This window comes from Periplaneta americana, chromosome 1 (genome assembly GCF_040183065.1).
Source record: "Periplaneta americana isolate PAMFEO1 chromosome 1, P.americana_PAMFEO1_priV1, whole genome shotgun sequence".
NCBI classification, from domain to species: Eukaryota; Metazoa; Arthropoda; class Insecta; order Blattodea; family Blattidae; genus Periplaneta; species Periplaneta americana.
In genome coordinates, this window is record NC_091117.1 from 166824530 (window position 1) to 167112887 (window position 288358).

Sequence of the window (288358 nt, forward strand, 5' to 3'; positions counted from 1 at the left end):
AACATATTCAGCACAAAGGATTGTCTTTTCTGAAGACACTATAACGAGAAATGCTGTCGTTTTCTCATCTCCCTTTGCATGTGGTTGAAATAATTCTTCGTTACTTGACATTCAGAGAAATATCGTCACTCAGGGGCTTATGCCGCAAACTCAAAGAATGTTGTGGCAGAATTCTGAGGATCGCAGTTCGACGTCTTGCAATTGAAATACGTTCAGAAATGAACGCTCTTTATCAGGAACTAAGTTCAGCTACAGATCCTGGCACAATATTCTACAGAGTTCAACTTCTGAGGTATGTAGCCAGATTGATTCCTCTTCCTCTCCTCCTTATATTGTTTCCATTGTCTGTCTCTCGTCTCTACCACTATTCCCTCCCGTTCTCTTTCCCATCCACCTCTCTCATTTCTCATTCTCTCTCTCACTATCTATCTCTCGACTCTTCCTCCCTTCCCTTTCTCTCTTTATCGCTCCCTGGCATTCTCTCTCTCTCCCCCTCTCCCCCTCCCCTCACTGAGGTACACATAGATAGTAGAAAGGTGGAGATTCTATGCTTTCTCCCCCCCCCATTGTTATTTATATTCGCTTTAACATCTTTGGTCATATCGCGAGTTAATCTACGGTTGAAATCCGAAAGCCTGTGTACTATTGTTGATACTGGTTCTATTGTTGTGAACTAGATGGCGACTGTATATGTATTACTGATTTGTTATGAATATGATTTCGGTTATGAATGAGGCCGGTGATATTCAGGGATGTTGTGACCCGAATTTCCTGGCATTTGCCCTACGGTTGAGGAAAAACCCTGAAAAATCTCAACCAGGAAATTCAACCCGACCAGGAATCGAACCCGAGCCCTCTGCGTAAGAGACTAGCATGCTGACCCCTACACAACAGAGGTGTCTATGTTTTCTTGTACTCGACACTAGGGGGAAGTTATGTGATCAGCCGACTATCTGTTACTCCGAAAAAAGTCGTTACTCGATTTTAAAAGAATTGAATGGATTCCAGAGCAGTTCCTCAAGTTATGAAGAGATAAAACATTCACCTTTCCTCGACCAGACGCGAGATCTTTGCATTATCTGTCCCTCTACCGACAGAGCCAACTCGACTGTGCCTCTATCTTTACATATTTCTTTCCCTCCTTCCTCTCTCTCCTCCCCTCTCTTCCTTTCCCTCCTCCCTCTCTCTGTTTAACTTCCCTTCTTTCGTCGTCTACCTTCTTCTCCATCATTTCTCTCTCTCTCTCCTCCAACTTTTCCCTCTCTCCTCTTCCCCATCTTTTCCCTCTCATTCTTCCTCCCCCTCTCCCTCTCCACTTCTCTCTTCCTTTCTCTCCCTTCCTCTGTTTAACTTCCCTTCTTTCATCCTCTCTCTTCTCCATAATTCCTCTCTCTTTTCCATCATTCCTCTCTCTGTTTTTTTCTCTCTCTTCCTCCTCTCCAACTTTTCCCTCTTTCCTTTTCCCCATCATTTCCTTCTCTTACTCTTCCTACCCCTCTCTCTTATTCTTTCTCTTCTTTTTTTCCTCTCTCTTTCTCTCCCTCTTTATATGTTCCCCTCTCTCTCCTGTTCTCTATCTTTTCCCTCTCTTACTCTTCCTCTCCCCCTTCTCCTCCTCCTTCCCTTCTCTTATTTTTTCTCCCTCCCCCTCTCTTCCTCTCTCCCTCTGTGTACCTCCTCTCTTCCCTCTTTCTTCCTCTCTCCATCTCTCTCTGCCTTCTTCTCTTTCACCCCTTTCTTTCCTCCTCTCTCTCTTTTTCTCTCCCCATTCCTCCCTTTCTAATCCTCTCTCCTTCTTTCCCCTCATCGTCTCAATTGCACTCCTAGTCCTAGAATCAGCAGTAGACATTATTCAGTCATGTATTTGCAGGTTTTAATACCTTATATTCTAGAGAAGTAAGTTAATGACAAGACGCGCAAATCATCTCTCTCTCTCGGCCCAAAATGTCACAAAATGTGATTTAAATCAAACCTGAATCCTCATTGGTTAGAAACTGCCAGCCGAGTTCAGAAAAGAAAACTCTTTCAGAACGACACTTTATGATGCAGAACTACACCGTTCTCCTCACTAGGTATGGACGGATAACTTGGAAATTGATCGTCACATAAAAATACAACTCCCTCTCGCTGCTTACTTACTTACTGGCTTTTAAGGAACCCGCAGGTTCATTGCCGCCCTCACATAAGCCCGCCATCAGTCCCTATCCTGTGCAAGATTAATCCAGTCTCTATCATCATATCCCACCTCCCTCAAATATATTTTAATATTATCCTCCCATCTACGTCTCGGCCTTCCCAAAGGTCTTTTTTCCTCCGGCCTCCCAACTAACACTCTATATGCATTTCTAGATTCGCCCATACGTGCTACATGCTCTGCCCATCTCAAACGTCTGGATTTAATGTTCCTAATTATGTCAGGTGAAGAAAACAATACGTGCAGTTCTGCATTGTGTAACTTTCTCCATTCTCCTGTAACTCCATCCCTCTTGGCCCCAAATATTTTCCTAAGAACCTTATTCTCAAACACCCTTAATCTCTGTTCCTCTCTCAGAGTGAGAGTCCAAGTTTCACAACCATACAGAACAACCAATAATATAACTGTTTTATAAATTCTAACTTTCAGATTTTTTGACAGCAGACTAGATGACAAAACCTCAACCGAATAATTACAGGAGTGTCCCATATTTATTCTGCGTTTAATTTTTTCTCGATTGTAATTTATATTCGTTACTGTTGCTCCAAGATATTTTAATTTTTCTACCTCTTTGAAGGATAAATCTCCAATTTTTATATTTCCATTTCTTACAATATTCTGGTCACGAGACATAATCATATACTTTGTCTTTTCGGGATTTACCTCCAAACCTATTGCTTTACTTGCTTCAAGTAAAATTTCCGTGTTTTCCCTAATCATTTGTGGATTTTCTCCCAACATATTCATGTCATCTGCATAGACATGAAGCTTATGTAACCCATTCAATTCCAAACCCACTCTGTCATCCTGAACTTTCCTAATGGCATATTCTAGAGCACAGTTAAAAAGTAAAGGTGATAGTGCATCTCTTGCTTTAGCCCGCAGTGAATTGGAAAAGCATCAGACAGAAGCTGGTTTATTCCTTTGCTGTGGTCGTGCCAGAGAATCATTCCCATTCCGAGGCTTATTGTATGGTTTCGTAACAAGCTGTTTTTTACGGTGATGGGTTGTTAGCCCTTCGTCCAATCTCCAAGCTGGAGGACCATTCCTTATGAGCTGTCCACGACTGCTTATTCAATATATTCACAGCTACCCTCCATATCTGGAGGCCGTCTCCTCTGAGGATGTGTCAAGTCTCTCTCGCTGCTACTGCTTGTAAATGAAAAGATATAGAGATACAGTAGCGCATATACAATTGAATAGAGGAAGGAACACCGCATCAATCGAGATGTGAATGGCCGCTGCTGGTTGAGTCAGAGTGAGCTGGCAACATCACGAGAATGTTACACATTTGGTTCGTTACTGAGATATCGCGCATTGCGTTAGTAGGTGTCACCACGCTTGAACCATATGTAGCGTTGACGTCAGCACCTCAGTTAATGGTTAGCCACACTATTAGATGCGTCTTGTGTTGGCAGGAAAGCCTAAATTTAGACCGAGAAAGGAGGCCCGAAAGCTGATCATTGGCTTAAAAAATTTTGCTGACGACTGATGAGCTGCAAATAGGGAGAGTGCCATGATTTGTTGCTCATTAAAAATGATGATTGCAGACACAACCTCGTTTCATTTCTTGCACCACTCACATGTACTCAGTTAAGATATGCAGTATAGTAAAGCCATGCACCTGTCAATTTTTTACACCTTTACAACAGTGTACATTTATTAATTGCAGTCAATTAACTTTCCTTGCAGATGCTACAATGTGCTGGAAATCTTGCGCACAGAATTGCAAATGCTGTGCGTTATTTGTCGCAGTGACATCCTGAAAGATGGGCATTGTTTTCCTGGCGGGCAACTCTTGGACCATTATTACTATATCCTTCAGAAGGTACAAGCTCAAAGGGATATTATGTAAACTTTTTCTTAAAAAGAACTATAATAATTTTATCCACTATTACAAATGCAATACTGAAGATGTCATGCCGCCAGTGCAGAATGTCAATCTGCCTACATAAAATTCACACTTGTAGGCCACTGGTGTGGGTCTGTAGTGTCACCTACAAGTTTTTACGTGCTGCAAATCTGTTACATGGGCATTCTGGCTTTACTTATTTTCCTTCTGAAATAGATTTAATAGATTTAATCGCACTTCAAAATCAGTCCTTGACCGGGTTTGAACCCGCGAACCTTGCATCTAACAACTAGTATGGGTAACAGCAAGATCACTGAGGATGATGATGATGACGACGACGACGACGACGACGACGACGACGGTGGTGGTGGTGGTGGTGGTGGTGGTGGTGGTGGTGGTGGTGGTGATGATGATGATGATGATGATGATGATGATGATGATGATGATGAGAAGGAGGAGGATGACGACGATGATAAATGTAAAATAAAATTAACTTCAAATATGGTTATATTCCTTCTTCCCACAAATCACAAATCCTGGAAGCTTTCTTTCTAACCAATTGATATAATGTAATTATTTATTTACTGGTATCTCTTTTAAATTACAGAAACTATTCAGACACGGTAATGGGATGTATTAATAAAGTAACAGTAGCCTAACACTCAATAAAAGAATTGTATTCCAATGGATACCATCCCATTGTGGAATCCTGGGAAACGAGAATGCGGATGCTTTAGCAAAGAAGGACAGCAGTGCTACTTACAGACCTGTTACTAAATCTACGTATTACTCTGTGAAAAGATTTATTATATCTACATACTTAGACTTCAACAAAGAAAATTTGATAACACAATTTCAAGGAAAAAATGGAACTATCTGCATCATAATCCACAGTTAATTCCCGATTTACCACGCAAATCGTCTGTAGCTGCATTTAGATTGGCAACAGACCATGACTGTTTGACCAAGCACCTGCATAGAATTTGAATATATATATATATATATATATATATATATATATATATATCAATCCCCTAACTGCCCATTGTGCAATTCAAATCAAGAAATGGATTTGGAACACCTCAAAATCTGTGCTTCACCGTGTGGTTGACCATAGCAATATCTTTGAAAAATATTGGAGTGCAAGAGGTCAAATGACTTTATTGTCAAACGCCTGGCATTAGAAAACAACAACAGTAGCCTATAACAAGCGAGATAAGAGGAACCATAAAATCTGACAGAAATATGCTTCGTAGTTGCTTTGTTGTGTTTAGTCAGCTGTCTGAAGACAGGTTGAAACGTCATAAGTGACACCAATAGGGCATTACTGATGAGGAAACTAAGCCAGGAGATAATTGAGTAGGATTGCCAGTTCCTTTCCCCTTCCATTGCATACATCTCTGACTAGTAATGTATTTCACTAATCAGACTTTGCTTTATTCACTACAAATTTCAGAGTATTTGTTGGATATTAAACTGCGGACTTCTTGGTGAGAGACCATCAGTTGACGGCCTATGATTGTATATTGATATGATGTAATAAATGTTGTTCCTGTAATAGGTAAAAAAACGTGAGGTGACGTACTGGAGCCTAGAGAACGACATCACGAGCAATCTACAGATAATGAACAAGAAATTCTTGGATGGCTATATCCGCGAGTATTTGTCCGAAGTCAGGATGGGTATACGGATAGTCGACCTCATGGACATCCTCATCGACATCGACTTCAGTCTCACTGTGACATATGACTGTCGCACAGGCATGTGTCATCTTGTTGGCGAATATGAACTCGGGGACACCAAGTTCTTGACTCTACCACCGGATCTGCCTCACATGCTCGAGTCTTGTGGTCGTAGAATTAAGGAAGATGAAGTCCTGAACGTACTTGAGTATCTCATCACTATAGTCCGACACAACAACAGACTATTGCTGCATGATGAGCAGTACTGGAGGGAGATGGAGGCCACACGTAGACTGCAACAGGAGCTGCAGCAGCAGGGGTAATACAAAATGAGATAATGGTACATTAGTACATAAGTATCCTTTGCTGGAAAAATATTTCAGTAGTCAAAATGTTCTTTCACTTCAACTCTGGGAAGACAAACATTGGCAGCATGTTGTGATAATCTTCGTCAAAAATTGAGTCGTTCGGGAAAATAAAGGGACCATTACTACTCCTGCAGACAAAAGGCATAAAATACTGGCCTGAAAAAGAAACGGATCCTTAATCTTTCTGAGTAGCCTATGTTTAATCAGCAGTCCGAAGACTGATTGGAACTTCATAAGTGACACCAATAAGACATCACTCATGAGGCAATTGAATAGGATGGCCAGTTCTTTTCCCTTATTTGCTGTATTGTATTGTATTTATTAACATTCCATGGTATTCATACATTGCTTTACAGCTAGTGTGTGGAACAAGTCAAAAAACTTAATACTATTATAAAGTCTTAATTTATAGTCACAGTCTAGATGAAATATATACAGACGAGATTTACAATATAGTCTACCAGTACAACACATAGTTTTAGTATCAGTTTCATGAAATGTTAGTGAATGTCATGAATTCACTTACAGAATAGAAGGCGTGAGAAATTAGGTACTTCTTTAATTTGGCCCTAAATAATCTTATGTTTTGAGTTTCATTTTTTATATCAATAGGGAGGCTATTAAAAATTTTTACTGCCATATAACGCACTCCTTTTTGATAGCACGATAGACTTGCCGATGGAGTATGAAAGTCATTTCTTTGACGTGTATTTATGCTATGAACTGTTGAATTAGTTACAAAGTTTTCACGATTACATACGAGGAAGACTATTAATGAAAAGATATACTGACAAGCCATGGGCATTATTTGTAGTTTTTTGAAAATAGTCCTACAAGATTCCCTAGATTTGGCACCTACTATTATTCTAATTACTCTTTTTTGTAATAGAAATATACTGTTACTATCTGTGGAATTTCCCCAGAATATTATTCCAAAACTCATTACCGAGTGGAAGTATGCAAAGTATATTGTTTTTAAGGTATTGATATTTACTATCTTATGTATAGTTCTAATAGCAAAACAAGCTGAATTTAGTTTGGGGGTAATTTCTTTAATATGATTTTTCCAATTTAACACATTATCGATTTTTAAGCCAAGAAATTTGGTTGTCGTTTCTAATAGGGATCTGTTGTTAATTATTGCGCTAGAAGTTTGCGAGGTTGAATTTGCATAGGATTTAAATTGAATTATGTTAGTTTTGTTACAATTTAATACCAATTTATTGACTGAGAACCAGTCACATATTTTGAAGAGAATTTCCTCTGTTGAAGATTGGAATGTGTAAATTACCATTACGCAATTCTATGCTATCATAAAAATTTCCTTATCTTTGAACTGTTCTTGTCATGTTCCCTGATATCTCCAGAATATCCAGTAAATACTGCTATTGTTATTACATTTATTCATTTGTATGCGAGTAATGTCAACTTTGTATTATCTTTCTACAGTTACAGCTTGATTCAGGGATTTTGGCTCCTGCCAAAAGTAAGTAGATAGACTAAGAGGGAGTTACTCGTAAGTACTGGCGGACTGGGTCGCACAGTCATAACACCTAACACTTCCTTCTTATCATGTCGCGGTACACTCCGTCTTAAAACACTATATTCTTCCACACATCCCGTTACTAACCATTACATCTGTTGACTAAACAGTGTCAGGATGACATATTTTCTTGACATGAGTGTCCCTCAGCTTCACGCATAGATATTATTTTCATTCTTCCTCTTTCCTCTTCCCCTCCTATGCACATTTGTGATTAAATTTCTTCCTTATGACAGCTCGCTCACTAGCCAAACAACCAAAGACAGGGGCCATTAACGCTGAATCGAGCTGTACAAGTGTCAACTTACCTATTGTGCACTTGTCTGTTTTGCGTTCATGTCAAAGCACAGCTGAATAACACAGAGGCTATAGTATATTGAAATCTCTCCATGGATTATAATAAACTTTTTCAAGTAGATTATGTATATATGTGGACCCCCCTTGTGTACAGGAATGGTCTCGTTCACATTGTTAAATTTATCGCATATGACGTAAGCATTTCCACAAAAAAAATGTATTTTCATTACAATGTCGAAAAGGTCTATCTGTTCACCCAAAATGGGTGGAGAAATGCCGTAAATAGATGGGATAACGGTGTTTCCCCGCGTTTTTTTTTTTTTTTTCAGAAATTGTGCCCTTCAAAAAGCAGTGGTGGCTCATGCCCTAACAAGAAGGCGAAGGGCTAACTGGACTTAGTAAAGCACGATAATGATGTTAAAGGACACTTTTATAATAACAGGACATGTTAAGACCCACCTGTTTCTTACATATTAAATCAATTCTCCGATCTTTAAGAGAGCAAACTTGTCCAGGATGTCCTCATAAAATGACAGCTTCTTATGAGTTCACGCGAAAGTTCTTTTTGAACGGAGATATATGCTAATAATTTGAAACACTCCACTGTAACCTACACATCTCACTGGCATACAAAAGACTCAAACGGTAAATTTTATTAAATATCTGTGGATACGAATTCTGTAAATTTTGAAGTGCTAGAATATTTATCAAATTTTGTCATATCCACGAGGATGCAAAATCGTAAATTGCCATAACCTTGAAATCTGACTCATTTTCATTGGTATTGAATTCAAAATTTCGAAAAACAAAATTCTGAAATTTCTACAAATGTAATTCTCCATAGTTGTATTAATAGTGCAAGTAATTCCTTGATATATCCTCCATTTATTGAAGAAACATTTTCATCGTGCTCTCTACATTCAGGTTCATGTTTGCTTAAATGTAACATAGCATTGCTCTTTCTTTCTCCCTTTACTCGTCAAGTCGCGTCTGCCTGAGAGTCACAGAAAACATCGTAACCAGATATAGACACAACTAGACTGAGAACTGAGGAGCTTGATGGAAGAAAGGCCTATCCCACGTTTTTAAACTTTTGAGATAAACGATTATTCTTCCACCAAGAAGTGACGTATCGGTAGTTAGTTTTGCTCTCTTTTTCAATACAGTAACGAAACTAACAAGGTTAGGCATATCCCACAATAAAAAAAACTCTTGAATGTACACACTAGATAGTGGCTACTATCACAGCTTAAAAAAAACAACTAATTTTAATGGAAGATTAATATAAGCCCTTCTTCCACCAAGCCCAACAATTGGGAATGAAAAATTAAATAAGCCTACGGGTAGTGTACATGGTTCGTTGTAGCATTTCATTTTAAATTTTAGGTGTTAATTTTGAGTGAAGGGTCTCTTCACTCCCTACACTCAACGAGCTGTCCCTGCTGTATTATTGTATCAATGCTTGTAACATCTAAATAAAAACTTGAAATTATTATGTGCTTTAAAAAAACATTGTGAGCTTTTGCACATTTTTTTTTTTTCAAGAAACAATCTCATAATATAAAATCATTGTGTAAGTAATAACGAACTATATAATCAAAACAATCTCATAATATCCAAATGATTGTATAACTAACAATATAATTAACCATTTATGACTTTAAATACAAGTAATCTATGTTGAGGTGAATTAACATAGAATAAGTCGAGGTGTACATTCTACCTGAAATACCCTATTTATAGCTACGCACAAAGTCACGACCTTCTACTGCAGAACAATTTCATTTCAATTCAATGTTTATGTTGTATGTTTCTTTTTTGCATTTAAGTTAGTAGCACTGTCAACAGTTAGAAATTCTGTTCTTCAGTTGGCCTTAATGTCTGTCAAATAATTATTGTATAGTTTTTAATAAACATTTTAAACCTATTATGGTAAAATTTAATATATCACCACCACACCATCGGCATAGGTCTAACAGTGGCACACTTGTCTATGCTCAGATGTGTGGGTTCGAATCAAACTTGGATTGATTATCTGGTTGTTTCTTTTTCCAATGTTCTCGTATCTAACTGTAAAGCGAATGTTAAGCAATTTCATAGCGAGTCTTCAGACTCAGCTCATCAAATATCATCTTGCTATCATCAACTACGCTACTAACCTCGTAGATGATACAGCATTATTAAATAACCGATTAAATTGACTATTATACTTTTAATACGTCATACTACTTTTGATCAACAAAACGGTACAAAAGGACTTCTTTCAACCAATCATGGCTGCTTATCGCACAATTTTATCACTTCCCTAGCATTTGTTTATTTTTATCACTTCCCTAGCATTTGTTTGTTTTTATCCCTTCCCTAGCATTTGTTTCTTTGTTTACCAACATTTCAAACTGCAAATTCTATACGGTACTATGAAACATGCTTTTCGATCATCATTTATTTCCCAAATAGTCGACTGAAAATGGCGGCTCTGTTCAAATGTTTTGGTGAAGGGAACATTAGTGAAATATAATTTTAGTAAGTCAATTAATATCTATTTTATTGTATTAGAGTACTTTATTTCTTCTAATCTTTATATACTTTCCTCTAATCGTGTAATAGTCAATTAAATCCCATCCGAGTTTTAATTTTCTCTAGATAAATCAAAACCTGTAACTTAGTGAGATTACTGTTAAAAATTTTTTCGAAGTAGGGAAGTGTGATAATAACAGAAAATGGTTTTAAATTATTTAAATACTTTTTATCCTGGTTGAGTGTTAGAGAAGGCCCTATGGCCTTAACTCTGCCAAGTTAAATAAAACCATTATATTATTATTATTATTATTATTATTATTATTATTATCGTCATCATCATCATCATCATCATCATTAAGATATTAAGAAGTAGTGTTCTAGTTTATTCTTTTACTTATTCCATTAATTGTGTAATACAATTACGATGTCTTAATCAGATACGTAATTTGGGGGGAGAGTGCGGGCAATTGCCTCCCCCCCCCAGTTTAAGATTAATAAAATTTAATGATTTAGTAGTACCAGTACTACTCAAGAAAAATATGAGAACTGCACTTTTAATATTAAAGTATTCCACTTTTATAAATGCTGAACAACTAAAAGACGAGCTAGATAATGACTTTGCTAAAATGAATCAAAGGTGTTACCCTTTGCTACATTAGTGGTTTTGCCTATGGTAAATATAAATATGGTAGACTACACTTTTTTTTGGTAATTGAAATTAAAATTAAAATTTATTTGTCGAGAAAATTTTGTGTAAATTCATTTGCACGTACATCATACTAACAGCAAGTGCATTTAAATTATGTACGGTATCATATAAGTAGGAAGAGTTAAAATTAGGCCTAAGTGTAGAAACTGAACATGTATTATAAAGTGGGATAAACTTGACGATAAAATAAAAAAAAATGAAAAAAATATATATAAATAAACCATTATATCAGCCCTATTAGTGACTATATTTAAGAAATGAGGAAAAAATAAAGAACTTTAAAAAATATGTTCAGTGCATCTAACATCGTTTTTTTTTTTCATTGTTGGATACACTCAATACTTATATAAGTATATATATATATATATATATATATATATATATATATATATATATATATATATAAATTTACCTGGCTGACAATTTTCGAAATGGTATTTAAACATCGGTATATAGGCGACATTTATATACACATATTATATCGAAGTAAATGTTATTACCTATCTCGACGTCATTATTTATGACTGGCATATTTTCAATATAATTTCTTTTATGATATTGTGTCTGTAGGTACGCCGTATCTCCAGCCCACAGGCACGGCGTCATATCACGTCAGCCCAGAGAATACTCATCAACCAGACTCTGCAGGGAAAGAAAGATTCTCTCAAATGGTCATATAATACGAGAAATGTACAGAGAATACACAGGCAAAAAATGCCCTTTCAAAGGCTTCTGGTGTCGGGTTGATCTCGCTTGTCCAATTGACGATTCACCCATTGAGATCATGGAGAACTGGTCTCGACTTTGTCTGAAATTGAAGTCCGGAAAGGACTTGGAGTTCGTGAGTTCGAACAACGAGATCGAAGTTAAGATTTTGGGATTCCTGGAGCTGCCACGTAAGATTGTGCCCACTTTGACTAATCCCACTATGCATGGTGCATATGACTCAGAAGAAATAGTCAGTGTGCATTATCCTACGGAGCAGCAACAGCAGCAGCTTCAGAATTCTTCTTTTTCTGGCCAGGATAACAAGATAGATCCGATGGAATTAGGAGAAACTGGATCATCTTCATGTTCTTCGTCAGTTCATCTGGAAAATCAAGGCGATGCCTACAATATGTATGTAGAATTTAAGGTATGCATACCAGTGAGAGGATTTGAACCTGAAGTGTATAAACTGATGTTCACAGATGGTGATCAGGAAATTCAAGAAATAGAAATAAACGAGACAGTTTTTTAATACTTTCTCTTTGTTTTTATGTGAAATACGTAGTTAACATGCAGGGATATGAAGTTTATGCACTATAAAATAGTGTGATATTGCTATTTAACCGCGTTCCTATCCTAGGTGTCTGATATGACAAAATGACTTCACCTATATTTTGGTAGGCGTGGTGTACATTACGGATGAGAAAATCTAATATTACCTAACGCAGGCAATAGTCACCTAGAACCATACACCGAGCTTATAAACACGTGCAAGTTAACATTACAGCGGTTATCAAGAGATGCTGAACTTAAATTTGTTTTGTCTTCTTTAAAAGCTCCTGTGATTGGACATGGTTTGCATTGTTTCCCACACTAAGTTTAAAAACCAGAAATATATTATATCAGACGCATGTGAGAGTGTGGTTAAATACGGTAGCCTATATACGAAGTAGCAATACAATTTCACCCCTGATTGAGGTTCTGGCTGATACATTTCTATTATCAGGCAGTACGTCTCACTTGATATGTGTCTGAGGAAGAACAATAGTTGCATATCTATATCATAAGTGTGATTAACTGATTAGTGAAATATGTTGAAGTGGATTGGAATGGAATTTCGGGAGAGGGCCACTATGACCCAGCCCTGCGACTTTTCAAGATCTATTGTGCTAACCCTCAAGCTAGGCGCATTCTCAAACAAACACCAACTGACTACACTAAGATTCGCTTCATACCCAGGTTTTGAGCAGGCAAACCCACTTATCCGTAGGTCCGCCCCCTCCTTGTGTCACCAGGTGGCATTTACGGAATGCTATGGAATAATGTAGATGTCTTATATGGGGAAAGAGGAGAACTCCAAGAAAAATCCCAACTGCGACCTTGTCCACCACAAGTGTCACTTGTACTTGCTCAGGACTCGAACCAGCGGTCCAGCCTACATGACAGGCTAAAGGTATGACCACTCAGTCACCACAGGAGTAAGTGAAAAATGTTACTAGACAGCGATGTATGCAATGGAGGAAGAAAGAACTGGCAATCCTACCCCAGTATCTCCTGGCTTAGTTGCCTCATGGGTGATGTCAGTCTTCGGACTCTTGACTAAACGTACACAATACACATACATAAAGCATTACTGCTTCATAATGCATAAACTTCACCTTCCTACTCATATGATCAGAATAAACTTTAATGGAGTGTCCTGCTGCCGAATAATTTTTTAAATTTTGAAATTTTCTTGTAATCTAGAAAATTTTGAGACATTTTTGAAATTACAAAAAATTAAAAGGATTATTGAAATTTTAAAAAATGTTTAGACGTTCTCAAACATTCTTAAACTTTCTTAAACATTCTTAAATATTTTCTAACATTCTTAAACATTTTTAAAAATTCTTAAACATTTTTAAAAAACCTTAAACATTTTTAAACATTCTGAAATACATTTAAACATTCTTAAATATTTTTCAGCATTATTAAACAGTCTCGATATTCTGAAACAGTTTTCAACATCATTAAACATTTCTAAATATTCTTAAATATTTTTAAACATTCTTAAACATTGTTAAACATTTTATATCGTTCTTAAACAATCTTAAATATTTTAAAACATTGTTAAACAAATTTAAACATTCTTAAATATTTTTAAATAGTTTAAACATTTTAAAATTTTTCAAAATTTAAAAAAATTGTCAAATTTCCAAAAATTTAAAAATTTTAAGATTTTCTGGAGATCCTGTAGAGGTTCTTTTAGCTCAGTTAGAATGGGAGGTAGTAGTAATGATATAAGAAATGCATGTGCAAGGGCATAAGCTATCAAAAGAATATTGAAGTCAGGACTTATGATAGCTTACAAAGCAGCCAATGTCACTGGATATAATGTATATTGCGGAGAGACGTTTCCAACTGGTAGGAATAGTATCACAGATACCGATACCGAAAATGACCTTGTTCTTAATGATCATGTTTTGATTCTTTTGGAAAAACTTAGAGTACCAAATGACAGAATAGACATTAATTTAGAAACTGTCTTCCAAGCTCTGATTTGCAGATATTTAATAGGCGTAATTGAGGAGAAAGTAAATTGTGATTGGTGTATTAGGAATATGTCTATGCCTAAAACTTCGACGCCATTAAATGAAATTATCCATCACCAAGACAGAGGAGGGCTTAGATATCCAAAATCGACTTTGTTGCCTTGATAAAATATTTGCAGGAGTTCGTTGATGCCGCAGTACCATATTGTACGAAGTCTTCTCAGCTAACAAAAACAATTCGCTCATTTGCACATTCTCCTCTTTCAGACAGCGCATTATTAAATTTCAGTATGCCAAATCATCAACAGATGGTTAGCCAGATTATAACAAAATTTTTTAAAAACAACACAACAAAACAACTATTTTTAATAAAATAACCTGCCCTCAATGAATTTTAAAAAATCGGAGACCGAGTGCTTTTAAAATATTCCATGTGAATTTAGGAAGTGTGCCACGCGCACCAAACAAAAGACCAGAAACACTCCACTGACTAGTGGGAAGGTTATATTTCTCACTTAGGTACGGGATGCAGGACTCATAAATGGATTTCTTCTCCTCATCAACGTGTTGTGCCTGCAGGGCATCCCTCTCAAACCGGATTGTAGGATCAAGAATTATTCCCTTAGATTGAGTCCTGTGGATGGCTACAATATCTGCTCTTCTGTTCGAATCTAAGGATGAAATGCAGTGGATTTCTTCGTATACCTCCCATCCGCGACGCTTGAGGACATCAGCAATACCGGTCCTGGCCTTATGGTGTCGATTGTTGCGCAGCAGCTCCGTTTTTCGACAGAATCCCAACATGTTACCAAGAGTTTCCATCTCGTTGCAGCCAGGATGGCGATAACGGGTTGTGTTGAAACTTCTGCCGGGCACAGATCTAACCGCAGATAGATTGCTGGACATTTTAATTGCATTAATAATATATTCTGAAATTGATAAATCTGCTTTTGATGACATCCAGGAATTTGCCTTGGGGCACTCAGAATACAGGATAACACCTTTGCCCTTATGAGGTAATTTACACCACGATTCAAAACTTCTGTTCCGCAAGATCTCCCTCAATTGTCGACTTTTAGTGTTGGGAGCAATAGAAGACTTATTGATGTTTAGTCTACGTAGATTCAGTTGCTGTTCAGTGTGCAGGTTCCTTACAAAGTTAAGATGCATATCATTAATACGGTGAAGACGATTACAGATGTTGTAATGTTGAATGCTGGCCTCCCACTCTGCACAAAGAATTCCCAAACCTCTGACTTTTTTACTTGCGTATAACATTGAATTTGGCGTATCATCGGGCAGCATCATAATTTCCTTCACAGCACTTCTAATAATTTTGTCAAGATCTCGTAAGAATGTATCTGATAACTGAGGTAATGGAGCACATTGCAGAGGGTAAATCAAACCTGGCCATATATATTTGTTTATGATTTTTAATTTTTGGTCTGATTTTAATAATTTTGTTTGGACGAGTCCATCCAAGTCTGAAGATAGGTTTTTGATAGTCTTGATTTTATTGAAGGAGATTTTGTCTGTGAAATCTATTCCGAGATATCGGATACGCTCATTTTTATCACTCAAGGAAGAAATAACAGAGTCTTGTAGAGAGATAATGTCATCTGCACAGAGCTTGCCCTTTTGTAAAACTATTGCCTTGCTTTTAGCTGGATTTATGTGAAGACCAATTTCAGTTAAGCTACTTTCAGCGTGCATTTCGACTGGTGTGCTATTCAAAGTCTCAGTCCAGGAAAATTCTGAAGTTATGACTTCAAGGGATGGACATCATTTTTGACAAGTAAGATTTTTATCGCTGGTATACATTTACACATATTAGCTAGTTTAATTAAAGGAAAACTTGAGAATAATTGTGTTTTAGAGATGGGTAAAAAATAACACAACAGTTATTTTGGAACTGTTCCGGTCTCGGAACTGTTGCAAAAATGAACAGTAGGTCGCAACCTCCTGTTCCGAAATAACAGTGTTCCGACTCCGAGCTGCTCACTTGCCCAGCTGTTGCGGGCTCGCAGTACCGCGTTGCACAAGGTATGTTCCGACTCCCTCGGAACTGTTGCAAAAATGAACAGTAGGTCGGAACCTCCTGTTCCGAAATAACAGTGTTCCGACTCCGAGCTGCTCACTTGCCCAGCTGTTGCGGGCTCGCAGTACCGCGTTGCACAAGGTATGTTCCGACTCCGAGATAACAGTCGGAACGTCGGAGCTTGTTCCGATGAACCAATGACAGCTGCGGTTACACTGTTCTCGTTGTTCTTTGGAAAAAAATATTCAAGTAATAAAAGTAACTCAAAATTGATATATTCTATAGGAGATCTTGGGACTTAATGTATTGTAATTTAATTACATTAGCTCTGATTGAATATTCAGTTTTATTTTATAACTAGCCGTACCCGTGCGCTCTGCTGCACCTGTTAGAAATAAATATAAAGTAATTACATAATTAAAATAGAACGTTTGATCCAGGGAACAACTTTTACAACAGCGCAAGATAGTCTGCAATTTTTTTTGCATTGCATGTATTGCATATATATTTTATGTATTTTAACACGATTCAATTGAGCATAGTTAAAATTTGAATTATAAAATAATGAATTGCTAAGCTAACGTACTATTACTGCATACTAAATCAATACACTCTCGTTGTTCGTTAATTCTCTGAGATTAAAATGAGTGTACATAAATATTATTTTAAGAAATACAGAAAAAAAAATGTACAAAATAGCCTATCAAATTTTCTGTGCATAAGAAGCTATTTTAATCTTACCTGTCCTCGATTTACTCAGACGTTACTGTAATAACATTATAGCATTATGTCCATCTAGAGAAACTACACTTTACAATGGTGAAATAATAATTAATTATACAAATCGGTTAATTTAGCTTCTGATATTCCTTCATACAAACACAGAAACATTCTCTGTAGGCTATGTTTAATAGCTTTCGATTGTTGATGTCCAGGGCCCCTGTTTCGGTTGTTGTTGTCCAAGGCCCCTTATACACGAAGTCATTTGTTCTTAATTCATTGCACCGTCTTAGATGGCATTATTTTAATTTTAAAACTCATTTATCTCATTAAATATCAGTCCCATCAAAATTTTGTAAAGAATAAAACTTATCGGAAATCATTTTTGAAGAAACGTTTGTTATGTAACATTTTTCACAAAAATCAATAATAAGCGAGATATTTCGATTTATTTAACTCGGGCCCCCTTATAACCCCCCTTTTAAATAAAGTATTTTGAATGTCATATAGCCTAAAATCTAAGTTACAACGAACTTAATTTATATTCCAATTTTCATATAAATCGGTTCAGCCATTATCGCGTGAAAAGGTAACAAACATACAGACAGACATACAAACAAAAATTTCAAAAATGCGATTTTCGGTTTCAGGGTGGTTAATTATATATGTTAGGACCAATTATTTTTGGAAAATCGAAAATTACCAGAAAAATTTCGGCTACAGATTTATTATTAGTATAGATATGTGATACTTAATAACAATTTCTACTTTAAAATCTAGAAGCCTGAAGTCTCCCATAGGAGAAACAATTTATATCTCAATTTTAATAACATGTACTAATTTTAAGGCACGTACCAGACATGCCATCAAACAAAACGTTTTATTTAACCCATTCAATATAATATTTATTTGATTTTTAACATTATCAACAATCCAGTGACTTCCCTACATGCATACTTTCCATCTCCTTATTTCCAGAAACAGCCATCTTGAAGCGTGTGTAGCTAGTATGTAAATTAATTAATTTGGTTGAATTCATATTTAGATGGCGCTACCGTCTCTTCTAAACATCCTCAACTAGTTCCAAGAAAATTTAAGACATTCTTCTTGAAACGGCGGAATTTAAAAAAAAAAAAAAAGTGCTGTTTAATGTATCCCATAAGAGACGCTAGGACTTTTTATGCAATATAATATAGCAGGTATGCTCAAAATTGTAAAAGCCCCGATTACACGGATGATGCTGCACTGCATAACACACACAGTGTAGGGACTGGGCTCTGCAACTACATTGCAGCACCGCCCGTGGCATAGTTCTTACACTCTTACAAATACGGATAATAAACTGGAAATTGATTTACCGGTGGAGATGAAGAAAGAAAGTGGTAGTGAGGAAGATAATACAGAAGTGATTGGTGAGGGTGAATCAAGGTCTATTTCAAGTCCTATAGTCCCGACGCTGTTATTTCCGGCGTACTCCGCCCCTTTGCTTACGTCTTAGAAAGTAAAGGCTCTATGAAGTCTAGGTAGGTAATATCGTTCGCCATTTTTGTTCTCACATTGCCGAGCTACCATACGAGGAATCTATTTGCCGCACCCTTAAACATTATCATGTCGTAGCTCCTATGATAATAAATCAAACGCAATGTAAGTTAATTCAGCAAATAATTGAGCGGCAAATAACGTCTTCGTGTGTTTTCTGCGAACGCCAAAAAAAGAGCTAAAATGGCGGGCGATTATATTAAGTATTTATCGAGCCTTAAGAAATGAATCAGCGAATCACAAGACGCACACGTTTAAATGTAGGCGACCTGCAACGCGACTGGCTGCCGGAAATTAGAGCGACGTCAGGAATACAAAGTTGTCAGAGATGTTGCATTGAAAATAATACAGTGAAACTTCCCAATAGCGAACGCCACCGGGGAAAAATCAAATGTCCGTTATTGAGAAGGGTCCGCTATTTATAAAATAGTTACAATATATCAAAATTTGTCATACATATTCAACACTATATTTTACAGTATAGTACAATAGCTGCTAACAAGAAAGCCGTTCACATTACGAAAATTAATGTCAGATGTGGACTTAATTTGTGTAAAAAATATTCAGATATTAAAATTGTGTGCACGAGCATGTTACTAAATGAAATATGCAGAATCACTGGAATGAAAAACTGATGTGTGTTTTTTTAAGTAATGTAAAAATGTTGACGATGAAACTTTATTGAACGTATTTGAGGAGCTCGTAATCAAAACGTGTTAAGTCCACATTTGATCGAGAATGTGTTTTTTTTTTTTTTTTTTTTTTTTCGAATTTGCCTTCTTTTAGGGACACTTCATCATGCTACACTTGACATTTGTTGCAATTCACATTTTCAGCCTCTTCAAAGCCAGCCTGAAATTGAAGGTCTGATTCAGAACGTATTCTGTCCATAACCCTGAATAGATCAAACCGAGTTGAGTCCATGAACTTAAGATATCTTCTAACGAAAGCAGTACACCAGAATGAACGTATTTAATTCGACACCTGCCTTTAGCAAATGTTCATTATTGACTCTTTTCTAAAGTTTGCTTGTTGCTACCTTTAAGTTCATGCAGTAAGATTTAAAAGGACGGGTTTATTACCTGGAATTTCTATTTAAATCTTCACGCGCAGACAGTGAATTGGTGGTGTGCGGTAAGTGGCATTTAAATGCAGGTGGAGGTCGTTTGCAATAAACATGGGTCTTTTAGTACAAATTGTGATATTATACTCATAATTTGGTAACAGTTTGAACAGTATGTTAAGTTTCGAAAGACTCCAGTACAAAACATTGTTTGCACCCCCACGTTGTTTCGCTTCTTTCTTGTGAGATTTACAAACTTTGCAGGTTCTCGCTGGCTTCTTTTTCTGTGGGTGGTAGGTATATGACGGGGGGGGGGAATAAGCCCAACAGCTTGTTTGTAATATTGTCGTCCTAACTCCAGCATCCCCTCCCCTTTCACTAACACTTCAGTTAGACAAGGTTAACCCTCTATAAAATGCCTGCTTACAGGTCAAGCCGAAGATTTGTATAGATCCTTTCCTTCCTGGGTTTGCTTCCCTTCACGGTCTTACATGCAATTACGTAGACATTGAAAAGCTGAAAAGTACCATAAACATTATATTGAAGAAACATTTATGTAGTTTTTTTACGTATTTTCCCATAATGGAGAAGGGATATAAGACTTCATTCTGACGCTGACCTGACAGTCAACCCACAACATAACGTTATTGTACTCTATTACGCCCTTCAGTTTCACCACTGTTTATTCCCCTTCATTGCTACCCTTTTTTCCTTTATGTTGACCATGTGAATGTTGTGCTTCATACACAGATCTTTTCTGTCATGTCACTTTACTGCCAGTAACTCTTACAAGACCTCGATTCTGATTCCCTTTCTTAAACTTTGTTCATTCACTTGTAATGCAGGACAGAACTTCAATGCACTTTTATTCAAAGGGTTAGAATTCTGGAAAACCTTTCGCGTATATTTAGACGAAAATAACTCCTCTTCTTCACGAAAGATCGTTTTACAACATACAACAACCCTCTAAATAGACAGCTTGAAAAAACTGCATTTGACAGCCTGAATGAAAACTGTCAATAAAAGTCGCAGGGTCACAAAGACGTCATGTCTAGACGGCTATGCATTGGAAGCGCATCACGTTCCTGACAAAACGTTAGTAGGGAAGGGATTAGTTAATACAGCTTCTTGGTATTCATATCAATTAACCTATGCCACTTCCAAAACCTTACGGAGCTGAGCTAAGCTAAGCTAAGCTAGCAAGTTGCGAGAGAGTCTGCAATGCTTCCCGCGTGACGTCATCACGTAGTAGGAGAACGGGCGAGGCTGCGCACTGCTTCACCATTATATTCCCACCACGGTATTTCGTCAAATACGTGCTAGGAACTTAATCTAAACTTATGTACGCTAAATTTAAAACACTTGAGCTATTCCTAGAAGGAATGCTTAAAAGAATAACCTAAGCAAAATTGTCATGTAGTATGACAAGAAGTCCTAGCAAATATACTGAAGAAAATGTTAATATTCCTAGGTTCTTTTAAATGCGACCTGCAAGATTGCCTATAAAATGAATGAGTATGATTCGGATGATTTTATTAAATTGTTTTACCAGTCTCTACACGTTGCAAAACTATTTACTATACCATAAGATATAGAATGAAAGTAGGCCCTGTCTGTAGTAAACAACCTTTACCTCCAAGCTTGTAACGTGGGTGAAACATGACAAAACACGCTTTCAGTTTTTTTGTTACAGTAAAGTATAATTATTATCGAAATGTGAATGTGAGGCCAACAGCCGGCTGGTCTGTCTGAGCCTTTCAAGGGCTGTGGCACCACAGATAATTATTAGTGTATAATTGAGCACCCACGTACAATAATGGGGTAAGTAGTTACGAAATATATTCATACTTACCCCATTATTGCACGTGGGTGCTCAATTATGTTCTTTCATGTCCTTCCAGTCAAAATACTAACAACAATACGACCTACCCCAGAGTTTTGCGTTATTTTGGATGCGAGTGTCGAAATACAATTTTAATATTTTATTGCTATTACTAGGTTTGAAACGGAATTGTAGCGGTTTTATCCGTATTTAGTTTAACTTTATTACTAGTGAACCATTTATTTGATTAATCGTTTGTCTTCGAAATAGGCCTACTTCTTATAAGCTACAGCTCATCGTCTTCTTGTATAAGCAGTAAGGACAGAAGGAGCAGAAATAAAGGATGCCGGTGTCGAAATACAGTTTTAATATTGTATTGCTATTTGTTTTTCACTGGGTCTAAAACGGAATTGTATTGGTTTTATCCGTATTTAGTTTAAGTACATTACCAGTGAACCATTTATTTTGCTTATGCCGGGCGTTGTTACACATTTATGCATGAAAAAAATGCTGCTAATTAACAAAACTATGGACTTAACTTCATAAAATTTACATGAAATATGATATATAAGTTGTCTTTTTCCTTTTGACATTGCAGTTATATGCAGCACACACAACAGGCATGTTTTTTCTTCGTTTTTTTGTACCTCTTACCTCCGTTATACAACATTGTAAGCAGACGAATTTTTACAAAGGTGGGCGGGCGCTTAGCTCAGATCTGCCGTGTTTCGCGGTGGCACCGCAAAGAGCGCTGTACAGGACAACTTGGCCACTCTATAGTCCTCTTTCTAACTCGTTGACGAAAACAAAGTGTTGTATTCTGTCCTTGTAGTCATCAGCTGTGTAATTACTAACATTAAGCTTTTGAGTTCTGTCCGCATGCACAGCAATTTTCCAAAATCGATTCGAATGTGCATTGCAGTGCCATCTATAGATAAGAATGTGTACTATGTCATGCCTATGAGTGCTCCAGTGTGAGCTGCAAGGTGAAGAGGGAGGGTACTGTACCGTTCGTTTGAACGACTCAACGACTCCGACTCATCACCACTGGTGACTGTTATTTGGAACATAGTATTTTTTCGGAACCGGAACCGTCGGAACTGTTCCGGGAAAAGAACAACTTCGCCCATCACTATTGTGTTTATTAAGCAGAGCGTATGATGTTGTATGATCTGCCATCTAGCGGAGATTTTTCAGTAGACTATATACGCAAAATGGACCTCATAGAGCAGCAGGTAGTAAATTGCAATCCAGACGGCGGTGGTGGTTGTAACAAACAGAAAGATGGCGAAGCAGTGTAGTTATCTCACCGACGAGAAATACACTAAGTAAATATGATAAGTTTATTTTTCACGTTGAAAAGAGATACATTCCAAATTGTAAAATAAGATCTAAATATAGTCATTTTCCAGAAAGAATCTGTCATGTAACAGTTAAAATATTGGTGGTGAAATAAAGAATATCAATGTTTAATGAGAAATTAAGAATTATGATACGTAGGTACAAACAAAAGATTTTGCTGAATTTGACTTTTTTTATTTGAGTTTTTCTTTTGAACATTTCGGGAAGAATAACATCTAGCCAAAAAGCTGTTATTTTGTTGATATAATATAGGTGAATTTGACTTGGCTACTTTTGACCTCGACTATGGTGACTTTTAGGTAACAGAGTTGGTTACCGTGAATGTGCGAAAACCGCGAGGATGTTCGTAAGTGTTGTGAGTTTTGGCATTTTTATATAATGTGATTTGTTTAAAAACTATTATATATAATTATACATACCTATTGGAATAACAGGTATTAAATTACTCAATTATACAGCATTAATAGTATTTTTTTCTGCATAATTGATATTGACTAGTGTCTTGTAAATGTTATGCCGTTGTGAAGGTTTGTTATTTTCGAAGGGGCATTCAGTAACTTTCTGACATATACGGACAACATTTTTGTTGTTGTAGAAGGAGAGTGGATGTGAATAACTTTCTATTCTTAGGTATACTTGAGTGTATGTTTAATGAATTGAGTTGTATTAGAGATGTTAGGCTAATGTTTTTGTTACCTCCCTATAGCCAAAATAAATAATTATAATTAGACTGAATCTTAGAGCTCGCTATAACTACACAAGGGACCGACGTGTGACTTGTGTTATGTTATTTCATGATGAAATAAATTTGAGAAATATAAGTTTATGGTGGCTAGGACTAATTCTTTACATTTGTGTTACCAAAGAGAGGTCAGATGTATTTACATATTATGTCACCGTACCATAAACTAAAGACAAATTGAGCGGCAACGCCAATTTCACATGGGAATAAGTGTGGATTGCTGTGTTAAGTAGTGACCGGCTGGAAAAATAGGCCTACATAAGCGAGGGTAATTTCATAGGACATGTAATCATTGACTTTAAACTGAGGTATGTGGCAAGGTTAGTGGGTTAGTAGGGATTATTTAAGTGATATGAGAACGAGGCTTAAATAATCCCCTCAACTAACTCACTAACCTTGTCACACACCTCGGTTTAATGTCACTTAGCCATCCTCTCATTTAACCCATCAATGAATGGTTATATCATCATCATCATCCTTTCAAGTATTAGGTCTAGTGGCCTGTTATGGTCTCCAACCATCTCTTTTGTGGTCTTCCAATAAGCCTTTCCCCCATGGTGTGTAGTGGTAGTAGTGGTGTGACCGGATTTTGATTTCTTCCACCTCCTCTATTATCCTGCCTCGTTTTATCGATGCCCTTTCCCCACTTGCAAGGGACGGAGACATTAGAAACAGTGCAGTCATTTGGGTAACTGTGTATCGCTGCTATACTTACGTAAAATAGTGTTTATTGAGATTTATGTTTAAAATTAAATTATTTCAGACAACTAATTCTTTTATGGGTTGAGACATAATAAACATAAAAATTCATATTGTAAATAGGTGAAATTTGACATTTAATGGTGGTACAAAGTTACAGGGTTACAGGGTTAATTGGGGAAACATTGTACCACAAATGTTTTCTATTAAATTCAGTTCTCTATTCGTTCATTTCATTAATAATGTTTTGTCCAAGGGTAGGTATTTCACTGCAAACTCAGCATTCACCAGTCTTTCCTATTTTCTGCCTTCCTCTTTGTCTCTTCATATGACCTACATATCTTAATGTCGTCTATCATCTGATACCTTCTTCTGCCCTGAACTTTTCTCCTGTTCCATTCACCATTCCTTCCAGTGCATCCTTCAGAAGGCAGTTTCTTCTCTACCAGTGACCCAGCCAATTCCTTTTCCTCTTTCTGATAGAGTGAACATAATTCTTTCTTCCTCCACTCTTTCCAATACAGCTACGTTTCTTATTCTCTCTGTCCACTTCGCATGCTCCATCCTTCTCCATATCCACATTTCAAATGCTTCTAGTCGCTTGTCTTCACTTCGTTATAATGTCCATGTTTCTGCCCCATACAATAATACACTCCACACAAAGCACTACACTAGTCTCTTCCTTTGTTCTTTCTCCAGAGATCTGCAGAAGATGCTCCTTTCAATCCTCTATATTCCTCTTCAAATGCAAGGTAACTTTTGGCTGAAATTTTATTTCATATGATATCACAGAAAAAGAGTTTATTGAAAATGTAGAAACGATTATAAGCCTAGGTTATTTTTAATTCGTTAATCAAATTCTTCACAGTCTTAACATAATCAGTTCATACGTGCCCCTTTCATTTACCAACTTATTAACTTTCTTTATTACTTCAAACTGGTCAGGCCACAACCAAACCTTCCCTTCTTGACCTTATAGTAACTGACTTTGTACTTGGAGATGGTGCCATGCAGTTCAGTGCCATTGACTGTAGGCCTACCATGGAACAATGATCCTTTATATGAGACTATTACAAAGTCATCATACCACAGAGGACCAATATTCTTGGTGAAAACATATTTGGTCTCCGAAAATTATTTTTGTATTTATTTTTCAATTTATTCACTAGTGTTTGTCGTGGACTGGAATACAAGTGTGCAGCTTCTCGTTGAGCAAGTTTTCCAGTGTTTATATCATCTAGCGCCTGCTGTAGCATTTCACTGGAATATCTTGCCTTTATTGCATAGTGTCTTCTCTTTGGAGAATCTTTTGAACTGTTGCCATCTAAAAATTTCAATGCATTATGGAAATCCTAGACAAGTGTAAAAATCAGAACAGTAGTTGAATACGTAAGTTCAAAGAAATTTCATTTATAAGTATTACTGGTATAGAGAGAGAGAAATAAATCGTCCGGCCTTAATTAAGGATGACCACGAGGGTCCGGAAATTATAGCAAATAAATATATTAATTAAATATGAATATTGTTATGAAAATAAAATGTAATAATTAAGCACCATTGATTATATCAATTATAAAATAAAATCGTATAAAATGACTTTAAAATTATAGTTATAAATAAAAGATTATTTAAAATTAGCATATCCTTAATTAAGACCTGAGTGGTATAAATGAAATTGTATAATCAGCAGGGAATCTTTAAGAATTTGCGAGGTGATTTTTTTAATTTCAAAAGATGGTATTGATAATTGTTTCAAAAAATTATATGTAAATTTTGGTAAAGAACTTCGAGCACCAAAAAATAAACCTGTCACTGACCAATTGAAGAGAGGGATGTTATACTTGGCACTAAGGTAGGGAATACAAGGTTCATAAATGGCCCTCTTTTCATGATCAACCTGATGAGCTTGGTTTAGATCCCTCTCCATGCGTATAGTTGGATCTATGATAATAGCCTTTTGTTGTTGCCTGTTTATTGCTATTATATCTGCTCTTCTGTGAGAGTTGTCTTCAGAAATACAGTGGACCTCTTCATGAATTTCCCAACCCTTGTTCCGAAGAAGACAGGCGATAGTTCAACTGACTCTATGATGCATGTTGTTATGCAATAACTCTCCTTTCCGATGAAAGCCCAACACGTGGCCAAGAGTTTCTGTCTCGTTGCAGCCAGGTTGACGGCAACGGGTCGTGCTGAAAGCTCTGCCAGGAATGGAGCGCACTGCAGTAAGGTTGCAGGACATCTTGATTGCATTAATATATTCCAAAGACGACAAATTCTTTTTGGTGCTGACCCATGAATTGGCTCTTGGATATTCTTCATAGATGACTACACCTTTCCCCTTATGAGGTAACTGACACCAGGATTCAAACAATCTCTTTTGCATTTCATCACGTAGATGTCTTCCATAGTTCGAGGTGTTATGCTGGCTTCAGGAATTTTCAGGCACTTGAGAGCAGTTTTCTTCTCTTCAAGATTCCTGACAAGAAGGAGATGATCATCACTGACTTGTGAGAGTCGTTTACAGATGTTAAAATGCTGAATATTAGCTTTCCATTCAGCCTTAATAAGTCCAAGGCCACGTACTTTTTAGAAGAATATAGCATGTCATTAGGTGTATCATCAGGAAGAGATATCATTTCTTTGACAGCACTTCTAATTACTTTATCTAGATCTTTAAGGAAGCTATCAGGGAGCTGATCAAGTGGAGCACATTGCAAAGGATAGATGAGCCCAGACCATATATATTCATTCACAATCTTCAATTTCTGATCAGGATTCAGTAATGGAGTTTGTGTAAGATTGTTAAGATCACGTGTTATTTAAAAAACAAATTGATCGTATTATAATCGAATTTAAATTTATTTATTTTATTGCTAGTAAGTTTCAAATAAATACAAGTTAACACAATATAATATAAACTAGCCCATTCCTGAATGAGTAAGACTCATGCTCAGGAGGAGATTCCAATACAAACAAAAATGAAATTAAAATTGAGAGTGAATACAGATTAAAAAGTGTTGAATATCTTTAAACCCAAAACTATAAATCCAATACAATTTTTTTTTTATATTTTTTTTTTATTAATTTGGAGAGTATTAGTGGTTAAAATATTAGAATAAAATTTGTTTAATAATCTAGGACCTTGACTCATGCTATGATAAAAAGCTGCATTGGTTTTACATTTAGGTTCAGATAAATTCTGAGAATTCATATTTTTAGTTCTGTATTTATGTATATAGGCTACCTTCCAAAGTTATTAAGATTTCTCTGAAAATATTTTAATAAAATGATAAATTTGTTTAATATTGAAAACTTTGAAATGTTTAAACAACAATTCAGTTGAGTAATCTTTCTGCTTTTTTAAAGAAATTTTTAATACTTTTTTCTGTAATTAATAAAATTAACGGATAAAGATTGGATTTATAAGATTTATAAATGCTTACAATAAAATCAATATTATCATGCAAACTTTGTAGCGGCAAAAAAGCAACCCTGAAATCGAACCAAAACAGCACTGTCAGATTAAATTTATAATTTACAAAACATAGGATTGTGTATATCACGTGGTTGTTATTGTGTTTTAAAGAAGAGAGGATAAAATTAACATTTACAATAATAGTAAGGATAAAATCAAATTATATACTTACAATATGAAGTTGAAAATTGTTCATAAACCAGCTACTATAAACAGAATGCAATATTTAATCACTTGGAGTCTTAAATATTCTTCAGGAACTGGACATAATTGATAGAAAGCAAAGCATAGAGATAGTAGGTTATGGAGATGGCCTCCGTCTAAAGATATCACACTTAGGAAATGTGAAATTAAATCTTCTAGTACATTTGAGAACTAGTACAAAGTTACACTGATGGGTACAAAGTTACCCCAAATGACTGTACAGTAGTAAGCAGATTAATTCTGTTTATAAGCATAAACAATTCGTCAGTTGAGTAGAAGGTATGGGTATGGAGAAATTTTACTAATTAATTCTGTTGTGAACTTTTTCTCCTGATTCTTCAGACTTTTAAGATAGTGCAATGAAGACTAATACATGAATAATAAACACCTTTTCTTATTACTGCTGAGACTAAGAGAGAGTAGATAGAAGTCTGATTTGTGTCTCGTATTAGAATTAATTATGAATGTTTTGATTAGTAGACCTACTAAAAGTATCTTGATTTTTAACATGAAACTTCATGGAAAGAATGTACTCACAAGGTAGGGTCAAATTTTGGGAAGTCTTCTTATAGGATGCCCTCATATGTTGATCTTTCATTATTTTGGGGCCTCTTTAAAAAAAAACAATAATAGGTATGTTTAACTTCAGATGAATTGCCCCAGAATATTAATCCATATTTTATTATAGAATAAAAATGACGTATCATTTTAAGGGTGTTTGTATTGCTAATAGAAGATGAGATCCTGATGCATAACAGGCAGAGTTCAATTTAATAGTAGGATTCAGTTCATACACACAATGCAACAGAATCTTCCATTGTGATTTTTTTATTTCTGTCGTGATATTTTGCTTTGCTAATGTCAAAATAGCAAGTCATTTTTTTTAACTTCACTCGTAAGTTATTTACCAATCATAGAATCTAGTTCCATGCTGTGAACAGCAGAAAGCTTAAACAGAATAGTATGGGATGTCTGTATTGTTACTTCTGAGTGTGAAAATTTTGGAAGCAAGAGATTTCGTTTCAGAATGGGTGACCATGATTATAAAGGTCCATTCATCATGTCCATCTTAATATTGTCTATATGGCCAGACTACAGTCAATTTTTAATGAACACTTGTTAATAATTAGCTTGTTTTGTAAATAATATGGTTACAGTTCATACACTAATGTTATATTATTTAATTTTAAAATGACTTCAAAAACACATTGTATTGTAGACTTTTCGCCATAGTAAATTTCCTTTAAAATTATTTTTTATAGGTCTCATAATGGGTAGAAGACTCAAGGCAGACCATTCAAAGAGGAATCAACTAACTTCACATGATTTATCAAGAAATGTAAATAGTAAAATGAAAAGTAAGCATAGTGTATACTGTGTAAGTGCAGTGTATCTGAGTGGATTACTATTTTGTTGAAATTCTTAGGAAGAGAATCTTCAGTGGAATGAATATTATGACAGTATCATTGGTGTCCAAGCCAAATGTAATAAGCCAATTATGAGACGAACAAAGATTTTTCATTTTGAAAGTATAGGTTTAAATCTTAACTTTATTTTACATGTTCTAAATAAGTCTATCCCATTATAAGTAAATACTGTAGTCAGTTTTATTGTTTACATTAATTGTTTCTCGGCATTATAAAACATCTGTCACAAATTATAGGCTATGTCCTTCGAATTCACTAAATAGTTTTTTATTAATTCACTTTTGGTTCTTAGTACAAATGATATTCTATAATGAAATTAAGCTTTACAATATTAATTTATCAACAGTAATCTCACTATAGTCTATGCATTTTGAACTGGCGGATCAACATCTTTTCGTCTCCTCCACACTGTACCCCTTCTCCTAAGCTCTGGCTGGTCCCCTTCCCCTCTAACATGCCGCGCCACTTGTCCAACTGACTTTTCTTGAGGACAACGGTCCAGGAGTGAGGTAAACACACATGGCAAATGTAATCCATTGCTTGACCTTGAACCACCAGTTCGAAACGCACAGACTATAGAGATTTTGATTTATCTAGAGAAAATAAAAACTCGAGTGGGATTTAATTGACTATTACACAATTAGAAGAAAGTATATAAGGATTAGAAGAAATAAAGTACTCTAATGCAATAAAATATTAATTGATTTACTAAAATTCTATTTCACTAATATTAGCTTTATCAAAATGTTTGAATGGAGCTGCCATTTTCAGTTGACTATAGTACCGTAAAGAATTTGCAGTTTGAAATGTTGGCAAACAAAGAAACAAATGGTAAGAAGGTGATAAAAACAAAAGAAAGTATATAAAGATTAGAAGAAATAAAATATTCTAATACAATAAAATAAGATATTAATTGACTTACTAAAATTCTCGTCAAAAAGTTTGAATGGAGTTGCCATTTTCAGTCGACTATCTATGTGGGGAAACAAATGACAATCGCAAAACATGTTTTATAGTACCGTAAAGAATTTGCAGTTTGAAATGTTGGCAAACAAAGAAACCCATGCTAGGGAAGTGATAAAATTGTAGCGATAAACAGCCATGATTGGTTGAAACATGTCCTTTTGTACTGTTTTATTTGTCAAAAGTAGTGTAACGCAGTAAAAGTGTAATAGTCAATATAATACAGTATATTATTAGAAATAAATAAGGTTAAATTATAACAATGTATTAAATTATTTAACATATTATTTTGTAGCATAAAATGGTAAGATCACTCATCTAAAACGTTGTTATTATTATCATTATTATTATTATTATTATTATTATTATTATTATTATTATTATTAATGTTGTTAATGTTATTATTTAGCATAAATTATAAAAAGACTGCTCAACTAAAACATCAGTCTCTGTCAGAATATCAGGAACAGCATCATTGTCTTTTATGTAAGTGAAAGTTGTTAACAACATATTTCTGTCTTACTAGAAAATGAGTTTGTAATATATTCATTATAATATCAACAAAATCTTCAAATATTTTATTCACAGTTGCATTATTATTATAAATCCGAGTGAAATCTAATGCACTAAATGCTACTGAAAATGTATCCAAATTGTTTTCCTAAAATTACGTTCAGATGCAACAAATTCATCAAGAGCTGAAATAATTTTATATCATAGCCTATATTTGCGCTAAATGATCTCTCAGGTTAGGTTGAACGACTTTAGATTCTTTAGCTATATCACAGTCTAGTATATACAGTCACGAAGCTCAATACGTAGTAAATATGCATCCATAGATAGTTGCTGACCACTAGGATCTCTAATATTGCCTCATTACAGACAATGCGAAATAGTACTGGCACAGTCTTTTGTTCCTAGCACCCTCACAACTCAAGCTTCGTGACTGTATATACTAGACTGTGGCTATATCTTGATCATTTGTAAGTACATATCTAATTTAGACGACATCATTGACCCATTATATATCATATATATATATGTATATATATATATATATATATATATATATATATATATATATATATATATATATATACACACACACATATTTTAGTGTGTTCAGTGATGTGTAACATAACCTAAAATTTGACATAGCCTAACATAATAATTAATATTACAATCTTCACAAAGATAATAATATTGAATGTTTTAAAACGATAATGTTGTTAATTTTAATGCTTTAGTTCTGTATACTTTGGGAAATTTCGTCTCTGGCAGATCCTGTGAGATGTATAATGGATAGTGGTGTGATTTTTTGGTATTAACAATATACAAGAAATGTGTTAAAAACTTAATTTTATGCATGGAAAATGCAAATCCCTTAATTAAAGTCCAAAATTAAGTGAAATACATCCACGAAATTACTTCATAATCAAGATATTTTCAACAAAAATCAAGTTTTATGTAGAATTTGCATGAAACATGACTCTCTTCGAAATAAAACGTAAAAATTTTCTTTGTTATAAAACATACATGGACATTTCTATATATTTGATCGTTCAGCATTACATGTGTGTGACATCTGGCAACAATGTACGCATAGTTTCAGGGACTACTTCCAGAGAGCAGCGCAAACTGACAATGGTTATTTCTCTTTCATGCAACAACTGCCTTTGTGAGATCAAGAAAGCAGTGCTGTCACTCCTTCACAGTTGAATGGAATTGAATTATAAATTTAATTAATCATGCAAACAATTTTCTGTTAGTTTCAAAGGGATTGTATCAATAATAATTTTTAAAAATGTTGTTCTACTATTGCTCAAGTTTCTTTAGAGTGCGAAATATGCACGAAATTGCTTGATTTTTACGAAATACTCACTGAAATTAAACCATTTTAATCACCGAAATCAGGGTGAAATAATCACCATAAAATCACACCTTTAATAATGGATAGAGGCAGGCAAGATTAAAATTTCATATTCTAAACTATACCTGCAAGCAATATGGAAACAGTAATTTCCATGATTCACGATATGTAGAATGCAATTAATGCCAAATTTTTTTCATATTTCAAAATATTTTTGTTAAATTTTCATATTTCATAAAAATTCTAATATTTTTTCATATTTTGGACGATTGATAGATATAATAGATGTTTTCAGAACAAACAGCTATTCCACCAACATTCCATGATACCCAAGGGCAATTGAAATTTCCAAATTCCCCTTTACAGTTGTTGAATTCGTAATGTCAGTGAATTCAAGAAGTCTAACACTGTAAGTGGTTCCTGTTCCAATTTTGCTTATTCTTTCGAATGCAGTGGAAGTCTTTTCAGTGTTTCCATATCTACTTACATATACAGTACCAAGTTAATGTTCTAAATTGGTTTCTACCATCAGTTGTGCTGTATACTTAATTTCGCCTCTTTTTGCAACTTTGTGGGTATATGTATGATACATTGTACAAAACAATATTAACTGACAGTAGGTATAATCTTTGATCAGGAAATAGGCCTGTAGAAAAAATTACTTGTGTTGTATTGTAACCAGTGCTGTTTCCAGATAATATAAGACTTTCTTTCTTTACATCACTTTACACAATTGATTACCTAGTTCTTGCTTTCACGTAAGGATTTGATGATGCTGACATTGTTTAATTACACAGATTTATTGTATTTTATTTTTTAGCATATTAAATATTAAACCCCTTAACTCTATTAAATATAGAATATAATCTAAATTTAACAGAAGAAATAAAGTAAACACTGAAATACTGGAACAATTGTCTTTAGGGACAATTAATATTAGGTACCCTCCACAAAACTGGCTTCATTTATACACCGACGGATCCTTGATCTCCAGAGAACAAGGTGCCGGTGCAGGTGTTACGTGCTGTCTCTTCTCACTTTATAGATCTCTTGGATATGGAACAACAAGTTTTGATGGTGAAATCATTGCAATAAGTGAATGTCTCAGGAATTTCCTATGCCACATCAATAAATTTAGGAATGCAGTTATTGCAGTTACATTGTCAGACTCCAAAGCAGCTATTCTATCAATCGTCTCTAAACACACACCTTCATCTCAAACAGCAGAAATAACTAAAATGCTCTCTCAATTAATATCACTCAATAAAAGAATTGTATTCCAATGGATACCATACCATCCCATTGTGGAATCCTGGGAAACGAGAATGCGGATGCTTTAGCAAAGAAGGGCAGCGCTGCTACTCACAGACCTGTTACTAAATCTACGAATTACTCTGTGAAGAGATTTATTAAATCTACATACTTAGACTTCAACAAACAAAATTTGATAACTCAATCCCAAGGGAAAAAAATGGAACTCTCTGCATCAAAATCCACAGTTAATTCCCGATTTACCACGAAAATCGTCTGTAGCTGCATTTAGATTGGCAACAGGCCATGATTGTTTGGCCAAACACCTGCATAGAATTGGAATATATCAGTCCCCTAACTGCCCATTGTGCAACTCAAACCAAGAAATGGATTCGGAACACCTCAAAATCTGTGCTTCAGTGGCTGGTCATGATAATATCTTTGAAAAATATTGGAGTGCAAGAGGTCAAATGACTTTATTGTCAAATGCCTGGCATTAGAAAACAACAACAACATATTAAATATAGGCAAAACTGTGAATCTTCAATAACTTATTTGTAAATAATGCTGTAAACTGCTCCAAATGGTTTAGAAATGAAGATATTTTAACACTAAAATATTTATTTCATAATTTGGCAATATTTCCTGCGTATTGTGCTTGTCTCTATTAATAAACAAGGGAGGTGTTCTCCAGTACTTTAGCTTATCTTGCCACTGTCTCTCAGTAGCCTCTGTTGTTAGAAATAGACACTAAATAATTAAATAGACTTACTACTTGGACAAATGTTCTGTAGGAGAAGAAAAATCCTTATACTCATTACATGAGGTACATGAAAACTGTTTATCTTAACTGACGGCCTCTCAACAAAAGGGATTGTGTTCTGCTTGCAGCAGATGTGTGGCGTAAAATGTAGTACTTTTCTTTTGCTATTCTTCTTATTTTTAATTGGTTATTTTACGACGTTTTATCAACTGCTAAGGCTATCTAGTACGTCTGAATGAGATGAAGGTGATAATGCTAGTGAAATAACTCCAGGGTCCAGTGCCAAAAGTTGCCCAGCATTTGCTCTTAATGGGTTGAGGGAAAATCCCGGAAAAAACCTGAACTCAGTAATTTGTCCCAACCAAGATTTGAACTTGGATCCGCTCGTTTCATGGTCAGGCATGCTGTTACTTCACAGAGGTGGACGCTGTTCTAATTCCACCAGCACTCCATTATTGTTGAATAATCTATGACTTTAAAAAGGCTTTTTAACTAAAGGATTTTGCTGCCATTACTTCAGTGCTATATTTTCACTACAGTATATGTTATTCCTATTAATTAGACCTCTTCATTTTCTCTACCTTGAATATAGATGTTTTTTTTTTTTTTTTTTTTTTTTGTTTCCAGTACGGAGTCCAGAGTCAGAGCAATCTATTGTTGAAGAAAAGGTGCTTGTACCACAAATCGTCCTTTCAAGATGTGACATTAATAGTGCAACATTTCAGCCTGACTCAGTGCAGGAGGTACAGTAATCCTATCTTGATATCATTGGTGTTTTATACTATATATTAAATGTACTTGCCAAAGGCTACTTAAATTTGTATAAATATACATAGAATCTATTAACGAAAGTACATTTTTATTACTGAAATAATGTGAATGGCACCACGCTTAGGATGCATTTAAGAGATGTTGGAGGAAAGGGATTGGGGAAATGAATAGCAAGAGTCGTACTGAGTATTAATTTATATTTATTATGTTGAATTTGTAAGTGAATAATCTAGGAGTGAGACACTATCAAAGGTAAAAGACAACAGAGATGAGGCCAGATCTAAGGTCGAAGCAACAAGATGTAACACACTGGAGAAAGGAAGTTGCTGTTTAGATGAGAAACATAACAATAGCAAGGAGAGAAGCTTGGAACAAATTTATCACAAAGTTAGACTACACAACCAACCCTTCCAAAACATAAAAGTTCTTGAACAAACTAAACAATAAAAACCAAAGATACAACATGGAGCCATTTCTAATCAGAGGACATGAAGTTACAGACAATTTACAAATAGCAAATAAGTTCAACACCTTCTATGATGAAGAACCTAGGAAGAAGAGCAAAAGTTTTATTAACCATTTATAACAAGATATGGAATTCCACTGGAAATCTACCTTTAGACTGGATAAAAGCAGTCTAGTCTGTACTTCAGGTGAAATGAAAAAAGAACCGAGATGGTTTCCCCCTTTTAATTTATAGATATAGAGTTTTTCTTAAATTTGTACAATGCCGACATAGTGAAAGGTCGTCAGTGAGTGATTCCGATAATAGATGACCTGATTATTTCATTATATTTTATGAAATGCAGGAAAATTCATTTGCAGTCTTCAGGAAATTTGACGAAGCTATATAGCCAGAAAACTGATGGCCCGGAATCCAACAGTCTGCCATTGCAAAACAACAACAATAACAACAGTGCTGTTACATTGCTTACATCGGGAATGTTTCATGCTGTGGTTGTGTTAAGCATCTGTGCAGTGTATTCTATTACAGTTTTAAAAGCATCAATTGCATAGAATTGTAGTGCTGTAAGCAGCTGGTTCATAGGAGAAACAGGATTGTTATTATGGGGTATTCCAAGTGATTCCTCTTCTGTTTATCGCCTAATTCCTGAAAAGGATTCCTTCTCTACACTATCACAACTTCATTTTCACCATTATTCCTATCCAAGTAATCCACATACAATAATTCACCTTCAAAATCATCAACTGCGAATATGTGCAGAATGATTTAGGGTTCAGTCTTGTGTGAAGTATGATTATCATCACCTCAAAACTGGATCTTAACAAATGAGTACTCTGGATTCATTCACCCAGAATGTAAAAACATGTAAGCTAACAAAACAGCTACTTCTTATGGCACAGCTTGCCTGGAATTCCCTTCTTTTTCTTCTTCCTCCATCTTGCATATCCATTTCACAAATCTTTATCTCTGAAACACATTGAATAAACTTTTTAAATGGGAAGTAAACACATGGGAATTAGGATTGAAAATGTCATTTTATTAAAGTAACATAATGGAGAGAAAAGTTTCAGTGGCTGTTATTAATATTATAATGTAAAAGTGTTGATAAATTGGTTTGAAATTATGTGTCAATATATGATGAAGTAAATGTATTTAAAAATTCATAATTTTGTCTTCCACATAGTTCTCTTATATTTATATTCCATTAGTTATATTTCTTAAATTTTATATGCTTCATATTATGATGTTTGAATTTATACACAATTTCTTTCTTATTTTTAGGAACAATGTGTAAGAAGGTCTCCAAGGAAGGTAGGAGTCAAAGTTATCAACGCTTCTGCAAGCAAGTCAGTTTCAAAAATCAAAGACAACATAGTTTCAATAAAAGAAACCTCGCCAGGAATGGAAGATGATGTGAGTGATGTTCGTATAAAGAAATCTGCTTCAAGAAAACAGGATGATCCTTATTCAGTAACGAAAATATCTCCGAGAAAAAAAATGTCTACAAATAATTCAGTATCAGACACACAAGAAATCATTGTTTCAGCAGAAATCAATTCGAATGGTATCTTTGCCAATAAAAAATGCAAGACGAAAGCAGACATAGAAGTTCATAGGAAAACTCGTACTTTAAGAGGACTCTCACTTCAAAAGAATGAATCCTCTTCAACCAGATGTGAGGTTTTATCAGAGTCTGTCAAAAAAAACGTACGTCCAAATGAAAATGTGACATTTTGTGATATAAAGGAAGGAAGACTGGACTCAGGTAGTTGTGCAGACATTGTTACCACATCGGACAAAAAAGACGAGTGCAGTCATTCTAATTCGATAAATCCTTCACAAAATAATGAACCTCATAATGAATGTTCCACAATTGATCAATTTTTACTGATGGCAAGGGAAAAATTAGCAAGTAAACCACACTTGATAGCACACATGATAAATTACATTAATTCTTTCCCTTCCAATGTCAATGTGTTAGAAGAAAGCAATTGTGTTGGGAAACATTCGAGTTCTGATTCAAAACTAAACAATGTCTGGGATGTTGCTGTATCAAATGCTGAAGAATGTGAGAGAGAATGCAGTTTCGATGGGAATGTCACTTCATTAACACATTCTTCCCCATACTTAAATGAAAATGAACGAAATTATGCAGCTGTTAGGAAAATGTCCCCAGATTTTACAGACAGTACTAATGTAGTGGAACCTAAATACTTAAGTGAGGAAGACAATAAAAGCAGTGTGGTGTGTAATGAAAATTCTTCACAAATCCTCTCTAATGTACCTGAACATAACTTGTGCTACAGTGCTGCCTCATCAAGTGACGAGTCGTGTGCGGTTGCAACTGATTCAGGTTCAAAGTCTACTCATGACATTTTGGAAGAGAATTGTTCTGTTGAAAAAAGTGTTATAGGCTTAGAATTTGACAGTAAAAGTATTTGTAATAATTATACAATTGGTGCAGAGTCAAAATCAGTTAGTAATGTTATCAGTGAGAATATTTCTTCAACGAACTCAGCTCTTTCCGAAACCTCCAGCACTGAATCAGAAAATGGTGTATTAATAGGAAAATCACAGTATGAAGTAGGCACTGAAAATATACAACACAAAATTACAAAATGTTCTTTAACTTCAGACGACATTGTTACTATGCAAGATATTACAAAATTAGATTCTAATAGCAATCATAAGTCAGAATGTTACAATGAAATTGGGAGCTCAAATAAAAATCTGCTTAAAACTACTTCTTTGAGGGACCAGAAAACAGTAGATCAAAGGCAAGTGAATGAGAGAACGGACTCATACAAGCAAAAATGTGATATGTCATGTTCATCAGACAATGTGAAAATTAATAAAAGTAACATAGATAGTGTTAACATGTCAGGTGTTGATAATAACAATGCATTCTATTGTGAGGGAACAAAAAGAGTGCATAGAATTGAACGAAATAATGAACCAGAATCTATAAAGAATCTCTCAAAACACGTATCTCAAGATGCAGCAGACACAGGTTTTGATATAAAGTGTGGAAGTGGGAATAATGTGCAAGTTTTGAAAGAAGCTGAGAGTTGCAGGTCAGTAAACAGTGGTGATATATCAAGTGTAGGTAATCTGTCTGTAATCGGAGATGAACATACAGACACCAGAATAGAATATAAACAAATTGAAGATAATAATATTGTCATTACTGAGCGTCTAGTGAATTCCACAACACGTCAATCTCAGACTCTTGTAACTAATTCTAAATCAACCTCTAGTAGCGAATTGAAAGACAGTTCATGTGATTCTGTATTTAAGAATACATTGTCACCACCTTCAGCTTCATATAAAAAAATGTATTTACGTGATACAGCTGAATCTCATTCTGTTAAACAGTGTCATGAAGTAACTTCTCATGAAACAGTAGAGAATGGAGAGCAGTGTCATACATTAGATTGTTCCAGCACATCAGGTACACTTAATACAAATATCTCGTCAGAACTGAATGTTGAACAGATATCACAAAATAAGTCATCTCTCACCATTAATGGGATGTCATCAAAACAGCCTACTAAACGAATTGTATTATCAAGATCATTTCAAGATTCTCGTCCTGTACAGGCAAGACGAAGATTTTTTCGAAAAGTGTTAAAGTCTGTGAATTGTGAATCAGTGCAAAATACTTCTGAAACTGCTCCTAATGTTTCAGTACCATCTGACATAGAAGCATGCAAAACTTATCCAGAAGTTTCTCAAAATGTTGGAAACCGAAGTGTTTTGTCTAAAAAGTTGCCACTTTCTAGGACAAAGAGCTTTGAATCTATTTCATCTTCAGAAAATCATCAAGTGTCTTCATATTCTGTTAAAAGCTCTGATTCTCAATTAGAAACGTGTACATCTCCCTTAAAATCTCACAAAGAAATAAAACTTTCAGACAATAATGCTTCACATTCGCCTTCCAATAAAATGAGAAAGACCTCCTCAGAAAACTTTCAGTGTACTTCTGTTGTAAACACCAAACCTTTTTTAAACAGTGTTTTTGTTCCTCGTTCAACTAAACGAACTTCAGATGTAAATTTCAAAATACCCAGAAGACCTTCTTCAGTAATAGATTCCTCTAAAACAAGTATAACTGTGCAAAATTCCCTTACGAATATGTCTCATATTTCGAAACCTAAGTGTTCACCATGTTCTTCACTGACTGCATCTAGAATTAATTCTGTCGAACACAGTAATGAAAGTTACCATGATAAAATGTTTCATTCTAAAAACCCTGGTGTCAACATAGCAACTAAGTACAAAGCAATTTCCTCAACAAGAAGCAGGTCAGTTGATGGAAGAGACTCAGCATCCCCAGAAGCTGCAAGTATGTACAGTGCAGCCAAGTCTTCTGAACTACCACATTCACCATCATCAGAAGCATACTTACAGTATAGAAATAGAAGACTGACAGAGACAATTAATGATGTTCCCAATCCTGAAGGACCTGATGACGATTCTCTTTCCTTGTATGCAAGTAGCAGTTTATTGTAAGTAACTTTCACAGTTTATAGCTATTAATACAAAAATAACAGCAGTAAAATTGTTACTGTATATATTAAAATTTATGCCAGGAAGACGCTGTTGGTTTTATGGAGAAGCGAGTAAAGGCTTTTGAATGTTTTCGTAACTGCAGTAGCTTCCTGCAAGTTTATTAACTTTCTCGTGATAATATTGAAACTATTATGATATTTTATCTTAATTAATTAAGGTAAAATACCATAACATAGTAAAACCTCATCAATACATTCCTGCTTATAATGCTATTCCATTCATTTCGTCCTTTTTATACAGTCACTGGACATTTCATATATAATCCCGCATAATTTAACCCTCTTGTGATGCTTCCAAATCCTGCATGTAGCACTTTTTTAAAATCTGAAATGAATAAAAATGCTGTATAAATTGCGAAACTTATAATGTTTTAAAAGCATGGTGAAGAAATATGTTGTTGTGACTGTACTGAGGATCGTTGCAGCATGAGTACAAGAAAGAAATTTCACCCTCTAATTGAAAAAACCCACCAGTGGGCACTGTTGTAAGTCCCCTGCCAGTACATTCCCGTCCTTTCTGTAAAATTTAGTCATCCTTTGAATTATGTGGAGTGTGAAGCAAGTTTGGTACTATTGGTTATTAATGGATAAAATTCACTCCGATGCCAGGGATCGAACCTGGGACTCCAGTTCTATGCACTGGGTGCTCTAACCACTGAGCTACGTCAAGGTTCAATCCACAGAACCGGATCAAATCTTCCTTTTTTGGTACTTTCCCTTATGGTCTTACTGCATGTTTGACATATATATTGTCACATACGTATATTAAGTCTTCTGTCATCACACAAGGAGTGCACTCATTTGAGTGTCTTGGTGGCTGGGACTCCATACCCATAGTATATATATGCACTGTTGGGTGAATAATTTACGTAAAGATTAATTTTTTTGTCCTACAGAATTACCTGTTATGGTTACTATTGGTTATTAATGTCGAACATGGAGTAAGGGCCACTAAGGAAAAGTACTAAAGGAGAAAGATTCGATCCGGTGCTGTGGATTGAGCCTTGGCGTATCTCAGTGGTTAGAGCACGCAGTGTGTAGAACTGGAGGCCCAGGTTTTGTCCCCGGCACCGTAGCAAATTTTATTTCCATTAATAACCAATGGTTAACCATAACAGATAAATTCTGTAGGACCAAAAATCAATCTTTACGTAAGTTTGATACTGCAAAATGGCATAACAACCTGTAAAATGAATGCTTCTTTCATAATGGATGATGACGAGAATTGAGCTCCTGTACAGGAGAAGTTGGGGGAAGTTAACATGAGGATTTTGTGTTAGTTGACAATGGTTTAGTGACCTCAGAAATCTGCGGTGTTGACAACATGATTGTGGATTATGCTGCCACTACGTCCAAGATGAAGACAGTGATGAGGAAATTACATCTGCAGAGGAAAGTGTCCCACGCCAAATGAAGACCTTGGAGCAGTAAATGTGATTCGAAAATACATCAGTGTTACTCCTAGCAGTGTATTAAGTGAAGTTATCTTGAACCATATAGAAAATATTATCCATAATAGTAGTACAAACAAACAACAAAGATTTTGAGAAATGAGCTCTTATTTGCATTTTGCACTGTAGGCCAACTAATACAAAATATGTTTTCTATAAAGTGGTCCCCCATTTCGTAAATCATTTTCTGTCTATAGTACTGTCTCACCATTACGTTGAATGCCACAGTCTTTGATGAGTGTATTAACAGGGTTATATTGTATTTTTAGTATTAACATAGAAAAGTTAAAGTTGTTTATTTAACAAATCATTAAAAAATAATATTTGAGTTCACATGTTTATTGGTAACAAATGCTTGTCTCGTGGGATATTTGTCATTAAGGCCATAATTTATTGAATCAAACATTAATGATTTCTTCTGAAAAGAAGACCATTATGTATGAGTAATAACTTGCGCAGTTTATCATTGCATAGAATTATTAGCTTCAAATTTTTAGATCGATTGCATGCAGCATGTGCAAGAGAATTTAAATTAGCATTTTTGTTTTGAAAGAATCGAGGTTCAATCTGAGGTTGTTATGAATATGTCTGTTATGACGTTTAAATTAATTTCGATTTTGATGTGGTATAGTTGAATGGACAGTAGTAAATCTTCAAAATCTGATGAAAATTAATGTTTGAATAACTTAAAAATCTCTGTTCTAATTTCAGATAGTAAATCTGCTAGCGTATTCTGTTTTACTACTTATTTATTAACATTAAAAGTCCTCTTCAATAAAAATCAATGGGGGTTTAATTAAAAGAACATACGAATACAAGGTCTCTGAAGAAAATCTGACTTTGATATCAATTGCCATTCTCGAGGTGACATCACGTCCACCAACCATGCTTACAGTGCAGTATACAGTAGTAAGAGAAACATAGCTCAACAATCAACAGCTTTTTCGGTTGTAAAGACCGATTTAGACGGTCATTTTTCATTTCAGTTGAAGCCTCATTCATGCCAAGCTTTACATCAAATGATCGTGTAAACGGAAGAAATAAAGGACTGAAGTGGCTTGAAGTGCAGTGTGATGCGTGATGGTGAAGCCGTCAAGTCTCGATTGCAGTCTCGTGTAAATGGACACGTCATTCTGCTACAATGAATATGGAGCGTGAATTTGTAGTATCATTTATTAAAACATATCGTGTATCTACTTGTCTTTGGCAAAAGAAAGATCAACGTAATAATAATAATAATGTGGATAAAAAATATTATGATGTGTTAGTAGAGAAAAATGAAAGAAAGAAAGAAATTGACTCTCTGCATCTATGCCATATGGCAATTTACATACTTCTCCAACTTGAATAATGATCAGTTATTAAATTCCAATTCAGAACACCTGGGAAGAAGAGATGTAGTTAACAGCAGTTCTGTTAGTGACGTATTCATGCATAAAACTTGCAGCTGATTATCTGATACAGCCTAACCTCGATAAAAAAAAAAAAAAAAAAAAAAAAAAAAAAAAAAAAAAAAAAAAAAAAGCAAAACAAAAACAGAACCAACACAAACACCACGTGAGAATAAATACATAACATTAACATATCACAACATCAATACATACAAAATCGCAACATCATTCGGAAAACTAAAATACAAGATAGCATATAAAACAAATAAAACAACACAGAAATATCAAAATAAGCACATCAAACATATAAATAAATAAAATTCAATAGCTGCTCAGATTTTTACGTAGGACAGACAGGAAGATTCTTTCAAACAAGATGTAATGAACACATTAAAGCTATAACTAAACCCTACATCACATCAAATTACGCAGAACATATTACCAACGACAATCACGACTACAATAACATAGAAACAGATATGGAAATACTAAACATCACACCAGAAAGTTCACAGTTAAACATATTAGAATAATACGAAATATACAAGCACACAGTAACACACCCACAACATATATTTAATACACAATTATAGTTCAATACCCATACATTATTTGACATCATAATTCATGACATACAAGCAACCATCCCCCCACCATAAGAGCAACACACCCCCAACCCTACAACTGACGAATGCAAATGCCGAAAATCAAGATCAGTAGTAGTTTGAAGGACACTGAAGATGACACCACACCGGTGTCGAAACAGGACTCGTCTGTCATAGGTACATAATCTGTTTAAATTATAACACTTTTAATGATTCAACTAATAATGTTACCATATTTACTGCATTACTTCCTCCCTCAAGTAACTTTTCCCCCAAGATAAGTAGGACACAAAATGTTATACGTATTGTTACTATTACCAGCACCTTATTCTAACCATTGCTCTTGAATGTTTGGCAAGGATGGAAGAATTGCCTGACAGGCATTCATTGGCCAAAAATTAGGCTTACAGCACTTTCTTAATGTTCTTCGTAAATATAAACTTTATAGGAAGAATATAAATCAGGATGTTTAGATGTCAATTTTTCACGAGTAACTTTGGGTAAATTGTGTTTAAGAAGCCAAGAATTTGTTCACTTTTGGTTTCATGACTAGTCTGCACACATGCAGTGAAACTCTGTAGGTACACCTCGTATTTTGACTTTGTTTTCACCTTTATTATTATCAACAACTGTAGGTCATTTGAATTTCTTATGCTTTACAACATCAATTAGAGACTACTTGAACTAGAGTCATCGAAATTTTATTTATCCTCTTGAATTCCCTGGGGCTCTTGTGTAACATTCCTTCGTTTATCAGTTGTTTTGTTTACAGGATTAGAATTTTTTGTAACAAGCACTTTATTACTTCTAGTAGAACTTTCACTTGACGTTTTTGAAGAGTTTTGTTTCCTTTTACAATCGTTTAATGATACTTCCAACTGTAGACGAATCCAGGCACTTACTAAGCAACTCTGTATGCACTATTGGTAATTTCACTCTTTCATGTACAGTAAAATCCCTCGTAACCGCACCCAAAATAACTGGCAATACCAAAACAATGACACTTTTGGCTGGACTAAAAACAAAAGTTTAAATCTGCCACAGCCTGGGCTATCAATGTTGCCACATTAGGAAATTCGCCCGAACTTTCATTTTCAATGAATATTCGAGCCTAAAATTAATGTATTATTTGTGTTGTGCGTTGAGTTCATTAAAGAAAACACACACTGTTTTTATGTTTATTTAGTTATGCTCAGACTGTCAGTCACATTAAAATCTTCGCACGAACTTTCGTTTCCAGTAAATATTTGAACTTAAAATTAGTGTATTATTTGTGTTGTGTTTTAAGAAATTTCACACAGTTTTTATGTTTATTTAGTTATGTTCGGCTCATCAGTGTTGCCACATTAGGAACTTCGCACGAACTTTCGTTTTTAGTGAATATTCGAATCTAAAATTGGTGTATTATTTGTGTTGTGTTTTAATAAAGAAAATCCACACCGTTTTTATGTGTATTCAGTTATAAGCAAGTGATAGAGAAATAAGCTTCACTTGCAGTTTTAACATTTGGCACCATGAAATACATACTTTTTTTTTTTTGTATATACCTATACTTATTCAATTATCCAGCAAAATCTCTTGCGAGGTTCGTTCTGTGATAAAGTTTTTCAATGCACAGAACATGACACTGATTGAAATCCATCGTCAACTGTGTCAAGTGTATGGGCCAGACATTATGAGAAAGCAGATGTTGAGTTGCTGGTGCAGGCAATTTTCAGGAGGTCGGCAGAATGTGCATGATGTGGAGTGCAGTGGGTGGCCATCCCTCGCCATGGACAATCCTGTGGAGCAAGTGCAACAGTGCATTGTGGAGAACCATTGTTTCATGATTACAGAACCCAGCAGCCATTTTTCGCAGATTTCCCACTCTTTATTGCACGAAATTGTCACAAAGCACCTGTTGTTTAAGAAAGTGTGTGCCAGGTGGTGTCGAAACAGCTGACACCCAAACACAAAACATGGGATCAGTATTAACATTTTTGGAGTGGTACCACAATGGTGGCAATGAGTTTCTGGACCAGATCATCACAGGCGATGAAACGTGGGTTGCACACTTTACCCCAGAAACCAAACAACAGTCAATGTATTGGCATCTCAATATTTGCCTAGAGAGACTTGGAAAACCACAAGAAAAAACCCCCGAGCGAGTATAGCTGACTCTTGAGATCAAACCCCAGATTTTCCAAACATAAGGCAGACATGTTAATTACGACACTACAGTGATTGGAGCTATGTAGATAAAGAACAGTTTTTTTTAATGTAAGGTACCTTTTCTTTAAACGAGAAAAGTATAATGATAATTGAAGCGTCGGCTGGAACAACGTTATAAGTTGGTAACATTTACAGAAGCTGCAAAAATGTGTACATGTACAACGTTGTTCTTATGGGGTAGCAAACTTTTGAGTGGACAAATTTTACGTACTGCATTGATGGACAGTTGCAAGCCAAAGAGTATAGCAAGGTAACATGACATACAACATTATTACATGGAAACACGCAGAATGAAAATTTTGTAACTTACAACGTTGTTCCAGCCGACGCTTCAATTATATCTAATACTTGGCAAAGTATATAATGACAGGACTGCCTTCCTGATTTTTATTCAAAGTTGTATCCAGAATTATTGTAAGATGTAGAACAGAACAAAAAATAAATACAGTAAATTATAAATGTTTTTATAACAAAAGTGTATCCAAGTCCTGTAATTGAATATTTATTACACAAATTTTCATTTGTTTGAGAAGGAATTCATATGCGGAATTCCATAATTTGCAGGTGAACAAAAACACAGAATAAAATTATTCATGTTTCATGTCATATGTGCATATTCAGTTCATTAAACAAACTGTGCAAGCTAATCTTCTGAAACATTAGATTCTCAAAACATATATGTTCAAAGACATTTTTTTTCTTTTTCCTTTGTAGTGAACTTCCAAATTGGCAAGATTATTCTAATTCAGCACCATGCAGACTATCAACTGTTCTACCAGTGCCAAAACAGGCTATCAGTAATACAAAAGAAGACAGAAATTCTAAAGTTGTGGCAACTGCAAGAATATCTAGAGAAGAGAATGGATTACAGAAGAGAGTAAACGAAATGGAGACATTGGGAAATGATTTGGAGGACCATGATATTGATATGGATAGCATCTTGAAGTTGCACTTTGTAGAAAATAACCATGATGCTGAGAAAGAGGGGTTCATAATCGAGGGTGGTAAAAACTCTATATCTGAAGATGTTAATTGGAATGTCTGTGTCCAAGATATTGAAGAATTGAACTTAGAATATACTCAGGATAGTAATACAAAAAGGGACCGACCAGAAAATAAGCCAAAAATGCATTTTGCATCAAATAATAAGGTAAGTGGTCAGATATTTTTCTTTACCATCTCTTAGTCATTGCTGCACCATTCATTCTATCTTTTGTAATATAAGACTAATGATATTTATTTATATAGCCTATTTTAAAAACAGACAGATACCCATACAATATCCAATAGATAATATTCGTTTATGTACATTGTTAATTGAGAATAATTATGAAACTATTAAAAATGTTACAAAATTATTAGATTGACTTACTTCTTATAAATTAAGAAGTCCTTGAACAATATTAAGGGATATTACATTTGCATCTTCATGTTCAAGACGTTTCCCTACTTATTATTGTCATTAAGTATTTTTTTCAATTTTGTACAAGTAATGAAAGTGCAGATATAGTGTGTCTTATGAAAATATGAATTATAAAAAAATTGAAGCATTGATATGTAATGTCCTCTACAGTGAAATTGAAAATGTTTTATGTAATAGAGATATTCATAGTGTACCATAAGTAAAATTAAATCATATTCTATTTTAAATTCAATGGTTATATTTAATTTACAGAATGTTGTCAACAAAGACAGGAAATCTGGACAGTATATTCCACAATTTTTTAAATCTTACTGCTTTCAGTACCTCAAAAATCAATTGTGTTCTAGATCGAGGTGCACCTATAAACATGAGGTAAGAAAATTTCTTTAATTTTATTACGAAATATTGAAGTTCTGGATATACCAGATATGATAATTATTCTGACTAAGGCAAGGACTAATTAAATCGCACTTTTATAGAAATATCAATATTTCTATATTCTTTGATTGTAAAGATACGTTTAATATGTTACATTTTGAGCTCCAGTATATAGTACCTTACACTTCAAGAAACAAAAAATGACCAATACTTGTAAGTTCAAACAAACTGCCAAATACTTCGTATTCATAACATAACTTTATGTTGTAAAGATAGGTTTAATATCACTTGTTTTGAGCTACAATATACCTTACACTTCTACAAACAAAAAAATGACCAGTACTTGTAAGTTCAAACAGACTCCCAAATAGTTTATCTATTACCAAAGCTAGTCAATGTTTCTATTTTTGCTGCAAAGTTTTTCTGCTGCAGCTGAAAAGGTGTGTACTGTGTTCACACAAGCCAAAAGGCCATTCTACTCCATTATCTCCTGGCCTAGTTGCCTCATAAGTGGTGCCTTCTTGGTGTTACATGTGAGGTTCAGACAGTTGACTAAACAACAACAATAAATATTTTAAGGAGGGAGGAGGACAATGTCATGATTTACTTGCAAAAACCATAGCTGCAACAGGATCAATGTGGTTCAGTGGTTCTGTAGTATGTGAACTCGTAAGTACTTACTGCTTTGTTGCGAACAGCGGTAAAAATTTTATCTACAGTCGAGAAGATTTCACAAACTTTCCTTCAAATTAGGTGACGACTAAATTAATCATTCTGTGTAGGTCTGTTCATTTGTTTTGGGCACACTTTTTGACTTGGAATATTTTGCTATATTTACTGACACAAATGATAACTATTTTACACTTCAAGTAATCCCAGCACAAAACTTAGTTTCAACTCATGCGAAGAATAGAACACTGAATAGCCTCTTCAAATAAAGTGTTGCAACAGCACCTGGTTTCTTGAAACTGTCGTATACCAATATGCTTCACTGGTTGTGATCTGTACAAATATTATCCCCTTCCTAATGGCTAAAACATCAGTGAATGAACAGTATATAACATTGACTTCACAAATTGACCTATAATGTTATTCTAGATCAGTGGCTGGCATATTCCATGCTCTGTGACATTATACCACGGAGTCACCATGTTGTTTGCTCGGCAAACTCTGCATACTGAGCACAGCATGGAGAGAAGTTTCAACTGAACAGTGGCGGTACTGCGCCTATGCACTGACAGAACACTATCCATTCTTCTGAGGTAGTATGGGAACAGCACATTACAGTACATTTGTACGAAAACAAAACTGTACAACTGTGATAAATCAATGTAACAAAATATTTTGGTTTGTAATCAATTTAATGTACTTACGATAACATGTAATTCATAATACAACCATCTGCAGAAGCGTTAGCATATAGAAATGAGACTCCAAAACTGCTATAAACATACAAATATAGAAATAAATACTTTAAGCCAGTGATCGACGGAAACAGTGGTCTGTGACATCATCCCTTAGAGCAGTCGTGCTTTCTTTTAAGAACATTGGAATCCAGAGCTCTGAGGGCGAAGAATAGCTGATAAGATTCAATACTGAACTCTATAGTGACGCCTATAAGCCTACATCTGATTTCGTGCATATGATTATTTTATACAATTTTGCTCGTTTTTGTTTCCTTTTCGAGACAAAGATTGGTTTTTATATGTAATTTTCCTTAGTGTATAACTTTCAGCTTTTTTGAGAGCAGAATGGATGACAAAAGCTTTTCAGCTGAATAATAACAGGCATTTCCCATATTTATTCTGCATTTAATTTCCTCCCAAGTGTGTCATATACAGTATATTTGTTACTGTTGCTTCAAGATATTTGAATTTTTCCACTTCTTCAAAGGATAAATTTCCAATTTTTATATTTCCATTTCGTACTATGTTCTGGTCCCGAGACAATCATATAGCACTTCGTCTTTTCAGGATTTACTTCCAAATCTATGTCTTTACTTGCTTCAAGTAAAATTCCCATGTTTTCCTTAATAGTTTTCTTGGATTTTCTCCTAACTTATTCACGTCATCCTCAGAGACAAGCAGCTGATGTAACCCATTAAATTCCAAACCCTAAATTGCATATTCTAGAGCAAAGTTGAAAAATAAAGGTGATAGTGCATCTGCTCGCTTTAGCCCGTAGTGAATTGGAAAAGCTCAGACAGAAATTGGCCTATACAGACTCTGCTGTATGTGTCACTGAGATACATTTTAATTAATCGAGTTAGTATCATTACTGTGCTTATGTTTTAAATAGTATATAGTATACATTATATACAGTTTTCCTGCTCTGAGTATGAAGTCATTTACTTACCACCAACCATCATAACATGATTACTATACTCTCCTTCCATTGCTCAAAATAATAATATGTTAGTGACTTACAAAGTACTATAAACTCAGAGGTCAGCTGTTTTCAAATGGCATGTACATGCTGAGCAACTGTGTCAAGAGGAAAGCTCAAGAAATTATTCATCACAGGGATGTAGATTCTTGCTACTGTGCATCTCATTGTTTGGATTAGGTCCCACCTTCCCAGCTGCAACTATAATTAAAGTAAGAAAGGTAAATCTATACTAATAATAAATCTGTAGCCGAAATTTTTCTGGTAATTTTCGATTTTCCAAAAATAATTGGTCCTACCATATATAATTAACCACCCTGAAACCGAAAATCGCATTTTTGAAATTTTTGTTTGTATGTCTGTCTGTCTGTCTGTCTGTCTGTCTGTCTGTCTGTATGTTTGTTACCTTTTCACGCGATAATGGCTGAACGGATTTCAATGAAAATTGGAATATGAATTAAGTTCGTTGTAACTTAGATTTTAGGCTATATGGCATTCAAAATACATTATTTAAAAGGGGGGTTATGAGGGGGCCTGAATTAAATCGAAATATCTCGCTTATTATTGATTTTTGTGAAAAATGTTACATAACAGAAGTTTCTTTAAAAATAATTTGCGATAAGTTTTATTCCTTGAAAAATTTTGACAGGACTGATATTTAATGAGATAAATGAGTTTTAAAATTAAAATAACTGCCATCTAAGGCCGTGTAATGAATTAAAAAACAAATGACTTCGTCTATAAGGGGCCTTGGACAGCAACAATCGAAAACTATGAAAGATAGCCTACAAAGAATGTTTCTGTGTTTGTATGAAGTAATATCGGAAGCTAAATTAACCGATTTGTATAATTAATTATTATTTCACCATTGGAAAGTGTAGTTTCTCTAGATGGACATACTGTTATTACAGTAACTTCTGATATAATATAATATAATATGTAATGTATTATTATTTATTATTATAATTCAAGTTATTTGAAGGGTTCAGAACCATACTGGGCCAAGCGCCATTTACTGAATACGTAGAAAACAAGGGTTAAAATTAAGTTATTAGCATAATTCAATGGAAACATATAACAAGTAAAATAAAATGTGCACATTAAGTCTAAATGATATCAATCTTCATTAAACTATGGTTGCATGTAATAAAAATTAAGAAACATGTTAAAGGAATTGGCATTGCACCAAATGAGTGTCTCTGGACCAAAATGATCGCATTTTAATTATTTGGATCCAATTTAAATTAAGTAACATATTAAACGATTTATCCTTCTATTAAACACGAATGTTCCCTGGATCAAATGTCCTATTTTAATTATGTAATTACTTTATATTTATTTTTAACAGGTGCAAATGATTATAATAACCTCTAAATTAGAGCAATACGTTTTTAATTACATGGGAAAATCTGATAGTTTATATAATGTAGTTATCCTGCCAGCCACTTATGTATCTGGTGCCATCTAACAATGATAAATCTGCAGCCTAGTGAATAACATAGTGCAAGCCATCTTCAGAACATACTGGCTCTGTAAAGTCTCCAACTTTCTACAGAACAATACATATTGTTATATTTCAGTTAGTCGAGAAGTTTTTATTGGAAATTTCCATGTCTGATACTAGCTTGACTAGACAGAAACTTTTCATGGGGTTTGCAACAGATAGACCTCTGTCAAGAGTTTGGAGAAAGGGGGAATATGTAACACGTTTAAAAAAAAGAACAAGAAATAGATACTAGCAGATTTACCAGCTACCATTGCCTCATTTATCAAGGAAATTTACCTATGTTGTAAATCTTTTGGTTTTCATAACATCATGAAAGTTATTACTAGGGCTCTGATTTCTGTGACATGTCATGTTTTTATTCTGATCTATTTTTACGAATTTAAAGGGGCACTGAACAAAAAATATATATATTTTTTTCATATGCTGTAGACGGCACTACAAATAGCAACTCAAAATAACAAATAGTTCTCAATATATGAGCAAATGAATTTTGTTCACCACTGCTGCTGAAGAACACATTTCTAGCTTTTCTGAACACGATGTCATTGCTTCTATTGTTCATATAAATGCATATTAGATTGATGCATAAGTTCGTAGCATTTTTGTTTGTCATCACTAGAGAGCGGAATTTTATGTCATAAAAAGTGGAATTTTAGGTGCCTAACATAGGCTCTTAAACTCCTTTATTTAGGCTCTATAAAATAAAAAATAGGCTTTTTTGTTTGTTAAAGAATGTTACTAATATAAGATTCAACATTTATTTAATGCAAAATACTTGGATTAAAAGAAATTTCCACACATTTCACATTTTACAAGGGTACACGTGCTTACACAAAATGAAGACATTATGTCTTTAAGTTAGTGTTTTTCATTCACCAATCACATTTCCATAGTTTGTTTCACAGTAGGTGATCAGTGGCTATTGTGTTGCTCACTGCTGTACTTACAAATGGTGAGAAAAAGGAAGGGATTGTTAACTGTCTTGGAATGTAAGAAAATGTTTATTCAGGTACAACCCAGCGAGTTTGTGTTAAATTGGTGACAGACAGAAGAAGATATAATAATAATAATAATAATAATAATAATTTGTCCTGCAGGAGTTCTTTTACATGCCAGCAAATCTCCTGACATGAGCCTGTCACATTTAAGCACACTTAAATGCCATTGACCTGAGCCGGAATCGAACTCGCAACCTCGAGCACAGAAGGCCAGCAACACTATACCGACTATGCTACCCAGGCCGACTGAAAGTTGGAATTTTAGGACTGAAAGATTGTAAGACTGAGGAGGAGTGGCCTGGAGGTACTTCTCTATTGTGTTGTTCACTGCTAGGAAAGAGTTGTCATGCGTCTTGGAATGTAAACGGTACAGGATGTTAAGGAAACTATAAACAGTTACGAAAAATGATGCAAAACTTAAAAAAAAAAAACTAAAAATAGGTATTAATGTCGAAATAGGCATTTTTAGGCACTATAAAACCCCTTTATTTATACCTATATTCCCAAGAAAAATGTAAATATTAAATCTCAAGCCTGTATGTATCAAGGAAAAAAATATGTTTTTGCCTAAATTCCGCTCTCTAGGCATCACAACACTGCGTTCTTAGGAGATTGTTTATCATTTGTCATTTGTTATTTGGAGTATATTACTTGTAAACATGCCTTGAATTTTGCGGATTTGAAGGAAGTTTGTGCTATTTTTGAGCTAAAGAAAATGGAGTTCAAGTGAAAACAAAAAAGAACACTTTCGACATATACTTCTGTTTGAGTTTAGTAGGGGAGCACAGGCAGCAGAGGTGACTGGCTCGAAACATTTGTGCTGTGTATGGGGAGAATGCCAGCATTGCAAGAAAATAGTTGTGTCATTCAACAGACAACATACTGTATAAATGTTCATGTCCATCCACATATGATGATGTAATGCGTCTCATGGGATAAAGAAGGCATTGTGTACTACGAATTTCTTCCCTGGAATGTGACCATAACTACTGTCATTTATTGCTTTGCGGGGCCGCAATTGGAGAGAAACTACCAGGAAGACTACATCAAGTGCTGTTGCAATATGATAATACATATCCTCACTCTGCCTAACATGACGAAACCAGCTATCCAGGAGCTTGGTTGGAGATGATTCTATGTTCTCTCGATCTTGCACCCTCAGATTTCCATCTTTTCCTTTCTCTATCCAACTAGCAACTTGGCTTGACATCTTCTTTAACTCCAAACTAGCAGATTTATTCAGACACAATCAAAAAAATACCCCCGGGTTTGGCAGATAATCATAGATAATGTAGGAGATTATATTTCTGATTAATTTCTGTGTTCTATTCATCTCAAAAATTTTTGTCACAGTGAAAAAATGCTACAAACTTTTGCATCAACCCATTAATTTATCATATTTTAGCAATAAGTGCTATTTGACCATAAAAACTGTAGTAAAGCATATATATAAAGCATTGTAGTATGTACAATATAATTTTTACTGTCGTTCTATTTTTCTGTAATGTTTATAAATACCCATCTACTCTTAATATTAGATCACTTTTCATCGCATCATTTCAAATTCCTTTCGAATTGCGACAAGAATCAAAGAAAAATTGCTGACAAAATGATGCCGTGTGGACTACTGGTTTGGAGAACTGGGCATGCAGAATGTGTTGTAAGTGAAACTTATACAATAAGGGAGCTCCAAATTTTATTTCTGTATCTGTAAATAACTCTTATTGAAATGACTGTAGTAAATATGACTTAATTATGATCAGAACATGGAGCCTTGTTCTTAGCAAACAACCACAATGCCACGGAACTACCAGAACTATCACGATTATCTTACCGTGTTCACTTACTGAACAACTTTCAGTCATTAGTTTGAGTAATTTCGCGATTTTGTTATTAGTAGACTCGTGGACGAAGTATTATTATTATTATTATTATTATTATTATTATTATTATTATTTATTATGATTAGGGCTAGGATTTTTATGCTGTTAAATCGCCAAAATGTGCAGTATAAAATATCAATTTATGATCTAAAAATTCCAGAAATATGTTCTGAAATATAAAAAATATGTTATAACAAATTTAAATATCTTTTATGCCATCCTAGCATTATAAATGAGTCATTACTGCATTAAAAATCGTGCGTAATTGCCTTATTATGGCATGCGTGCCGTAAAAGCGATGACGTAATTTCGGAACACTTGCTATCTTAGTTATTGTTTCTACACGTGATGTAACAAGAAATGAAATGGAGGACAGAAGGTAACGTATCATTTATTTCCTATCTTTAAAAAATTTGCATCACTTTTATAATATCACATAAAACAGTTCTGTGGTTCAGAGAAACTACATTAACAAAATAAAGAGACATTCGTAATATAATCTGCAAGGTCATCCATTACCCTTTACTCATTGCCAGTTATAGATCCCAAATTGAATTTTTTCCTACAATTTATAATGCTAAGATACCATAAAGTGTTGTATCCAACTCGTGGATAATCTTATTATGACACTCGTGAAAATTGTTGCACTCACAATCATTCGTGTGACAAACATTCACTCATGCCATAATCATAAAGATTATCCACTTGTTGCACAAATAACTAATATAGTCTACTTTGGAGGTATAAACTATACCCAGAATGACAAGCAAAAGAGAAGAAAAGTGAAACTTAATGGATTTCAAGGCATATAAATTTTATTCAAAACAGAAAATGCTAACTTATTTTCATGAACTTTCATTGTAGTATGTATATTATGAGACTTGAGTTGATATATACAATGAATACCTTGTGCAAATTTTGAAATGAAAATTAGCTAACAAAGCTTTGTTCATAGAAAAGTTTTTTCTACTTCTACTGATAAAGTGAGAGCAAATTTAAAGTGAACGATATCACTTGACTCTAATTCTCTCGCTGTCTCTCTCTCTCTCACACCCTTCTCTTTCTAAAATTTGGCAACAGTAAAAAAAATGGTTTTCCCTACTTCAACATCCAGTTACTTCAATTGAGATCCCTAGCCACTCTTTCTCTACCTGCGTGAAAACAATAGACAAATATTTGTCGTGACTCGTGACCATTTAGGGTCAAGTCCATTTTACACACTCCACAGAATAGGGGAGAAAGGAAATATGAAAATTTTACGAAAGGAAAATGAAAACATATTTCTAAGAAATTCAAGGAATGTAGGAAACCAACATTGGATATAGACAAGTGCATAAAAAGCTTCTAAAGATAAAAAATATGCTGAAAAAATGTTATGTTTTATTTAACGATGCTCGCAACTGCAGAGGTTATATCAGCGTCACCGGATGTGCCGGAATTTTGTCCCACAGGAAATATGCTGAATATGACCAATGTATCATTAAAATATACTCGTCAGATAAATTTCCAAATATGCACAATTATGCTCTAACAAAATACCTTAATTAAATAATTTTTGTCATAAAGTGAATTTCTGTGTACTTCAGCAACTCACTGACCTGATACAAAAAATATGCTAAATCATGAAAATTCTAGCCCTAATTATGATCAACTTTTTTTTTTTTCCATTAGGAAGACAAAATGGATCTTCTGATATATATATTTTTATACTGTTCTTTTTTCCGGGGTCAAGTCAAATCAAATACAATCCCACGGGACGTGGGAAATCATTTATTTCATATAAAGAAAAAAAAAGTCAACTAAAACATTCGTCACAGTTGCCCAAAATTATTTTATGTTAAGACAAAAATATTTGCCAGCCACAGCGACCAAACCCATGATCTTCTGTATGCCGTTGAGATGATGCAAATGACTGAGCAATTATGTCGAGAGACAAACTCGTATCATCTGCATGGTGTGTCAATCTTCTGATGATGGTCCGGTTCCAGTATTACACGAACAGGGTACATAGTAGTGTGAACCTCATAGTAGAGTAGCTCGAAATTTTATTTCTGTTAACTCATATACATACGATGATGGAGAAAAATTCGTTAACTAATGTACATAATGATAACTGTATTCTGGGTTTGATCCCTGGTCTCCAATTATCGTATATACAGTTGTATATAGCTAGTTTTTAACACACAAACACATCTTAAAGGAAATGGATCAATTTTACTTGTTAACTGTACTTTAAGTCTATACCTGTAGCCATTAGTATTGGTAATTTTTTGTTTCTAAAAGTGTACAGTAATTTTAATAATTATGCAATACTGCATCCAACATAAACATTGTGGAAGTTTCCAAAATGATATTAACTAGCTTCAGGAATTCAAGAGACATTGTACATAGTACTCTTTTCTCTGTTAGTTTACATTCCCAGAAAACAAAGTAATAAAACACTGAAAATGTGATCATTTTGCAAACTCTTTCGTTTAGATTGACTCGTGAACAGAATTCTGTTGTTTGAAATGAATGCTTAAGAAATTTTTTATTTCACTATTTTAAAGCAAAAGACCAAGTAAGATTTTTGCTAGATTCTTAAATATTTTAAGAGTAAATTACGTATCAGTATTGTAAAAGTCCGGAAATCCAGTTACCAGAATTCAAAACCAATCTAATACCTGGACTTTTCGAAACCCGCGAACTTTTTCAAAATTAAAGGGCTTTTGTGTGTTTGCGTGTGCATGTTAAGCTTTGAACATGTTTTTAGAAGTATTGTCTTAAATCCGAAAATCTGGTTTGACCCAGTCCCTGAGCAGTTCAGATTTCAGGACTTTTATTATATTGAGAAAGTTCGTAAGTACTTATTCTATGAAAATGACATAAGGCTTGTTAGAGAATTCTTTGCTGAAGTCTGTATAACTAGGTAATTAGATGATATTTGTTTTGCTTGTTAGCATAAGTTTGTAATTTGATTCTATTCTTCTATTTTATTTTTAGGTCCCAGACATTCAGACATTGAATAATGATAAAGTCGAAACAATATTATTTTCAAAACAAAACAATTTCCAACATTTTTTAGAATCGTCCTTTGATGTGCTAATAAGGACTGCATACAAACAGGCTGGACATGAATTATGGGGATTTTTGATGCAATTTGCTACTATCACCGGAATGGCTAAAAGTCAAGCATTGAAACAAATATTTAATTATATTAAGATCAACGAATCCTCATGGTCACCAAATTTGAATAATCTGCTACTGCTTGTGCTGCAAGAAGATCTTCTGAGGGATGGTTTAGTTGGATTTAAAATGCTTTCAAAATTGGGATGTGATTCTTTTCCTGAAAATCTACTGAAAAAACTAATTGAACATATTGTATCTAATTCTTATGATAAGGATTTCATGAGAGAATTGTATGATGATGTGATTGTACATATCCCTTTGTCTATTCTCAAAGTAATTGGCTTTGTCCCACTAAAAGAGTTTTCCTTAAAACTCGAACATTGTGGTCTAAAAACTGAAGCTGAAACTTTTAATCGCAAACTGTCTTCTCCAACCATTGCAGATAATCAAACTTTTGAATTCGCAACTAATCAGAGCAAATTAATACAAGTGTGCAAAGGAAGTCCCTGCGAAAGTATAGCAAAACCAAACTGGAAACAAACTGACATGCAGAACAACTGTCCAATGCAGAATTGTCCAACAAATGGTGAAAATGAAAACAAGTGTATTTCTAGCGATGTTTCTTTACAGGTCAATAATCAAAAGAGAGAAATAGAACACAGCAGATTTCAAATTTCAGAAGGTATTTCATGTGACAGTATTCATGAACCCAGGAGAAAGATACAATTAAAAATTTCTCCTCAAAATTCTACTGATTCCACTGCCTCAGGAGTTTCATTTCCTAATAAACAGAGAACTGCTAAAGAACACAGCAGATTTCAAATTTCAGAAGGTATTTCATGTGACAGTATTCATAAACCCAGAAGAAAGATACAATTAAACAGATCTCCTCAAAATTCTACTGATTCTACTTCCTCAGAAGTTTCATTTCCTAATAAACAGAGAACTGCTAAAGAAAGAATAACTGTGGTTTCAGACTTGCAGCAAAGTTCCAACATAAATACAGGGAATTCAGATACAAGAGACTTGCGTCAACTTCTTAATGAAAAAAGGAAAAGAAATTTTGAACATTCAATGAATAACAGGGTAGTTGACAACCTGGCAAGTTTCAACATTTCCTCTCAATTATCAGACGAAAATAAAATAAGCATTAAAAACGACTTGAGAAGTGTTTTAAACATTAGAAGTTCTCACTCATCATTTGTGCAAAAGCAAAGTGTATCAAATCCTGGTATTTTGACAGCATTTTTAGACATGAAAAATAAAAATCCAGTGAATTGTAAATTCGAAGTGAAAAGATTCAAGAGAAATAAGTTTGAGAAGCAGCATAACTTGAAAACAAGTGCTGTACAAATTAATCATTTACAGAATCAACAGGAGCTTTTTCAAGTGCCTTCACCATTTATGAAACCATCTGAAAGAATGTTTGTGTCTCCTGGTATGAAGTTCATGCAAAATAGGGAATTAAATACAGATTGCAATGCAGTTATTTTACAGACAGCATTGGGCACAAGAGATTGGATAACTATAGTACATATTTTTGAAAACTGCGTAGACAGAACTGAATCTATTGGTATTGCACATCAGGTCTATGAAGTACTGAGACAAGATATGGAAATATCAACTACTAATTTTTTGTTCCTGATGCAAGAAGCAGGTAGAGTATTACAGACTATTTGTTAAAAATTTTACAATTTAAAATATACTAGGATCATTCCAAAAGTAATACAGTTCATGTTACCTTAAATTCTTTCCTCTCTCAACACTCTCTTGATACATCAGGATAAGGACATGTATTCCTGCAGAGTGAAGCCACTTTTCTCATTTCCCCAAAATACTTGTTCCTCAAAAGCATTGTTCCTTATGTGACAATCATTGAAGTGTCATCATATTAATTTTTGAAGGGAAAATCAGACTTGGAAAGATTTCTATCTGCTAAATAATATTTTTAAACACTGTTACCAATAATATGTGGAGTACTGAAGAAACTTCTCAGTTGCATTGTGTTTGACAAGGTGAGTGGAAGGAAGATGTCTGCAGCTTCATGATATTGCACAGTACTTGCTTGTTAGCCATTTTGGCACGAATCAATTATCACATAAACTCACATATTACTTTCACATGATGACACTCTTCTGGCAGTTGTAAAAAAGTGGCTTAAAGCACAGGCTCAAGTTTTATATTGTAGACGTATATGCTGTTGTTTGTAGGTGCTGGATATCTGTGGAGAGGATGCAAAAAAAAAAAAAAAATGTTGCACTTATAGATGAGTAATGAAGTTGCAGATCAAAAAGTGATTCTATATGTAATTGATTACTTTTGGAGTGATTATTTTCGTAATTTGGTATATACCTAAAATGTATGTTTAAACAAATAATGTTTATAAAAAAAAATGTAGTTTGTAGTTTCTGAGTATGACTTGAAAGGTATATGATGAACTTCCTGGTTTTATTCAGTAGATTCAATTGCAGACAATCTATTAGACTCGTAGTGGAGGAAGTGGCTGTGGCACTGGTTATCTTTCATTACTTGTGTCTTTCCTGTCTTTCTTATTCCTCTATTTTTCTTATTATCATTATGAACTTCATCTCAGAAAGAAAGGTTAAAAGAAGTAGGTACTGCAATTGAACTATGATTAACCCTTCAGTACTCGTGTACTTTTTCGTAATGTATTCAGTTGCATGAGGGACAGCTGTCACCAAAGTTATATTCTTGCTGTAGAGAATGTATTTGAACATTCTTTTCAGTATGAATGTTTATATAAATGTGTTACTACGGAGTATGCACAGTTTACTTATAATTAATAGATTATTATTTATGTGTAAATTTACCTACAAAATTAACACTGGAAACACGTTTATAATCCTTGCTTTGTTGTGAAAGTCTTTGTATACAATAAAACCTGAATAACTTGTGTCCTGTTGTGCTATTTTCCTTGGATTATCCTTGTAAAGTATTTATTTCTGAATGCTTTCTGCAGATGTGGCTTTACAAAACCTAGTTATTTACAAGCAGTTTACACGGATCCTTCAAATGGTCGGCACATGTCCGTTTTGAACATTTCTAGTCGCTGTGTCTCGAGACCTACCAAATTGGTAACAAAGGCCACTGGATCCATTCCTTTGTGGGGCTGGCGTAGTGAATGCTTGAATTCCCAGTAACACTTGAGAATGCCTTCTAATCTCTGAAGGAATTTGATAAACATAGATCTACAATCCTTCGAAGTTCAATAGAACAGATTCTCTCTAAAGATATAGTACATACTTAAAAGAAGTGGTAATGAATACTTATTGAAACTTTGCAGAAACCGTAACATAAAAGTCACATGGTTGACAGTTGTCACCCAGAAGAATAAAACCTTAACTACGCAAGTAATAAGAGCAACTTCAAGACTGAAACTAAAGAATGTTATGTGAGCTTGTTTTTGAAGGTACCTATAGCCTCACGTTTGTAAATCCTTTCTGGAAAATACAACAATGAAAAGAAATATGCTGGTTAACAGATATCCTCTATGCAAGTACTGTTGTTGTTAGTCAACTGTCCGAAAACAGGTCTGAACCTCACAAGTGATACCAATAAGGCACCACTTATAAGGTACCTAGGCCAGGAGATAATGGGGTAAGGTGGCCAGTTCCTTTCCCTCCTCCATTGCATACAGTGAGTACTGAAGGGTTAGAATATACAGAAAGTTTTATGTTTCTTTCAGCATAAAACAACAGCAGATCTATATTACAAAAGAAAAAAAGAATTTAGTAATAAAGTGCCTATTGAAAATTCAGTTACAGAACATGATATTCATTAGAAAACGTGGATATTTTTAGCAAGATATAATTATTAGCAGGCAGCTAGGTAGAGCAGTTGACCAAAGACTGGGCGGTTTTTATCATTACCAAAACTTCCAGAATGGCCCTGGGATTCACTCTGCCTCCTATCAAAATGACTACCAGGTATTTCCTGGTGGGGGGGGGGGGGGGGGTAAAAGGTGGTTGGAGTGTGTTGATAACCATACTACCTCATTCTAGTGCCAAAGTCAAGAAAACATGGAACTCCACCTCTATGCTTCAAAGTGGCTTTATGGCATACATACATCAGTATGTTAGAAACAACTGAAATCTATTCTGAACAAAGATAAGAATGAAACTTCAGCAAAATCAGGATCTTGGTGGATTTTATTCTAAGGATTTAATTTTGGAAATGGTGTTTTTAAAATATATTAATATTTTCATTTTTTTTTTTCTGCTGTGTTAATTATGAAAGAATCCACGTAAAACTAAAATAATTCATGTTACAAGTATTCATGTAACTGCACTTCAACTTAAAATTGAGTTCTTAATATATTTTTTTTCATTTCTCATGAGGGAAGAAGAACAGGCTGTTTATAGTTGTAAATTTTTTAATTATAAATCCTATACTTCATAAATATATTTCCTTTGTGCAAACTAATCTATATCTGGAAAGCAGAAAATGTGTTATATTTCTCTTTGTTAGTAGAGAATGATAACAGTTCTTAAATTTTTATTTCAGCAGGGTCTCTGTGAGAATTTTTAGTTGTAAATTAATCACTACTCGTAGTACTGGTTAATGTCCTACTTGCATGTATGTACTGCATAATTTATTCTCTCTCTCTCTCTTTTTATTTTTCCTTCAACCACTACTCATAATACAAATTGGGTTAACGTCTTACATGCATGTGTGCACAGCACATTTTGTTCCCCTTTTCCCTCCCTCCCACCATTTCAACTGCGTAATTAATACCATGAATTGTACTGTATAGAAAAACGCAACATGAGAGCTTCTCCTTTCCTGGAAATAATCATGAGCGTGATTGGGATCAATGTAATGTTGGACCTCACAGTTCATGAAAAGTGGAATGAGGCATATGACATCTACATCAGAATGAAAAAGATGGAAATAGACTTCCATCAGTTACAGGTAAGATGTGGTTAAACTAAATTTAAATACTTTAACATTCATATCTCAATCACAATACAGTGAAACCTGTTCAAGATGGAAGTAACATGATCCAAATTTTTTTTTTTCCATTATGGACAGGTTTCCGTGTTATTCAGGTGTGAAGTTAAAATGGAATATTTTATCATTTGTATAAATGAAAAACAAAATGGCATGCCGCAAATTGTAGGAATTACAAAATATTCCGTTTAACACTACTGACATTAAATCATCTTCCTGTCACTTATTTAATTGAAGAATGATCCTGATGAAAATCTCATTAAATGATAAATGATATTAACAACAAATTTCTGGATACTGTTAGTAAGGAAGAAATTCTTAAAGCTATGCAAGGTATTTCGATTGACACTTCTGCAGGACCAGATAAAATATTGATGCGAACTATTAAATGTGAAAAAGTTGCAGTAATTTTAGCATTAATAGGAACTAAAATGTTATCACACAATTGGGTACCTAATTTTTTTCGGAAAGCTAGAACTGTTCTTATATATAAAGGTGGAGAAAAAAAGGACCCAAATAATTATCGACCTATAACCATTTGTTCAGTAATTCGAATAGTTTTGGAGAGGTGTCTTTGTTCAAGAATGCAACAATACGTAGAATTTAATGAAAACCAACGAGGATTTGTATCTACTGCTGGTGCACAGATTAATGCCTCTATATTAAATTCAGTTCTTCGTAAGGCCAAAATCGAAAAAGAAGATGTCACCATCTTGTTTCTTGATGTGCATAAAGCTTATGATACTGTTGGACATCAGCATTTGGAATCTGTCATTCACAATTCTGCCCTTCCCCAAAAATTACAGGATTTAATTATAAATTTACAGTGTGGAAATGAAACCCAGATAGAGGTTGGAATCCATAAAACAAAACCCATACCGTTTAAACAAGGGGTTATGCAAGGCGCTCCTCTTTCCCCAATGCTTTTTAATCTCAGCATAGACCACATTTTTGATGAATTATCCGAGCCTAGTGTGGCTGAAGAATTTGGATATGACCTTGTATCGGATCTAAATAATGTAGTAACATTAGGATTTGCGGATGATATTGCACTTGTTGCTAAAAGTACAATTGCTGCATCTGAAATATTTACCATGACAAAACGGTCATTACAGCAGATCGGATTAAGTCTAAATGAATCTAAAACTCAAACCATCGTTATCGAGAAAGGAAAATTAAGTAGTACGACATTGAATCTTGGAGGATCAATTGTTAATAGTATTGATGGAGATGAACGAATCAAATACCTTGGGATTAATTTTTCTGATGAAATTAAGTTTGACATTGCCAAAGTAATCAATAATTTAAATAATAAGATCCAAGCTTTAACATCTACTTATCTTCTGAAACCAGAACAAAAACTCAATGTTTTAAATATGTATATTTGGCCTATACTTGTTTATCCTCTTCAAAATGCTCCCCTTCACCAGCTTTCTGACCGGTTTCTCGAAGATGTGGATAAGTTAATTAAAAGTTTGGTGAAGGAAATTTTATGTTTGCCAGGAGACACGCCCGACGCGATGTTGTACACTGAACGTAAATATAAGGGTCTCAGCCTTTTCAAAGCTCAATGGGAAGCATATTTACAGCATCTCAATATTTGCAACACATTATTGAGAACCTCGAATCCTCTTGTCGTTTCTACAAGGAACATAGCAGCAGAAAAGAAAGTATGTTCCAGGAAGTTAAAAATTCCACCTGAAGATCTGGATATAAGTAACATCAATGTCCATAAACTACGACAAAATCTTAGGAAACAAGAGTACGACAAATGGTGTGCGCTTCCACATAAAGGAAAAGGTGTTATTTTATTTCAAGAATATACTCCCGGAAATAAATGGATTTTTTCTAAGGAGGGTCTATCTTCCTCTGAATGGCGGGACGCAATTAAGATGAATGCTAACGTAGCACCAGTGAGAAGTCTTCATGGGAGATCCTTGGACGGTTTCCGTTGCAGATACTGCAACGAGATTGAAACCTTAGCACACGTCCTAGGATCCTGTCAGCATGGAGAACTCCTGAGAAATTCACGCCATCATAACATCCGAAAACTAATAGCACAAGCCCTTAGAAACAAATCCTTCGAGGTCCATGAAGAGGTGCACTGCGTTGCGTCTGAAAGCGGCGGAATTAGAAGAGCGGACATCGTGGCTCTAGACAAGACTAATAGTAAAGGCTTTATACTGGACCCAACTGTTAGATTTGAGATGAGCCAGACCCAACCATCCGAGGTCAACAAAGAAAAACAACAAATTTATGAGCCTACTATTCCGTATTTTCGAGAAAAATATCAGATGGAAGGCACCTGGGAAGTACATGGTTTAATGATCGGAGCGAGGGGCACCATCCCACGATCAACTGTAAACACTATCAAAACATTTGGAATCCATGACATCATTCCAAAAATAATTACTTCAACCATTAAAGGGTCTGTGGCAATTCTGAAAAATCATTTATACGGAATATCATAATACCCCCCCCCCCTTTTCTATTCGTTAGTGTGTGATTGTTACAAATATATGTACAAATTTATTATTTCTTAAACTTAAGCTCCTAGTTCACATTTAAATTTGGCTCATCTATCTTACTGTAATCATTACTATTCTTATATGTGTGTTATTCTGTGTTTTTGGCAACCCAGGATGCCTGGGCAGACTATTTCTTGAAATAAATTATATATTACATTGTATCGTAACACACTCATTAAACACTATAAAGTTTATTAATCACACTAAATTTAATATCTAACACTATACTATAATACTATACTGTATATCACAGCAGTCCACACCTGTGGAGTAACGGTCAGCGCGTCTGGCTGCGAAACCAGGTGGCCCGGGTTCGAATCCCGGTCGGGGCAAGTTACCTGGTTGAGGTTTTTTCCGGGGGTTTTCCTCAACCCAATATGAGCAAATGCTGGGTAACTTTCGGTGCTGGACCCCTGACTCATTTCACCGGCATTATCACCTTCATATCATTCAGACGCTAAATAACCTAGATGTTGATACAGCGTCGTAAAATAACCCAATAAAATATCACAGCACATTATTTAATTGGACTAGGAGCCTAGAAGCCTTGAATTCTGGATTACCTAATTTCTTTGCCAGTTCAAGGGTTTGCTTTGCAGAACAGGTCCAGAAATTTGAATGATCTTTGAAAGGGCAAGAACAATCCACTCCCACAACAGTTCATTTATTTCTATGTAACCAGTTGTTTTCTATTTCCTTTTGTGTCACCATTATTGACCACAAGCCACTCACTCATGATACGGCCTTTATTTTTGAAAGTGTTAAATTACACCTGAGTTTTCCATTCATAAATTTCAACATTATTTTTCATACTCTTCGTTTCTCATTTTCCTCGATAACTTTTACTTCATCAATTAATGATAGTGCAACATTTTTACGCAACTTTTTTTTTATCACGAAATCACTAATATACTTGCGTTCTACCTAGCTACGACAGTATACAGGAGTGAAGCATTGAACATCTTTGAAGGGACTCGTCTGCCTAGTCAATAGGGTAATAAAGTTTATGACCACCAGGCCAACACACCCTCGCATCCTAAAAAATTTTACAAAGAAAACTTGTTTTTATCTTATTGACCTATATATTTCGTACATTCCTTGAAAACACATACTGTTTCAAAATATAGTTTACATTAAAGTAGTGTGTCCAAAATATTATTTCCGTTTTGAACAGTAGCAGACAGTTTCCGTTTCCATGTTGGACAGTTTCCGTTTTATTCAGGAAAAATTACACATAATACATATGAATTTCGCAGGAACCAATAAATTGTTCCGAAATAGACAGGATTCCGGATTATTCAGGTTACAATTTGAACAGGTTTCACTGTATAAATTTATGACGAAAATCAAGAAGCCGTGATTGATAGGACTTGCATGAAATGAAAGTGCGAAGATTATTAGTTAGAAAACTCCATAAAATTGAGCACTGAAGAGACTGAAATGCAGTGAACAGTGTCAAATACATTGTTTGTGTGAGTAAGCTTTCAGTAAGTCTGTGATAAAATATTATTTTAAGTTCACACTGTGGTCTTTTTTTATCATTGAATATCATGTATATCAGGAGAAATCAAAAAGTAAAGTGACTTTGTTGACAGGGTCGCCATAAACACATCAAGGCGAAAATAGCAATGGCTATAAGATCTACAGTACAGAACTGTACCTATAACTTAATATTACCTCAGTTATGTGATGCCTAGACTTAGTCTTTTAAACAATATGACTGCCCCTTCGTCTACAATTTCTTACCTTACTTGTAAATAGATCCACAGAATCCACTATCATGGGTAGACGAGGACATCCCACCTTTAAAATTAAATATTACGTGGTGGGTGGTGCCATTTGAAATTTCAAAGTGGCGATAGCTGGAGACGAGAGGAAACCTAATATGTAATAAATATCGGTTTTAAACTTCCCTCTCCTTATCTAAATCATCTGTTTTTTGTTTAAATCGCATTTACTTCAAATAGATAATTGTTGGGACTAGCTAGTGGAGTTGTTGGGACTGGCTGGTTTTGAAATGAAAGCCTTGTATCATCATCTTCAATAAACTTATCAGTTACAGTCATAATAAGAAATTAGTTGATATCAAAATTTCTCTACATTTGGCGCAAGGAATAATTCTGGACAGCCTTTAAGGGATCATTTAGAAAGAAAAGACGAAGAACTTCAATTAGAGGCAAATCAATTAATGAAGGAAGAGGAAATAGTAAAGTTTAAAATAATAAATCATGTTTGTGTATGACAAAAATTCATATAAGTTTGAAACATTCGTTATTGCCATATTGATATGCAAAAATTTCTGTCAGTTATCACCACAAATTAATTAATCCAATATTTTATCTTATCAATACCTAGTCATATGTATACATATATGTGTTCCATTTTAGTAATTCCAAATTGCAAAATTTATTTCTTGTAGATATAAAGGCAGTCATTGTAATCATATAAAATGATTTCACTTTTATTTTCCTCAGATATTTAAGCAAGAAGAATTCAGCCCGTGCCGAAAGATCTTGTTGTGTGTTCAGGTTTGCATACGAGTTGGAGATATGAGTGAAGCTGTGCACATTTTGAAAGGTAAGTTGTTAAAATTATCATAAAAGACTTACATACGTTAGACATGGAATTTTTATAACATTTCAGAACTATATGTTCGATCCATTTGTTTTGCTAGTCAGAAAATACCTATTAAAAAGGAAGGAGGAAATTGTAAAAGTACTCTAAAGAATATTGCACTAGTGTCATGGAATTCTATATGTAACACTGCCATTAACATTTTAACAATTATATTAGTTGTGAATATGTTCTTTTAATATTTTCCAGATAACAATTTAATATCACCCAATCCAAATGGATGGAAAGTAAGAAGTACAAAAGAAGATATGAAAATGCAGTTAGAATTATGTGGTACACTGTTTTGTAGAATTACTCAAGAGAGCCCAGCCTTAATGGCATTGGAATTTTTCATTCTACTTTTGCATACTCAAGGAAGCTTATGTAATGGTAAGACAAGTAAATTTTTTTGAAAACATTACTTTCATTGTAACATATCTTGACATACATATAGGAGTCCATAAGCATGAGTTCTATCAGTTACTCCTATTCTTGCAGAGAAATAGATATTTCCCCATCTTCAATATTCTAACTCCTCTTGTATTGATAATCTAACAAATCCTATGAGTGAATTAAATGATGGATTCTTGGCAAAAGCATTGGGATTCTTTTATGAATCTTATGTATTATGGTTAAAATCCAAAGGTTCAGCCCCTAATCTAGCCCGCAACATGTTGAAGGGAGTAGCATTACATTTGTTTACTGCTGCACCATGCATCAGGTACATAGTGTCAACTCACAACTACACTCAATTAGACCTCAAGCTCTGGGCAGTCCAATCAGTCTGATAGATAGCATATGGTTAATAAAGGCAGCATACTTACTTAGTTACAAATGGCTTTTAAGGAACCCGAAGGTTCATTGCCGCCCTCACATAAGCCCGCCATCGGTCCCTATCCTGTGCAAGATTAATCCAGTTTCTATCATCACACCCCACCTCCCTCAAATCCATTTTAATATTATCCTCCCATCTACGTCTCGGCCTCCCTAAAGGTCTTTTTCCCTCCGGTCTCCCAACTAACACTCTATATGCATTTCTGGATTCGCCCATATGTGCTACATGCCCTGCCCATCTCAAACGTCTGGATTTTAAGTTCCTAAAGGCAGCATACTGGTAATAAACAGTGTTATTGAACATATTGTCGTTAAAAGTGCATACTTAAGCAATTGCACTACATATGAACTAATGTTCAAATTATATAAAGGAACAGTAATATGTACAGCTGTCAAAAAAAAAAGTGGCTGCACTTGTGAACAGTGAATGTTTTCTAAGTCCACTTTAGATCATGGTAATGTCATTCACTTTGTAGACCTGTTCTGTAACAATCTACAATACTGAAATTGATAGTACCAGACCAGCATAATACGTGGTTTTCCTGTTCATAATCACTTAGATTGATTTTATATTGATCAGTTTTATTATTATTTCACTCCCCAGAGGCCCTGATATATCAAAAATCAATCCTCGATTGGATTTTATAACATATTTCAGACTCTTAAACAAAATACAGCAAATTTAAATAGTTTAATTAAGTGTTACCTGGTGAACTACTATAGCTTTGACGAGACAGGCATATGAATATTATACATTTGGAACTTATGAATTGTCGACATCCCATTCGTTTTGCTGTTAAGTGTACTTTATGACCATATGTATAGTATGTAATTTTGAAAAAATAAATTCTTGGATCAGTAATCAATCTGCTCCTGTTCCGGACTATGTACCTTAGTGTTTTGAGCCAAGTTCTTTCAGACTAACTGGGTTGGCTAGGCTTGAGGTCCTTCTGCACGAGTGTTGTGAGTTGACTGTATGCATGGCACAGAAATAAGCAAATGTAATGCTACTCCCCCCAACACATAACGGGCTAGATTAGCAGTTGAAATTTCGAATTTTAATTATGGTACAGAATGAAGTTGTGGGTATGATTTTTTTTTTTTTTTTTTCAAAATATTTTTTCTTTTGACAGTCCACCAGTGCTGTGTCCCATTGTCTTCCCATTAGTAATGAAGAACTTGTGTAATCAGTTAGGAATTCTTGATCTTTGGCATCTTTTCAACTACAGAGACTATCCAGAAATTATGATATGGCAGTGATAATGAAACAGTGGTGGTGGGCTCTATGGTCTAGTGGTAGCCATTAAGGTTGTGACTGAAACCAAAGGATTTGTAAGGGACAATAACATTCTTGCCATGACTCCCTTCAGAAAGGTTTAACTAAAAGTTCTGTGCAGTAGATTAACAACACATAGAGAATTCTGATCCAGAAAATATTACCAGCTAGCTGTTCCTTGTCGCATCGAGTTTTCAGTTTTGTGGACAGTATATTGTAAAATCCTAGCAACCTTTGTGGTATAAAGCTAAAAGCAAAAGGGGGGAAAATTGGAATGCAATAGGCCTTAAAATACCGATGCATTTAGGGAAGATTATCACAATAATTGGCTTATATTTACATTTTAGGAGATATTGTTGGTTGGTTTCTGAGACTGAGTAGTTTACATCTCATTGTTGAAATAGGAATGATAGAAGAAACTGAAAACATATTCCACATCTGTTTTGATGAAAAGACATCAGCTGACTGCTAAACTTTGCAGCTGAAAAATGTTATTAAATAAGAAACTAACCAGTGTTGCTAGTAATATTTTATAAGATATCTTTCTATTATACTGCTACTATATAACTCTTCTTTTTTTTTTTGACAGGAGTAGATCTTCTTCAACACAGCAATTTACTCATGGTGAAGCTATTGGATGAAGGCTATCAAACAGAAGCTTTAGACTTGTATTCTCACATTAAGGATCAGAGTCGTGGTCTGGAATCTCCTACATATAGAGCCTTGCTTGTGACTCTTGTCTCCAGAAATGACATTATCCTGGCCAAACATCTCTACCAGACTGCGCAATGCATGCATGTTTATTCATACCCTTGGGTAAATTTTTACTTTTAATTTTTTTAATATCATTTTTGTTGATATAATATTATTGGGTCATTTCATCTCAAATTGGACAAAAGTATTTAAAAATGAAACTCGTACTTTTATGCATGTGTGAAGGATCACGACATAAAAACTAAAAACTTCTGCAAGATGTGAGCCCTTTATTACAAATACTTACATTTATAAATGTTAATGATATGTTATTTCAAGCAAAATCCACCTTTAAAAATAAATATATCTGAAACTGCACTGCTGGAAAATAAATAAAAATTGTACATGAACCTCTTATAAGAGTGTTTCTAATATTATATGACCAATATTTATTACTTTAACTAGAGGGGTATTATTATAATTGTAACTTATTTTAAAGAGCTTCAGCCACTTTAAAAGCTGGAAATAAATGTTTGTTTAATCTACTTTAAAATGGAATAATTATACATTTTAAAAAGTAGGGTGTGATAACATGAACAATGGGGGAAAAAAATTAAACTTCCTGCTACCTGTGAAAATTAAGTTTGGTACACAAAGATGCTTGTAAGCATAAAGTGAACGTCTGGTAATGTTATCAGCACAAGTCATAGCATGATCGCTTGCTTCAACTGTGTAGCGTGGGTGGAAAAACAAAATAAAACCCGTTCACCTAGTGATGCATTCTTCCTAGTCTAATAATTATATATATATATATATATATACACTTTATCTCTTTTCACTACATTGTCCATCGAAATAGAAAATTATATTTGGACATGACAGCTTTTTTGAAGCCAGCTAGAAGAAAATGAAGCTGAATATGAACACTTGCTATTCTCCACGAATGTTACATGGGTTAATGAAGGAAAGCTTCTTGAAAGACTTTAATCTCTTACTATAAATAATCGATTTCCTAGACTCAATTGGAGAAAATTATGCTCAGCTACAAGATGCTACTTGGCTGCAAAATTTAGCTTTTATGTTGTTGTTGTTTTCTAATGCCAGGCGTTTGACAATAAAGTCATTTGACCTCTTGCACTCCAATATTTTTCAAAGATATTATCATGACCAGCCACTGAAGCACAGATTTTGAGGTGTTCCGAATCCATTTCTTGGTTTGAGTTGCACAATGGGCAGTTAGGGGACTGATATATTCCAATTCTATGCAGGTGTTTGGCCAAACAATCATGGCCTGTTGCCAATCTAAATGCAGCTACAGACGATTTTCGTGGTAAATCGGGAATTAACTGTGGATTTTGATGCAGAGAGTTCCATTTTTTCCCTTGGGATTGAGTTATCAAATTTTGTTTGTTGAAGTCTAAGTATGTAGATTTAATAAATCTCTTCACAGAGTAATACGTAGATTTAGTAGCAGTGTTGCCCTTCTTTGCTAAAGCATCCGCATTCTCGTTTCCCAGGATTCCACAATGGGATGGTATCCATTGGAATACAATTCTTTTATTGAGTGATATTAATTGAGGAGCATTTTAGTTATTTCTGCTGTTTGAGATGAAGGTGTGTGTTTAGAGACGATTGATAGAATAGCTGCTTTGGAGTCTGACAATATAACTGCATTCCTAAATTTATTAATGTGGCATAGAAGATTCCTGAGACATTCACTTATTGCAATGATTTCACCATCAAAACTTGTTGTTCCATATCCAAGAGATCTATAAAGTGAGAAGAGACAGCACGTAACACCTGCACCGGCACCTTGTTCTCTGGAGATCAAGGATCCGTCTGTGTATAAATGAAGCCAGTTTTGTTTAGGGTACCTAATATTAATTGTCTCTAAAGACAATTGTTATATTAATATTGATGTTATACCGCCAGCGTTCCATTGTAAGATGTTTAGTTGATTCTGTACCATTAAAGTAATCCCCGCCCAGAGATCCTATTGGGGGACTATTTTACCTCCGAATAATTTTACCTTAATGGTACTCATTTCATATTGGAGTTAAATGGCAAGTTGTAGCTTTGTACTTTACTTCATAGACCACTGCAATGCATTCAACCTTTAGCTGCAAGGGAAAAGGAAGAGTGTTTTCCAGCCCATTTTAAGCTTTATGTCATACCATTTTGGCTAATGTGATGTCGAGGAAATTTTACCAAATATTTCCTCTACTTTCCTCTTCGATTCTTCAGATTTAGAATCAGAAATTGTGAAAAGTTCAGTCCGACATAGTACTAAAGGCAAGAGTATCAGCTAATACATTCTGGAGTCTATTGTAAAAGAAAAATATGCCTGCTTGAGATCTGTTGCTTTGTGGCTGACTACTTTCTTTAGATCCTCGTATCTCCGTGAAGCAGCTTTTTAGAAATAAAAATAATAAAGTCAAAGTGTAACAGCTTTCTGAGTGATGTTCATACAGAAGCATGTCTTCAATTGTACCTCGGTGAGAGTATGCCTGATTTGAGAGAACATGCAATTTCCTTCATCATTATCTAACTTTTTTATCATTAAGGATGAAGAAGATTTTCCTAAAGTACCTATCATAAGTAATTACTTATAGTACTTGAGAATCTTCTTCATTCTTAATGATAAAAATCTGGCAACCACTATTTAAAATGACAGTAAGAGAGTAAAAGACTATTTCTCCATTGAATGATCATAAACAGAAACAACTGAAGAAATTCTCAGCAAAGTTCGTGATCGAGTGCTACAAGACTGCTGTAATGTACATGAGATTAACGAGGTTATGGACATCTCAGCTGGATGGATGTACTACATATATCCAGGCACAAGAATTGAGTATGTAAAAAATTTGCGAAATTTGTGCTGTTTCTTGATATTGAAACAAAAACATGTTCATTGTCAAGTTTCAGAGAAGTATTGGAGTTCTCTAATAAGAATCCAACCAATTTTCTGAGATTCTACAGTAGATGTGACGTAGATCCATCACAATATACCAAAGATTGCAAGATAGTCAAAATAGTGGTAAAACTCCAACTGTCCCCTGTTGAAGAAGGCAGACAGTTGCATCATTTGGTATTATAATGGAATCACTGAGTTTCCAAAATTATAATATTTTTCTAGGAGCCTTCGTCTTCAGTGGTCTCATGGTTGCCATTGGATTCAGCAGCATGCTGAAATATGTCTGTAATCTAATGGAGCTTACTTAATTTATAAAACAGACCATATAACAGAATGCTTCCTTTACTAGCTTTCTTTCATGTAAGTACTTCGTAATAATATTATTTTTCAAATTGTGTGTGTGTATCCAATGCCTACCCACTTCACTTGCGTGATTCGGGTTCCGCATATTGCGGATAGATGGCAGAACTGTGACTCATTTTCTAGTTGTATACCACTTCGGTGGGCCACACTGTACATGATGTGTATCTGTGGAGAGTTATGTCGTATACTAGGGTGAGTGTATGTGTAAGTGTAGTGTCTGGAATGAGTGATGATGAAGATGAAGGGAGAAGGGGAAACCCAGTGCCGGCACATAGCCTACTCCTGTCGAATAGCACCAAGGGGGCTGCCAGCTTAACGTCCCCATCCGACGGATGAATCACTATCAACAGTGACATATGCCTTCTCTTCATATGCACTGTGGAGAGATTTGAGATTTAACCCAGGCATATTGGTGCACAGTCTAGTGATTAGAAGTTGTGCACCGCCATCTCTCCTAGTCCCAAGGTAGAAATTTTTGCATAAAAATTTCTGACCCCACCGGGAATCGAACCCGGATCGGCTAGTCTGGAGGCAGAACACACTACCACAGAGCTATCTCAGCAGACATTTTTGAAATTGTAATTTGTCTTAATTGTTCCTATCGTATTCTGTGTAAGCAGTACATTCAAATCTTGAGCAATATTAGGTTGATGTGTAAGTTCGTAGAGTTTTTGTTTGTTTGTGTTGTTAGGAGATTGTTTATCATTTATCGTTCGTTATTTGGAAGGTCATGCTTCTAAGTACACCTTGAATTTGATTGTTTATCATTTATCGTTTGTTATTTGGAAGGTCGTGCTTCTAAATACACCTTTAATTTTGCGTATTTGAAGAAAGTTTGTGCTATTTGTGGGCTTCTTGAAAATGAAGTGTCAAGTGGAAAGAAAACGAACACTTCCGACATATCCTTTTGAGTTTAATAGGGAAGCAAGAGTATTTAGAGGCAGCTCGAAACTTTGTGCTGTGTACAGAGAGAATGCCATCAGAGAAAGCACTGCAAGAAAATGGTTGTGTCATTTCAACACACAACACACCTTACAAAAGTTCATGTCCATCCACAGAAGATGATGTTATGCATCAGGTGGGATCAAGAAGCCATCGGAATGTAACATAACTGCTGACATATAATGCCAACAACTCAGATGCCTTGCAGCCGCAATTGAAGAAAAACAACTGGGAAGACTGCATCAAGTGCTGCTGCAACATGATAATGCACACCTGCACTCTGCTAACATGACGAAAGCAGCTATCCAGGAGCTTGGTTGAGAGGCGATTCCACATTTCTCATTCTCCCAATCTTTGTTCCTCAGATTTCTACCTTTTCTGTTCTCTGTCCAACAATCTTCAAGGGAATTCCTTTGATAACGAATATACCGTAGAGACTTGGCTTGACGACTTCTTTAATTCCAAATCAGCAGCAGATGCGGAATCGAAAAACTACCCCTGCTTTGGCAGAAAGTCATAGATAATGTAGAAGAATATATTACTAATTAATTTCTGTCTTCTATTCATCTCAAAAACTTTTGTCACAGTGAAAAAATTCTACGAACTTTTGCATCAGCCCAGTATTTAGTCTCTAATTGTCTATATACAAGTTTCATGGTGTATAAAATACTCGATGTTGTTAGTTTAACAGGGAAGGACAAACTTCAACTCCATCACATGAAAACTTGTCTTCAAAAGAAACCCATATTCAGTCTCGTGTGTTATTTGTAGTGAATTAAGCAGCTGCAGGACAAGTTTCCTCAAAATACAGTAGAATCTCTATTATCCATGGTAATGAACGGTAGAGTGAACGGTTAATCTAAAAAATCGGATAATCTGTACCATAAAAGGTTTTCATAAACTAAATACATAATATTTTCGTAATTTCCTTCATGGTCTTTTCTTTTAATAACTGGTACACAAGGTAATGGATCAGAAGTTTCAAGTCTGTTTTTTTACAATTCATGTTTGATTTTCCGATAAGTCAGTTATTAAAACATCATTTATTGTACTAAAGTCTGGTTTTCAACAACAGGTTTTTAATGGCCAAGGAAACTCCTTATGATGACTGTCTGTGGAAAGCTAGGAATAGTAGAGGTCTCATGTTGAAGATTTACAAATTTTATACAGTTTATATTTTGTTTTTCATTAGCCTAAATCGCGCACAGTTGTAATTCCTATCTCGTATTGTGATGTAAGATGAATCACATTTTCTCTTTTTCCAAACCACTCAATTATTTGCACTTTTTTCCGTAGTACAACGTGTTTTCTTTTGACACTTGTAGCAGACATTTTGCATAGAAGTTAAACAGTACAGCCACTCGAAGAGTAGGCCATAATGCATAAGGTTAAAGGTTTGTAAAACACTTTGTAGAAAAAATTCGTACTAATATAATGTACAGTACTTCATATTTTTTTCTGCGAGAGAGAAAAACAGTCGGATAATCCACCAATCAGTTAATAGGGTGATGGATAATCGGGGTTTTACTGTAATTAAGTTTTCCCTTCCATTATAGTTCCTTGGATTGTATGTTATCATCGTAACTGTCACACTGCAAGACAGAAGGATGTGGGTTCGATTCCCGATGAGGTCATGGATTTTCTCAATTGATCTGAACCTTCTGACTGCACTGACTTTACAGCCCTGATAGCTGTCTTTCCGATGGGAGCATATTTCTACCTTCTGGCAAAGTAGTTACAGCTGGCTGTGGAAAAGTAAAGAAATAACGTCATTGTAATAGCACTGTATCTTTATTATCTCCATATATATATTGACTCTGACTAGCTTCTTTTGGTTTAAAGATGGGTAATTAAATCAGTTACATACTGTATACAGTTTGAATTGTAATTTTGTGTTCCAGGTGAAAGAGCGACCCTACCATATAAAAATCTATTCATATTTAATGGAGGAAGAGATTTATATAATTTTCGATGATTTTCTCCATCAGTTAGCCAAAGAATTGATGATAGATCTTTCTGGAAATCCACAGGTGGACAGTTATAGAGCCAGTATTTGGATTGAGGTAAGACATACTTTTTCTTTAATATTGATAACAACAATAGCAACAGGCATACTATAATGCAGGCAGCTGGAGTGTTGCCTTTCCATGCCAGACCTGGGATGAAATTCTAGTGAATCCAGCTTGAATTTGTGATCAACAAAGACTGTTCGAGACAGGCTTTTGCAGAGAATTGACGTTTTTCCTGCCAGTATTCCACCGTTTTTCCATTAAAAAGTATCACCATTATCATCATCTCAGTATATCGTACATCTACTTTTCAAATTACACTAAGAGCAGCAACAACATAGCATAGAGGTATATTATGATCGGAATGTAAAGTGCCCACATTTAAGTTTGGAAGCAATATTTTTTATGATCAGCACTGAGTAAGAATTGATGACCTTGTGTAGCAAACTTCACCAATTTTGAGGAATAGTCTTCTAGACTTGCCTAATGAGCAAATTGGATTTGCTACATCCATGTGGTACTGATCTAAACAAATACACATCTCGTCTTGTTTTTTGTATACAGATGTTTACTATATAAACATTGATCTGCGTAACAGTAGAATTGATGTTGAAGTCAAGTGACATGTGTTCAAGTTTATGTTTTCATTACTGTTACGTTTTTACTATTATGCCTCTTGTATAAAAAGGCATGTCAGCATAACATTTTGTCAAAAAAATACTTTATATTCAAATGAATAAGAAAGAATCTTAAGTTCAATTACCAGACTCATAAAAGGTCAGAAAAAATGTGAAGCTGGGGAAATGTCATTTGACATGTCTGTGAAAAAACAATGTTACAAAGAAAATGTTATAAATTGATGATTTGTGTTATAATAGTACATTATGCAACGAGCCTATAATGGTAGTAATTAAGACGCGAGTATGTTTGTTTATGAAACGAGAGCAAGCGAGTTTCATAATTTTCATACAAGCGTCTTAATTACCATTATAGGCAAGTTTCATACGACTTTTTATGCTCGACCATATTTCTAACTTGAAATTATTCATAAGTATTCATGTTATGGTTATCTAAGTGAAAAGCGGAACTGACCTTCTAAATTGTGAGATGTGCGCAGACGCGAAAGTATTGATTTTTTCCGAGGAACAAATAATGTCATTGACCTTGATATAATCTCGAGAATAACATGAACATTAATCTTGATATAACCTGGAAATTGATTTAGAATTGAAAAACGAGATGACAAATTGAATTTATTTGAATATTATTTACAATTAACGCTAATTATTATAGTAACAGAACATAACCTTCTGCGACAGTATTGGATTTCCAGCCTCCGTGACGTTTCGCTAATTGTCTTTCGATTGCATATCCGAGAATAATCGATACTTGCGGTTTTATAATGGTAAAATGGTGGTTTCTATTGGCTGAACAACAACTATAATGAATAGGTGTACTTTAATGAGGTGCATTACAGGGCTACTACCAGGTGTATAATTACTACATTTCGGCATGGTCGAGCATAAAAGACATTATTCATAATGTCTATTAAAACTGTGACATTAAAAGATGATATAAACTTCCAAAAGTAGCATGGCAAGTCTTACAAAACAAAAACACTGCGTGAAATGTGAACAGAACAGATTTAATACAAAGTAACACTATGTAAAATGTCAATATAACAGTTAATTTACTATAATTCACAACCCACACTGGCTAACTGTACTAAGGTTCACTGCATATTCAGGCTTCGAACAAGTGACCCTACTCATCCCTACACCACTCCCTTCCATGCATCAACAGCTGAAGTTCAGGAAATACTCAAATGATTATGGAATGGAGATCAGACAGAATGATGTTGATGCCTTACTTGTTCGCAACGTACACATATGTTATATGTGTAAGCAAAAAGAAAAAGGTAATGAAAGTTTTATATCAAACATAACATAGTACATTTAATTAATAACTTATTTCACGAAATACGCACTGAATTGACTGCTTATTTCACGAAATACTCACCGAAATAGTGCCAAGTTTAATACCGAAATCATCCATTTTATTTCACCAAAGATTATGGTCCCTAAGTATCATTATTATTAATATTCTTTTTCCTGCTACTGCAGAAATTTGTAAGTGTTCATATAAACACTTTCCTTGTTATGTGCACTAACTTTATTCATGGACATGGATCATATTAAATTTTTGATATAGGCCTACAACTTAGAGAACTGAAGTAATGATTGTAGTATAACTGTGTTGAAGTGTCATATGAAAGACTTGTGAATTTGCAAAGAGGAAGAATCTGTTAAGATATTGATTACTGCCCGTGTCTCACATCCTGAACCGAGAGTTCCCTAGTGCTTATAACCACACCTCTTAGATCTGCTCGGACCGGCACGGCAGATGCAGCGTGGCAGCACGGCAGCATATTACATGTTCTGAAAGCATTATCCTATGCCAGTACAGGGGTTTTTACTGTTTATAATACTGGATACTGTAATCGTGGTTACCACTATCGCTATTATCTCTGATGGCGATTTCCTAAAATGTATGTACACACTAGGCCACTCTTCGTTCAGTCTGGACAACTGCTGAATTACCATAGAGCAGCATTTCTCAAAGTATGTTCCGGGGTTCCGTGAGCCCTATGTGATTTTAAATTTTATTTTATACTTTTTTACTTGGTTATTTAACGACATTGTATCAACTACTAGGTTATTTTGCACCGATGGGATTAATGATAGCGAAATAGTATTTGGCGAGATAAGGTTGGGGATTCGCAAAGATTACCTGACATTCGCCTTACGGTTGGGGAAAACCTCGGGGGAAAAAATCCAACCAGATAATCAGCCCAAGCGGGAATCGAACCCGCGCTCGAGCGCATCTCAGGATCGATAGCAAGCGCCTTAGCCGACTGGGCTGCTCCGGTGGCTATTTTATACTTAGTGGATACTATAAAAATATATAAATGTTATGAAAATATGAATCAATAATAACATGAAACCACCGATAATAATAACAATAATAATAATAATAATGATAATGATAATAATAAGAATCCAAGAATATGCGTAATAATAATATGTTTAATGAACATCTAAAACGGAAAATACCCATAATACTTATCACTTTCATCACTGGATTCTCTGCGCATGTGTTCACTAAAACAAAATATCGAAAAGACAAAATGCAGAAGTACAATAGAAATGAGACTACAACTTTCCGCCATAAAACCAGATTGCAGGCTTAAAAAGCAAATTACATTCGTCCCACTGAACAGAATTATTGAGATACTAGCTTTCACTTGTCTGTTAATTATTAAATACTAATAAAATATTACAAGGATTCCGCAATTACACTTTGCATTAAATGGGGTTTTGCGGTGGAAAAAGTTTGAGAAACACTGCCATTGAAGAAAGAGTTTATGGATGTGTACACATGACAACCATAATCGCGATTAGGTCGATAATCTCGAGTAGAGACTGTAGTGTACCACTGGTATTAGTGTTTAGTTACAGGAATTGATGAGCCTATACATTCGCTTGTCCATGGCTGATCTTGCTCCATAGCTGACGAAAGGAATCCTTAAAAGGCCGATGTGTTGAACGTAGGGTAGTAGGCACATGCGGTACCCAGGACCTCCTACTCCCCCGCTCTGCGTCTCACCCCGCAAAGAAACAGCTCAGGAAGTGAGGCACGGGCAGTACATATAATTATTTGTTTGACTGTTAAGTTACATAAAATGGCAGTTTTGTCATTATGTACAGTAAAATATAAAGTGAGAACGTGTATGCCATTTGGTGGTACCTATTTTTTTAAGAACCCACGTAGTCCTACATATAATGCAGTCCTCTTGACTAATTATGCTCCAATATTCAATTTTGTTTCCACTTTGTGCATCAGAAACTTGTCCAATCTCATAAAGCGTAGTCCTGCAGAAGCACTTGATTGGCTCACAGAGATGTTTGTCAGCACAGGAGAGTACTCAGTGTGTCCCGACAAATGCCAGTCTGGTAATTTTGCTTAGATCCCTCTAATAATTGGCAAGGTTTTTTTATGTGTCGTTATCTGCAGTACAAGACCCTTAGCTTTACTCTCTTCTCTAACAGAAGCCATGTTTAAGATATTCATCATTCCTTAAAAATTCTAGGTTTGGGATCAATATAATATCCGTCTGAAAGTTTCTGTTACATATTTGTGATGAAAATTTGCGTATATTTTATTACCTCACATTTTATAAAAGTTTAGCATTTTACATTGAGATTATAGATTTTATATGAACAAATCTTAACAATTAAGCTTTCTTTGATTTGCTGTCAATGTGATTTTTAGGTTTTCTCTTACCAGAGTGCCTTTTAGGTTGTAGTATCATTTGTTTAATTTCCTTATCATCTTTCTGTGGTGACTGAATGGTCAGACCTTCAGACTGTCACGCAGGTGGCGCGGGTTAGATTCCTGGTCATGTCTGGCGATTTTTTCATTGAAAAAATCCATAGTGACACTTGTGGTGGACAAGGTCGCAGTTGGGGTTTTTTTTCCCAGGGTTCTTCCGTTTTTCCCCAAATTAGGCATTTACATCATTCCGTCACCATTTCTCCATTTCATTATCATTCCTTAGCAATCCCCGAACACTGGCTGGTGACGCATGGAGGGGGCTGGCCTAGGGATGAGTAGGGTTGCCTGCTCGAACCTGGACCAGAGTACCTTAGTGTGGTCGTCCGGTGTGGGTTTGGGAATGCGTCACCAGAGGGCTAGCGCAATAGATCTGGACAAGGTCGCAGTGCTGGGCCATAGTGTCTCCCTCTGTTAAATTCAGTTCAATTCATTCCTTATCTTTTTCCTGCCTTTTTATTTTTATTTAGTCTTTTTTGTTTATTTATTTATTATTATTTTTTTTTGCAGATATTGGAATATCCTTCAAGTAACTTGATGAACATACTCCCGAACATGTTAACGAGAGTGGATAAGAGTATGGTTGCTGTTCAAAACCGTATTTATACAGTACTAGAGTTATTCTCCCCATTACGTCCAATTTTTGGGCAGATTGGTCATTCTAATTCCATTTGGTTGGAACCTGAATCTTTAATAATCTGCTTACAGCGTATCTTACATTCATCACATCCTACATTTACTACTGAAACTCAGTGAGTCCATACAACAAATATATATATCAGGAGTACTTTGAATAGACTTCTGACTCTGTCAGACATTTGTAACTGTTTAATCAAGGAAATATTAACTATTTCAGAGTTTGATGCATATTTTGAGAATATACAATCTATGTGTTTCTGTGGAATATCGCATTTATTTGAGACACAACATATTCTTCACATTTTGCATTGTGAATATTTGAAGTCTTTTTGTCAAGTACTTTTACTCTCTTTTGTAATAGGTTTATTAATTTCCTTTTCTGCCATCATTATTTCATTGTAAAGTTGCGGAATTATTTTGGTACAAGGAAATATTACTTTCATATTGATATATATATATCCGTTTTAGGTGTGTCACTGAGAATACCATTTTCATTTTTTTACAAGTTGTACATTAACACTTCGCAAATTCATAATTAGAATGCAAATTACGCAAGAATACTTGTCCATAATTTCTAGTGTGAGATATAAAATAATAATAATTATTATTATTATTATTATTATTATTATTATTATTATATTCCAAATTCCTGCTGTAAATAATGTTCAGTAAAGAGATTATCTGTTACAGAAATCGAGATCTTATAACATTGTATATATTTTTATACGACATAGTTTTTATTATGTATGTATTTCTAGTGTAACAAATGAATTTACATTGTATATTATATAGTTACAAGGTACTATATAGCAGTGTACTACACTCAGGTGTTCACAATAAATGTGTGATTAGATGTACTGTATTAATGTTGCTTTCCCATCACACGAGATTTATGATAAATATCCTTACTTAGACGTATGCTATTGCATAACATAATTTTCACTATGCAAGAATCTTCCAATTTCCTTTTTTCCCATTACTTTCTCTCCCCCTGGTGCAATTTGTGCACTTAAGCCTGTCTTAGATGATGAAGATATTGTGAAATTATAAAAAAGGAAATCTGCCCAAATATTGCATTTTATCACCACAAATTTCACTTGAACTTCCGATAATACCTATGAACCCAGATGTCGGGCATGAAAATGAATAACGCATTTGAGTCCCCCTCCTCATTGTCCCAAACACATTCCTTTTCAAGTGCAAATATTGAGAGAGAGAGAGAGAGAGAGAGAGAGAGAGAGTGTGCACGCTTGGAGTCAGGCCACAAATGGAAAAACACTGGAGGAGAGGGATCCGATCCGGTGCTGTGGATTGAACTTTGACATACCTCGGTGGTTAGAGCACTTGGTAGGTAAAAGCAAGGACCCGGGTTCGACCCTGGCGCAGGAACGAATTTTTCTCCTGTAATATTAATTGTTACTGTAATGACATATTCTGTAGGATCAAAAAATTAATTTTTACTTAAACACAGTTTTGTTTTACAACCAGTAGAGTGGAATGAAAAAATTGAATTCTATAATGCGGGTATATTTATGTACAATTGGCAACACTATTATCTCGACCATCTGTTCATGGAAGTAAGAACTAAAGAAGCCACACTTACACCACAGTCTATTATATATAGTCGCGGAACTCCGACACTTCTTTTGCCAACACTCGACAGCTGTTGCGACAGTAGTGCCCAAGCGGCGAGTAAGGTGAAGCAATAAGTCATAGGATTGCTATGACAGTCTAATATATATATAGTCGTGTGTGTGTGTGTGTGTGTGTGTGTGTGTGTGCGTGTCTGCGTGTGCGCGCACACACTCTACTGGTCAAATTCATAGCTGATCGAAAACTTTTGACCAGTAGTGTACATGCATAGTGTTCTGCCCAAGGGCAGGTCTTTAACTGCAAATCCAGCATTTTCCATCATTTCCTATTTCCTGCTTTCCTTTTAACCTCCCCATATGATACATATACCTTAATGTTGTCTATCAGCTGATATCTTTTGCCCCAAACTCTTCTCTTGTTCATCATTCCTTATATGTATGTATATTATATACTCACTAATCCCTTACAAATATCACAAATTAACAAATTAGGCCTACACCATAACTGTCATGGTGAATAGCGAATAGAAGCCAGTTTATTGCTCCTGACAAAAAGTCTCAAAGCAGGTGACTACAGTTGCATAGCTGGTCTAAAAGTTATATTGTGTTTAAAGTTTATCGGTGTTTAATATTGGACAACACAATGGGTGTGAAAAGGTGTGATAATAGTGTAGAAATCGAAGGAACAATGCAGCGTGTCATGAAGGAGGCTCTGCAAGATGTGGCCTGGCTGGAGGTGATCACCAACATTATACAGGATTCCGTTGTGGCCGAGTTGAAAGCGACCATCGAACAAAACAGTGACGTGATTACTGAGTTGAAGAAAACGTTACTCGAGAAAGACAAAAATATTAGTGAATTAGAAAGTAAAATTGACAGTCTTGAGCAATACCAGTTTAGACAGTGTGTTAGGATATTTGGTATTGTGGAAAAAGGTGTCGAATTAAATGTGTCGGATATTGACAGAAGCCATTGTGTTGGTAGGCGAGATGGTGATCAACCTCGTTCTATTATTGTCAAATTCGTGACTTTCGTGACTTACTGCAAGAGGTGGGAAATTTTCAGCAACAAACGAAAATTGAAGGGTTCTAAAATTACGGTCTGCGAGGATCTAACAAAGGTGCGACACACGATACTAAGATAACAAGATTTGGACTTCATAGTGTATGGACAAGCAACGTCGTGATCATAGTAAACCACCAAGGCACAAAAAGAAGAATAGTGCGCATGAAGGATCTTCAGAACATGTAGAAGTCAGGCAATATGACACTCAAGGTCTAGTTTTGTCTGTTTTTATTTTTACTTTTTCTCTATTTTCTCCCCTTTCGTGCAATTCTTTAGATAATAATTCATTACTATTAATACATTCTATATTTTTAAAGTTTCGCATATATCACCCCTAGTTTTTATTTAGTTAATATAGTGATAGAATTAATATTTTAAGTCAATATCTATTAAAAATTTAAGTTACAATTTTATAGCATTTTTATTGTTTAATATTTTGTGTTGGCAACATTGATTTAGGAATTTGGCAGAAATCTTGTCCGACTGCTCCTGACCTCGACAATAGCCATGACAACAATCCCTTCACAGTATATCCTCAAGCACTAAATGGTGCCATAGACCCTTTTACCGACAATGGCAACGATCCTTCTCCCCCGTCACCATCTACCTCAGATCTGATAAATCTGTCATTCTCATCCTTCCCATTACTCTTAAAGTCGTTCATGTGAATGCACAGAGCTTGTTGTCTCACTGCCATGAATTTTTCTCCATCTTCTTACCACTTGACCTCCATTGCATACTTGTGTCTGAGTCCTGGGTTCAACCAACACTCCCCTCTTAACTCGTCCATTTGGATGGATATATGTTACTTAGAAATGACAGAACAGAAAAGCGGGGAGGTGGCGTAGCAGCTTATGTTAGAAATGATCTCCAACATAAAATTGTTCTACACTCTCCTTCCCAGTATTCAGCCCGTCCAGAATTTCTCTTTGTCGAAATTACCTCCAACTTTAAAAAATGTCTCATCTGTGTTACATATCATCCCCCGAAAATTGGCCATCTCATTGATCTTGAAAATTCCTTGCTGGATTTAATTCTCCATTATGGTGGTGGTGGTGGTGGTGGCGGCGGCGGCGGCGGCGGCGGGGGGGGGGTGGTGGTGGTGTATTAATTAATATAATTTAATACAGTTGTGTTACTTTTTTTGCCGCACAATGTATGGAAAGGCTCCTGCCTGTAAAACCGACATTTACGTAATTCTTGGAAAATTCCTAAAATGAGCAAAAAAAAGATAACAGATAACCTATCATAGCCTATATGTAGTTATCCTTCAGCCTTTTTTATGTTATCGGTACTGTACGTCGAAAGTTCTACGCACGGTTTTTTCTTGTTAGTCGGAACTGAGGACCTTAATTATAGTCGATTTATACTTACGTTACAACATATTTGTGATATTTTGGTGAGTGTTTTTTTTTTATACTTTTAAATATAGTGACGGTTCGTTATATAGTTTAAGAAGTTGGAGTTAACTTACCTATATGTATTAATTTTGACATTCTATAAACAGCTGCAAACCATGCATCTTGCATTTAAGCCCGACAGAAAGAAATAATTAACGAAATATGAAGCAGGGGATTCCTTTTCAAAATGAAATTACCAATAAAAATAGCGGTTGTTAAAGGCATATAAACAATTAAAACCAGGTAATAATTACTGTAAACTACATCGTGATACATATTAAAATATTGCAATATAATTTGTTTCTTTACGTCATTAGAGAGCTGGGGTTCAAATCCTCATGCAGTCTGAATTATTTATAACTAAGGAGCGGATTCCTATGTAATTAAATATTATTTTTGCGTGTAATAAAACACAATTTAACAAAGTAAAAAGTTCCGAACATGAAGTTTCACATTTTATTTCACAAAAAATTATGTAAATACATATTTTCATGAAATCTGTTATAAACACATAAATCTTGGAGTTTTTTTACTTGAATAATTTTTTACAAGAACTTTTAAACATTTTAAAACTAAATAAGTTATGTCACGCAGAAGTACGTTATCTTTTTAAGAATTCTTGGTTGCTTCGTGTTTCCAACCGCTGTGAGGTGTATCCGTGATACATTTTTGTAATAGTATCGCCACAAGTTCTGAGAACTGCTAGGCAGCATATCAGTGTTATTATTAGAGAATAAAATGAACATGGACAAGGAGGAGAGATCTTGCAACACATAATTAGGAATGTTTATTGTTGCTGAAGATGATTTCATTCCACGCTTTGTTTGTGAAACACAGCAGATAAGAGCTCGGGTATGAACATTATTAAATTTAAACAAATCTCTCGCGTCAATCGATATCCTTCAAGATATACTGAAAGATGGTTGTTTAAAAACGATTTGGCTTTCCTATTAGCAAATCTAAGCTTTTTGTGAGACAGCATAAAAAACTCGAAACATCCAAAAACCTGTTGTCTGAAACAAGGAGGTCCATGCCGTGAAAATTAAACTAGACTCGCCACCAGGTCCAGAAGCACAAGTACTAAGGGACAAATACCAGAATGTGTTTGGGAAAAACAGTGGATATAAAAAAATGTGTAAAGTTGCTGAAGTATTGGAGGGTTTGCCTGTAGGTGAAATTGACTGTGTTTGTGTTTGTGACATTCCTCTCTTTAAATGTGCACGTCTGACGTCCTGTGATATGGAAAGATCGTTTTCACAGTATAAGTCGTTGTCAGAGATAATCGGCATGCATAAGTGATGGAGAATTTGGAAATGACCTTTGTTGTTCACTGCAATAATTCTCGGCCAACTACTAGCACTCAAGTGTGGTGGGTGAGTACCTAGTAACTTTTTTCCCCCCAAGCTAAGCAAGGTATTTTTGTCATATTTAAAAGAAATATTTTTTTTTATTATTTTTAGCAAATATTTTCGTACTTTTTAGCACATAAAAAATAAATATATTTAAATTCTTTAGCACATAAAAATCCGCTCCTTATTTATAACTTGTTGGGCAAGTCCGTGATCTAGGCAAAGACGTTATATAGTATACTAGACTCACACAGAGCGCTGGTGTGCTGTCCAAAATTGAAATCAGTCTGCGCATGTTTACGCCGCCATGCTACTGGTAGAAATAGAGCGGTAAACACGATTGTCTTACTTGTCCTTTGTTTTGTCTCGGGTGTTTTTAGTGAACAGTGTAAAAGTAATGGCGATAGAATTTTGAAAGATGATATATGATGATATATTATCGCCGCGGACTCATGCTTAACATGTCGGCATCATACAATAACGTGCGGTGTGCTTTTGAAACATAATTTTGCCGACCGATTGTTGCTCTGTAGGTTTCACACTAAGCGTCACTTTGTCACGTCTACTTTCTCGATAAGAATAAGCCCTATATAGTTTGTTATATTGTTAAATGTCTATTATTATTATTATTATTATTATTATTATTATTATTATTATTATTATTATTATTATTATTATTATTATTTCATATACGAGTACGTTGGCTTTCTTAACTCTTAATAATAACTCTTTAATAATAATTTTTAATCACATACCTTAATGTTCGTCCTCAGCACAAGACATTGCAACCTCGGTTTTAGTCCACGTGGATTAGACAAGTGAGTGTCATTTAATAATGGAAGCAGCTTATTGGTTGCATTATTGAAATTGAGGCGAGTGATTGGAGCGGCGACACAAGAAATTGAAAACAATAATAAATTTCAAAGACGTGCCGAATATTATGCATGAGGCCGCTCAAAGACCTGTCGAATGTTGACCATGAGACTGCGGCAATAATACCATCCCTGTTTAATTTTCCAAGCCATTTGCAAAAGGTACGATATAATATTATCTCTGTTGTTAAAATATCAATATCATTAAAAATCAATCAGTAGTTTACGACAATAAAGAATACTTAATTGTTAGTACAGGTATATCAGACTTTAGAGAAATCCCACTGAGTGAATTATTTAGACTTATACATCAGATGTTAAAACATTAGTGGAAAGATAACTTTTTGTTTTTATTATGTGAATGAATTTATCTGCAAGAATAAACTTTCATTCAAGATCCATATATGGATAAATAAATAGATAATAAATAAATAAATAGCTATATTAGCTAAGCCTTCTTTGTGAACTTATGATTCAGAGTTCACCTATAAATAACTCTTTTACATTTTGCCGGATATATTTTATTAACAAAAGCAAGGAATGGCATCTTATTTCATATTACATATGTGCGTAAAAATTATGTACCAACACTCTGCAAGCAATGATATATCTATTTTATTTACTTAAAATAACAATACAATATGTAAAAAATCCACACATAAAAAGTATGCGGTTTTTTTTATCTTGCATAAACTGATTGTTTAGTTTTTAGGTCTTCACGTTACCTATTGTTTGCAATGTATTAGGTACCGATACTTTTTATAATTGATAGCATTCCCTTTATTAATTGAAGAATGAATTCAATGTAATTTGGCTACCTTCGCACATTATGTGGTCTAGAAGTACCGGTAATATAATTTTCGATTCTCTAAAACTTAACAACAGGTCTATACCGATTATCACATATTTATTTCACTTAAGAATTCGATTATAATAAGAACTTGTGTAATCAAGGTGCATATATTTATGTCTTGTGATCTAAGAGTAATGTATGTTAATATAATTTTAGATTCTCTGAAACCTAACAATTTGCTGATTATCGTAAAATTATACAATCTATAATGTGTATTGTGTAGGCCTATTTATGGATGTATGAGTATGTTTTCTACAAATTGCTGCGTACGTATTTTCTTTTCTTTAATGTTCTAACGCATATCAATGAAACTTCGAATATGTTTCTTTCGTCCTAATTTTACGTTAAACGTCGAAAATGGCCATAATCTGTCAATTTTAGATCATCACAGCGTTAAATTGCGTGATTTACGTTCTACTATTATGCGTCTGCTCTCCAACAATATGGCGTTCAATTTGCCCCGGTTTCCTCGTTTCGCGCAGCCGAGACTGTAGGGGCTTGGATCTAGGTAACACAGGGGTTTTCCCGAGTGCTCTCTGTGTATGACGTAATCTATGGTTTTTCATTATAAACAGTGTGAGCTGCAAGGGAAAGCAGCGAGTTGAAATGACGCGTTCGCATTGGCGTTTTATATAATATACAACCAATCAGGAGTGAGTGACTATTTGTATAGATGGGTTGTACAATCTACAAACAATTTCGAGGACGGCACGACATCTCTGAGGAGCAGTAGTGTACTTTTTTGTGAGTTTGTACCTATTTTACAAGTCCTTATCACAGAATGTAGGGACGCCTATTTTATTCTTATGCTAATTATTAAACTTTCCTGTAAAACTGAAACGTATTGTTTATAACATTCATTATTAGCTTATTTATATGTACTACCCTATATTTAATACAATTTAATTAAATGATGCTGTACTCCTATTCTACTCCTTCAACCTTCCGACAGATGGCCTGAATGCTGTTTGTAGTAGGTTATTTTACGACGCTTTATAAACATCTTAGGTTATTTAGCGTCTGAATGAGATGGTGATAATGCCGGTGAAATGAGTCCAGGGTCCAGCACCGAAAATTACGGGCCAGCATTTGCTCATGTTGGGTTGAGGGAAAACCCCGGAAAAACCTCAACCAAGTAACTTGCCCCGACGAGGAATCGAACCCGGTCCACCTGGTTTCGCGGCCAGACGGGCTAACCGTTACTCCACAGGTGTGGGTCCGGAATGCTATTAGAATTTAAAATTTTGATTGCTGTTTGCCGACATGGAGGGGTTCAACCAGAGCCTTCTTTAGTTACAAGCCGGGGCCATACGTCGGCAACACTGTAATTATCTGCCACCCGGAGGCTGACCGTACAGTACACGTGTTGTGCTAATGCCGATTTCCAATGTAAATTAATGTTACAATATAAGTGTGTGTCGATGGAATTATGTTTGCGGTCGTACCAAACGTTAATTGTTGATGTATTATAAACTAAATGCGTGTTGGTGATAAAAAAAACAAGACAATAAATGAAAATAAAATGGTTGCAGTCTTTGGGAATTTTTACGGTTATGGATGACAAAGTAATTGACTATTCTATTAAATATTGTATAACCACATTTTTATATTCTTATTTGTGATTTGTGTGTATCAGAATTCTAGTCAAATTGTTGGGTCTCGCCTGCTATATCAATAAAGTTACGCCGTTGGTTTTCAAAGTCATTGTAAACAGCTGTTTTGTGATTCCATAAATGTTGCAGTTTTGTTGAAGATTCGGAATGCCTGCTATACGTCAGAACTATCTATAATTTGTAGATGCATATAATCACTTTGTTGGTTTGGTCAATGTTACTTATGTCCCGCCCACTATAGAGACATAGGCCAATTTTACACATATTTAGTATAACTTGTTGCTTATTTGACAGGTTAGGTTTGGTTAGTTTAGGTTTTTTTATAGCCTACATTGCATATAAGATTATAGCGCAACATTGGCAGTGATAGAAGTGAAATATTCGTTCAGTGAGCGTTGGATACTCTACATTCACCCACTTGGTATTTACAGGATTTAAAGTCCACTGCGTTTACGCTAATTAATACATACATGTACTTAATAGATAATGTTGCGTTTTGTTACGTATTATGTTGAAGGGATGTGTTTTCATTTTTTCATAGATTGTTTTACTTGGCTTAACTGTATTTACATCCTCATACTTTTATTATAATAGGAATGTCAATAGTTTCTTCTGTTTACATTTTATTTTAGGCCTATTTGCATAATTCAAATTCTTAGCTTGTTTTCTGTAGTTATATTTATTTAAAATTATATTTTAAAAAGTTTATAACAAATAATTTAGGATAACAGTATTGTTATGGTGACTGGCCAGGTTCAAACTAAAACTGGCTTCCTGGACATCTGAAATATTTATAGAAAAGCACGACATAATCACATGAAATTAAAATGCATATGATATCCTACACCTTTCATGTCAGAGGTGAAACAACATTAAGCTGCAAAACATTGTCAATTTACTAGCCACATAATGGTTAATTGATTGGAATAGGGTATTGCGAAAGTACGTCATTATTTTATTTATTTTTGGTACAAGTAACATTTCTTTAAGTATTTATTTATTTTCCCTTGTACCATCAGTAAAAAAACAAGTATGTTTTTATTTTTTTTTTTAATTATAAGTGTAGTTGCTACGACACATAGGCACACAGCACTTTCTAGGCATCTGAAATATTTGTAGAAAAACACGATAGATAATCGCATAAGATAATATTAAAATATATCCTAAACCTTTCACAGATGAAACACCATTGAGTCGCAAAACATTGTCAATTTGCTAGCCACAAATTTGTTAACTGAATGGAACTTAAGAATACTGCGTAGGAACTTACGTCTTTATTGCATTATTGATTTTATTATTTTCGGTGCAAGGAATATCTTTTTTATTTATTTATTTACCTTCGTACTATCAATGAAAACATGTTTTTTTGTAATTATTTTAAGTGGCAGCCTTTGTATGTAAGTAGCCTACTTACGCCGTATTCTGAAGTATAACTAATTGATTGCAATAAAACACTATTTTCGAACCCGTAATAATTTACATCACTACTCTGAATCTTGATCTTACCTTTGTGCATGAAGTAATATTGAAAAAATACGCGTTACGTATAACGAAAGCAATGAGCAAACACAATATCACTCTAAAATCTCCCGCCTCCACTCTGCGTTGCCAAACCTACCCATGCCCCGGCTTGTAACTAAAGAAGGCTCTGGTTCAACTCCAAAGTAACTGGCAGCAGTGTTGCCACCTGTACAGAAATTCCGTCAGTTCCGTCAAAGCTGACGGAATTTCAACGTAATGGACGGGAAAATATTGGCTTTGACGGGTGACGGATTTTCTGGCGGAAATTACGATTTACATCGTCTTTTGACTTTTTTTTAGCTGCTGTTATTTTTAATTGTTTAATTTTTGGGGGAGCGCAGACCAACCGAGCACATCAACTGTAGAACTAGAGGCAGATGATGTGGATGAATTATTATTATTATTGTAATCATGATTGGTAAGGAAGTTGCGTTAATATTTGCTTTCATTTGTATATAGATATATCGAGTGGATCTTATTATTTTTTTTATTTTGACGGATTCTGACAGATTTCCGGGTGTTAGACTGACAGGGATACAATTTATGTGTTGGCAATATTGATTGATAACTTCTGCAGCATGGACTTCACACTACTTCATTAGTGAGTAGATCAACCAAATTTTAAAGACTTTTTTTAAAAGTGAATTTCCCATATTGTAGCACATTCTCAACCTTATAAAAACTTAATACTTGGTGAACGATAAGTCCGAAATTGAAGAAAGCATGGAACAACTGGTGAAACGTGAGGTGCATGAGTCATTGAAAGGATCCCGCCATGATGCGAAGCTAACGAGTTAGATACTATAGAGAGGCTGAAGACCTCTGATAAGCGCTCCCTGCGAAGGCCAATAATACAATGGATCGTCCCCTAAAAAACATGGCGGTCTATAGTACCGCCAGCCTCCGCAAGGAGTGCTTATCAAAGGTACACTGCAACGAGTTGGTACATGTATTATATTTTTCAGATACATCAAGATTTAATTTTAACATTTCGCTATAGGTTTTGTAAAAAGCTGATTTATAAATGAAAAAGTAATACTTAAGACTTTTAAAATTTCCAAAAATGTCTCATTCGGATTTAAATGAAATGTACCGTAAATCATAATATTCGTTGCTGGATAATTAAACCCTCTCAATACAGGTACCATTGCCGCAGAGAATTATAAGATAAGACGGACTGAGCATAAGCGAAATATCTGTATTAATAAGTTTGTACCATCAAGAGTTTAGTATTTATTGTGTTTATAGGGTCTACTCCAATTTTCTTTTTATTAATGCGTAGTGCTCTTTTTGTTAACAAAGAGGAAAGTTAGCACTTGCGTCACACACAATTTGTCATTATTGTTCAAAATAATGTAAGAACAGTTTTATTCTACAAAATCCTCTTCCTAGTTGCGAGACACGTGTGAGATCAATGTTTGTTTCAAATTATATTAGACTACACGATGTCTCCATCACGCGACAATATTTGTTTTAAATTATATTAGACTACATGATGTCTCCATCACGCGAAAAGAAGTGTACCTAGCTGTGGCTCCTGTTGTTTCTGATAACAATGTTAATCGTAAGTATCTTATCGTTTCAATAAATATGGTGAGTTATGATCATGAGTACGGTAACATTCTATTAGTGTCATTCTTTAATTATTATGTTGCATGGTAAGAAGTTATTTGTAGTTTTGATAATTGCAGTTTTCAAAAGTTCTCTGTGTTAATTCCAAGTTCAAATTAATTTTTCTCAATAACTTAATTACTGGGTTTTTTTTTTTTTTTTTAATTTTCGCCACTACCTTTCCTATATTTTACTCCTATTAGTTACATACGTCGTCTCTCTTGAAATCACCTGGTGATCACTGAATTACATAATTTCATATTAGGTTAGATTAGCTGTAAGGTAATTAAATTTGTGACGGAGTCAAAAAATTATTTATTTTTCTTCTGCCGATTAAATTCATCCGTCTTTAGGTGCTTTGCTTTGGTTGCATCGAGTATAGCTTGTAATTTAATATCTGGGCTATATTTAGTGAAACTAATAACACATAAGCCTACAGCTGTTATAAAACGTAAAGTTTTGTGTGTATTTTACTTTTAATTATTAACATAGTCTTAATATGTAACTCAGTTCACAATAATACTAACTTCATCACAGTCATTTCCTACAACATCCGAGCCACGCCCCTTTGTTTTGACTAACCGAAACATGGCGGACCAATGTTCAATTGTCTTCAACTTTCTGAGGTCTTTGGCCTCTCTACAGTATCTAACTCGTTGTGCGAAGCCTATACTTGTCCTTTTTTTTTTTTTAAAGATGGGACTTGACCAACGAGTTAGAAAGAGAAGAATATAGAGTGGCCATGTTGTCCTGTACAGCGCTCTTTGCGGTGCCACCGCGAAACACGGCAGATATGAACTAAGCGCCCACCGCTGTAAAAATTCGTCCGCTTACAATGTTGTGTATACGGAGGCAGAGCTACGATAAAACAAAGAAAAACATGCCTGTTGTATGTGCTGCATATAACTGCAATGTCAAAAGGAAAAAGACAACTGATTTATCATATTTCATGTAAATTTTATGAAATTAAGTCCATAGTTTTGTTAATTAGCTGCATTTCTCATCGTGCATAAATGTGTAACAACGCCCGGCATACCATGCGGTGTGTACAGTATTTTTCTTTTTTTCAGATTCCCTTTGAAAAGAAAAGGAACTGTTGAAACAGTGGATAATAAATATGAAACGAGACAAATGGTGTCTCTCCGAGCTGTTAATTTCTAGAAGTTCTTTCAGTACTCCATCAAAACATTTGTTTATAATTTATGATGCAGTTTCACACAACCTATTGTTCAAGTCCCTAAATTATTTACTGTAGTTTTGGTGAACTGCGTTTTCTTGAAAAAAAAAATGAAATTAACACTGTTTCGTAGGTGACGATCTGAAGTTCATGTTGTTCTCTAAATGTGCAAGAAAACCAGCAATTGTTTGTACTGCCTTGTCAACAACTGCCTCCTACTCCTTGTCATGTACATATATTTTGTCTTCTGAATGTGGAGAGCATAGGAAGCTGTGTTTAGTGGGATGCCATTTAACCCTTGTTGTGTTTTTTTATCCATTGATTTAACAAATCTTTGTTTTCTAAAGGAAAAGTGTAGGTTTCTCTGTTGTATATACCTAATGCGTAAGTAATTGCAGTGTATTATTTTTATTATTATATTTGTAATTATTGAAAAGTGTTTTCCTCTTACATTTAATATGTAATTAATATATTTTCTGAAGAAAAAATCTTTAAGTGTTGAGTGATTTCTTAATGAACAAAATTATGTAATATGAATGTCCTTTATTTCTGTTCCTGCTTATAGAGAATACGATGAGCTGTAGCTTATAAAAAGTAGGCCCATTTCGAAGACAAACGATAAACCAAATAAATGGTTCACTAGTAATATACTTAAACTAAATACGGATAAAACCACTACAATTCCGTTTCAGACCCAGTGAAAAACAAATAACAATAAAATATTAAAATTGTTTCGACACCGGCATCCTTTATTTCTGCTCCTTGTGTCCTTACTGCTTATAGAAGAAGACGATGAGCTGTAGCTTATAAAGAGTAGGCCTATTTTAAAGACAAATTATTAATCAAATAAATGGTTCACTAGTAATAAAGTTAAACTAAATACAGATAAAACCGCTACAATTCCGTTTCAAGCCCAGTGATAGCAATAAAATATTAAAATTGTATTTCGACACTCATCCAAAATAACGCAAAACTCTGTGGTAGACCGTATTGTTGTTAGTATTTTGACTGGAAGGACATGAAAGAACATAATTGAGCACCTACATGCAATAATGGGGTAAGTATGAATATATTTCGTAACTACTTACCCCATTATTGCACGTGGGTGCTCAATTAACATTAATAATAGTCCGTGGTGCCACAACCCTTGAAAAGCTCAGACATACCAGCCGGCTGTTGGCCTCACGTTCACATTTCGATAATAATTATACTCTACTGTAACCAAAAAAAAAAAAAAAAAAAAAAACAAAGCGTGTTTAGTAATGTTTTACCACAGTCGACTTTATGTTATGATATGAACCAATCGTTAGCCGAGACAGAATCATTTTTCCCTCACTTCACATCAAGTTTGACCTGATGAAACAGTTTGTCAGAGCATTGAATACTGATTGTAATTGTTTGCAACATATAGTTTCAGCTTTTTCTGCTTTGTAAGATCAATGGACCACAAATTCGTGCCCTTGTACGTGACGAGGAATTAATCAAGAAGATGAATAACAGGAGAAGACAGCATGGTTGTTTTTCATGACGTTATAAAAGCTTTTTCTGTAGCAGTAACAAAAAGCCGGACAACTATGAGTTGACTCCTCTAGATTCAAAGCCCCCTAAAGACCATTTTGTTCATAATTGAGTTACGCCCACATATTGCTTGCGGAGAATGAATTATAATGATTTATATAGTTTGAATTAAGAAAGCCACTCAATTTAAAGCAAAAGGTTTGTTAAAAATCACTGTCAGGTTGAAAACTCACTCAATTTTTCACTACTCATCCTACTCATCCTTCAGTTTGTGAAAGTAGATATAGGGGATTTTGAATCTATAGGATTCAGTTGTCCGCAAATGTTATTCATACTCTCGTATATTTCAGCAAATAAGATAGTCTTCAGATAATACGAGGTATAAATTTGAAGCACAATATTATGGTTTTGCTTAGATCTGTCTTTTAAAATACCCTCAAACTATCAACTGTCATGGGAAAAAGTAAAGCGTAAACAGTGATAAAATCCTTAAAAGAAATATGGAATTTCTAACGCGATAGATAGCACAGAGGACGATTTGTTATGGACTGGTTATGGCGAAGTAGAAACCGACTCGTCACATTCAGAATGGGACCTATATGATGGCGCTGTCAACAGTGAAATTCAGGATATATTTTACGAGCTCTTTGACTCAGACAACGAATGTGATCTGTTGTTTTTTTATAATGGTTTTAATGTAGAATTGTAATATCTCTTTTTCTTTTATCTGCCATATAAGACGACCCTGGTTTTGTGGATTTATTATACAAACTTACATGCCACGTAGTGGATTAGCAGATTAGGAAGTGGAAGAAATCTATGACAAGATAGAAGAGATAGTTGAGAAGGAGAAGAAGGGAGCTACGTAATCCTAATGGGCGACTGGAACGCAGTAGTAGGAGAAGGACAAAATGGACGCACAGTTGGAAAATGTGGATTGGGAAAAAGAAATGACAGAGGAGAATCTTTGGTGAATATCTGTAAGAGAAATGCAGTGAATGTTGAAAATACACTATTCCAACAACATAAACGAAGAAGATACATCTGGACATGCCCAAGGTACGAAATCAGATATCAGATTAGACTACATACTGGCGCAGGAAATATTCCGAAATTGCTTTAAAAAAAAGCAAAGGCTTTACCATATTAACTCAGACCATGTCCTGTTGGTAATCGAAGTAGATTTTCGTCTGAAGAAGATAAGAGGAAAACAGGTGACGAAGAAATTTTCAAGAGAAAGCTGCTACATTAAAATCCACACCTGAGAATAGCAATGAATACTGGACTCGTCTAAAAAGCTGTATAAAGATACCAGCACGAGAAAAAATAGAACACAGAGAAGGTGTGGAAATGAAGAAACCTTGAGTCACATGGAAAATGGACGAAAGGAGAAAATGGAAACAAATACAAAGAAAACTTCACTATGAACCTATTTCATGTGAACTTCGTTCAATATTTCTACTGAAAAAAATAATTTCAAGTCAATGATGTGTGATACAAATTATAACCAATGATGCATTTATATTTAAAAACAAAATAAGTCAATTTGTAATCTCTAACTTACTTTAATGAGTCTCCGATCAACAGCGTCCATGACCTGGCCTTATGTATGTACAGTACCACTACTTGTAGTTATCCTGTTTAGCCAAAGAAGGACGCATTAACCTTTCCATTTTACAGTATTTATTGTGTTGGTAGGTAAAGTTTTACTAAGAAATTTTATGTGACATCTTAGAAATTTCTTATAGGCCTAAACATGGATTAATTAAAATATCGAGTGTCCTATATAAGGTAAGGCACGGAAAATTGGAAAAATACTTTCAGCCATTAATAAAACTGGCATCATGCATCATTCTTTGTTTCACCCGCTCGCCACGATGAGGCACAGGATATGAGCGGGGCCTGAAACAAAAGAAACAAAATAAAACAAAAAAAATTGTATTAGTGAATATACAAAAGTAGTTTGATTTCTATTAATACCATTTCAGCACTACCTCCATTTTTCCTTCACTTACATTTACTCTCCCTTCATAAATCAGGATCCTCAGTCTGGTGGCTTCTGAATGCTGCATATAAAGTTGTAAGAATTATAACAAACGGGGAAAACCAAATATTGCAATGTGTTCATGATGTAAATCGGATAATTCCATACATAGACACAAAATATTTATATTTTATTTGCAAATAATTTATTATTATATTTAGGAATTGGTTGGGTCACTGGCTGAAAAGAAACTGCCTACTGAAGGATGCACTGAAAGGAATGGTGAACGGAAGAAAAGTTGGGGGCAGAAGATACCAGATGATAGACGACATTAAGATATATGGATCGTATGATGAAACTGAGAGGAAGGCAGAAAAGAGGAAAGATAGGAAAATGCTGGGTTTGCAATGAAAGATCTGCCCATGGGCAGAGCACTTATATATATATATATATATATATATATATATATATATATATATATATATATATATATATATATATATTTTCTCGTTGCCAAACTTTCAGAACGGCCCTGAGGTTCACTCAGCCTCCTATAAAATTGAGTACCGGGTCTTTCCTGGGGGTAAAAGGCGGCCAGAGCGTGGTGCCGACCGACCACACCACCTCATTCTAGTGTCGAGGTCATGGAAAGCATGGGGCTCTACCTCCATGCCCCCCCAAGTGCCTTCATGGCATGTTACGGGGATACCTTTACCCCTTTATATATATACACACACACACACACACACAATATTTATACATATTATACAAAACCATCACGATGGTCCAGTGGCCAGAGCGCTGGACTCAATCCTGTGAACCCAGGTTCGATCTCCGGCATAAGCACGCATCCATTAACACAGGTATTCTCCGGAAGCTCCTGTTCCTCTGAGGTATCCTAACAAATCTCCCACAACCTCTTCTCAAAGTGGGTGTAGTGAAGACCAGTCTTCTATGGCGCACCGTGGATGACTGTCTGTAAATTGGTCTACACAACTGGCTTCATATGATGAAACATATTGATAAACGCACAACAATTTAACAGAACCCATCTAGTACGTAGAGAAGTATTCATTCTATGCTAAAAATATATCAAGAAAATTTTAAACTAATTTATTCTGAGAAGGAAAAGTAAATAAATATAATAAAAACTTATTGAGAAAAAAAGAACACTTATTTTAAATATTCAAGTTATTTTTACATTCACTCTTTAGAGAGGGAATTTCAGTATTTTACAGGGCAACTTTTGCTTTTAATTACAACATCAATTCTACGGGGAATAGATTCTTCTTTTTCTTTGATTCTACAGCCGGGTTCCAGCCTTGACCGCCCCAACGATGCTTTTCCATGTCCTTCGATCTAACACCTTTGTTTTCCATCCTCTAACACCTGCTGCTATTATATCCTTCTCCACTTCGTCCAGCCATCTTAGCTGAGGTCTCCCTACTTTTCTGGTGCCAAAAGGTATAGTGAGAGTCAATTTCTTGCAAGGATCAAATTCATCCTTCCTACAGATATGGCCCAGCCACCTGACTCTCCTAGCTTTAATTTCTCTGCAAACATCTGGTGCTTTAAAAAGTTGGTATAATTCATAGTTATATCTTTTCCTCCAACTGCCTTCATCATTTACTGGTCCGTATATCGTCCTCAGAACCTTTCTCACAAATATACTCAGCCTACAATTGTCGGCACTGCCAACTGCCCAGGTTTCAGATCCATACAGCAAGACTGGTCTTATTAATGTTTTATATAATTTGCACTTAGTGTTGAGGCTGATATCATGGGAATAGATTCTACTAATTCTAATTTCTTTGGCAGTCATAGCTCAAAGTAAGATATTCTTCTTCGTTAGACTTAAGTAGAAGAAAAATACATCAGTTCGCTTTTCATATAGTTTAAGGTGTAATCGAAAATCATCTTTTGTTGCAGGATTTGCACAGTTTTTAATCTCCTTCATTCGTAAACATGTTGAACAACAATCAGTTGCAGGACTTGCAAAGCTTATGTTGTATTCATTAACAAATATACTTCGAAAGTATTCATAATTGACATGAAGCTCCTAGTCAAGAGCTTTCTTGTACTCATCCCACATAGCTGAAATGCTTAAATAGCTGGTTAACATTTTTTGATCTACAGTAGTGACTCTGAAATGGTTATTTCTCAATTAATATTTTAACTGATTGTCTCTTATGGGCAAATTTGTTATTTCGAAAAATGCCACCTTTTTTTTTTTTTTTTTTTTTTTTACCAAACACCTTGCTTGAGAAATTTGTTACATAAATTTTGAAAACTAGACCTTCCTATTTGAAGTGCTTCTAGGAACAGAATTATTTCTACAGAGCGGTCTATGATATTCTCTACGGCACTCGGCGGCAAGCGGGCCCAGCGTCAGCGCTTGTCATTCCCGGTGAACGGGGTCCGCCACAGTCGTACGCTACAGTCTTTCTCTCTCTGTCCCTGCTTTCTCTCTCTTTCCCTGCCTTCAAGGACACATTGCAACAGATAGCTGCTCTTCTGTTGCCTATGAGCTCTGTTGACGTTTGAATTGATGTACTTACGTCTTAGATGAAGAATGAAGATTGTGGCTTACTATGGCATCACAAAAGTTTACAAGCCACAGTTATTAAGCCACAATCTTCATTCTTCATCTAAGACGTACGTACATCAATTCAAACGTCAACAGAGGTCATAGACAACTGAAGAGCAGCTATCTGTTGCAATGTGGCATGTGCTATGTCCTTGAAGGTAGGCAAAGAGAGAGAAAGCAGGGACAGAGAAAGAAAGACTGTAGCGTGCGACTGTGGTGGACCCCGTTCACCGGGAATGACAAGCGCTGACACCGTGCCGGGCTCACTTGCTGCCGAGTGTTGTAGAGAATGTCATAGACCGCTCTGTACATACCTGAGAGAACATTATCCTCTCTTCATATTTACTCGGTAACATTTTACTGATACAGACTTGCTGAAAGAATTCTTGCGAGATCGTTTGCGTTTTGGTGATAGCACCGTCACATACTTCAGAACCATTTCATTTTACATGTAGATCTGGCTCCTGGAAGAACTTTTGGTTGATTAATCTCACACCCTGTAATGTAAATTCAAAGCATCTGAATTTTGAATTTGTGGATGCTGACAATTTGGGGGTCTTGGGAAATGTTTGCACTGTATCTGAAACAAATAAAGTAATATTGTAAAATTACATGCATTATAGAAAAGATAACAAACTAAACAAGTTATCATAGAGCATAAAATAAATTATTTATACTAATATTTGAATACAGTAGGCAGTAACTGAACATAGCTAACCTCATTCGTTTCGCCTTGTTTCCTTTCAAGGATTGTTCATTTCTCGTCTTTTTTCGAGCTCTGTCGGGAGCAGCAGATGTTACTTTGTTGTTTGAGGTTGCCACTCTATTTTCCTCATTCATGATTATTGTCAATTCACTGTATTAAATGGCAAGTATTAAAACTCCAATCGTATCTACAAAAGCACTTTTCCTGTTAACAATAATCAGTACATAGCTGTTCTTCAATGCTGAAAACATTATAACATTCTTTTTAAAATTCTCTTCAAATCATTAAAATAACATGGTATCACAACAAAAAAAAAATAGCATGAATTATACACATAGTAATCATTTATTGGACAGTAATTACTTTGGTTGCAGATGTAATAGTGGTAGCAGAGGATTTATTATTGAACAAAACACATTTTACATATTTGAGGAATTAATACATTGTGTAACTGTATAGTAGGAGGACAAAAAATTCCTTGCAGCTACACCTAACTTCTTCAATCGTTTTCTACCATGGACAGAACACGTTTAGTCGCTTTATTTGTAGCTTTATCGATAGAGAAGATAATAAGGAATAACATGTCGCAAAAAACCAACAAAATATTATCAGTGGACATAACATGTTTTGCAAAGAACAATTAAAATGTACTAAATACTCCTTCGGAATTTAAATAAGAATTGCCACGTTATTAATAATATAATGCTGCAAACAAAAGTACACGCAAATAATATGCATAAAATAAAATCTTATAATGTAATACCAATTAAACTTATAATCCCAGGATAGAACTGGCTTTTCTTAAGTAACGCTTCGATGATCACTATACCTTAGGTTGCAGATTGAGAATTCATGCTATGTCTATATTTAACGCCAGACTTCATTACAAATCACATTGCAGTGAAGTTTCTACGTTATTGTATTTTACTGGACTCAAAATCAAAGTATTTTGAAATAATCACACTGAAAAATTATCTACTAAACGCTCCTTCCGAAATTAAATTTCGCATAAGTTCTACAAGAATGACACGTTATTAAAAATACTGCGCTGGAAATAAAAGTACCCGCAAATAATATGATTGGAATAAAACTTTATAATGTAATACGAATTATACTTCGAATTCCAACATAGCACTGGTCTCTTTGATGATACATTTCGATGACCACTAAACTTATATGTTAGGCTATAGATTGAGGATTCATGACATATCTTTCTTGAATTAACGCGATGTTCCTTTACAAATCATATTGTAACAAGAGATTCTACGTTATTGTTCCTTTCTGTACTGAAAATCAAAGTTTTTTTAAAATACATACACTGAAAATAAACTTGTACTTCATACACTTTCGAATTAAATTATCGCACAAGTTCTGAAGAATTGCTAATATTCATAGGAAAAAAATCATCACAATTTAATCCGAAATCAAATTCCAATCTTAAATATAGAAAACATATTAAAAAACAGAACTTGCCTTTCTGATAACACGTTTCGATGATCACTAACTTATATATTAGGCTGCAGACTGAGGATTCATGCCATGTCCTTCTTCAAGTAACCGGAGACTTCATTACAAATCATATTGTAAGAAGAGATTGTATCTTACTGTACTGAAAATCAAAGTATTTTGAAATAATCATACCGAAAAATTATGTACTAAATGCTTCTTCCGAAATTATATATCGCATAGGTTCTACAAGATTGTCACGTTATTAATCATATTATGCTGGAAAGAAACGTAGGGCCTACACACAAATAGTATACATGACATAAAACCTTATAATATAATATGAATGAAACATCGAGGCTGACGAGAAGAGGAGTAAAGCAAGTAGGAGATAGTTCAGGGAGTAGTGATGAAGGAAGAGGGGAAAACAAGGTGAAAAAACAGTATGACTTAAGGAAATGGTGTGGAGGGGAAATAAATCGTGAGAAAAGAAAACTAAGACCTAAAAAGTAGCAATGTGGAAAAGTGAGTAGTGAAAAGTGCAAATAATTAGAGATGTTGAGTGAGGGGAAATGTGTCATACAGGACGGGGTTATAGTATTTTTGGTATAATAATGGGTTAGGAATAAACTTGTGGAAGAATTGATGACAGACAAGAAAAGACTAGTGAAAGAATTGCAGTAATAAATTAGAAATAAGTAATTTCCTAAATGACTTGTACGTGAGGAGTGTAAAACGGTGAGTCTGCACTGTATACTAATAATGTGAAGTGCCGCCTCACCAAAAAGTATATGCTTGAAGACAAATATACATTCATTCACATTCAATATGAATGAAACTTCTAATCTTAGATATAGGACTACTTGCAATATAAATTAAAAGCGATCCTGATGAAACGTTTTGACGATCACTAGACGTTATACTGTAGATTGAGGATTCATATCATATCTGTCTTGAATTAACGTGTTTCTTCTTTACAAATCACATTGTAGTAAGAGATTGTACGTTAGGCCTATTGTTCCCTACTGTTCTGAAAATCAAAGCATTTTGAAATATTTACACAGGAAATAATTTAATTATCGCATATGTTTGATAAGAATTGCTACGTTATTAACCATATTTTGCTGAAAACATAAGTAGGTCTACATGGAAATAATGTGCATAGAATAAAACCTTATTAATTTAATGTGAATTAACTTCTAATATTAGATACCGGTATATAAATGTTTCGATGATCACTATAGGCCTACTGCATATTAGGCTGTAGACTGAGGATTCATGCCATGTCTTGCTTGAAGTAAGCGAAGGTTTGATTACAAATCACATTGTAGGAAGAATTTATATTTTATTGTCCCTTGCTGTATTTTTGAAGTACACTGAAAGTAAAGTTTTACTAAATACCCCTTCCGAATTTTAGTATCTCACAAGTTATAATAATTATTGCCACGTTATTAATCATATTGTGCTGGAAGTAATATACATACATAGCATATAGCCTTTGTTAATTTAATGCCAATTAAACTTCTAACCTTAGATTATTTAATAAAAAGGATGCAACTGATCTTTCTGATGAAAAGTTTCATTGATCACTAAACGTTAGGCTGCAGGCTGAGGATCCATGCCATGTCTTGCTTGAATTATCTGAAGACTTGATTACGGATCACATTGTAGGCTATACCTACGTCACAGCGTTACTTTTAGATATTTGTTACAGATGTAGATTGATTCTGCTCACATTTCACGCGCTTTGTTAACCACTAATCAAGTCACAATTAGCACGATATTAAATGCATCCATTGAAATAGATGTCCATAACCGTAAAGATAATTGGTAACCATGAAAACGTAACAATATCATTTCGTCATACTGTGTTGTGTATTTCAGCGCTCTACACTTTGGATAAGCCGAGACATAGATGGGAGGGTAATATTAAAATGGAATTGAGAGAGGTGGGATATGATGCTACGGACTGGATTAATTTACCTCAGGATAGGGACCGATGGTGGCTTATGTGAGGGCCGGTTTCTGTGAAAGCCATTTATAAGTAAGTAGGCTAACAATTTAAACAAGGCGAATTTCTTTCTGTGCGATTTCACCGAATGGAATGTATCGAATACAAATTATACAAACGTACGTACCTATATGAATATATCATACGCTTGAAATATGAAATTTTCTTATTTAGGTCTGATATGTGGATACGATTTAATAATTTAATTGTGCAATTTGTACCATAATTCATGTTGTGTAACTTTGTATCTTGAAATAAAATATGCGGTATTGCAATCCCTTTGTTAATGACAGAATTAATGTTGTCTTACTAAAACAAATGAAAAATATTTTACAATTAATAAAGGAAAATTATATGAAGTATGAAATAATTCTCATACTATGGAGCTTCGATATAAAACAATAACGTGATGTACTAAAATTCTTTTCATCCAACCCAGGTATGGGACTATTGTTTGAAACTTGAGGTGCTATTCCCAAATGAATAAGATTATTTATGCTACAGAAATATTATGCATCAAGTAAAGAAGCGAACTGTGAAGGAATCGCTGCTTGGGCTCCGCGGGCTAGCGGTCTCGGTCTCTGTTGGCTAGAGTTCATTGCCTCGAGCTCGAACTCTGAAGCAATAGTGCACGAGAATCGCGGATAGGCTTAGTGGGCTTACTGCTGTACAGGTAGTCGGCTGGAGGACCACGGTTTACCCGTGCTCAACTCTTGGCCTAGCGAAGAAGTTCTGTGAATCAAAGTTCACGTGTTCCAAGATGAAAGTGGAAGCAATATTGATGTTCTCAGCTATGAACATGATTACTTCTCAACATCAGCTATTAATGTTCTCTTTCTTCTTGTGGTTCTACCGAATACAATTTAATTTTGTAGCTTATGATTTTCAAATACAGGTTAATGTTGTTATGTTTACAGTATGTTTGATATCTACCCACAATTTGTTCTAGTTACCGTTGTTTCAGGATGTAGACTACCTTTTTAACAAGGTAACTGATGTTTACGTGTCGCGTGGATAACTGTAATATCGCCGTTTGTACTCGTATTTCCGGACGATTTTTTCAATGTGTTCTAAAACGTCCGAAAGTTTGAATGATGTGTTCTAATGATTTTTTTTTAAACGGAAGTGCCACACTTCCACATAATTTATTAGAACTCTTCACTCTATTTATCTCTTGGCCAGTCGACCTGGTTGGCGAGTTGGTATAGCGCTGGCCTTCTATGCCCAAGGTTGCGGGTTCGATCACGGGCCAGCTCGGTGTGACGTGTGCTTAAATGCGACAGGCTCATTTCAGTAGATTTACTGGCATGTAAAAGAACTCCTGCGGGACAAAATTCCGGCACATCCGGCGAGGCTGATATAACCTCTGCAGTTGCGAGCGTCGTTAAATAAAACATAAGATTTTAATATTTCTCTTGTCCATAGACATTTCAAAGTGCGGGCGAAAATCTTGGAGCTAGCCCTCTTCAATCTCTTGCATATGTTTTGTCAATGTATGCAAAAAGATCTTGGACATCATCTTCACAACTGTCTGCTATTTGGCCTAAATTATCTTCTACATCTTTCAATGAAACAAGAGGAAAGATCAGAAGGCGACAAAAGCCAATGCGAATTATATTATTTATGAAATATTTTTTAAGTCTAAGATTTACTGCGTGACGCCAAATGTTTTAACGAAAAAGACATCCCTTTACCAAACTATTTTGGAACGATCCTTGAGCGGCTTTTATTCCACTAATTTTGAATTCCACGAAGATTAATTGTAGCTTTAAATCCGAGTTTATTCCTTGTGCTGTAATTTTCAAATGCTGGAATATACTTCTTTATATACGTTCGTCTTTTCTAAGGAAAGTGCATATAGGTCTACTGTATAACCGCAAAGATTTTCTTAAGCACAATTCCATTGACTAGGTTTAACTGTAAAAATTGAGGAGATATTTTATTACTTACAGATATTAGACAGCTAATAAAATGAACGTAGGTTCTAATGTAGAGTGGACGTTGTATCTGTGAACGAAAAGTTGTGGTTAAGTTGTTACTTATGGTAGTAACTATTTCTCCTCATCGTTGTCATCTTTTATTCTTATTGTCCTCCACATCAGTATCACCCCAACTCTGTCTTCTATTCCTTTACAAACGCTCAGTAAAGATACATTTTATATGCGATAGTAATGTTGCTTTTCAACCTAGAATTGCATATTTTAAATTGCTTGAAAAGGAAATACAGAACGTTAACATGAATTATAATTAACACAACTTGAAACTGAATTTTTATGTAGACACTTTTTTTATTTGTGACTACAGTATTTCGTTCTAATAATAATAATAATTTAGCATACGTAATGTAAGTACCTTTCGCTCACTTTAAGTTACTGTGAAGGAAATTGAAGGGCTTGGTGAAAGAACCAGGTAGCTCCATTCTAGTTCATTTTGAGATAATCAAAGAACACTGAATAAAAAAATCAGTATACTTTCCATGAGTCTCAGATTTGAAACACTTGTAGAACAGATGTGAGCACTCTTTCCTGTACTGAAAGTAAAATTATATCACAAAACCATCACCTGTAATTAAATATTTTAATTGGTGGAGTTACCTGGTTATTTCACCAAAGAACCAAGATTTTTGTTTTCCATTTGAAATAGTCAATTTATTGTAAAGATTCCTGGTATTTCAGAAGCACTACATTATTATATACGACATAACAATCATTTGAAATATGTAGAGCGTACATTGTGAAATGTATGGCAAACAAAATTACTTCAATTACAAATTAATCATCAAATATAAAATAATAAAAAAGGTATACGCGACAAAGTTCCACAGTCACAAATCAATAAATATCAAATAAATTTAAGTTCTACTGTTGTCACGCCAGGAGAAGGCGGCTGAAGTACTTAGACGGGGCGGAGGGGAAACAGTCGCGCATGCGCACCGCGCTGTTCACTGCAATATTCCTGTTTCACAAACATCTACTGCATGTGTCTATGAATCTTTGCGACTTTGTGATAATAATAGTGGGGTTTTTACTGTAGTGTTTTATTAGTTTCAACAAGACAATTGTTTTCAGTATACCACAAATCTTGTATTGCTTTAGTTATCCTTTGCTTTTCATGTCAATAGTGTTGATAATAATATAGTTAATAGAATTTATGTTATTGTATACTGTTATTTAGGTTTATAGCAGTTTTTTGTTTATTGTAAATATGTCAACAATGAGGAAACAAGGATTGACAATCTATAGCGAAGAAAGGAATATTATTAGAAGTGCAAAATAATTCTGTGATGAAGAAAAACAACAACAGTGCCTTTGCATTATTCCTCTTACGAAACCTACAGCGAAGGTAGAAAAGTACGGTACTCTAATCTATCCACAAGAACAATACAGCGTATAAGGAATGAAATGAAAGACTGCACAGAAGAAAGTGCGTTGTCGACACCTGAGGGAGAAAAAAATTTAAACGTCCAGACTACCGAAACGCAAATGTAGATGACTTCGACGGGAGATTGACAAAAAAGATATAATTGAGAATTTTTATTTGAAAAAGAAAGAGGGCCACCGGCGTAGCTCAGAAGGTAGCGCGTTTGCCTGCTGATCTGCAGTTGTGCTCGGGAGTGAGTTCGATTCCCGTTTGCGCTGACTACCTGGTTGGGTTTTTTCCGAGAGTTTCCCAAGCGGAAGGCGAATGTCAGGTAATCTATGGCGAATCCTTGGTTTCATTTCCCCAAATACCATCTCGCCATCATCAATTCAATCGACACTGAAGAAGCTAGTAGTTATTACAGTGTCGTTAAATAACAAGTAAAAAAATAGTACCAAGCTGCAATAAACGTCTACCCTTTTACAAGAGAAAATTGATTTGAAATGAAAGACAACATTAAGACGAATACTGAAGAAAAAGGATTTCAGGTGGAAGAAGTGTGCAGCAAAAAAAAAAATTGAGGAAAACACTGTAAAATAGAATACGTGAAAATATCTACAGCAAATAAGAAAGCTTAGGAAAGTGGAAAAACCGATTTTGTATCTGGACGAAATGCGGATAGATAGGCCTACCTATTTAACGTTTCCCAAGTGCTGGCACGATAAAAATGTTACGGGAGTTTTGACTACCGTAAATGTGTCCAGAACACTCATTGTTGTTCATCAGGATGGAGGCGGTGGGGCTAACGGCTTTGTTGAGAGATTCGAATTAATATACACGGCTGGAACATAAACAGACGATTATCATGGACAGATCATACTCCAGAAATTTTGAAAAATGTGATAATGATAGTCATAGCGACAGCACCGAAGATGCGGAATCTTTTATGTCTGACTCCGTTCCCGTGTAGCCAAGTAAGTGGACGAAGTTTTCAGGCCAGAGTGTAGCGTAAAGTTCCCCCGTCCCGCCTATCTACACCCCGCGCCAACTCGTAGCGCGAAGACAGTACTTTTTGATATCTCGAAGCCTAGATTTGTATGTGATACACATATTTTGCGCAGATTCCAAAATGTCTCACTCATTATCCGACTCGGACAAGGCGGTGTCACTCTGTGACAAGTTGTCAGGTAACAAAGCATTGTAAAACCACATGTCAGAAGGAGGAACATACTTTGTTGCTAGCTTCATTACGTCATTAAGTTTGGCTGCTTTGATTGGTAGAGCAGACGTATAAAGATATTCAGAAGGGAATGACAAGGAAGCTTTGGGGTGTTTTATTGCAAATTCTGATCCTTCTAGGCCCCCTAGTGTTTTACTACATTGAACAACCTCTTTTCTATCATGTTCGTAATGAAGAAGTCTGTACTGGGAGATAGCAAGCTTCTCTTTGTTCTTATTTAGGACATTTCTTTAAATAAGGTTTTGAAATGCCCGGTGAAATCGAAAATCATATTCTGAGTAGCCTGAACGACCACAAATTTTTTGGAGGTTGTCCGTACAATCTTATGCCAGTCACTAGGTACATATACTCTCTCATGTTTCCGTTTTTGTATTTCAACCAGTCCAAAAGAACGGTCACAGGGCAGAAAACTATGTCCTGGTTCAGGGTAATAATTGTGTATGTTTTTTTAATTTGCCCTGTTGCACTTGCGTGAAACAATACTGCATGATCGTATGATTTTTATTTTGAGCGCTACAGTTGTCAAAAATACATGGAGATCAGTGACGTTATTGTCGAGTGTACTGCTTACAAAATGATGGATGAAACTTACAACTTCATTCTGACCCTTCCGTCCTATGCTTTCATCATACATATAAAAATAACTTTTTTGAGTACTAGCAACGTGAATGCAAAAACTGTATTCCCATAGCTGTCGACTATAAAAGACATCACTAGAAGGAACTTTGGGGAGTTAAGATTTTGTTGGTAGTCAATACATATAGTTTCAGCATACACATTCTCTTTAGCTAGTTTCGACTTTTCTTTCAGTATAGTATAGAATACTTGAGCCTTCTGCAGATGGAGCTCTTTTTCTGTTCTTAATTTTCCTTTTTCCTTTTCAGACTCAGCGGACATAATATTTTTAACCACTTGGTCACACGTTTGACACGTATCTGTACGTGGTTTTCCAAACGACATATTAAAATTAGAGACAAAATACCTATAGTAAAAGTCGTATGATATGTTAGGTTTTATCGCCAATCCCGATTGCAACTTCAAATATTCTTGTGGCTCGTGCTTCTGCAAGTACAAATGATACATTTTCTTCACATTCACATCTGCTGCCAAGGAGTACTTTTTTACATTATCTGTACGACTGTAATGAGACTTTCTGCGAGGGGAAACTTCGTATATGTTGGTCAACTTGAGCTATACAGTTTTCTAAAACACCATGTGGCCGATTTCCATGTTTTCCTCGCAAGTCGGGTGGGCTTGTGACATTCTGCGCCAAGTGTTTCGCGAGACGTTCAACTCTGCTCTTGTCAATCCCATGTAAACTGCAGAACGTAGTTTTACATACTAGAAGTTCTGTAGTCCCGTCTCTTACTTAACCAAAAAGAGTGAAATGTTACCATAGTACTGTATAACATGATAACGTTTAAAAGTACTACCATATTACACCGTGTAATAAAGGAAATACTGTATTTTTGTTACATATAATATTGCTTCACTGTCCTCTTACCTTGTATAAGTAGGTGTGCTCCCGTGGAACACTGGTACCAGATTTTGGACGTCGTCGAGCTATATTGCGTACTGTCAATAATCCACACAAATAGGCATCTTGTTTCTCTTTATCACCAAGTTTATTGAAAGAAACTAAAAGTTCCATTTTCATGTCAGCATGCACTTTGTTAAAGCACTGTTTACTGCATTTACACGGAGGTCCTGTAGAACGGGCGGGAACAGATTTTCCTGCCTTAGTAATATAAGCCATGCCTTTGTTTCTGTTTGCTTTTCTGGCATTACTAGCCCACTTCATTGGATTTCGCTTTCTTTTCTTTATTTGTACTTCATTATCACTATCGGATAAAGAGTCTTCAGAAGGTACAAACTCACTTTTTGATGCACAAAAGTCACTCACATCACTTACGCTGGCCATTTTTACAAACACTGAGTGGCGTGTGAGACCTCTTGCGAAAGATCTGTAGGCAGTGTAGTAGCATCCTGGAAGTTCTCCACTATGTATTGGCATCTACAGGGAAGTGTTCGAACTGTTTGGTGAAGAAACCAGGTAGCTCCAGGATTTGCCTGATTTTTCCACCAACACATGACAAAGCCAGGTCCTTCCAGTCTGCAACTCAATGACTATTGTATGGAGCTGTCTGGTTGTTAGACCAAAAGAAAGAGGATTTTTTTTCTTTCACAATCAATGTGTAACTCATTTTAGCTCAAAAATGGAGTTACCTGGTTCTTTCACCAAGCCCTTCAATTGTTTATGCGTTACTATCCGTACTACTGAATTTATACCAGAATTTACTGCTCTATACCGATAAGCTATACCTTTTAGATAAATGCAACGTGCTTTACTTTGCCCGCGGAGTAGGAGCTAAGGACGATACAAGCCTGCATGATATGATGACATTAAACTCTGATGGCGTTGAATGATATGGAACGGAGAAGTACAAAAATGTGGGTGCCAGAGATTTTGGCAGGTGAATTTTGTTAATCTGAACTCCAGAGCTAGTTACTCACCGCTGTTATCTCTGTCGCAAGTAACCTGCAGCTGTGAAGGGTGGGATATAAAAATAAATATACAGGCCCGAGCACAAAAGACGTTTTATAGTTTAACCTAGAATCACTAGGAGCGCTGTTCCTCGACCCAAAAATGAACACTTTCGCGCATCGCAATCTTGAGGTCAAGAGATATGTGACTGCTCACGGTCGACTTTAGTTTTACCCAAATTACAAGCTTGGGGGTAAAGGGTGTTTGCTATAGTTAGAGTTAGGGCCTACTTTCATTCTATATCTTATCATATAATAAATAGTTTTGCAACGTATAGAGACTGGGAAAACAATTTAATAAAATCAACCTAATCATACTCATTCATTTTATAGCCAATCTTGCGGGTCGCATTTAAAAGAACCTAGGAATATTAATATTTTCTTCAGTATATTTGCTAGGCTGCTTGTCATACGTACATGACAATTTTGCTTAGGTTATTCCTTCTAGGAATAGCTCAAGTGTTTTGAATTTAGCGTACATAAAATCTTTATTTTAGATTAAGTTACTAGCACATATTTGACGAAATACTAGGTTTTTCCACTTCAGTTTAACTGATTTATGCAAACGAAATTTTGACAGCTGGCGATTGCAATTTAACTTATCGCCACACCCACTTTGTTTTGGGCGCTTAAGTTAATGGCGGACGGTCGTTCAATTTTCTTCAAACATGGCGGCGCAATGGCCACTCTACATCTCTTTCTTTCTAACTCGTTGGACATGACAGGACACTGCCATCGACTAGATCATATTGGCAGTTTGACAGGAGCGTTGCGATCGGAAAAACAACTTAATGTCATATAGAGTGGTAGGCCTGTTGCTATGGTAACCACGGTTGAGTTGCCAAACTTATCGTTCCCACGTGACACGTGCGTCTTGATAGCTCTCTTGGCGACATTTATTGTGCACACATTGGTACATTTCATGTTTGATTCTCTGTCGATTTTGTATTGTTTTCTTACCTTCGCGTTAATTGTCAATGAATGTTTAACGTCAATTGCTTGCTTTCATCAGCTGGCAGCGTGGTAGTCCATATTGGCGACATAGCACCATAGCACTGTAGTTCCAAGCTCGGCCGCTTAACTGTCATGTTCCATCTTAAAAAAAAAACAAGTATAGCCAAGAGGACTATATAACTATAGGTAACTATAACGTCATTGATATATCTATAGTCCTCTTGAGCCTAGCGGACCAGCTAAGAGATACGGTAATGGCGGAGTTACGTGCGGCACTGGAGAGGAATACGGCGGTGATGGAGAAGATGGAGGCCGCTTTGCAGGAACAGGACAGGAGGATCGCTGATGGAAGTAAAATTAAGCGAAAAATAGGACGACTTCGAGCAGTACTAGCGGCGCCAGTGTCTACGTAGAATAGTGATACATGCACCATTCATGTTGCCCGACGAACTGACGAAAGACGACAGAGATCGCAGCCATCGCGTTGGTCTAGCAAGTGCAAGTGAGAAGCCTCGACCAATAATAATTAGTGAAATTCGTGAGTTACAGAAAACGAAGTGAGGTTTTTCGCAATAAGAAACTGTTGAAAAATTGTGGTGTAACAGTGCGTGAAGACCTGACTAATATCGACATACTTTGTTAAAATAATGCATACGGTATCAAAATACGGTCTGAAACAAGATTGACGGCAACATATTTGTGAAGCAGGGTGACATCAAACGACGCATCATGCGCGAAACGGACATTACTTAAAAGTGTAAGTCACTGCTTAAGATTAGAGAAAATCAATAGATCTACTTAACCTTACCTATCTTTCCATGCCACATTAATTATTGTTGGTGTATTATGGTCAGCGCAAGTGAAGATCAGTTACTGAGAATGCCACAGGCCGTTGGTAGTCCAGGGTGCTACCACAGTCTACTATATACAGTCGCGAAGCTTGAGGTGTTTTTTGCAAATCTCGTGATAAAGCGCTCCAAGCGGTTAGCAACTAGAAACAATAGACTGTCCATGGTCGACTTTGGACTGTGTCGTATTTCTATCGAGTGCTAGCTCGTTGCGTATTTCACATTGATGCTTGTGAAATGTTCGTTATTGGTTATAATGAAAATGTTAATGGCTAAAATATAATAATTGGAATAATAGTATGGGACAAGGAGGAGACGTTTGTAGTGCTATAAATTGTAGCAACAGTAAGAGAAAGAGGCCAGAGTTATCCTTTTTCCGATTTCCGAAAGATTCAGAAAGCTTCCTGGGTTTCCACAAGAATGCTGTGCAGAAACAAAACTGTTAATTTGAAGTTCTTTGTGACTGTTAGAATACATTATATCCTTAAATTTCACAATGAAATGTTTCAGTCTAACCGAAAGGACATTAGATACCGGTTAAAGTTCTGTCACAGACTGCTAAATTTCCAGAGAAATGAAAGTTAGGTCTACTTTTTTCTTCAGAGGATATATTTTTAATTGTAGCTATTAATTTTGTTATTATTTTTATGTGTTATTTTACTAAAGACGTAGAAAAATTAAGTTTTTTTTGTAATGAAATACATTGATCACGTTTTATTTTCAATTCTGGTGGGATTATTATTGCTTAGGCCTACTTTTTCTTCAAAGGATATGTTTTTAATTATAGCTGTTAATTTTGTTGTTATTTTTATTTGTTGCTTTACTAGAGACGTAGAAAAAGTCTGTTACAATAAAATTTATTGCTCACATTTTATTTCCAATTCTGATGTGATTATTATTGCTTAACCTCATCCCACTTTGTTAACTGCGTAAACCTACACTACAAGTACCGGTACTCCATTAATTCATATTTCCATTATTATTGTTGTCAAGAGAAATACAAATTAATATTTATTGGTTTCATAGTTAATTATCGCTATAATCTTGAATGAGTGAAGCTATTATAGTAAATTTCAGTTCGTTTTGCATAAACAAAAATTAAGCTTATATTAACTTATTTCTTGCAGGTATCTTCGAGTTTATGGTGGAATTTAATATACTTCATTATAATAACAAATTAACTTTATGCATTTAATATTACAATAATGGAAGGAAGGTGTTAATTTTTCCAAAAGAACACGACAACGAAAGTGTAACATATTTTGTCGGCTGCTAGGAGAGAGAGCTGCGATGATAGGCGATAGTAGCGATCCTAGTGGTGGGCAACTACCCATGTTTGCATTTTTACTACATATTGAGCTTCGCGACTGTATATAGTAGACTGTGGTGCTACAATGTGGAGGAGCGGTACGACACCAACCGATGAGGTAGAAGCAGTTGACGAACATTTAATATGAAACATGGAAGTGTAGAAGAAATTCTACTACTGTATTAATACCTATACAAATCTGTTGAACGGAGGAAAAACATTTCAAACCAATTATCGAGGAAAGTGAAAGGAAGTCATGAAGAGTTAGGCCTAAGTCTAAAAGTGACAAAACATAAAGAATTGAAATCCAGGACGGATTAGGCTAAGGGCTCTAGGTTGTCAACATCCATCTATAAAAATATATAATATAAGCTGATTTATTATTATTATTATTAGTAGTAGTAGTAGTAGTAGTAGTAGTAGTAGTAGTAGTAGTAGTAGTAGTAGTAGTAGTAGTAGGGTAGTTTCCTAGTACCCGGTACTCGTTACAGAGGTCGTTTTTGTGTTTACACAGTGGCTCCTTTCTGAAAATAATTTTAATACTTTGTTACTATAGATGTTATTCTATTCAGTTTGTAATATATTTTTTGGTCCAGGGAAAATATACATCTTTTATGATTATACAATAATGGCTAACTTAACAGCTTATGTAACGAGTACCAGGTACTAGGATACTTCCAGTAGTAGTAGCAGCAACAGCTGCAGTAGTATGCCCAACAACTATTAGTGAACGTTTGCATTTACTGCAGTAACTTGTACGGAGTTCAGGGTATGATTTTCAACTTATTGAACACTATTTTCAGGCTGCGTTTGCTCTGTCAAGTTCATAACTTTATAGCAATGTGTTTCTACTGGTACCGTACTTATATTTTTTTGTCTCGCCTTTGAAATTGAACCTAACATTGCTCATAAATTAACACGGGACCATAGGCTGAGAGAGAACCGTTTCCTTGGAGGGGCAATGTAAAACCATAGAATCCCCACATAACGGGATTATGGGGGACATCATTTACCTCCTCCCCCCGTTATAACTTGAACGTGGTACCGTCAGTTCTAACAGGAACTTTTTATATGAAGCTTACCTTCCTGAAGATATCTGAAATATAAACTCTAATTATTTTATTTAATCTCGTCTTTAAGTTTGCACATTTACACATTATGTTTTTTCTGCATTGTTGTGCAGTATGTTATTTATATTTCTCCAAGTGGCGGCCTGAACACCTGCAGATTTCTAACACATGAGTACAGGCTGTTACAAAAGAAACATTACAGTGCTTCCATTCCTCAAATGAGGTACAGAAATTGTTACGCATTCAGAAATTTAAAATGTATATTGTAGTCCAGACACATGATCTGAATTCGTCAATTTAAGCACAGAAACTTAATCATAAACAAAAGCAAGAGAAATCTTTTGAATTCAGCACTTTCTAACATTAATAGAAGAAAAAAAAGTTCAGACAAGTTTGGGGGGGCAGTGCCCCCCTCATGTCCCCCCCCCATAATTCCGCCAATGCTGGACGTTTATTTGAGACAAAATTTAGTAATTCAACTTAATAAATATGAATTTTTTTGTTAGTAGGTTATTTTACGACGCTTTATCAACACCTAAGGTTATTTAGCGTCTGAATGAGATGAAGGTGATGATGCTGGTGAAATGAGTCCAGAGTCCAACGCCGAAAGTTACCCTGCATTTGCTTATATTGGGTTGAGGGAAAACCCCGGAAAAACCTCAACCAGGTAACTTGCCCCAACCGGTAATCAAACCCGGACCACCTGGTTTCGTAATAAATATGAAAAATAGAAGTATTTTGACATAAGGATATGGCGGAACCGTCTATATACAGTATGTGGAAATGTTTGGACCGCAGCGGCGGTCATCTTTGTTTCTATATTAAGGTCTGAGTATTGGAGACGATCTTGGTTGAAATAATCAGGGAATACAAAAGGATTCCCGATCTTTCTTTCTGAAGAATGAGCCACATTAATAATATTAATAATAATAATTAATTAATTACCAAAGGGTAAAAAGAAAATGCATGATAATATAATTTTAGTACAACAGAAAGTTAAAAATATACCTAAGACAAGATCGAAACAGAAAAAATATGCATAAACCAGAGGATTATAGAACTTAAATACAATAAGTATCTTGTTGCTTTTGTAACGATTTTAAATAATAAAATTATTATTATTATTACAGTGAAACAGCCTATAACATTTATTTTTAGCCCTATAGTTTCCCTGTAAGTCTGTAATTTCCCCATTTAGTTAACTTTTTCTGTTAATTTGAATCTTCCCTGTAATAAAAACAAATAAGAAAAGTTAATTGTTTTGTTATTTTCTCGCTTACCCCGTAATGCTAAATCATCATCATCATCGACGCTACAGCCCAATTTGAGCCTCGGCCTCCCTTAGAACTCTCTTCCATGCATCTCTGTCCCTGGCAACCAATCACCATCCTTTAATTCCCACTTTCTTTAGATCCTCTAACACTCCTTCCATCCATCGCAGTCTTGGTCATCCTACACTCCTTTTTCCTTCAAATTTATTCCCCATAACTTTCTTGGGTATCTCATGATCTGCCATCCTTTGCACATGTCCTGCCCATCTTAGTCTTGATATTTTAATGACTGTAACCACATCAGGGGACTTATATAGTTGGTAAAGTTCAAAGTTGTATCTTATTCGCCATTCTCCATTATCACATATTGGGCCATATATCTTCCTTAGAATTTTGGTTTCAAAGGATCTCAATCTTGACATGTGAGTCTTTGAGAGGGTCCACGTTTCACTGCCATATGTTAATACAGGTTTTACCAAAACATTATAAATATTGCATTTTATTTCCCTTGTAAGAAGTCTTGACTTAAAGTGCCTCAATAATCCAAAATATGCTTTATTGGCATTTTGAATTCTTCTACCAATTTCTTCACTAATATCATTAGTGTCATTGATTAAGGAGCCCAGATATACAAAACTAGAGACCCTCTGATATTTATATTGATTAATTTTTAAATGGGTTGTTGTTGTCAAGTCCCTTTTTTGTTTTTTACATCCAACAATCATGTACTTAGTCTTCTGTTCGTTAATTTTCAGCCCCATTTTTTGGGCTGCTGTTTCTAAAGCAGTAAATGTTCTCTTAACATTCTCCACAGATCGACCAATGATATCTATATCATCAGCATAGGCCAGTATTTGGGATGATTTGTAGAGTATTGTACTTCTAGTTTGTATACCTGCATCCCTTATCACTTTTTCAAGGGCAATATTAAATAAAAGACATGCTAATGAGTCGCCCTGTCTTAGACCCTTAGTTGTTTGAAATAAATCTGATAGTTCAGATTGGATCTTTATTTGACACTGACTGTCATCCATGCATGTTTTAACTAGTCTCACCAGCTTCTTCGGAATGTTCAGCTCTACCATCGCCTTATAAAGCTCAGCTCTATTGATGCTGTCATATGCCGTTGAAAAATCAACAAACAAGTGATGAGTTTCAATATTTTGTTCATATGTTTTCTCAATAATTTGTCTTAAAGTAAAAATTTGATCATTTGTCGACTTTCCGCTTCTGAAGCCAGCTTGATATTTTCCTATGGCCCTTTCTGTGTATGGTAATAGCCTGTTGTGCAAGATTCTGGAGAATATCTTATAAGTGGTATTTAATAACGTTATTCCTCTATAATTAGAGCAAATCTTCTAGTCACCCTTCTTGTGTAATGGGCATATAACTCCAATTCTCCAATCAGTAATGCTAAATACCTTACTGTAATAATACCAATACCGGACAGCTGTATAGCCTACTAGCGGCGTGAGTGAGAAATATCGCGGACCTGACATCTAGCGGAGCGGCGTGGAATTATGTCCACAAATACAAATATTAACATAGCGGGATTCGGACTATTGTTTAAAACGTGAGTTACTAATGTGGAATAATATATGAAACACTTAAGAAATATTTAATAGTATTTAATGTAAAATTATCTTATATCAAAGCTGCATATAATGGGAAATATTGCATACTCAATAATAATAATAATAATAATAATAATAATAATAATAATAATAATAATAATAATAAAATTCGCCTGTCATAACAGGTGACCATATAGGTCCGGAAAATAATTTTAAAAATGTATATATGGAATAGAGAGAAAAATCAATACAGTAGGTAGCAATCATAGTACAATATGCAACTTAGAAAGTTTAAAAGATTAAACATTATATAAATGATTATTTAAAATGCCTATGGATTTCTTTAAGATATTTAAACAAATATTTTTAATATCTTGAGATGTCATATCATATTGTTTTAAAATGTCAGTAGTATATTTATATGCCGACCCGCGGGCACCAAAAAGCAAGCCCCTCACCTACCATGTGCAATCAATTGCATTATATCTCTCACCCAAGTGAGGAACACATGGGCGGTAAATGATTTGTTTTTCTTGATCAACTGCTAATGCTTGAGATACCGGTACCGTACAGTTGGGTCCAATATTACTGTCTTCTTCGTTTGTCTACTAAGAGTAACTACAGTATATCCGCTCTTCTGTTACTGCCATCCTCGGATATAGAATATACTTCTTTATGCACTTCAAGATTTTTATTTTTCCTTAAATGTGAGGCAATATAAGAGCGAACACTATGATGACGTACATTGCGCAATAGATCTCGACTCCTTTAGGACATAATCCTAGCACATGACCAAGAGTTTCAGTCGCCTCACATCCTGGAGTTCTATACTGTCGTGAAGTCGTTGTTCGTCATGGTACTGATCTTACTGCTGCAGTATTGCATGAAATTTTAATGGCAGTGGTCCATTCTGATGACGATAATCCTTTTCCGTTACTCATACAAGAATTTACTTTCTGTTCATCTTGGAAAACTGATACTCCTTTTCCTTTATGCTTACAACTAGCCCAAGCAATATAGACTACCTTTTGTAAATGTTACTTTCCGTAATTACTTAATTGTTACATATTTTTTCTTTGGTTTAGTGAGACAAAATCAATTCTGACATTAAGAATGAATTTACAATAATGCTTCATATACGCATTGATGACAACTGCAAATATAAAATTGGTAGTAATCTGCTGCTTGTAATAATTAGTAAAGGCACGTGGACAACAATAAAACTTAACTTGATAAAACATTAAAATTTCGAATACATTTTAACTTCTATTCATTTATTAAGTCTAAATAAAAAAGCTAATTTGTATTTTTCTACCAACACAAAGACTAAGGAATTAGGCCTACTAAAGAATGTTGACTCACGTTTTATGATCCCTCGGAAATCGAAGTACGACTTGGAGCAATTTGTAATGCTGTAATTTTGTAGCAGTTATAAATAGCACATATACACCCTGACATTTTAACACAGCAGTAATTAATAAAACTATTAACTAGCCCAGCAACAATATACATTGCAGAAGATTACAGCTTGTTTCGCGAATATCGCCACACCGGCCTCCTAGGTAGCAGCACCAGCGTCGTTCGCTTGCAGAACTGCTACAGTGTTGGGCAGATAAAACCGGCCCTTGTTATGACATTGATAGGTACTAATGATTTGAAACAAACTTCAAATGGAATGAAAATAAAATGCATTTACCTTCATAATAAATGTTGGAAGTGCCCTCCATCTGCATCTAGACACTTTTGTGCACGTTTTAACAGGTTCATGAAAACACGTAATCTTGAATGCTGCTTTTCGCTGGTACTGAGCGAAGCGGATATTTGTCTCTGAATAATTGTTGTGTTTCCTTAATAGAGCTGGTCTGTACGTACGCCTCCACAATTAATATTCGCTCTGGTATTGAATAAGTCATGCTTATTTAAAGAACAACTCTTTACATGTGTTTAGAACGTCTGACTTTTAAACAGCAACCAGAAGAGGTTATAAGCAACAATGGCGCAACAACAATGACACAAAATACGCGGAAGATACAGTATAGCCAACATAATTACATTTTCAAGAAAAAAGAAAGAAAAGAAATCAGTACCCTACATAATTTATTTTCCAAATCATGTGACATGAGATGGGGCCGGTTTTATCTGCCCAACTCTGTATATAGCTGTCCGGTATTATTATAGTAAGGTATTTGGTCAAGGTATATGGATTCACTATAAGGTAGAGCCACTCGGCAATTTCCGCTAGCAGACGAACTCGTGACGTCACTTCGGAAGCTCGTTAGCCACGGGATGCATTATGGCCTCCTAGCACCGAAGTATTTGTAACAAGTTATCGCACAAAATTCTTTTAAACGACAATTTGTTTTTTGTTTAACTTTTATTTGTGAGGAAAATGTACCACTCACAAAAGGAAACTATATTAAGAGTGTCTTATCCCTATGTGTTACAAGTAATTTCATCTTCTAAACTGGAGAAGAGTTTGTACGAAATAATATTTTTGTATCAGAAAATATAGTTACCCTTCATAAGAAATGTTCGTTATTAAATAGAACAATTACATAGTGAATGCTAATAATTTCCTAACATAATAACAATGACAGAAAACATAACACATTAATAAATATTATTAGAACATGCAGAAATAATAAAGCCATGTGTATGCCTAATTATTTCTGATAGTAGGCCTATGTATTTTAATTAATATAGGCACATAATTTTTCCATATATATTACTATATCATTAGTCCTATATTTTCAAATACTCGTTATAATACACATTAAGCTGATTATTAACATAACTCACTTAAAGCTATAAACTATATTAAATGTTACAAACATATTATGCTTGACATCTTTGGACCTAGATTGGCTCTAGAGCCCTTTCAGCCTCATTTAAAATTACCATGACTCCACGGGGTGAAGTCGGTTGGAGAATAAAGCTAGCCACCTCATGCCATTCATTGACTATGAATATGTGAAGTTGTGAACACTTTATTATGTTTGAAAATAGGCTGCATATTTTCAAACACAATAATCATTAAGTAGGTATTTATATCACATACCTTTTTCCTCCTCCCTGAAGATTGGAATGAATTCTTCTCTCTTGTCAGCGCCTAGCAGAAGCTTGCCATTTATGTGCCTTCTTTCTTTGTAGTTCCGCTGCTCTTGCAGTCTTCGCTGCCGTATTCAGTGAACGAATGCGGATAAATGTCCTTGTTCTTGTATATATTTTAATTATTAATGGATGTACATGTGGAAACTTCTGTGCGAGAATGTTACACATGCCCTTAATGACGTTGCAGCAGTTTAATTTATCACCATGCACTCCTACAAACACTACTTCAAACTGTTTCACTGTGCATAGCCATTCATCTGATGGTTTGAGCAGACCTCCTCGAGACAGTTTTTCAATCCAGCCCTGATGTACCGGCAATGCATCTGGTGTAACACTAATTAATTGGCCTGTAGGATCCCCTAATGATCTATCTACTTCACGACAGCGAAAAGCAATATAGCCAGCCAAATATCGTAGACCTTCGCTGGAAAATTCAGAAACATTTTGTATGACTCTTGCTTCAGGAAGGTTTTCAACAGTAATTTCTGAAATTTCAGAATCATTTTCTATCATTGCCAATGCCTCTGTCATGTCTGGTAGAAGTCCTGCAAAAAGGTTAGAAGTAAGATAATCAATTGTATCTGCTTCTAGTTCAACAGCTGAGGAATTGAACGAAATGTCTGAAATGTTGCGACTCATTATAAGCAGCCTCAAACGGTTTTTAAATTCTACTGGAAGGGGATGGTCGTAAGTGCGTCCCAATGCTCTTATTTGAGAGAAAAGATTTTCAAGGCAGTCTTGGTTCAGTCTAGCAGTTAAGATGTAGCTTAGCCCATACAATTTCCTGAGGTCAGAAAAACAACCTAATAAAGATCTAATGGACATTATAAAACCTTTCTGAAAAGGAAGCAGTGAAGTGTTCTTGCCAACTCTCATTTTTTCACACATGGTATGAAATGTCCTTAGGATATTCTCTTGGTCTTTAAAATGTATGCCAAAACCACTTGCAATGGGAATTTGTTCACTGTCCGGAATCCTAGAATTGAAAATATCAAAAACATCATTAACAAGTTTGAAATATTCTGATGCTTCATGTTCATTTGGCAAGAGGTAACTAATGGCTTTTGCAACGTGATTTGAAAATAATTCACATGCAGGACGGACACGCTGTCGGTCTCTACCTGATACCATTAGATGGTTATATTTCAGTTTCGGGCAGATTTTTATTTCACCTCCATCCATAGATAAAATATTCTCGATAATGGTTTTGTTAATTATCTTCCCACTGGGTAAAGTAAAACCATCGTCAATGAAGTGGTTTCTCAATAATTTTATCATGTGTGGCACATCTTGGAAAACCCATATGCGCTTGGTGTCATCTCTGGGGTTATCAAAACATCTTTTCTTATGATCTACTTCCAAATCCTTCCAGACTCTCTTGTTTTTCCCACCCATGTCACTTACAACTCCCACAATAACAACACCCACCTTTTGCACTTCTAAAATGATTTCTTTTAGCAGTGATCCTGTCATTGTAACGTCAAAATCAAAAAATATTGGCTGCTTCCAATTACTGCATAGCGCTCGAACCATTACGACTTGTGCCTGGCTGTGGGGCCCATAAACTTTATCCTCATCTTGGTCATAGCACACTCTTGCATCCACATTCATTTCATCAAAACTCAGGATACATAAAAGTTCATTTTTTGTTAAATTCTTGCATTGAGTTTGCATCATAAATAAAACATCACTTAATATGCCAGGCCTGCACTTAAAGGAATTGGAAACCCAGCGCCTTAGAGTTGACAGTGATGGTAAGGGGATTCCTACACTTTGCCTTAAATATATGTAGCATTTCCTCGATATTGAGCGGAGTGTCAAGGCTCTGCATATATCTTCTCTTGTCCATTTTGGCTTCTTTTTTGTCACCAACAAGTTCTTGATCTGGTTTTCTGTAAAAATTTTTCTCAAAACAATGGAAACTCTCTCTTTTACCTTTGCATTAATTCTGTTCTCAAGTTGCTGTATATGTTTACTTTTCCTGCTCAGAGCCAAGGTCAGTGACTTATTTTTAAGTTTTAACTTATTCATTTCAGTCTGCATTTGTTTATCATCTTTCTCTAATTTGTCTAACCGTGCTTTCAAATGTCTTTCTGAGTCACTAGTGCTATCTGTAATTGTACCAACATCAAACTTCTTCTTCTTGGGTGATAGTGTCTTCAATCTCTCAAGCCCTCGCTTTCTTGAATGTCGATTAATCTGCCTTGTCTGTCTGTCACTTACCGTAATTTGTGGTGACTCTGGCTGGTGTGAAGATGAAGCCTCTATATTCATCTTGTTTGGTCTTGAATCGATGTCCAGATGCAATGAAGGAACTGCAGAAATTTTAAGCATCTTTTTAGGTTTAATGTTCAAGAGCTCGGCTTTCAGGTCCCTCTCATAATCTTCTGGTAGAAAATGAACACTACACACGGTGGCATTTTTAATGTTGATTTTGTCTTTCCTTCTGCAAGCATGAATCCATTGCTTACAAACACTGTCATCCTTGGGAAAGGTGTGGTAAATCAAATCTGAACCTTTAGTCTTACGATTATAATTTTTACACGAAAACACTGCGCAACCGGGCATGGTAAATAATGCAATATGTTTTTAGGCACAAAATATTTACAATAAACTAATTAACTTAATACCACGTGGGCTAACTTAAATACATAACCTATATACTACGATTATAAAACACGTGAAAGCCCGAATTAACAACAGTAACTGCTATAAATATAATTCAGTTCATTGTAACACATTTTTATTTGGAAATATTCCACTATGAGTGCAGATTTGTCACATTTAGGGCACACGTAACCAGAATCACTGCTAGAAAACAACTTATAGCTTGCTTTTAATTCATACTGCCAATTGTTTAGCTTCCTCGGTGACGTCATGCGTCAACTGTCTAAAATTTACGTGTCTGCGCATAGCCGTATGAGCACCCCCTGTGTATTTGGTAATGCGTTGGCAAATAGGGTGAAACAGTGTAAGGTCACAACACGCATATTTTCTTTCCAAACACCAGTGCTGTTGCACTGTACCTTGTAATTTCAGGAGTGTATAATTCAGTTTCTTGAGTTTTTAGAGTGTAACAGGAACAATGTAAAAGCCAAGTTGAAACAATGCATCCAAATTCCTACATGTGTAAATGTTATTTGTTGCGATTGTTTGAACGTTTTTACTGAAAAATGTGTCAATGTACTAAATCAAAATTCACTGAAAAAGGAAAAGGAAGAAAGAACACAAAAAAATTACATCAAATAATCCGAAAGATAAAAAAAATAATACATGATTAATGTTATGCATTAGAAACAATAAAGTGAAGAACAATTATTATGTAGCTTATGTTTTCTTAATCATTTTTCCTTCAAAATGATTTTCCTTTCACATTTAATCTAAATACTTCAGAAAATATGCATCTTACGCACTCTAATTTCCTCAGGCAGTCCCGTATATTAAATGAAGAGTTTTGTGTTCCCGCCTGATTTGAGAGGTCGAGCCGCTAGGAGTGCCACATGCAAGTTGTCTCCCTATTTTATCGTGCGAAATATCGCAAGATGTCCGTCTCGTTAATATAGTCTTTGCTAGTAATCATGTATCATAGTCATTTCATAGCCTCCATGAAACTGTCGTGAGCCTTTCGTGTTTTCCGGCCTTGTAGTCGTAGGCAACGGCCGAAAACCTACATGAATGCGATATAACACTGTCTCTATGTTTTGTATATTGTATATAGAAGTACATTCTTGGATGCAGAGATAAAATATAGTTTATCATATTTTTTCCACAATTTTACTGTCACATTTCTATAACCTCAACATCTGTGCTGTCTGCTGTTCAGGGTAGCAAACCTAATGGTTATGAATCATGTTATGTGTCTATTACAGTAAGTGAATGAAGTTACGCTTGTGTTATATGGATGAAAGCTGTAGTATGATGTAATTAATGTGTTTGTAACGTGTTTCTTTTGTATTCGACGCATTCAAAGAAAAATCCTTGTAGATTATCAATCTACAGATACAGGTATACTTAAGACGGACAATGTTTTTCGGGACGAATACCAATTGATGTTGATACTTCATTATTTTTTTTTTATAGTTTAAAGAAGAAAATTAGCAGATCCTCACATTCAGATGAATGTGTCAAAAGCACAGATGTTGTAGTTTACCGTATATTGCTGCAGTTTGCTGTCAGAGAGCAATTAACTCCAGTGTCTATTATTAATAGTATGTACGTATTTGTGCATAGACCAACGAAAAACCATTTAATTCACGTAACGTCTTCAGCACGTTTTAGAATAACTTCATTGATGAAGTCAAGGAAATGAAGCCGGGAAAATCGAATATATCACATTGATAGTTTTCATTCCTTTTTAAACAGTAAGAATAGCCAAAACTGTGTGAGGAACATTAAAAGTATGTCCGTACAGAGACACTCGTATTTGATCACATTACATTGCACTTCGATTAATAGGCCGAGTGATGTGTGGATGTTCAAACTAGTAAATATGCAACTAAATTATGCAGTTCTCTCATATCAGACATTCTTATTTGATAGAATATGTATTCTAAATCGTTGTGAATTACGTCCTTGAAAGTGACATTGATTAATCGGTATAGAAATAAAATAACATTGTATGAATGCGTAAGTACTCGAGCTTTATTTTTCGAGTACAATATCATTTTTTTTTTAATAAATCTGTACTTTTTACTGTTAGAGAATCGAACCTACAACATTTTGACATCATTGCATTAAACCCGTAAACATCAAAGTTAAAGAATAACGATCAATGTAGATAAAAGAGGAACGTGTTTATACTGAATTGTTGTTCACTACAACCATACTGAATTGTTGTTCACTACAACCTTATAGTATTTCTTTACAAGAGCGCTACCCAAGGTGGCATGATTTATTTCTACTTGACTTCTTGTCGAGTTATATTTATTGGCAACAAAAGAAAAATTGAGAGACGACGTCAAATTGGGACTGAAAATCCACTACGTTTGAGTTTTCTTGCATAAACACACAACCTTAGGTGGCATTCTGCGCAGCAATAAGTTAAATTCATTCCCTTGAATTGTACGTTGCAGCATTGCTAACATATTGCATTCGTCCCATGGTCCTTATATACGTTTATACGAATAGCGGCACATTCAGTTCAACAGTTATTAAATTGAAGGTTTGTTAAATTTCCGAAATGGTAATTAGCCAGGTACAGCTGGTTTTTTACAAGGTGTGTGACAAGGTTAGTAGGGCGCGCTTCCGTACAGGGACAACGGCAATTCTCTAAGGTTAGAGCCCGGTTTAGGTGTGTGTGTGTGTATTAATCGAAAAAAAATGTCATATAAACATGCGTCCTATTCTCAATATTTACTAGCCTCTAATTTTCGTTTAATACACACACACACACACACACACACACACACCCCCCTACCTAATCTGGGCTCTAACCTTAGAGAAATGCTGCTGCCCCTGTACAGAAGTGCGCCTGGGTTTTCAGAAAAAAATTCGAAAATCACGGTGGAGTGGTTCTCCATGATTACCTTCCAAGAATTTAAGATCCTCGGCCTCACGTCACTTAGATATCACCTCAACTAACCCACTAACCATTCACAAAATTGTTATGATAATAACAACAACGAGAATATTATTATCATTATCATTATCATTATTATTATTATTATTATTATTATTAATGTGGACTTGGTTGATGGCTTCATTGCTAAGATAGCTTAGCATTGAATAACAAGTGAGCACTCACTAATACCTTCAGCATGAAAATCGTTAAATACTTAACTTAACTTACCTTTGCTGTATATTCTAATGCACTGTTGTAGTGCTTTCCTATTTATTGCCAATATAACATTCGAGAGGTCTAAGACGCAATACATGCGAAACAGATCATTTGTCTAGTAATTCGTCCTGAATCTTTCGTATGTTATATTGGTAATTAGTAGAGAGGGAGAGAGATGTACCTCCTTCATTGTAGTTATTCTGGAGAATTACCTCTTCCTATTTGATGGAAATGTCGGTGCTCAGGAGTCACTGATAGGCCTATTACTTTTACCGTCTTATTCTTCTTCTTCTCCTCGAGTTCAATTTAATGATCCCATGTAACCAGCTAAATTCTGTAATGTAGAACTATATTCTGTAATATACTGAGTAAATAGTACCAAAGTACAACACCCACAGGTGACTGACTATTTTAAAAAAACTTAAATGAATAATGGATGATGATAAAAGATGGCAGTGAACTTGCCTGCACTTCACAGAGACAGACCGATGACTCAAGCTACTTTTACCAGTAATAAGATGGTGAAACTGATGCAATGAAAATCTATTAATTCCATCAAAGATATTATTGAATATTACGAAAGATAATTTAAAAACGTAATTATATCCATATTTGTTTACAGATGATTGAAGTGGACTAACACTATTCCGTGCAATTGGTTGCACGGAGAGGATGGGGCGAGAGAAAATACTGTATGAAGTGCGACCAACCCATATCCACCATCATTATCATCCGTTATCTATTAGTAGCAACGGTGGCGATATGCACCATCGCAGATACTTTTTCGTAGCTTGCTTTGCTTTGTTGTTGATATTACTTGTGTTATATGTACCTGCATACCATGAAGCACGAAACAGGGAAAATGAAGCACATTCAGGTAATGTATTTTATCAACCAGAAGTCTTGTAAGATAGTATATTATTTTTTTCATAACCATAAACTATTATTTTTGTGTAATTATAGACGAGATGTCGTTCATCTGATTTAATTGAATGAACGATTCCTGTTGCTAGGTGACTCGCTTAGAATTAAATAGTTCACTTAAAGCAACGATTCCTGTTGCTTAGTGATGCTCAGAATTAAATAGTTCACTTAAATGAACAAATGTTTGGTGACCACTGTATAGTTCACTAGGTAGGCATACAATTTACTAACTGAACACTTCTCACAATCATTGTTATAAAAGTTTCAGAAATAGTTTATCTTATGAAGCTTAAATCCATTGCACTTATCTGCCATATTGTTGTAATATGTTAGCTAGATAATTCGCTCAGAATTAAATTACCAATAGTTCATTTAACCCTTTCCAGCATAGTGATTGTTCAGAAGAACCATAGTTTCCTTTCTTTCTAAATTGTATGGCACAGTTATTTCACCAAGGAACTACCTCTTGAGTCTACATAGAGGTGCCATCTGTGTTTTGAAATTGTGTGCAGAGTTAAAATGTTGAAAAAATTTGATCGAAACTTTGTTATGATCCATGATATGAAAAACATAAAAAATTAATTTGTGCTGCAAAGGGTTAAATCAGTGATCGTCAGCATCTGCTGAAGGTAATGGGTAAGCAGTGTATCGTAATATGACCGACGTGCAGAAGGGAGAGGCAGAAAGCATACCCGCTAGTAGCCATGGATGCATGATAGTGCAGTCTCTTATCTGCGGGTAAGAGCCGCTAGTCCGAGGGTGCACTGTGCTGATGACCACTGATTTAAATGAATGATTACTTGGTGATTGCTGTATAGTTAACTAGGTATACTATTTACTGTTAACTGAAGACTTCCTACAATTATTGTTCGTATTATAATATGTAACACTGTCTCTATAGTTCACTAGGTATTTCATTTAATAATTGATCAATTCCTAAAAAAACATTGTTTGTATGACAATGTCATTCATTGCTGAGGAGTGTAGTCTTTAGGTTTTAATCCTTCCATTCCATACTCTGGATATGTGTTGTGGATATGCTGTAGAAACTGCAAAAACATTTCACTGGGTGTAATCATCCCTTTCAGTTTCTGTTGTACACAATACAAGAACTCAGACACGTACCTATAAATGAGCCGTTCAGAGCAAAAGTGGTGTAAGTCAAAATCGGGTAATGAGGTTTAAAGTAAAAATTCTGTAAAATACAGCGGAAAGTGGCAATTAATATGTCCTTCTTGCTATCCACTGACTACTAATAGTTTAAATAAATTGAATATTAATTTTTACTTTGCGCTGTATTTTACAGAATGTCTACTTTAACCCTCATTACCCATTTTTGACTTACACCACTTCTGCTCTGAACGGCTCAAATAATCATTTTCACTTTCCCTACCTTCTCTTTTTAAAATTGATTTCAGCGTTTTCCACATTTGTGGGTGTGTACAGAACGATCATCTTCATTTACAAATTGTATTGAGTGATTCATAACTTCATGAATATGTCCTTCATCTTTTAAATCACTGTAAGACTTCCAACCATTCATCATAACTTTAGTATGTGGTTTGATGAATGATTTAATTATGGGTTTCAAGGTATTTTTATCTCTTTTTTTCCACTTTCAATACAAACGATTCTTTTGTTTCTCCATTGATACCTCCAAAAACCGATACACTACTGTACTTTTTTCTCATTTTTGAGAAAAACTCTCTTTTATTTTCCGTTGTAGACATGTGTTTCATCTAATTCCACAATGTGTCCTTCTCCTGGTATTTTGTGTAATTATAACATATTTCTCGGCAGAAACAGAAATAGTCTAGTGCAGTACTGAAGTGAACTTCTGCCTCTGAAGCAGCAATCCGAAGAGTTGTTTGAAGCAACCACATAAATTAGAACCAAGCTTTGATGTATAGTTATTTTTGTCTTTTCGAACCATGTGTTGTGGGTTATAGACATTCCCTTTTTTCTTTTTACACTTCAAACAGAATGGTTTGAGTATTTTGCCCTTGTTTGCCAATTCACACATCACTTGAGTTGCAACTCACAAATTTCTTTCCACTTTTGTCAGGTATTAGTTTATATGACATGGCGAAATCAATCTCATCTTCGTCCCTGCTCAAGTTACTGAAAATTTTCTCAAATTACAATGACTTTTACTTTCCATGGCTAATGCAATAAATTGTTATTACCGTAGTATCTTGAAAATGGTGCTTCAGCTAACAATGCTTGTTGATCAGATTGCTTTGAAAATGTGTTGTCATAGATAAGGCTCGTCAATATTGTCTTCTTTATGCATATTTTTCCAGCTTTTCTTTGTTATAAACACGTAAATTATTGTTTTTTATGCTCGACCATGCCGAAATGTAGTAATTATACACCTGGTAGCAGTCCTTTAATGCATGTCATTAAGTACACCTACTCATTAAAGTACAGGTGTTCAGCCAATGACGAGTCAGCTTTGTACCATTATAAAACCTCAGCCAATGACAAGTCAGCTTTGTACCGTTATAAAACCGCAAGTATCGATTATTCTCGGATATGCAATCGAAAGAGAATTAGCGAAAAGTCACGGAGGCTGGAAATCCAATACTGTTGCAGAAGGTTATGTTCTGTTACTATAATAATTAGCGTTAATTGTAAATAATATTCAAATAAATTCAATTTGTCATCTCGTTTTTCAATGTCTAATTTAATTTCAATGTTATATCAAAGTTAATATTTAGTTTACTCTGTAGGTTCTTATAGGCTGTCAAGGTCAATGTGGACATCTGTTCTTCGGAAAAAATCAATACTTTCGCGACTGCACATATCTCACAATTTACGAGGTCAAGGTCAGTTAGATACAAATAAAATGAATAATTTCAAGTTAGAAATATGGTCGAGCATAAAAAGTCGTATGAAACTCGCCTATAATGGTAATTAAGAAGCTCGTATGAAAATTATTAAACTCGCGCTCGTTTCATAAACATCCATACTCGCTTCTTAATTACTATCATTATAGGCTCGTTGCATAATGTACTATTAAATGTCAAAAATAATTTAGATTACCGAAATTTGCTTTATTTATTTTATTTATATTTTTAATCGTAAACATAAGAGATGTATTTTAAACTTTATTTGACAACATAGCTGTTTAGCCAAGTGTGTTATGGTGAGGTATTACGCAGTGGCGTGCAGTAGCATGACGTGAAGGGAAGCACTGCCTGTATGTATGCCATTGCTCGACTGGCCTTCGATGCCTGTTGCCTACATACAGTGTTTCCATGGAATCGCTTCCCTGAAAATGTCATCACTGCACGCCGCTGGTATTACAGTGCCAGAGGTCCCAGGAACGAATCCCATCCAAACACAAAGTAAGTGAAATTGAATTTGTATGATATAGTGCTATAGTTTGAGATATGTAGAATTACATGATAGAATTGATGTAGTAGTAAAATAAAAGTAGAGAAACATGTAGAAGAGAATAGGAGAAGTGGTACAATAAGAGGTGCGACTTTGACGAGAAACAGAATAAGGGGAGACTTCTAGGAGATAAAAAAGCCTTAAAATAATTTTAATTCAATTCAAAAGAACTAATTCAATTGAATCATTGACTCAACAATATCTCGTCTATTATTACCTATTTTTGTCATAACCATAAATATTAATTTATCAACAGAACTGTCTGGTAGTAAAAATATATGTCAGCACAGTGCTGAAAATGCGTAATACTCCTTAATTTGTAGTTTGATTCTGTGTTTTCTGTCCATAGTTTAATCGGATATTGTTTAGTACCTAAAGGAAAGTCAAAAAGTGGGGATGTTTGTTGAAATGTGACGTTATCAATGCAAGACACGTCACCTTATTAATATTTTTCTGATAAAGTTTCAAAATTGCATTTCTCGAGATTGCTATCAGAAACCATGTTGCTAATAATTATGCTGTCTCTTAAATTTCAAACAAGTCCGTCTCATTCTCGTTATTTCTATCTGTAATTTTCACATTGGGTATCCGTAGAAATCATTTGAATCCTCTGGAGAGACTTGATCCAAAGTTCAATGTTTTATATAATCTGCCGTATTGTATTATGTAAAATTTTTGCCTTAAAGTTGTTCTTTGCCACTATATGCTTTACTTCGGCCTACATCAGTTGAACACTAACAACGTTATTTTATCCACACATCGAACAAAACTGCTGATAAAATATATTCTGACAAAAAATAGAAGGAAGGATATTTACAATGTTTATTGCTGTCATTTCAGAGACATGTTTCATAACCCGTCACTTGGTTTGACTATCCTTACTCCTTATGATACCTAGAAAAATAGCCCCTTTATGCAAGTTGTAGAACTGTGAACTTCATTTATCTCTTCTCACTGATTACTGCACCATCTCTTTACCTATATATATATATATATATATATATATTGAATCATTGAAAAACAGAAGTTATATTTTCTTCAAATGCCAACATCCAGAACTGATTTCAGGTACTAGTCCTAGAGATTTCCATTGGTTGCTAGTTCCAGAAATTCCATGACATAGGTCTTCAGAGTCTGTGCTAATGTGCTTTGGTTTAATAATTTTTTACTGTTTTCTCTATCGTTACTTTTGATGATAATAAATGATGAAATATTAGCATAAAAATTGTGGGAAAAATGGGAATACCCTGCAAAACTTCTGCCTCAACACTGTTTATCAATTGAATCGGTCGAAACTAAAAGGAACTAGTCAAAATATGCAGTTTTGGGATATGCAACAATTTGAACAACTGATGTCATGCGCACCGAAAGTGGAAGAAGGAACTAAGACTTTTAAATATTCTTTTGTCTTGTATAACATAAAAATATAATATTTGTGTTACTAGTGGAATATTTTTTGCTTCTCCTGAAAAGTTGTGAAAAGTGACTTAGTTCCTTTTAGCTCCATCTGATTCAATTGCATATTCCTAATTGGATGTGCTTATTTGACCAACATGGAACACTGATGTATTGTTGGTAATTCTACAGAAGAACTAGACCAAAGGAGGCACTATTTTTTTTCTTCAACAATTGCTTATTATTAATAATGAAGGGTGCCTATGCACATTGTTTTACTTTCTAGTAGCCAATACTTTCTACAGAATAACCTAAAACTATTCATCTTTTTTACATAGTAAAATGAGTGGCTATATTTTCGCCATAGTGGCATGTGCTCTAGTTGTCCAGATGCAAATTTCTGGACAGTGGGTGTTTGGGGACCTGGACTGCACCTGGAAGAAAATATTTTATTGCCATTGGAGATAGAGATTAATTGTCGAAGGAGGTCGTATTTCGACATAATTAATAATCCTGTTTTACATTAAATGGTGATCCTTTTGCTCGTGACATTTGATGCACTGTAGACAATGTAGCAGAGATACATTAATTTATTACTATGTACAACAGATCGATATTTTTAGGTTAGGCCTATTGTGTGGAAAGTATTGGGTGCTTGAAAGTAAAACCACATACCTAGTACTCTATACTATTTGTAGCACGCAAATGTTAAAGAAAAATGGTGCCTCTTTAGTCTAGTTCTTTTGTAGAATTACCATATTATTTTATTTAAGGACACAGATGTTATTCAGAGTCTAAATTCAATGTGGGCGAGAAATAACCGACAAATTTCGTCTGGAGCCCACTGTCAGTGACAGGGTTTTTTTTCCGTGCCGTAAATGTGTGAAATGTGACCCACAGCTTTATTTTGCTCTAGGAGAAAGCCATGCTATGGATTTTATCATCTTTTAAAATCTTTTGTCCTTGGCTGGGTTTTAGATTCAAAAGCTAGCATAGTAACTGTTAGATCACTGAGAGTGATGAAAACTACAGAGAGTATACCAGCAAAAAAGTAACGAAAGTAACTAATTTAAGCATTTGGTAACGAAATGTAACGAATTAAAGAGACTCAAATGATTGTGAGTAACGAAATTATGCATATTGTTCTGCTTCGGTTATTTAATTTTGACACCACTGCCTGAGCTGTAGTCAGCAACTACATATGTGAGCCTAATACAGTCTGTGATAGAAGGCTGGGAGAGAAGTTGGCTGCACATCCATTGAACTCAAACTCGGAGAACTTAAACAAATCTGATAACAATTGTAAGATTACTGTTAGTGTCTGTAACATGCATTTCAACCTCAGCACATTTTTCATTCTTCTCATAACTGATTTTTGTCATCAACCATAGACATCCACTGTTTTTTTAAACGTGCCTACAGGTGTTAAGATGAGTTTGTTACAAATTTTGAGAAGTAATAGTAAGTGCTGAAAGAAGTCCACCGCTGTGAGTAACTTTTAGTCTTCTTGGCTGTGAAATGAGCAGGTCCGGGTTCAAATCTTGGTCGGACAAGTTACCTGGTTGGGGTTTTTGCTGAGGTTTTCCCTCAACCACTCGAAGCAGAATTGCTGGGTAACTTTCGGCATTGGAGCTCGGACTCATTTCGCCTTCATTAGTATCATTCCATTAATCATATTAATAGTTACAGGTTGACCAGGAGGACATGGTGGACATGGTTCCAGAATCTGCTTATAGGCAGCATCTGTCTGCGGGAGCTACACATATCCAGCGAAGCCGCAGGGACTTTAATAAGAAAACTGCGGGTGACCAGGGGAGTGTAGCTCCCTTGGATACATGGTGTCTTGGTGAGTCGTGGAATCAACGACAGCATGTTCTTCTGGTTGAGGATGCAGAAGATTCAGGTACATGAATTGCGAACAGTTGCCATCGATCTGAGGACGCTGCAGAATAACATCAGAGGCAGGAGGAGGATCAGGTCGCCAGTCAGAACTGGATGCTGTGGCTGAATCGATACGATGGCACCATGCAGTGAATCATGCATTTGAGGAGCGATCCTAAATGGACTCTAACAATCATTCCAACATAACACAGCCTAAGGCTGTGGTGCTTGTCTGTGGGCCCTCCTCCGAGAAAAAAAAAGTTCTGAAAGAAAAGTTTTAGTAATGAATAGCATAGTAGCATTCCAGCATGACACTGGGGCATGTCCTTAAGAAATGTCAGACCATTGCTGTAAAGTAGCAGCATGTCTGACTGTGAAGCGAGTGGATCTGTGTTCATATCCTGATTGGGACTAATTACCTAGTTGAGATTTTTTTCCAGGATTTTTCCCTCGACCCATTAAGAGCAAATGCTGGGTAACTTTCGGCCCTGGACCCTGGACTCATTTCACTGGCATCTCACTCAGACACTAGATAACCATCGGAGTTGATGAAACATCGAAAAATAAATCAATTAATATAAATAAATACTATTCAGAAATGTCATTTCATGCCTGGCCATTAGACTACTCTCTTTCTCATTCATATAGTGTTGTAATTTTTATTAAGACCACACTTTGTTTCTTATTTGTGGTTTAATGGTGTACTACATGTTTCTACATACATAGTTATAATTAATAACGTTAGGCCTACAAATTGCATGGTTAGAGGAGATTCCTTCGTAAAGCTTACAGCATTGCACCATTGGCTGCTGAACTCGTTCAGAGTTGCTTGGTTTTATTTTGATACTATCACAAAAGACAAGGGCCGATTGCAGAAATGACCGATTTTAAGTCTTAGACACTGTTTAACTAAACAACGTCTAAATTACGTACGAATTTCCGTTGCGTAAACAACGTTCAGCCGGTGTTTAGTAAGATACCGTTTTAGTTACGGTTTTAGCTGGGAAGGAGAAGTATGGAGTATCTTGCATTTAGATTCTTTGCCGATCAACAATGGCGGAGCCAATGGAAACGTTTCATTAACGCGGGCGCCAAATGGAAATCAGCTGATTCACAACAGGCATAATGGCGAAACGTGTTTCGAACTTTTCAAAGGAAGAAAAGACCGTGTTGTCAGACATTGTAAGAAATTACGATGTTGTAGAAAATAAGTCCTACAACAGAGAAACTTTGGAGAAGAAGAAGGCGGCGTGGAGGAAAATAACAGAAAGCGAAAGCTTGCTTTAAATTTTGCTTCTCTATATGTCTTAAAAGGATTACTATGATCAAGCAAAAGATTGCGACGTAGAGGAGGCCATCAAAGTAGAAATAAATATCTCCGGAACCATCTCAACACACCAGTATAATTAACGAGCTCCATCGAATTTACACTGATACACTCGTTCCTTGTGTGAGATTGAGGTTAAACAGTGTTCTAGACGGTGTTTAAACATCAACTGCTAAACATCGGTTTTAGACATCGTCTACTATTAAACATTGTCTTCGCAACGTGGCAGCCATACTTAGGTGTTGTTTAACCTTAAACATTGTCTAAATATTGTTTCTGCAATCGACCCTAAGATTCTCACTAAAAGTTCCTCTATCTTGCTTGCTGGTGTTTTGTAAATTAGACTTCTGTTGGAAAAAGTTGAGATCTTCTGAGCCGTGTTGGCTAAGCAGTAGAACCTTCTTTTCAGATCTACTAGTGTATTTCGGGATAACATTGAAACAAATGCAACAATTTTAAAGACACACAGTGTCATATTCGACTTTATATTTATTAATAAAGCATTTTCCATTTGACACCACCTCTCACTCCTCAGTTTGTAGTCAACTCGAATACTCTGTTTACTTCTTAATTTAATGGTGTGGACAGATGGGAAGAGCTAGGAATTAGAATATACTCAGGAATGACCACTCTTTTTCACCTCCAAACAGAATGCAGGTGTCCCTCGCTTTACACAATTAAATGGTTATATGAAATAATCGCATAACACAAAACTGCATAAAGTGAATTGAATTTAGAATGTTGCGATTTAGTGCTGACACAAAACATAATATATGGGCCATTCTATACAATATTTTGATATTCAGAAGGGCCATATCTCCAATTTTTTTTACTGTAGTATATGATTATTCTAATAATGAATGACTAAATTGAAAAAATTAAAAAAAATTTAGGACTCGTATTATTTAACAGCTATATGTATTAGAGAGAGAAACATTAGGATATTGCACATAAAAGGCATAATCATCATCACACATACAGGTTATAGTCCCAGAAGGACTGTTACGGTCCATAAAAGTTTCCAGCCCATCTCTTCATTGGACGTCCAGTTGATCTCCTGCCTCTACGTTGGTAATGCATGATTGCAAACATACATCTCACATGCTGACGCCAGTTATCTTGATAATGACATGTGTCTGCTAGTATAGAGTTCATCAAGTTCCTTTAAGATGTCTTCATTTCTTTTATGGTCCTACTTAGTATAACCAGCTGTTTGGCGCATGAATCTCATTTCGCTAGCAGTGATTTGATTCTACTTGGATCACATTTCCTTAGAGTCCATGTTTCACTTCCATAGCGCAGGACTGGTCGTGCTAAGGTTCTATACAGATGAGTGCGGGTATGTCGCTGATGCCCATTAATTTATTATACTGTAAAATTTTGTCATGAATGTTTAAATCTGCTAAGAAAGATAATTTGTAGCCAAGATATTTAAATTCTTTAACTCTTCCCAAAATACTTCCATTAATATAAATCTTGATCTTCTGCCTCCCAACTAACACCTCTAGGTGGCCCGGGTTCGAATCCCGGTCTGGACAAGTTACCTGGTTGAGGTTTTTTCCAGGGTTTTCCCTCAACCCAATACGAGCAAATGCTGGGTAACTTTCGGTGTTGGACCCCGGACTCATTTCACCGGCATTATCACCTTCATATCATTCAGACGCTAAATAACCTAGATGTTGATACAGCGTCGTAAAATAACCCAATTAAAAAAAAAATAACACCTCTATAGGTATATCTGGATTCGCTCATACCTGCTACATGCCCTTCTCACCTCAAATGTCTGGATTTAATGTTCCTAATTATGTCAGGTGAAGAATACAATGCGTGCAGCTCTGTGTTGTGTAACTTTCTCCATTCTCCATAAAGAACAACTGGTAATATAACTGTTTTATAAATTCTAACTTTCAGATTTTTTTAGAGCAGACTAGGTGACAAAAGCTTCTCAACTAAATAATAACACGCATTTCCCATATTTATTCTGTGTATAATTTCCTCCCGAGTGTCATTTATATTTATTAGTGTTGCTCCAAGATATTTTAATTTTTCCACATCTTCGAAGGATAAATTTTCAATTTTTGTATTTCCATTTCATACAATATTCTGGTCACGGAACATAATCATATACTTTGTCTTTTCGGTATTTACTTCCATACCTATCTCTTTACTTGCTTGTAGTAAAATTTCCGTGTTTTCTCAAATAGTTTGTGGATGTTTTCCTAACATACATCATCCACATAGACAAGAAGCTAATGTAACCCGTTCAATTCCAAACCCTCTCTGTTATCCTGAAGATTCCTAATGACATATTCTAGAGCAAAATTAAAAGGTAGAGGTGATAGTACATCTCCTTGCTTTAGCCCGCAGTGAATTGGAAAAGCATCCAGCAGAAACTGGCCTATATGTATCCTGATGTACATTTCACTGAGACACATTTTAATCAATCAAACTAGTTTCCTCTCTTAACAGAGTCATATGCCTTTTTGAAATCTATGAATAACCGATGTACTGTACCCTTATACTCCCTTTTTTTTTTCTTCATTATCTGTCTAATAAAAAAATCTGATCAATAGTTGATCTGTTATGCCTAAAACCACACTGATGATCCCCAATAATTTCATCTACAGTACGTACGAAGTTAATCTTCTCAAAAGAATATTGAACAAAATTTTGTACGACGTCAACAAAAGTGATATTCTTCGAAAGTTACTACAGTTAATCTTGTTCCCCTTCTTGTGCAGTTATGGACTCCTTCCATTGTTCTGGTACAATTTCCTAAACCCAAATAGCAAGTACACGCTTAAAAAATAACTTGAATTTAAATAATGATGTAAGAGAATATTTTACATGTTAAGTGAGCATTCATTAACAGATGCAAATTTGTTTAATATTGATTGATTTTTAATATATTTTTGATGAACATTCATAATAGATATTTATCAGGTACCTGATAAAAATATGTCTTCCAAAGCTCATCAGTTTTGTTGCTACACAAACTATGAAAAGAAGTTTTGTATATTGGCATTGTGAAGAATATCTGCAATATCACGAAGTTTAATATTATGGAATTGAATATCTTTAGTGTCTAGACCAGCGTTTTTCAACCTTTTTCAACATGTGGCACACTAAAGGTGCAATTTAAAATCCTGCGGCACACTCATATAATTTAAACCTGTAATTCCCAATCGGGGTGGAGGGGGTTAGGGAGGAGAGTAGAGATTTTGAGGGAATGTTGACTCATGCTGTATTCACTTGACTCTTGTGAATTCACTATTTTACCACTCTTCACTTTTATTTTTCCAGTTTTTGTTACAACTTTTATTATTTTCATTTTCTCGCAGCAGAATAGCTCGTCATTCGCGTCACACTGATTGAAAATGGCTGGTCTAGACCCATGCATTGCTAGTGAAAATAAAAAATTAATATATTTTGTAATTTTCTCTGTGATGTATTTTGCGAGAGAAATTGTGATTTGAGTGTTTATTCTCATCAAAAACAAAAATATATGCACTTTATACATCGTTCATTAATGGTGGTCATGTTACATTCCTGAATTCCAGTTTATTTATTGACAATTTGCTGATCATTAAATGTTGTGATATTTTGAAGGATGAAAGTTATTATTGAGTTTTAACAGAAATGGACGACTTTTAATAGTAAATGTCCACAATTAACACTTAACTTATTTATTAATTAGAGTTTCATCATCAATTTATGCAATATGTTTGGTGCATCAGGGCTAGTCATAAACATTCCAGTGTGTCCACTGCATGCATGGAGGCAATGTATTTTTTCTGCCAATGTTGACAGGTGTTCCAATATGCAATGTGTCTCACTTGAAGCTCTTGACTGAAAAGAAGAATGTGACCATTCCTTCACTTGTCAAGCTCCGTCACCATACACCACCTAAACGGAAAGGTTTGCTTTTGATTTTTCATCAGGAAAAGAATTCTCCTTCTGTGGAAATCAAAATAATTACTTCAAACACTTTTTGTCACAGAGTGATATTCTTCCAGCATTTTATTTCTTCTCTATTCCTGTCTTAAGTCACAGCCCTTTGCATTTGTTGCTGCAACACCTGCGTTGTGTACATATATTTAACACATCTTACTGTGTTGTACAGTTTTTCCTCCTTTTCTTCTAGAGAAAGAAGATGTAGGCTTCTTATCACCGCCTATGTGTTCCTGCTTTTTTGTGTGTGTGTGAATTCCAAATGTCAATAACCTCAGTAAGTGGAAAGAACATTTCATACGAAACTTCATGCAATTGGAAAATGTATGTCTTTCCAGTATCATCCTATTTTCAAATTCCAGTATGGTGCACTTTTAATCAAAGGCTAGTGTGTCGATTTTTTACATTGGATATCTGGATTCAAATTTCGGCAAGATCAAATGGAAGTTGTTGTGAACACAAACGGTGTTATAATGGAAGATTGTGTTAGGCACATTTATTGCCATGGTGAAGTTAGTAGACAAGAATATTAGTTCAATAGCTGAGACCATAAATAATTACAGAAAAAGATGGGAATTTAATCCCTTTAAGAGTGGATAAGTGAAGGTCAGTTTGTAATACCAAATGACAATCAACAAATAGGATATCTAGGAAAATAAGGATAGTGTGAAGGTATAATATGTCGAGGATATTTGCTTAATGGCTTGATCAATCTTCTTAATGTATCCAGCTGTTTGCTGACAACATAAAGTCCACTATAGTCCACTGTAGCTTGATGATAATGAAAGACGATGTTGGGACAGAGTTTCTCAGGGTGCCACCTTTTTTCGCAATCATTTCACCATATCTTCATCTTCAACCATTCAGAGAATTAGGACAAGAACAGAAAATCTATAGGTTGACGTGCACTTATGTACATGAGAGCTGTTCAGAGTACAATACTAGATGAATCATTAATTACTAAACTCGGTACAATAAAATTTACATGAAAAATTTAATTTGATGTGGGAGAGGCCTACTGGTACTTACATTGTAGTCATACATATTTTCTTAATTTAAAAACAAGGGATACTATTTGTTGAAATCATGTTAGGAAAAGTATACACCGTGACAGTAAGTCCACAGTGCTTGTGTAGTTAATTTTTTTCTTTGTTATTTATCTTTAAAATGTAATTTTTAACAAATTTTACCTTTACAATCATTTTATTGGATATTCAATTAACATTTATTTTTTTATCATTTACTTACATTTATAAGTCTAGTATCAGCACAAGTTTTGAAGGAAGATCATTTGTAGATTTTGTTTGACAAATCATCGTCTTTATCTTATCTTGAACTCCTTTTGGAAGGTCGATTTCAAATATGCCTTCAGTTGTGTCTTTTCATGCTTTTCCTTTGTACATTTCTTCTTATTCCTATTCCCATTCCTATAGATTTCTCTTAATTTGATCTATCCATCTTTCCTGTGGTCATCATCTTGGCAGCTTTTCTTTCACCTTTGGATTGAACATTATTTTTTTTATAATTTGCTATTTTTCATTCTTTTTTTTGTGTGTCTGAACCATTTGAACCTATTTTTATTATTAATTTTTCTATATTCAGAGTGTTCCTAGTGTTGTCGATGGGGAGGTCATTGTCCGAAAACGGATCAAAGCACTATAGGAAAATGATGGTGTTGTTGATACTTATTCAGTCTCTTCTTGCTTTTTGTAATATTCCATGTAAAACCTTCATCTCTGAAACCTGGTGTCTACTTAGATCTCTTTTTGTGTATGTCCATGTTTCTGGATCATACATCAGACTTGTTGGAAAACTATAGTTTGATACATAATTGTCATTATATGCCTATCATATATTAGAGTTTTAAGATCTGATCTGGTTTTCTGCCTTTACTTATGACTTTATTTGCTATTTCTTCCATCACTACATTAAATAAAACTGGTGACAAGACACACTCTTATCTCATTCCTACATTTGTTTGGACCAATTTGTCATTTATGCTGGTCACCTAATACAGTTTTGACTTGTTTCATATGCTTTTATTTTTTCAATAAATTTCTTCGTAAATTTTCTAAAGCTTCCCTTATTTTTGCAACATTCTTATCATTCATAAATCAATCAAATGCTCCAGAGAATTAGGTTCCGTAGAAATTTAGCACTTCATTTAAAATTTATGAAATTTCGTGTACATACAATATATATTTGTTGAAAACTGTTAAAATCATAAGATAGCAGCTCATGAAAGTGCCATTTTTTTTTTTTTTTGTAAAAAGTTAAAATATGTTACAAATACTTTCTTTTAATTCAAGACAAAAGATCTATCAGTGAACTGTTTACTGAAACTTGAAAAGCTAAGTGCTTAATTAATTATTGAACTAACAGAACTAACAATTATTGTTCTTTCTTTCCTTACATTTTTATTTAAGATGTTGGTCTTATCGTGTGTACATACAGTATGTGTGCTATTTAAACTCTAACAACTCTAATTACTGAACTGCTTGGATTTGTTTGTAACCTAGTTATTTTAATTCCTCCTTTTGTTTGTGTACATTGAAAGATAAAGTATTTCATAGTGTGTATCATGTCTAAGTGTTATATTGGTTTTATATAGTGACATTTTTGTTAATAGTGAGAAAGGATGACATCATAAAATAGTTATTTATTTTTGTGTATAAAAGTTTCACATAAAGAACATATAGTACATAAAATAATGCCATTTACGATAGGTACTCCCATTACTCACAGTGTGTGATTAATAGATTTCGCATATGTGGCAATTATAAAGAATATAAATACTTTAAATACATTCTTCCAGATCATAATATAACTTAACTGTTTCTTCTTCATTAAAAAAAAGCTTTTAAAAAGCCATACCTCACCCTAACGTGAAATAGAGTTGTTCCTAAGTGAAGACAATAGTATATTAGTACATTATGCAACGAGCCTATAATGGTAGTAATTAAGACGCAAGTATGATTGTTTATGAAACGAGCGCAAGCGAGTTTCATAATTTTCATACGAGCGTCTTAATTACCATTATAGGCAAGTTTCATACGACTTTTTATGCTCGACCACATTTCTAACTTGAAATTATTTAAAATTAGGTCTTCTCACGATCTGACCTGAATTGTGAGATGTGCGCAGACGCAAAAGTATTGATTTTTTCCGAGGCCGAATGTCATTGACCTTGGCAGAGAATAAGATGAAGATTACTCTGATATAACCTGGAAATTGATTTAGAATTGAAAAACGAGATGATAAATTGAATTTATTTGAATATTATTTACAATTAACGCCAATTATTATAGTAACAGAACATAACCTTCTGCGACAGAATTGGATTTCCAGCCTCCGTGACTTTTTGCTAATTGTCTTTCGATTGCATATCTGAGAATAATCGATATAACGGTACAAAGCTTACTTGTCATTAGCTGAACACCTGAACTTTAATGAGTAGGTGTACTTTAATGACATGCATTAAAGGACTGCTACCAGGTGTATAATTACTACATTTCGGCATGGTCGAGCATAAAATCTTTAAAATATGCTAAATTGTTGTATGGGCGACTCTTATTATTGATGTCTGTTCTTTGCCAACTCTGGTTTCTTTATAGCCTATGTCTATAGCTGTGGAATTGTTTTGAACTTAAATGTTGTCGCCTTGAATTTGAAACAATTTAGTGTTCTAACATTGTTTTATTACTGATGTTTGGAACTACATGGTTATATTAATCAAAGAATATAAAATTTCATTTTATGTGTATCAAATTAAAAATTTTAGTTAAATTTTACACTATGTGACTAAATAAAAAAATTGGTCTATCTTCAGTTATAATTATTTCAGAATTAGCCTAAATTTAAAGATCGAAGAGGAAATTGTTAACACAAACTTCATTATTGGAAATATGTAGGGCAGCTCTGGGCATGAAGGACAATGCATGGAAATGGAGAAACCCCCACCTATGCCCTCCATTCCTTACACCGTCTTACAAAAGACACACAGTAAGGTACTCTGTCTGCGTCATGGATTTCAAGCAGCCAGTGAGAGCTGAAAATTCGTAAAAGCTATTATCATAATAGTAATCATGCAATGGCACTTGATATAATAATTATTTCCATATCCGTTTGGTACTTTGCATGAGTAATAACACACATGTACCTTAACAGATATTTCCTTTATTTTATTAATTTCTGGCATATACATTTTCATACAGCCCAGCCCTGGAGACTAACAGACGGAGAAAGTAAGCAAGTTTCCCCTTTTTCTTCTCTTCTTTTTACGAGCAAAGCTAGTTATATCACTACCATGTATTGTAGCTGCATCAATGGTGGAACTCATATCTTTAATTAATCACAATTTCTGCCCATACTTTATGAAGAAAAGCTGACTCCAAAATAAATTCAGTAGTGAAGCATGACAAAACTTTTGGGTAAGCTGGGCTGAAGGCATAGTGATCTAGGCTGTGCTGTTTACGTCGCTCAAAGGTAAACGAAACACAGAAATGCTCCTGTTTTTAATTAACTAAATTCTAAATTGATCTTGTCCCTTCTTCGAAAATGTTTGGGAAAATGTCTACCCTGAAGTTCGCCATTGGTTTAAAATTTTTTTTTTTAACTAGGACTGACATGGGCATAAGGGAGGGCTGGTAAATATGATCCAGTTCACTCCTTCCACAATATTTCGTATGTGTTTACATCACATGAAAATGGCTTCTCTTCCGCTTAGGGATGTACGTAACTATTGCAGTATGCCATTACATTAAACATTTCAGATCAAGTCACATACGCAATATAGGCATTCATATGGTCACTATTGCTTAACACTCATTATAAATAATCACTTATAAGCTATAGATCGCCAATACTGTTTGGTCAGGACGAGTTTGTATATATTAAGGTGAATGCTAGTACCACATAAATGTAAAACAGTTACGAGATGATAGGCAGTTAGACGTGTACATGCAGCATTTTTCATCAGGTTCATTTTAGAAAAAAAAAATGTTCCCAGACATACTTGGATTCAAAGATTGCCAGCATCTTAGCTGCGAAATTACGTAAGTTAGGAAACTTGTCATTAGGTAATAATTCATACAATTCCCTGCTGGTTTTACCTGACGTTTGAAAAAGGATGTTGTTCCCTGTGACTTGCCTATGTGTTTGAAATGTGCTAAATTGATCAACGCAGCATTTTCAACTAGTAGTAATTGTAGTTTGGCTTTTCCATTAACAAAATTATTCTTTTATATTCTTGAAAACTTTCTCACTATTTCAACCTACACAACAAATTACATTATTTCAAACAGCTGGATACATTAAGAAGATTGAACAAATTACATTAAAATAACACCCTTGCCTCATTGTATGTAACAACTATTTTATTAATATAAACCATTTTTAACAATCCTATTTTAAGCTCTTACCTATAAGTTTATGTTCACCAAAATACTCCTTATGTTCGAGATCGAAGTGCCATCTGATATGTTTTATATAAATCTCAGCTGAACAATTGAGGCATTGAACTTTACCTTTATTCATAATAACAAAATAGTTTTGTCCCCATGTTTCTTGGAAATTAAAACGAAACCACAATTTATTCGCCATATTCCACCACTTCACACATTACTGATTAGAACACTGTGGTACCGAGTTCAACCTTTGCTTGCTGTATGAACACGCAGATAGGTAGAATATTTGTGGATGGAGAAATAAAGTTGTGTATACAGTGCCTATGCAGGAACATAGTATTCACGTCTAAACTAGGTTGACTTCATCCCATTTTAATAAAAACTAAAGAAACGAAATAACAAAATGATTCTCTTAAACTACAGTTGGAACTCAGCACTGAAACTAGGTGGGTGTGTGTGTGTGTTTTTTTTTTTTTTGAAGATTTTTCAGAGCTCATGTTGTATGTAACAAAAAATATACCATATTCGTAGAAAGTTTATAGTTTTTTCACCAAAAGAAACTCCTATTCAGTAACTATAGCTAGTAGAATCGTGATTTCGTCCATATCAATACAGTATCTAATATAAATCATTTATCTCGCTGACGTATTTCAATAGAGGTTTCTGAGCTCGTTGATCTCTTATATCTGTATTACAAGAAGAAATAGAAGTATGTTAGTGACAATGTTGTCTGACTGCTGAAACTTCCAACTTAATTTTCTAATTAACCATGCATTTAATCACAAAACATAGGGTTTTTATTCATTTAAGTATACCCTATTGTCCCTTTCAATCTGCCTAATTATTTCCCTTCTACCCCCCCCTCTCTCTCTCTCTCCCTCCCTCCCTCCCTCCCTCCCATCCCCCTCTCCCTCTCTGTGTTTTTTAACAGTATATATATATATATTTTTTTTTTTTTTTCCACATGCCCCATTACATAGGTAATATTACATGTTTTGACATTTCTAGATAATTACATTTTTAAGATTGCAAATTTGCCAGTTGCGTAATCAATAAATATCTGTGTGATAAGATATACGATGAGAATAAATTATAGTTAAGTACCATTCCAAATTCTGTATTCTTGCACCTTCCTACTTACAAACTTTCAAATTACATTAGCATTATTAATTCAAGATTATAAGACCCTGTGTTTCCCTAGTTACAATTTTAAATTACATCAGCAGCAATAATTTAAGTATATATCACTCCTACTGTGTGTGTGTGTGTGCGTGCGTGCGTGCGTGCGTGCGTGTGTGTGTGTGACAATAAAAGTCACATTTTTTATGTTTTGAGTAAATGACAATTTAAAATTTGAAATGCTGCCATTTATTTAAATTAATATTTATAAACTTGGTTTCAACGTAAAAATGTTGAAGTGATATCTCTCCTGAAATTATGATTCAATAATTTGACTTGAAACTATTTTTTGTTGCTTACTTTTTCAACAATGCACTTGAGTGTAATTTTTTCCAGTGATATAATAAAGTCCTGAGAAACAAGGCAAGAGTAATCAAAGTCCTACATAGCAATTAAACTATAATGCTTTAGAATGTTATGAACTCATTACCTATTTCTTAGTGCTCTATCCCGACACTTGAATTCGAGATTCATTTTGTTGTGTTACATGTTTGAATGATGTACGCCAATATGATCCAAAATGCTTTTCCAAGATAATTGTGTGTAATATATCCAATGCCATTTGAAGTCATCACTGAAGCTTATGACCAGATTCTCAGGAACATTACTGTCCTTCAAATCCACTGTGCATGACAGTAAAACGAGCGGGCCTGGGTTCAAATTCTGGTTGGGACAATTTTCCTGCTTGAAGTTTTTTCCTAGGTTTTCCTTCAACCAATTGAAGCAGAATTGCTGGGTAACTTTCGGTGTTGGAGATCAGACTCATTTCGTCATCCTAATTATATTTAACCTCTTTCATCATCTCAGTTTCTTTCCTATATTTTGGGCTTGCGAAGATGTAGAGTCGGCTGCAGGCTGCCACCGCACTTGAACCCCATGGATATGTGATCATCCGTTGGTGGTGATAGTGTTATGTACCGTGGGTTTTTCCCTGGGCTCATGGTAGGTTGAGGAACTGCGGTGAGGCCTACATGGAAAGCTAAAGGGATATGTAGGCTGTAGGGGAGTTTGGAGGCTGCTCACATAGGAATCTGTATAGCATTTTACCCCGGATAGTATAATGGACCCATTTGAGCAACCTATATGTGAGGGCAGTCCCAGTCTGTGCGCTTTCCTGAAAGGGGACTTAATAGATAGACTCTTCAAGTTTTTATCAATTTATTTTGAAACATTATACAATAAAAAGCCAAAAAATGAGTATAGTAATATGTTTTAAAATTAGCAAAACAGTTATCACACACTGCATCTACTTGCTCCATCAACCTCCAGGCATTCCATATCACCACTTATTTAACCTGAGCTGAACCAATCTAAATACACATACATATAGTGGCCAACAAATATTTAGGATACCTGTGTGTGTGTGTGTGCGTGCGTGCGTGCGTGCGTGCGTGCGTGCGTGCGTGCGTGCGTGCGTGCGCGCGTATATATTAACCCCATGTAAATTCTTGTATTTCAATAATTATATAATTCGTTTTCCATATCCAGATCAGGGCTGAATTTAGGCTTCTACTTTACAAAAAAAAAAAAAAGCCACTCTAACGCAGAATGTAACATACCTTATGGATTTGGTTATGTTGGCTATTTAACGATGGTGTATCAAACCTTATGGAAGTTACATGTTTTGTAAGTTACATAATTTCTCTCGAAATTAAGTATAATATATTTTACTTAAGTTTTCTTTTAGGATGTATCTTCATATTGCATTGTATTTTATTTAGAATAGGGGTAACGTAATTATAGTTTTGTTATACTTCCCATAGTAACCTTAAATTACAAATTTAAAACACGGAATTTTAAACCATTCAGACAACGTAAAGACTATAGGCCTACTCATTACTACACTGAACATTTAAATATTTATTTTTCTTTAAATACTATAAGATAGAATATTTTTAAGAAGACGTACTAGTACTGATATAATCAGCCCTTATCTTGATTAAATGAGTTGTTCTTGTGTATGATTGAAATATACGCATTTATTATATCACATTGAAAGTAAATGTGAATATGTATGATTTTTCTTACTTCAAATACAGATGATGATGAAATTTCATTCCAAGACAAGCAGAGCCATCTTAGTTAATGTGCTGCTCTATCTCTCGAGGTAATATAGATTTATTGAACTGCAAGACTAGCAAGGGGAATCAGGAGCACTGCCTAATCCACCAGAAAGCAGCAGAGTTACATGATAATCAGTTTGGCTTCACTTGAGCATGTGATTGGTCTAATATGAAAGTTTTCAGTTTCTTTTTAACACCGTTTTTTTTTTTTAAAGCTTTTCACCTTTTCACTTTTATTCACAGTGGACACCTTGGATGTTTGACACATGTGCTGATTATGTATATCTTGTTATAGTTTGTGTGTGTTGATGTTTAAAGAAGGATTTTCATCGTAGTTGTATAGTTTTATTTAGGCGTAGAACAGGTGCAGTTATGAGAGAAATTTCAAATTAAATTTTGATCTTTATTTATGTTTCAGTTGCCATTCCCGGGTGGTCATATAACACTAGTCGTGATGTTGGGCGTTATGTCCTGCCAGACAATGTTACAGCAATCATTCCACAATTGGATTTGTGTAGCAGTCCAGAACTATTTCTCTTGGTGGTAGTATGCTCAGCTGTGGCCAATTTTAAAGAAAGAGCAGCCATAAGGGAAACATGGGCTTCATTTCCTTCCATAACCAACTCCAGCAACTCTGTCAGAGTGGCCTTCCTTCTGGGTGAACCAGATAATTCCACATTGCAGGTGTGTTTTCAGTTGTCATTACATAACCCTTTCTAGCCAATCATTCCAATGTTATATGAATAAAGTTACATTTTAATCAGTGAAAGTAATGGAATGTTCAGTGAAACGAATTGTCTCCTATCCAGTTTACATTGTATAGTTATATGTATAATGAAAATTCCATTCCATTATGTTGAATACAGGTATTCATTTATATAATATTTGAGGAGCGTTTTTGCAAAAGTCGATAGATGCAGAAATTTTCGAAAATGAGTAATATATGGATATCGTATGTTTTCTGGCTTCGGAATCAATCTGTGAACTCGGATTTAGCAAAACTTGATTCATACCGTGTGTAGACACTACCAAACCTTCCAGGTTTTTTCAAAACTCGATAGATGCTGTCACTTAGTTAAAGCAAAACTCGATAGATGCTCGATTTCTTATTTGAAATATGTGCAGGGTCAAAGAAAATAGTTTTCAGCATAGTATTTCAGACAATTTAATTTTATTAGGATTGCCGACATAATTGGAATTCTATTATTTTGTCACCTAGCAGTAAATTGCTGAGACGGAAGCTATTTGATCTCCCTCTCCAAACTAAAGCTTCACTGTTTAGGATTTCTCGCATAACTGTAAATTACTGAGGCGAAAACTATTTATGTACTTCTCCCAATCAACTTGACAGTGAAGTGGCGAATATGAAGTAAAATACTTTTCAAAGCAGTATTCATTCACGTATGACTTCAGACGAGTTTTAAGTAAGAGCGTTTTCCAATGTTCTGATGTTCTAGTTAGTTTCTGTATGTGAATAATGGATCCAGAAGTTGAAATGATTATGATTCAAGAAGTAGTAAGTGGTAGGAAATCCAGAACTAAAGAGAAGAGTCCTCTTACAGGGAAGCGTAAAACAAAGGAGCATGAACCGAATATAAAATGCTCTCATGGACTTGCAAACTCTTCTCCAATCCAAAAGCTTAAATGAAGTAAGCAGTGTAAAATGGCAAAGTTAACCTTGGATGACATTAGTGCATTTCACAATAAATTTAAGATTTTATGCAAAATAAATCAGGACAAATTACTTATTATGTTCTTGACCATCGCATCACCAAAGCGTAGAGTGGTGAATATCGAGTCTTCGAAAGGAAAACAAAGTGTGTCAATTACATACAATATCAGGAAAACAGATGGACAGATAATCCCTGTTTGTGCGTCAAGTTTCGAAGGCATAACTGGTTTCTCGAAGGACCGATTCTCTTCTGGCAAATAGATTCTACTCTACAGGACAGTCACCAAGGGAAAATAGAGGAGGAAATACTGCAGGTAAGAAGTATGAGAATCTTACAATATCAGTTAAAAATTACATAAAGATGTATAAATGCAGAGAGAGCCACTATACTGGGGGAAAATCTAGTAGGAGATATCTGCCTTCACAACTCTCTCTAAAAAAAATGTGGACATATTTCTGTGGGGGGGGGGGGGGGAACTTGGACTACTTGAGACTTACTCACTCTCGAAATATAAACATATATTTCACAGTTATTTCAACCTGTCGTTTAAAACTCCCAGTACTGATTCCTGCTCAACCTGGCAGAGGCAGACTTGGTAAAAGAAATGAACTCAGGACCCAATATAGACCACATAAACTTCGTGCAGACAAGTTTTACAAAATTATGAAAGATGATAATCCAGAATTAATAAAGATATGTTTTGACTTTCAACAAAATCAACCTCTGCCAAAATTATCGGTGGGCAAAGTGTTCTACACAAGACAAGTATGGCTGCACAACCTACTTGTTATGATACATTCAAAAAGACAAGAAATTAAGGACATTTCATTCTATATTTGGTTGGAGACCCAGCCATCAAGGGGATGTAACTAAGTCGCATCTGTATTGCTAGATTTTTTTAATATAGAAAAAAAATCCGCAACTAATGCCCCTTCCACCATTCATCTGTTTTCTGATTCTTCTGTCAGTCAGAACAAGAATAGCATTATGATGGCAACTCTCATGGTTTTTTTTCGGAGAAAAACAATATTTTTACTCGCATTCTTCATTTCTTTCCGATATGCGGTCATAGTTATATGACTCCAGATCATGTTTTCGGAAGAACAGAAAAAGACTACAGGAGAATGGAAGACATACTGACTCCCAATGGCTACCACAATATACTAGAAAAACATGGCACAGTCAAAAATCTCAACAAGGACTGAAAAATCATGGACTTAAAATCGAGTACTCAAAAGGTGTTAAGATCGACACTTACCATTTAAGATGGCTCCGCAGCGAGTGATCACTTACAGTAGAATTTTGGGAAAACATCGTAATGTTTCTGTTACTGTGCAAAACACATAGGCTACACAGCGTGTCCAGTGGCAGTGTGTGTGTGCTAAAGCAAATAATTAAAACATCTGGTAGTGTGTTAAACTCCCATGTTCTTTCAGAAGTCAACATGTCAAAAGAAAAAAAGAATGACGTTAAGAAACTCATGCAGTATTTCGAAGTAACAGGCGAGGCAAAGGACTTCTACACAAAAGTTCTAGCAGATGTATCCCATTAGACTTCTGTGATAAAATTGTACTTTTGTGTTGACACTAATAATTTTCTTTAATTTTATTGGTGTTGTAATGAGATTCATATGAAGATAGACTGCATCTATCGACTTTTGAAAAAATCTTATTTTTTGCGCCTAAAACTGACAAGTAATAAAAAAAAGTGCTTACATTTTTCAAACCTACTTTCATTGCCTCAGAACAAAGAACACTTCCTGTCAAAATTGTTGTTGTAAAATATATATTTGTATGTTTAAATTAAAAAAATGTAATTTCTGTAAAATCTTGATTTCTGCATCTATCGACTTTTGAAAAAATTCTTATATTTTGCGCCTAAACCTGACAAGTAATAAAAAAAAGTGCTTATATTTTTCAAACCTACTTTCATTGCCTCAGAACAAAGAATGCTTCCTGTGAAAATTGTTGTTGTAAAATAAATATTTCTATCTTTAAATTAAAAAATGCAATTTCTGTAAAATCTTGATTTCTGCATCTATCGACTTTTGCAAAAACGCTCCTCATTTGATCTTGGGATAGATTTTTATAATTCTCTTTAGACCAGAGCAAATCTGAGAATAAACACTTGATTCTTGTTCAACAAATATATGGTAGTGCACTTAAACCATTTCTTTTTAAAAGTTTGTAATGTAAATAATTGACTTCTTATGTCATTGCGTTCATCCATTTTATGAGTGAAGTATATAACCTCAAAGGTGCTGTAATTTAAAATATTTCTCCAACTTGTGGTGCATTGCTGTTCAGATTATCCTAAATTTACATAATGTCCCCACTATTAAAAAATATAAAAGATAATGCTATACAAATTACCATGCTACTTTTGTAAAATATGTCATCAAAAACAAAATTAGTGTGCAAATAATATATAAAACAACTTATTTCCAGGAAGAATAAGCACTTAATGCATGATGGCTTGGCTTATTAGATAAAATGTAATTTAATTTTTCTATTATTATTTCAATATTGTTGCAAATGCGGATTTGTTGCTCCAACAATGTCTTCTTAAATACCTCTACTTTCACTATTACGCTTATCATATCCAGAATTAATTATATGTCTTTTGGCAGTATTATTTATTGAAGTGACGCACCAAGTTAAATTTTATCTAAAACTCTAGTTATTGCGTTTAGTCATTCCTGAAGTTTAGTTCGGTTACTTGTAAATGATTATTATTTGCATCTGAGACATCTTGAAAACAAAGCATTGTTGTTTTATTTTTCGTCTGTGTTTATGTTAAAAAAGTAAGTGTACTGTTATCGCCTCTGTGGCTCAAGTGCTAGCAGGCTGGTCTTCCATTCAGGTGACCAGAGTTCGATCCCTGGCCAGATCGTGATGAAATTTGTTTTGGATGAAGCAGATGTCGCAGAGAGTTTTTCTTGGGGTACTTCCATTTCCCTCTTATAATTCTACCAACTATCTCCACCTGATTTCACGAATACTACTCAGGCCACCTGTCAGACTTGGACAGTCATCGCATATATAGTATGAACCATAAGTAATGTCATTGATTTCAGAAGGTCATTTTGTGAGATTTTTTAAAAAAAGTTTAATACAATTTTGCTCATTTTTGCTAACTTTTCGAGACAGAAATAGTTGTATATGAAACATTTCATGCGTGTTTTGGAAAAGTCCTTGATTTAATTCCCAATATGCGCAGTCAATTTAAGAGAGTAGTGTATTATAATAATAAATGATTGAAATAATTTCAGTTTATCCTTTAAATGTGTGGAAATTTGATTGGAACAAATTAACTTTTCGTTTTGCAAAATAATTTTAAAATGTTAAATTTGTTCAGATCAAATTTCTGCTCATTTAAAGGACAAAACTAAAATTCTTTTAATCATTTATTGTCATAATACTCTGCTCTCTAAAATTGACTGAGCATAATGGGAATTCAGTCAATAGCTTTCCCAAAACACGCTATGAAATGTTTCATATGAAACAATTTTTTCTCTCGAAAAGGAAGCAAAAACGAGCAAAATTGTATTAAACTATTTTGTTTGAAATATCTCAAAGAATAACCCCTTGAAAGTAATGACATTACTTTCGGTTCACCCTATATAGGGCGCACAATGAGCCAAAGCGTGCACAATGGACTGGCCCATCCTGCATCCAGCCTCGTAAAGCCAAGCCACTGCAAGTTTAGTCTTTGTTTATATAGTTTTATTCTGTATGTAACAAGCATTTCATTTTAGTTTATTTTATTTTCCTTTCTAATAAAGCAATACAAGATCAGTGAAAGGACTAAAAATACTTGAATTTATAAATTATCATTTGTTTCAGTGAAAAGTGTTGTTACAGGAATATTTGAAATACAGATTTCCATTATATTTTATTTTGTTTAAAAGTTCCTTTTACTATAAAATAACAATGTAATTGTTATGTATGTACTCAGAATAGTAAATTAAGTTATGAAAATATATCTTCAGTTCTGAAATTATTGTTCATTTTAGCAAAACGTTTTCTTAAAAAATATTTTAAGCATAAATTTCAGTTGTATGCATTTTTAAATCACACATGTAAGGTCAATTAAACAGTGTTCATGGGTTAGATAAGAAACATACAATATAATATCACAGTTGAATGAACACTTTAAAAATGATGATAATTAAAATTGATAAAATTCAGACATGTTTCAGAGGCTGCCCCTCCATCCTCAGTGACATTACCACAACGCTGGTTCAGGTGTTCGACCGCGATGTAGCGTGGCTTAAAGGAGACTGACCTTTAAACCACGCTACATCGCGGTCGAACACCTGAACCAGCATTGTGGTAATGTCACTGAGGATGGAGAGGCAGCCTCTGAAACATGTCTGAATTTTATCAATTTTAATTATCATCATTTTTAAAGTGTTCATACAACTGTGATATTGATATTGTATGTTTCTTATGCATTTTGTTTGTAAAACATTTCTATTGGTGATAAAATTATTAAAAATTCATATATTGCATATACATCAGGAGCGACTTCTCAGGGGGGTTGTACACCCCCAGTAATTTTGCTGAATTCTCGACTTTGTTTCTATTTAAAAAACTGATCATTATTTAAAAATGTTCATTCATGAGTTTATGTAACTGGCATATTGTTTTGTACGTCTGCGAGGAGTGCGTCAGTTGAAACTGATATTCAAATAATGGGAAAGAGCTCTTAGATAGATGAGCTGCCTCTACACTTAGACCCAGGCCTTCCCACTGCTGAGAAATTATATCTTAACATCTTCATAACACATTACTTTTTATTGATTATATAAGTAAAATGTCTCTCTTTTTTTTTCTTTCTGTTTTCTGGACACATCACAACCTAAAAGTCTATTGTGGTTATTTACTAAAATAGTGTTGTGTTGAGAGTAAGTCCTATAATAGGAAATAATTTGCTTATGCTTTGCAGGACTTGGTAGAAGAAGAGAGTTTTCAGTATTCAGATATCGTTCAAGAAGGTTTTGTGGATAGTTATAATAATTTGACTCTAAAATCTGTCATGATGCTCAAGTGGGTATCCACCCATTGCCGCTCAGTAAGGTATATAATGAAAACCGATGACGACATGTTTGTCAACATCAACAATCTTCTTAGGCTACTCAGACCTCGTGCTGTGAGCAACTTGCTGGTTGGTGCACTTATCTGTGGAGCACGTCCAATTGCAGATACACAGAATAAGTGGTAAGTGTCTGTTATAAGAAATCTCATGATACTGCAGAATTTTTATTAAATACTTTGTTTTCTCATTGTACGAAATATAAAAAGAAAACTTTGTGATACTGCATGAAATCTGATTCGAGATTTTCTCCAAGGTACACGTTTCATGCATTAGTCATATGGAGACATAGGCGCCGACTTGTAAAATTTATTGGGGGTGCTCACTCAGTAAAAGGAAAACCACATTCAAGTTTTAATGTAATTTATGTTGAAACTGTTGAAGTCCTCCTTCATTACAACGAACGACATTGTTAATTTATTGGTAAACATAAACATTCTGTTCATAGATGTAGATTCATTTTCCGGGCTGAGAGGCCGTGGTCTATTAGTTGGTTTTATACCAGACGTTTCGTCTGCAACTGCGGCAGACATCTTCAATGGAGTGGTATCCGAGGTCGCAAGACTCTTCTCGGCGTACCTGAGGCAACTGATCCTGTGTCTGGTAGTGCGGCTCGCGGGCCGAGGCCTGTTGTCGCTGCGGTCCGCGCCGCTTTGTTCGCTGCTCCCGTTCTGGGTTCCGTCCTTTTGTTGTAGTGGCTTCTTATCTGTTCTGTTTAGGACCGGGTACCAACACTTGCTTAGCTTTACGCCTTCTTCCTTGCGATTAAAGTTGTTGTTATGTTTATGTATTTCAATCGCTTCTCTATGTAGACGGGGGAAGAAGTGCGTCGTCGTGCTCAAGATGTCCGTGTCCTTGAATCTTATGTTGTGATCGCCCTCTTGATAGGCATGTGCTGCCCACTGCCGATTTGTCGATCTGTCCTAGGCGGCAATTCCTATTATGTTCTGTCAGTCTCGTCCTGACGCTCCGCTGTGTAGTACCGATGTAGACCTTCCCACACGAACACGGAATCCTGTAAACTCCGGCGGACAGCAGCTTATCTCGTTTGTCCTTGGATGACCTCAGCATGTTCCGGATTTGCTTGGTCGGCAGGAAGGTCGTTTCCACTTCATGACGCTTCAGCACCCTGCTGATCCGGTCCGTCACATTCCTTAAGTAGGGTAGGAAGACCGTGCCCTTCTTAGTCGCTCGTTCCTGTGACCGCATCGACGGTGTTACTCTGGGGCGCATGGCTCTCTTTATCTCCGGCCTTGAGTAGCCATTGGCCATGAGTGCTGTCGATACATGGCTCAGCTCCCGTTGGATGTGTCGTGGCTCGGCTACCCGCCTGGCCCTGTTGATCAGGGTTTTCATCATGGCCCGTTTCTGGCCGGGATGATGATTCGAGGACTTATGCAGATATCTGTCTGTGTGGGTCGGCTTCCTGTAGACGTCATGACCTAGGGTGCCATTGTCCTCCTTTGTACCATAACGTCCAGGAAGGGTAACCTGCCGTCCTTTTCCGTTTCCATAGTAAATTGTACTTGCGTATGGAAGCTATTCAACTGACTCAGGAAATCCATCAATGATCGTTCACCCTAGGTCATGACGTCTACAGGAAGCCGACCCACACAGATATCTGCATAAGACCTCAAATCATCATCCCGACCAGAAACGGGCCATGATGAAAACCCTGATCAACAGGGCCAGGCGGGTAGCCGAGCCACGACACATCCAACGGGAGCTGAGCCATGTATCGACAGCACTCATGGCCAATGGCTACTCAAGGCCGGAGATGAAGAGAGCCATGCGCCCCAGAGTAACACCGTCGATGCGGTCACAGGAACGAGCGACTAAGAAGGGCACGGTCTTCCTACCCTACTTAAGGAATGTGACGGACCGGATCAGCAGGGTGCTGAAGCGTCATGAAGTGGAAACGACCTTCCTGCCGACCAAGCAAATCCGGAACATGCTGAGGTCATCCAAGGACAAACGAGATAAGCTGCTGTCCGCCGGAGTTTACAGGATTCCGTGTTCGTGTGGGAAGGTCTACATCGGTACTACACAGCGGAGCGTCAGGACGAGACTGACAGAACATAATAGGAATTGCCGCCTAGGACAGATCGACAAATCGGCAGTGGGCAGCACATGCCTATCAAGAGGGCGATCACAACATAAGATTCAAGGACACGGACATCTTGAGCACGACGACGCACTTCTTCCCCCGTCTACATAGAGAAGCGATCGAAATACATAAACATAACAACAACTTTAATCGCAAGAAAGAAGGCGTAAAGCTAAACAAGTGTTGGTACCCGGTCCTAAACAGAACAGATAAGAAGCCACTACAACAAAAGGACGGAACCCAGAACGGGAGCAGCGAACAAAGCGGCGCGGACCGCAGCGACAACAGGCCTCGGCCCGCGAGCCACACTATAAATACGCCCGCACTACCAGACACAGGATCAGTTGCCTCAGGTACGCCGAGAAGAGTCTTGCGACCTCGGATACCACTCCACTGAAGATGTCTGCCGCAGTTGCAGACGAAACGTCTGGTATAAAACCAACTAATAGACCACGACCTCTCAGCCCGGAAAATGAATCTACATCTATAGACTCCGGCCGTGAAAGCCTACACTGCAAGATTCTGTTCATAGTCTGTTTAATCAGTAATTATTCTAGCATTAACAACACTACCATTTTGCATGAGAATTGATAAAAATCTTAACATGTTGTACCACAGAAGGGTGACCCTTTTGCGAATTACGTTCTCATAGCACATGTCTGCCTGCAAATTTCATTTCTAGTGATGAACTCATCTGATATTTCATCCAAATCTAAATGCAGAGCTTCTTCTCTGTGAGAATGAATGTTAGCTACATCATTCAATCGCTGTTGACCCATGATAGACCTAGTGTAGGATTTAACTCTACAGAGAGAGAATGATTGCTCAGCAGTAGAGGTAGACACTGGTAGTCTATTGTAAGAACTAGTCTCATGGACTTAAGTTCTGGTAGCATGTCACAAGGAAAAGCTTCTTTCCGAAGGAGATCAAAAACAGTCTGAAAATCTGTGATGTGGTGCAATTTTTATCATGCAGTATCTAATAACTAGTGCTGTTGATCGATCAAAATATTTAATCGATTAATCGGTGTTATTTATTTATTATGAGTCTTATTATTTATTGTGTCAATTTCTCCGGAAATTTTTGAGACAAACATAAATAACAAAAAGTATGAAGACTCACCTAGTTAATACTGTTTCATCCATGATTTTAAACCTGTGAGTGCATTCACATGCTCCGAATTAAGTGCCACTCTATGTTTGATAACAATGTTTCCTGTATCACTAAACACGAAAAAACTTTATTCCTTTCAAGCACTTCTCCACGATTGTTCAGTTTAAATCCAAACGTTTCACCGAGTTTACCTCTCAGATTCTCATATGACATATTGGAGTTTATACTTTTCACAGACCATAGAAAACTTTTTATTTTCTTTACAAACTAAACACACAACCTTCATATACAAACTCAGTACAGGAACTGCAACTGCAAAACTACAGCAGTCGAAATAGAAGAATTACCAGATTTTAGAAAGAGAAGAAGACAGTTACGTTCTCACTTGCACACAGATTTTATAAGGGATGAGGAGAACGAATCCAGAAAAGTATATATTTCATATGCTAGGAAGATGAGCAGACAACAAGGTGGAAGTTTCCTCTCTCGGAAATTGATTACTTAAAAGCACAATGGTACTGTTATTTTCTAACTTCAAAGCAGGTAGCGTAGGGAAAATCTTTGCACAAACACTTCAGAAAGAGATGAGATATGAAGACAGTGACATAGTCTACCTGTATAGAAAGTTGAAATATTAAGTTTTATGGTTTTCTAAGCTACCTGCTTTGAAGTTAGAAAATACAGTATTAACAAAATAATAATTAATATCAACTACAACCGATTAATTTTAATCGACTCGATTATTCGATTAAATATTTTTGATCGATTAATTTTACAACACTACTAATAACATGTCCCTGTGTAAAAGTTGCCTCTCCTTGTCCAAGTCATCTCCATAAAATTAGAGAATTTTTTCCAGTTCCTTATCACTGTCATTCAAACCACCAATTAGAAAATTTTGTGTATAAATAATATTGGGGGTGCTTGGAACCCCCAGTAATTATTCTGGGGATAAAAATACGAGGTGGTATCCAAAATTTTCGGGACTGGTGCTACCATTTCATCAGAAATGTTAGTAGCATGATGCTATGGGAGATGACAATACTAGCATATCTCGCGAGTCAGTGTACAAAATTTTAGGCTAGTGAATGAATGCATTAACATTTTACATTATTTTATTTTGAGTTGTGTACTTTGTGTGTGGCGATTTTGCAATGGATCCAAGAAAAGAACAGCATGTGCATTGTTTTGTGCAAATCTAGTGAAAAGTATGTTAGAAACATTTGCAGTGAATGATACAGATATAGCTTGTTTCTTCTTTTTTTTTAAACCAACCCCTCAATATATGACAATATATGAAATGGAATAGAACACAAAAATGTGTCTGAAAGGGAAAAAAGTAGGTTTTCTCGTGAGAAAACGATGTGTAACAACTGGAGTTATCCCGTTCTGTTGTTCTACAGGTATGCACCACACTATATGTATTCTGGAAGAGTGTATCCTAATTATCTCTCTGGGACGGGATATGTAATGTCTCGGGATGTGGTTCCTCGGCTCTACCAGGCTGCTCTCAAAACACCTTTGTTCCATTTGGAGGATGTGTACCTGACAGGTCTGTGTGCGCACGCAGCAGGAATCCGACCAAGACATCATCCTGCTTTTTCATATGCCAAGAGGAAGTTGGATCCTTGTCTTTATAAAGACAAAACAGTCATCACGAGTCATCATGTCAATGGCTCTGAACTGCGGAAGGTAAGCAGTGTGAATTTAAACGTTCATATGTGCAGCATAGAAATGTTGTTGTTGTTTTCTAATGCCAGGCGTTTGACAATAAAGTCATTTGACCTCTTGCACTCCAATATTTTTCAAAGATATTATCATGGTCAGCCACAGAAGCACAGATTTTGAGGTGTTCCGAATCCATTTCTTGGTTTGAGTTGCAAGAAATGTGAAGTGCATGAAATTTTTAGACAGATTGATTTTCAAGCCAAAAAGAAGTCGAGAAATTAATTTGTGCATTAATTTTTATGGAGTAACTGATGGAAAAATGCTAACTGTTGAATATACAGACAGAAAGTTGCTTGATTAGTTTTCCATGCCAGAAGTCTAACAACAAAGTTGGAGCTTCTTGATTGGTCTCAGGTTAAAATTTATATCTATATTCAATTTGTGCATCCCATACATCTATAATGATGGCATTATTACACATAGAATTCTGTATACCAATGAGATTTTTATTCACATTCAAACTTTTTATTGCCAGATACCTTTACATTGTTATCGTTCTGATTTCTGTCTCTAGGAGTTGAGAACGGAGTAGTGATAGGCCTAGATATAAAATTTTGGCTTTATTCATAACCAAAGGCATATTTTATCTGCAGTAATATTAATGATTCTGTTTCCACATTTGATGGAAGCTGCACTTAAGACATTTTTCACCCAAAGTTTAGAATTCAGAGTACCTGGATTCAGAGGCAAGCATGGTAACCACTAGACCACCGAGGGCAACAAACACAGAAAATTAAACTGAATTAATTATTTCTTTCTCACGTTTATAAGTATAGAGAAGATATATTTTTTTCTTCTAATATTATCAATTACTTGACATCCAGTCATATACAGTTTTTCACGGAAGGAAGAGAAATTATGTATAATAAGTAGAGACCTGCATTTGGTTTCTTTGAATACAAATTAGGTGTACGTCTCCCCACAATCTCTAGTGCTGTGTGTTTACATTTATTCTATGCCACATCAATAAATTTAAAAATGCAGTTATATTGTCAGACTCCAAAGCAGCTATTCTATCAATAGTCTCTAAACGCACACCTTCATCTCAAACAGCAGAAATAACTAAAATGCTCTCTCAATTAATATCACTCAATAAAAGAATTGTATTCCAATGGATACCATCCCATTGTGGAATCCTGGGAAACGAGAATGCGGATGCTTTAGCAAAGAAGGGCAGCACTGCTACTTACAGACCTGTTACTAAATCTACGTATTACTCTGTGAAAAGATTTATTAAATCTACATACTTAGACTTCAACAAACAAAATTTGATAATACAATCTCAAGGGAAAAAATGGAACTCTCTGCATCAAAATCCACAGTTAATTCCCGATTTACCACGAAAATCGTCTGTAGCTGCATTTAGATTGGAAACAGGCCATGATTGTTTGGCCAAACACCTGCATAGAATTGGAATATATCAGTCCCATAACTGCCCATTGTGCAACTCAAACTAAGAAATGGATTCGGAACACCTCAAAATCTGTGCTTCAGTGGCTGGCCATGATAATATCTTTGAAAAATATTGGAGTGCAAGAGGTCAGATGAATTTATTGTCAAACGCCTGGCATTAGAAAACAACATCATCATTTATTCGTGTACCTGTGTGTATAAGTCGGTGAACAACAGGAATAGTGCTCATAGACGAAATATCACTGGTTTATTACGAACATGCAGTCGAGTAAGAGTTTCATATTATGCAGTTGAGTCACATGGCTGATATTTTAGTGTCCTGGTTTCAAACTCATCTCAGAACCACTGTAACATAACATAGACCCTTGTTCGGCCACATGCTTCTAATGTATTAAGCAGTGAAAAGCCTAGTGGCGTGCAAAATTGTAATAATAATAATGTTCTCTTTCAAGGTGTGGTCACAGATGAACAGTCCCCAATTGGACTGCAGTAGTTTCACAGCTTCAACAACAGCTGCACAAAAGTCTGGTGCTAAGAGCGGAAAACAGCGCATTACAGGCCTCAAACGTTCCAATAAGTGCTTCTGAAGGACAGTTTGATATGCTGCTTCCATTATTGAAGAAATTGTACATAGAACAGAAAAAATACTCTTTTAAAAGAGTTGTTATTTATGCTAGTATATAATGATTAAGTTAATTTTCAGGATTTGAGCCTGAATTGAAAAGTATTTCAGATCTCTTTTAAGAAGAGTTACGCCATATTTGTATTGCTATACCAGCTTGTCAGTATGCATGTGGGTGTATATGTGTATATGTGAAAGTTTGGTATGTATGTGTGTGTGTGTGTGTGCGTGTGTATGGGAGTCTTTGTGTTTTTGTGTGTGCGTAAATGCGTGTGTGTGCGGTTCATTGAGTATTAATCTCTGAATCTTTATTGATTCGAACATTTGTTGTAGTTCCTGTATAATTCCTTTCTAATCTGCTTTTGTGATTTTTTTTCCTTAAGATCTGCCATTTAATTTAAAAAAAAAGTATAGGAGACTCTTGTATATTGTGGGATTATAGTTAACATAGTTTTCGGGATTTTAATTTTTCCTTAGGGATTAGTTACGATATTCTGTATTATATTATATTAACGTTTGAATGTTGTTACCTTTGCTTTTATTTACCCCAATGATTCCCAAACCTGTGAGTTCCATTAATCACGAGGATCACTGAAGGCATTTCAGTGTCTCATATTAAACATTGTACAATTAATTTAATTTCGTGTGTTAAAATGTCGAGCCTTCTCTTAAAGATAGCTTCCTATAAATATTTTCTTTTATTAGAACAATATGAGCTGAAATGCAGTGACAGACCCCCATACTGGTGGTCTATGCAACAAAATTTTGGAATCATTGGCTCTAGTCTATAGTATTAGTATGAGAGTCTTGCTTAACATTTCCTAGCATTGATTTATTTAAAAAACTAAGTCAGTAAGAGCATAATAAAATAAAATATGTGATTGGTTATATGTCAAGCATATAATATATGGTTAAGTGTGATTTATAGATATGGTATAAGCTTAATACTAACATTGTGATAATTACATACGGTATTCATTTAGTTAAATGCACTGAATCAATGTAAAAGGAAAATAAGCAGTTTAACTGTGATACATTTCATTTTGTTGCCATCTTCTGTCTTCACGATTCTAACATACTGTACTACGTAATTATTCAGTTTTGAATGTTATGATTTTTGGCTTTTTTTTTTTTTTGGTACTTACTATGCACATAGAATGAAATTATGCAATATTCAAGAGTCTCTTATGCGTGGTATTTTAATATAATACATGGTCATTTTTTAATTCCAAATCTTTCAGTTGGTGCCAGTGGACGAAAATTGGAAGACTAGCAAGGGTTGCTTCGTTCTTGTTAGGTAGCACTATAAATAAAGAATTCTTTTAAAAATATGTTTGTACTTACCTATTCTTTCACATCTTGTATTTATTCATCATGATAACATGGGAATCGGATACCATTATTACATAATTATTTTTACGGCTTATTTTAATTTATGTGAAGATTGTAGCATTCTCTTGACTAGGTCCGTCATATCCATTAATCTGCTGTTAATTTATGTGTACGTGGTGTGTCCAGGAAAAGTCTTATTGTTTTATCATCTTGTTTTCAACATGTCTGATCACTAAAGTTGGCTTTGATTCGTGGAATGTTCCTCTTTTATGCTTTATTATACATTATAATTGGGCTCCATTTCGACTTTCTAGGTCCAGAAGGAATTCGATAAGCTGTGAATAAGTATTCCCTTGTTCAACTACATTCATTTTCTGTTTACTGGTATTTAATTTCCAATACTCCATTTATTAGTGTATAAGAAAACAAACTCTTTTCAACTGTCCTTTTAAAGGTCTGATTTATTTTTTTTATTTTCGGTTTTCTAACATGCTATGAAAATAAAAATATTTTTATCCAAATGCAAAATATTCATGAATATAAAATGACACCATGTTATGCACCAACTTTTGATTTGGGGAAGGGAGAAGTGAATTGTAATTTTGTGTCGTAAAATGTAAGTGATAATTAGGCCCATTTTTATGTTACTTTTATGCCATGAATTTATATGCTCATTTCTTTATCTGACTTTTCTGGTACTTGTTCACAATAAACACGAAATTTTTATGGATATTTAATAGTCACTGAAGTGAAAGATCTAGATATCATCATGTATCTGAAGATTGGAGCCAGTGTTGTTAAAATTTTTATTTGTGCCATTGAATCTCTGTAAATGTTTTCTCGAAATTAATTTTCTGTTGTGTATAAATTTTAATTTTGCAGTTATTTAAACTGGAATACATATTTCCATACTTTCTGTAGAATTACACGGGCAATATCAAAATTTATAAAAGTACCAGTATGATTTCTTTAGGTGGAAGGCATACAAGTCTAACAGCATTTGTAAGCAAAAGAAATCTACTTACATTACCTTATAATATAATACTGAACTTTCTTTTGCTATATTGCAGAAATATAGAATAATAAGACTGACAGAAGAGGATATTTTAAACCATCAGTTATTAGTTGTATATGACAAATCTTATTTAATAGATTTATATTAGAGATTAAGTGTACTGGAAAGATGTTGGTCCCCAAAAAAAAAGAATTTTAAGTTTGGCATTAGTGCGATTCAAGTTTATAAATTTTTTATACACTGAAAGATCACTCTACATCAGGGATGTCAAAACGCCTGTATTACGTGCTCATATTACAAGCAATACAAATCCAACAAAGTTCACTTATCAGCAAGATAATGTACAATCATTGCTCTTAAGGAAATGATGTGTGGGTTCTTGAGAGCACACAGTGCAGGCGTTCCCTGCTCCACATTAAAGTTCTCCGTACCTTAAAAAGTAAATTGGCAAGATGCTTCCATTGACACTGCATGTTATTGGTTGATAATATCGACAGTACTGACTTGATGTGAGGGAAGAGAGAATAAGAGAAAGAGGAATATGAACTGTGCGGATTATATTGTACATACTTTCTCGTCATGTGTTTTACATACTAACTTCAGTTTGGTTGTAAGAACTTAGAATATTTTGGAATTATTACATATGTATTGAAGGACATGTACGATTGGTTTAGTCTGATTTTAAATTGTCCATATTAAGTGTATAAATCGTTTTAAAGTTTCATTAGCTTTTGAAAAAAAAATTTCAATTTTGAGGTGCACTTAGTTTGCTCTAAATTAAGAATTTAGGAACATATAACTTCAAATTGTACAATTCAGGATCATCCTCATAAAAAGAAAAAATCGAGATAAATATAAAATAAGCTAATTTTAAGTAAATATACAGTAAAATCCTTTGTAACCGGCAATAGCGAAACAACTGTATTTTTGGCTGGATCAAAAACATTCATCCATGCAAGAGAGAAGAATCAGAGATGTGAATCAACATTGTCACAGCCTAGACCATCAGTGTTGCACAATTAGGAAGTTGGCACGAACTTTCATGTTCAGTGAATATTCGAATCTAAAATTAGTGTAGACCTACCTATTTGTGTTGTGTGATGTGTTTCAATAAAGAAAATCCACACAGTTTTTATGTTATTTAATTATGATCAAGTGATTGAGAAATAAGCTTTACATGGCTGCAGTTTCAACAGTTGGCTTCATAAAATACGAACAGGTATTTTTTTTTTATATTTATTCAATTATTTGGAAAAATCTGATATCCAGAACTAGCTTGGTCCCTTTGGTGCCGGTTAAGAGGGATTCTACTGTATATACAGTATATTTTTCTTTTTTTTCAAGGGTTTACAGTATAGTATCAGTACCATTCTTGTTCGAATGAAAAATAAAATAACTTCGTCATTGTACTTTTCGGCCAAATTAACTCAATCTTGAATCTAAGCAAAATCCGTCCAATAGTTAGAAAAAAACAGCTGTACGCAGTTGGTATTGTTAGTAATCATTATTTAACGTGCATAATATTAGGGATTCTCTTTCTGAACTGTTCTTTTAATGAGAAAGTAAAGAACAAAATTTAATAAGAGTCCTTCAAAAATGGGCACACTAAAAGAACTTCTATTATGTCTAATCACTTCAATGGTTCATCTGTGATTTATTTATTCCAAATGAGATTGAGGTGCATCAGGAAATAATGTAATGCAACCACATAATATCCCAACGCGTCTTTTTATTTTAACTAGAAATTGTGATTTTTTTAATCTGATCTTGAAGTTCATCAACAGAGCAAAATAGTGCATGTTATTCTGTTGCTTATATTAAAATTAGTTATTTTTATTGCAATGTTTCAACCGCTACTTGCTTAATTAAAACACTGTTAAAGAATGTAAAATATGATTATTATGACTGTATCATTCTATCCCTTATGTGGTGGGTAAGGTACATTTACATGTCCTTATGTCATATATTCTAGTCTTCAAACTTCTATGATGATAGAATCTTAAGGTGAACACTTTACTGATATTTGCAATAGTGCTACATTTATATCTGTTCAGGGAAAAGATAAAAATAATGAAAAATTATTATACATGAATCTCTAAAAACATATTTTTAGTTTCCCAAATAGCAACATCGCCTATCTAGTGCATTTTACTTGCACATATTTTGTAAGGTATAAAAACTTGTGCCAAGGAGTGCTATCAATGTCACATCCGTGTATTTTTAAACATAAAATAGTCGCGCCACCTTTGTTAATACAATAGTGTTATTGTTATAAATAACTATCTCATGTTGAACTACACAACAAATATTTCAATATAACTGCATTATTAAACTTTACATTTATGTGATTGTCAATATTTAAACTCGGATATTCTTTTGTTTGCTTAAATAGTTTTGAAACCTTTTTGTAATATTGAGCTTAACAGTTGCTGTCTTATCTCTGAGAATGAACATGTGTGAAATACCGGTATATTAAAAAATCTGGCATCTTCTGTTTATGTCTGAATATCTACTTTGTGAGATTAGAATTTACTTGTTTTTAACAGCACATACAATAAGTTTATAAAAAATTCTTACTGTGAATAAATTATGACGTAAGACAAAAGTAACATCATTATAATGTCTTATTTATATGTTTTAAAGTTAATGGATTATTATTATTATTATTATTATCATCGTTATTATTATTATTATTATTATTATTATTATTATTATTATTATTATTATAATACATGTGTGACATCGTGCGAACTTCTTTTGCAACCTTCATTTTTTTAACTGGAAGATCTTGGAAAAATTACTTTGTAATACATGAAGTAGATCTTTGTAATGTTATATCTTAAGTACAAATTAAAACAAATTTCAAATGGCATGTTCATATAAGTCTTTAATGTACAAGGAAAGGAACTCGTGGCACCGTCTCCTTATTTTCCTTTTTATAATTGATAGTGAGATTCACTAAGTTGTATTAGATGTAATACATTGGTCTGATCCTTGAGCAACTGCACTTGCTTCCATTACAAAAGAAGGCATTTGCCTTTTTTTTCAGTTGCAGTTCCATGTTAATTAGAACCCATCTGAAGTAAAAAGAAAATAGGTGTAGAATTAAAATTAAAATATTTTGATACTCCTTTCAAAATTTGGATTATTTTTTAATCAATATTTTTTTCTTCTTCATCTCATAAAGTAAAACAATAGACATGTAAGGCTGTGGTGTCGTGACTCCGTTTCCGTTCCTCTGGTGCAAAGATGGAGATAGGTAAAATGGGATTGTGGACGTGAAGACCAGAGTAGGTATGAAAAGAGGTATGAATTGGAAACTAGCTGGTTAGTGTAACGTTAGTTTATTCTGAATTATTATTTTTCACTGACTCTCATAGTAAGGGAAACAGAGTTTTGAGCAATATCGATATAGCAAGTAGTTTCGCCTTTCAGGTTTGCTGCGAAGAAGGAGGAACTAATACTATTGACTCATTCTGAGCTTTATAGCTCGTAGTGGACCATAGAAGTGAGAAATGCCTTTGTTGTTAAACACTGAGTTAGGGGTTTGTAGCTCACGGTGACTAACCACAGAATGGGGGCTGAGCCTTAGTCAGCTAGTGATGGGCAACCACGAGTGATGTAGAAGTGAAAATATGGATGCAAGCAAACAGGAGTAGCCTAAGGAATTACTGTCACGAAGAGGTAATTTATTTTAAAAGTTTTTATTTATTTTAGTTGATCATAAAAGGGGTTTGTGTCAAATGCAGGGAGTGCTTGGATACATTCTCGAAAAAGTAAAGTCTGATCAGAGGCTTGATATGGAGAGCCTGGAGACTTCTGGGAAAGTTAAGACTGACCAGAGACTTGGGCAGAAATAGAGTATGGGAAGACTTAAATCCTTGAAAATGACCCATTATGCTCCCCATAAACTAGAAATTAAAATCCAGGAGGTCACTGTGCTCCCCATAAACTAGATAGCATGGAGATAGCATGGGTTTTTTTCTGAGGCATCTATGCTTAATCTGATATATGTACAGGATGACCTATGGGAAACGGACATTTTTCGAATGGCTAGTACACAGCCGTTGGTAGTGCTAGGGAGAGGGAGTAGTAGTTATTCACTGCGGGGTTGTTTACCATTTGTTACAGTGGATGGTAGAGCGTCGCATTTTCGTGTAAAAACCTATGTTCGAATTAGTGAGTCTGTTATCACAACACGGCAGAGCTTTTGTCGCCATTTCAATATTGGTCTGAATGCCAGAGTTCCAAGCCGCAATATGATCCTGAGATGGGTTGACACTCACAGAGCAACAGGAAACGTTGCGAAAAAGAAGCTGCCAGGCCCTGCAAGAAATGCAAGGACGCCTGAAAACATTGCCAGAGTGAGAGGGGCACTCATCCAGAGCCTAAGTCGATCTGCATCTCAACATGCGCTGGAATTACAGATGAGCCGTGAATCTGTGAGAAAAATTTTACATTTGGATTTAAAATTCCATCCTTATAAAATGATGGTGGTTCAGCAGCTCAATGTGAGGAACTACATAGCCCGAGAAGACTTTGCTGTGCATATGCAAGTGGTGTGGGAAGAGGACCCAAGTGGTGTATTGATAATGAAAGATGAAGCTCATTTTAATTTGAGTGGTTCAGTCAACAAGCAGAACTTCCATTACCGGGCCTCACAACATCCATGAAAAACCTCTCCAATCTCAGCATGTGTGGTTGCCCCTTTTGGTGTAATAGGGCCATATTGTTTTAAGAAAACAGCCTAACAGTGACAGTGAACTCAGAGCATTACGTTCACATGCTGCAAACGTTTTTTCGACCAGAATTGCAGAGACGACACATAAACATGAGAAATATTTATTTTCAAAAGGATGATTCCACAGCGCATACTGCAAATGCATCCATTGAAGTTTCGAGAATCATGTTCGCATGTTGGTGACGTTCCATGGCCTCCAAGATCACCAGACCTATCCACTTGTGACTATTTCCTTTGGGGGTACTTAAAAGAACGTGTTTATGCCCACAAACCCCATACATTAATGGAGTTGAAAGATGCCATTACAGAAGAGACATGTTTGATTGACAGATATCTGTTGGCCTGAGTTATGAATGTTTTCTGACAAAGACTTGAAATCTGCATTCAAGAGTATGGCCAACACATGAATCACATAATTTTTCATACCTGACTATGTATCAAATGGTAGATGTTCTTCATTTTGCAAAAAATAAAATAGCTCTTTCTTGCAAATCAACTGAACACTGTTCATTTGAAAAACGTCCGTTTCTCATAGGTCACTCTGTATGTTAAGGTTGTCTATCTGATATCTTCTTCTGCCCCGAACTTTCATACAGGATTACTTTTTTAGTCTGTTATTTAATGATGCTGTATCAACTACTAGGTTATTTAGCATCAATAGAATTGGTGATAGCGAGAAGGTATTTGGTGATATGATGTAGAGCAGGAGTCATCAGAACACTGCACTCTCGGGCTAGCGTCTTTTACCTGCAGGACTCTTACAGGATCAGTGTGCATCTGTGGCTGCTGATGGGTATGCTTCCTCCCGAACAAGGGTGCATATTGCCATGCACTGCTTACCTGTAACCCTTTTCAGCGAGTGCTGACGACCACTGATGTGGAGGATTTGTCAACAGGTTACCTGACATTCTCATTGCAGTTCGGGAAAATCTCGGAAAAACCCAGCCAGGTAATTAGTCCAAGTGAGATTTGAAACCATGCTCGAGCACAGCTCCAGCTCAGTAGGCAAATGTGTTTATGCCTGTGTTATGCTAGTGGCTCACTGGGATTTTCTGGGAACACATTTGCTGCTTACGCCATTTGTTCCCATTATAATTTTGATTTGTCTTGTATAGAGTCCATAATCACTTTTAAAAGTTTTCCTAATATCCTATACTTATCTATAAATGGCTTTTGGAGAACCCGGAGGTTAATTCCCACTCTCACATAAGCTTGCCATCAGGCCCTATCCTGGTCACGAGACATAATCGTATATCTTGTTGGTTTTTTGGGATTTACTTCCAAACCCATCTCATTACTTGCTTCGAGTAAAATTCCCGTGTTTTCCTTAATTGTATGTGAATTTTTTCACGTCATCTGCATAAACAAGCAGCTGAAGTAACCCATTCAATTCCAGAACCTCTCTGTTTTCCTGAACTTACCTAATGGCATATTCTAGAGTGAAGTTAAAAAGTAAAGATGATAGTGCATCTGCTTGTTATAGTCAGCAGTGAATTGAAAAAGTGTCAAGACAGAAACTGGCCTATACCGGTACTGACTCTGCTATATGTTTCACTGAGACATATTTTAATTAATCACACTAGCGTCTTGGGAATACCAAATTCAATAAGAATATTATATAAAACTTCTCTCTTAACCGAGTCATATGCCTGTTTGAAATCTACGTAAGGCTTGTCTCCACTATTAAACATTTAACAACAACATGTTAAATTGTTTACCATTAACATCCCAACATGTTGATTGAACATGTTAATGCTAATTTCATTTAACACTTTGTCCACACTGTGAAACATGTTAAACTTGACTTTCTTTGCGTAGTCCACCATAAACAGTCTATGAGATTTTAATGTAGATAGTGTCTTATTTTCAAACCTTGGACAATGGACTCAGATGATTTGACTTTTGTAATTGCCTCTATTGCTTGTTACAAGGCCTTGAAAAGGAAGAAAATGAGAATGTGGGTGCGGCAATATCTTAGTAAAAGACACTATGCAGAAGACATTCTACACGAGCTTAAAGTTGAAGATCGATTTGGATTCAAAAACTTGCTGAGAATGTCAGAACACGATTTTAATATAGTGCTGCAAAAAATACTTCCTATTACATCAAAGAAAGACACAATTTAAGAGCAGCCATTTGATCTCAATTAAAAAAATTACAGCGCGATTGATTGACTATCATAGAACCTACGACATGATAGATGTTAAAGGAGCTGGTAATATCATATAACTATTCTTTCCGAAGTTTTACGAACGTTAACATACATCACCAAATACGACCATTACTGACGTCAACATAGCATTAACGTTTAGCGTTCGACGAGAGTGCGAAAACTCTCTATTACAGGCTTGGAGAACTGGGCGACAATTGTGGCGTTGCGTCACTCATCAGATACGTCACTCACCCCTTCCTTCCATCCCCGCGTCATTGACTTTGTAGGGGAGGGGATTTGTATTCAGTGTCTGTCTTAGGTGATTGCGTAGGAGCCACAGATATGTCATTCAACGCCGGTGGACTGTGGACGGGGAACCAACGCTTTCCCCATGCTTTCCACCCCTCTCCCGCCAGTTCTGCATCCCTGCTCTATTGTATTTTCGAGAACAATTAAATAATAATTTCAGTTTTCCAAAACAGTCGGCCTTCTTTGTTTTGTTTCTGTATTCTTTTGCAGACACATCCCACAAACAAGGCCTTTCCATCAGTGCATTAATTTTATTTTAACGTATTTTCTTTCGTCCATTACATTACTTCGAACAACTTACAGCCAACGCCAAGGATCAATGATAGTAAATATAAAAATGATCAAGATACGCGCCACAAAATCGAAAGTTAGTTGCTATGGAAACTGTACGAACTTTGCCGAACTGTACGACTAGAGTTGAGCTTAAATGATATTTCCAAGTATCTGTGACAACTGTGACTGTGACAATTAAATATCTGTGACTTTTATCTGTGATTTTGTCACACCGATATTTTATATCGATAAGTAAGCACAATATGCATGAATTACACCGATATTTTGTCACACCGATAAAAATTAACAGGAAATATTGAAGAGCAGTGCAATGTGAATACGAATTCTCTATACACGCCACACATCAGTGGTGTATATGGGAAAATGCAACAAATAAGTTATGTACATGTACCATTAACAAATAAATACTAAGCTAACTCAACAGAAACATGTAAAAAGTTAACCTCATATACCAAGAGGTTATATCGTAGTTGATTGTAGATATAATTTTTTAATGTAGTTGAGTATGGAGAAATTGAGGTTATGTGATTATCCTAATCGTTTTAAAAATTGATCCTGCATTAACATTATAAGGAACAACTGGATAATACGCACGGCAGACCAATATCGATAGTCGACTCTACTCGCTGGCCACTAGTCACCGGGCCGTACCGAGCCGTATCAAACAAAATATAATCGAAATGGTGGTAGTCAAATTCGCGACTATATTCTTAAATAATTCACTCCATTAGTCAAGTTCAAGGTTTTATGTAGTACAACGGCGGTTTTTTGAATGCATTAAATGAAAATGAAGATGTAATAAGATAATAAACTAGGTTATCACAAGGAAATTAACAGGAAAAAAGATGTGTTTCACGGAATACAATTAAAATGATGGAAAGTAAATTTCCGGTTAATGTTCGCCAAAGCGTAAAGTACGTAATTATGACGGCGTTGCTGTTTTATTTCTGGCCTATAGAAAAATACCTAGCCTTTTACGAAAAAAAAATTTAAGGACCATGAAATTATTCACCGCTTTCATTATAGGCCTATTATTTTTTAACAATATTACGAATCAAAAACTGTCATATTATATAATTTTAACTACTACATGGACGAACCAAATCAAGCTAACCTAACCTAACCTAACCAAAGCTAACCTAACCTAACCTAACCTAACCAAAGCTAAGCTAACCTAACCAAAACTAATCTAACCTAACCAAAGCTAATTTAACCTAACCTAAGCTAACCTAACCAAAGCTAACCTAACCTAACCTAACCTAACCAAAGCTAAGCTAACCTAACCAAAACTAATCTAACCTAACCAAAGCTAATTTAACCTAACCTAAGCTAAGCTAAGCTAAGCTAATCTAAGCTAAGCTAACCTAACATAACATAACCTTCGTAAATGCAAGGCCTGTAACCGGAGCAAGAAGGGATCTCAATCATTTAATCTGCAAGTACACGCAAAAATAAATTCAAGTAAGGATCACGCTCCCACTGCATGAGAGGTCCGCGCATGCGCTACAGCAAAACTGTTTCTGTCCCGAGCCTCTCATCTAAGGCACTCGTCATAATTTACTCGCAATATTTACGCAAATACACATTGTCGCTAACAGTGGTGCTATCTCTCAATAATGTTCAGAACGAAGGAGGTAGACAGAGAGAGAAAAAATTTCTCCCGCCAACTACGCCACACACCAATGTCACGTTCTTATGTTGGTGACTTTGTGTATTTACTTAAATTTGGTGCTAAACGTAACGGCACGGTTCAAAGTGACCGTGCTAATTCTCCAGTATAGCGCATTATAATATTGAGTCAGAATAAAAATTAACGAAACACCAGTATTCCGAAAAACAATGGAAAATAATTACAAAACAAAACTTGTTCAGACAGGATTTTACACAAGGTAAAGTATTGGTAACCAATGGTATTATTACTATTTAAAGGTTTTTTTTTTTTTTTTTTTTTTTTTGGAGAGACAGTTCCTCTGGTTAAACTAGCGCTGAGGTAGTTTAGGTGATTTCGGAAGTGAAAATCGTTGAATTTGATTTTTTGTGGAGATGCAGTTGATCGTATATCCATGGCATAACAAAGCCTAAACTAACCAAACCTAACCTGTCACAGATTCGTATATGCAAGGTGTATATGCGGAGTACGAAGGGAACTACCTCAACGCTAGTTTAGTCGTTGATCCTATATGTCTAGGCATAATAAAAGCTTAAACCAACCGAACCTGACCTGTCACAGATTCGTATATGCAAGGTGTATATAGGGGGAATACGAAGGGAACTGCCTCAAGGTTAGTTTAGCGAAATAAGTTGCCCATCATATTTGCCAGTTTTGTCTCGTTCGGTTTTAATTGAGTGGAAAATACTTATAAATTAATATAAACTGACAGTAAGCTTAATATGAAAATGTGAAGCTCTCGGGGAATACATAAAATAAGACTAAAATATGAAAACAAAATGTCAGATTCGTGATTATATTATTATAATGCCGCTAATAACTTTGCAACACATCATCACTTTGAAAAAAATAATATTGAACAAAATATCACGAAAAAATAATCAAATACCACCGCCCGATTGCTGTTATTGTATCATGCGCATGTGCAAACCCACGACGTAGAGGAGAAAATATCAGTCACAGACGTTACAACGGTGACAGAGTACTGAATACGGAGCAGATTTCGATAGCGATATTTTGTCACAGATATTTCGCGTCATCAGTCACAGGTTTATCTGTGACAAAATATCGGTTTGTGAAATATCGGCCATCTCTATGTACGACGCTGCACGAGCAAATGAATTGACTTGACATGTTTTCCATTGCTGCTGGAAAATACGCCTACATGTTAAAAATGCTAACTTCAACCCTAGTCAACATACTCAGTCAACATATAAAGTCAATTGAGACTTGAAATGTCCAATGTAGATGTTAAACATGTTGTTGTTAAATGTTTAGGCCTAATAGAGGAGACGAGCCTTAAGTGATAATATTATTTTGTAAATGAAAAACTTACATTTCGTTATCTTACTGTATTTTGAATAAATATTTGGCTGTTCTTGTTCTTGCAGTTTATAATCAAGCTACAATTTACTTGTCTGTTATCTAATGTGTTGTTGTTTGCCTGTTTACATTCATTCAGTGACTTGGTTCTATGGTGACTTGCAGTCCTTGAAAACGTGTTTGCTTTACGGTTGATGCGTTAGAAATAGTAATTTATATTCCGATAAAATGACTATAATATTTCGGTATATTTCTGCAATACATCGAAGAAGAACCCTGTACACATGTAGTCACCAGTGGATATCATCAAGTTAGTTATTTCCTTTTCTTCTTTTTTTTTTTATATAGTTACATAAATGTTCCATGACATAGCGGTGAAAGTGATCAGTATAATATAGGCTAACTTAGGTTATATGATTAAGTTGTGAGTATTGAATATGTTAGGTTATGAGCCGACATAATTTTTAGTTTCGCATTATATATAAAGATCAAAGAAATTTTATGATGCTGCAAAAATCATTTGGAGATTTCCTTAATAGCTTTCTGCTGTTACAAATACTATATTTCCATGGAGTATTCAAATCGATTTGAATACCGTACTTTTCCGTATTCAGTACCTACGATGTTCCCGATTCCAGTTTTCAAGCAATTCTCAATAGTCCTACGGATTGAAAACGATCTTAATACGGAAGCTAAAGTTTCGAAAGTAGTCATGTTGTCACTCTGAGGCCTAGCTATACTACGCTATACCGTGCGTTTTTATTAAAGGGCGTCATGCCTTGCTGCAGCAAAAAGAGGGTCGAAAAAAACGCAATTCGGCTACTTAACTGACTGCAAAATGGTGAACGGTTAATATTGGCTCCAATTACTGCAGTAATAAATTCAAACCTAAAAGAACCGAACATGTTAAATAGTTTCCACTTCCATGATAATGGCATGGAATTATTATTACTAGACAATAATAAACATTGCAAAACATGTATTCCGCCATGATGGATCGTGCAGCAAACTTGTAAAGCGGTGTTTGGATTTGCTGCACGGTTGCTGCAGCGAAGGTGAAGCAAATGTAATGCAAGAATGGTTTTGCTATAGCCTTTCACATTTCGCTTTAAAAAACGCACGGATGTACAGAATGTCCCGCAGCGGGATGTCCATAGCTTACACCCTAGATCTACACCTTGTCTATGATCTACACTCATCACCTGGGATTTGCAAGCATGAATGACGTCACGCAGTGGGTAGACGCAAGATGTGATGGGAATATACTACCAGACATGAAAACATTTATCGCGGCATAAATACTGTACTGTCTTCAATACCACCACAATAGTAAGTCACAATCAGTGCTATTATTAGGGGTATGCTGTGTGTCACGACAATAAATAAGAAAAAAAAAATTCTTCGTAAAGAAATAAATACTCATAAAAATACCACACACAGTTGTATTCGTTTCGTTTGTTTTTCGATTGTAGTTAACAGACTGCATAGTACAGTCATTGAAAACTTCTTAACCATACGGTAGCAAATTGATCAAATCTGTAACACCCCAGGACAATTGCACAGAGTGCGGCAAAGCATGAAACGCAGGCTCAGGGCATGCATCGAAGCAGGAGGAGGTCGCTTTGAGCAATTTTTGTAAATGTGTGTTAAATGTATCACATTACCATTACCAATAAACCCATAACTCCCTAACGAAGGGTTTACGGACCCTTGTTCATAAGACTTTTTGTTATGATTTGGTGTCAGGAATATGCCCCCACATTTATGGACACATATATAAATACACCCTGTATTTCGTATAATGAGAAAGTAAAAACAGACAGAGTGGTAGAAGAAAAGGAATTTGTTTGCAGCAGTAGACCTTGTTGTTTACTATTTCATATCTTTCTTTCCAGATGTGAACTCAAACCTTAAAAGAATAGGATTTATTGGACTTGGCAATATGGGTAGACCAATGGCCAGGAACATCATTGCAAAGGTAATTACATAACATATTAGTTCTATGTACGTATTTGATTTTAGCTCGCTGTTGCTGTGAACAATGAAGACTTTCTCCAAGTTTTCCATCACAAACCGATGTTGGTTGTCTGGAACAATGTACGATATCGGGAAATGAAGAGAGAGTCATTGGATAAGCAAGCCATCATTACATAATTTGATGCTGATATTTCTCTACATGCTAATAGAAAACACAACTTGGAAACTATTTCTTTATTTTCTAGCACATCTACCACAACGTTTCCCACTTTCCTACCACTAGAGTTAGGTGATTCGTCTGTGCTTACTCATATTTTTTTTTTATTTTCACATTCTGCTGTGATATTTCGTAGCATTTCTTTGTAACACACAGGTATACAGATTTTTCTTAATGTTGGTTTTTCTAGTGTTTCAAAATTTGTGTATAATGTAAGAAAGTTTCTGAGCTCTGAACTTTTCAATTTATGTAAAAGAATATCAGATAGAAAAAAAGCGTTGCATAAATCTGTGTAATTTTCAGAGCTTTTTGAAAATGGGGTATGTGAAGAGGAAATTGCTTCGCCTAAAAGAACTTGTCTAGAGGTTGCACGTGAAGTGGCAATTCTATGTTTATTACCTGCTAAATGCTCCAAGACTTGAGATCGCTGATCCACATATACAGATTTCGCATATTTTTGAGAGAATAGAATTTTTCCGTCACTTGTAAAAATTCCACTAACTTCAACAACATATTGCTCCAAATGGGAATGAATATTTGACTTCACTTTCGGCATTATATCACTAATTACTTCACTTATGTACCAGTACTGCATAAACAATCTGAATGAATCAAGCCAATGACTCCGATTAGATAAGGGATTCCCCTTCGAGAGTGCGAGAGATTACATGCAGTCAAGGTCATGACGCAATACATTTAAGAAAGAAATTAATTCACATTGTATTTTCATTAATATGTAATATGTACGAGTTTTTGGATTGAATTTAAAAAATTAGAACAAAGAAAAAAAATGACAGTTTATGTATTTATAGCTAAATTATTTAAAATATGTTGGCTATTTACATTAAAATATTATAAAAATATGTATTTTTATGTTGAATAACTTTTCATATATAAATTACCCTGTTCTGGTTCGGTATTTTTGTCCTAGTTAGTCTTTTATCTATAAGCCAAAATATTTATTTACATAAAAATCCGTTCCCTAATTATAATGAATCAATCCATAAGAATAAGTCTGTAATTGTTTAACTGTTTACATGGTTTGTCTAGAATATCAATATTGAAATCCAGTGGTGGCTACTGAGGATGAGGGTGGAGGGCAACACCCCTCTGCATAAATTTCTTTTTTTCTTTCTTACTTACGTACTTACTTAAATTTTATTTAGACATTTTAATTATTTATTCATGATCGCGTCGTTAAAATCATGGTTTATTTTGTTACTATTATTAGCTTCGTGATATGGTATTTTTGTGCAGTGTGATGGTTACATTTTCTCATTTGCATTGGTCGTACAATTCCTCAAACCTACTGTTTATACAGAAGGCGCATGCCATTGTAATGGCAACGAAGCTCAACTCACAGTTCCTAACTTGAGATTTGGGAGTGGATTGGTCTTCCTTACCTTCAGAGTCTCGTCATGGAGGATACAAAATAGTGGTACGTGTGCATTTTCTGCCTACTTTGAAGACAGTGATTGATGAAAAGTAACTAAATTTAACATATTTTCCGTATTTACACTGTTTCACTAAAGCTATGGTTGTGCTTGGTGATCATCGCTGAGTGAACAGTGTTGGCGATGATCGCTCAGCGTTCAATGTCAGCTGAGTTGTTTCCTTTACAGCAAACATCATCCTCTTTGCTGTCGAAAGTATATGTCGTCAGAAAATTTGATAAAAATATTTTTGCTGAATCATTTAGCATTGGTGACATGTTTAGGACTTATTTTTCTAGCAGCTTTGAAGGGGTCCCCAAAAATACTGGCCTATGTAAAGGGAGTCTGCAGTGCTAATAAGTTTGAGAACCACTGTACTAGGGGACTATGTGAAAAAATGAGGTAAGATTAATTTTTTTTTCCAACTATAATTGGGTCAGGGCTACAGCATTGGGGATCAGCCTTCGTAATCTTAATATGGCGGAGTTTTATACTCAGTTCTATGCTGATGATTTAGTTATTTTAACTCTTGGACATCATGTCAGCACGCTGTTTGAGCTTCAAAATGAGGCTTTGTGCAGGGTGCAGCCATGGTGCAAGAGAGAGAGATTAAGCTTAAATCCTAACAAAACCGAAATGGTTCTGGTTACGAAGAAAAGAAAACTGGGAAATGTACTAAAAGTTTCCTTTTTTGGTAAGGACCTAGTTTTAAATAAATCAGTCAAATATGTTGGCGTAATCCTTGATGCCCAACTGATTTGGAAAACTCATGTGGATCTATCATACAAAAAAAATACTGCTGTCTTCTGGCCTGCAGACGAGTCTTTGGTTGTACCTGGGAACTACAGATGAAAATCATTCATTGAATATATTGTGTTATTCTACGCCCCATGATAATATATACAGTGGTAGTATGGTGATCCCGAACCTCGAGTTCTCAAGCAAGGATCTTGTTGGATCACATACAATGGCTTGCATGTTTAGGTATCATAAGAGCTATGAGGACTACAGTGACAAGGGCTCTTGAGGCCCTGTTGTGTTTGCCTCTTCTGGATCTTGCAATTCAAAACGCAGCCATGTCAGCTGCCTCTTGACTCCATGGTCTTGGCCAATGGATAGGAAGAGATGGAGCACTTGGACATACACATATTTGGAAGATGGCAACGGATATCAATCCTGTTGTTGGTATGAAACAGGATAGTATGATTCCTGCTCAACATGTAAATCCTCCTATTTGTATTATTCCTGATAAGGAAGAATTAGAGGGAGACTACCTTAAGCAATTTCCATTTGGTAGTTTGGTGTCATTTATGGATGGCTCCAGAACTGATAACAGTACTGCAGCTGGGATTTAGGTGTAAGACTCCTGAGTTTGAAATAATTTTTAACAACTGTCAAACGCAAAGAAATAATGATGATTTATTGTCATCATCATGATCATCATCATCATCAACAGGGATTAGGCCTTTCGACCTGTTCCATCCTCTCAAAGAAATTAATCTCTCCATCTCTTCGTAGGCCTTCCTCTGTCTCTCTTGCCTTTGGGTTTGTACTCTAGAATCTTTTTAGGAATACGGTATTCTGGCATTCTTTGTACGTATTGATTATAATTTATGATTTATTGTATTATGGAAAATATTAGGAACATAAAATTTTGAATTGTGAAAAATTTTGGCGTGATACACGAAAATGGATTTCATTTTTGCAACAGATGTGAAATTCTGATTCAGAAATACTCATTTTTACAACAAAAACCATGCAGACTAGAATTATTTCGGTTGAGGGAATGAATTTTTCATGGTGGAGAAATTCCCTCTTAAACCACTCTTATCAGTTCATCACAGTTTGCCTCAGAACTGCATCTCACGATAAGTCACGTTTTTATGGTTTTGCATTTATCTTTTCAGGGTCACAAATTAGTAGTTTATGATACTCATCACACATCCATGTCGTCATTGAAGGAATTTGGAGCTTCATTGTCAAAAAGTCCACAAGAACTTACAACCCAAGTTGAATGTGTCATTACAATGTTGCCAAATAATGCAAGTGTAATGGAAGTATATGAAGGAGAAAATGGCATTCTAAAGTAAGTACCATTAAAATATGTAGCAAATAAAAGTTTTTAATCATGTTGTAAATGGCCTTATAACCGAGCATTGAAATGTTAGCATAATATGACAAAAATAAATAATTACCATTTGATGCTTCCTTATAATCCATTTATTTTTGAAAGATGGCTGGGCTTTCTTCATGCTGAGACGAAAGAATCTGTAACATGCTTAAAACTAGTGCTTTTCTTCTTGAAAAAAAGGTGGTGGAACTTTGTAGGATATATTATAGGAAACGAGCACATAATTACTGTTCAGTGCACGGGAATTTCCTTATTTTTAACCTCATTTTCGTCCGAATTTAAAGGTGCATCCACACAGTTCAACTTTTCTTTCAACTTTACACATTCAAGCAATGCATGCAAGATTGGTATTTAATATTAATTAATATATATACGTAGTTAAGAGAACGTTCAAAATGGCGCACCATTCATTCATTCATAGTGTTCTGCCCAAGGGCAGGTCTTTCACTGCAAACCCAGCATTCTCCAGTCTTTCCTATTTCCCGCCTTCCTATTTGTCTCCCTATATGGTTCATATATCTTAATGTCGTCTATCATCTGATATCTTCTTCTGCCCTGAACTCTTCTCCAGTTCACCATTCTTTCTAGTGCATCCTTTAGAAGGCAGTTTCTTCTCAACCTGTGACCCAGCCAATTCCTTTTCCTCTTTCTTATCAGTTTCAGCATCATTCTTTCTTCACCCACTCTTTCCAACACAGCTTCGTTTCTTATTCTGTCTGTCCATTTTACACGTTCCATCCTTCTCCATATCCACAGACAGACACAAAATCTTCATGCATCTTAATTGAACGCATATTTTAAACTTGATTCTATCAACATTTTTTCCCAGATTGCATGCATATGCACATGAAAAACTGAACCGTGTAGATGCAGATTAAGACATTCAAGGTATAAGTGGAATTAAAAACATAATTATTAACACATTTCTCATTTCCATAATGAAAAATAGAACAAAAAGGTGCCGGAATGTCATTCCCTTCTGCCAGAAAAAAGGACTATACGACTTTTTGATTAATAACTTTCTCTCTCAATCTTCTTCTTCTTCTTCTTCTTCTTCTTCTTCTTCTTCTTCTTCTTCTTCTTCTTCTTCTTCTTCTTCACTTCATGGATTAGGCATATGCCTGTTCTGACTTCACAGTTGATCTCGCCAATGCTTTTTTATAATTACAAAATGTAGAATAAAATAAAAGAGTAAACATAACTTACGTTTCAACTGATTAAAGTGTTAAATAACAAACACACAAACAGTAATAGACTGCCGTGTTGCAGAGCTACTTATCAGCTCCATCATCTGAGAAAGCAAGTAAAGAGAACCTAACTATTGGATCCATTATCATACTCACTACACTCACTTTTTCTCATGCCTTTAACTAGGAAAGAAATTGTTAAGGTCATAAAATCTTAAAAAAAATAAAGTTTCTCATGACATTCCAAATTTTGTTGTAAAAGGTTATCTTATGTACACTATATTTTAATTGATCCACTTTTAATGAACGTAATTCTTATTTGTGTCTAGGTTGTTTTCGTGGCTCTTTCAAAATGGCGTGGAAAGAGCCCATATTCAACAATCACGACAAAAGAAAATCGAGAATTATAGATCTGTTTTTTTTCCTCCGTCTTTTTAATACTGGAAAACAATAATATACATGGTGTTTCGCAAGTACATGTTATTTATTTTGTGTCTGTAATGTAAGGGTAAAAATAGGTGCGAATTACGAAAACTTTGGATGATGTATTATTTAAACTCTGTGCACAGTGTGTTTAATAAGATCTTTATATCAAAAATAAACTAAAATGATCATGCAACTTTTTCTGAAAATTCTTAATTTCGAGTTGTTATGATGCAATACTTTTGAAGCCTTAGAACGTGTCATGTCCTCAAACATAGGAGATGTTTGTTATTCCTACACCACACTATAGTTGATTCAGAATTCAGTCCACTTTATGTTTACATTGTGCTAGTGTCATAGGTAACCTAACATGCATCACTGTTGTAGTTCCTGCGATCACCACGCCTCTTAAAGTTCTAGTTTATGTTGTTTTTTTTTATCCCTACTTTGCTGCAGAGCTCTGAAAAAAAGCAGTTCTGAGAGAAACGCCTTTTAGTTTGTATTGCATTTGTTATTCCTCCTTTGCTGCATAACTAGGAAATGAAGCGCTATCTGAAAAAGTGTCAAAGAATGTTTCAGTCTTATTTGTCCGGCTACATTACAAAGTATTTATAGATATTTATGTTGTTTAGCATGTCAAGATATTATATTATACTCGTATATTGCATCCTAACCTGGAAACTAAGGATTTTCAGAAAAAGTTATCATATTTTTACCTCTACATTACACCCACAAAACATTTACATATACTCGTACTTATGAAACACGTTGTATGACAGACATTGCTCTTCTGGAAAAACATTAAATACTGTCTGTTGTTCTATTTGGTTTCCAAAAAAGTAAATCTATAAATAATGTTCTGTTCTCATTCATGTATTGAAAGCATAATTTCTTCTGTAAATAAGAAGGATAAGGTACCGTAGTTGGAAAGTTTGTAAATCTCTTGAAAACTTTCAGTGCAATGAATCATGACATTCTGCTTAAAAAGTCTAGAATGTTATAGCATTAGAGGTTATGAAAATTTGTAGTTCTAGTCATTATCATGAAAAACTAGTAGGGGCCTACAATAAAATGAGGAGAGATTATCCTTACTTACGTTTACATAATTTGTGTAATTTATTTAATACACTTGTTACTTATTAATGTTGGTTACTTAATCGTTAACTCATTTGTTTGTTCTTCACTTTTTAATTTCTCATTTTATATCTTTTTACCAGGTCAGTGCAGAAAGGAACTTTGCTGATAGACAGTAGTACTATAGATCCAAGTGTATCACAAACTATAGCAGCTAGAGCAGAAGATCAAGGAGCAGTGTTTCTTGATGCACCTGTATCAGGAGGTATATAAAATTGAAGGCCAAATGCTATAGATCTAGCATTAAATATTAACATGTAAATTAGGCTACATAAAAATTCTGTTTAGTTTAGTGAGAACCTATCTAATGACTGAAAATTTGCGTACATAGCATTCACTATTATTGGGATACACTGTATAAACTCTCCCAGTTGCTTTCTTGCTGTAAATGCCCGCTAACTCATCAACAGGGATACCAATTTTTCTTCTGCTAAAGATCTCTTTGCTTATCGAACATGTAATGGACGGCAACATCTTCGTACAGCAGAGTCTTAGCAAAATTGTCTTCCTGACAAAATTTGAAAAAAAAAAATATATATATATACCATGAGCATTGTGTTCTTTGGATTCTCTACCCTTTCTCTAATATTTGCAATGTCAAAGTACAATCTTTGTCCATTCTCGAGATGAACATGAATAAGAAAAGATATCATGCGCCAACTCACATGTAAAGTGATCACATAATGCCTGGATTGAGACCTTATCACTTAATTATGTTCATTTTGGAGGCCGAAATTTGCTTGATCACTCCCCTTATTCACAGATATGCATATGTATCTTATTGTACTGACGCTTCTGCAAAACTGTGTGTTTGGTGAATAAGGAATGATCCAGCAATTGTCGATCTCAATTGTGTTTCCATATCATTTAATGGAAGTGCTACATCCACCCACTTCTGGAGATCTTCGCCAGTACTGTGGATAATCATTTTCGCCAGTCTTGGCTTGATTTCACCCATAATACATACATACATACTTATATAGTGTTCTGCCAAATGGTAGGTCTTTCATTGCAAACCCAGCTTTCTCCAATCCTTCCTATTTTCTGCCTTCCTCTTAGTCCCCACATATGATCCATATATCTTAATGCTCTCTATCATCTGATATCTTCTTCTGCCCCAAACTTTTCTCCCATTCACCATTCCTTCCCATGCATCCTTCAGTAGGCAGTTTCTTCTCAGCCAGTGACCCAACCAATTCCCTTTTCTCTTCCTTATCAGTTTCAGCATCATTATTTCTTCACCTACTCTTTCCAACACAACTTCTTTTCATATTCTATTTGTCCATTTTACATACTGCATCCTTCTCCGTAGGCACATTTCAAATGCTTCTATTCGCTTCTCTTCACTTCGTCATAATGTCCATGTTTCTGCTCCATATAATACCACACTCCACAGAAAGCACTTCATTAGTCTCTTCCTTAATTCTTTTTCCAGAGGTTCACAGAAGATGCTTTTTTTTTTTTTTTTTTTTTTTTCTGGCAGCAGCTCATGTTACTGCTTATAGTACACCTCAAGTATTTGAAGTTGTCCACTTGCTCTACTGCTTCTTTTAGTATTCGCACGTTTACCTTCTTTACTTTTCTTCCTACGACCATGGTCTTCGTCTTGTTTGCATTTATCTTCATTCCATACTGCTCACAGCTGTCATTTAGCTCGACTAGCATATCCCTTAGTATCGTCTCTTCTTCTGCTAACAACACCATATCATCAGCAAATCTTATGCACTTTATTCTTTTTCCTTCTATTATCACCCCTCCCATGTTCTGAAAACAGTTCTTCACTAAATCTTCCAAGTAGATGTTGAACAGGGTAGGTGATAAAGGGAATCCTTGACGTACTCCTCTCCCTATTTCACTACTTCAGACACTTCTTCTCCTATCCTGACTTTGACTCTTTTCATATAAGATTACTGAACAGTCTCCTCTCTTTCCAATCCACACCTATCTTCTTCAGGATTCCCATCAGTTTATTTCAATCCACTCTGCAAAATGCCTTTCCTAGGTCCACAAATATTATGTCATCATCATCACCATCACACTACAGTCCAAAGTGGACCTTGGCTTCTCTCACAACAGCTCTCCACGTCACTCTGCTCCCAGCCACAGTCCTCCAATTCCTCACTCCCAGACTTGTAACATCTCGCAATATTTCGTCCATCCACCTCTTCTTCGTTCTTCCTCTCCTTCTTTCTCCCTCCATTCTTGCGTTCATTGTCATCTTAGGAAGCCTTTCCTTCTCCATTCTTACTATGATGTCCTAACCATCTCAGCCTAATAGATTTAATGAAGCTCACTATATTCTCGCCTTCCAATAGCTGATCAATCTATTTTTTCGTTCTTTTTCTCCAGTCTCCTTTATTGTATATTGCACCGTAACCACAAAGACTATATACACTTATTTATTCTTCTCGAGATATCTTTCGCCAATTGTTCTTAGTAGTCCAATTGCATCCCTCGTATCTTTTCCCTTCCTGAAGCCAAACTGCTCTTCTTTCAACTGTCCTTCCTTGAACCATGAATGTTTTAGGAAATGACAATGAATAAATAAAAGTAATTAATTAACTAGCGGACTTACTCGTGTTAATTATGTAAGTCTGTGCGGCTTACAGCTGTTTCGGTGCTTCATCACACCATCCTCAGAGCCTACTAGATCTCGGCTAGTTAATTAATTACTTATATTCAAGTGTTAAAAGTAGTGTACGCAAGATTCATCATGGATTATCATGAATAAATAAACTTCTAATCAGAAATTGTAGACTTACAGAAAGAAGTTGCCAAGTCTCATTACTGTCCTGTATAGTTACCAACTTTTCCCAGTAAGTCCACGAAATGCATATTGTTTGTCAAAAAAGAAATTCTATTCCAATTGCGGCGATATGTCACACAAAGCAGAAAAATATTTTACGATGTATTAAGTGTCTGCAAATAAGGAAGAAACATAACATTTTGACAAATATTGTACCTACTACTTCTTTGCTACCCATATGTCCTGCTAGTACATGGACATAAATATGAAAGCAGCTCTACATTGCTCAACAGCATTTCTATATGTCCTGTGTAATAAATGAATATCTTTAAATAAATAAATGCACAAATAACACACCTGGGTTAGAAGAAAGATGTTATTTCTTTTTGAAATCTTTTTATTGCTAATACATTAAATAATACATTTCTTTCTGCATTACTTGAAGGTGTGAATGCAGCAAAATCAGGACAGCTGACATTTATGGTAGGCGGAAAGTCTGAATTATTTCCTAGGGCTGAAGAAATTTTATTGATGATGGGTTCAAGAGTTGTTCACTGTGGTTCAGTAGGATCTGGCCAGGCTGCAAAGATCTGTAACAACATGCTGCTTGGAATCAGTATGGTAGGCACAGCAGAAGCAATGAATCTTGGAATCAAGTAAGCATAATACTGAATATGGGATCACCAGTGCTTTTTTTCTGGTGGAACGCACCAGAATGGCGTTCCGGCACCTTTTGGTTTTATTTTCCATTACAGAACCGAGAAATGTGTTACTAATTGTGTTTTTATCATAATTTTTCTTTGACCTCTGCTTAGGTGTTGAAAATCTTAAAGTTGGACGAAAAGGAGGTTAAAAATGGCAAATTTCCCGTGCAATGGACAGTAATTATCTCTCTGTACATCATAATATATTCTACACCGTTCTGTCACCTTTTTCTCTAGAAGAAAAGCACTGGGAATCACTATGTACCGAACAGATCATGAGAAACATTACAAAATAAATAAGTGACGTTAATTGTTCACTACTGTACTTTCTAGGTAAAAGACTGCGATTAAATACATAATGTAAGCCTAGTTAAAGTTTTCTTGATGAAAATATTACATATAGCCTATCATTTTTTTGTTGTAATAACATCAACCATTGCGAAACTTTGTCATACAATATGGAGATAATTAATATATTATGTCTTTAATTTGTTTTTAGGTTGGGTCTTGACCCCAAAATTTTGATAAACATCTTGAACTCAAGTTCTGGAAGATGCTGGTCATCTGAAGTATACAGTCCTGTTCCTGGTACAATGACAAACGTTCCTAGTGCTAATGAGTATAAGGTATTTTCGATTTCTGTATGAGTAATCATTACCGTAATATTTGATTTTAATGTAGAGGTGCTGACTAATATGGATTTTCTGTAAATTATTGTCACGGAAAAAGGAAATCCTAGTTCCTGTCTTTACTCATTTGATATTGTATTGCAAACTGCTTGCCACTCCCATCATTTTCAATTAAAACTTTGAAGGATATCATAGAATGATGAACCCAGTGGTGTAGCCAGCGGGTGGGCAGGTAAAAAAATATGCAAATTTTTGTTTTTTTTTTTTATGGGAAATACTCAACATTAAAACTAAACCATGGATCCAAACCAATAGTTACAGTCGATAGCATTAAGGTAAGAAGTCTAATGAATGAATCACTGAAGTTGAAAACTGATGTAGATCTTACCTTTCATTACAGCAGCTGTTGAAAACGATGTCCAATGTTCACAATACAAACATTGCATCGTATTAAAAAAAATTTCGAAACTCTCGTTATATTTCCGCCTCTGAAATTTCAGATATCACTTGTCTGATTTTATTCTCCAGAGCTTCAAGAGTATGTGGATTGTTCGTGTACAATTTTTGTTTTAAAGTTCCCCACTAATAAACATCACAGCCCTTAAATCGGGGGAACAATTATACCCTCTTTTATGGCTCTCTTTTTGTTTAAAACAGAACCTGTTTCTCGCAATTTTCTGAATAACTTGGTTATGTATTGTCTCGAAGGTATTACAGCGTCACAAAACTGATGTAGAAACTTGCGAACGGTATTGTCATATGAGTTCTTCTATGGGAGAAATGTCTCAACTAGAAATATCTGTTGTGCAATACTGTATATCACCATACTGATAGCAAACACAAATAATGTTCAGTAACAAGACGTGTAGTAATGCAATAATGTGCGCTCAAGAAACACGTCAACTAAACACTCTTGTGTGCTTCTCACAGTCCACATACTCCATCCTCACTACTCGGGAATTTTAGGCCTACCATAATGAAACTAAATGCCCACCGGCACTGCTACAGCTTACTGGTGAATCGAGCAATGGATTGTGGGCAATCCCCTACATGGTGTGGTAACTTTTCGCTGTCTCTCTCTATATTTATAATACAGTAGTATGTTGGTAATGAGTTGTTGTTTTAATAATAATAATAATAATAATAATAATAATAATAATAATAATAATAATATTATTATTATTATTATTATTATTATTATTGTCATAATTCTTGTCACTGTACATTATTACTTATTATATTTTATTGTTACAGGGAGGATTTGGAACAAAACTAATGGCAAAGGATCTAGGTCTTGCACAAGAAGCTGCTACTAGAACGTCAACCCCAACTCCTCTTGGGTCATTGGCTTATCAGATGTATTCCTCTATGATAAACAATGGCTATGCTGAAAAAGACTTTTCATCTGTATTTCAGTTCTTCCAAGAACAAGAAAGGAATAGCTGAGGGGTTTTTCATTATTGTGACTGGAATGGAATTTACATATGAAGAGTTCGTGGGAAAAACGATGAATGGCACAGTTTTGTTAAGGTTGATGTCCTTACCTAATTCAATGGATCACTACGAAATTTAATGTTGTTCTTATGAAAAATGGTAAAAAGGAGAATTATCACCACGAATATAGTAATCCTTTCCTTTATTTTCTATAGAAACAGCACTATATCTTGCAGTTATAGACTCAATTAGATCATTATCTAATCCTTAGCAGAAATGTGACATTCATCGTTTTTCCCGCGAACTCTTCATATTATATATCCTAAAATTTACTTGGGAATTATACATTTGTTATTGTATGATGGTATTTGTTTCTTTATTCTTTCATATACCAAGTATAAAGATAAAGTTTTATGATGCTGCAAAAAGTTGTTGTTGTTGTCTAGTGCCTTGCATTTGGCAATGAAGCCATTAGCAGTCGTGCTTTCCAATACTGCAAAAAGTCGATTTTCAAATTTGTCACAAAATATACATTTTCAGGATCACTAATATTTAAAAAGTGTTACGTTATCTGTTATTGGACAGATTGTGTTAATATTCAATATCTGAGTGAATTGAACTGGTCATGATGCATGTGAAATATATAATTTATATGCCTACTCAAAAATAATGACTCTTCAGTAGAAAAAGTACACAAAATGGCAATTTACTACAAACTGGCTCTGTACATGTTTTCATATTTTATTTGTACATAAGATAAAGTGATAAATGAAAAAGTATGGGTAGTATGTTTTCAAAAATATTTGTCAGAGAAATTAACTATTATTTATATATTTATGCATTGAATGAAAAATTTCCTCACTGTCAGACATTAGGGCTGAAAAATATTTATACGAATTGCTTTACAAAATTAACATAATGCAATCTATAAACTATAAGAAACTGAACAATATAGAAACACTTTTTTTATAAACATTTAATATACTTACCCAATATACATAATAATTATGCTTCCATTTGAGAACTTCTTTGATATTTTAGGACGTATCCATGAAGCACACCATTTGTTTGCCCTCTTGGCTGAGATCTGGGTACGGTTTCATTTATTTCTATGGAATAGCTTGCTAAAATGTTTCTCAGGAGCCTCGTGATATAGTTCTTTTTGGTAATCTCTTTCAATAATCAGTACTCAGTTTGGCAGATCGAATGTCTTTGTGTAATTTATGAATATTGTGTTACTTTCCAGTTGAGTGTCTGAGAGTATCTTCTATGTCTTGAAGCCAACTCACAGCTATAGCCCTATAATTGATTTCCCTTTCCAAAACTCTAACTGCTCTTGTCACCATGTTGGTAACTCTCTCATTCAAATTTAATGTTTGTAGTTCTATTAGTTTCACAACATAATGTGTGATGCTTTGCGAGATTTGTCTTGAGTTACCGGTATCACTGAACTCCAGTCTAGAGAAATTTCTTTGTATTGGGCAAATGAGACCATTGAGAGGAAGTCAATTGTATTTGAAAGCAGAATAGATGAACTAGGCCCATTCTACAATAACATAGTAAATTGTGTGAACAATTTGAGCTTTAAAGGCATTCCACTTCACAAAAGTGAAAAAAACAGCGCATCTGTAAATGCAGGATAGTTTTATACAAGCATACAAAAATAAATGATAAAGACTAATAGTGACAGTAATCAAGAACTTCAGAACTGTGTAAAAGTTCTTCATCTTGATCAACTAATGTCTAGTGTGACATTATATTTGCAGAACAAGTACTCAAGATTCCAAGTTCATAAGCAGCAGTCACTTTGACCCCTTCGATACTATCTTGGTGATGGAAAAAATGTCTCTAGCTTTAGTGAATACTGTTTATTTAATACCATTTTGATCCAGTGCATGCTATTAATACCCCACGAACTGAAGGAAGACATAAACCTAACAGTTCCAAAAATGTGTAAAACTTGCTTAATTGTATAGAAGTTTAAGTTTTTGTAAACTCCTGAATGAAGTGTCAATAAGGATATCAGCAAAAAGGTACCTGCAGTTGCTAATTTGGTTTTGAGAAATTTCACACAAGAAGGAGATAAAGTATACAAGACATTATTGTATTTCATACAGATGAAATGTTAGGGATTAATGAATAGGTACGGTACAGAAGTTTGTGTTATCAGCATTTCATTATACTCAGGAAAACAGTACTGTTTCCTCAAGTATATAAATAAAAACTTTTTAGTGTATTAAAATATGAATAAGGATGAATTGTTATGAATAGCGTAGAATTCTTTCTATAGCAAATGAATAAGTAACCTGAGGAAACAGTAAGATGATCTAACATTTTCTACAACAGTACAAATTCACCAACCACACTGAACAGTATAAAATATTTTCTTCCCTCTATCGTATTTATATCTTACAATTATAATTTACTATGCACTTGTGTTTTGCCTGTTAATCTCTATTTCAGTATATATATATATAGTATAACCACAGTCTAGTATATACAGTCACGAAGTTTGAGTTTGAGGGTATTAGAAACAATAGACTGTGCAGGTACTATTTCGCATTGTCCGTAATGAGGCGATAGTAACAATCCTAGTGGTTAGCAACTATCTATGGATGCATATTTACTACGTATTGAGCTCCGTGACTGTATGTACTAGACTGTGATAGAACTCCTTTTTAACAAATATCTGAGAGATAATTTTTTTTCTGAGGGTTTTCCTTGAAAGAGGATTTACATAAAATGAGAAGGAAAGGCTAAAATAACTAGTACTAATTTGTGTGTTATATATAAAACATTAAAATTATTTAATTAGGCCTATAATTATTATTTACAGTACAGGCATATGAATATATTCTCTCTTATGGCAGATTCTGTAGCATTTTTTTTTAATCATATTCGATATCCCCACACTTATGAACTATCGATTGAAGACAAATTTGTAATATACAGTGAAACCTCCCTAAACGGACACCTCCTTATACCGGACACCTCTTCTTAACGACGATTTTATTGGTCCATAGGTCAAAATATCAAAACTCCACATTAATTAACCTCTTTAAGACGAACACTCTCTATTACGGACACGGACACAAAATATGTACCAAAAATGACGATCAAAACTTCTCTTAACGGACACTGCTTAAAAAAATATTGGAATAAATGTACATTGGAACATAACGTATTATGCGTAAACGTATTTTTGAAGCAGCCTGTAGCACAGTACTTTCACTCAGGCTTCTCGGGAGGCTTGACTCTCACCCCTCTCATAGTCCGCAAACCAAACGGGACCGACTGCTATTATGTGTGAGGAATACAGTAACTTGACAGAAGGATCGTATTTTTCTAGTAAAGAGAGACAAAAATATTTGACTCTCTTTTTCTTGTAAGGTTGGTGAAAACCGATCTTAATAGGAATAAACAAAGTGTGCCAAGGTCACACTAGTGGTTGAAAAATCTCTTGCCTCGGTATTTACAGTCTGCAACAACAAACGAACTGGCAAGCACGTGTTTGTGATGGCTCCGCGTAAATCTTTCACTTTAAAAGAAAAGGTAGACATGATCGACTATCATAGGCGTGAAAAGTGCGGAGTAAGAAAACAATCGGAAATGTTCAAGATAGGTAAAACACAGGCAACAGAAATTGTGAAGAAACAAGACGAGCTTCTCAGGGATTGGCACCTTAATGGTAATGAGCAGCGCATCCGACAGTTTCAAAGTGGGAGTGGTGCCCTTATTAACAAGGCTGTCATAGAGTGATTCAGCAGAATCAGAAGCCAAAATGTTCCTGTATCGGGACCAATGATTCAAGCTAAAGCGTTAGAATTCGCAGCTGAATTGGGTGATTCCGAATTCAAAGCTTCGAATGGCTGGCTTGAAAAATTTAGAAAGCGTCATGACATTAAATTCAGGTCTATTTGTGGAGAATCTTCTAGTGTTGATATGGAGACTGTTACGAACTGGGAGGAAAAGTTGCCTTCACTTATCAGTGGTTATTCTCCTGAGAACATTTTTAATGCTGATGAGACAGGGTTGTTCTTTCGTGTTTTACCCGATAAAACTTTGTGTTTCAAAGGGCAATCCTGTCCTGGAGGTAAAGTGGCTGAGGAACGACTAACCGTACTCTTATGCGCAAGTATGAGCGGAGAACGTGAGAAACCCCTCGTCATAGGCAAGTCGTTAAAACAATGTTGTTTTAAGAACATGGATGTAACGAAGTTCGGCGTAGATTGGAAAGCGAACAGAAAAGCATGGATGACGAGAGAGATAATGACGGAATGGCTGGAACAACTGGACAGGAAAATGATGCTTCAAAATAGAAAAGTGTTGCTGTTTCTGGATAACGCCACTTCACATCCAGACATCAAATTGAACAATGTCAAGGTCATGTTTTTCCCACCCAATGTCACATCCCTCTCTCAACCATTAGACCAAGGAGTGATCCAAAACTTTAAAGTGAAATACAGACAGTTAGTATTGAAGCACATTGTTTCAAGACTTGATGAAGATGGAACGTCACTGCAAAGTCTTATGAAAGGACTGAATGTTTTCCAAGCAATTTGTTGGATAACAAATCCATGGAAACAAGTTTCAACAACAAAAATTCAGAGTTGCTTTCGGAAAGCTGGTTTCCCTGCTGGTAATGGTGAAATGAATGTGGAGTCAGATATTTCTGACGAAATGAACACCACACAGAACCTCATAAATAGTGCAGGATACACCATCGGTGTGAATGATTATGTTTGTATCGATCTGGATATTCTAACCGAATGTTCTAGTGAAGATGCAAAAATGATCGTTCAGTCCATTCAGGAAAATGAAAATGGTGACGATGACAACCATGACAGTGATGACGACGATGATGTTGGTGGTGATGTAGAAATTGTCAACAACAGTGATGTTCCACCAATAATGTCATATAGTGAAGCGCTGGATTATGTTAAGCGGTTAAAGCAGTTCTACAGTGCAAAGGAAGATGAAAACGGATTGAGAATGGTACAAGACTTAATCATACATAATGAGAGCATTATACTGTGAAACCAAAATGTACCAAACAAACAAACATTGCAAGTTTTTTTTTAAAGAAGTGAATGTGAAATACTGTATTGTGTTTTAAATGTTATCAGTGTATGTGCCGATGTGTTTATGTGTTAAATGTATATAGAAGCTGGAATTCCTGTTTTTCATGTGAGTACAATACTAGTGTATAATAATTACTATAAACTTAATAGAGCATGTATTACAATTTTAATTTCAGCATTCAATTCAATAGTTTTATATAAGAGTAAATTGATAATTTCCTTACTATAATAGTTTTATATTATGAAAGCTTTTTTCTTAAAAACCTCTCTTATGCGGGTACCTCTCCATAACGGACACTTTTTGCAGTCCATATGGTGTCCGTTATAGAGAGGTTTCACTGTACCTTACATGTTTACTTAATGTTTTAATAAATACCTACTGTGTTAATGTTATACAGTAAAACTGTTGTTGTTGTCTAGTGCCTTGCATCTGGCAATGAAGCCATTAGCAGATACAGTAAAACTTCTTTTATATGTTTCACGCTATTACTGCCCTAGAAACAGTGAAAACGTTTCATAACACATCATGATTTAACTGAACAAGTTATGGAACAGTTACAGTATCACAATTTTGAGGGCTTGGTTTATTCCTTAGGAGCAAATAAAAGCAAGCAGTTCAAAATAATTTTTCTGTAAAATAATCACACTTTATTAAATTGATACCATTTCAGATGTTGTTAAATGCCATTTCAGTTATACATTTTTTTATTTATGCGTTTTTTCTTTCATACTTATTTAACAAGTTTTACTATAATACTTAATTAATTTTGTCTCATATGAGTTACTGTATATGTTTTACGAATTTTAGTGTTGTTGGTGCAATGTAAGCTCTAAACTCGTCTATTCCTAAGAGGGCTCTACAAAGAATCTACATCTCGTAACACGCTGTTAAAATTTCTTGAAATTTTTAATTCAGAAAAAAGTACTTTCGCCTCAGATAAAAGACTAGAAACCCTTAGAGTTACTCTAACAAGCACTCTTGAAGTCTCTGACTATTTGTGGAACAAGAAATTAAATACATACTGCTAAATTCAATCAAGACCCTCTTGAACGCAACTTTGGAAACCTTTGTCCACTTCCTTTGTAAATCAAATCCGTGGAATGTGTAAAGAAATAGAGGATAAGAAACAAAACAATTAAGGAATCAGCACAGGCCAGCATCAAGCAAAAGATAGTTTTAAATGATTCCCGATGCTATGACTGGGAAGATGAATTACTTGAACTGAAAAACGGTGCTCGTAAAGAATGTCTTCTTTATTATTTAACAGGATACATTGTAAGAAAATCTTCTAAAATTACTGATTGCACTAACTGTGCTGTTACATTGAGGAATGATAACTCTTCTATTTTATCAGCTGCTCTGTGGACAAAAATAAAGGATTATGGAACTTGCCCATTTAACACATCCTTCTAATGGTGTTTACCATGTATTGCTACCTACAAGTAGAGATAGTAGTTATCACCAAACTATGTTCAGCTGGCAGTATGTGAGACGATATATTTTACAAGTGTTTAGGCAATATTGAGGAAATCAACAGTGTATTCCGAATCTCACCAGTCTGGTGGCATCAATGACATCACAGTTGCAGCGAAATAAGGAACAAAACTGCTGGAAGGATCGATGCTGTCATGGCGACTGTGCAAGTTGTTGTCTGTGCTACGCTAGCAAAATTTTGCGAAATTTTCGTACTCCCATCTCGTTCAAAGAAAAGATAGCATAAACAATTTATTTCTTGAACCGGTAGTAATAACTGGTCCGTTGACATGTTCGCTCATAAGCCATTAACATATTGTTTTTACGTTGTGCTCATTACAAACAATACAGCAGAACTAAAGCAGAACACACCGCCATGTCACAACAGTGCACGATGTTATTCGTCTGCTAATTCCCATCCTATACAAGAACCAATCAGATTCACTGATGCGGCTGATGGAGACTGCCACCACCTCTGCAAGTTGATGGCACCGGTGGAGCATTAATGACGTCATCAGTGGAATTCGGAACACCGTGATGCCATCGGATTGCTCACCAGTGAGATTCGGAATACGCTCTAATATACCTTCATCAGGCAGCATAGGATGTTATTGTGAACATACATTGGACATTGTAGACAAGCTCGTTTTTAATTATTATCTAATGTGCTGCTTGTTTTTTCGTGCAAAAGAAGTCCGAAGAGAAATGATAAAAGGAAAGTCTGTTAAATCATCGAAGTCTGCTGACAGCTTATCAGGATGAGTGCATTACTTAAATCGTGTATATTTTGCATCTGTATTTGTCATAGCCTAGTGTATTATAGATAGAATTTATAGTTACAATTATAAATAAGCAGGGTTATATTTGTTTCGAAACTCGTATCTCACTGCAGGCTTTTCTCTGTTTCTTCCATTTTTTTTTCTCGCTTTATTATGCCTAGAGAGAAACTCCTATCCCATATCATATATAAATGGTAAGGCAGGCATCGTATTGAAATATTTTAAATGATTACATAATATGAACACTTATATATATATATGAGTTACTACTTAATTCTGGAAGCCATGTATTTTTCCAGCATCTCTTTTTTACCGTCCTCTATCTCTAATACGTGCAATTTCATTTCCTTGAGCACTCTCCTCCTTTTCCTCATTTAATGGGATTGCCTGAGCGTCCTCATGAAGATGTTGAGCCATATTATGTAGAATAAAACAACACAAGATAATTGAAAGTACCCTTTTGTATATATTTTTATTTTAGTTTGTAAAATAGTGAAGCTTTGCTTTACCTTGCAAAAGCATCTTTCTATTACAACTTGTTCTTTTCTTATTCACTTATCATACGATCTCTGTTCTTAAGTTACGACATTTCGGTACGGTGTCATTAGCTTAGGGGCAATTCCATATTCATTTTCACCAAGAAGTAGTGCATTCGCCCGATTTTCACTCATTACTCTGTGAACATCAGAATTCCTCCATATTCGTGAATCATGTACTGACCCAAGACACCTCACATCTACACCTGTGAATTCTTTAGAATTACATGTAGCTTGCACATAATACTTTACACTTCTTTTCTCGTAATGTAGTTGACTCTGTAAATGCTTGTTTTTGTTTTTTTAATCAACATGTGTGTACAAATAAGAGACCTATAATACAGTTCCAGCTATTCAGCTTTAGCTTTGTGTTGATAGTTAAAGAAAATTTGACTTACAGATGAGCCTTCTTTATCATTAATATTTTCATCCATGACTTTGTAAATTCTACGAGACTTAGTGGCTTCTATTTGTCCCCTTGAAAGGAGGGGCACTGACTGGGGACTGTCTTTGCACGTAGCCCGCTTGTATTGGCTAATTGTACTACCTGAAATGAAATGGTGTGGTATTGCATGTCTTAAAGTCCCCCGTGCTACCCTAGAGTATGAAGAATTCCTTTGCACCTTTCCATATAGGAATTGCCATGGTCCCTCAATCCCAGGTCTCTGAGCACTATGAGCTCCAGGGGAAGACGCATGGTACATAGCACAACCACATAGGAATGGTGTCCAGTTCGGTGGCGGTCTGCAGCCGACTACTTCAGAGCAAGTTCAAAATATGGGCAAGAAAAGAGAGATGGTGATGATAGAGGAAAAGGGTAATTATGATGACAAAATGAGCGCAAGGTCCAACACTGATGTTACCCAGCAATTCTGTTTCAATTGGGAAAACCTTTGCAAAAGCCTCAACCATGTAACTTGTCCCAACCAGGATATGAACCAGGGGCCGCTGGTTTCGCGGTCAGACATGCTAATCGTTCCACAGCAGTAGATGACAGGATGGCTCGAATCACACCGAGATCTTATGGCACTTTGATCTGGAAATTAGGTTCACTGATGTAAAGTAAGAAAATTTTTCATATTTTCTTCACTAGATAAAGCACCAGCTTTAATTTCGTTAGATTCTGTTAGAAAGTGTTGCTCTACCGGAGTAACACTTTCCTTCTGAAATCTGTAAAAGTCATTATAATCAACTGATGCAGAATCACTATCGATTAGTTGGGGCAGATCAAAGACGTTTTATACTTTGGGGCAGATATATTTGAACGTCAGTGTACCCTAGATCATTTTATATTCTATAGGAGTGTATATACCATAATGAGTGGTTGACAGGTTGGCATCACTGCACTGCCAGTTGGCAATATTGGAATAGCATCAGAATCGTTTGAAAGAACAGGACGGATCTAAATTTCATACAAGTGAAATATCCGAAGTACACTCAAATGTCGTGGTATAAGGCTATAAGCGGTGTCACTAAATAACTACTGCGTGACATATCTCGTTAATTATAACATATGCATCATAACTCCAATATAAATTGTACGTATATGCATGATATTTACTTAAGTGCGTACGAATTAGGCTAAGTGAAATACCTGTGATTTGATATCCATCATTTACGAAATGTGTGATTCTAGTCTAAAATTTCCGCCTGAAGATCCAGAATTGATATGGCAGAGGCGGATAGTAGTTCTGAGGAGTTGTATGACGAAGGAAACTGGGTGTTCTACAAGTACAGAGTTGATTGGAATGATGTTGTACCGGTGCCGCAAGATGATGGTCCCTATCCAATTGTAGCTATAGCATATTCAGAAAAGTGTAAGTATTCAAATTGCGGGAAAACTTCAGTATACGATTACCTCACTGCGGCATGCCAACAATTATCTTACAATACTAAACAAAAAACAAAAAAAAAAAAAAAAAAAAAAAAAAAAAAAAAAGGCAGATTTGTTTGTGTTGACTGCCCATCATACCTACGAAAAGGGGCAATGGTAAAGGGTTATGTTCCGCCTGGCTTTCGATGTATTTCATTTCTTATTGCTTGTGAGGCACTACCTACTAGATCGCATTGTTTTCACATCGTGTTTTATAGATGTCACATCAAATACTTCGCACACCTATACTGGACTCTACCTCAGAGAAATGTCACTGCTCCTGTACGGAAGCGCGCCCCCTGCATATCGTATATATGCAAGGCATAACAAAAACCTAAACTGACATAACCTGTCACAGATTCGTATATGCACAGCATAGCTTAACACTGGCGTGAAACTCTCGTAATGCCACCTAAACTATGTTGGTATGACTGGTAAGACAATTGAAGGTGCATAAGCAGATTAGGAAGGGAATTACTTCAGTGATAGTTTAACCAGCTAAATCTGAAAGAACAGATCGCCAGTAGAGAAGTTATCCCCACTCTCGCCGCAAGGCAGCTGCTCTCTGCCTACCCTTCGCCCCGGTGGCTCACTCAATCTGTTCTTTCAGATTTTAACGGGAAAATCTGAAATAACAGATTGTAGAAGCTGTTGTGTGTTCGTTTCCCCTCCATCTTAAAATGTGAACATCGTAACGCATGTGATGCAACAGACAGTGCATGAAGCAAGGAGAAATAAAATACATGTAAGAACGACGGACCAGAACCCTTTACCATGACATTTATCAGTGTAACCGCTATGCTTAACAGTTCTTAAAAAATTACTATTGTAGATTGTAATAACCTAATGAATATGAAGAGAAATTTAAGCTAGTATTCAGGTCTAGCATTCACTAAACACCATGGACTAATAATGAATCATCAGTAAACATAAATAACCTACTACGTAAGTAGTTCTTACAAAAAAAAAAGTACTTTGGAAAAATCTCTGTAGTGTCTGGTTACTGCAAATTAATGAAAGTTGTAAACTATTTCATAATTGACTACTGTCTGGTTTCAAATAAAAGAGGAAACATTTTCTTATGCAATTCTTTACATATGTTGAGTAACTTACACTTTATTAACAACAATAATGTTTCTTTTCAGTTCGAGATATATATGACTATTTCCGAGCAATACTCAAGTCATGTGAGAAGTCGGAACGTGCACTGCAGTTGACTAAGGATGCTCTCGATTTGAATCCTGCCAACTATACAGTTTGGCAATATAGGTATTGTTATTCTTTGTGCAGTAGCATATAACTTCTCTTATATGTCTAACTAGTCCACCTATGCTATGACAGGGTGAGGTTACTTTGAAAGTATTTGAATTTAATTTAAAAATGTATTTCCTGTTATTTTCGTTGATATGTGATTGTGTTCAGATACATTATTGTCACTATATTGCACAGAGGGATTAAAACTAGATATAACGGGGGGGGGGGGGATATTTTTTTCTCACATTAAAAATATGCCAGGTTTTTTTGCTTGGATTCTGTTAATAAAACCCTCTCCTATAAGGAAATTGAAAACTCAGGCTTTAGACACAATTATCACACTACAGCTTCTTTTATTTCTACGTGTTTGAGGATGGGACGTTTATGGTAGTAGGCACATCCCAGACAGCATAGAAGCAAGATGTTTTTGGCAGCAGACAAAAAGAAAATGTTCAAAAATTTTAAATGGATATTATTGAGGAAGGTATGTAATATATTCTATAGTAGGTTTATTAAAAAAATTATGGTTTATTGAATGACGCTTGTCACTGCCAAGGTTATATCAGCGTGTCCAGTGTGCCAGAATTTTGCCCCGCAGGAGTTCTTTTACATGCCAGTAAGTCTACTGACATGAGCCTGTCGCATTTAAAAACACTTAAATGCCACCGACCTGGACCAGGATCGAACCTGCAACCTCGAGCACAGAAGGCCAGCATTATATCACCTACGCTACCAAGGCCGACTAGTAGGTTTATTATAGGCTAAATGTGTATATTTTGTTTCTGCATCTGGCACACTAACCCAATTATTGCGCATTTATAAGAATTTCTGCCTTTGGTGGAGATCTGCTCTAGTGAAGAATTGGTATATGCTGCAAAATATACTTTATATAATGTCTAAAAAGAGAGATGCTGCAGGTATTCTGAAAGAGATGATCTAGACTATATCTAAAAGAGGTTTTACAGTGGACAAAACATTAACTTTTTTTCATAGAAAATAGCAGCAGTATATTAGCATCTGCAAAGAGGTCAAAATGAAGTATTACTACATCAACCCTTCCTATTATTAATAAAAAAGAAGATGTCCGAGTGTTACCCTTCTGAAGAAACTGTATTATTACTGAACATTGTGTTGAAGTGAGGCTACAGTCAATTGCAGACATAACTATTAAAAGGCTTATGATTTCAATACAAGTGATAACTGATTGAGTAGTGAACAATTGCATGTAATTTTTAAGTGGGATTGTGATGGAAGTTGTAGCATAGATTCAAGTATACAGATAGTGGAAAAAGTCTTAGTGATGCCAGTATTCTCGCAGCTTTATGCAGTATCCTCTTTAACCATGACTAGAAGAATTGTGCGGCAAATTCATATGCCTTCATCCATAAGGTTTTGCAAGATAATCAGATTATTAATGGAAAAAGAGACCTTCGTTTTGACAGCGAGAAAAATTGGAAATATTGAAAAACACATTGAATTACTTATCCCAACTGACGTTGATTTCATTTGAGGTAAATTGTTAGCCAACCTTACATTTATGTTGGCGATGATTAATGGAAAAGTGTGTAGCTCATCAACAGAACAATCATCACAGAAGTGCTTTGTATGTGGAGCTGTTCTGAATGACGTGAACCTCTTAAGCTTTCTACTGTTTGTCCAGACCTCTTCATCTACTAGTTCGAATTGTCGACTGTCCCTCCTGTCTTTTGGACATACTTATAGTAGACAGTCTGGTGATTACAGAAAATCAGTCCTGTAATGGTTTCATGTTACATAACTATGAAATTTGTAGTTCATAAAAGACATCATAAACTTAGAAGAGTTAAATATAGTATTAAAACTAATAAAAAATGGTAAAAGTCCGGGTGAAGATAATATTATCTCAGAATTTTATAAATATGCACTATTAGAGTTTAAATTATGATTGCTAAATTTTTTTAACCAAGCATACACACAAAATCGTATTCCAGAAGAATGGAGAAATCCAATAATTATACCACTATGTAAGAAAGAAGACAGGCGAGACTCATAAAATTATAGAGGAATAAGCATTCTTAATGCTTGTTACAAAATATACTAAAAAATTCTAAACATAAAATTTCAAGCTCATTCAGCGAGGTTCATGACTGAAACACAAAATGGATTCCAGAAAGGTTGCTCACGCACAGATCAAACATTTTGTCTCAAATTATTAATAGAAAAGAGAAGAGAATTTAATTTAAACACTTAGGCCTATTTGTTATTCATTAATTATGAAAAAGCTTTTGATTACATAAAAAGAGAGCAGTTATATGGAATAATGAAGAGATTTATCCCACATCATTAATCAAAGCAGTAATGGACATCTACAACAGAAATAAAGTAATTATAAAACACAACTCTGAACTATCAAAACCAGCTAAGATTAATAAAGGAGTGCACCAAGGATGTCCCCTTTCACCAATGCTCTTTAACACATACACGGACGAAATAATAACATGGCAAAATGAAGAAATTTCGGCTCTCCCACTCTTCAGAAATACATTATTATTCGCAGATGACCAGGTAATAATGTCTGACTCAGAAGATAATTTGTAGAAATAGAATAATAACAGAATACGGAATAACAATCTCAGTCAAGAAAACAAAATCAATGACGCAAATCTAGTCTTTCAGGTAAAGCTCCCTGTAAAGCAGATTTGAATAATTTCAAGGGAAAAATCAATGACGTTTAAAGGTTCGAACCCATTAAGAAATAAAATAATTAGATAATAGGATAAGTGAATACTTTTAATTATTTAGGAAATTTAATTTCATATGAAGAAGAAAAAGATAATTATTTGAAAATAACAGGAATTATAAACAATTTATTTAAATCACAGAAAACCTTAAAGAAAACCAGGTTGAAATTGTACAACACACTAACTTTCCCCACCCTCTTGTATGGCAGTGAAATTGGACCATCAGAGCAGCAGAAATGAAATACATGCAAAAAATAGCAGGTTACACTTGGATGGACTACAAAACTAATACAAAGATTGCAGAAGAATTAGAAATAGTTCCAGTATTATAAAAAATTGAAAATTATAAAACAAAATGGTTTCAACAGGTACACAGAATGGCAAGAATCAGACTATCCAAAATGTTGAAGAACTGCGTCCCAAGAGGAAGTAGAAGTCAAAGAAGACATAGGAAAAGACTTTTGGACAGTGAGACCGGAACAGGTCAACAAATGGCCTGATTCCATGACAGCTAAATGTTGATGATGATAATAATAAAAGTAATTTAAAATTTTTCTCCAAGTAATATAACGGTATATTAAAATTTAAAAATTGTCTGTATTTGGTACTGCAGATGAGCTTTACTTTATGATTGGACTCAAGATATTTCGACTTTATAATAATGTGATAGTAATATACGAGTATACAACTTCTGTGTTGTATTGAATTATATTTATTTACATTCCATGGTATTCGTATATTGCTTCACAGCTAGAATATGGAACATGTCAAAAAATTTTAATAGTACTACAAAGTCTTAATTATAATCACAGTCTAGTTGAAATATGTACAGAAGAGTTTTACAGTATACTAGTACAACACAAGGGGTTACTATTGATACTTAATACAAAACAATCATATTCATGCAACGTTGTTGAATGTCATAAATTCACCTATAGAATAGAAGGCGTGAGAAATTAGGTACTTCTTTAATTTGGCCTTAAATAATCGTATGTTTTGAGTTTAATTTCTGTGTATCCATAAGGAGACTATTAAAAATTGTTATTGCCATATAATGCACTCCATTTTGATAGCGTGATGCATTTGTCGATGGAGTATGAAAGTAATTGTTTTGACGAGTATTTATGCTATCAACTGTTGCATTAATTACAAAGTTTTCACAATTACATATGAGGAAGTTGATTAATGAAAAAATATCTTGACAAGCCATGGGCATTTGTAGTTTTTTAAATGATCCTACATAATTCCCTAGATTTGGCACCTGTGACCATCAATACTGCACATTTATTGATAGGATAAACTTGTGTTCAGTTATTTACTTATAAATTACGAGTACTGTTATTTAGTTAGATGAGACAATTATTTGTTTCCAGTGGTATGTACTGTATTTGTATATATGTATTAACAGTGGCAGTGATATATAATATACAATAATAACATTACAATAAATATTAATAAAATTTACAATAATTACAGCAATAAAAAAAATAAAACAAACGTAAATTTAATTCTAACAATAATGAAATAGATGCACTAAACCTAAACTAAATAAATAAAAACTATGCTATAATAACGCCTACAATAAGCAAAAGTAAACCTAATTATAAGTACTTCTATTAAACCCAACTATTACCAACTTAAGTAATTACGTATCACCTTAATTAATTACATAACAACTTAATTACATATTATCTTAATTAGTTACATATCAACTTAATTAATTACGTGGCACAACTTAGATAATTACACTGCACCTACAATTACATTTTCAGTCTAATCTTCCCAACCTTTCCTTAAATGTATTGATTTTGAGAGGACCACCCTGAAAGATTGCCTCAGATAAGCTGTTTCATTATTTCGTATTGTACTTACTACATTTTAAACTTACGAGTTCATCAGAACATAAATAACCCCATTTTAAGTTGAGACCAGTTTTATTTAGTTACATCTCATTTTTTATTTCAGACGGGAAATTTTGAAACATCTCAACAAGGACTTGATCCCAGAACTACAATATGTAAAGGAAATGATAGAAGAAAACCCTAAAAATTACCAAGTATGGTATGTTCAATGTCTTGTTTCATTTTATGTATGTAAAGCCATAGATATACATGATTGTTTGTCAAATTGTAGTCACAGATTTTTCTACAGTTGTATCACATCAAAGGATGGTAATTGCATACTGCAAATCAAATGTTGCAGAATAAAACCGAGGTATAGTAGTTCTTTCCTTGTGTTGTGTGCGTTGGTCTCCATTGATGTCTTTCTGCCTGCTGTGTTAAAATTGGAGAGAGGAGAAGCTGGAGTGACAGACAAGATGGGCCAAAACTTGTGTGAAGAGGGTGTTGGGACGATGTAGAAAGGAAAAGTCTGGTTACAGATATAGTTATATTTAAACAATTAGTTTTCTCCACTGATTCATGGGCAGGTGAAACGGGAGTGCCAATGAGAAAATCTCGAATATTGTAATTTGGTCCTGTGACTCTGAACTTGGAGCTAAGTCGAAGATGTGATGATGCTAAGTGAGAGATAACAGTAGTGCCTGGGGGAGTAGAATGATGCTTGCCTTGCGAGGGAATGGTTAGCAGTTAGGATTTTGAGGATGGGAAGAGGATTAGGGGCTGTTCTTGACTATCGAGGCTCTTTAGACAAATGGCTCACAATTCAATGACCACTGAGAACAACCTTCAGTTATCGTGGCTCGGCAGACAAATGGTCCGCAATTCGACGACCACCGAAGGGGTTTAGGGTTACTCTCTATTAATGAGGTCTGCTGATATGGCCTGTGATCGAAGTCTGCAGAGAGAGGTTCTCAAGAAAACTGGTGGCCTAAGCAAGCCGGACTAAATGGAAGGGAGTCAGAGGTGGGAATGATATATTAGAGAATTGTGAAGAATAAAGAATTGCATTGATAAAGAGGAGATGGTTTGAAGATGGAAGGGCTTCTGGCTGTTCCACTATGGTTTCACAACTTTTATATGAGTTATGGCTCTGCACTCTCATGTGACTAGTGATGTCACGCCGGGCAGACGTAGGGAAGGAGAAAATTATTGTGTAAGTGCTCCCTTGCAAGTTTAAGGGGAGAGGATGGTATTTTTTGGTGAAAAATGAGTAAATTAAAAAAAAAAAAATCTTTAAAATACTCTGTGATATGTACAGAATGCATAGCATAACATTTTGTGGGTATTTGTGCCCTTATCGGATGTTGAGTCGCCATTTTTAAACTTCCTGCATTATGGATTTTTAAATCACTTGCCCACTTTTATTGTTGTTTCCGGTAAATTAAATTTTCAAAAAAATTTTTGTTTCTTTAAAATACCCTTTGATATGTGTGGAATGCATTGCATAACATTTTGTGGGTATTTGTGCCCTTATCGGATGTTGAGACGTCATTTTTAAACTTCCTGCGCTATGGATTTTTAAATCACACGCCCGGTTTTATCAGTTTCCAGTAACTTAATTTTTTTTTTTGCTACATTGCCAGACAAAAATGGATATAATTTCTGAACTATAAAGATACATGCATGAAATTTAGAACACACATTCTTTACACTATTAGGAAACTTTTCTCTGTAACAGAATTTTGTTAATTGATTTCATTTTAAAAATACGTCCGTATGTTTGCAAGAAAGGAAATCAGAAAATTGTTATTAAATTTTAATTGTTTATTTTACAAACGTAGGGAATAATATCAAAATTCTGTTACAGACAGTTTGTAGAACATGCTTTTGCAAATACATTGCAAAAAACTGTTTGAATCTATCTTTAAAAACGGTTTAGATATATCAGTTTTAGTACAATCCTGCATTGGGTATATTTTTTTGAAATTTGGGCCCCCAAATATTTTTTTTTTTTTTTCAAATTATTTTTATTTGGTTGAGTTGCCACAGCTATGAGATCTCTACATACAAAAAATCAATATTTTACACCAAATAGGAAAAAAGTTTTAAAAAATACCATCCTCTCCCCTTAAGCAGAAACAAGTGTCCGAGGGTTGTGCTGCAGTACGCTGCTATTCAGCAAGGAATGCGTAGCCAGCCATTTCAAGGCCTACTTGTTGTCTAGATGGCAGGATTGCACACTCACTCTTTCAAGTAAAGCAGGCACAGGAGTAGGATATGGCTGGCCACTCCATACTTGAACCAAATAAAGTTTACAAAATTCGAGGTAGATCCACAAAGCAGAGATTAAAGAAACACAACTCTTATCTGCAGTTTTGCCTACATTGCAATCTTCTTTCCTTTTCTGATGAGCGTCATATTGATCCTGAAGTAATAACTTCTTATCACCTCTGGCATTTTGATATTTGCTACACAAAGTGCATTGATTTTTTTTTTTGGCCTATAAAATGACGTGTTATATGCTATACAAAAAATTCTTCCATAAGTAATTTTTGTAGCAGGCTGTTTGCTTTCCTTTTCACACATTTCTTTGTACAAATTGAACATTTTTCTTATGCTCAGTGTACTATCCAAGGATAAATGTTTTGTTGGATTCCTTGAATAATGAGACTTCAAACTGGAAAACTCTCAGTGTGTTTCTTTTGTACCTTCAATCACTTCAGGCTTTGTTTTGTTTACTGGTGTATGTTTTCTTCTCTTATCCTCACAGTTAAAACTGATACGAACGTCTTTGTGTTGGAAAGCCATCAGTATTACCTTGCTGCTGATAGACAGTGTTATCAAGAGAAATGATTGGCAAATGGCAAATACTGAAACTTTTTTCTTCTGCCTGAAAGAAATACTTTCTTGAATCTTGATGAGGGCCACTCATCATCATCATCATCATCATCATCATTGGCACTACAGCCCATTATGAGCCCTGGCCTCCCTCAGTAGGCATTGCAATCTGTCTCTGTCTTGTGCAACAGTCCTCTAATTTCTGTATCCCAATCTTACAAGATCCTCCTCCACTCCATCAATCCATCGCAGATGTGGTCGTCCTCGTCTCCTTTGACATCCAGGGTTTGTGAGAATAATTCTTTTACAAGGTTCTGATGCATCCATTCTCAACACATGTCCCACCCACCTCAATCTATTGGTTTTAATTACATTTATTATATTGGCTCTTTAAACATGCTATATAATTCTCCATTATATCTTTTTGATGAGGGCCACTATCCTTACTATTCCTCCTCATTTCTGGAGTGCTGCTGATGACACAATGGGGAATAAAGTCCTTCTGCCTTTTATAATTGTCCAACTTTCAATAGGTTGAACAAATCTCCATTTGCCTTTCTTCAGAAATGTTTTAGTGCAATTATTGTAAATGTACACAAGTTACAATATTTGCAGGTTTAGGAATTTTGGCATCCTCCGATTTTTTTTATTTTACGTGGCAATCCATCCTTGCGTTTATTTTTTTCCATATTGCGTTTCCATCTGCTTGAATTCTTTTTTCTTCATCTATTTTCACTTTTTGAGTTGGTTCCCCAGGTGTTGCACATTTTTCATTGTCTTCTGAATTCTCAGAGTTAGGATGGTAGTAAGGATCTAAATTTGAAAAATCACTTCCAGAAGCATTATCCAATTCCTTCAACACATCATCTTATTCACTTGTGATTGATGAGTTTTCTGCTGGTAAATGATCATTTTGTTTATTACATCCTGAAAAATAATTTTTGTTATTATAAGTAAATTCATCCTTTAATAATATGTAACTCTATCTCTTAATGCTATTTGTTTATTCTAGATGTCTTGTATTATTCAATATATTTCACTTACCTGCAGTTCCACTCATTCCAAACTGTTTGAGTAATTCTATACAGTAAAACCTCGATAAGATGCGCCCGCTTATTATGCTATCCTGTGTAATACGCTTTTTTTGTCCGGTCCCTGAACATTTCATATATAATGCTTTCATAAAATACCCCGTTTGTTGTGCTCAAGTCCCACATAATACGCTATTTTTGTGGAATATTTTCGATGTAATTTTCAGCAGTGTACTGTAACAGCAATGAAACATGGTATTTGACCTTTTACCTGCGCATTTAAGCCTCCATACTATACAATACCCTCTTGTTATGCTCTTTTATTCGACCCTTTACCTGCGCTCTTAAAGTTTACATACAGTTACAGTAATCCACCCTCTTGCTAACCCTCTCTGTCTCAAACAACATTCCTCACTCGACCATAATAAAATTCTGGAAATTTTTGCTGGTCAGTTTGTTGTCCTTTAGTGTATAGAAGTGTCTGTGAGTGTGATTACAATGAGTGTTAAAGGAAAAGCACTTTCTGTGTCGGAAAAATTGGAAATCTTACGAAAATACGATGAAAACAGTCCTTTTAAACAGAAACAACTGTCTGACTCATTAGGAATCCCATCATTGACATTAAGGACGATAATAAAAAATCGCGACTCAATCACTGCAGCTGCGACATCGGGAGGGTGTAAGCGCAAGAGAATGAAGTGTGGTAAACATGAGGACTTGGAGAACACACACACGGCAAACAACTGTAAATGACTCTCTTCGAAAGAATTAAGTACAGCACATACATACAGTATCGTAAATGTCTTTAACATACAGTAAGTAATTACATAATGGAGTAATACTGTATTACCTTCCATGAATCATGTATTTCAATAAAGAAAAATGCTAATAGATACTGTATATAAGTAAAAATTAGTATAACTGCCTAATACGCAGTCCTGGTTAATACATGGTTTACACGTGGTCCCTTGAATAGCGTCTTATCGGGGTTTTACTGTACTTCTGGTTACACCCTTCCTACAGTCCTTACTGAACCTTAAAACATGATTAAAAAAATGGTTCAGTACAGCATAGTACTGTAATTTAATCTCAAAATATTAAAGTAATTACAGTATTTATTTGGTTTTTGACTGTCATGTATATTTTGAGAAGAGTCACTTACCAGCAATTACTTCAGCGATCTTCTGCACAGCTAGCGTCAACAATTTCCTTTCTCTTGTCATATAACTGTTCATAGTTATTAGAAAAACATATAAATACAGTCACAGTGTTAATCAATAGCACAGATCACTTATGTACCTGATCAGGTTATGGGCTAAAATCATTCTGCTTGTACAGATATTTTAAAAGTGGTATTGAGCTGTACATGCAAAAGTTATAAGTGTACTATGTTTGTAATTAACTTAGTAATTTGTGAAAGTTTCACAAGGAACTGTAAGAGCTAAGACTTAGTTCGTTTTTCCTGTAGACAGACCACAATTTGTTGTACTTATTACCATTAATAACTCATTTTTCGAATTTTTGGCCTTTAATTTCATTTCATTTATAGAACTGTATTGCAGTCAAATGCAGATTGTAGTTCAGTGTTGGCTAATGATTCACACTAAAGGGACAGAAGCTGAATCCTTCGGAAGCCCTTGTGTGAGAGGTGTGGTGGATATGGGCATTTTTCTCTTAATTTTAAATTTTTATTGCCATTCTCATTCCACTATTATGTCATCCTGTTCACTTTGAATAGTTTCTGTTGTGTAACAGGTCTTTAAATTAAGAAGTATTGACCTTCGAAATACTTTTTTTTTTCTCAGGCATCACCGGAGGGTAATAGTGGAGTGGCTTCAAGATCCATCATATGAATTAAATCTTACTGAAACAATACTTTCCCAAGATGCGAAAAATTACCATGCTTGGCAACATAGACAGTGGGTGATACGTACCTTCAAGTAAGTAGATCAGTTGATATGTATTATTTGTATTGTTTCATGAAAATTTAAATCATTTAAGCTACTTCCACTAAAGAAAAAAATGTGTTATTGTTCATATTGTTTGTTTGCTAAAGATAGTTAGTTTTCTGTGAGCAACGGTTTTGTTTTCAGAAGAGAATATGTTTTCAACAGAAGTGCAAGCATAGGTAACTTCAATTGCAGCATTAGCATTCTGTGTTCAAGTTCCTTGAATTGTCTATTTCAATAAGACAGACATATTTGACTTTGTTGTAGCATTTTTACTTCTGCAGTCATTGTATGTTTCGATAAGTTATATTTATTTTTATATATGTATTCTGTTCACATTAACTTGTCAATGCTTCAATGTCCCTTTTTAAACTTTAGACTAACATTTTCGCTCATATAAGGAGCGTGATCATAATGTATTTTACATTTTATATTTTAACTTGGTTGTCATATAATTGTAATCATTGTTAAGTGCTACCAAGTGAAAACCTGATGATGCTTATATGAGTGAAAACATTCGTCTAAAGTTTAGAAAGAATGTTAAAGCATTTATAAGTTAGTGTGATGGAAAATGTATCTAAAAATAAATATACAAATTTGTTGTAGCATCTTTAGTACTAAGTTAAGAATCACTTTGTGTCACAATTTCTGAGTTACTTTGTGTACGCAATATTACCATGTATTTTTCTGTACTATCCTTGCGAAATTTTGAAATTGTCATTAACATGTACCGTAAAATGGTGAAGTGAAACTGATCATTTGCATTTTTTAACAATGAAACTGCTGTAAGATATACATTTTTATGTCAAACAATCTAAGTTAAATATAATTAGATTGATAGATGAATAAGCAATAACACATCTTAGTGGCATAGCTGCACTCAACAGAATTTCACGGTTAATTAATTCCAACAAAAATGGAAGAAAAGACAGTAGTTTTTTTTCTGGTTCAGCAACAAACAACTTCTAGGCTGCGCGTTGGTGGACAACAAAGAATAAGTAATATATAAATGTCTTTTTAGATCATTTTTTTCATAATATACGTAAATTAATAAAACATAATTTTGAAACCTTTTTGCTGGTTGCACTGAGTTTGAAATATTCTTTTATAGAGTAATACCAATCATTGCCTAGGTGTCTAAAAACTGCTAGGGCCTTAAGGGAGATGCAACTACAACCAGATTATATATTCAAATATTTCTTTTCAAATGTGGAATGTTTCGAGTTGCAATAATTCTTTCAGGAAGTTCACGTTATAGGGGAAGTATTTATTTCGAAGTAATGAGATATTATAAGTTATGTTAAGGAGTATATGTAATCATATTACAGAGTTTTTCTCAAGCTTGGAATAATATTATTTTGAGTTTATATAAAAAAAAAATTAAAAATATACTTTTTAAAAACCAAATAAATGATCGGTATTACTCCAGTAATTGTCTAGCATCATTAAACAATACAAACCGAATACGTGATTGGTATTACCCTACTGTATGAAGTAACACTGATCAATAAATTAATGTTTTAATATACTATATTTGGACCCCCCTCTCCCCAAAAATACAAACTAGATCCTTAGAAGGATAAGCCCTATTGAATGAATATTTCATTTGTTTAAGAAAACATGTTTAAGAAAACATTATTAAAAAAACTAAAAATTTATCGGTATTCCCCCACTTTACAGTTATTTGATTTGCTTAATAATGTAATTCATATTGTCAATTTATTGTGTTTTTATTATTAACGATAACACTGTCTATCCTCTGATTGCATAGCCAATCACAATTGAATACCTGATATAAAATCGAGGAACATCAGTCATTAACAAGTTATTGAGCTCTAGCTGTTTACATTCTAATATAGTTTAAATTATATTTATCTTCTTTTAACATAAAAACCTTTTTACAATTTTGAAAATATTTTACACACAATGGGATAGATCTAAAAATTATAGTTTTTTTTTTTCTTCTGGAGGGTGTGTTGCAAAATGACACATGCAGCAATCTACTTAGTGCTAGAAGCTTATGAAGTTACTGTATTTAGACGCTAGTGCAACTTGATCAAAACTGCAAGCAACTTTTTAGATATCTTACTAATCACGCAATAATTTAATCATCTTTGCATGCTAGACCTACTAGAAACAATGTTTAGCCATTTCGGATTATTGCTTTTGCTATTGTTGGCTTTACTAGGATGCATTACTCGCCTTAGCAAAAGCAGTCTCCTTTAAAAGTGGGCCTGTTATTGTTTGAACTGCTTTATTGATTGGTTGCAATTGCTGTCATGTGACATCTGGTTGGAAACAATTGGCAGTCTTTGCAAACAGTTGAAAGTTCGTATTAAAAATACTTTTCGTGAACTGCTGTATAATGGCCAATTTTTAACATGGTTGCCTAGTGATGAAAGATCGTTTATGAATGGCTGTCTAAAAATATTTTTATATACTGATTTTAAATGTTAATTGTGTTAAAAATATTTAAGAAGTAAAATCTATTTAATTATTACCTACAACTGTTACATTTACAGGTTATTTAATAATGAATTGGAATACGTGGAACAGTTGTTGGACGATGACATTCGCAACAACTCTGCATGGAATCAACGTTATTTCGTTATTAACAATACTACAGGTTTCACTAAGGAAGTGATTGATAGAGAACTGGAGTTTACTTTGAACAAAATTAAGAAGGTTACAAACAATGAAAGTGCATGGAATTACCTTAGAGGGTATGATATGATGTTTGAATCTTTTATGTTTTTGTAACATATTGTGTCATAATGCATGATATAAAGTATTGCTTTACTTTTTTTTAAGTGTATACTAAAGATTAGTGCATGCATTTAGAATAGATTCCTTCTACTATATTTGAAGAACATATTTTTTGTTGCTGAAAGCAAATTTAGAAAAACATTGTTGTTATAATACACTTTCTATTTGAGAGTTTAGCAAATAATTTTGCTAATAATAAAAAATAAAAAAAAAAAATAAAAAAAAAAGGAAAAATGTTACCAGCATTATCATATCCCAAAGAAATCAAGTTTTGTTTATATCTAAATCAGTTTGGTCTAACTCTTGGTCCACGATGATAGCAATGAAAAATCTGATTTTATTAGTTTTATATTACAGATTATTGTATTATTATTATGATAGATGGAGTGGTTATAACTAGAGGTATGAAATTATGTCATTCATTTTTTTATGCTCGACCATGCCGAAATGTAGTAATTATACACCTGGTAGCAGTCCTTTAATGCATGTCATTAAAGTACACCTACTCATTAAAGTACAGGTCTTCAGCCAATGACAACTCAGCTTACAGGTGTTCAGCCAATGACAAGTCAGCTTTGTACCGTTATAAAACCGCAAGTATCGATTATTCTCGGATATGCAATCGAAAGAGAATTAGCGAAAAGTCACGGAGGCTGGAAATCCAATACTGTCGCAGAAGGTTATGTTCTGTTACTATAATAATTAGCGTTAATTGTAAATAATATTCAAATAAATTCAATTTGTCATCTCGTTTTTCAATGTCGAATTCAATAATCAAGGTTATATCAAGTTTAACGGGATTACATCAAGGTCAATGACATTATTGTTCCTCTGAAAAAATCAGTACTTTCGCGTCTGCGCACATCTTACAATTCACGACCTAGAACAAGGTCACTTCCGATCTTGTCAGATACAAATAAAATGTATACATCTGAATAATTTCAAGTTAGAAATATGGTCGAGCATAAAAAGTCGTATGAAACTTGCCTATAATGTAATTAAGACGCTCGTATGAATATTATGAAACTCACTTGCGCTCGTTTCATAAACATCCATACCTGCGTCTTAATTACTATCATTATAGGCTCGTTGCATAATGTACTATTGTATTTATAGCAAAAACCTGTTTTACTGTTTTATGTATTTGAGAAAGATAAATGAAAATAAGATAAATTGGTAATAGACATACTTGATAAGTGTTACATTGTTTAGTTAAATAACTATATTTGAATTATGTTGCTAAAAAAGACAAAAAAAACAAACAAAAGCCATGTTTTTTAATGTGGGAATACAGTTGTAATATGTTTTTCTAAGGTATTCATTTTTTCCCCCACTGAAGTAGAGTATCGGGTGACAAGTTAGAATGCTACTGTCACATAAAATTTATGTTCCTTTAAGCATTTGATTACATTTGCACAGTTATACGTTGAGAACAACCCATTTTGTTATAACAGCATAACACTGAATATGAACATCTGTGTTTGAATTCAACTTCAACATCTTCCCGGAAACACCGTCTATATTCCACTTATGTTTTTAGTAGTTTTAAACAAGACTGAACCATCTAAAATAGATGACAAAAATGAAAATATAAAGCTATATTGCAAGCTTTCTGCAAAAAACTAAATTGTGCATTTATTAATATTTGTTTGTATTGCACATTCATTTTGTAAATTTACTTAATGACTCACACCTTCCATTTTGTGACGAAGATGGCCATCAAGTGGAAAAGAGTTGGACCACACTGATCTAAATAATATAGAAATATTTTTTGAAATATGTAGATGAAAAGAGAATGATTTGTGATAAGATTATCCTTTATTGAATTATCGTCAGTTCCTTAAGATTCTATAACATAATGGTTGTGTTGATAATTTCCTTGCACTCTATTGCATTAGGGTGCTGCTGCATCATACTGGTGGCATCAGTCAAGATCCAGCAGTGAAAAAAATGTGTGAAGAGTTATACCTGTCTGGCAACCGCTCTCCATTCCTTCTTGCATTCCTTGTAGATATGTGTGAAGAGAAAATAGAAAGAGCTGATGGCGACATGAATGACAGCCTCCAGCATGCTGTGCAGGTATCAATAGTTTCTGGCTGTATAATAGATCATTTTTAATGCAAAAGTTGAATTTTGTTTTGTTATTGCCGAAGATTAATATCATAAGTTTCATTGCCTTCCTTTCCATTACATTCTCTTTTGAGTGGTGTTTATCTCTTTTTTATTTATTTAATAATCCAAAGTTAAACTCTTGCATCTTTGATCCAGAATGAGAACAGCAGTATGTTTATTTCATTTAATAAGCACACTTACATTGAATTTTTTAGGAATGCAGTTATATTGTCAGACTCCAAAGCAGCTATTCTATCAATCGTCTCTAAACACACACCTTCATCTCAAACAGCAGAAATAACTAAAATGCTCTCTCAATTATTATCACTCAATAAAAGAATTGTATTTCAATGGATACCATACCATACCATCCCATTGTGGAATCCTGGGAAACGAGAATGCTGATGCTTTAGCAAAGAAGGGCAGCACTGCTACTTACAGACCTGTTACTAAATCTACGAATTACTCTGTGAAGAGATTTATTAAATCTACATACTTAGACTTCAACAAACAAAATTTGATAACTCAATCCCAAGGGAAAAAATGGAACTCCCTGCATCAAAATCCACAGTTAATTCCCGATTTACCACGAAAATCGTCTGTAGCTGCATTTAGATTGGCAACAGGCCATGATTGTTTGGCCAAACACCTGCATAGAATTGGAATATATCAGTCCCTTAACTGCCCATTGTGCAACTCAAACCAAGAAATGGATTCGGAACACCTCAAAATCTGTGCTTCAGTGGCTAGTCATGATAATATCTTTGAAAAATATTGGAGTGCAAGAGGTCAAATGACTTTATTGTCAAACGCCTGGCATTAGAAAACAACAACAGCAACTTTGAATTTTTAAAATTAATTTCATTTGTACACATCTATTTTCTGTGAAAGACGAAATGTTGTAAATTACTTCGCTATAACCCATATTAATATTATCCAATGATAACACTTTGAACACCCTGAGAAAACTTTGCAATGACACCCTCATACCTATTTTTTATACATCTTGATTACACAACTTTTAACACTATATCACTTCGGAATATGTAAATATTAGGTACAGTACCTTGTTGACTAGTTCCAGCCTGTTGTGAGCTATCTTCAGAACTGGTTGATCCTGGTCTTTGCGCCTTTCATTTGTGTTTCCTGTGGGGTGTGTTTGCGTAGTGTAATGTGGAGTCAAAAAGTGTGTGTGTTCTGAAATTGAGTTGTGTGTTGAAAATTTCATGTGAATGTGTTGTTGTGTGCCTGTATATTTCGTATTGTTCTAGTGTGTTTAGTGTCTGGTTTTTCGGTTGAATATGTAGAATTTCCATGTCTGTGTTGGAGTATAGTTTCTCTTCAGCAGTATACAAGTTCTTTGGTACATTCTGAAAATGTTTTTCAAGACAACTTTCAATAGTTATAAATATATAGTGTTGATAGAAGTGGATTATATCTCAATGTCCACAGTAGTCATAATCCATAAAATTAATTGACTCTATCACATTTGATATGAACAGTCACTGGAACAATGTTTTCAGTAATAAATTTACTGGTAAGTTTAATGTATCTGCATTGTATTTAGGTGGTGTTTAATTTAATTTTGTTTCAGCTGTGTGATATATTGGCTAATGAATACGACACAATACGTAAAGAATATTGGAATTACGTTGCTCGTAGCTTGTCTCAACGAATGAATAGTTCTGAAGATGAAGCAACAGGATCAATGAAGACAGAGTGAAATAGTGATTGTTATTGAAATTATCATTTTAGTATTATGTTATTATTACAACATTAATGTTCATGAAAAAATGATATTTCATTTTATGTAATGTTAAAGTTTCATGTTATGAATATATGTTACAAAATTGTAGATTGAAAATAAGTTACTGGTACTGAATGTTTAATATCAAGATGTATTTGAGAGAGACTACCAGAATGATCGACAATTGATATGTTTTAAATACATGTATGTATTCAATGCCTACCCACTTTGGGTTTGTTTTAAATACATAAATTACTAAACATTCAAATTACACATTGTTAAGTAGCTTAGTATCTCCAGATAAGTAAAATCTGTAGCGCTACAACCCTTGAAGGTCCAAGACTAACCAGCCGGCTGCTGGCCTCACGTCCACATGCCGAAGCAGAGGTGAACGATCATCCAACGAGTATGGAGGTATTGTGTAGTTAGCACGATGATCCCTCCGTCGTTATAGCTGGTTTGCGAAACCGGATTTTTGCTACCTATCGTAGCTCCCCAAGTGCATCACGATGCTGGGTGGGCACTGGTCCCATACACTGGCCGAAATTTCATGAGAAAATTTCTTCCCCCATGAGGACCCGAACCAGCGCGCATTCCGTAATGTGAGTCCTAGGCAGGATGCCTTAAACCAGTGGTCGTCAGCACTCGCTGAAATGTGCAAAGGGTAAGCGGAGCCGTCCTGTGTGCACCGTCGTGCAGCAGGAAGAGGTAGAGAGCATACCCGCTAGCAGCTACGAGTGCACCATGGTGCACTGTGTTCTCTGTGGGTAAGAGATGCTAGCTCCAGGGTGCTCTGTGCTGACAACCCCTGCCTTAGACCACGACACCACGGCGCGGGACAATCTCCAGATAAGGCAGTAATTATTTATTTTGAAACATTTCAGTACTAACAAGTATTAGGCTTATACATCTCTTCATGTTTCAGTAGTTACTAGAGAATGTTTTGAATATTCACTTAACATGAAGTAATGTAATCAGCCACACACGTGTTGCTATGAGTTCATGCTGGTGTTCGAAATTCCTGTGTAAGGATTTTGTTTTCAAATACATGGATTGGCAATCTTGATTTATGCATCAGTTGTTCAATAAACAAGTTTCAGAGTTCTGGCACTCTTGTTAATGGGGATGTATTGTGGTGTTATTAACCTCATTGTTACCCTGCATTTGAATAAATAATAATACTAATATGATCATCTCATTCACTTATTCAAGTCTTTTTATGTTAACTGATTATTATTATTATTATTATTTTATTATTATTATTATTATTATTATTATTATTATTATTACAGGTTTAATTGGGGTTCTTCCATCAAACATTTGGTACAGTATTATTTTTGGCCCATGGAACATATTAAATCATTCCCATATGAAGGGTACAGAGAAAGAACGAACAGAGTCACAATTCTCATAAGGGTGACGACATCATCTAAGTCAGTATATTACTGCAAAATTTATGTCATTTTCTTATCAAAACTGGTAAAGGAGAATTATCACTACGGATACAATCATCCTTTCCTACATTTTCATTAGGAACAACACTAAATTTTGCAGTTATATACTGAATTAAATGATGACATCACCTTTAAGAAAATTGTGACTCTGTTCGTTCTTTCTCTGTACCCTTAATATATGAGAGAAAGAATTTAGTAATCTTCTCACTATTCGTGAGCTGCCACAAGGGACAAAGAGTACTTAACCATATAAATGTTTACAAGTTCAGTGAACCATTAATTTTGTTTTGACAATGAAACTCCTACAAGTACATAGCTGCAAATACATTTTGTGATTGGTGGAAATATACCTAGTTTTAGAGAGGCAAGTTTTACAAAAAAGTAAAGAATGCTAATGAACTTGGTTTCATTTCGAATATAGGTAATGCTTCAGGAGAGCAATTGATCCTTTCAATGCAGCTAAAGTTACAATCGGAATAATAGATGTAGGTATTCCAAGCCTCTTAAACACATCTTTCATGAAGAGACTTCCTGTTTTATTTTTAGTTTGCTTCAAGTGGGTAACTGTTCACATCTCTTTTCTAAGAGTCAAAGGGTTTGAGTTTTTTTTTGCTGGACACGACATTGGGATTCATATCCCAGAAAGTCGAAGTGCAATTTGTGGACAAAAATGCTGTCTGGGGGAGGTCTTCTAGTGATCTACAGCATGAGGGTAGGCCACTAGAAGGAACCCAAGAGGTGGAACTTAAACTGAGAGGATTCGATCCAGCACCGGGATGGGAATCTGGTGTGGCTTAGTGGGTAGAGCATCAGCACGTAGAGCTGAAAACCCAGGTTCAAATCCCAGTGCCGGAGAGAGTTTTTCTCTGTTCCATTCATCTTTCATCATATGATGATGCAGAATATCTGCACGGAATTATATGTATTTCGGTACATCATCATAATAATAATAATATTAATTGTTTCTGTTAATAAATTGCAAATTTAAAAATAAAATGCTTGAAAGAGCAAAATACAAATTACAACGTTTACATTTATTTATGTAATGATGAGTTGCAATAAAGAAAGAATACATGTTTCATGTTGTTAAAAGAAAAACGCTTTCTTCTGTCAGACAACAAAGTTTTATACCTAGAAAATGATCATTCTACAACTGCTGAAACAATAGGACAATACCTGAAATGATGTATGTCACACCTAACATTTACACTTTTAGGGGAGCACTTATTTGACAAAATGTCAGCAATTTTGCTATCAGTGTTGAAATCAGAATTTTTATCCAACACAATTTTCAATTTAGCACGCACTAGTTTCTCCAGGTAAACGTGATTAAGGACGAGAATGGTGACTTGTTTGCAGACTCTCATTCAATCTTGAACAGATGGAAAAACTATTTTGGGCAACTACTAAATATACATAGGCCAAATAGAAATGATCGGGACGAAATTCAAATACAAACTGCTGAGCCATTTATACCGGAACCCACACTTTCTGAAGTCGAAATTGCAATAGAAAATCTGAAAAAGCACAAGTCTCCCAGTATTGATCAAATTCCAGCAGAATTAATACAAGAGGGTGGAAGCGCATTATCTAGCGAAATTTATAAACTTGTACTTGCAATTTGGGAAAAGGAAATTGTACCAGAACAATGGAAGGAGTCCATAATCGTACCTATTTTTAAGAAGGGGGACAAGACTAACTGTAGTAACTTTCGAGGAATATCACTTTTGTTGACGTCGTATAAAATTTTGTCGAATATCCTTTTGAGAAGATTAACTCCATATGTAGATGAAATTATTGGGGATCATCAGTGTGGTTTTAGGCGTAATAGATCGACTATTGATCAGATTTTTTGTATTCGACAGATATTGGAGAAAAAATTGGGGTATAAGGGTACAGTAAAAAAAAAAAAAGGTAAAGGTATCCCCGTAACATGCCATGAAGGCACTTGGGGGGCATGGAGGTAGAGCCCCATGCTTTCCATGACCTCGGCACTAGAATGAGGTGGTGTGGTCGGCACCACGCTCTGACCGCCTTTTACCCCCGGGAAAGACCCGGTACTCAATTTTTATAGAAGGCTGAGTGAACCTTGGGGCCGTTCTGAAAGTTTGGCAACGAGAAAAAATCCTGTCACCACCTGGGATCGAACCCCGGACCTTCCAGTCCGTAGCCATAAGGGTACAGTACATCAGTTATTCATAGGTTTCAAAAAGGCGTATGACTCGATTAAGAGAGAAGTTTTATATGATATTCTTATTGAATTTGATATTCCCAAGAAACTAGTTCGATTAATTAAAATGTGTCTTAGTGAAACTTACAGCAGAGTCCGTATAGGCCAGTTTCTATCTGATGCTTTTCCAATTCACTGCGGGCTAAAGCAGGGAGATGCATTGTCACCTCTACTTTTTAACTTTGCTCTAGAATATGCCATTAGGAAAGTTCAGGATAACAGACAGGGTTTGGAAATGAATGGGTAACATCAGCTTCTTGTCTATGCGGATGACTTGAATATTTTAGGAGAAAATCCACAAACGATTAGGGAAAACACGAAAATTCTACTTGAAGCAAGTAAAGCGATAGGGTTGGAAGTAAATCGCGAAAAGATGAAGTATATGATTATGTCTCGTGACCAGAATATTGTACGAAATGGAAGAGGTGGAAAAATTTAAATATCTTGGAGCAACAGTAACAAATATAAATGACACTCAGGAGGAAATTAAACACAGAATAAATATGGGAAATGCCTGTTATTATTCGGTTGAGAAGCATTTGTCATCTAGTCTGCTGTCAAAAAATCTGAAAGTTAGAATTTATAAAACAGTTATATTACCCGTTGTTCTATATGGTTGTGAAGCTTGGACTCTCACTTTGAGAGAGGAACAGAGATTAAGGGTGTTTGAGAATAAGGTTCTTAGGAAAATATTTGGGGCTAAGAGGGATGAAGTTACAGGAGAATGGAGAAAGTTACACAACGCAGAGCTGCACGCATTGTATTTTTCACCTGACATAATTAGGAACATAAAATCCAGACGTTTGAGATGGGCAGGGCATGTAGCACGTATGGGCGAATCCAGAAATGCATATAGAGTGTTAGTTGGGAGGCTGGCGGGAAAAAGACCTTTAGGGAGGCCGAGACGTAGATAGGAAGATAATATTAAAATGGATTTGAGGGAGATGGGATATGATGGTAGAGACTGGATTAATCTTGCTCAGGATAGGGATCAATGGCGGGCTTATGTGAGGGCGGCAATGAACCTCCGGGTTCCTTAAAATCCAATAAGTAAATAAGTTTCTCCAGTGTCATCTTCAACATTGTTAAGACTACTAATAACAGTTCTTATCAATGTTATGTGCGTTTTCAGTTCTGCACCCGATGTTTCCAAGGCTTCAATAACACTAGGAATGAAGCTAAAGTTCGTCTTAATATATTTTATATTATGTTCAACCGAAGCATCTGTAAATAGTGATTGTGATATTTGTATTGCGGCAGCATCATCTGAACGAAAGGTCTGAATTACTTTCTTCACAGATTGGAAATTTTCAGTATAATAGCAACATGCTTGCAACCAAGAACCCCGGAGTAACAACTGGAGATGGAGGAAGAGGTAGTCTGGACATTGCTGTTTAAATTTGAAAAGACGTTGTGGTGACTTAATAAACACTTTAACATTTGCTGTCCGCATCAGGAAATTGTGCCTTCACTTCCTCAGCAACCCTAGTAGTGTAATTGTTAAAGTGGTGAATGTTTTGTTCTGTCAAACTTGATCAAACAGGATTTTCGTGAGCAGCCAGTGAAATAGGCCTATTTCGTTTGCATATGTGCGCTCGTCCACTTAAAAACTCCAGTAATAATTTACACTATATTTTATTTTTCATGATATATTTGTATTTTTATTTTCTCAAATAAAATAACTTATGATTTTTTTAAGATAGCAGAAAAGTGACTTTAAAATTGTTACCTGCTCTAAGTCTTTTCTGATTAGCGCTCAGGCATTTAGAGATCCATTTAGCAAACAAACTACTGCAAAATTTAAAATTTACACAAGAAAATTAAATAAATAATTCAATACATTTTTTAGACATGGTAGGAGGAAATGCCACTTCGTTGGATATTTGGGAGAAAATATGAGCCATGCAGAGCAGAAGCAGTATAAGTCAAAAATGAGTAATGAGGGTTAAAGTAAACATTCTGTAAAATACAACGCAAAATAGCAATTAATACCAAGTTTATTTAAACTACGTGGGGTGTAACTTTAATAGTGGCAACACTGCTGTAAAAGCGAAATGAGACAGAGTTATAATTGTTGTCATTTCTACCATATGTTAGTCAATGTCTGCCCTCCTCCCCCCTAAAAGGACTCTTCCTACCGACTCAGAGCACATGCGCTGTGGAGAGTTGAAGTTACTCTCCTGTTAGTTACAGCCCTAAGCGGTCGGGTTTCGCCATGTTTACAAAGTAGGAACAGCAATCTTGGCTGAAAATTCTATCTGCCCGTGGTCGTACAGCACGACAATGTCATGAGGCATGTGGAGAGACGGCCTTACCATACAGGACTGTGGCGAGGTGGGTTCGAGCCTTCAACGAGGGACGTGACTGCATGGAAAACATGGCTCGGCTGAGCCATCCAAGTGTTAGTGAAGAGGAAGTGCAAGCTGTTTCCGCGCTATTAGACAACGATCGATGACAGACGGTAGGCTACGTGAATTAGCCCAGGAGATAGGAATATCGTATATAACTGTGTTTCGTATTCTAAAGAATCGCCTGGGATTTGACGGAGGCACACCGATGGATACGATACGACACTGCTCAAACTCACTTGGAGCGTTATGATCGTGAAAGAGACGCCTTCTTACGGCGTATTATTGTGCTTGATGAGACATGGGCCAGGTCTTAATCATTACGGGTCACCACGCAAAACAGTGGTGCGCCGTACGCCCACGAATGTCAAAGTTATGCTGATTGTTGTGTACGACTGTGACGGCGTCATCCTAACATATACCGTCCCGCAAAGACAGAATGTTAATGCACAATATTTTCGTCATTTTTTGGAACACAATCTGAGACCAGCGTTGCGAAGAAAGCGCCAACACATTTTGCAGAACCCTCCCATCATTTTGCAGGATAATGCAAAGGCGCACACGGCACACCCTGTAGCTGATTTGTACTGTCGCTGGGGGTGGGAAGCGCTTTTCTATCCACACATTTATCGGACTTAAGCCCCTGTGATTATGACAATCCCAAAGATGAAGGAACCACTTCATAACGTTCGATTCCGGACTGTTCCCGATATTCTGCAGGCAGTAAGGCGGTCCATCAGAAACATCAACAGAATAGGAGCTGCTACAGAGATACTACGACTTCCACATCGCTGGCAACGAGTTGTAGACAATGCTGGGGTTACTGCATTGAAGGACTGTATAAGTTTCACAAATGTATCACTTAGTTGCCATTATTAAAATTACAACCTGTGTATTAGTAGTCAGTGGATAACACGAATTGCTAATTTGCGCTGTATTTTACAGAATTTTTACTTTAAACTTCATTACCCAAATTTGACTTACACCACTTCTGCTCTGAACGGTTCATGTTTAAGTGTAACTATCCAATAGAAGAGAGAACGTGTGCATTCTTTAGAGCAGCTGCAGCCCTATATCCTCCGAATTATTAAGGTAAGGTTCATCATGTTTGACATTGATTGACGCATTTGTGAAATTGATTCAGTCTTTGTGTGGATATTTTGGTTAGTTTAGGTTATTGCTATTTATATTTGTCCTCTTGAAAAGAAGGTGAAAATTAAGGGTTTAGATTTTTAAAAATTACAGTAAATTCTTGCGGTTTACGTTTTCCTGCCTTTGTTTTTTAAGTTTTCTTTGAAGAAGGAGGTAAAAATATAGGGTTTTGGGAAAGGATAAAATTTAAAATCGCTTCTGTAGCTGTTGTGCATAAATTACCCTTGTCGGATTCTGATTAGGTAGGCAATTAAAATAGTTATTTTATGTCTTTAATTCATATTAGTAGGCCTCTGACGCTCCTGACATTGGATCTGGATTGCATTCATATTTACTTCAGTCGTCATTTTTTCCGATTTTCTCGTAAGAACGTGATCTCTACTACCGAGCAGTGACAGGCACATGGCGAATAAAGTAGTGCCGCAATTCTGTCCAATCACAGCAGCTCGCGGATGGATAACTTTTGCAGCTTTGTTTGCAGTACAACATAATCTTAGCCCGGATATCGTATAGACAGTATAGAGTCGACCGCGGCCGTGCACTCCTCTTATTTTGTTCTGTGAGCCCGTACGACCACATGGTCACTACGTGTAAAAGGTTGGCGACATAGGAAGTTGAACGGACGGTGGATCCATACGAAGTAAGTATAATGCTCGGTGAAGTCTTTCATATTACAACAAAATTATTAGGCCTAAATATAAACTAAGGTAATTTCTAGAAACGGTGTACTGGGTACAAAGGCAAACCACATCTTGGGGGTATCATGATTAAGATGCTACGATCTATGCTAAAAAAAATACAAAAAAGCTACTTTAAATTATTTTTCAAAATATTAGCAGTAATTAAGACGTATATAGAAAGATGTGATTAAATGTTGAGCACAGGAGTGCCATTTCGTAATTACAATTAAGAAACCTGCCAAACGAATTATCTTTACTCCAAAAACGGATGCTCCCTGGACAAAATTATCGCATTTTATAAATTGTTTTAATGCAATAGAAGCTAGAAGTCTTGCTAAAGATGTTATTGGTAAAGCACTACGAAGTGGACGTTTGGGGGCGACAGGACTAAGTCCTCCTACAAACTCAAAATTACGTTCCGAATTAGACTGATCAGTCATAGCTAATACGAAGTAATTTCTACTCAGTTCCAGGAAGTGGCCTTTAACCTGGTGACATCTATTGATGTATATCTATGAATAACAAATAATATTACATGAAATATTTTAAGCAGAGTCCTGAAACTCTCTTTATAATGTAGTGGTAAAGCGTCTGACTTTAAGTCGAAAGGTTCTTGGATCGAATCCGTTCGCTCCACGTAAGGTAAATTAACATGCGACATGCGTAATAGATAAAGAAAGTGAGATATAGAAAAAGTAGAGGAGAATGAAGGGAAAGAAAATAAATAGAAAAAAAATATTTATTGTAATTTCTTAGGAAATGGTAAACGCCATATGTTCACGCATATCACGTTGTCCGTACAAAAGTGGCATATGTGAGGCAACGGCGTGTTATGGTTAATTACCAGCAAAAGTATACGGGTGTCTTTTATTTAATGTTAGAAGGCGTACAAAAAGTTTCAATAAATAAAAATAATAATAATAATAATAATAATAATAATAATAAGAAGGTCCAAACGTTGTCTCATTTGATCTATAATGACTCCGTTGTTAGTCGCACAAATTAACAAGATTGTTTAAATCTATGTTCTTTTAGATTTAGTCGGCGATATTGTCTACTCTACCGTCATAGTGACTAATGCTGTCATTGATAACCGGTCAGAGATGGAAAACAGAGCTCACGGCATGGGCTCAACAGAAGTGAGACTATAAAAAAAAAAGGAAAGCCGGATTAAATGGGACGAAAGGCTAGAAGATTAACAACAGTGCACTGAAGGAAATGGGACAAATCAGATAAGGACCTCACTGGAGAGATCTAATAGCATGGTGTGTACCTGTGCGGTGCCTGGCGCGATTACACTCCTGGTCGTTAATACTCGTACAAAGAAAAAAGAAAAATCAAATTAATGAGAAAGTCCATATCACAATAGAACGTCTTGTATTAACATTGAGGTCTAAGTCGATGTACAGTGTGTAAACAAATACTTGTATTTAATTTCATTAATGTAACGAACCTGAATTGTCCTTTAAGTGAGTCATCGATATATCTTTTCTCTACCAAAGTGCGCTATTTTCCGCATAATACTCTAGGTTTGTGATACTATTTATGAAGTTTTGAAAGGAAACTACATTTTTTTTATGAATTGTATATTTTAGACATACAAGAACTCCCACTTACTTTTATATCTGTCTTCTACGTAGCTTATGAATAATAATAATAATAATAATAATAATAATAATAATAATAATAATAATAATTAATAATAATAATACAGTAATAACAGTTGCTGTGCAATTAGTCTACATGCAGTTACAATACCTTATCCTTTTCCTACACCCTCTTTCTCTAACAAGTTCCCTCAGTCGGCCATAATTCTCGAAATTCTTGCTGGTCAGTTTATTTTCTTTGGTTTTATTGAAGTCTCTCTGACTGTGGTTCTGATTACAATAAAGATTAAACGGAAATCTCTTGTTCTATAATATGTAATTCAGTGTAAATTGTCTTAGAAGTATTATATAATAAGGTAATACTGTCCATGAAAATTGTAATTCAATAAGAAAATGATAATAGATACTGTACCTTATAGCCTATGTCAAATTAGATTAGAATATCCGCCTAATACGCGGCTTCTTGAAGAGTGGGGTTTATCCTATAAGCTAACAAATCCGTAAATTCGTGGCGCTACAGCCCATGAAGGGCCAAGACCGACCAGCCGGCTGCTGGCCTCACGTCCACATGCCGAAGCAGAGGTGGACGATCATTCAACCAGAATGGAGATATCGTGTGGTTGGCACGATGATCCTCCCAGCCGTTATAGCTGATTTGTGAAACCGGATTTTCGCTACCTATCGTAGCTCCCGTAATGCATCACGATTCTGGGTGGGCACCGGTCCCCGACATTGGCCGAAATTTCATGAGAAAATTTCTTCCCCCATGAGGACTCGAGCCAGCGCGCATTCCGTAACGCGAGTCCTAGACCTTAGACCACGATGCCACGACGCGGGACTTATCCTAATAACAATAATGATCATAATAATAATAATAATAATAATAATAATAATAATAATAAATAGTAATAATAAACTTTTCGCAATGCACCCTGGTACTATTTCATTTACGACTACATGTCTGTCTCGAGTCCAATTTTGTTAATATCACTTTTTCGTTTTCGTAGCTATATTGCGGTAGTTCGCTGACTCAACTTTATATCAACTTTTTCAACTACAAAAAAAAAAAAAAAATCAGCGTCTTTGTGATGCAGATATGTCGTGTTCATTGTGTTTTGTGGGTCATATAAATAACCTATGAAATATATTGCATTATTTGTAATTGAGGTATTCCCTGGAATAACAACTTAACATAGGCCTACGTTGTCATTTTTCCGTTTCCAGCATATATATATATATCGAATCCTTAATAAGTCACATCTCCCTGCTGACAAAATATTATTTCCCTCCAACAAACTAGATTTTCTAGTTAAGTTCTTGTTCCAGAAATCGCCTAATTTACTGAAAACATTACCAGATTTAACAAATATTGTTGGAAATAGAGGAATAAGAATAATCTTGAGCAAATTAATCCCATTTACCAAACATGGATAGTATCCAAGCGCATTCAGATGAAATTGCGCAACAAAAATTATATAAACTTTTCAATCCACTTTCAGATGGCGTAATTCTGTCCTTCTTGTATGTGGACTACCCGATGCCACTTTTGAAGTTGCATGCAACTTAAAATTTGCGCAATATGCGAGTGGAATATGCAGTTCAAGTTACACGGTTGTTTACATTGTGCAACTCAACGTTTCTTGCACAACTCGACATTGCATGCAATTTAAGTTGCAGAGTGGACGAGTACCTGAAGTCACTTTTGGCATACATGGCACGCTTCACTTTTTTTGTTTTGTCTTCCCTGTACGGAGGAGGGACCCGAAGGCTTGCACTGCAACCTAAGGCTTACTGTGCTTACCACTCCTATACTATAAATGATTGGGTAGCCGAATGGCCGCGCTCTTGTACAAGTACAGGGACATCATTTTATTTTTACTAACATTTCTGATATTAACCTGGCTATACCTTTGAATCAACGGTTGCTATCCCCTTCCACGACTGGAGTTCGATGGCGTAATATACAAACAAATCACTTTACTAGGTATAGGAGGGAACAAAAGTAATTCATCCATTTACGTAAAGTATGAAATATCACGCTTTTGAGTTTGATAATTTTCATTAGGTTTTTGTTTAATCAGAATACAGTACAGTATTAAAAATGAGTGCTTTTACTCACGAACTGAGCTATCCATGCGGACGTATTCATTATGCAGTGTATATTATAGTGTCTATAGCACATTAGCGTACACTATAGAGAATGAAGTTAAATTGAAAAATAATCATAATATGGATATTTGAACACATTTTTCAAAATGGTGGCTGTTCATTTCGATACAGTCTTCAGTTCTAATGTATGTAATTCCAATTACCAGTTTCGTCCTTCGTATTAGTAACTCATGTTGAAATAATTCTGTACCTACTCTGTAAAAGAGTACCTTACGTACTGTAAATTCAATCTTCACTTCTGCTCGATCCGAAAAGATAAAATTACTCAGACATGCTATCTACTGTCCGTCCAAGTGGTTATGTCGCAGGGTCGTAGAAAGGATGGAAATCACGTGGCAGTTAATTACTTAACGAGTTATTTTAAACAGTTGTATGGGTATAATATTACGTAGATGTCCAATTCCTAACAGAAATTAATGTTCTCAGAAAAGAGCTAAGACAGCCCAGCCACTAGCCTTTACAGAGAGAGAAAACCGGAATGCGACGTAGGCAAATGGACGACAGTACCTGTGCGAAAATGATTCAATATTGAAAGCTCTTTCGTCATTGGAAAACGCGAACATATTTTTGGAACGTACTGTGACGGTAAGGCTAGTATGACTGTATATGCGGTCTTGGATCTGTGTGGAAGACGGTTGAACTTCATTAGTAGAAGGGGTGGGAGTGAAGTACATTCAGAAACTCAGGTACAATAAAAATTGAAGTAAAAATAAAATGATGTCTCTGTACAACACGCCGCACCGTGAATTTAACCCGGACTATGATATGGCTGATGATGATATGTGTATTAATGATGGCGAAATGAGTCCGAGGTCCAACGCCGAAAGTTAACTAGTAATTCTGCTTCAATTGGTTGAGGGAAAACCACAACCAGGTATCTTGTCCCAATCAGAATTTGAACCCGGGCCCGCTCGTTTTATAGTCAGAAAGTCAGAAGCGCTAACTGTTACTCCACATCGGTGGACACGCTTCACATTACTCTAGATTTATATGTCTCCAGGCTCATTTGAGTCAACAAGGAGCACTGACATGGCATGCTCCAAGCAGGATTCGAACTCACGACCGTGTATCTTGCGCAGTGTTATTACTGTGACTTGACCGTTGTATACCTCATATTTACAGGGACATCATTTTATTTTTACTTCAGTTTTTATTGTACCTGAGTTTTTTAATGTACTTCACCCCCTTCCCCTCTACTAGTAAACTTCCAACCGTTCTCCACACAGAACCAAGCCCGCTTATGCAGTCAAAGTCGCCCGGTCATAGTGAACAGTACTGAGTTGGTGAATGTAGTACGTTCCAGAAATATGTTCGTGTTTTCCAGTGACGAAAGAGCTTTCAATATTGAATGATATTTTCGCACAGGTACTGTTGTCCGTTTGCCTATGTCGCATCCTGGTTTTCCCCAGCCGCTTCTGCTCGCCCCTCTTTAAAGGCTAGTGGCTGGGCTGTCTTAGCTCTTTTCTGAAAACATTAATTTCTGTTAGGAAATTGGTAGTCTACTTAATATTATACAACTGTTTAAAATAACTTAAATAAAAGGGCCTCGTTAATTAACTGTTACGTGATTTCCTTCCTTTCTACGACCCTGCGACAAAACCACTTGGACGTACAGTAGATAGCATGTCTGAGTAATTTTATCTTTTCGGATCGGGCAGAAGTGAAGACTGAATTTACAGTACATAAGGTACTCTTTTATAGAGTAGATAGAGAATTATTTAAAAATGAGTTACTAGTACGAAGGACGAAACTGGTAATTGGAATTAGGTACAATAGTCTATAGTGCGATAATATGCAGAAAAGAACTGAAGATTGTATCGAAATGAATGGCCACCATTTTCAAAATTATATTTAAATATCCATATTATGATTATTTTTCAATTTAACTTCATTATCTATACTGTACGTTAATGTGGTGTAGTCACTATAATGTACACTGCATAATGAATACGTTCGAATGGATAGCTCAGTTCGTGAATAAAAACACTTATTGTTAATACAGTACTGTATTTTGATTAAACAAAAACCTAATGAAAATTATCAAACTCAAAATCGCGATATTTCCTAGTTTACGTAAATGGATGAACTACTTTTCTTCCCTCCAATACCTAGTAAAGTGATTTGTTTGTACTTTACGCCAGTATCATCGAACTCCAGTCGTGGAATGGGGTAGCAAACGGTGTTTCTGGTTCTCAACCGTTAATCCAAATGTATAGTGAGGTTAATATTAGAAATGTTAGTAAAACTAAAATGATGTCCTTGTACTTGTCTACATATGTAGGCCTATTTTACCTTTTTAGCACTAGCCTAAATTTTTTAATAATTAATCAAATGTTTTAACATTCAGGCTTTAAGAATAGGAACGTGATTGTAGTTAATGAATCTTTCTTCATGTCTCTTCAGAACGACAATGAATGAATGAATGAAGCTGATGAACCCGTACTCGGAGAAAACTTGCCGGCTTTGTTCACATAAACCCATTGCACGTCACCCCATGGAGGACCAAGAGGTTATTTCTTTAACGGTTCTTTAAATTTTTTATTGATTCGTTATGTCGTTTTTAAGTTTCATGAAACACCGTTAACCTTATGCCTAAAGAGCGATTAGTTCTCGTTAATTTATTGGCAGAAAATTCGTGAATTAAAATTTTGACACTTCTTTAAAATCTGTAATACAAAATGGCGGAAAAATACGATGCTGATTTAAAGAAGCTTCGTGAAACCGTCCGTCGATAGTAATTTAAACAGTCTAATTTTGATACTATGATATACGACAGAGCAATAAGCTTAATATACACTAAAGATTTTTATAATAAAGGTCTCGCTAATTATTATTCTTGAACATGAGCGTGCACACGTTTGTGAAATAAAATTACGGATTTCTTTTAGTTGGTTAAGGACCTCTTTCACCTATGATACTAGGTTCTTTTAGCATCGAAGAGAATGACAATAGGACGATAGCATTTGGCGAGGATACGCCATGTGTTTACCTCACATTAAATTTACAGTTAGAGGATATCTAAAAAAAAAAAAAGAAAGGTCCGGATGAAGAGGCAAACTCGCCTAACGCTTTAGCTATGTCGGTGATTAACGAGATTGATTTTTTAGTAGGTTATTTTACGACGCTTTATCAACAGCTTTGGTTATTTAGCGTCTGAATGAGATGAAGGTAATAATGCCAGTGAAATGAGTCCGGGGTCCAGCACCGAAAGTTACCCAGCATTTGCTCAGCTTGGGTTGAGGGAAAACCCCGGAAAAAACCTCAACCAGGTAACTTGCCCCGACCGGGAATCGAACCCGGGCCACCTGGTTTCGCGGCCAGACGCGCTGACCGTTACTCCACAGGTGTGGACGAACGTGATTGATAAGAAGATATAAATTTCTAGACGTTTTCATGCTTCGATTGTATTTATTATGTCGTACAAATTGCAAATTAAGCAGTATTATGTTGTCGATTAAAATTGTTTTTAATAAAATTGCCTGATTAAATATCGGTAGAATTCCTGTGTTTTCATGATTTCGGTATTATATTTCTTCATGGCATCGCCTATTTATTAATGTAAAGCGAAAGACAATATACCGAAATGTTATAAACAGAACAGTTTGAGATTACGGATACTCTTTACAATTTTTAATTGTTGTAGGGGTCAGTAAACATCAAAGTTCTATAAGGACATAAAAATCGATTTGTAATGAGGCAGAATCGATATCATATCCAAGTTTACGTTATGTCTGACTGTCGTATGTGCTACTTGTTTTGTTGGTCATCTCCCTGGCAACCTTAGTCGTGGACAAACAAACCGACGGCACGTAACAACGGACACAGAAAGGTCATCCTGCTATTGGTAGTTAGAGAGCGCCTCGCAGTGGACGTTTTGGATTGGAGAGTTTAAGTGGCTGAGAAAGTGGAGTGTCTTGTTCATTACGACGTAAGTACATCAATACATTTTTTATATAAATAATATTATATTCTTGTTGAAGATTTATTTTTAAAGTTTTGGCTAATTGTTGAAAATCATATTTAATTACTGTAAATATTCATAATGAGAAATGCATTATTGTTATGTTTAGATCAGAATATTTAAACGTGTGATCAAGAAAATGAACGATTAGGCTTATTTCAATTATGCGAATTAAAAAATTCCACTCCATAGATACTGCACCGAGTAAAAAATTCGAGGATGAATAATTTTTCATGATCTGTGTTACTTTAAATGTAAATTACAACACGATATGACATGATTTAAATAATAGCTGTCTCAATATTAGACTTAATTTAAACATTTATTGAAAGGTTGGATATTTTGGTTTCATATTTTATCAGTCACAGGAATTCATCATTCTAAGTAGTAATTGTCGCTGTTTCTTCAGACATTATGTGAAACAGTAGATACATTATCACGCTTCAAAATACAGCATACCGTAACCCAGCTATTTAGTCAAACTGACTAGATTTATTTATATAATTAAAACTTTCATGGCAATCGGGTAGCAGCCACCGGCGTAGCTCGGTTAAGGTGCTTGCCTGCCGATCCGGAATTGCGCTCGGGCGCGGGTTCGATTCCCGCTTGGGCTGATTACCTGGTTGGGTTTTTTCCCCGAGGTTTTCCCCAACCGTAAGGCAAATTTCAGGTAATCTATGGCGAATCCTCGGCCTCATCTCGCCAAATATCATCTCGCTAGCACCAAAATCCATCGACGCTAAATAACCTCGTAGTTTATACAGCGTCGTTAAATAACCAAGTAAAAAAATAGGGTAGCTCAGATGGAAGAGCAATTAACTACCGGGTGTTGGCAAGGTTTTCCTATTTTGTTGAAATTTCCATAACGACCCTCAGATCCACTTTGACTTCTATCAAATTGAGTACCGAATCCTTTCCAAGACAAAACGCGATCTGAGCGGGGGTCGACCACACCACCTCATCTTAGTACCGAAGTTGTGAATGCATAGAGCTCTGCTTCTACATGTTTCCATGTGCCTTCATGGCTTGTAGAAGGGATTACCTTTACAGCAGCATTTTTATGTTTTTTTTTCTTCCATTAAGCCGCTGCAGTAGTAGTAGTAATAATAAAAAATATATAAATGGAACCCCATCAGTAAAAGAGCAAAAGAAGACCAAAAAGTAGATGGAAGGAAAACATAACCAAGGATCTGAAAACACTAAATGTAAAGAATTGGCCAAATCTTGTTCACAACAGAAAAGAATGGCGTAAATTAATTCAGAAGGTCAAAACTTCGACGAAGTTGTAGCACCTACAGAAGAAGAAGAAGAAGAAGAAGAAGAAGAAGAAGAAGAAGAAAGTAATAATAATAATAATAATAATAATAATATTGCTATATTGGTATTGTGCTAATAATTAAGCAACTGTAACATTGCGTGGAGAACTACGATCGTTGATTTGAATCCTATCTTGGATACCGGTACCAATGTTTGTCCGTTCTCTTTGTTGTCTTACATGAAGATACGTAGTCGTGCTAATCGAAAGGAAGAGATTCTAACTATATTTTTACAGTGAGTAAACACTGAATTTGTCCCGCGCCGTAGCGTCGTGGTCTAAGGCATCATACCTAGGACTCGCGTTACGGAATGCACTCTGGTTCGAGTCCTCATGAGGAAAGGAAATTTCGGTCAGTGTATGCGACCGGTTCCCACCAGATTAATTGGAGGAGCTATGAGAGGTAGCGAAATCCTGTTATGGAAACCAGCTATAACGATACCTATGCTGGGTAACTTTCGGTGCTGGACCCCGGACTCATTTCACCGGCATTATCACCTTCATCTCATTCAGACGCTAAATAGCCAAATATGTTGATAAAGCGTCGTAAAATAACCTACTAAAAATAACGATACCTCCGTTCTGGTTGGATGATCGTTCACCTCTGCTAAGCATGTGAACGTGAGACCAGCACTCGGCAGGTCGATATTGGTCCTTCAATGGCTAACGCGCCACGGATTTTAATTGAAATGTTGAACTAGTCTGTAAAGGCAAAAAGAAAAGCAAATAAAACAAAAACAAGACCGTTGCGCATCAGCCCATGAAGGACCAAGACCCAACAGGCCTCACGTCCACGTGCTTGAACAGAGGTAAATGATCATTCAACCAGCACGGGGACAACGTGTGGTTAGCACGATCCCCTCTTAGCCGTTATAGCTGACTTGCGAACCCGGATTTTGCTGTCCGCTGCAGTTCTCAAAATTTATCACGATATTAGGTGAGTACTGGTCCCATACACTGGCGAAAATTTAAGAAGATAATATATTCACCCAGGAAGACTCGAATCAGCGCTCATTCTACAGGGTGATTCAAAACCTCTGCGACAAACTCTGAGGGGTGATGGATCTAACAATAACGAACCCTTTTTTGTTACACAACCTATGTCTTTTGACGCGTCGTTTCGAAGTTATCGTTGAAAATGTTTTTGCACGGGAGTACGTCATGTATGCGAATGTGTGCACCCCTTTTTCTTTGTTGAGATGTTTGCAAGAGACGAGAAGGGTTGTTGTTTAAGTTTAATGCTCAATACCTTTTCCTTTCAGTTCAGTCTAATCATCAATTGAGAATGGATGTCTACGCGGTCTTCCACCAATGCGTCTCGAAGGCGCTGATAAAGTCCACCAAACATTGTGTGGTGAGGGTGATTTCCGTTTTGAAACTGTTGTTGGCACATGTGGAGAGCTCTTCTTCCGTTTCCGCGAGCCTCCCCATAACACATTACCATGTCGGCTATCTCTGGAAAAGTGTAAACATCCATTCTCATTTGATGATTAGACTGAACTGAAAGGAAAAGGTATTGAACATTAAACGTAAACCTTCTCGTCTCTTACAAATATCTCAACAAGCAAACAGGGGCGCACACATTCGCATACATTGACGTACGCCCGCGCAAAAACATTTTCAACGATCACTTCGAAACGAGGCGTCAAAAGACATAGGTTGTTTAACAAAAAGGGTTCTTTATTGTTAGATGTATTACCCCTCAGAGTTTGTCGCAAAGGTTTTGAATCACCCTGTATAATGCTAGCACAATGCATATCGCTTTAGATCACGTGCTGGAACCAAAAAGAAAGAACAGAACCCTAGTAACAATAAAACTTCTACAGAGGAAAATAAATGAATAAATACATATATAAATAAATAAAGCATGCAAATAAAATAATAGGTAATCATTATTATGAAAAACCGGACCGACCCTTGTAGCTGATTTCAGAGCCTTGTTCACTCCAGAGCACGATAGACTAGTAACTAAGACTTTCGTGGTTCGAATCCTGCCTGGGGAGGGAACTTTATTTTGTTCCTTATTCAAATTTATTCTCAATACTTTTCGATTGCTGGTAAAATTCATGTTCTGGGAATAGTATGTTAGTTAAGTAGTAAAACATTGCTGCAATTGAAAAGTATTGGGAATAAATTTGAGTAAGGAACAAAAAAAAGTTCCCTTCCCAGGCAGGATTCGAACCACGAAAGTCTTAGTTACCAGTCTATCGTGCTCTGGAGTGAACAAGGCTCTGAAATCAGCTATAAGGGTCGGTCGGATTAAATCTTTCGGTTTGTTCGGTCCTAACTCTTGCAAGGATTACGACTAAATAATAGACATCCGAAACTATCAGAACTCCCTGGTCATGTGGTCCACACGGCGCAAAGTCAGCGCTTAAGACACTAAGGGACAACACAAGAGAAAGGGCGCATTCCCTAATGAAGAGGTATTAGTTTCCATGTCCATGCCCGAAATCGAACCAGGTTCGCTGAATTTGGATCGAGAATTTCTAGCTAATGTTTGTTACAGCGTACTATTACTACTACTACTACTACTACTACTACTACTACTACTACTACTACTACTACTACTACTACTACTACTACTACTACTACTACTACTACTACCCCTAATAGTAGCAATAATATCACAATTATTTTAAGTTCTGTATCAGTTAATTCAACCATACGTAAAATATTGGGTCCTAGACAGAATTTATGAGATTAAAGGAACGTGACGTTTTTACACGCCCTAATAACACGCCACCGATCGAGGATATGAAATACTAAAATTATAATGAGATTGATTACATGGTTGGAGGTCACGCAGGGAGAGACATGTACAGTTCCTTAAATGTTTCCGTTTGTATCGCAACTTGGCAAGTGCACACGAACATTTTAATAATTAATTATTTCAACTTTAAATTGACACATTGGCGTTCAATCACAGTCTAATGCTCGTAAACAGACAAAAGTTACTTTGTAATACAGTAAGATCATAGTGAATTGTTATTAATAGTTAATATCTGACTTTTTAAAAGAATGCCTTCTACATCCACCGTACAAATAATCGAACAACACAACTGATAAATATCGTTGGAGCATATAATTATGTGCGTGATAATGTTATAGCGTACATAGGTTTACAGAATTAATAGGAACATCTGCGGGGAGAGGCAGTAGAAGCAACCGCTCCTAGCCTACTGAGAAGTCAGACTTCTTTCACCTTTAATGGCCTATTATGTAGATATTAAAATATGTAGTGTTCACGACTATGTACCGGTATATTTTCCGTATGCGTTTTTGTTTTTCTTGTGTTTTTTTAATTAGTTATTTTGCGACGCTTTATAAACTGCTATGGCTATCTAGCGTCTGAATTAGATGAAGGTGATAATGTAACTTTGAAAAATTTCGTTGCAAAACGAAAAGATACATTTGTTCGGATCAAATTTATGCACTTTTAAAGGACAAAACTAAAATTCTTTCAATAATGTATTATAATAATACACTGCTCTCTTAAATTGACTGAACATGTTGGAAATTCAGTCAATGACTTTCCCAAAACATGCTGTGAAATGTTTCCTGTAAAATAATTCTTATCTCGAAAAGGAAGCAAAATTGAAATCTTTTTGCCATTACTTACGGTTTACTCTATATATCGTTAGTAAAATTACGAAAACAGTTACATCAGTAGGTATATCTAGCAAAGAGTTAATATTAGTTTAAATAAATATTTGTGTATTCTATTACGTTTTCGTGAAATTAAATAAAAATGCATGCTTAAATTTGTTAATGTTCTGGCGTGAGAGACGTGGCAACGTGTTCAGCAGGCAGTACACTGCACAGGCAGAAGTACGAATCAGCTGAGTTCAAGCTCCCTGTCCATAGCTCTACTGTCGAGCGGATGATAGTTCAATACAGGGTATTCAAAAATAACTTACAACATCATTCACAGTTTAGGAATATCGTATGTTATTAATTTATGCAGAAAATCGTCGTAATTCAAGTCAGACAAGAAGGATGTACCGTCAACGTTTTCCTCAAAGAAGGTTACTTAATCGGCGAACTTTTGTAGCAGTTTCTCAACGATTTTTAGAAACTAGAAGTCTCTTATCCCGTTTCGAAAATCACACAACCAGAAATTTGTTTAAAAATGATACTTCTTTACGGAAGCGGAAGAAATTAAAATTTTGCATTAGAAAAAAGTTAGTGTGATTTTGTGCAGAAAACCATTATTGTTTATTTTTTAAACATACAATAAAAATGGAGCAATATTGTTACATAAAATGTAAATTTACCATAATGTTCTATTAATGAGATTGAAAGTTTGTATTTGCTGCTCATTTTATATAAACAATAGTATTATCATGGTCCGCTCCTGCATTAGAACAGAGCATCTGTACCGGTATGTCTGTATCCGCTTGAGCTATACTGTGTACTTATAAGCCCACTCCTCCCTACCCAGCAACGTTGCAAAACGTCTAATATTGTAAACTTTAATAATTAGTTAAATATTGCAATTATAAAAAAATTGTAAGGACATTTTTTCTTCCTTATGACATGAATAATCATCAGTTAAAATAATGCCATTTATACCCCAATTTTAATAGTTGTATCATATATAATAATTGCAATAATTTTCAATAAATATATTAATCGATTTTTATTGGAAGGTCAAATAATTGAATTAGCATGAACAATTGCTCCAGCTACACTCTGTATATTCGGAACTGTTCGCTCGTTTAATGTCAACACGGCTCAACATTTATCCAGAATCTCAGTGGTCAGCAACCTGATTGATTACTTAATCGTTGAATACAGTTAGCTATTTTCTTTAAGAATCGGATACGCAAGATAATCAGTGAAATAGGCAATTAGGATTGTTTGCTTCCTAACAACAAACTAGATATTTTTTAGGTTCTATCAAATTTTCATATTTTGTTCTTTGGAACGTGAACGCTAAAAAAGAAATAGAGATTAAAAGTACAGGAATATACCTACTTATAATGTTCCGCAACTATTATTATTATTATTATTGTTATTATTATTATTATTATTATTATTAATATTATTATTATTTCTTTCCAACTACAGAGGCTATCAGGGATGATGAAATTATAAGACAGCAGTGATCGAGCAATGTTGCGATTAAAAGAGCAGGAGAACTGAAGTACCTATACTCGTAGTACTTGGAGGAGACCTTCCGTACTTTCAGGATCTGCCCAGGGTTGAACTTTGCTATCCTTAGATGAGAAGCCGTGAGATGACTGACGAAAATGTAACGCGTATCGAGTAACTTAGATAATGAAACTGGATAAGTCTTCTACAAACAAAACTTTCGCCGCCTTAAAATAGATTTTCAGACTTCTGCTCGAGAAAGACTCAATTTTCGTGAGAGCTAGGTGGCTTTCTGGTGATACACTTTCATGTCAAACAAAATTTAATCTCCCATGAACTTATTATCAAGCGCTTATGTCTATAATATCAGTTTCAGTCTGTTTCATATTACTCAAAGCAAGAGCATTACTGACGTGCAATATATATTTTAAAATGGAACTGTAATTTCCGAAGTGTTCACGTTTCCACGTTTCTAGTCTTGTCTCTGATATGAAAGAATAATGCGCAGAAATCATACTCATGAGTAACGTCAATAGTGTAAATGAAAGGAAGAAGCTTTGTGCTACAATTACTCGTAGGCCTATATATGCTATTTCTGAAACATATTCCATATTTACATTTAATCTATTCGACTGTTGTGGTCGGACAGAGCCGTGTTTCACAGTTATGTACAACTATACAAATTGTTACATACATACAGAGTGACATTGATACAATATTGCTCTTTACATATTTAAATCATATGAGGAGACAAAGGGGAAGGCAGAAAATAGAAAAGATTGGAGAAGGCTGAGTTTGAAGTGAAAGACCTGCCCTTGGGCAGAACAATAAATGAATGAAATGAAATGAACATATTTAAATCATTTACGCTACACCTATAAAATATAACACAAGGTGTAATATTTACTGAAATGATGCAAAACAATAGGTTAATAATAAATAATACATTTCATAAATAGGCTACCTTGAAACGTTTACTAAGTAAAAACCAAAGGAGGAAATAAACTGTATAACTTATACATACATACATACATACATACATACATACATACATACATACATACATACATACATACATACATACATACATACATACATACATACATACATACACACATACATATGTCATCATCATAATCATAATCTTTCACAATTCTAGATGGGAAGACCATTTCATCACACAAAATAAAATTGTCGCTTAGACGTCTTAGCTTTCTTCCAGGTCGATAATTAAAAGTTTATACAGGGATTCTGTTGCCGTCTTTCTTACTGTACTATGGTGTAGAATCGATTTTGCTTCTAATTTCTTATTCTTTCTAAAAATAGACGTAATTTTGAATTATTGTAAAATTTCTTAATTTTTTTATGTTCCAACAAAGTTTATCCAGTGTTTTCTTAAAAAAATCTTTGAAGTAGTTAATCTTTCTGATCTTGTTGTCGAATTGTTCCAGTTTCGCCACATACGACAAAGTTAGAACTGTTAAGGTGCTGTATATCTGTACTTTTAGTTTTATTCTTTTTTTTTAAACCTGATTATTAGGTTTGAAAATTTGATTGAAAATGCCGAACATTTTAGCTGCTCGGGTGAAGACAATGTTACATGTTATTTTCAGTGCTATTTGTCTTTTGTATGCGACATTAAAGTTTCAAATGTTGGCAATACATGTCAGTGCTACTTGAGCATGAGTTTTTCAAACATTAGAATTACTGTGTTTCAAAAATGTAGTTTTAGTCACTTAACATTATCTTCACACGAGCAGCTCATTTATTGGTATTTATTACTAATATTTTTTCGGCTTCATTTGATAATGGGTATTCTACATAGTGAATCCATTTATTTCTTCTAGTATTATATTCTGTAGGTATATACTATACGTTTAACTACGGTTGTAGATTTCTAGGCTGAAGCATTCATGCCAAAATCGTTCAAAATATTGCCCAAAAGAAAAAAAAAAAACTTTCCAAATTAACACATGATTACCATAATTCCGGCATCTAATACTTAGAGATATTAGATTTTAGCAACTTAAAATATAAAATTTAATACTTTATAAATCAGATTTAGCAAATTATAGCACTTGTAATGTCAGAATTTAGCATTTTGTAGCGTTTTTGGATGCAACATTTTTTATGGAAAGTTTGATGGTAGAAATTCAATATCATCAATGTGTTAACAGATGCATTTTGTATATTTTACAGTTAAAATTCTTGAAAATAATAAGTAAATAAAGTAACATATAACATTAGAGTGAAATTGTGAACATTAAGAAACATGAACACTCATCTTGTTACTCAATCACAATAACCCTCTATCACATACAACTTGGCTATGATCGCATAGGCAGCCAATATTCTACCACCAGCACCAGACAGATTAGTTGAAAACTCGAGATAATGGTGCAGGTAACAACAAAAAGGATACCATGTAAGTCACATTCCTGTCCTATTCATACCATAAAAACTAGCATGGAGGTGTGACCGAACTTTTTGAAAAAAATATAAGAACCTGTATGTGACGGGCCCTTTAAATAGATTCGGATTTATTTTACAAACACACAAAAAGTCTATAAAATGTAATTTCTCTCTTATTTCGCATTTTATCGCGGTTTAAAAAGCTACAATAATGTTTTGAACATGCTTTAAAACATTTAATTACTTACTTTGACAGTTTTTGGGTACATTTCGCATTTATCGTGATGCGAAACTCTACCATAACTAATAATGTGTTCGACTGTGTGCTGTGGTCTATTGTACAGTACGATTATTTAGTCCTGACAGTCTCAGGCGATCTGCGACTAGGTCAGGCGAGTCCATTTAGTTACGCCAAGGGGTGTTTGGGTTATTCACTCGCTTGCCTTCGGAGCGATCTGATGTCATGCGTGAGATAGGGCGGTATGTTTCCAGTACAATTATGCTTTACTGCATTCCTTTACCGACCGCTCGCCCTTATCTCCACTCCGGAACTCTCCCCTCTCCTCCTATTACTTCCCCTCTTTCGCGTCGCTGAGCTGTCAGGACTAAATAATCGGTCTGTAATTCTTTTAGTAGCATATAGCTACATTTTATTCCGTTCAGAAATTATTTCTTTGAACCTATATACTCGTGTATTGAACAGTGGACAACTCTGGCTCATTCCTCTATTGATTTGTATTAAATTTGACATTTTATAATTAAAGGTTGGTTCACAATAAACCGGAAACGAGAATCGGAACGAAAACGAAAACGGCAAAATTGTTAAAATGTGTACATTTAAATGTGAGCATTCACAATTAACGAAAAGCTTGCCGGAGCCCGGGATCGGGAACGGAAAGTTGGCCAAGTTTCAACTTTGGCATTCACGTTTCCGATCACAGCCCACTAGATTCATTCTATTGCCATCAAAAAAGCTATTTTGTCGTCGTAAATTTTTTGCAAGAAGATCGTGACATAACCTATGCATTATTTCGTTCTGTGCTATGCATCATGGAGCAACTTTTATTTGATGAGATTCTAATATTGAGTGTTGAGGAAAATCCTCACGTTTACGATAAGCGGCGCGCCTCGTATAAAGATGAGAAAAGAAGAAGAATACGTGGCTTTCAATAGCTGCATCTTTGAACACCGATCGTAAGTGAATCATTTTTATTACTGTATTGGTTGTATTACACACTACATATTCATGCTTTAGTTCCATAACTACTATTGTGTTCATTTTTGTTCTATTACAAATGTTTCTTCTCTAATTATTTTATGGCAGACTTAAATAGGTCGTGATAATAAAGATGCATGGACATATTTATAGTACCGTACCTAATGAAATGTTTCAGTTGAAATTTCGAAGTTGGTTAACCTATGTTTATGTTGGCTGCCTTGTACTCATGAGAGAACGCCATTGGTCAATTATACATAAATGACATCAGAATGCGTAATATCGACTTTACATACCCTTATTGACATGTATATCGGTATGCATAGCCGTCTACGTTCTCGGTTTATTGTGAATAAAAAATTTTCATATTCACGACCTCTGCTTCTCGTTTTCATTCTGGTTGTCCTTCCCGGTTTATTGTGAACCAGCCTTTACTTATTATATACTGGTATACATCACATATTCGTTATGAGGTCTCGCCATCCTCATTGAATATTATGAAGTAGTCAATGTGTATTATCAACATTAATTCGAGAAAATTCGTTCCGGCACCGGGAATCGAACCCGGAACCTCTCAGCTCTATACCGGTATATTTATAATATATTTCTAGTTAGATTATTTCTATTATGCTATGTAATAACTGATTTGGAATTAATTTCTGTGTTAATATTGTAAAGAGTAAAGGCCGTTTTAAGAATTAAATGAATCTACTTTTATTACTTGGAGAAATTGGCACAAATACAGCCATTTAGGAGACGTCTTAACTATATAAAGACGTGACGTAAGTGTTCAGAGTACTCATTCTTTTTACATTGTATCTTCTGTAATATATCTTGTATAACATTGTTATTCACAAACACCAATTTCATAATAAATAACAACAATTTAACTATGTACCATTATTGCTCCTGGGGTTTATTCAGCTTCTAACAGAAATGGTTGCAAGGAGTATTTCCTTGGGGGTGAAGGCGGCAAGTACGTAGGACTGACATCGCTACTGCCATTAATGCCAGCAGTCTGTACAGTCGCTATCTTGTGAGCTCCCCCCCCCCCAGTCTGCAATATAATAGGGAGAGACTTTACCTTTACCTCACCATTATTAGCTATTGGTATATTGGATAATGCAGATGAAATAATCACTAATGCATTCTTTCATAATCGGAGGCCACAGAGTGGAAAATAGAAAAATAGGGAAATTAGTTTACGCACCACTACTAATCCGTAACTTGGCATGTTTAATTAGCTTTTTCCATGTCAACAAAAGTGACAACTTTTGAACGCGGAACAACAGCGACTGTTTTATCGACGAATTGGACGTTTATTCGTCTACTCGTTTACTTTCTGAATAAACAAATCCAGGTGTACATTTGTAATCACTTTATTCATAAATGAAGACCTCTTCGGAAGAAGGATCAAATTCTTGAAACATGTGATGGACGTGGAAAAAGTAATTTTAAGGCATTATTTATAACAGTAAATTATTGCGTTCGATAGCTGAATAAACTTATATCCTTATTTACTCAAATGACTAAGATAGTAAATATAGGCCTAATGAAATATGCCCCGGAAATTATTTTCCGTTAACCTGAAATATGAATTGAAGGGTTCAGAACTATAGTGGGCCAAGCGCCATTTACTAAAACCGTAGAAAAACAAGGGTTAAAATGAAGTTATTATCATATTTCAATGGAAACATTTAGCAAGTAATATAAAGTATACACATTAAAACTAAATATGTCAATCTTCATTAAACGATGCTATTCACTTAACTTTAACTCTTGCTTTCTCCGTTTTTAATAAATGGCACTTGGCCCACTATGGCTCTGAACCCTTCAATTACAGTTTTGTTACTTTTTCTGGGGAGATCTTCAATGTTGCAAGACCTAATCGTATCTAATTTTAGTAGAGGGCGCATTTTATACACACGCCCAATTTGCAGTATTATGTTTTCCTACAAATAAATTACACAAATTTTAAAATCTGGCACTTTATCATTGGACTGTGGATTGGATATAAAAATGATCACAATTTTTTACCGCTATTATATTTCAGATAGCCTTTTTGTGTTATTGCGTAAAATGGGTAACGGGCAGGTACGTACTATTTCAGATGTCACTGCTTATTTATCATGGTTAGTTTGTAATTAGAACAAACTAAAATGTTTGTTACGTCTAATATTTTATTATCTTATTGTTTGTTATTGGCCGTGTTTTCTTCCATATAGATGTTGAACCACACTTATTCATCAGTCTTCTCCTTGTAGGCATCTAGGTAGGCTAGTTTCCTTTGGCATATGTAATTGCAGGCCTACTAATAATGTTCTACGAAACGTCTTCATGCTAGTAAATTCAACAAATGTACAGTAAGTCTACACAATGACGTGTTACTCCACTTCTCGTGGTGGTATTTCCTATTGATTTTCATGGACATCGCTCGGACATGACTGTCAGTAATGTTTCATTTTGAAAGTGCCGTGCTGATATCGAACAACACTCGCGACCATTTTTGTTCCGTCTTTGTAATTCAATACGCGTCCTTCATGCTTCAACTTCGTTCTCGTAAGCGACAATATTTATTACACTTTTTCTATGGCTAGGGCCCTTTTGGGGATAGTCTGAGTCTTACCCGAGGCGCGGTAATGGCTTTGCGCTACAAACTAACAAACTAGAAAGTCGCTAGTTCGATTACCGATGGAGTCATGTTTTCTCTCTATTGATCTAATTCTTCCAGCCTACTAAGCCCTGTGGTTTATTCAGCCTCTAAACAATATGCGTACGAATGGAGTTTACTTGGAGTAGAGGCGGAAAGCAAATAAAGGCTGGTTCACAATAAGCCGGGAAAGAAAACGGCAACGAGAACGAGAACGAAAATATTGTTAAAATAAATGTATTTAAATGTGAGAATTCACAATTAACTATTGTGAACGCTCACATTTAAGTATATTTATTTTAGCATTATTTCCGTTTTCGTTGCCGTTTCCGTTCCCGGTTTATTATGAACCAGCCTTAAGACTGACTTACTGTATGTCTTGAGTCTGTGTAGTGCACTGACGTTTCTACCTCAGAGCTGGATGACGAGCATATCAGTAAGATTATTTTCCACATTTCTGAATTGACATCTGATTCTTTCATCATTGACTTCAAAGTTTCTTTAAAATTGTATCATTTAAGCATTAAATCTTTTTGTTTTTTGGGGGGGAGGGGACATCTGTATTCCCACTCTTAAATTATGATGTATTTTCTTCAGAATAAAGTGCTAACGAATCAAAATTTTCCCGTTTTATGAAAACATTTTCTGGAAGAGCAATTATTTTAAATTAATAATTTTATAAGCAACGTGAGAGTGAAAGGAGGGGGAAGAGAGGGAGAGCGAGAGAGGGAGGGAGAGAGAGCGAAGTATACTTCCATTTTACTGGTATTCTTTCCTGAAAATAATAATAATAATTAAGAAAATCTATTAAACACGTATTTGGTTGATTTACGAGAGTTTCCGAGTCTTCATTTCAGCAAGTTCTTAATATTTGGAACAATGGATTTCGTCATATTCAATTTCAAAGTGCTATCACAGTCTAGTATATACAGTCACGAAGCTCAATATGTAGTAAATATGCGTCCATAGATAGTTGCTAATCACTAGGATCGCTAATATCACCTCATTACAGACAATGCGAAATAGTACCGGCACAGTCAATTGTTCCTAGCACCCTCACAACTCAAGCTTCGTGACTGTATATACTAGACTGTGGTGCTATCGTAATGTAGTCAAATGTATGATTCTACCTCTGATCACGTGATAGAGCCAACTCATCGTTCTCTGGTGCAACTCACTAGCTTCTATACTGCACATTTATCATATTTGCTCCAATTGCTTGACCCTGGATTATGGTACGCAGTCAGGGTTGGGAAGTTAAGCGCAAAAATTAATTTCTACACGACGTGTAAAAATGCGTACCGGTAATTTATGTAATAAATGTAAAAAATGTAATATTTTTCAAAACTTATAATAACTTAAATAAACAAAGTGTTACTTTGTTACTCGAGTTACCTGTCTACCAGCGTGCATTATTTGCAGTAATTTATCCAAGCTATATATATATATATATATATATATATATATATATATATATATATATATATATATATATATATACTGTCTTTATTTCTTCTCTCCTTTGAAACGAGACGTAGACATCACACAACTGTTTCCACATAGGCTATTACTTAGCTAGTCGCCGCACTGACACAGTCCCAGAACTTACTAGAAACCAAAGGCTGCCGACGGTTTTCATCATGTGCATTTTGTCCTTGCGTTTTCTACGGTTCCCACCGGCATCTTTTGTCTATATTTATTTTGACAAACTGCTTATATCATCGTGGTAAGTATAATGTCTTTGTACATAGAGCCGACTTCGTTTCTTTTCCTTTATCCGCTGACCGAAGAAGTTATGTTCACAGAGGTCAATCTTAAAAGAGAAAACATAAAATTTGTTGTCCTTTTAAAAACTCTTTGTGGACCTTTCTCGGAGTATTGTGATCTAATAGCACAGCCTAGTATATACAGTCACGAAGCTTGAGTTGTGAGGATGCTAGGAACAATACACTGTGTCGGTACTATTTCGTATTGTCTGTAATGAGGCGATAGTAGCGATCCTAGTGGTTAGAAACTATCTATGGATGCATATTTACTACCTATTGAGCTTCATGACTGTATGTACTAGACTGTGCTGATAGTCTAGAAATTTAAAAAAGTTGCAATGACTTAATAAAGTTCAGTTCACAGCATATTTCCGAAGCGTTCGGTAGGAGTTTATAATCTGCTCTTTTGAAGTTAGTAAGTTCCTGTATTAAAAATAAAAGTTGAAGACGATATGTCGCACGCAGGAAGATATTGCATAGGAAGAATGACGAATTTTTTTTTTATTCCTAGAAAACTTTAAAATAAAAACTGCTCAAAATGTAGACATTTTGTGGCTCGATAATTGAAAATACAGCAACACAGCGTCTTAAAATACATAGAAGAGTATGTAAATTATTATTTTAATTACACGACAGTAATTTGTTACTTCGCGTAACAAATCGTGTACAAATTAGTTTTTTTTTCGCGACGTAAATTACGTATAATTATGTAAAATATGTATAATGTAATTTACACGGCAAACTTTGTATGCAGTATGTGATACCGGTGTTTCGTCCAACCTCAAATTATTTCGTTATTCCATCTCTGGTTGTAGGCTACATAATCGACAATTGAAAAGTTTCTAACTTAAATGGTTCTGAATTTCCAGGTTAGTAGGAAAGGATTTGAGCTCCTTGGAAGATACTATTATTGAACAAATTCGAGGACAATTCGGAGGAAAAGGACGACAGAATAAATAGATCGATATGACCCCAATTTGGAGGTAATATATAAAATACGATCGGAAAGTAACGCACAACAATTTTTTTGTGACAACGTATTTCATAGGTAAGCAAAATAAAATAATGCACGAGAAAGCTAAGGTTTTACCTATTCTTCGACATTGGAACCAAGTCTCTCGACAAATTTCTCCCATCGTGACACCATATTCAGTACACCTCGTTCATAAAACTCGGTTTTTTGGCGTATAGCCACCTGCGCACGACTAATTTCACTTCTTCATCCGAACCGAAGCGTTGTCCTCCTAGGGAATTTTTCATTGGTCGGAAGAGGTGAAAGTCAGACGATGCGAGGCCTGAACTGTAGGGTGGGTGATTGCCGCCTTAATGATGTGTTTGTCTGACATTGGGTGGTGTTGCAACGGTCACTGGTCGGCCGGAACGTGCTTCGTCGGTAAGATTTAGGCCTACTCGGCCCTCTTCGAAAAACTTGCACCACCTGGATATGTTGCTATGGTCCAGACAATCAAGCGCCATACACCTCCAATATTTCTGTGTGGCTTTCACTAGAATTTTTCGTTTTTCGCAAAAAAAAAAAAAAAAAAAAGGACTACACCTAGCTGCCCTTCACAAGTGAACGATGGTAGAAAACGCGCCATTTTTACTCAGTAGTTAGAGCTCGTTCCGCCAGGGTAACATCCGATCGAACCATTGCTGTCTGTAGTGCAAGATTCAAACTATCTGCCAACTTTGAATGTCCTAACCAAAATAGTATTCCGTAAAATAATTGTTGTGCGTTACTTTCCGATCCTCCCTAGTAGTACAGTATGTACTTTCTTTTTGTACATAAATGGATGAATGAATGAATGCATGGATGGTTGGATACTTGGGATAAATACGAAAGAGATAATACGATATTTTAATTTAATTTGTGATTCTCGTACAAATACGCCGTAACATATTACCCATTAGTTTCTTGCATTCAGATCGAATATTTATGGAATAAATACACAAGTAGGTAAACAATAAATAACATGTCAACTCGTAATTTTGTACAGACGCCTGGATGTTGACTTTCACTATGTCTGATATGCTAAATACGAAATGAAATTAGATTTTGCACATCAGGTTTCAAACTAGTTGAGTGATATCATGCTTTATTTAATAAAACCGAGGCGCGACAGCCTATGACCGACCAGCCGGCTGCAGGGCTCATGTCCACATGCCACAGCAGAGGTGAATGACCATCCAATCAGAACGGAGGTATCGTGTGGTTAGCACGATAACCCCTCCCCCCTCCCGAGCCGTCATAACTTGCTCGTGGAACCGAATTTCGCTACGTATTGTAGCCAGAATTCTGTTTTGAGGGAGATATAGAAGTAAGCTTAATGTTGAGGTAGACTACCGACTTATTGAATACCGGTATCTACAATTGAGCCAGACTTCGCAAAGCTACACATCAACCATCCTATCTTATGGTAAGTCTTTATTCATATACATTGTGTAAATAAATATAAAATACAGATAAATACAAAATACAAAGAGAATAAAATAATAATACCTTAGCATAAAAAAGACGACATAATATTTAATAAATGTCTAATAATAACTAATTATTTAAATCGAATTCAATTGAAATAAAAACACATCGATTTAGATATTGAGGGAAAGTCTGAAACCACGCTTAAATACATTTTAGATTTCACCCCCATTTTGACATTTCAAATGGCACCCCTATGTTTTTCATATATTTCGCAATAAACATGAGCTTCTAAAATAATATTTTCGTATAGGTTCAAATTTAATATTTTAATTCCATTTTGCGAGTTTATCACTTATTCTCTATACCAAATATAGATTGTTTGAGGAGTCTTTTTTTTCAAAACTTAACATGCCCATTTTTAGAAAATGCTACAAATAGCCTATGCGTGTCTGTGATAAACGAGGATTTTTATTCGGTAAAAATTTATACGAATCGATTGCAAAAAAATAATCTTTAACATTTCCCCACAGAACATATTTTGTACACAGCAGAGAAGTAAGTTTTTGGCCTCTGAAGTGTATTTTCGTATACTGGACATGTTAAGTTTTGAAGAAAAGCTCCTCATTTAAGTCCAAATTGTTCTTCGTGATAGCAGAGTCTATTGTTAAATGTGAGAGTTACAGAAGGTATGAAGTTGTTTAGATTAGCCTACTCTTCTCTGTACTTAATTTATGATTTTAATATCACGATATAGCAGGGGCGTATTTTGCGGGCTACCGGGGCTACCGGCGGTAGCCCAAGGAAATTACAAAAGAAAAAGTTTATAATATAACATAATGTAATAATTTTGTATTATTAGTTTTACCATAGTAATTAAAATTAAAGTAATTGTTAGATATATTTTGTGTAATAATAGGGTCAGTGGTAGCCCAAACCCTTTAACCAGTATACGCCACTGCGATATAGTGCAATACCTTCATGAGATATCGAAGTCCACGGATGTAAAATAACGTGTTAGCTGGAGAGTTAGGCCATGTCTCAAAGCTAATTTTCAGCTGAAGTGAACTAGAAATTTGTATAAATAGCCGGATGTGACGTCAGAAGTCATGATCCAAAGCTACATAGTGCATAGCAATCAAGTCTGTAGTAGCTAGTAAACGAAAATGCTTGCTTGATTGATGAATAGTACACTAAACAAACATGGATACCTCATCAGCAATTGGGGTTATGAAATGAAGAGTCCACTGCAAGAATGATGGATGTCACTTTCTTGTCGAAAATGAACCAAGACTGTCAATGCATAGCTTAAGACATATAGAATGTACATAGAGAGTTATATGGCATTAACACTGATAGTCATTGTCCAGTATAGAATGGAAAATCACAGTTAAGTTTTGAGCGCTAAGCATTTCAAGCTTTCAATTGCTTCTCCTGCAAAATGTATTCCAAATGACATCCATCATTCTTGCAGTGGACTCTTCAAATCTGAAGATGCTTTGGAAGTGAAATAATGTAAATGTATAATGTATAATGTAGAATAACAAGCTAACTTTGAACATTGACATTGTTAGTACCTCCTTTGAAATGTTTCAAACATTATTGTAATATAGTAGGCCTTTATCTTTTCCACATAACTCCTAATGAAACTGCTTTAGGACACTGCCGTCTTAATTCAGTGCTGCACCGTGATGTCATGGTTTTTAGAAAAACAGTTTATGAAGAAGGCTGTGTTTCAAGCATACGTGTCCAAAGCACCCTAGTGTGTAGTTTAGAAGTCACCTAGTTGCTAGTCACTAGCATGTAGCACAGTCTAGTATACCTATACAGTCACGAAGCTCAATACGTAGGGAATATGCATCCATAGATAGTAGCTAACCACTAGGATCGCTACTATCGCCTCATTACAGACAATGCGAAATAGTACCGGCACAGTCTATTGTTCCTAGTACCCTCAACAACTCAACCGTGAATGTATATACTAGCCAGACGTCTCCAAAAGCGTACTCGCGAGTAAGCCCCTGAACGGAACCGAAGCCAGTACGTAATGAGCGCCCTCCACCTCACCCATCCCCATCTGTACTGTACTCAATGTTTATGCGCAAACGAAGAGCAGTGGCGGACTGCCATTATCATTGTGTTGGTCGGAGTGTTCGACCGTTTCACAATGTCTTCTAATCATGGACGTAGTACATTCAAGGGTGAATAGGAAGAGAAATTTTTTTGTGTTAGTGGGGAGAATATGAAATGTTTAATTTATTCGAAAATTCTTAAGGGTGTTAAAATTCAACATGCGACGACACTACTCGACTCTTCGCAAAGAATAATTATCATACAATTACAGGTACGTATGCTGGACATGTGACAATAATTTATTTTGGGACGTCTGTATAACTGTTGGTTATACTTATAGTTTTTGTTTCATTTTAGGTGAAATACGTACAAATATTTTGATAAATTTGAAACAAGAACATACAAACATAAATCACACACGTATCCTCAGTCTTATAAAAAAAAAAAAAAAACTTCTTGCTAGCTATGTTCTGACTTTGAATAATAGAAAATCAATGAAGCCCTTTGCAGAATGAGCATTTGTAAAATCGTGCATGCAGGACGTTACTAAAATACTGTGTCCAGAACAAAGTCACAAGTTTAAGAAAATTAAATTGTCCCCAAACACAGTTCAGAGAAGGATTTGCAAGATTGCAAATGTAATTGAATCTGAAGTCGAAACCACAATTAACCAGTCTGTAGCATTGGACGAAAGCACAGATAGAAATGACAAAGCTCACCTAGCCAATTTCATCCGAGGAGTTAATGAGCATTTTACTGTATGTCAAAATAATATACAAATGTATGATATTTCTTATCCTTTTGATGTTATTATTTGTAAACATAAGCAGATCGTTGCCGCAATCCCCCACTGACCGCTCCCATCTGTTGAGGTACGAGTCTCTAGCTTTACAGCACCCTGTGTTCGGCGGGCAGCATCGGGATCACGAATGACTATACGCTTTTTGGAGACCTCTGTACTATACTATGGTACGTAGTATGGACTAGAGCAGTGGCCGGCAGATGCTGCAGTTGTGACGTAAGAGCCAGTCAGATCGCAAGAGCTTGGGAGAGCGAGCAGTTGAGTCGTATTAATGTTAGCACACACTCCAGCGCAGTGGCGTCAGTGCAGCAGTAGAACGGGACTGTTGAAAACAAAATTATCTATCTACATTTTATAGAAGATTTTCCCAGGCAAGATTCCCTCGATTGCATAGATTTGCTGCTAGGATGTTGAGCATATTCGGATCTACGTATGTATGTGAACAGTTCTTTTCTGTATGAAGATCTGCAAACCACAACATAGAAACCACCTGTCTGATCTGAACTTGAAACATATTCTTCGCTTGTGTGTTAGCCAGGCTATGACTCCAAATATTGCAAAATTAGTACGCGAGAAAAGAGGGAAAAAATCTCGACAAAGCGTTTAGCTTGGGCACGGTAGTGACACGAAGTGATGGTGTGTTTCAAAAGTTGAATATACTTTGCATACTACTCACCAAGATAGGGCCTATATAGTTTAATCTGTATATTATGTAGAAAAATGTGTGTTAAAAAACACTGTTTTTAGTTTCCGAGTAGATAAAGTGTTGCAGTACTGCTTAAAGTATTTATTTATATGTTTGTATGATTATAGCAGTTTCGGAATTTCATTTATATATGCAAACGCTTCTGCAAGTGGCTGTATTATGAGTTTCATATTATTGTAAGTACATTAAATTTGATTACAAACCAAGATATTTTGTTACATTGATTTATCACGGTTGTACAGTTTTGTTTTCGTACAAATGTATTGTAATTGTGCTGTTCCCATACTATCTCAGAAGAATGGATCGCGCTCTGTCAGTGCATAGACCCGCACCACCACTGTTCAGATGAACCTTCTCTCCACGCTGTGCTCAGCATGCAGAGATTGCCGAGCAAAGAGCAGGGCGGCTACGTCGTATGACGTCGCAGAGCACGGAACATGCCGGTCACTGGACTAGAGCTTTGAGACACGGCCTTAGTACGAGCTGTTAATGAAATGAGAAACTTCTGCAATAGCACAATGGTACGATCAATAAATGTTCAAGCTACGTCCAAGATAGTAACGTTTCTTGAATCATTAACAAGTCGATCTCGTTATAGGAACGCAAAGCGCTTTCTTCGTTTATTCCAGAAACAAACGTAATAAAACTGTAATGATTTTCGATTGGAAGTCCCATGTAACCTTGTCAACTTTAACTCGATGGTTTATAAAATTTAGAAAGAAACATCAATCGTAGTATTGAATCATACATTTTTTAAATATAAGAATCAGTATAAGTGTACGTATACTGTGCAGTAAAATGTTCTATTCAATATTAAATTATAACTAACAAAAGTTAAGCGCCGTAATTAGACTTATCGTGTCACTTAGTATTGTTATTGCAATAAAGAAAATAATGCCACCGTTTTGTTTTATTGTTTTTCCTGTAGCCTATTGTATAAACATTATCTGAAGGATAAAAGTTTAACAGCAACATTTCGTTAATTATTTACATTAGAAGCATGCGTCAAATGCCAGTATTATTCTAACTTAATTTAATTTAATTTAATTTAATTTATTTTACGCTTATGGTCATGAATGGGCAACTCGTCTTCACAAAGTGATAAAAAGACTTGAAAGAGAGAAAGACAGACGGAGCCAGCAGCAGCAGTTACAAATTGTTTGTAGTTTCGCTGCAAAAGCAGTTCACTGCCACGGTGTACTCTGGCGGCTCACGCAGGTGGTCGCGATATCTATTCCATGATTTGAATTTCAGAATGACGCATGGTACAATTATAGTAATTTTAGACAAACTGTATCTAAGCACATACAACAAAATTATATTATTTCCTAGCTTTGTAAATTAGTTTAGTACTGGAAATATAAACTGAATACAACCTTTTCAAGATACAACAAATATAGCTGCAATGCTTATTTATTATTACACTATTTGTTAATATTTCTTATTATAAGTTATGTCTTATTTGAAACATAGAATGCGAGAATTTACAAGACTTCATACATTGAAGAGTATTCCTCTGTTCTCAGAAAGGTAATAGTCTGTATTCGCAAACAATCACAAATTGAAAGAAATATCTTTTTACATGTCACGGTAAATGAAATAAACTTACTTCTGAGATCTTTCTGTACATTGAGAGCTTTTACACTTCTTTCTTGTATTAAACTCTGCCTCAAGCACATAATGTGGAAGCGAAGAGTGTATTTGCAAATTTTGACTTAGCCAACATTACGAACATTTCGATTCCTGATTTCGCTGGAATCTGAGTGCCATGCTATTCTATAAAATCTCGATTCCTTGTCAATTGTCGCTGTTTCTCCAAACATACCAGTGAATTCTGCTGTTGGTCTTGAAGTAGGATCTTATATTATTTTGATAAGAAGATTTTCTTATCACTTTTCAGATAGTTTATAGTCAAGGAAAGTGAAGTTGTCTATGTTCTACATGATATTACCACATTTCAAATTTATCCATTAATATTCTTAGCTAGTCGATCATATGTCGTGCAATTCTGTAACTCGCACGTACAACGTGCTAACGATATTTGATATCAGTGTCACCGTGCTGATATCCTAGTTTTACTTTTAGCTGTTCTAAAGCAGATCTAGACGGTATTTCTTTACTAAAACCTTCATTCTGTTTATTTATAACATAAAATGTCATGCGTAAGAAAGTGTAATACAACATAATACAAGCTTTATCTGCCTTCTTAAAAAAAAAACTCTTTCTGTTTCATCACTCATCACTAAAGGGAAATGTTCCGGGGATTATATTGTTTTTCACTTAAAACGAGCCGCCACTTACTGCAGACGCGAGCGAATTTGTGTCTTGCAAAAACGGTATACAGACACTACAGCTAGTCCAGAGTCCGTTCTACCTGTACTGAGGTTGTGTTGACACTTTGAGAACACGAGTTGCCCACCCATGCTTATGGCTATTGTTCCGTTAAAGAAATAAAACTTTGTGCTGAAAATACTACTTTTCTGATTAACATTAATTCTCTATAGGCTATATTTGTGCCCTCTTAAATCTAGCGAAAGCAGTACGTCGATATATAGTATAGGAGATATTTAACCCCTACAAGCCGGAAGACTTATACTACTATTGCACGCAAATGTCTAACTCTTAACCAGGGTATTTATAATCATTACTGATAGATAATTGTTAAAACTGTATAACAAGTGAAAGCCATAAACAAACGATTATTTTAATGTATTCTGACAATATTACCTAGTGAAATATTCCAACATTTTCAGCGGACAAGTAAAGCAAGTCCATGGTTTATTTGCCATTATTTAATTTGAGCCATAAATTTTGTTTGAGGTAGTTATATTCCTATGGTATAGATAAAAGGGTAACTTTTGTTTATAAATAAATGTACATTGGATGAAAAATTGTGCTACTGGTTTTTGTATTTGATTTTTTCTAAAACAATGACTCACTAACAGTTTCTGTGGACTTGCACCACTTGTATCCTGAGTGCCTCACGTAGGCTTACTGACACACGGACGGATGGAATTCAGCATAGGTAGATATTATGTAGGTAGGCTACTAACGACATAACCTGCGGGAAACCGAGGCGTGTCTGCTTAGATTATATCTTCAAATTTCGTCATAGGTCTACTATTTTGTTGTAAAAAATCTTTTTGGTATGAACACTAATAAACATTTTAAATTGTTTTTTTTTATTCCAAGGGTCTATAATGTTTCTATTAGTTTTCATCTCCAAACAGTTTCCTAAGCAGTTTGGAAAATATACATTGTGGTTCATGTATTAATATTTTCTGTAATATCTATTTTTCAATCAACAAGCATTTACACATGTAGCTTGTCAACATTCTAAATCTTGATTGCGATGCAAGTTCTTATATATTACAAGATCAGGACTAGTTTTAATTGTATCACTGTGCTTATGTTGAATTTTATGCCGATAACTATCCTTTGGCGCTAATTGAAAAAACACTGCCAGCCACTTTGTTTCTGTGAGTGTACTTTAGTAGGTGGTCGTGCATTACCATGGAAACTTGTTTACTACTTGTCTGAAGAGTCATTATCGGTGGCAGCGGAGGGAACTACTCGATATGAACCATGTGACGCAATCTGTTATCTAAAGACACATCGGTACAGTTAGTCCAATTATCACATCAGTGCAGTGAATCTTTGTGACAGTAGTAAGCTTTGCCGTTGTTCAGATACAGCGAAGCGTATGTATCAAATCTTAGTGAACATTTATTTTTGTACTCGTATTATTTAAGTAGTGTTATGTGCTTAACGGAACTTGTTCCAGCATGTAATTATTGTATAGGCCTATAGAATGGAAACGTGCCCAAAGAAATCGCACTAAGTGAGCTGATCTCAGAGTAGAAAAGTTACACACAGTGTCATAGAATGTTGTAAAGGAGAAATAGACCAACTGTATGACCCATCATTTCGAACCGAACTTTCTTAGAGTATTATGAAATACGAAAAGTATGTTATAATCTACGTAAACTTATTAGTGCCGTTAGAGAAAAGATTGAGCTTTCAAGTAAAAGGGATATATTTTGGAGACTAACAAAGAACAAGAATTTCAAACTTACGAAATATAAAAATGTTAGTTATGTAGGCCTATTAATGGAGAGGAGTGAAACTTTTATGTAACGGGAAAGCAGAAGTCGATCCTGAAAGAAATCCATGCTGAATTAAGATCTTATATTATTTTTTACGGCAGCATATTCACACTCCGAGAAATCCTTTACATACTTGGATTTAAGTTGAAGAAAAAAGAGATACTAGCGGACCGATTACACTATTTCTGTTTGCACAAAACACATCACCGCACGTGATCTCATGGCACTGGAAAGAAAATTTACGAGTTTCTCGTTAAACCTATTCGTTGCTATTGTGATTTATGATTACGACTTTTATTTTGTTTCGGATCAAAGTTGTAAATATATATTTCGTACACCCTGTACAACTACTATTACTACTACAACTTTTCCAGTTGTATTTCAGAAAATATCAATTGTATTTCAGAAATAATCAAATGTATTTCAGATTAGTCAATATAATTTTAGAAATTATCATTTGTATTTCAGATTTGTCAATTCAATTTCAGATAGTATCAACTGCATTTCATATTTGTGAATTGTATTTCAGATGGTATCAAATGTATTTAAGAAAATAAGCAATGCATTTAAGATTACATAGTCACTTTTATTTCTCAAAATAACAAATGTAGGCCTACTTGAGATTTTAACATATATTTAAAAAAATGGAAAATGGATTTTAAAAATCCTCAACTTTATTGCATTTTAGCGTCCGACAGGCATATTCTCCATAACTAAAGCTGAAGCTTGATGAATTGTACTGTGTGGTACTGCACGAGCACAATCACCACCAACAATATTATGTGTGCTGTTTCATCAATTTTACTCTCTACAGTAGGTAAATTAGCCTACAACACCAGGAGCCATGACGTCAGGAATTCCAAGATGGGATTTTACATAAGTCTTCACTTTACACCAAATGATCTCGATTGGATTTAACATTGGATAATAAGGTGCCAACCGTAACTTTTGAAATACAAGTGATAGTTTCTGAAATTCAACTGACAAATCTGAAATATAATTGATGTTTTCTGAAATACAATTGAAATTGAATTGACTAATCTGAAATACAAATGACAAATCTGAAATACAATCTATATTTTTTGAAATACAACTTGAATATGTGTAGCATGTAGTAGTACTGACACCATTAATGATGCTATTTCTGGAATGGAATGGTATGGAATTTACGGGAGGGGCACTATGGCCAGGACTGCGACCTGTTACGATCTATTGCGCTAACCCTCAAGCTAGGCGCATTCCCAAATCCACACCGGTTGACTACACTAAGGTTCGCTGCGTACCCAGGTTTCGAGCAGACAACCTCCCTCGTCCCTAGGCCAGCTCCCGATTGGGGAATGCTATGGAATGACGAAATGGAGAAATGGTGACGGAATGATGTAGATGCTTAATATGGAGAAAGACGGGAGAACCCCGGGAAAAACCCAAACTGCGACCTTGTCCGCCACAATGTCAATAAAAAAAATCCCAGACTGACCGAGACTCAAACCCGGGCCGTTTGCATGACAGACTGGAGGTCTGACCATTCAGCCACCGCAGGGAAATGATGCTATGTTACTACTACTACTACTACTACTACTACTACTACTACTACTACTACTACTACTTAGTTCAATCAGCTACTTGACTTCTTTGTAAAGACGTCAGAATCGCGCGTACTTCATAGGTTCTGCCTATTAGTCTCCCTTGAGGGGAGGGGCACGGACTGGGGACTGCCCTCGCACGTAGGCCGCTTGAGTGATCCCATTGTACAATCATGCATTTATGATACTACTTTTGCTTTTCAGGTACTATCCTCCAATACAACGACAGAACTCTGACCTTCTCTCAAAGATGGGACGGAACATTCGTCTTGGAATTCTGCTCTTGTTCTTTATGACATGCTTTTCTCAGTTCGTATCAGCTGTACCCATAAATATATGTAAGTATTTGCAGAATTCAATCTGCATTTAAGTTAGGTCAACCAGTGAAAGTGATAGCTACTGAATGAATATTCGGTTTCGTTTCGAGTGGAGATCCACTGATCATTGTCCACTCATAACAGCTTTGCGACATGTAAATATATCAAAGCAGCGAAGGTTCTTTTCTATCTTGTCGACCTATAATTGGTTATAGGCTTATCACGAGTACCGTTACAAATAGTCTTTGGTCGGCGGGAAAAGGCACATAGGCTAAGTCAAAAAAATTAATTTTTCAAGAGAGACTTTCTTTTTAATTTACTCTTAACTGAATAGAGCCTAAATATAGTAATGAAATTCATGTATGTTGGTTAAAGTGAGACTGTTTTCAATTTAAAATATAAGAAATTTTATTATTTAAAAAATTAGAAAAAATACTAGACTCATATGATTAGGTACAACAGAAAAATAGACTTTTTTTACTTATGTGCCTTTTCCCGCCGTCTAAAAAATATAATGTACTTACAAAAGGCTGTATATCAACATACTTTTCTAAGGACCATATGCAAAAGGGAATCGTAATATTTTTTGCAATACTTGATTAATTATTACTTTTAACATATAGGTGGCAGTGAAAGTAAAGTTTACCATTCATTTCTTAATTACCATGGCAACGATTCTTGAACAGGTCTGAAATACTTACAGTACTACTGTAGTCCAACCAGGAGAAAGTCTCAGGGGAATGAGATGAAGCGGGGTAATGCTGTGAATGAATGTTGATGCCATAAGGTCACACACATGGGTACACGCATCTCCATTGGCTAACTCTTAAACCACAAACGATGACATTGATACACACATACTTATACTACCATAATTACAAAATTAGATCACGGTTAATCTCCTGGTCTTTTAATCCCTCCATACAGGAAATAACATGTGCAGGAGAGCGCATCTTTTTAAACTGACGTTATAACGGTAATATTATCTATCTACTTCGCTCCAATATATGACGCAATAGTAAGCACATTCCTTTCACGGTTAATCTCCTGGTTGGAGAACAGTAACTTAGTTTGACAGATCTGAAGTAGTTAAAGCACTAGTTTGACAGTAACATAGCAATTAAGTAATGTGTTACTTGAATTAATGAATCTATTGCAAAATTTAGAAGTGAAATTTTGATTTATTATTACTTTTTACATTTGTTCAAGTATTGCAAAAAGTTATTCACTAACCGCAAACTGTAAATGACTTAATCTGATCTCGGATAATCTCACTTACAGTTCTTGCTACGTAATACACTAACAAATCATAGTACTTCAGATGATTTTAGAAGGTATCTTTCTTTTTCATATATTTCACACATAAACGATAAGATGTTCAATGTTTTCAAAGTTTCTCGCACATAGGCCTACGTACACTAATATTGTATATCGCTTAGAATTTTATAATCTCCGGAAATATTCCCCAAATGTTCTATGTCCTGTTAAGAAGTGAGTTGGAATAAATTAGGGGGAAAAGGTACTCACTCTGCAGGCGATATAAATTGTAGGAAAAATAACTTCCTTGTGAGGTGTCTAGTGATACTTTCCAGCCATGTAGGCCTATTATTCAAACAACAATTTTGCAATTTGGCTTTTAATGTTTTTTTTTTAACAAAATGACACCAGGCACTTGTATAACTTTCAAAGTCGTCAGCTCGCCTTCCTTTATGACCCCATATCCAATTTAGACAAATATGTTTATAGAAATTTATAATAATTTCTGTCTGAAAGTCGCTATGGATTTCAACGCTAAGCTTATTTTTCATACACCATTCTACAGCTGCCTTAATCACAATAATTCTGTCTTGAATATAGAACACAACGGTGAAAGTTTCAATTATTATATTGGGTTTCCAACCTATCAGTAGATGTAACAAATGCACATTCAACATCAGTGGTCTAAAATCTTCTCTTTCCCTGCGGGATCCATGAGATCTATAGGCCTACAGGCGCTACTCACATAAATGAAACTTACCTCACAGATGATGATGGAAATGACTGTCTTGCTCTGTTGTACAAGATTCAAACTTCTTCTTCTTCTTCTTCTTCTTCTTCTTCTTCTTCTTCTTCTTCTTCTTCTTCTTCTTCTTCTATCCCTTGTGTCTTGCAGCGTCGGGTCCTTCACCCATTTCTTATATCTCTCCCGGTCCAATGCCAATCGATTCAAACTTCAATACAAATAAAAATCGCACAGTAAGATCTGGGAAAGAGGGGAATATAAAAGCCACGAACATTTCACTTACTGCAATCTCTGGTTTTATCTCTGGTTTCCCTTCAAAACGCATAAATCTTTCGCCTTTTACTAAAGATTTCCGTGGAGGGGAACATTTGATGAGTCTTTGAAAAATGTTTTGTAGTGCTCGGTGAAAACTGAGCCACATTTTTTAATAGTCTCTTATATGAGACAACTCATCCTGCCTAAGGTATTCCGTGGTTTTCCTCAGGCGTAAGACAAATGTCGGGATGAGCCCTATAAGAAATGGGCCACGGACCTATATGCCCTTCCCCATATATATTCCCCTTTATTATAAACGACGTATGCCCTAGTTCAGAACATATATAAATTGTCTATTAAATATAGGAGGTCACTCAATTAGTCGCAATTGAAAGGACAGGGACCTATCAAATTGCAGATTTAGATTTCACGGCGCTTCTTCCGACGGCCTTCACATGCTTTGTCATCGAACAACAGATAACAGCGTCTTGCCATCCTAACAGCAAACACCAGCCAGCTCTTCCTCTTCCCGTTCCGTGAGCACTTGATCAAATCTCAGTCCCCCTCGCGTATGTGGTACCTAAGAGGTTACGTCCAATTTCGGCTTCCCCTTCAAAATTTTCTAGAGTTCCTTCAGTGGAGCAGCGTAACCCGGAGTGAGACTAGTGGCCAACAGGCTTGGAGCCCCCAACCCCTTGCAAGGACGCGTTTTGCGTACCTTTTAAAATTTTTCCTCCCAATTCTCTTTCGATTTTTCGATTTCGACTTACTGCAACTTTTAAATTGCGGGCTATCTGGACACTAAGAGTGCTATTCATAGACATTTCGCTAGCCCGCGCTACGAGCGTGCTAAACTAGCCCCGGCTATCGACTGGTTACTTGTACAGGATTCATCATATCATATCGCTAACACTGGTTTATGAATACAAAAAACCTTAGTTCACTGATCATCCACCGGAAGCCCGCGCTAAGAATGTCTATGAATACGGCCCTATTGAAATCGGCTAACGATCGTTCGTCTTCCGGCAGGTCTGAGAAAAAATGATCAATATATTTGAATATCTTTCGAGATTGACGAGCGAACTTTACACAATGTTTTAAGTTATAGTCCCGTCGCTCTTATTTCCGACAGCCAATCACGTTGCAGGCCGGCTGCCTTTAAACGTGTGGGTCTTGTTATTCGCTGCTGAAGATGTAATTCACTTCCTAAGGCTCGATAAATATTTAATATAATCGCCCGCCATTTTTTATCTTTCGTCCGCATTCGCAGAAAACACACGAGGACGTTATTTGGCGCTCAATTATTTGCTCAATTACAGTGCGTTTGATTTATTATCATAGGAGCTACGACATGATAATGTTTAACAGTATGACAAATAGATTCCTCATCTGACAGCTCGGCAACGAAAGAACAAAAATGGCGAAGGATACTACCTACCTAGACTTTATAGAGCTTTCACTTCCTAAGACGTAAGCAAAGAGGACGAGTCACGCCGGAAATAACAGCGACACGACTATAGTTAGTTACCTATGTTCAAAACAGTGCAGTCCATGCCGTATAATAGTGGTCTGCATGTCGGACTGGGAAACTGCGGGCCCGGATTCAAATCGTGGTTGGGAAAAGTTACTTAGTTCAGTTTTTTCGGGATTTTCCCTCAATCCATAAAGAGGAAATGCTGGGTAACTTTCGTCGCTGGGCCCTGGACTCATTTCGCTGACATTATCACCTTTATTTCACTCAGACGCTAGATTACCATCGCAGTTGGTAAAGCGTAGTAAAATGAACTATTTAACAAATTAACCCTGATGCTGGTTGGAACGAAACGGAGTGCAGATTAAGATAGACAATGAAGAGGTAAATATGGGAATGGTAATACCAGTGTATTTTGTTTTGTGATTGCAAGAATGCCATCTTCAGCTCAAATAGCCTATAACTACATCCCGATAGGCGACTGCATCATGAAGGAGACAAACGAAACCCTGTGTAACAACGAACATTTAAAAATACCTGCAACTCAGTTTGTGTAATTTACATCACACAATTTATTTTCCATGCAACTATGAAATCCGTTTTGTGTGTGAAGACTAACAGTCATTTTGTTTGTTATTTAAGTGTTCCTCAACGAAGAACGCAACGAAATGGGAAGGGAGGCGTTCAATGTGGCTCTGGAATTCACAAAGAAGAAACTGGGACCAGACATCGAGATCGGAAAAGTCATTCGAGCAGAAGGCAACTCCACTGATGCCCGCACGTTCCTTGAAAGCAGTGAGTATTATACCCATAGCTTAGGCCCAGTGGCGGTTTCTCGGAGGAGGGAAGGGAGGAACGACCTCCTCACATTTTTTTTCTTCTTTTGAAAGTAAATTCCAAATAAAATATGTGCCTTGAAATTCTAGGAAGATTCGATCATTTTTAAGTTCACAGCTATGAAAAAACCTCGGTTGATCAAGTTTTAAACGACGCGCGCTCATGTGCTACTAAAAACTGTGAGAAAGATGTGAGATTGTTTGTGTGGAGGAAAGTCAATCCTTTCCTCCTTTACCGCAGTTCACACACAAACAACAGCGCACTAGCGGCCAGAGAAAGAAGCAGAGTTTTAAAGCAAATAAATGGACGGATGGGAGGAAATCCTCCTCTGAATCAGCGCATGGGCGGAAAATAATGCAGCAGACAGAAACCGGCTGGTCGTACAGCAAGCTTGCTACCGTTGCCATCTAGCGATGTTACATTCAACCAGACTATAACACATCTAGAAGGAGACTCAATAAAAACAATTTTAACGCAAAGCTATGAAAGACACCATATAAACTTTTTAAAATTTTAAATCAAAATATACTATTAATTGCACTTTATATAGGCTACTGTTCATGGTTTGTAACTTTCGAGGATTTCTGAAAGTTAAAGTTGGGTTTATATAAGACAAAGAGGAAGTAGTTCTATGTTAGTATCGCAAATTCCTTTGGTTGCTGAACTTCACTTCCATTCATTGTCTATTAGACAGGGGAACAGCCAAGTTGTCAGTTTTATACAAATACTAGTGGCTTGTGCAGCAAATACTGCAAACTAAGTCCATAAGAATTTCAAATAAAAATTGTTCAGATTTATTTTTAATGAAGAATATCAGACATTTTGAAACTTATTTGCTTCCATAATAGTGAAACATACTCCATCTGAATGTTTTTTTAATGCCAAATACTTTTCCTTGAACCTATCTGTCTTCAGTTCTTGAGTTTCAATTCGAAATCGCAAGTAACAATGTCAGGACGATCAGCGAGTTTTGCATGTGGGAGTAATACAGTAGCTATTTCAGGTCATTGCGAATTGTAGGTGAAAGTTAAGAAAATGTAAGGTTTGTCATGCTTTGAACTAAAGACTTAGCGTCTTGGTATAGTTGCTGCATGTTTCGTGAACTACCCTGAAATGTAGAAGGCAGAATCAGTTTTTCCCATTAAGAGATCTTGCTGAGGTGATCAAGAGACTACAAAATCTTGTAGGCCTCTTATTTTATCAGTAAGTAATACCTTTTGGTCTTTTGTTAGGAATTGTAATTTTTGCGCTTCCTCCAGACAATACTGATCTACCAAATACTGCTTCATTAATTTGTGTAACAATGAATGTTATCCCGTATATTTTCTGTAATATAGGCTGTTGTGAGGAATCTATTGCTGAGATGTGGAAAATGAGGCGGATGATGTCAGAGTTGTATAATCTTATATGCACCCTAAATAAAATATCGTAAATCGTTAGCAGTTTCAATGTTTCATTCGTTGCTGGTTGCGGGAAATAAATTTGCTCATCACTGTAGCAAGAAGTGAAATGGCTTGCTATTATCCCTACAACAAAATATGCTTGGCAGCGATCACAAATCTAATCGATTAAACCAAAGAAATATGAAATTAATTTTGATGTAGTTTAAAGATGCAGCTAAAATAGGAAGCATGACTCAATTACTACCAAGGAAAATTAGAGAATCAGACATACCTATAAATATCTATATCACACTGCCATTACATATTGCGACGGTCGTCGGTGGTCGTTGGGGCGCCAGAATCTGCGGCGGTCTGACCTCGTTGGGGCGCCAGAATCTGCGACGGTCGTCGGTCGTCGTCGTTGTTGCCCACGACGCCTTTCCTTGCCCTCGGCTGCCAGCTCCGTCGTGTATGGAAAGTATCTCAAGGATACACGATGATGTCAATAATTAAAGATGTACATTAATTAATTTGGGCGCCAGCCTCCTCGAGATTACTCCGGTAGAGTATGAGATTCCCAGGTCAGCTGCAAAACGGTCGGGACATGGGGTTTGGGAGACGTGTTCGTAGATTGAAATGATGTAGGCGCACACCAGAAGTTGTTGGTAAGAACTATGAGAACGTTTATTATTATTAAGTGTTCGTTTCAGATTAGCAGAAATGCGTGTCCAAGTGTATAATATACTGCTCTCACTTCCTACAAGTTGGTAGACTAATTTCTGAGTTCACGTAATCATATATTTTGTACTATAAAACACCAATAATATAACGGAGAGATGATAACTTGATGACAATTTATTCCTAATGTAATAATAATGATGAGAAAAGAATTTAGACTTATAATAATGATACAACACACGACTTCTTACTAAACCCACTAAAAAATTCTAAGTCCGTAAATTGTTATCCTTCCGAGTTAGGTTCGCCGAGAATATGTGGAGTGCGACCTCTCCGTACGCGTTCTATGTGCCTTCTCTCTATCTGCCAAATCTACCCTCTACTTGCAACCACCAAACTTACAATTTCGCCCTCCTATCTATAAATCACGTGTCTCTATTACGAATCCTGATTGGCCATGATTACTCTTACGTCACTTAAGACGCGCTCTTCAAAAATTGTTCGTTACTAGATTCTCCCCTACTTCCGGTGTTCTGACAATTCTCTGACATATACCAGATCATCTCTTTTTCGAACCTGGCTTGGCGTCATCTTGCTGACCACCCGCAGGCAAAGTCCACGCATTCCCTCATCGGTCAAATCTACGCCTGGACACATGTTTCCTGTCCGCGTAGCTTGGCTTCGGCCTTCCTGCCCACCTGTTACTTCCGCCTCACATTCTGAAACTTTCTTACGCGTCCATGCTTCTTATCCATATAAGAATATTAACACGAAATACTAATCTGATGAAAATCTCCTTATCCTATACGAGGAACCGTCTCAATATATGTAAAAGATTAATAACTATGAAAGTACGGTATTTAATTTTTAATAAAAATATTGTTACCTTACGTAAGTTTTATAGTTTTCAGTAACATAAGTTTATATATAGCCGTTACTCAGTAAATTATAGAAATGAAGATCTAATATAAAATATTCTTTCTCTGCGTCTACTTACTTAAAGCCCCAAAAGGTTTCACTTTCATATCATCAGTATACCATTATGTGTTGCATTAACTATAATAATATTTCATTTTTAATGGTAATAATGTCATAAAACTTTTTTAAGTTTTGTAGTTCTTAATATCCATTACACAGCAGTACTAGGAAAACTACAGACCAGAGAATCAGACCTGTAAATTATTTTTTATGCGTTATCAAAAAATTACACAAATGAAGATCAACATATTGGAATTATGATGTGAAAGAATCTGAGCCTTCTGAACTCTATGTCAGCAATCCTGTAAGTCATGACCTTCGTATAATAGTCTATTGTTTATTGTAGTGTGTGTTTTGTTTTATTCTGAAACGCAATTAATTAGTTCTCAAACTGGCGAAAGATGGATTTTGGGAAATATGAAAATGATGTAGGAAAATTGACATTTCACTGAAAACTACTATTTTTCTGAAAAACGTTGGGTTCCAAGCTTCCAAGTGAGGGGTCATTTATTAAAATCCGTTCAGCCGTTTTCCCGTAATTTCCATTACCAGTTCAAATTTTATATATATATATATATATATATATAGATAGATATTTGAAATTGAAAGTACTCCAAACTACATTATTTTTTACATAAAAAAATTGATCGGCCACTGGCAGCTTTGAACAATAATGGTATTATGACTTTACAAGAACTGACATTCTTCAAAAGCATGTGCTACTGAACTAGTAAAATGTACATGTGGCAACACAGACCACGCGGGAGGGTGCAGTGTTCTCGATTTCCTAGCAGATTATTTCCCATTCCCTTTCCATAAAACGGTTCCGGTTACGTGTACACATGTGCGCATGTAGGCTAATTTGTTTTACGTTTCATTCAAGAAGGTGTCATTTTTTGCTGTTATCTTCTTTCCTCCTCTTAAGAAATATGCAGGAGCCGCCACTGCTTAGGCCTATTTTGTGGGCACAACCCAGCTACGAGCCGCTGTATTAAAATGACCTGTGACTACCATTTCAGGCAACCACACCACACAAAGAAAATCAATCTAATCCGTGAGAGATTACTGGAGTCCTGCGTTTGGTTACGCTGAGTACAAGTTAGGTGTGCATGGATCGTACTAGCTTCGCTCTGCGAATCAGGTGTCTCCCTGTTACGTTTCGTGTGTCTGTAATGTCGAAATTTGGACCTTCGATTGCTGGTAAATTCATGTTCTGGGAATAATAAGTTAATTTAGTAAAATATCGCTGCAATCGAAAAGTATTGGGAATAAATCTGAATAAAGAACAAAAAGAAGTTTCCTTCTCAGGCAGGATTCGAACCATTACCAGTCTATCGTGCTCTGAAGTGAACAAGGCTCTGAAATCAGCTACAAGGGTCGGTCCGCTTTTTTTGCCACTACTATACATAGGTAAAATATAAATGATCGGGACGAAATTCAAATATAAACTGCTGAGTCATTTAGGCTATACCGGAACCCACACTTTCTGAAGTCGAAATTGCGATAGAAAATCTAAAAAAGTACAAGTCTCCAGATATCGATCAAATTCCAGCAGAGAGTGGAAGTGCATCATCTAGCGAAATTTATAAGCTTGTGCTTGCTGTTTGGGAAAAGGAAATTTTACCAGAAAAATGGAAGGAATCCATAATTGTACCTATCTTTGAGAAGGGGGAAAAGACTAATTGTAGTAACTTTCGGAAAATATTTTTGTTGACGTTGCACAAAATTTTGTCCAATATTCTTTTGAGAAGATTAACTCCATATGTTGATTAAATTATTGGGAATCATCATCATTTATTTTGTTCTTTTATGAAATTTTATGAGTTTAATCGATAAAAATTATCAAATAAATCCATGTTTTCAAACAATGTCGGCCCGGGACCGGTTACTGCTCATCTATTACGCACTTGCCATACTACGCTGGGTTGTATCAACGCAGAATGAACCGCGGATCATATCTCTTCGAAAAGCTGCAGATTAAACTCTGTCCTGATATGAGATTTATTCACAATTAATTTTTTTTTCAGTGTGCTCCGTGTACAACGACTCCATTGCAGAAGGAAGTCCGCCACACATAGTGATGGACATGACCATGAGTGGGGTGGCTTCGGAGACTGCCAAGTCCTTCACCGCTGCCCTCGCACTTCCTACGATCAGCACGTCGTTCGGGCAGGAAGGAGACCTCAGGTGAGACGAGCCTGTAAACCAGGCATGTCAAAACCCTGCACATTGTGCAGTAGTCTCTGTGCGATGTGCACTTTCTATTCCCCTACCTGGAGGGAGTGAATCGCCTTGGAGGGGAACGCGACAGGGCTATACAGACCTGCAACAGCCTATCAACTTTTCTTGCAGTAACACAGTTTCAGTACGGGTGCTGATTTGGCAGTGTCTGTGAATGAGTTATGATAAATAAAGTGAGGAGTTCACAGATAACGAAGAAGAGAAATTACGAATCATATAACATAATTGTTATAATGTTTTCCTCAGCCAACAATAATTATTTTAAAATGAATGGCTTTCATCAGCCCATGTCGAGGTAATAGTGCTGTGACAGTTTAGATCAGATTAGTAAAGTTCTCAAAATATTATATTGCCAGCGCTTATTTCTGAATCAGTACTCTCACGGCAAAACGAACTTGACAATGGCGTTGTTTTGGAGTCTGTACTAACAATCAATGGTTAGACGACTTATGACTTTCATTTCATAAGCTGGTAAGTGGTGAGAATATAATGAGGAATACATGTGAGGATCTTGAGGTTGTAAGGAGGGAAGAAAGCAACTATTTGCAAGGCGGAAAATTTTTCTGGAAAAAAAATATATAATTGCAAATTTTCCATCTCACGTCACTATATTTTCAAAATATAGTTATATTAATAAATCTTTAAACCGGACATAAATAGAATATCGTCGCTTCACAGCTTGTGAACTACACTTTTAATTTCTTTCAGTAGCGCTCCCAACTTGTCGATACTTGCTCTCAACTTTTTCGAAATAAACTGTATATGAATTTAAATTATAAGTTTAATTTACATTATTTATTAATATTAATGTTAATTTATATTGACATAGAGCAAGGAAATTATTTCAGTGTAAAAACTTCACAATGTCCTACTGCATGTAATTAATTGGGAGTATAATATTTTCTTCAACATTTTTGTACCAATGGTTCCAATAAAAATAATAATGCTCAACGAACAATGAAAGAGTAGGGTCTATTACTTTAAAATAATTAGTACCTACTACGTAAAATGAAATACTTGTTCGTTTTTTGTTGTTTTGAAATTACTGCAATGTTTTTTTCTTCAAATACTATATAAACATCATATTAATACATTATGCTTTACAAACCACTACTTTGTCAAGTATAACTGAGTAAGCCTAAAGTTTCTTGTATTACAATTGTCAAATAGGCCTACAGACACTGATAATAACCGTGTTTTTTTTTCCTTCTGCTAAGTGTGTTTGTAATATCTAAATGCCTATTAATCCAACCCTAGAAGCGCAGACTAGATTATTGTACACCCCTCCAGCTAAGAACGGGTAAGAGCAACGCTCGAATGATGCAGCCTGCACAGAGCGGCGATCCACGCACAAAACTGAACATTTAGAGTCTGATTTCTGACATGCCTGTTGTAAACAAATGTAAATGTGCAAGGAAGCCAACTACTGTAAACAAATTAAGGGTCTTGGTCTTCCCACGTCTTCATTCAAAATGCTCAAATAAATGTTTCACTGTAATACAGTGAGATAGGGAGTAAATTCAAATATGAAAACTCTACCAATACACGTCTCATATGATAAAATGATATGAATTATATTTGGGTAAGCATGGTGCACACTACGGTTGAGAAAGAGTGGTTTACGGCGTTACGAAGTTTAAATCTTCCAGTATTTATCTAAAAATACATCAAGAAGGCAAGTATTGAACTGCGCTCCGAGCGCTTCACACGTACAAGTTGCTGCAGAGCGGTCGTCAAGAGACGCTGCGCTTGAATTTGTTTATCTTCTTTAAAGGATTACGTGATTGGACATAATATGTATTGCTTCCCATACCACATTAATAATAATAATAATAATAATAATAATAATAACAAAAATTATTAAAAATAATTCCAGTGAGCTCAACTGTTCGTACACTGTTTATAATTACAATATACTTTTCTTGTAAAAGTAAAGTTGTTTTGACACTGGTGAGATGCAGAAGAGGTAGGGAGGTGAAGCTCCAGCGTTTTCTTTATCTCGGTAATATAATAAGTTTATATAGAGTATCGCACTCCTACCACCTTTTATTCCCAGGAAAGATCCGGTGTTCACTTTTATAGGCCTGTGTGTTATATTACGGTACCCTGAAATTCTGGGATGTAACATGAATTTCTCTCATTTACATCGTAGGCAATGGCGTTCCCTGAATGAAGACGAGAAGAAGTACTTGATTCAGATCATGCCTCCCGCAGATATCATTCCGGAGATAGTGCGCAGCATTGTCATCTACCAGAACATCACGAACGCTGGTATCCTCTTTGACGATACTATTGGTAAGAATATTGTTACATTCTGCAGCATGTATTGGGTTGATGCAAAAATTCGTAACGTTTTTTCGCTGTGACGAAACTTATTTGAAGTGAATAAAAGAGAGAAATTAATCCTAATATAGACTATACTTTTGCATTATCTATGATTCTACCAACACTGGAGTGTCGATTCCGCGTCTGAAGAAGCCAACTTTGTAAAACATCTTCATTATCAAAGGAGTTCTCTTGAAGATTGTTGGATAGAGAACTGAAAAGGTGGAAATCTGAGGGCGCAAGATCGGGAGAATTTGGAATCACAAAGTTCGTGGATAGCTGCTTTCGTCATGTTAATGGAGTGTAGGGATGGGCAAAAATAACCGGTTATTTTCATTAGGTTAACCGGTTAATTACCGGTTATTTTTGCTTGCCGATTTAACCTGATAACCGGTTATTTTCATCAATAACCGAACTACCGGTTATTTTTTTAAAATACAGTTATCCTCATCAACAAATTGTTCTCTTGTGTCATTCCTACATGGAGCATGGGATGTTGCTTTAGTTATTTAATATGTCCATAGATGGAAAAATAATTTCGATTCCAATTCAACTGTCTATCTATGCCTATCTCAATCGCTAACTTTCTCTGATTGGCTTAAATATAAATGTGCTGGTTTTGAGCATTTCGTATGACGGACAATTTTCACTTGTCTGATTGGCTGATATAAATGCACGGGTTATGGAACATTTCAAATGATTCGTGATTTCAAACGATGTGTGTCCTTTTTTTTTTTAATAACTTTCTGCTATTTAAGATAGACTGTACGTGGATTTCTAACAGTCAGATTTGATAGTTGCAACTACTTATTAAATTATTGTGTTGTGCATAAGTATAAGTTCCTCTGTGAAAATGTCCTGTAAGAAAAGTGTTGTGTGGGATTTTTTACGAAGAAGCCAAATATAAGTGTGTTTATAATTTATGTGGAAAAAATTACAAAACAGGTGGAGGAACAACTAATTTTAAAAATCATCATCTTCGTAAACATCCATCGCGCTTAAAGTTAAAGGAAAATGCACAAACTAAGATATCTAAAAGAACTTTATGTAGTTTTGATGAAGCTAATGATGTTGAAATTCAGGTAAGGTAATAATTATGATTGTCAATATATTTATATTTTCAACTTAATACGCACATTGACCTACATATAAATAATTTACGATGGTATAGAGAAATACAACAAATTATTTGCAATTATTTGTAGCGCTATTTATTTTTAATGTTAAGATGCAATTCCACCCATCATTATTACCCTAATGTGAGTGAAGTCTGAAATTTCATAACCTTATTATTTTGTTTAGATACGTCGTTTATGTTCTTGAGCATGTAATGAAATCCTTTTAACTGTCCTGTGGTTGATTTTACAGTTAATTGTACATTTTTCATTGATGTGTATCGACAATAACCTCTCATTTTATTTTCTTGACAAATTTGACGAATTCCAAAGTTAAAAAAAACGGTTATTTTTGGTCGGTTAATCTCCTTCAGGTTAAGTTTTTTTTAAATAACCGATTAACTGATAACCGGTTATCTTCCAAGAACCTCCCATCCCTAATGGAGTGCGGGCGTGCATTATAGTGCTGTAGCAGCACTTGATACAGTCTTCGTGGTCGTTTTTCTTCAATTGCTGCCGCAAGGCTTCTGAGTTGTTGGCAGTAAATGTCATAAGTTATGGTTACATTTCTAGGAAGCAATTCGCAGTAAACGCGCCTTCTTTATCCCACCAGACGCATAATACGAGTATCATCTTCTGTGGTTGGACACTAACTTTCGTAGGGTTATTGTGTGTTGAAACGAAGGTACCATTTTCTTGCAGTGTTTTCTCAGATGGCATTCTCCCCTTAGTATGCACAAATATTTCGAGTCGCCTCAGCTGTTTTTGCTCCTTTATTAAACTCAACATAAGAATATGTCGGAAGTATTACTTTTTTCACTTGACACTCCATCTTCTTTAGCCTACATATTGCACAAACTTTCTTCAAATTCGCAAAATTCGAGGGCTATTTACAAGCACAACACACTAAATAACAAATGGCAAACGATAAACACTCTCCTAACAACGCAGTGTTGTGTATGACAAAAAAAAACAAACAAACAAACAAACAAAAACGCTACGAACTTATACATTAACCTAATAAATTTAGACTACTTGTTCTTATTACAGAAAAGAGCAGAGATATATTTTGGAAATAAAAGTGATACATTTCTTGTCTGGAATATACACAATGCAAAGTGTGTAATTATTCAGCTTATCACCGTTGTTTATTCTTAACGATTTTGATGAACATTTTCGTTCGATTTTGGATGTTGTATGGATTCAAGAATGTTTTCACTCCAAGTCTTTCTCCGCCTGCTCTCCTCCTTTCTCTTAGGTGGTACTTTCATCATCGTTAATTTCGGTCACGTCATTGCTCATATGACATGACCTTATTATTCTAATTCAGTGATTCCCAAACTTTCGAGATTCGCGAATCCCTTACACAAGTATCTGAATTGAGTGGTTCCCTTATTAATATAAACAAAATTTAACAACCTTAAATTAACTTAAAGTTGCTGTAGTTACGGTAAATAAACCAGGTTTAGGATTACCCTTTAAAAATGACGCAACAACTCTTAAAATATTGAAACTACACAAGTTCAAATAAGTACACATTTATTTTATATTTTAAACATTAAAACTGAAATTAAATATATGATATAAGATGAGTGGAACATAGAAAAATTCTCTCCGGCACCGGGATTTGAACCCACGTTTTCAGCTCTACGTGCTGACGCTCTGTCCACTAAGCAACACCGGATTCCCATCCCGATGTCGGATTGAATCCTCTCAGTTTAAGTTCCACCTCTTGGGTTCCCTCTAGTGGCCTACCCTCATGCACTGCGATATATGTATGTATGTATGTATGTATGTATGTATGTATGTATGTATGTATGTATGTAATGTATGTATGTATGTGTGTGTATGTATGACAGTGGCAAATTGAAAAAGTAACTACTGAAGAGGAATCGCGTCGCCAACGTTGCTCACCGGTCCATTGTCGTGAGCATTACAAAGTTGTATCTGGATGGCCGTCGATGTCACTGGGTCTCCTGTGCCACTGTGAATAATTTTCTTTCCTTGAGGCGAAGAAATTATATGAAATTAGAGAAAAGATAGCGTTAAATGGAAATCGGTGATGCAATGGAAATTGCAATGTTGAGGGAAATGTGGGAATTTCGGGAAGTATTCATTCTACTCGTATAGTATTATACAGGGCTCCAACAAAAGACTTTTTCGGTTTCGAACACGTGTCATTTACGTTCTATGAATTTGAGCTGCATGAAAATTGTAGGCCTACCAATGGAAAGAGAAATTCAAAAAGTTTAGTTCCTTACCTTAAAGATGTTCAATGTGTTCCCCATTGGTAACACTGCACACATCAAGCCTATAGTCAAGTTCCACGTAGATACGCGGATTTTCTGACTCCCAGATTCTGAGGTTATGTCTGTTCACCTTACCAGAAAGATGAAAAGTGACTTCGTCAGAAAACACCAAGAACGAATGAATTCATCATCGTTTTCAATTCTGTAGTGCTCGGGAAACGTGACACAAGTCAGTTTCCACAAACCTTTTTTGATAATTTATTGACAACTTACGGAACATCTGTTCGCTTGGAAAAAATACATAGGTATTCCTCCCATTACAATAATTCATACAGAAAAAAATCAAATCGACATAAACCAGTGTAAGTTGTCAATAAATTATCAAAAAAGGTTTGTGAAAACTGACTTATGTCACTTTTCCCAAGCACTGCAGAATTGAAGTCTGCGTAGGCCTACTTATTCAGAAATTTCTTCGTAACACTTTGTCCTCTGGTTTTAGGGCTTGCAGCAACTGTAGTTGGTACGGATGAAATCACAATCGCTTGCGAAGAATCTTGTCTTAAAATCAGTGTACCATCTATGGGTTGTAGGCCCACTGGAAGGATCTGCACCAGACTTTGTTCGGTAATGCCGTTGCACATTAATAATCGACTGGTTCACATGAAAATCAAGCTTTTCTGTCCTCTATAGGAGCCAGTTCGCCTCAACAATGAACAAATTTGTTTATATGCTCTATTATGAGGCAGTGTTATCAACTAGAAAAACAATGTTGTCACAACTAAACCTTTTGAGTTTCTCTTTCCATTGGTGCTATTTTCATGCACCTCAGATTTATGGAACGTAAATTACATTAAGAATCGCAAGTTGAAGCTTGTCACAGTTTGTTATCAACTGTTAATATTTGTTTATTCAACTTCGCAATTATTCATCGTAGCAGTCCAACCCCACCTCTTTCCCTCGCCTACCACCAATACATTCAAGGCATAGTGCAGGAATATTCGAAACATTGGTTCATCAAATTAACATACGCCTCCTAACAATAAGAAGGATTCAGAGTGTCGTAAGTGTTTGATTCGAGTGTTCAGGTTAACATTATAAGTATTTTTTAAACCGCCAGCACAGATTCACATATGAGCCACATAAAGATATGCTGCTAGTTCTAAGCCGAGAACAGCGGTCGTCAGCAGAGTGCACGCTCGGGCTAGCATCTCTTACCCGCGAGCTCTCTAGTGCATTTATGGGAGCAAACGGGTAAGCAATATTTCAGTGGCGGCTTTTCGTTCGTACCATAAATTACGTAACTCAGTGAAATTCATTAGTACTAATAGTGTAATGAAGCACCCAATGTTTACATGCGTATTTAAGTAAGCATATTTTACATAGTTAATAAATACTCAGGATTTCGTTTTTAATGTCAAATAACTTACAAAAAAAAAGTCACCTCTGAAATTGTGGAGTCGAGTCAAAGGAGGAGACAAGCCACAAATCCTGATATTTCACTGGAATATGAGGAAATAATTCCTCCGGACTAAATTCTATGACAATATTATTATTCTAATGGTAGGTAGCTGCTCAGGACAGAGTTCTTCGGCAGCGTCTATTACACATTCTTTCAACAAATCACCATCTGTGAATAGGCGGAGTTTTGTTCCAAGACGCAGAGCAATTTTGTAACTAACTCGAACATTGACATCACCTTCATGAACGTCTTCCTGTGAATAACACAAAGCACTAAAAAATCCTCAAGAACGCTAATGTCAGCAAGGCCGGCAGCATACTGCATGGAAATTCTTCCCGGTCAACCACGGACCGTCTCGGACGGTAACGACCTGTGATGTCACCTTAAGTTTCGTCCACTAGCGGACAAGATCGCACATTTCATTCTTCGCATGTGTGAAGTCTGCTGTACACTCACTCATTCACGTGATTTGCTGTATGTCCAGAGTGAGTTATGTTCAATAATATAATTTTATGCTCGACCATGCCGAAATGTAGTAATTATACACCTGGTAGCAGTCCTTTAATGCATGTCATTAAAGTACATCTATTCGTTAAAGTTCAGGTTTTCGATTATTCTCGGATATGCAATCGAAAGACAAAGAGGGGAAACGTCACGGAGGCTGGAAATCCAATACTGTCGCAGAAGGTTATGTTCTGTTACTATAATAATTAGCGTTAATTGTAAATAATATTCAAATAAATTCAATTTGTCATCTCGTTTTTCAATTCTAAATCAATTTCCAGGTTATATCAAAATTAGTTCATGTTATTCTGTAGATGATAACAAGGTCAATGACATTATTGTTCCGCGGAAAAAATCAATAGTTTCGCGTCTGCGCACATCTCACAATTTACGAGCGATGCACAAGGTCACTTCCACTCTTCAGTTAGATACGAATAAAATTAATAATTCTAAATAATTTCAAGTTAGAAATATGGTCGAGCATAAAAAGTCATATGAAACTTGCCTATAATGGTAATTAAGACGCTCGTATGAAAATTATTAAACTCGCTTGTGCTCGTTTCATAAACAAACATACTCGCGTCTTAATTACTATCATTATAGGCTCGTTGCATAATGTACTATTATTTTTACATTATATTTACGAGCATTTTCCAATTGAATTAAAAATGGATATAGACGCAGACAGACTTATCTGCATGCAAGGACCCCCACTTTTTTATTATACATTGAAAACAAATATCATTAGGAGAAATCTAATATATAAAGTACGGAAAGAAATTTTGAAAGAAATTTATGTCCTTAAGACTTCTATTTATGTAATTTTCTTCTTTAAAACGCATAAAATAATCTATCATTGCTACGATTTTATCGTCGGTTGCTATCAGGTCGCAATTGAGAATAGCAATGTATGGAAAACAAACTACGTACGTCGCGGCGAAACTCTGTTCGAAACTGCCGACAGTTCTAGAAAGACCGACCACTGGCCTAGAACATATTAAATATCAACATAACGAAATAGTTGTTTACTTTCAGAGCTCAGCACAGAGTGATTGGGTAGTAAAAGAGTGGGGGTTACTGGTAAGGGGGAGAATGACACTGTTTGATACCATGTTCAACAAGGTCAACGGTAACTTTTACATTTTCTTTTTTGCGCAGATTTATATCACCAGTTTAAGCAGAGTCAAAGTAATTATCAGGAATTGTATCGCAAGAAAAGCTGAATGAAGGTTTCGTATAGTAAATTTGTAGTGGCGAAAGAACTCTGAGCCATGTAGGCAAAATTACCAACCACATCACTTAGTTTGTTGCTGCACAAAGTTCCTTGTTTTAGGCCAGACTTCATTCAGAAACATCTGGAGAACAAGGTATCGTGACATCGGATGCTTCTCTGACAGCCAAAGCAAGACATAGAATGAAGGCCACCATAATGTATGATTTAGATATCGTATTCTACGAGTTTTGTTTTGTTCGACAGTAATGGATCACAAGTACAAATCGCTGCTGCAGAACATCCCCACACGCCACATGATCGTGAAGGTGGACATGGGAAACACCGAAGGGCAATTGAAGCGCCTGAGGGAGCGCGATATCTTCAACTACTTCATTCTGGGGCGCATCGACACCATCAAAGCGGTGCTGGACGGCGCTGAGGAAAACGGGTTCTTTGACAGGCAGTTCGCCTGGCACGGTATCACCATGGTGAGTGCTGATATTTTATTATGATTTCGGATACACGGTAGCCAATCACTTATTGTGAGCCACCGAGGCTGAGCTTGGGCCTGTGTTCGGTTACCGCGTTGCTTTTCCCCAACTGTAAATTTATGGCGAATGCCACCTAATCCTATGCCAAATTCCTGGATCCATCTCGCAAAAATATTACCTTACTTTTATCGATTCCACAGAAATAGTCACACAGTTGGTATAGCATCGTTAAATAACTGACTTTAAAAAGAATTATGGTTCGCATTTCAACTCTATACTTCTCGGAAGATGTATAACAAAGAAGTGTGGGCGAAAATGGACTTAATTTTCTAAACATCATCTCGCTGTGGTGGCGATGCGTTCTGATATCTTTGAGTGAAATAAACTTACAGTGGAGGGGAAAAATACAAGCTGACGAGAGATCTTCAAGATGTCATCGTCACCACCATAATAAAATTTTCTGTAGCGATATTTCGTCAGCATCTTTATGGTGTACATTCAATTTAAATTATATTTGGTTCTATTTTTTTTCTTATGTCTTAATCAATTTTGTCTGAAACTCTTTTATATAATTTTTCATTTTAAATGTTATTGTGAGCTATTCTGTGTCGCAGGGCAAACTCAAAATATTGAGTCAGACCAATAAATTAAATATAGGGGTGCCACTTGAAATTTCTAAAGCGGGGTGGCTGAGGGTGGGGGTGAAATCTAAAATGCAATTAAGCCTGATTTCAGACTTCCCGCTCAATATCTAAATTGACGTGTTTTTTGTTTAAATTGAATTCAGTTTAAATAATTAGTTATTTAGACTGGGAAGTTTTGAAATGATAGCCCTGTATATATATATATATATATATATATATATATATATAACACCATTAAGGTCGAAATGCATTATTTAACAAAAATATGTAGACAAATACTATATTGTTGTAACAGTATGCAAATTGTTATTTTGACTATTACACTCTTACTACGTCATACTACTTTTGACCAATAAAACGGTACGAAAGGACGTATTTCAACCAATCATGGCTGCCTATCGCACAATTTTATCGCGTCCCTAGCATTTGTTTAATTTTATCGCGTCCCTAGCATTTGTTTAATTTATCGCGTCCCTAGCATTTGTTTCTTTGTTTGCCAATATTTGAAACTGCGCTGGTCTGGACGTCAAAAATATGTATAAAATTACAAACCACTCCAGTCGATGCACAGCAGTTTCAAATATGACTCGCATTGGCATTCAAGAACAAGAATTAATAAAAATCATTGATCATACCTATGCATCTTCTGAAATCCGATTTACAAATAAATGAAGAGCACCATTCGGAAATCCTGAATAAGTTGAATACACCATGTAGGCCTAAATCAACGAGTTCCACTTCTATTATGAACACGTCCAATATAACATCAATTGAACCACCATCCACATTCAAATTTGAAAATTGTACATTCAATAATTATTCCTTTTAAAATTATTCATTCTGAAATTCTGAATAAGTTGAATACACCATGTAGGCCTAAATCAACGAGTTCCACTTCTATTACGCACACGTCCAATATAACATCAATTGAACCACCAACCACATTCAAATTTGAAAATTGTACATTCAATAATTATTCCTTTTAAAATTATTCTTGTTTATTTTTTATGTCATCGTCGTTAATTAAAACTTTTCTAACACTTGTGTATATTAGTTAGGTTATGTTATAGCTTCTGCTCTGAGAGGATAAAAAGAACTTCTGCTATATGATATTATGGATAGTCACGTATCAGAGATTGTTTAATATTAAGATTTATTGAATAGTAATCATTACAGTGTCTGTATAAAGACACTACTGCCATCTAGCATGCATCTAGCGTAATATTTGTAATGTTGAGATGGTACAATAATACATTTGAAGACAGTTGTATTTTCGTAAATCAATTAATATTTTATTGTATTGGAGTACTTCGTTACTTCTAATTTTTATATACTTTCTTCTAATCGTGTAATAGTCAATTAAATCCCACTCGAGTTTTGATTTTCTCTAGATAAATCAAAACGTCTAGTGAGATTACTGTTGGTAAAAGTGCATTCAAATCGCAATTACATAAAAATAAATCTTTCAATCTTTGTTTCCTCAAAACATGACTTTTGCTTATGGGTTCTTTTTCCGGCTACCGTCTCAATTATTAACATGTTCGATATTGAAGGAAATACAGGGGTAAAAAACATTCTCATAAGCTGTTAAAGTAGTCCGTTCCAGCAGCAGACTATGAAAAGGTTGGTATGTCTGTATAATGTAGATAGAACTTTTTGCTCGAAATTGAAAGTTATTTTGGAGTTGAACCACAGTCTAGTATATACAGTCGCGAAGCTTAATACGTAGTAAATATGCAAACATTAGATAGTTGCTCACCACTAGGATCGCTAATATCGCCTCATTACAGGCAATGCAAAATAGTACCGTCACAGTCTATTGTTTCTAGCACCCTCAAAACTCAAGCTTCGTGACTGTATATAGTAGACTGTGGTTGAACCTTTTTTTTTTACCGATCTCTATGTAACAAACTAAATTAATAAGTTATGGACATAAAATTTGCAGTATAGTTAAATCTGAGTCTCAACTATATTAGCCTATTTGCAATAATATGTTACCCATAACTCAGTTTCCATGAAAAGTGTAAATAGAACCTTTTTATTCTCATATCACGATTTGTTACAGTTCTGCAAGGCTGGTCTCCTGTGTCTGAAATTGACGTAAAGGGCAAAGAGAGAAGGTCAAAACTACTGAGAGGGACACAAATGCCTAATATAAGAAAAAAAATGATCGAACACATTAGTTGACTATATTTTAATGATTTTCGTGCGTTTCAGGAGAGCAATAGCATAACATGCAAATGCTACAACGCGACAGTATTCTACGTGAAGCCTACACCAAATCCGCAGTACACCGAAAGATTCAAAGCTCTGACGGATCAATTTGGACTAAGTAAAACTCCAGAGATCTCTAACGCCTTTTACTTTGATGTCGCTTTAAGAACAATTATAGCAACTAAGTGAGTTAACAGAATTAAACCACAGTCTAGTATATACAGTCGCGAAGTTCAATACGTAGTAAATATGCAAACATTAGGCAGTTGCTCACCACTAGGATCGCTAATATCGCCTCATTACAGGCAATGCAAAATAGTCCGTCACAGTTTATTGTTTCTAGCACCCTCAAAACTCAAGCTTCATGACTGTATATAGTAGACTGTGATTAAACTTCTCTCTCTCTCTCTCTCTCTCTCTCTATATATATATATATATATATATATATATATATATATATATATACATATACATACATATATACACACCACTCATACAATCATCCATATATCATTCCTTCCATCCGTTTATCCATCCTTTCATCCACTCAGTCTTTCTATCCATCCATCCATCCATCCCAACTATTCATTTATAATTATTAGACTTCGTGGAATTGCCACGAGAATCGTAAGGTTTACTACGCACGCGGTATAGTCTGTATGAGAAGGGGGCGTGCAACGGATGGAATATGCCTCTTACGTAAACACTGAGCAGTATACTACGGTTACAATAAAACCTGTATCCTGCATTCAAGAAATATAATGAATGATCATTGAAGTAGGAAACGTCTATAAACATGTAAATACACAATTATTTTGTAGTGAGATATATTAACTCTTAAAATTTAATGTAATATACTCACATCATCCTTGAATATGTGCATTGCAGTGAAGAGTTACGTACATTTTGAGCGACTGCAAAGTAACCTCCTCCGATGGTCACTTAAACAGTTTTTTTATTGGGAAAATATACGTTAAACAACACATGATGTAATACGTGCATATATGAAGAACGGAAAATCACTACTTTTTAGTACACCAACTTCAGACGTCTTGTCGTGACCTGATAGTACATCATTTATAATACGAAGTTGTGAATAGGCAGAATTTTTAGCAATAATGTTTCTCAACTTGCATTTCACTTTTTCTGAAATTAGTGAATTGTTATTTTAGATAACGGTTTGTGATACTTTATACACTATATTGACGACTCTAACAGGGTGATGCTTTTGAACACGATTTTAAAATTAGAATCAATGAACAGAATACCTTCCAATAGCTATTCAGAAGGCAATGATTTTACAGCTAAAACAGTGGAATTGTCTGTGCTATCCAGTGCATCAATTACCTCCATTACTTTGCCGTAATATTTCGCTTAATAATAATTAACAGCATCCAACCACGTTTTCCAACGGGTCAAGACTGGCTGCGGGGGTAAGGATATTCCAGTGGCAATTGTTTGGAACAGCAACACTCTCATTGTAGTATGTTTGACTGAATTCTTGTCTGCAGTGAAATGTTAAGCTTTGACTATTCCAACCACAGTAATGCAAAAAAACAAGTGCTTACATAGGTATATATTAGCTGTAGCTGCTATATTATATATTTGGACCGGTCACATCTCTTAACATGAACTGCTTATACTACGAGACCGGGAGGTCGCTCACCTCTTCTATACTACCGTACATCGGCAACCTGATTGCATGCTGCGTGTGGCAATTCAACGAAGTCTAATAATTATGTTCTCCAGTTCACCCGTCTTTCTGTCATCCTTGTCTATGTGCCTGTAAATGCGTCCATTTATGATTTATTAATGTTCTATGAATGTCTTAATGCTGATTGACTTTTATTGGTATTTAAGTTTCTTTCATTATATTCACTCCTATTGTATGGAATATTACATCATAAGTACTGAAAGTTCTATCTAACCCATTCACAAACAACTACATTGCCTTATTTTGCTTATTTTACTGTGTACGGTAAGCCATTGTTTTAGTATCCATATTGTAATTTATTCTTCCATATTAGGCTTAAGTAGAGTACTTCCTATTACTGGTTACTGAAGAGAAAACAAGCGGAAGGAATGTGACCTTGACTGTGGATGCTAATTGTTACAAACATTGCTGAAATAAGCATCCTAGTAGCCAGGTTATTACTAATGCCGGAAACATTAGTAAAAATATGCGTATGGAAATTAAATGATAAGTAACTATTAATAATTGGTTAATCTAGTGAGAATTTTAAATAATAGGTTGACTTCTCACTTCCTAAGCACAGGAGCAATGGTCAGAAACTGATGAAGTCTGCATATTTTTTACTAAATAGTATCGCTACGGTACTGTGTCACATAATGTAAGCATTCATATCACTGAAGTACATCCCACTGCTGCTTCATCTCGTGTGTAACAAACAATGTACTTTATAGTTTGTTTCTTGCATTTATTTTCCACCATAAGTGTAATAAGAATAATATTTTCAATTGCATAGAATATTTTGATTTAGATTTCTTTTCCACTCAACGCATTGAATAAAGCTTCATTAAATTAATAATAATAATAATAATAATAATAATAATATAATAATAATATAATAATAATAATAATTCCAGATGTATAAATTATATCTTACGTAGCCTAACGTTTTTAGACTGTTATGTGAGACACATATAGTTATACTTTCCCATTATACATTTTACTCCATCGCATAAAAATGCCAAAATAATTGTGCATGACAGATTGTTACATCTAGTCCACAGAAAAAAAAATAAATTTTGTGAATTATGTTTATGTTAAATTCTTTAAGTGTAGCTTGTGGGGGGAAATAAGAAATTATTGCAGTGAATACACTTAAGGAATGAAAATGTATAAACTGTAATGATATTGATGATGTGTGTTGTTTATAACAGTGCGACAAAAATAACGTAATATTTAGACCTTTCAGTGTTATTTTCTGAAGTGATCTTGCATATAAATAGGAGAAATAAATAATACATTATTGAATGGCAATATGAAAACGTGGCTGAAATTTGTATATGTTCAATTTTTAATAGTTGACTTAATAATATTATGAGTGCAACTGAACTTGGCACTAAGTAGGAATTATATTTTTGTGTTATTCCTAGTGATAAAATTAGACTTCGAAATGATGGATACTAGAGGCAGCAAGCTCTTCACTAGGACCACATGCACGCAAGAGTAATCGTAGTTCAGTGATTTTTGTTTTATTTTGAATATTGATACCGCTCCCAAAATACCTCTGTTTATTTTATTCAATATGCCATAATTCCAGTTTCACCATTAAAACACACAAGAAATGTCACAGAGGATATCTGAATTACGGAAATGAATACAATATCTTCCCTCTACATAAAATTCACTATGGATAATATAATCTAAAATTTTCTTTCGAAAAGCTTGTTTGTTTCTTAGTAACTATTCCTTTTACCCCTCGATATTCCAATTATTAATTCCAGTTGAAGTGGAAACTAAAGTTTAAAAAATTACATATCTCACTGTAATAAATGTGCTTTGAATGGAGAAAGTTACACAACACAGAACTGCACGCATTGTATTCTTCACCTGACATAATTAGGAACATTAAATCCAGACGTTTGAGATGGGCAGGGCATGTAGCACGTATGGGCGAATCCAGAAATGCATATAGAGTGTTAGTTGGGAGACCGGAGGGAAAAAGACCTTTAGGGAGGCCGAGACGTAGATGGGAGGATAATATTAAAATGGATTTGAGGGAGGTGGGGTATGATGATAGAGACTGGATTAATCTTGCTCAGGATAGGGACCGCTGGCGGGCTTATGTGAGGGCGGCAATGAACCTTCGGGTTCCTTAAAAGCCATTTGTAAGTAAGTAAGTAAGTAAGTAAGTAATAAATGTGCTTTATTTGTATTCATGTAATTTATCAGTGCTTATTTAGATATCATAAGAAAAAGGGAGACAGACCACGATTTCTGTTTTAGATATTATTACTTTTACCAACAAGTAAAGAGATAGGTTTGGAAGTAAATCCGGAAAAGACAAAGTATATGATTATGTCTCGTGACCAGAATATTGTACGAAATGGAAATATAAGAATTGGAAATTTATCTTTTGAAGAGGTGGAGAAGTTCAAATATCTTGGAGCAACAATAACAAATGTAAATGATACTCGGGAGGAAAATAAACACAGAATAAATATGGGAAATGCCTGTTATTATTCGGTTGAAAAGCTTTTATCATCCAGTCTGCTGTCAAAAAATCTGAAAGTTAGAATTTATAAAACAGTTATATTACCGGTTGTTCTTTATGGTTGTGAAATTTGGACTCTCACTTTGAGAGAGGAACATAGGTTAAGGGTGTTTGAGAATAAGGTGCTTAGGAAAATATTTGGGGCTAAGAGGGATGGAGAAAGTTACACAACACAGAATTGCACGCATTGTATTCTTCACCTGACGTAATTAGGAACATTAAATCCATACGTTTGAGATGGGCAGGGCATGTAGCACGTATGGGCGAATCCAGAAATGCATATAGAGTGTTAGTTGGAAGGCCGGAGGGAAAAAGACCTTTAGGGAGGCCGAGACGTAGGTGGGAAGATAATATTAAAATGGATTTGAGGGAGGTGGGATATGATGATAGAGAATGGATTAATCTTGCTCAGGATAGGGACCGATGGCGGGCTTATGTGAGGGCGGCAAGTAACCTCCTGGTTCCTTAAAAGCCAGTAAGTAAGTAAGTATTACTTTTACCAAATCAGTACCTAGACATTGAATTGTTGTTAATAGATTTGTAGAAATAATTATTTGAATACAGATTAAATATTCACTGTTAGACATACAAACGTCCGTAAATTAGTGTTTCATGGATTATATTGACATTAGAAAAGCATGCGAATAATAATAATAATAATAATAATAATAATAATATGCATCAATCAAGAAACTTTTAATAATACATTATTTACAAGCATTTCGTTATATATAGGTATCTGAAGAAAGAAAAAATCTTAAGAAATCGCAAGAAAATTGTAAAACATAGGATTAATAAATAATATCACACTTAAAGTAAGCAACCGAAATACTGAGATGGGCGCTGTTAAAACAAAATAAAAGCGAAAAGTTTAATATAAGTTCATGTTCTTTAGCCCATAGAAGCCGGAAGACTTATACCACTATTGCACGCAAATGCTAACTCTTAACCAGAAGTTCGTATACCTGCATAATCGGGTAAATTCGTATGGGTTCGTTATCCGAGCGGTTTAAGCCGCACAAGATATGTCCGGCCAGCATATCGTGTCTAAGATCGCAGGCTCGCGCCCCGGCCACTGCAGTCAATTGAGCCTGTGGTAAAGGATGGGGAGGGCCCATGTAAAACAATCGGTGTAATGGTACGCATGGAAGCTGACAGGGTTTCAGTTGAAATGATTTTGCTCCTTTTTAGGGAAAAAAAAATACAAAAAAATTTGTTTTAATCAAGTACAATGTCCTTAATGTTAGGCTATATAAAATTAAAGAATATCGACGTATTTTATATAGCTATAACATAAAATTTATAACATATTATATCACGTCATGAACATAATACTAGCTGGCCACTATAATGGACGCACGGCTTCTAAGGGTTAATTTTAGAATGTTTGTTAAAATGATTTCAGTTTTGAATATCTCTCTCCTGAATCCGCCATTGATTTGATTTGCGGGTAGTCTACATAGTGCTTTGACATGAATTTCTGTAAATCTATCTGTTTAAGACACTTTGTCAAAGTGAGTCGTAGAAGGTATCTGCCATAGTCGTGGTTCGACTTTTCTACAATGGCCGGATCATTGACAGCTCACCAGAAGGTTGAAGTTAAAGATCGCTTGACTCATGTTAATGAACGTTCAAATTGGAAGGTAGCTTGGAGTTTAGCGTGGTGATGGCTGTGTGCAACACAGGAGAATCGAGCGCTTCATCTTGAAGACGTTATTTTCATACAAGGCAGAACAAGAATTTTTGTGCCGAAGTGCAGGGGATCATGTTCAGTGTTTAATCTGTAAACAGTTTTCGAAAATGAAAAAGAAAATAATATTCAGAAGTACTAAGAAATAAGCA

At 35.4% G+C, this 288358-nt stretch overlaps 6 protein-coding genes and 1 non-coding gene across 25 annotated transcripts in view; all 7 read left to right on the plus strand.

Moving 5' to 3' along the window:
- The first annotated feature begins 218 nt into the window (after positions 1-218).
- Positions 219-12405, plus strand: LOC138694582 (uncharacterized). The gene is made up of 4 exons (XM_069818495.1): positions 219-292; positions 3887-4022; positions 5608-6047; positions 11736-12405. The coding sequence occupies exons 1-4, from the start codon at positions 219-221 to the stop codon at positions 12403-12405; spliced, it is 1320 nt and encodes a 439-aa protein (XP_069674596.1).
- A 10339-nt stretch (positions 12406-22744) lies between these two features.
- On the plus strand, positions 22745-82541 carry LOC138703465 (uncharacterized). 6 transcript variants are annotated; one of them, XM_069831378.1, is made up of 13 exons: positions 22745-22914; positions 29331-29426; positions 34970-35085; positions 36861-40087; positions 46523-46958; positions 47484-47603; positions 57365-59147; positions 62265-62422; positions 67464-67566; positions 67813-67992; positions 70302-70528; positions 76526-76687; positions 81536-82541. In XM_069831378.1, the coding sequence occupies exons 2-13, from the start codon at positions 29339-29341 to the stop codon at positions 81779-81781; spliced, it is 6846 nt and encodes a 2281-aa protein (XP_069687479.1). In that variant the 5' UTR covers positions 22745-22914; positions 29331-29338; the 3' UTR covers positions 81782-82541. The 6 variants fall into 6 exon arrangements, with proteins under 6 accessions (XP_069687479.1, XP_069687455.1, XP_069687447.1 ...); XM_069831354.1 differs by lacking the exon at positions 22745-22914 and adding an exon at positions 23173-23294; XM_069831346.1 differs by lacking the exon at positions 22745-22914 and adding an exon at positions 23253-23303.
- A 3083-nt stretch (positions 82542-85624) lies between these two features.
- On the plus strand, positions 85625-168520 carry LOC138703493 (beta-1,3-galactosyltransferase 1-like). 9 transcript variants are annotated; one of them, XM_069831413.1, is made up of 7 exons: positions 85625-85720; positions 128649-128903; positions 140763-140870; positions 149969-150234; positions 156174-156445; positions 160944-161232; positions 163134-168520. In XM_069831413.1, exons 2-7 carry the CDS (start codon positions 128699-128701, stop codon positions 163266-163268), a joined length of 1275 nt encoding a protein of 424 aa, XP_069687514.1. In that variant the 5' UTR covers positions 85625-85720; positions 128649-128698; the 3' UTR covers positions 163269-168520. The 9 variants fall into 9 exon arrangements, with proteins under 9 accessions (XP_069687514.1, XP_069687505.1, XP_069687498.1 ...); XM_069831404.1 differs by lacking the exon at positions 85625-85720 and adding an exon at positions 125833-126118; XM_069831397.1 differs by lacking the exon at positions 85625-85720 and adding an exon at positions 126121-126255.
- A 7667-nt stretch (positions 168521-176187) lies between these two features.
- Positions 176188-193022, plus strand: LOC138703531 (3-hydroxyisobutyrate dehydrogenase, mitochondrial). 3 transcript variants are annotated; one of them, XM_069831481.1, is made up of 7 exons: positions 176188-176448; positions 178034-178116; positions 181673-181851; positions 184724-184845; positions 187832-188042; positions 188590-188716; positions 189974-193022. In XM_069831481.1, the coding sequence occupies exons 1-7, from the start codon at positions 176367-176369 to the stop codon at positions 190163-190165; spliced, it is 996 nt and encodes a 331-aa protein (XP_069687582.1). In that variant the 5' UTR covers positions 176188-176366; the 3' UTR covers positions 190166-193022. The 3 variants fall into 3 exon arrangements, with proteins under 3 accessions (XP_069687582.1, XP_069687591.1, XP_069687599.1); XM_069831490.1 differs by lacking the exon at positions 176188-176448 and adding an exon at positions 177134-177467; XM_069831498.1 differs by lacking the exon at positions 176188-176448 and adding an exon at positions 177756-177779.
- A 6350-nt stretch (positions 193023-199372) lies between these two features.
- On the plus strand, positions 199373-219258 carry Fnta (farnesyl transferase alpha). Its single transcript, XM_069831511.1, has 8 exons — positions 199373-199561; positions 199660-199840; positions 201042-201165; positions 205836-205931; positions 211386-211520; positions 214052-214252; positions 216194-216374; positions 218002-219258. Exons 2-8 carry the CDS (start codon positions 199693-199695, stop codon positions 218128-218130), a joined length of 1014 nt encoding a protein of 337 aa, XP_069687612.1. The 5' UTR covers positions 199373-199561; positions 199660-199692; the 3' UTR covers positions 218131-219258.
- Positions 219259-225846: 6588 nt separating this feature from the next.
- Ir25a (ionotropic receptor 25a) overlaps positions 225847-288358 on the plus strand; it is a 98326-nt gene continuing 35814 nt past the window's right edge. The window contains exons 1-8 of one of the 4 annotated variants that reach the window (XM_069831562.1): positions 225873-225978; positions 249081-249194; positions 260105-260238; positions 264588-264740; positions 269848-270007; positions 272214-272356; positions 279191-279414; positions 282279-282460. In XM_069831562.1, the coding sequence (XP_069687663.1) occupies positions 249178-249194; positions 260105-260238; positions 264588-264740; positions 269848-270007; positions 272214-272356; positions 279191-279414; positions 282279-282460 (1013 nt within the window). In that variant the 5' untranslated portion in view covers positions 225873-225978; positions 249081-249177. Of the gene's footprint in view, positions 225979-233600; positions 233723-249080; positions 249195-260104; positions 260239-264587; positions 264741-269847; positions 270008-272213; positions 272357-279190; positions 279415-282278; positions 282461-288358 lie in introns of those variants that run through there. The other 3 variants (XM_069831554.1, XM_069831571.1, XM_069831582.1) reach the window with 3 other exon arrangements.
- Positions 262518-262636, plus strand: LOC138709961 (U5 spliceosomal RNA). The gene has a single exon (XR_011335002.1). It is a non-coding gene; the product is annotated as a U5 spliceosomal RNA (small nuclear RNA).

Excerpts from the sequence above, each read along its gene's own strand:
- Fnta (XM_069831511.1), top strand. The coding sequence starts at position 199,693 with ATGGCAGAGGCGGATAGTAGTTCTGAGGAGTTGTATGACGAAGGAAAC. Across the intron at positions 201,166-205,835 it reads TATACAGTTTGGCAATATAG|ACGGGAAATTTTGAAACATC; the intron begins GTATTGTTATTC and ends TTTTTATTTCAG. Across the intron at positions 205,932-211,385 it reads CCTAAAAATTACCAAGTATG|GCATCACCGGAGGGTAATAG; the intron begins GTATGTTCAATG and ends TTTTTTTCTCAG.
- LOC138703493 (XM_069831413.1), top strand. The coding sequence starts at position 128,699 with ATGGGGCGAGAGAAAATACTGTATGAAGTGCGACCAACCCATATCCAC. Across the intron at positions 128,904-140,762 it reads GGAAAATGAAGCACATTCAG|GTGTTCCAATATGCAATGTG; the intron begins GTAATGTATTTT and ends CAATGTTGACAG. Across the intron at positions 150,235-156,173 it reads CAGATAATTCCACATTGCAG|GACTTGGTAGAAGAAGAGAG; the intron begins GTGTGTTTTCAG and ends TATGCTTTGCAG.
- LOC138703531 (XM_069831481.1), top strand. The coding sequence starts at position 176,367 with ATGACTATAATATTTCGGTATATTTCTGCAATACATCGAAGAAGAACC. Across the intron at positions 184,846-187,831 it reads TGATGCACCTGTATCAGGAG|GTGTGAATGCAGCAAAATCA; the intron begins GTATATAAAATT and ends CATTACTTGAAG. Across the intron at positions 188,043-188,589 it reads GCAATGAATCTTGGAATCAA|GTTGGGTCTTGACCCCAAAA; the intron begins GTAAGCATAATA and ends ATTTGTTTTTAG.
- LOC138694582 (XM_069818495.1), top strand. The coding sequence starts at position 219 with ATGAACGCTCTTTATCAGGAACTAAGTTCAGCTACAGATCCTGGCACA. Across the intron at positions 4,023-5,607 it reads ATTACTATATCCTTCAGAAG|GTAAAAAAACGTGAGGTGAC; the intron begins GTACAAGCTCAA and ends TTCCTGTAATAG. Across the intron at positions 6,048-11,735 it reads CAGGAGCTGCAGCAGCAGGG|GTACGCCGTATCTCCAGCCC; the intron begins GTAATACAAAAT and ends TTGTGTCTGTAG.
- LOC138703465 (XM_069831346.1), top strand. The coding sequence starts at position 23,270 with ATGTGCGAAAACCGCGAGGATGTTCGTAAGTGTT. Across the intron at positions 62,423-67,463 it reads TAGACTTCCATCAGTTACAG|ATATTTAAGCAAGAAGAATT; the intron begins GTAAGATGTGGT and ends TATTTTCCTCAG. Across the intron at positions 70,529-76,525 it reads ATGTTTATTCATACCCTTGG|GTGAAAGAGCGACCCTACCA; the intron begins GTAAATTTTTAC and ends TTTGTGTTCCAG.